Below are 266,473 nucleotides of genomic sequence, written 5' to 3' on the forward strand. Positions count from 1 at the left end.
TTTTATATATTATGAATGTGTCATAGGTGAGACTTAGGGTAATCCTAAACCCAAAATAATGATCTTAGAAGAAACATAAATGAAAGTTTACCTTTACAGATTATAAAAACCTTTGACTACTTGAAGTAAAAATATTTTAAAACTCATTAAAGACTTTTGGCTTATTCGCTCTGCTGGAGACCGTGTCAACATAATTCTGGACTAGATGAGTGACAAGGAGCTTGATGTTTGATTAAGACAATGCGGCCTTTGTGATAAGATCAGATGACCATACTGACAATATTTATCATCTTGGCATCTCACCAGTAGCCACCAAAAGGTGTTATCAAAACAATGGGAAATATTAATATAAAAGGGCCTCTGCTTCAGCCTCACTATTTTCTGCTTTGAGACAACAAGCCCACAGTGGCAAGCATGAAGTGGACCGTGGTGTGGTTGTGTTTCTTCAGTTTTGCTGTTGAAATCCAGGCCACACTGGGTAAGACTGACAACTTTTAAAATCTGACTGCATGGCTTTCTCTGAAATTCATTATCTGTTGTTTGTAAATCATGTCCAATAAGTGCTAGCATTTTAAATCTCCTTTTCCAAAAGATAATTATTGTTCTAAACGTAATGTGTAGACATAAAGAGATAACTGTCTTTTCTTGGGGTTTTTTTGTCTTTTACTGTTCTAGCTGACAACCATGTCAACAACATCTGCAGCACTTGGGGCACGCAGCACTTTAAGACCTTTGATGGTGATGTGTTCCAGTTTCCTGGCTTGTGTGAGTACAACCTGGTCAAAGACTGCCGCGAATCCGAGAAGAAGTTTTCTGTGCACATTAGACGAGACGAAAATGACGGAAATATTACAATACGTTATGTTGTGGTCACCATCTCTGAAAATACATTCAACCTAACCGAGACTGAGGTCACTGAAAATGGGAATCCGTAAGTAAAACACACACAACTATACACTAATTAACACATTTTTACATTGTGTTTGTCATTTAAATCTTCAAACTTTTATTTTCTTTTATCAGAGTCACTCTGCCACACTACAGTGGGGGAGTAAAGGTGGAAGAAAGTACATTTTACATCAGGCTTCGAGTTACCAAAGTCGGCATTACTGTCATGTGGAACCGTGAAGATGCAGTCATGGTATACACCTGTTTGTTTGAGTCAATATTTTCTTCCAAATTAATAAATCACATCGACTGATTACATATAGAGGTCAGACTTAAAATAAATACATTAGCTCTCATTGCTGGATGAAACAATTGGAGATACAATAAATTTCTGGGGAGAGGAAATTATGAGATAATAAAAACTGTTTGGATTGTGGGAAACATTGGACTTTAACTTAACACTTTTGAACATTATAGGCACTGTAAAAGAACGGAGACTTTGACATTTTCTTTCTGGTATGAATAATGAAAAATAAAATCAAACATGATCCTCTCTGTTTTGTGATTCAGGTGGAAGTTTCAAACAGATACAAGAACCAAACTTGTGGCCTTTGTGGAGATTTCAACGGCGTCCCTGTCTATAATGAGTTCATGGATAATGGTATGTAGTTCATTGAAGTGTGTAAAATATTAGAAAATAAAATAAAATCAGTCATATCTTTAATGTACTTTACTTCATCTTCCTGATCAGGTTTTAAAATGACTCCCATTGAGCTTGGAATCAAACACAGAGTTCATCTGCCAAACGATGAATGCAAAGACCCTCATGTGGAAGATGCTGAGCCAAAGACGAATGTGTCACATTCATGCAAAGCATTTGTAAGTTTAACTCACTTGGTTTTCCACTAAAAATGTTAAGTAATAACATGGTGACTTTTTGATTTCCGTCATTTTTCCTCACTACAGCAAACTATCTGTGAACAAATATTTAACGGGGATTCCTGGAGTTCATGCACCAGCCTGATTAGTGCTGAAGCTTTCATCAAGGCATGTGTGGTAGACATGTGTGCCTGTAACAACGGTACCAGTGACTTCTGTGTCTGCAGCACAATGTCTGAGTTTTCTCGTCAGTGTTCGCACGCAGGAGAACAGCCACCCGACTGGAGGAGACCTGATTTCTGTGGTATGATTCATGTTTGTCCCTTTACTCTAATTCACAGAATAACGGGTACAGAAAGAAATATTACAGAACCAAACAACAAAGGAATGTTTATCATTTCAAAGGATGACAATATTATTTCCCATCTTTCTCAGTTTCTGTTTATAAGTATGGTATAGCGCTTTAAAGGTTGAAGCTCGTCAGATTGTCATATATTTTATACAGTGTTAAATATATTAAAAATCTATACATAGCATTCAAATTTGCCCGAAGTGACATCAAATTTTATTAATTTTTTAAAAATCCTGCATGATATTCTGCCCAAATATTTCTATGAATTACCTTTATGTATGGCACCATTTATCTTCACAGGTAAACAGTGTCCCTACAACATGCAGTATGAAGAAAGTGCTTTTCCTTGCATGGATACTTGCACACATCAGGACACAAGATTAGTGTGTGAGGAGCATAAAATAGATGGCTGCTTTTGTCCTCCTGGTTAGTTCTCTTTACATTTAAAATGTGTATTCTGCCACTGTTAATTCATCTTCACCCAATGAAACTGTTTTTCTCTCAGGAACGGTGTTTGATGATATTTCTGAGAGGGGCTGCATCCCTCTGTCTGAGTGTCAGTGCAAGCATGACGACATCTACGACTCTGGAGAGGTTTACCGTCATGAAAAAACAAACTGGTATGTTTCAAGGTGTTTACGGAATGTCTTCTTGATGGTAAATGTATCTTTTTTGTTGCAAAGCTGGCAGAATTTCATAAAACATACATTAAAACAATAAATCTTAATGTATTTTATTGATATTTCATACAATAAACCAAGGCAAAATTACATAATTTTGAAATGTATGAAAACTTATAGAATTTATCACATTATTCAAAAGTAAAGTTAGAAAATTATACATATATATATACTGTGTATATATATAGTTGTACTCAGTTCACTTTACACTTGTACCTGTTTCTAGCTTGGTACATCAAGAGATTGATGTCTAATTTTTTCTGTTCTTGCTTAACAAAAGCGTCGCCATAGCATGATTTTGCCACCATCAAGTAGAAATGGTGCATTCAGTATGATGCAAAGAGTTTTCTATATGAAAATTATGTAGCTTTGTTACTTGTACAAAATTTTTAAACTGTTGCTTTTCTTCCACTTTACAATAATGTTCTGATTTGTGTTGGTCTATCATATTATATACTTAGAAAATTTAAATAAGTGTAATACAGATTTGTATTTTTCAGTACTTGTTCAGAGGGGAAGTGGGAGTGTGAGACTTTCGAGACCCCGGCTACATGTGCAGTTGAGGAAGGTTTACATTTCACAACATTTGATGGTACTACCTATACTTTTCATGGAAATTGTCTTTATACCCTGGCCAAGGTGGAGAGCAAGGTAAATAATGAGTCATTTTCTAATTGCTGATAAATAATACAAAGCAGACATGAAACTGAAGATTTCCCTGTGCTCAAATGTTTTATATATCTCAGGATGGAATAAGTCCAAACTTTACCATTCGGGCCCAGTTGGGACAATGTGGAGAAAAAAAATCTGATATTTGTCTAAAGGCTCTTAAAATCCATCTGGGCGTAGATAATGTGAGTAAATTACAGGTGTTAGTATTTACATTCTCACAACAATATCTACAGATCACTCATAATTGGTTCTGTCTTTCTACAGGTATTAATGTTTACATCTGAGGGAAAAGTTCAACAGAATATGGAGGACATCAGTTTGCCATATTACTCAGGTGGGTCTGACAAGAAGCAAGTTTTAATTGAGCTCATTTTTTCAGTAATGGAGTTTCTATTTGTGTAACATCAGGTGACTTTTCTGACATTATTTACAGGGGACATCAGAATATTTCATGCTTCATCCTTTCATATTTTGCTCAACGCCAAGTTTGGCCTCCAAATTCAGATCCAGCGTGTTCCTGTTATGCAAGCCTACATCAGTCTGGAAAGCAGCTACAAAGAAAAGACACGTGGTGAGTTTTATGTTTTCCTTTAATTTAGCCAACTTCCTTTATAGACCATGTATTGTATGATAATCAAAACCACACAGGGTTCTTGTGCAGTCAGGAACTGCATGGAAAAGAGTAACATTTCATTTCAGTGTTTAAAGATTGTGGGAAAGTATGGAAAAAATCAAAAGATGGAGAAATATTTGCATTTTCATACTTTATTCTTTCTGTCACATTTCATAAATTTTTTTCTTGTGCCTCTTCTTCCCTTTCTGCCTCTGTCCTATCTGTGTTTTTTCCTTGTTTACTTTCTTGTGTCCATGCTTCATTTCTTACCCTCTTGGGTCTATCCTTCCTTCCTTACCTCATCTTCTGTCCTTCTATGCTTTCTTCTTCTTTCCTTGCTTTTGTCATTCCTTCCTTTATTGTTTCCATCCTTTTTCATGTACTGCTAGCTTTCTTTCCAGGTGTAATAATATCAAGCATCTTTTCACAGTGATGTAATTTGGCAGTGCAGATAAAAACAGATTTGACTGATAAAAATTAAATTTTTTCAAACTACTGTTATGTTGAGGGTTCTATTTATGTGTCCCACTTCAAAAGCGTTGGTGGGTTGGATGTGGCGCCCTGGGCCTTGAGATTAATATATGTGAACTAGAATATACTTTATCTGTTTGTCAATCTGTCAATATAGACTAATTAAATGGTATATTTTTTATACTGCTAAAAAAAGACAAAACAAGTACAATAATTAACATTCATGACTATGTTATACATTTGAAAAATTATTGTTAAATTAAAAATATATATTCCACAATAGAGGTAATGCAACCTGAAACACATAAAAAACTTGAATCATATGTTCAAGACAAAAAATAAAGAAATTTTCCTCCAGTTTGGATGTTTCAGAGACTAAGCAGTTGTTCTTCTGAATATGTTCTTCAGGTTTATGTGGAAACTACAACATGGCTTTGAATGATGATATGACGACTCCACAAGGGAGCCAAGAAGGAACTGCTGTAACTTTTGGTAATTCTTGGAAGGCCGACCAAACATGCCCAGATGCAGGCAAAGAACTTGATAGACCCTGTACCGACAGCATGGAAACTGGTAAAAAATTTAATTTAACAATGTTTTTTTTTCCAATCAAATGAAGCCCATTGTAGTATTCTATTTAACAGTAAAGCTTTTCTTTTGTTGCTTAGTGAGTATATATATATTTAATTTGTATTCAGTATATTTCAGGTTATTGGAAGTGTAAAAATAATTTTACATTTAATTGTAGAGAATTATGCCCGACACTGGTGCGAAATGCTCAGAAATTCAACTGGTTCATTTGCAAACTGCCATTCAGAAGTGAATCCTGACTATTACTACAAGGTACAACAACAACCTCTTCTTTCAGATTTTAATTCTGTTTTATTGGACTATAATTTTCTTAAAGTGTTCTTTTTTTATGCAGCGCTGCCTTTACTCCACCTGCAGCTGTGAGAAAAGCGAAGACTGCTTATGTGCCGTCTTCACCTCTTATGGTCGGGCTTGTGCAGCAAAGGGAAAGTTTGTGACAGATTTTGGAAACCAATGCGGTAATGTGTCTTTAAGTTTCATGACAACACATTAACTGTCATATATAAGTCTTGTAACAGCTAGGTAATTTTCCCATATTATCCACAAAACAGAGAAACACACAAAGAGCTGTCCATCAACTCAGATCTTCACTTACAATCACCGGAGATGCCAGCTGACCTGTAGTTCACTGAGCTCAGATCAGCAGAGCTGCACTTCACATTTCTTGCCTGTGGTTGGCTGTTTCTGCCCTGATGGTCTCTATCTGAATGAAAAAGACACTTGTGTACCCAAAGAAGAATGTTCCTGTTCCTATAATGAAGATTACATTGAAGCAGGAACGTCTGTCAACATCAAATCTGAGCACTGGTGAGTCAGAAGAAATCTTAAATAATACGGTTACTGACGTTTTTTTTCTCCCAGTAACTAGCATTATGCTACATATCTGTTACATTGTAAATCTTTTGATGCTTTTCCCAAGTGTGTGCAACGATGGAATGCTTCACTGCCATCCCCGGAAAAACCAGCCCTTCAGTAAGTTACTGGGCCATTCATTTCCTTGCTTTCCCATAGCACTGGTACTGGTGTAATCTTGTGAAATGTGAACAAGTACGTTCTTTTTGTACAGCATGTCCTGCTTCAAAAGTGTACTTCAACTGCTCCTCTACAAGCTCCAAAACCCTTGGACCACATTGTGCTAGAAGTTGCCTGAATCTGATTGACAATATTTGTGTGAGTTTTTGTCTTGTTAATCTTTGATGAGGATCAGAACTCCTGATATATATTTTTTTCATCTTTAACAATATGTGGAACTTTTGTTTATACACCACTGCAATGTGTTCTGTGAACATATTAGTCAGCTTGTGTGAGTATCTTCAAACTAACTAAACATAAATGAATACTGGTTAAACAAGGGCCACTAAAATAGACCAAGTGTCACATGTGACACTTGGTGGTTCTGTACTGATGTCTTTCACAGACTGTAGATCTCTTGAGACAGTAAAATAGCTTTAATTTAATGTTGGCTGAGGTAGGCTCACCCAACAAATTAATGTTTACAGCAAAATATGTCAACTATTTATGAGTACTTTTGAAGAACTGTGTATATCTTATATTTCCAGGATGCATCAGAATGTGTATCTGGCTGCATGTGTCCTCCTGACCAGCTTGATGATGGCAAAGGCTCCTGTGTGAAAAATGAAAGTGATTGTCCATGCCAGCACAATGGTAAATTCTATAAACCTGAAGGGACATTTCATCAAGATTGTAACCTCTGGTAAATAAATATACTACTTGTGCTGCATTTTTTTAGACTTAAAACAATTTTCTGTTGAACATTTTAAGTTTGAATTTGATGCATTTAATAATTCTGCTTAATTCTATACATTTATTACATATTTAGTACTTGCAGAGGTGGAAAGTGGATATGCACAATGAACAATTGTTCACAGAGCTGCATTATTTATGGAAGTGGACATCACAGAACATTTGACATGCAACGATATGAGTTTCAAGGACATTGTTCTTATGTTGCTATCAAGGTAAGTTAATGCAAAAACCCTTTTAAAAACATTTGTCTGCAGCTGGGTTTTGGTTACTAGGAATTAAATGGGATTATTTAATAAATGAATAATGGGAATATCACTACACAGCAGCTGGAAGGAGATTACTTGGTAAAATGCAGATGCTAGCTATCAGACACAGGATCTTTGTTAGTAAATGATTACTCACTACTTTGTGCACATCAACAAACTAGTTTAAGAAAAGGGAAAGTCTAAGAATCAAGCAGACATTTGTGCTTGAAATGATTTAATAAATTTAGGTATGATCTTAAAACTAAATATCTATGTTTCCTGAAAATAAAGCATTTGCATAGGCAGCCATATTAATAGGAGAGTATGACAGTATGTTCTTTTGAGGAGCAATTTATGTGTAGTATTCTTAGTTTGTGGGGTTTAATTAATTAATTTATTATTTGTTCATTATCTGTTCTCTTGAACACAACTTAAATAACCTATTTTTGTTCAGAATAATTGTTTTAATAAAACAGCAGAGAGTGACATTGAAGTCATCACAGAGGATGAACCATGTGGATCCACAGGCACAACATGTTCCAAAACTGTCAGAATTCAGCTTGGGGTAAGGCAAAATACAAAGACACAAAATGCTTTCTCCAAACTTAACAACTCCTTCAAGTAGCTTTAGGTATCAAAACAGATGATACAAAATCAAATAGTACTAAAAATATTGAAAAAAATGTTTTGTTTTGTTTTTTGTTTTTTTTACAAAAGTTAAATATTCTTTATATTTCAGAGAGCTACGATCATCCTGTCAGATGGAGCATACAAAGAGGAAGGTTTGGAAAATGGCACAAAAAAAGAATATCGAATAACAAATCTGGGCTTTTATATTGTGCTAGCTTCTAAAATAGGTCTAACTGTAATTTGGGATCGCAAAACATATTTTGTTATCCAGCTGGAATCACAATTCATGGTAAGTCTCAGCAATTGATTATGCGAACAAACTACAAACTTGGCAATGTTGAGGCTAATATTAAAACATGGCATAAGATGTGCCAATGACTGACTTGTTTATATTTGTGCAGGGTCAAGTGTGTGGACTGTGTGGAAATTTTGATGGTAATGGAGAGAACGACTTCACCACCCGGAGTGGGTTGGTAGTGAGCAGCCCATTAGAGTTTGCAAACAGCTGGAAAGGGGACAGCTCTTGCTCAGATGTGGATAAGCTTATTGACGCTTGTGAAAAAGCACCTCATCGAGACCATTGGGCAAAAATGAAGTGCAACATCATAAATGGAGACACATTCAAAGAATGCCATTCCAAGGTAGTACAACGGTTGTGTGTACAGTGAAGATGTTGCACTAAAAGTACAAAACCCATCCATAATTTTGCATGCTTAAACAGGTAGAGCCTCTTCTGTTCTATGAAAACTGTGTGAAAGACACATGTGCCTGTGACACTGGAGGGGACTGTGAGTGTTTCTGTTCAGCTGTTGCAGCTTATGCTCAAGCTTGCAATGAAGCTAATGTTTCAATTTCATGGAGAACTCCAGAAATCTGTCGTAAGTAAACAATATCTTCTTGCACTTTTTTTTAAGTTTGTTAGATACCTAGTAAAGAAATAAACTGTTACTGGACAGATAACAAGAGCATAGTTATATTAAAAAAACAGGAAATATTACTATACAAAAGTATGGTTGCTTTAATTTTTATGAGCTATTGAGTCAATAATGAAGTGGGAACAAACTCTAAAAACAAACATAAATATGGTCTGTAAAAATATTGAAAAGGAAAGGAGCAACACAGCCTTCTAGATTTTTCATCAAAAAACGAAATACTCTAATAACAAATGTCAATTATTTTATGCGATGATGGTGTGATTTTAAAAGAAAATCACATTTTAAGTTTAAGTTAAGCATTGTTTCTGCACTTTATTTTTAGCTGTCTTTTGTGATTACTACAATGATCATGACTGCTTATGGCACTACCATCCTGGGACTCCAAAGTCATACCAGACTTGTTCAAATTATTTTCTACATGTTCCAAAGCTTGAAGGTAAGTTGTGATTAAAGGCTTTCTGAAATAACAAATAACGATGACTAAAATGAATTTATTCAAGCTACCCATTTGGCTGACTTTATGAGGAAAATAAAAGATTATTGTAAGCAAAACAATTTAACACAACAAAAAATAAAAGTTTATATTTCTTGTGAAAGCAATGTTACTATTTATAACCAAAAATGCTTACGAAGTCTATGTTGCAATTTTGCAGGTTGTTACCCTCATTGCCCAGAAAAGGCCATTTTTGATGATAAATCAAGAAAATGTACGCCAGAATGTCCACCAGGGGAAATAATTATATTTACTACAACAACCACAACTCCCACCACATCAACTGAGTCTCCAACCATACCAACTCTCACCACAGAATCCACAACACTAAAAGAATCTACCACTACAACTGAAACACCAACTACAACCCCAACAGTCACAACAACCACCATATCAACTGAGACTACAACCATACAAACTGGATCCACAGAATCCACAACACCATCAACTAAGTATACAACTGTAACATATCCTACTACAACCACAACTCCCACCACAAAATCCACAACACCAACACAATCTACCACTACAACTGAAACACCAACTACAACACCAATAATTACAACTACCACCACATCAACTGAGTCAACAACCATACTAACTGGAACCACAGAATCCACAACACCATCAACTAAGTCCACAACTGAAACATATCCTACTACAACCGCAACTCTGACCACAGAATCCACAACACCATCAACTAAGTCCACAACTGAAACATATCCTACTACAACCGCAACTCCCACCACAGAATCCACAACACCAACAGAATCTACCACAACTGAAACACCAACTACAACCCCAATAATTACAACTCCCACCACATCAACTGAGTCTACAACCATACCAACTGGAACCACAGAATCCACAACACCATCAACTAAGTATACAACTGTAACATATCCTACTACTACCACAACTCCCACCACAGAATCCACAACACCAACAGAATCTACCACAACTGAAACACCAACTACAACACAAATAATTACAACTCCCACCACACCAGCTGAGTCAACAACGATACCAACTGGAACCACAGAATCCACAACACCATCAACTAAGTATACAACTGTAACATATCCTACTACTACCACAACTCCCACCACAGAATCCACAACACCTACACAATCCACCACAACTGAAACACCAAGTACAACACAAGTAATTACAACTCCCACCACACCAGCTGAGTCAACAACGATACCAACTGGAACCACAGAATCCACAACACCATCAACTAAGTATACAACTGTAACATATCCTACTACTACCACTATTCCCACCACAGAATCCACAACACCAACACAATCTACCACTACAGCTGAAACACCAACTTCAACCCCAATAATTACAACTCCCACCACATCAACTGAGTCAACAACCATACCAACTGGAACCACAGAATCCACAACACCATCAACTAAGTATACAACTGTAACATATCCTACTACTACCACAACTCCCACCACAGAATCCACAACACCAAAAGAATCCACCACTACAACTGAAACACCCACTACAACCACGACAATTACAAGTACCACCACGTCAACTGAGACTACAACCATACCAACTGGAACCACAGAATCCACAACACCATCAACTAAGTATACAACTGTAACATATCCTACTACTACCACAACTCCCACCACAGAATCCACAACACCAACACAATCTACCACTACAGCTGAAACACCGACTTCAACCCCAATAATTACAACTCCCACCACATCAACTGAGTCAACAACCATACCAACTGGAACCACAGAATCCACAACACCATCAACTAAGTATACAACTGTAACATATCCTACTACTACCACAACTCCCACCACAGAATCCACAACACCAACAGAATCTACCACAACTGAAACACCAACTACAACACAAATAATTACAACTCCCACCACACCAGCTGAGTCAACAACGATACCAACTGGAACCACACCATCCACAACACCATCAACTAAGTATACAACTGTAACATATCCTACTACTACCACAACTCCCACCACAGAATCCACAACACCTACACAATCCACCACAACTGAAACACCAAGTACAACACAAGTAATTACAACTCCCACCACATCAACTGAGTCAACAACCATACCAACTGGAACCACAGAATCCACAACACCATCAACTAAGTATACAACTGTAACATATCCTACTACTACCACAACTCCCACCACAGAATCCACAACACCAACAGAATCTACCACAACTGAAACACCAACTACAACCCTGACAACCACCACTACCATCACATCAACTGAGTCAACAACGATACCTACTGGAACCACAGAATCCACAACACCATCAACTAAGTATACAACTGTAACATATCCTACTACTACCACTATTCCCACCACAGAATCCACAACACCAACACAATCTACCACTACAGCTGAAACACCAACTTCAACCCCAATAATTACAACTCCCACCACATCAACTGAGTCAACAACCATACCAACTGGAACCACAGAATCCACAACACCATCAACTAAGTATACAACTGTAACATATCCTACTACTACCACAACTCCCACCACAGAATCCACAACACCAAAAGAATCCACCACTACAACTGAAACACCCACTACAACCACGACAATTACAAGTACCACCACGTCAACTGAGACTACAACCATACCAACTGGAACCACAGAATCCACAACACCATCAACTAAGTATACAACTGTAACATATCCTACTGCTACCACAACTCCCACCACAGAATCCACAACACCAACACAATCTACCACTACAGCTGAAACACCAACTTCAACCCCAATAATTACAACTCCCACCACATCAACTGAGTCAACAACCATACCAACTGGAACCACAGAATCCACAACACCATCAACTAAGTATACAACTGTAACATATCCTACTACTACCACGACTCCCACCACAGAATCCACAACACCAAAAGTATCCACCACTACAACTGAAACACCCACTACAACCACGACAATTACAAGTACCACCACGTCAACTGAGACTACAACCATACCAACTGGAACCACAGAATCCACAACACCATCAACTAAGTATACAACTGTAACATATCCTACTACTACCACTATTCCCACCACAGAATCCACAACACCAACACAATCTACCACTACAGCTGAAACACCAACTTCAACCCCAATAATTACAACTCCCACCACATCAACTGAGTCAACAACCATACCAACTGGAACCACAGAATCCACAACACCATCAACTAAGTATACAACTGTAACATATCCTACTACTACCACAACTCCCACCACAGAATCCACAACACCAAAAGAATCCACCACTACAACTGAAACACCCACTACAACCACGACAATTACAAGTACCACCACGTCAACTGAGACTACAACCATACCAACTGGAACCACAGAATCCACAACACCATCAACTAAGTATACAACTGTAACATATCCTACTACTACCACTATTCCCACCACAGAATCCACAACACCAACACAATCTACCACTACAGCTGAAACACCAACTTCAACCCCAATAATTACAACTCCCACCACATCAACTGAGTCAACAACCATACCAACTGGAACCACAGAATCCACAACACCATCAACTAAGTATACAACTGTAACATATCCTACTACTACCACAACTCCCACCACAGAATCCACAACACCAAAAGAATCCACCACTACAACTGAAACACCCACTACAACCACGACAATTACAACTCCCACCACATCAGCTGAGTCAACAACGATACCAACTGGAACCACAGAATCCACAACACCATCAACTGTAACATATCCTACTACAACCACTATTCCCACCACAAAATCCACAACACCAAAAGAATCCACCACTACAACTGAAACACCCACTACAACCACGACAATTACAAGTACCACCATGTCAACTGAGACTACAACCATACCAACTGGAACCACAGAATCCACAACACCATCAACTAAGTCTACAACTGTAACATATCCTACTACAACCACAACTCCCACCACAAAATCCACCAAACCAAGAGAATCTACCACTCCAACTGAAACACCAAGTACAACCACAACTCCCACCACATCAACTGAGTCAACAACCATACCGACTGGAACCACAGAATCCACAGCACCATCAACTAAGTATACAACTGTAACATATCCTACTACTACCACAACTCCCACCACAGAATCCACAACACCAACAGAATCTACCACAACTGAAACACCAACTACAACACAAATAATTACAACTCCCACCACATCAGCTGAGTCAACAACGATACCAACTGGAACCACACCATCCACAACACCATCAACTAAGTATACAACTGTAACATATCCTACTACTACCACAACTCCCACCACAGAATCCACAACACCAAAAGAATCCACCACTACAACTGAAACACCCACTACAACCACGACAATTACAACTCCCACCACATCAGCTGAGTCAACAACGATACCAACTGGAACCACAGAATCCACAACACCATCAACTGTAACATATCCTACTACAACCACTATTCCCACCACAAAATCCACAACACCAAAAGAATCCACCACTACAACTGAAACACCCACTACAACCACGACAATTACAAGTACCACCATGTCAACTGAGACTACAACCATACCAACTGGAACCACAGAATCCACAACACCATCAACTAAGTCTACAACTGTAACATATCCTACTACAACCACAACTCCCACCACAAAATCCACCAAACCAAGAGAATCTACCACTCCAACTGAAACACCAAGTACAACCACAACTCCCACCACATCAACTGAGTCAACAACCATACCGACTGGAACCACAGAATCCACAACACCATCAACTAAGTATACAACTGTAACATATCCTACTACTACCACAACTCCCACCACAGAATCCACAACACCAACAGAATCTACCACAACTGAAACACCAACTACAACACAAATAATTACAACTCCCACCACATCAGCTAAGTCAACAACGATACCAACTGGAACCACACCATCCACAACACCATCAACTAAGTATACAACTGTAACATATCCTACTACTACCACAACTCCCACCACAGAATCCACAACACCTACACAATCCACCACAACTGAAACACCAAGTACAACACAAGTAATTACAACTCCAACCACATCAATTGAGTCAACAACCATACCAACTGGAACCACAGAATCCACAACACCATCAACTAAGTCTACAACTGCAACATATCCTACTACAACCACTATTCCTATCACAAAATCCACAACAGGTTGTCCTAAATGGAATAAAATGGTAAGTTGCACAACTAAAAACCCTATATCAAGCTATTTTTTAAATTAGTATTTAAATTTTAAATTTTTTTTTTTATTTTTACTTTACTTTGTTTGATGTCATGTTACTACAAATTTATTGTAGTTGTAGTAACCTATCCCTGAATATCCTCTTTTCTTTATTACAGCAAAATGAGACCTTTTATTTTTGCAACTGCACCATGGCCAAATGTATTGGAAGCAATACTCTTCAAATAGTACCCTATGAATGTCCACCCATCAAAAACATAACCTGTTCCAATGGAAAATCTCCTGTTCTGGTATATGATGAATTTCAATGCTGCCAACATTATCAATGTGACTGTAAGTTATTTGGTTAAAATCTTTAGGAAATATACCAAAAACTAAATATTTTGACCACTCAAAAAAGAAACAATACAACCATATATTATAATGAAGATTAATTTTACGAATCGTAACAGTGATTAGCACAAATAGTCTTGCCAATTGGTTGAGAGTAGCTATTAGCCTATTCAAGCACAACTGCCCAGCTCTTTTTCGCAAAGGGATTCTCCCATACAGCTCAAATAGCTTTTTGGTAATGTGTCATTTCTAGACTCTTCAGGACATCTGTGGATTATATTCTTTCTTTTTACAATTGGTGTGAGCTATATTTGCAGCATACAGCCTACTTAATCTTATGCAAGTGGTAATAATATATTGGCTGATCAATACATTCAGTCAAATGCTTCTGTATTAAACAGAATAAAGATTTTATTTCTTTTTTTTCACTCCAGGCGAGTGCAAAGGGTGGGGAGATCATCATTACAGCACATTTGATGGACTATCCTATAAATACCATGGAAACTGTTCCTATTATTTGATGAAAGAAATTGCTCCAAGGGATGACTTGGAAATGTACATTGATGACATCCATTGTGATCCTTTTGAAGATCCTTCATGTCCTCAATCTTTAAATGTAAACTATGGAGCAGAACATATCAAACTGGTCTATTTTATTCTCAATGGACAACCAGATTTGAAGGTAATACAAGATGATCCCCCTCTGAATATCAGCTTTCATACTGAATACAAAAGACAAACAAATATGACTTGACCAATATACAATGTACTTGCATGTGGGATCAAATGTCTGTTTTAGCCTTTTTTGATATCTTAATTCTTGTGATTAATTTACAGGCATTTACGAATGAAGTGAGTCTAAAGCTCCCTTATTGGAAACAAGGTGTTAAAGTGATGAGCACTGGCACTAATTTAGTTTTAGAGATCCTTCGTCTAAATGTGGTTGTTAAATTTGGAAGAACTGGATTTAGTATCAACCTTCCATATAAGTACTTTGGAGGAAACACACAGGGTCATTGTGGTAAGAACTCTCTCTCAGGAGACCATCTGTGTTTATCTTCTGGTTTGAATGTAGATAATGACACTTGAAAATTTGTGACAGGAACTTGCACCAACAGTCAAGCTGATGACTGCTGGCTGCCTGGAGGAACAGTATCAGAAGGTTGCACTAAAATTGCTGATGGCTGGCTTCTAGAGAAAGATAGAGGCTGCAAGACTGGAGGAGAACCGCCTTTGAAAACTCCCTGCAGTTCAAGTTCTGTATGTAAACTCCTTAAAAGCAGGTACTTTGCAACTTTGTTCTGTATGTATTATTTTTCATTGTAAATTAGATTGTAAGCTTTCATTATTTTCTCTTATGATGTGTCTTTTTCATTTTCCACTAGTGTCTTTGCTCAATGTCATTCCCGGATCTCTCCAGATAATTACTACAAAGGATGCGTTTCTGATAGCTGCCATGTTCACAATGGAGCGAATGCAGTAGAGTGCTCAAGTTTAGCGACCTATGCTGCTGCCTGCTCTGACGTTGGAGTTTGTATTCACTGGAGAAACCACACTGGTCCATGTGGTACAATATTTCTTTTTGTCCAAGTGGAAATCTTAAAACCAAAAAGAAGTTTTTCAAATCTAAATTGTAATTTGTGCTCACAGTTTGATTAAATAAAACAAACTAAATTGTTGTTCTTCACCAACAGCCAGTGACTGCCCATCAGACAAAATTTATAAACCTTGTGGACCTGCAGATCAACCATCTTGCGAAGACAGGTGAGTTTTAAAAAATAATTTAATATATAAAGTTATTTCCTCATATTATTATGCTAGGGACTAGTTGTTTTTAGTGAAAACAAAAGAAAATTGAAAAAAAATTGTGAAAGCAACTCTGATAATATCAACACCTTCCTTTTGAATCAAACTTGGTTTATCAGGTGTTGCTGATTAAAAAGTTAGATGCTTTATAATATAAATAAGTAAATACCTGAATATGTTTTAATAGGCCTCAAGAAGTCTTTCTGAGAGTTTTCTCTTGTGTTTTAGTTACTTCTTTCAGTCTGTCAATTCCGCAGTTTTGATCAATTCCACCTAATTTGTTTGCTTTTATAAAAAATACAAAAACAAAAAAAAGAAACCACTCAACTTCAGCAACATTTAACGTCAAAATTATTCACACCTCTGGCAGAGACAGAGTTTAAATCATTTTAATCTTCCAATAAGTTTAGAAAAGGAAATTAGACCTTATTTATTCTTTGGAGATGTCTTAAACAATGGTAAATGTAACAGAAGTATAATCCATCCATTCATTGTCTATACCCACTTATCCCTTCAATGTCCCAGGGGACCTGGTGCCTAATTGCAGGAGTTCTTGAGAAAGACAAGAACTCTTTGTCTTGAACAGAATGCCAATCCATCACAGGGCAATATAGCAAAGAATAACCATGAACAAACAATTTATGGGCAAATCAGAGAGAAAGAAAATATCTAAAATGCTTTGAGACTGTGGAGTATGGAGTGGAAAGTTTAGCTTTTTTTTAGTCTACAAAGCAGAAGTATTAAAATTTTGTTTTCAAGGGCCAGCGCAACTTTGTCTCATAAATTTGTCTCATCTTTAGCATACCTGAAATTGAAACCCATAAATGCAGCATAAATAGCAATATAACTTAAAAACCCAATGATAGCAATATTAATAGCAAAACACTAACCACTAAAGGAGCAATTAAGATGCAATAAGGAATAATGATTTTTTTTGGTTGTTGTTGCAGTCCTAATGATCCAGGTATGAACTTCACTACAGAGGGCTGCTTTTGTCCTGAAGGAATGAAACTATTTAGCAGAGAATCAAAAATATGCGTTAAAAATTGTGGTAAGTATGTAAGAACAATTCTGAGGGTACTGTATGTTTTATTCATAAGATTCAAGATTGAATCGTTGGTTCCTTCTGTTTGCTTTTCTACCTGTCTTCGAGTATAATTAAGGGTCTTATACATTCTGGTGATGTTTATCAGTGTGCTATCCAAAATAATTTGCAGTTTTTACAACTACTGTTTCCATAAATATTAAAATACCAAATTTATCTATTAGTTCTTAATGAGAGAAAAATAATGTCCACAACACATCAAAACAATTGTCAACAAATGAGAACTGCACGTTTTGTGACAAAAATAAGCGTAATTATAAGGCGGCAAAATGTTACCGAGCCAAGTTTACCTTTAAATGAACATCAAAGTGTTTCGCCTAGTGTATAACCAACAAACCCAAAAATTGTGCTGACATACAGTAAATGAGCTTAACCTATCCTATTATTTGGGTTTTCCCACTCTGTCTAAAAATATCTAATATACCGTTTGCTTGCAGCATATTTTTAATTATTTGTCCAAAAGGGTACATTTTGGGAATTTTGTCTCTGTTTGACAGATCAATAAATCAATTTTATTTATAAAGGACCCTTCATACTAAAAGCAGCTCAAAATAACTTGTAACATCTTACAAATTACTAGTACTCACAAAAAAACCTGTTGAAATTGTAGTGTTCATAATTTTTATTAGGTGTGTAGTACTCGGGGAATGGAAAAGTATCTTAATCCAAATCACAAATAAAAGTGACTAATTTCAGCATTAGCAATTCAAGAGAGAAGATACTCACATAATTATGTTTACACTATGTTTTAACAGGCTGTCTTGACCCTAAAGGGACGCCCCGTGAGGTGAGCCAAACATGATTGTCATGTAAAGTCCTCTACTTCTTCCGTTAGATATTAAACTCAACACTTTGGTTTCTTCTTTTAGTTCGATGAGACATTTGAATACCAATGTCAGAACTGTGTCTGTGATGAGTCCACCAAAACTGTGATCTGCAAGCCTAAGAAGTGCAAACACACAGCTTTTCCAAGATGCATGGGTCCAGGATATGTTCTTGTCAATCAAACTGATCCATCAAATCCCTGCTGCAATGTCCACGTTTGCCGTAAGACACAGCAATAATGCTGATTACTGTTTGCTGCTCGTAAGTCTTTAAATTTGTAATAAACTGAGTTTTCCTTCTTTGTGTAAACAGAATGTCAGGTCCACACTTGTCGGGACATCAACATGAACTGTGATGTTGGATTTAAGCCAAAGATCAGTGTTCCAGAGGGAAAATGCTGTCCAGAACTTAGATGTGGTGAGTCTATAAAATCAGTTTGAACCTGCATAGTGCCAAATGGATAAAGAATCACTTTTAAGAGACCTTTTTTTTTTTTACATGATTGTTTATTTTCTTTCCTAGAACCTAAAAGAGTCTGTGTGCAAAATGATGTTGAATACAGGGTAAGGGACATATATATTGAGGAGTTCTTTTAATATATGTTTTAATTTTCTGGTATAACAATGAATTTATGTGGAATTGTCAGCCTGGTTCTTCAGCTCCTGGCCAGAAATGTGAGAATTGCTTCTGTTCCTCAAACTCTTCGTCTGGTGGTCTGATGGAAATAAAGTGTGAGAAAAAGCAGTGTGAAAAAAATTGCAGAAAGGTGAGGAAGCCAATGTAATGTGTATGGGAATATGGTCACTCTGATGGGAGAAAGTGTTGACATGAAGTTAAGGTACTACAAATATAAATGAGATTCAGGCATAATCTGAGATATCTACATGTAAATGTCCACTAACATTCGCTGCACTTGTAAACATAGGAACATGGATTACGAAATGCCAGCTAATGCTAAAGGAAAATGGATTCAGAATGCATAATAATACATGGACTTTAGGGCTTATTTACAAAAGTTAAAACTAACTGCTTTTTTGTGGAAATCAGACAAGCTAAACATACAATAAAATGCAATACATTGAACAGTTCATCATTTTTGTTTATAATGTCTCAATTTTCAGTACGGTGGGCCAAATTTTATTGTTCAGTTATAATGTTTGCTGTTGTCAGAAGATAAAATGTACAGTATATTTAACAGTTTTTTAATTAGAGTTTAGAAAAATTGTGTTTTGCCAGCGGTTCAATATCAATATAGCGGAATCATAATTGCCATTCCTGGTTTATTTCTAAGTATGTTTAGGTGTTGCAATTTCCCTGAGAAAGTAAAGACATAAAGCAGATTAAAAATCTGTGGCAAGATTCAAATATTGAGGAAGATTGGGCAAAAAATTGCGATCTCCACACAAGCAAAGCAATATCCCAGAAAACTTTAAAAAAAACTATTTTCCACTGAAGGTTTTACAAAAAGTAGTGACTCTGACTTCACACTAACTGGATTTTGTTTGTAAAGGTTTAGAAAATTATGTAACATTTCTGTTCAATTGTGTACAAGTTTGTCTTGGTCTAGTGGAGAAGATCCAAATAAAGAACTTTGTAAATGGGGGGTAATTGCTTGACAAAATGTTAAAAGGGACAAGAGGTGTGAATAAATTTACAAGTAACTGTATTTTAATCTGACCTTTGATTTAACTGAATTAGCTTCTTATTTCAGGGATTCAAATATGTAAAATCCAAATCAGACGAGTGCTGTGGGACATGCGAACAGACACACTGTGTATTCAGTGTTAATGGCACTGAGATACTCTTACAGGTAAACTGAAACATCGCTGTACATTTGTATTAATTTCAATAAGTCTGAACACCCAAGTGTGTTGTTATCTGTGTGGTAATTTTCAGGAAGGAGAAACCTGGTCACCACCAGAAAATAAATGTGAAAGTAAGACTTGTGTTAAGAATGGTGAGACTTTTACAGTCACCAATCAACAAATCATTTGCCCAGCATTCCAAGAGAGCAACTGCAAGAATGTAAGTGTCTGGTTTAATGCATAGATCTAGATTGGATCATATATGGAGAAAAATTCAAACTTTTTGTTGTTGTTTTGTTTTCTATTCAGGACACAATTCAGACTGCAGCAAATGGCTGCTGCAAAATCTGTGAGTATGATTATTTTTCTTTTCTTTACAGTTAAAGATACTGAAAAAAGCACAAAAACTGACATTTTTCCTTCCTCTCACATTTTTAAAGGTGTGGAAAAAGAGAAGGCCTGCAGACTGGTTAGCCGGAAAACTCCTATCAACCACAATGGCTGTCAGTCTGAGTTGAATATGCCGTCATGTGAAGGATCATGCGACACTTTCACCAAGTAAGTATGACATTACTTTTAGTTTTTCTTCCTCTGGAAAGTTATCAAATCATTTATTATGCAGTTGTGAAGTAAAGAATGTGCTGATTTTTTCTGTCCTTGATCCTTTCAGATACTCTGAAGCAGCGGGTGCTATGGAGCATTCCTGCTCCTGCTGTAAGGAGAGAAGTGCCAGCAACCGCACTGTTACCCTGGCGTGTAACGATGGTGCGCACGTCCAGTTCACTTATGTGCATGTGGAGGAGTGCGGCTGTGGTCACACAGAGTGCACCACACCTGCTGCACTGCATGTTCGCAGAAAGCGACGCTTCACACTGCAGTGACCCGATCCTCTGTCCTCACATGTGGGATACAGATGTATCTCCAAGAATCATTTAACTAATCATTAAATCTCTCACAAAATAACTGATATTGTGGAGTTTATTTATCAGCTGATTGAATAAAAAGATGCAAGTGAAATCAAGTCTTCTGTCTTTTATTGTCTTGTTTGGGCCAGCCATCTCAGCTACAGCTTGTGGTTCCTATTTATAAGAATAGTTATTCTTAATACCCTGATCTCTGAGTAATTACCATATTTGCATTTTTTCTGATTTGTTAGTGAGTTAGGGTTACCCTAACCCAATTGCAAGACTCAGCATAGTGGCATAAAATCAGTAACCATTTAAAACAGTCCAAGGTTAGGGCACAAAACTTAATTCCAATCAGAGGTATCTGAAACAAGTCCATAAACAAGTTGAGTCAAAATCACTGCAAGACAAAGTTAAGATAATGGCAGGAATGCTTGACATAAGGGACAAAGACAAACTGGCAAGGGGAAACTGTACAGTATAAATGGAGAAACTAAGGCATACAATGAGACACGGGTGGTTGACTATAGATGGGAACCTCAGCAAGTGAAGTTCTCTAAAACAAAACAGGAAGTAAGTGCAAGAAATAAACTGTAAGATCTCAAACCAAGATATACAACTGTAAATCAATCAGCAGAGCTGGACATAATTGACCTGACTTAGACACTAGAGAATCTAAATACAGAGACAACTAGAATTTTCTTTTCTGGTTTAGAAAATAAAAGCCTATAGATCAAGGCCTGAACTTAAAACGATTCAGCTCAAAGTCATTTGAACAAATTTACATTTTAGCATGTGTGAGAACAGCAGAACTAGTTTATTTTTCTTTGTACTGTATTCAAACTTCATAAGATAAAATTAGTTATGATGTAGATCTTGATATTTTAAAACAAACTTGTAAAGCTAACAAATGATAAATCATTGTTAGTTCTTATACAAATTCATATTTGTACTTTCAACCTTTTATATTAGATCATATTACACTAAACATAATCTGCAACTTTTGCTGAAGATGATGAATCACATAAAGTAAGGATTTAAAAAATATAAAAATTAATATTTACATGTACTAATATAATTTTTTAAAAAACATCTGAATGTAGCAGTAAATTAAAACAGCCAGTGACCACAGTTTCTCACTTCTTCTTGTACTAGATTTTAATGGCGGTTGGTTCTCACTTCTTCATTGCGTGACCATTCTTGAGAGACGTGTTTCTTGCAGGGCTGCAAAATCACAGCCATTTTGCTCCAAAAATTGACCCAATCTGCTCCTGGCGAGCATGATAATGCTCCTCCACACTGAACAGCTCTCTGATAGCAGACGCCATGCAGCGTGTAATACAGGATGTACCACCCCTGAAATGGTTCCACAAAACGGAGAAGACTTGTGAAGGATCTGCCAATGGAGATGAATCTGCCTGGGGCAGAACTGGTTACAGCCACGCCCATGGAGAAGGGGCTGATGGCACCCAAAGCTCAGAGCTGGATGATTCATCATACTTTTTTTGGCTATCAAGGCCTTCCTCTGGGAAATTGTGTATTTCTTTTGGAAACTTTCCTGAAAGCTCAGTGTGTTTCGTTCTTACATGTCATTACACAAAAGTCAAATAGAAGGATATTTGTAAGGTGGCAAAGACATTTACATAGCATTGGAGCTTGTCCTGAGGTGTTTTGAAAGATGGTCATAAATCCAGGAAGGCTGAAACATTGAGTAGTTGATGACAATTTTAATGAACACATATGATGAAAAACAAAACTTACAGTCAGACATAATTTAGAGGTGAATCCAAAATTGGGAACCAGAAACATTAGCATGATGAGGAGAATAAACAAGGTAAAAAAAGGAGGAACCAGGAAGGAGGAATGACAAAGAGGTAATTAAATAATTGGAGCATGAAGTTACGGGTGTGAAGACAAAGAAACTAAGGAACACAGAATAATAATGAAACTAGAATCAATAAAGCAAAGTGCAAAAAAACTCAACAACCAAGCATATTTCCCTTTTTGTCTCCAAAGACTGAAGAAGAAAAGGAATAAGACATTAAGCAGAGAAAACAGCAAAGGTCCCTGCTGTGCAGATTACCATTAATTAGAATCTTCGTTTTCTTAGTTAATTTTTTGTCATTTCTAATTAATGACAAAAAAATTAACTTATAACACCTTAGTCATAGCTAAATGATTTATCTATGATTTAGCTGGCAAAAATTATAGCCAGATCAACCAATAAATTGTTTCTATGAAAGGGTAAACATGGAAATGACAAACTTGGAGCAAATCAAACATTATCTTATTTGTACTCTCCAGGAGTGTCTTCCCTGTTTAATTTTCTCACATGCTTGATGAAGAAAATACAGTACAGCATTTAGAGATATGTTGAACGTCATTGACAAGTCCACACAAAAAGGCGGTTCTAAAGCTACACAGAAATCTAAATCTATATGTGTGTATATATATATATATAGCCTTGACTGTCAGTCTCACTTTTATCTGCTTTGGGTCAGAAAACCCACTGTGGCAACCATGAAGTGGACTGTGGTGTGGTTGTGTTTCTTCAGTTTTGCTGGTGCTGCTCAAGCCAGGCAGGGTAAGACTTGCATATTTTAGATTCTAAAAATATTTTCTATTGAAAATATTTTGGCACTACAACCAAAAAAGGTTTGTGATGTTAAATATAATTTTCTAAAAATATAAAGTAATAAATGTGTGATTTCAAGATTATATTTTGTTCAAATTTTTGCTGTTTAATTTTGCTGTTCTAGATGACAACCATGTCAACAACATCTGCAGCACTTGGGGCACGCAGCACTTTAAGACCTTTGATGGTGATGTGTTCCAGTTTCCTGGCTTGTGTGAGTACAACCTGGTCAAAGACTGCCGCAAATCCGAGAAGAAGTTTTCTGTGCACATTAGACGAGAAGAAAATGACGGAAATATAACAATACGTTATGTTGTGGTCACCATCTCTGAAAATACATTCAACCTAACCGAGACTGAGGTCACTGAAAATGGGAATCCGTAAGTAAAACACACACAACAATACACTAATTAACATATTTTTACATTGTGTTTGTCATTTAAATCTTCAAACTTTTACTCTCTTTTATCAGAGTTACTCTGCCACACTACAGTGGGGGAGTAAAGGTGGAAGAAAGTACATTTTACATCAGGCTTCGAGCTACCAAAGTCGGCATTATAGTCATGTGGAATCGTGAAGATGCAGTCATGGTATACACCTTCCTTTACCCTCCTATAAGTACAGAGTTTTTACAAATCACTTAATCACATTGTCGTAATGTGACTGACTTAAAAGAAACACATTTAATTTTCATGTCAAATGAAACAGTTAGTGATACATTAGCTAACGTCTGCTGAGAGTGCTTCAATTGTTGGAAACGGGGAACTTTTTAAAATAATTATTTATGATGTATCTTTAAACATGATAGAAATAAAGGCTTGATGGTTGAATAACATCAAAGTCAAACAAAGACTGACCTCTTCTTTCTGGTATAAACTAAAAAAATGTGAAACATGATCCTCTCTGTTTTGTGCTTCAGGTGGAAGTTTCAAACGGATACAAGAACCAAACTTGTGGCCTTTGCGGAGATTTCAACGGCGTTCCCGTCTATGATGAGTTCATGGATAATGGTATGTAGTTCATTGAAGTGTGTAAAATGTATTGGAAAATAAGATAAAAACTTATTCATATTCATGACAGGTGTTATGTCATGTTTATGACGGTGTCATGACAGTCTTATTCACAACCCGTCAAATAAAGTGTTACCATAATCAGTCATATCTTTAATGTTCTTTACTTCATCTACATGATCAGGTTTTAAAGTGACTCCCATTGAGCTTGGAATCAAACACAGAGTCCATCTGCCAAACGATGAATGCAAAGACCCCCCTGTAGAAGATGAATCAAAGACAAATGTGTCACATTCATGCAAAGCATTTGTAAGTATATAAATCAGTTTTTTCCAGTAAAAATGTTAAGGAAGATGTTGACTTTTTGTTTCCGTCTTATTTCCTCGCTAAAGCAAACCATCTGTGAAAAAATATTTGACGGGGATTCCTGGAGTTCATGTACCAGCCTGATTAGTGCTGAAGCTTTCATCAAGGCATGTGTGGTAGACATGTGTGCCTGTAACAACGGTACCAGTTACTCCTGTGTCTGCAGCACAATGTCTGAGTTTTCTCGTCAGTGTTCGCACGCAGGAGGACAGCCACCCGACTGGAGGAGACCTGATTTCTGTGGTATGATTCATGTTTGTCTCTTTATTTTTTGTTTTTAAGACTGTAGTTTAATGCGTAAGAGGTTATTGGAGCCATAAAATGTTATTTAACATATTGTTCTTGCATGATATTTTGCCTAAATGATTCTATGAATTACTACTGCTCATTATCTATGGCACCATTTATCTTCACAGGTAAACAGTGTCCCTACAACATGCAGTATGAAGAAAGTGCTTTTCCTTGCATGGATACTTGCACACATCAGGACACAAGATTAGTGTGTGAGGACCATAAAACAGATGGCTGCTTCTGTCCTCCTGGTTAGTTCTCTTTACATTTAAAATGTGTATTCTGCCACTGTTAATTCACCTTCACATAATGAAACTGTTTTTCTCTCAGGAACGGTGTTTGATGATATTTCTGAGAGGGGCTGCATCCCTCTGTCTGAGTGTCAGTGCAAGCATGACGACATCTACGACTCTGGAGAGGTTTACCGTCATGAAAAAACAAACTGGTATGTTTCAACATGTTTACGGAATGTCTTCTTGATGGTAAAGTCATCTTTTTTGTTGCAGCACAGGGATTTTACCAGCACTTTCCTTTATTATATTTCATACAACAAAGGGAAAATAAGGTCATAGTGGATGAAAAACAATCAAATTCATCACAATATTCACACAAAAAACTCTGAAAAGTGTGATATGTATTTGTATTCAGTTCCCTTTTTGTCTGACATCCATTTCTAACAGCTATGCCCACTTTTCTTTGCAAAGTAGCTCAAGCTGGGTCCGATTGGATGGAGAACATCTACATCAATTTTCTGTTTAGTGTTGTTTAGTCTTAACTCCACTGCAGCCTTTAACACGTTTGCTTTCAGGATTTCCCTAAATTTAGCATAATCCACTGTCCCTTTATTTTATCTCCATGCCCATGTCATGACTCTGCCACCATCATGCTTCAAAGTGTAAATTGTGCATTCATTATTATGTGAACGGTTTTCCATGTGAAAACTACAGTTAGGAATATAATACATGTTTGCGGTTATTACTTGTATAACATTTTTAAATGTTATATTATTTCCCTTCCACTTCACAATAATGTCACATACAAAACAAAAATCACATACAATTCTGATAAGATGCTTTAAAAATTAAATGTGTATTAAAACTTTTGCAAGGTTTTATGAACAGATTTGTATTTTTCAGTACTTGTTCAGAGGGGAAGTGGGAGTGTGAGACTTTCGAGACCCCGGCTACATGTGCAGTTGAGGAAGGTTTACATTTCACAACATTTGATGGTACTACCTATACCTTTCATGGAAATTGTCTTTATACCCTGGCCAAGGTGGAGAGCAAGGTAAATAATGAGTCATTTTCTAATTGCTGATAAATAATACAAAGCAGACATGAAAGTGAAGATTTCCCTGTGCTCAAATGTTTTATATATCTCAGGATGGAATAAGTCCAAACTTTACCATTCGGGCCCAGTTGGGACAATGTGGAGGAACAAAATTTGATATTTGTCTAAAGGCTCTTAAAATCCATCTGGGCGTAGATAATGTGAGTAAATTACAGGTGTTAGTATTTACATTCTCAGTTCACAACAATATCTACAGATCACTCATAATTGGTTCTGTCTTTCTACAGGTATTAATGTTTACATCTGAGGGAAAAGTTCAACAGAATATGGAGGACATCAGTTTGCCATATTACTCAGGTGGGTCTGACAAGAAGCAAGTTTTAATTGAGCTAATTTTTTCAGTAATGGAGTTTCTATTTGTGTAACATCAGGTGACATTTCTGACATTATTTACAGGGGACATCAGAATATTTCATGCTTCATCCTTTCATATTTTGCTCAACGCCAAGTTTGGCCTCCAAATTCAGATCCAGCGTGTTCCTGTTATGCAAGTCCTACATCAGTCTGGAAAGCAGCTACAAAGAAAAGACACGTGGTGAGTTTTATGTTTTCCTTTAATTTAGCCAACTTCCTTTATAGACCATGTATTGTATGATAATCAAAACCACACAGGGTTCTTGTGCAGTCAGGAACTGCATGGAAAAGAGTAACATTTCATTTCAGTGTTTAAAGATTGTGGGAAAGGATGGAAAAAATAGAAGGATGGATAAATATTTGTACTCTTCAGACTATTCTTTGTAAAAGGTTTACATTTCACAACATTTGATGGTACTACCTACACCTTTCATGGAAATTGTCTTTATACCCTGGCCAAGGTGGAGAGCACAAGGTGGAGAGCACCTTGGCCAGATGGATGGTACAGACATTTCTGTACTGTCAAAAGAAAAAAAACTTAGATAACTGAGTTTTATTTGAGATAAAAGAGAATATTCCAGTGAGGAGGTGATACAAAAAAATTACGGAAATGTGCTGGAGCTTGGACACTTTGGTGACTTGTTGTTCTTCTGAACATGTTCCTCAGGTTTATGTGGAAACTACAACATGGCTTTGAATGATGATATGACGACTCCTCAAGGGAGCCAAGAAGGAACTGCTGTAACTTTTGGTAATTCTTGGAAGGCCGACCAAACATGCCCAGATGCAGGCAGAATACTTGAAGACCCCTGTTCAGTCACTATGAAAACTGGTAAAAAATAAATTTAACAATGTTATTTTTTTTCCAATCAAATGAAACCCATTGTAGTATTCTATTTAACAGTAAAGCTTTTCTTTTGTTGCTTTGTGAGTATATATATTAAATTTTTATTCAGTATATTTCAAGTTACTGGAAGTGTAAAAATAATTTTACATTTAATTGTAGAGAATTATGCCCGACACTGGTGCGAAATGCTCAGAAATTCAACTGGTTCATTTGCAAACTGCCATTCAGAAGTGAATCCTGACTATTACTACAAGGTACAACAACAACCTCTTCTTTCAGATTTTAATTCTGTTTTATTGGACTATAATTTTCTTAAAGTGTTCTTTTTTTATGCAGCGCTGCCTTTACTCCACCTGCAGCTGTGAGAAAAGCGAAGACTGCTTATGTGCCGTCTTCACCTCTTATGGTCGGGCTTGTGCAGCAAAGGGAAAGTTTGTGACAGATTTTGGAAACCAATGCGGTAATGTGTCTTTAAGTTTCATGACAACACATTAACTGTCATATATAAGTCTTGTAACAGCTAGGTAATTTTCCCATATTATCCACAAAACAGAGAAACACACAAAGAGCTGTCCATCAACTCAGATCTTCACTTACAATCACCGGAGATGCCAGCTGACCTGTAGTTCACTGAGCTCAGATCAGCAGAGCTGCACTTCACATTTCTTGCCTGTGGTTGGCTGTTTCTGCCCTGATGGTCTCTATCTGAATGAAAAAGATGCTTGTGTACCCAAAGAAGAATGTTCCTGTTCCCATAATGAAGATTACATTGAAGCAGGAACGTCTGTCAACATCAAATCTGAGCACTGGTGAGTCAGAAGAAACCTTAAGTAGTGGTTATATTTTTTTTCAGCATGAATAAAATGGTTGTAACTTGAATGGCATCTCTGTTTCATCATATGAACTTGATTCTTTTTCCAAGTGTGTGTGCCAATGGAAGGCTTCATTGCCATTCCTTGAAAAAGCAGAACACAGGTAGGTAATTGGGGCTCTCATTTCTTTACTTTCCAATAACATTGATATTGGGTTAACATTAACATTATGTATGTTGAAAGTATTTCTTCTGTTTACAGAATGTCCTCATCCAAAAGTGTACTTCAACTGCTCCACTGGGATGGCTGATGACCAGAGACCACACTGTGTTCAACGTTGTTTGAATCTGGATGATGATGTTTGTGTGAGTTGCTGTCTTGTTTATCTTTAATGAGATCATCTCCTGATTATTTGTATGTGGATTAATAGTAACCCTTTGCTAATTTGTCTACTTCTGTGTGCATCTATTACCATAATTTATTTTCACATAATAAATAAACCTATTGCAGACTGTCCTCAGATCTGTGAAAGTATAGATTCTTTTTGCATGATAGTTGTGAAAGATCAAAATAGTTATTTTCTTTTTAAAATAACTTTAAAAGTGTAGAAATACTTTGAAGTTAATTCTCCATCTAAGTTGCCTCAATAGACCAGTGCCTGCCTTTGACTGATTGTTTTGTGAAGGAAACAGTCAAACAGAAGAAACTTTCTTTGCAAATATTTATTTTATCCATAAGTTAACCTTTAGAAAAAATGGGTGATTTTCTGTGGTATAGATATGACTCGGCTGACTGTATGTTACCAGAAAATCAATAAAAACACACCTTTTTAGGGATAGTTCATGGGTCACTACAGCAAACCATCATTAAAACATGTTTTAATGTATTCATGATTAAAACTCTTTATTTTGAAGTATTATTTAGCTTTTTCCACTCTTACATGTTTCAGATTATCACATGCATTTTTATATCAGACAAACATGACCTGAGTTTATGTCTTTTTTTTTCTTCAGTTCTTAAGCTAGGTGTCTCATCAAGCAATACTTTCATATAGCCAAAACTGGTGGGCCTCTGAATAGTTGTCTTTATTGATATATTGTTTATCACTTGAGAGAGCAGATCTGATTGAATATTAATTGAGATAGGCTAATTCCATGAAATAATGCCTACAATGAAAACTGAGAATGATTAATTGCTGTGTATCTACTTGATGACTCTACATTTCCTTTCCAGGATGCGTCAGAATGTGTATCTGGCTGCATGTGTCCTTCTGGTCATTTTGATGATGGTCAAGGCTCATGTGTGAAAAAGACAGAGGATTGTTCATGCAAGCACAATGGTCAATTCTATAAGCCTGGAGTCGCAGTTTACCAAGATTGTAACCGCTGGTAAAAAAAAGAAAGAAAAAATCGTTATGCTGCTTGTGCTGCATTATTTAAAAAACATTTTGTTGAAAATTTTAATTTTAAATATAATGCATTTATTTTGTTTTGCTTTTACTCTACCCATTTAGTATTTGTAGAGGTGGGAAGTGGAAATGTACATCATACAGCTGTTCACAGAGCTGCATTATATATGGAAGTGGACATCACAAAACATTTGATAAGCAGCTATATGAGTTTCAAGGAGACTGTTCCTATGTTGCTGTCAAGGTAAGTTTATACAAAAACACTTAAAATTTGTTCAAAACTGTGGTTTTATTATTAGAAAGAATATCTAAGCTTTTACCATATAAATAACACAAATATAAATTGCCTCAAAGCAATTAAAAAGTTTTTCTATGAAATGGCTAATATGCAATAACAAAACACAATAGGAATTTGAATGTAAAGCTACATCGCTTTTCAAATGTAATCATACCCCCTAAAGCTTTTTCACATCTTTGTCAGATTACAACCACAAATGTCACTGTAATTTATTTTCCCTTTTTAGAGATATGTAAGTAAAGGTACTAAACACATATACACAAAACACCCTTCACATTGTTATTCACAAAATACAACCAGCAATATGTACTTTTACTTTTACTTCACAATTATGAGCTTGTTTGTTTACAGTGGACGATCAGACAAAATCATATCAAAGTAGATTGACGTTTGCAGTTGTAACAAAACAGTTATGAAAAATTATTGTTTTTGTTTCGCACTGTATAAATGCTGCAACCTCACTGACTCCTTGAGGCCATTGCGACGCAAAAATGGAGGTTCAAAGTTAATAATAAACACACTAAATCTATTTATCTAAAGGTATAGCTACCAGAAAAAAGTACTTGGTAAAATGCAAAGAATGCAATCAGATAATTACTCTGGACTTTTGAGAAGTACTTTGACTACTTTGTCCTATATTAGCAAATTAATATGTTTAGAGACTGTGTGAGCATGTTAGATTTTTCCAAAGGGTAAATGCTAGAAATTCTTGAAGCATAAATATTCTTTACAGTAAAGAATATTTATTGACAGTAAGGTCAATATGTTCTACTCTATCACACAAACTAATGCAAAGGATGCTCTTGCTTTCAAAGCAAGAATACTTTCTATAAGTTCATAATGTATAATTTTTCAGTACTAATGGAAACCAATTTTAAAAATGTATTTGTTTAGAACAAATGTTCTAATAAAACGGTAGAGGATGAAATTGAAGTAATCACAGAAGATGAACCATGTGGATCAACAGGGACAACATGTTCTAAAACTGTCAGGATTCAGCTGGGGGTAAGGCAAAGAACTCAAATAATAATACATATTGTGTTAGAATGGTGTTCATGATTTACAAAGAGTGAAATCTTCTCTATATTTCAGAAACATGTGATCATCCTCACTGACGGCACTTTTAAAGAAATAGTTTTGGAAAATGGCACCGAAATACCATACGAAATAATAAATCGAGGCTTCTATGTTGTAGTACATTCCAGCATTGGTCTAAGAGTAATTTGGGATCGCAAAACCTATTTTGTTATAACACTGGAACCATATTACAAGGTAAGTCACAGTAATTGGTTTCTGGGTAAGAAATAGATATTTTCTTTTCAACTAACTCCAACCTTCGGCCATCCGCAGAATACAAACATTTCTCAGTTCCACTACAATATAGAATTGGTGACATGCTTTTTCTAAATGTTGACTAAAAATGATAGATACAATCTCAGTAAAATGTGTTTCTTTACATGGTATAAAATGTGCCAATGACTGACTTGTTTATATTTGTGCAGGGTGAAGTGTGTGGCCTGTGTGGAAACTTTGATGGTAATGGAGAGAACGACTTCACCACCCGGAGTGGGTTGGTAGTGAGCAGCCCATTAGAGTTTGCAAACAGCTGGAAAGGGGACAGCTCTTGCTCAAATGTGGATAAGCTTATTGACGCTTGTGAAAAAGCACCTCATCGAGACCATTGGGCAAAAATGAAGTGCAACATCATAAATGGAGACACATTCAAAGAATGCCACTCCAAGGTAGTGCAATGGTTGTTCTAGCAATGAAAATATTACACATGAAGTATTAGAGAAAAAAACTATCATTTTCAATGCCTAAACAGGTAGAGCCCCAACCGTTCTACGAAAAATGTGTGAAGGACTCATGTGCCTGTGACACTGGAGGAGACTGCGAGTGTTTCTGTTCAGCTGTTGCAGCTTATGCTCAAGCTTGCAATGATGCTGGTGTTTGCATTTCATGGAGAACTCCAGAAATCTGTCGTAAGTGAATAATTTTCCTCCTGTATTACTATATAAAAATCTGGGTGTTTTTCTTAGTCTGTTGCACAGTTTAATCTTCAACCTGGTATTTTCACGAGCTGTAATCAGAAATCCACTTACTGAAATAAAACTTTAGTAAGTGTGTTATTGAATGTATTTATTGATTTGTGACTGTAAATTTCCATGGTTAGTCAGGACAAAGGATTCTGATATAAATTATTATCATCATGAACATAATCCTCAAAGAAGAAAAAACAGCAATTATTTTAAGATATAGCATCATTTGAAAACAAAACCAATTTTCAAACTGAAATTTTGTTCCTTTAATAAATTTTTTCTACAACTTCTTCTTAGCTGTCTTCTGTGATTTCTACAACTTCCACAATGAACAATATGATTGCTTATGGCACTACCATCCATGTACTCCAATCACATATCAGGGTTGTTCAAAGCTATTCTGTTCGAAGGTTTGAAGGTAAGGTCTGAACTAAGGCATTTTGGAGTTGCAAAACAATATGAAAATCAAATTATTTCCAATGAATAAGGTAAGTCTTCTATGACTTCTATGTGCAATGCACTTACAATTTTCATGCATACGTTTTTACAGGTTGTTATCCTAGTTGCCCAGAGTATGCCCCAATATTTGATGAAAAAGAAAACAGATGTGTGGAAATATGTCCGATAAAAATAAATACTACAACTACAACTGAACCTACTACTATAACATCCCCAACAACCACAAAATCAACAACAGAATATACCACTACAACCGGAACATCAACTACAACTACTACTACAACCACTACAACTACCACAACAACCACTACAAGTACACCCACAACCACAGAATCAACAACAACTGAAACAATAACTACAACGCCAACAACTACAACTACCACAACAACCACAACTACCCCTACAACCACAGAATCAACGACAACTGAAACTACAACTGAAACAACAACCACAACTACGACAACAACCACAACAACTACACCCACAACAACAGAATCAACAACAACTGAAACTACAACTGAATCTACTACTGAAACACCAACTACAACCACAACTACCACAACAACTACTACAACAACTACCCCTACAACCACAGAATCAACGACAACTGAAACTACAACTGAATCTACTACTGAAACACCAACTACAACCACTACAACCACAACAACTACCCCTACAACCACAGAACCAACGACAACTGAAACTACAACTGAATCTACTACTGAAACACCAACTACAACCACTACAACCACAACTACCACAACAACCACTACAACAACTACCCCTACAACCACAGAATCAACAACAACTGAAACTACAACTGAATCTACTACTGAAACACCAACTACAACCACAACTACCACAACAACCACAACAACTACACCCACAACCACAGAATCAACGACAACTGAAACTACAACTGAATCTACTACGCCATGTACTCCTGGTTGTGAGTGGTCAGAATGGTTTGATGTACATGATTCAAAAAAAGATAAAAATGACAATGAAACATATGACAACATCAGACACAATGGCCATGACATATGCTATCATCCTGAAAAAATTGACTGCAGATCGACCGAAAATCCTGAGAGGGCCCTAAGTGACTATTTGAGTGAAACTGGACAAAAGGTTACCTGTAATGTTGACAGTGGGCTGATATGTAAAAAAGAAGACCAGCCAAGACCATACAAGTGTTTTAACTACAAGATACGGGTCTGTTGTAGCACATGTGAAATGACCACCACAACTGAATCTACAACTACAACCACAACTACCACAACAACCACAACAACTACAACCACAACTACCACAACAACAACCCCTACAACCACAGAATCAACAACAACAACTGAAACACCAACTACAACCACAACTACAACAACAACCACAACAACTACACCCACAACAACAGAATCAACAACAACTGAAACTACAACTGAATCTACTACTGAAACACCAACTACAACCACAACTACCACAACAACCACAACAACTACTACAACTACCCCTACAACCACAGAATCAACGACAACTGAAACTACAACTGAATCTACTACTGAAACACCAACTACAACCACAACTACCACAACAACCACAACAACTACTACAACTACCCCTACAACCACAGAATCAACGACAACTGAAACTACAACTGAATCTACTACTGAAACATCAACTACAACCACGACTACCACAACAACCACAACAACTACTACAACTACCCCTACAACCACAGAATCAACGACAACTGAAACTACAACTGAATCTACTACTGAAACACCAACTACAACCACTACAACCACAACAACTACCCCTACAACCACAGAACCAACGACAACTGAAACTACAACTGAATCTACTACTGAAACACCAACTACAACCACTACAACCACAACTACCACAACAACCACTACAACAACTACCCCTACAACCACAGAATCAACAACAACTGAAACTACAACTGAATCTACTACTGAAACACCAACTACAACCACAACAACCACAACAACTACACCCACAACCACAGAATCAACGACAACTGAAACTACAACTGAATCTACTACGCCATGTACTCCTGGTTGTGAGTGGTCAGAATGGTTTGATGTACATGATTCAAAAAAAGATAAAAATGACAATGAAACATATGACAACATCAGACACAATGGCCATGACATATGCTATCATCCTGAAAAAATTGACTGCAGATCGACCGAAAATCCTGAGAGGGCCCTAAGTGACTATTTGAGTGAAACTGGACAAAAGGTTACCTGTAATGTTGACAGTGGGCTGATATGTAAAAAAGAAGACCAGCCAAGACCATACAAGTGTTTTAACTACAAGATACGGGTCTGTTGTAGCACATGTGAAATGACCACCACAACTGAATCTACAACTACAACCACAACTACCACAACAACCACAACAACTACAACCACAACTACCACAACAACAACCCCTACAACCACAGAATCAACAACAACAACTGAAACACCAACTACAACCACAACTACAACAACAACCACAACAACTACACCCACAACAACAGAATCAACAACAACTGAAACTACAACTGAATCTACTACTGAAACACCAACTACAACCACAACTACCACAACAACCACAACAACTACTACAACTACCCCTACAACCACAGAATCAACGACAACTGAAACTACAACTGAATCTACTACTGAAACACCAACTACAACCACAACTACCACAACAACCACAACAACTACTACAACTACCCCTACAACCACAGAATCAACGACAACTGAAACTACAACTGAATCTACTACTGAAACACCAACTACAACCACAACTACCACAACAACCACAACAACCACAACAACTACTACAACTACCCCTACAACCACAGAATCAACAACAACTGAAACTACAACTGAAACACCAACTACAATCACAACTACCACAACTACCACAACAACTACACCCACAACCACAGAATCAACAACAACTGAAACTACAACTGAATCTACTACTGAAACACCAACTACAACCACAACTACCACAACAACCACAACAACTACTACAACTACCCCTACAACCACAGAATCAACGACAACTGAAACTACAACTGAATCTACTACTGAAACACCAACTACAACCACAACTACGACAACAACCACAACAACTACTACAACTACCCCTACAACCACAGAATCAACAACAACTGAAACTACAACTGAAACACCAACTACAATCACAACTACCACAACTACCACAACAACTACACCCACAACCACAGAATCAACAACAACTGAAACTACAACTGAATTTACTACTGAAACACCAACTACTACAACAACTACTACAACAACTACCCCTACAACCACAGAATCAACGACAACTGAAACTACAACTGAATCTACTACTGAAACACCAACTACAACCACAACTACCACAACAACCACAACAACTACTACAACTACCCCTACAACCACAGAATCAACGACAACTGAAACTACAACTGAATCTACTACTGAAACACCAACTACAACCACAACTACCACAACAACCACAACAACTACTACAACTACCCCTACAACCACAGAATCAACGACAACTGAAACTACAACTGAATCTACTACTGAAACACCAACTACAACCACAACTACGACAACAACCACAACAACTACTACAACTACCCCTACAACCACAGAATCAACAACAACTGAAACTACAACTGAAACACCAACTACAATCACAACTACCACAACAACTACACCCACAACCACAGAATCAACAACAACTGAAACTACAACTGAATTTACTACTGAAACACCAACTACTACAACAACTACTACAACAACTACCCCTACAACCACAGAATCAACGACAACTGAAACACCAACTACAACCACAACTACTACCACAACTACACCAACAACCACAGAATCAACAACAGCAACTAAGTCTACAACTAAATCATTGCCTACTACCACCACTTCAACATCAACTAAAAAACCACCTCCAACTACATCCACCCCATGTGAACAGTGGGGTGTGCAGGTAAGTTGCTTCATTTCAAACCCCTTTAATTAATTTTTGGAGGGGGCGGAGGGACTGTAATTATGTATTTATTTTTGTGGTATTTTTAATGTTGTTTTCTTGCTATTTCTGTTGACATCCTATCACTGGCTCTTTTTTTTTTTCTTGTCTACAGCAAAATGAGATGTTTTATTTTTGCAACTGCACCATGGCAAGATGTATTGGAGGCAATAAAATTGAAATAGTTCCATATGAATGTCCAACTATGGAGCCCGTAACTTGTGCCAATGGGAAAAACCCTGTTCTTGTATATGATTATTATCATTGCTGCCAACATTATGAATGTGACTGTAAGTTTTCTATTTAAAAACTAAGAAATTTATAAACAGCTGAACATTATGCTCACTCATAGATTAAGTTATTCTTATCATCCAAGAAAATATCCATGTACTTAAAAGTATAAATAGCAACAATTAATCTATAACAGCCCTGGGCTTCAAATGTATTTGTTTCATAAAGAGCTTCCATGTAAGGATGAAAATATTTATTGCCAATGTGCTTTTTCTAGTTACTTCACTTGTGTGAAGTGGTGTGGCAAATGAAGAACCTAATTGTACTCATGAAGGGAATCATATTATTGAGACTGTTTAGTGGATAGTTTTTGTTTTTATTAAGTATTTACATTTTTCTGTCACTGTAGGTGAATGCGAAGGCTGGGGAGATCCTCATTACATTACTTTTGATGGCAAATACTACAGTTACCAAGGAAACTGTACCTACTATTTGATGAAAGAAATTACACCAATGCATGGCTTAGAAATTTTAATTGAAAATGTCCATTGTGACCCTACTGAAGATGTTTCCTGTCCTCGAGCTTTAATTGTGAATTATGGAGCACAAAGTATCAAACTGATCAACTTTAATCTTGGTGGACGACCTGATTTGAAGGTAACACGTGATGACCTTTTTTGAACAATAGCTTTTAAACTACATATACATAGGTGGGTAAAGTCATTAACACGTCAACATTTTTCTCAGAAGGTAAAAGAAATGGCACAAGGAATACATGTTGAACACACTTGAATAAATATATAAAATATTTGGTGGAAAAAGCCTATTAATATCATTGTTTTGAGGTGTGTGAACGGGCTGCAATTTGTGTGAGCCTATTATTTATTATTATTACTGAAGAAATTCTATTTGATATTTCTATATGTTTTTGAAGTTCTCTGAGTCTGCCTAAGCTCTTGGGGAAAAGAAATCATAAGAGGGGCACCTGGCTTGTTACAGCTCGAACAACACTCCTGTGAACATTTAGAAGTTTATAAAACTATAACTACTGTGTGTTTTGCAATTATACAAATTTTTTGTGAAGGTTTATTTGATTTTACAATAGGTCCACTCTGTGGAAAAGACTAGTGATATCACTGTTATTCCTTCGTTATCTAAATTAGGTTGGGACAAAGTCACTTTTTGCAAGCCATCAGTGGATATTAAAACAAGCTTTATTTGCACATAAGAGGAGGAATGCTATATAAAAATAAATATAAATTTATAGACTAATTTATTTTGATTTTATCATATGCATATACAAATTACATGCTATTATCACTAACATGCAATCAAAATATTAGCTTCATACTAATACTATCTACTTCTGCTTTTTTCAGGCATTTAAAAATGAAGATGTAGAAAATCTAAGGCTCCCTTATTGGAAAGATGGTGTTAAAGTGATGAGCACTAATATTAACTTGGTGTTAGAGATCCTTCGTCTAAATGTGGTTGTTAAATTTGGAAGAACTGGCTTCAGTATCAACCTTCCATATAAGTACTTTGGAGGAAACACACAGGGTCATTGTGGTAAGAATGTCCTCTCAGAATGCATCTGTACACAGATATACAGATAGGATCTGTATACACCTTTCAGTTTGAATGGAGAAAATGACACTAGAACATTTTTGATAGGAACTTGCTCCAACAATCAAGATGATGACTGCAGATTGCCTAGCGGTACAGTAGCAGAAAATTGCGGTGTGATGGCCGACGACTGGCTTCTGAAGAAAGATAAGGGAAAAACTGGCTGCATACCTAAACGTACACCTCCACAGAAACCATGCAAACAAAATCCAGATTCTGTTTGTGAACTGCTTAAGGACCCCTCAGGGTACTTTACAAATCGTCTTGATCTGTATCATTTTCTTCAGCTTTTTAAAAAGTCTTTTTAATGAATTTTTATTTTCCACTTCAGTGCCTTTGCTGAATGCCATTCCCAGATCTCTCCAGACAATTTCTACAAAGGATGCGTTTTTGATAGCTGCTATGTTCACAACCGGGCAGTGGAGTGCACAAGTTTGGAGACTTATGCTGCTGCCTGCGCAGAGATTGGAATTTGTATTGACTGGAGGAAGTACACTAATATATGTGGTACAATATTTTTTTCTCAACATAGAAAATTCAAAATAAAAAAAAAACACATTGTATTTAGTTATTATTTCCTAGCACTGGAATTTGAAATTTTGTTTTCATATTTTTTCTGTTCTTTTTGTTTGCTTTTTACCCATAGCCAGCAACTGTCCATCAGGCAAAATTTATAAATCTTGTGGACCTGCAGACCAACCAAGCTGTGAGGACAAGTGAGTTCTAATAAAAAGTTGGGGTTTTTTTTGCTGCTTGTTTTAGCACACAATTAATTAGCAAATGGAAAAAAGAAACATAGGAAAAGTAAAGGAACAGTTAAAGCAACCCAGTTATATCACAATGATCCCCTTTAAATCAAAATTAGTTTGAGACAAACTCAGGTGATCTTTATTAAAGGATGAAATACTGTCACATTCAATACATTAGAATATTAATGTAAGTTCCTTTAACTCAGGAACTCAATTTACTCAGCAAAACACATTATATAGATTTATTAATATTAAAAATAATAGGAATTATTTTCCACTGGGAGATTTTAAAAATATTTCCCAGATATAAATTCTTGGTCCCGTTCAGATTAGATCTAAATCATGCCTTTGCTTCTACTTTACACCTTCTATAATTTGCATGGTCACTGGATTTCACTGTTATTATCATGTCTCAAAAATATTCATTTATAATTAGCAATGTTTAAAATGTGATTACATTTCCCTTGGCATGAAATGCAAAGATCAAATGCAACATAAATAACGATTTTAACAATAAAACACATGATGTTTTTCATATCTAAAACTTGCAGTCCTAACGATCCAGTCATGAACTACACTACTGAGGGCTGCTATTGTCCTGAAGGAATGAAACTGTTCAGCAAAGAATCAAATATTTGCGTTAAAAGTTGTGGTAAGTATGTAAGAACAATTCTCAACATCTGTTTCAGTTATTAAGATTCAACATCTTTGGTTCGTTTCATTTGCTTCTCTAGCTGTCTTTGAGTTTAACAAGAGTCTACATTCTGAGGCTGTTCGTCAGTGTGCTCAATATGTTCACATTTCTGTATTCAAAATATTTAGGTGATATTACAAATACTGCTTCCATAGTTATTAGAGTAACTGAAGCTCGGTTTGCCTTTGAATGAACTAGTGTCTTACCTAAAATTAGACAACTGCAGCCAAAAAGAGTGTATAAACAAATAGGTACACCTGCTTAATCTATCATTTGGGTTTCCTCTTCCCATCGAAAGATTTCTGATATACGGTTTGCTTAGAGCATTTTCAACTATCTGTCAGAGAGTACCTTCTTGGGGATTGTGTCTTTCCTTGAGACATTTTAGGACGTACAAGAAATGAACATGAAGCAATAGTGTATATGTTTGCTATTTCTATTTTACTGTAAATCAAAACCAGTTTCTTTAAGTTCATAGATACATGATACTTTATTTATTTATTTATTTATTTTTTGCAGTGATTATATAAGTAAAACAGTACCAAATAGTTGAATCCAAATTAAAAGTAACTTATTTCAATAAGCTATTTGGCAAGAGCATTAGCATATAGAGACAACAAAGAGACTCACATAAATATGTTTGTGCTGTTTAAACAGGATGTCTTGATCCCAATGGGAAGCCCCGTGAGGTGAGCCACACATTGATTTTTATGTACTGTTCTCTACTTGTTTTTTATACATTTAAACCAACATTATTATTTTTTCAGTTCAACGAGACATTTGAATACAAATGTCAGGCCTGTGTGTGTGACGAATCCACCAAAACTGTGATCTGTAAGCCTAAGACGTGCCCACCCACTGCTTTACCAAAATGCATCTATCCAGGATTTGTTCTTGTCAACCAAACTGATCCATCAAATCCCTGCTGCAATGTCCATGTTTGCCGTAAGACACAACAATAATGCTGATTACTGTTTGCTGCTCATTAGTGTTTAAATTAGTAATAAACTGAGTTCTTCTTCTTTGTGTTAACAGAATGTCAGAGCCATGCTTGTCCAGACATCAACATGAACTGTGATGTTGGCTTTATGCCAAACATCAGTGTTCCAGAGGGAAAATGCTGTCCAGAAAGTACATGTGGTGAGTCTATAAAATCAGTTTGTACATACATGAGGTCCAATGGATAAAGAATCATTTTGAGTGATCTTTGTTTTTACATAAATGTCAACTTTCTTTCCTAGAACCCAAAAGAGTCTGTGTGCTAAATGATGTTGAATATCAGGTAAGGAATATATGAAATGCATTGAGAAGATAAATATGTACCTTTTAAGATTTAGTCATTGTTAGACTAAAATTTGCAGGCTAACATTGAATTTATGTGGATTTCTCAGCCTGATTCTTCCGTTCCTGGCCAAAAATGTGAGAACTGCTTCTGTTCCTCAAGCTCTTCATCTGGTGGTCTGATGGAAATAAAGTGCGAGAAGCAGCAGTGCAAAGAAACATGCAGAAGGGTGAGGAAGACAATGTAACGTGTATGACACACTCAACTGGCCCTTTATTTTCCAAAGGGCCAGTTGAGAATGAAAAGAATTGCAAATATTAAGGTTTTACTGCAATCAATGTTATTGCATCGACATATATGACTACCTGAATCAGAGCAAGACAACATGATTACGATATTACAGTTGCCATTAAGTAAACACCAAAAGTGTTGTACAGCATTCCAGGACAAATTGGAAAAAAATAAGACACATTCTCCACTAACAGAACAGATTAACAGAAAGGTTTATAACAGCGATTAAAATTTGCAGTTTCAAATGTCTTAAGATTCTCCACTATAGCAGATGAAAATCTAGTTTTTTACATCTGTTTGACTACTTACGGAAAGTTGTAAAATCCTGTTTTATTTATGTAAAAAAAAACTTTTAGCAACATGAACTGTTTTTTTAATTACATATTTTGATGAGTAATTTGCAAGTGCCACGTCAACGAGTCCCTTTGGCAATCTATGAAAAATGTTTAGACTCTCTCTATAGAAACTCATAAGCTCATTAAGGATGGTGGACACATTTTTTAATACTAAAGAAAGAAAACAAAATAACCCTGATTAATCATAACCTATGCTGTTTTTAGCAGTAATATTGCTATTGCATAATTTTCTGATATTGCGCAGCCTCCTTAAAAGACTGGCATGTGTATCTGTAGCAAAAGTGGCTCTGCAAGCATTAACGTGGGGTTGCAAACAAATGCAGCCTTGACAAATTGTCTGATTTAGAAAATAAAATACAAAATTATATAAAATATTCACCACTTTTAGTTGTAAGTTATTTTCCAGCATACACATAGAATATTTGGGGTGATAACAGAAATGTTGAATGGGTGTGAATAAATTTATAATTAACTGTTATTATTATTATTATTATTATTATTATTATTTTACCATATGGATGTATTGAATTAGCTTTTTTTCTCTCAGGGATTTGAATATAAAAAACCCAACTCAGATGATTGCTGTGGGACGTGTGTGCAGACCCAGTGTGTGTTCATTGTTAATGGCAATGAGACACTCTTAAAGGTAAACCAAATCCTCTCTGTGGGTGTGTATTAATTTCTGTAAGTATAAAACAACTAAGTATGTGGTTATCTGTGTGGTACTTTTCAGGAAGGAGAAACCTGGTCACCACCAGAAAATAAATGTGAAAGTAAGACTTGTGTTAAGAATGGTGAGACTCTTACAGTCACCAATAAGCAAATCATTTGCCCAGCATTCCAAGAGAGCAACTGCAAGAATGTAAGTGCCTGGTTTAATGCATAAACCCACACTGGATCATATACAAAGAAAAATTAAAACTTTTTGTTGTTGTTTTGTTTTCTATTCAGGACACAATTCAGACTGCAGCAAATGGCTGCTGCAAAATCTGTGAGTATGATTATTTTTCTTGTCTTTAGAGTTAGAGATACTGAAACAAGCACAAAAACTGACATTTTTCCTTCCTCTCACATTTTAAAAGGTGTGGAAAAAGAGAAGGCCTGCAGTCTGGTTAGCCGGACAACTCCTATCAACCACAATGGCTGTCGGTCTGAGTTGAATATGCCGTCATGTGAAGGATCATGCGTCACTTTCACTAAGTAAGTATGACATTACTTTTAGTTTTGTCTTCCTCTGGATGGTCATCAGATCATTTATTAAGCAGTTGTGAAGTAATGAATGTGCTGATTTTTTCTGTCCTTGATCCTTTCAGATACTCTGACGCAGCGGGTGCTATGGAGCATTCCTGCTCCTGCTGTAAGGAGAGACGCGCCAGCAACCGCACTGTTACCCTGGCATGTAACGATGGTGCGCACGTCCAGTTCACTTATGTGCATGTGGAGGAGTGCGGCTGTGGTCACACAGAGTGCACCACACCTGCTGCACTGCATGTTCGCAGAAAGCGACGCTTCACACTGCAGTGACCCAATCCTCTGTCCTCACATGTGGGATACAGATGTATCTCCAAGAATCATTTAATTAATCATTAAATCTCTAATAAGGTATAGCATACTTTGTGGAGTTCATTTATCAGTTGATTGAATAAAAGCATGCATCTAAGTTTCAGTCTCCTGTCTTTAGTTATTTTGATTGTGGCAGTCATCACATATTCCCCACTTGCTTGCATATATTAATGATAATGAAATGTTTGAATATTTACAATTTCAGAATAATAACTTCGGTTGTTCTATGAACAATAAAACATATCCTAATCTATATAAAACATTGACCCTTTACAGCCCTGCAAGTATAAGCATGCTTGACAAAGCTTATACTTGTATATACTTTTTTTTTGGGATACAAATGCACCACAAAATGCTAGGGATAAAACAGATCCATCCATGATCTAAGATATTAGCATGACAGAAACTTTCCATAAGAAGGAAAGATAGAAATTATAAATTAGTAAGAAGCTTTTTTTATTACATAAAGTATATATATATATATAACCTTCTAAGGTTGCCTTAGCTAAGATTAGTGTTCATGAGTCATACATGAACACTAAGCTAAGATTAGTGTTCATGAATATATATATATATATATATATATATATATATATATATATATATATATATATATACTGTATATATCACTTCTTCTGTCACATTTGACATAGAGAAGATGACATTTTGTCTCATTGCTGTTTCAACAATGTTATTTGGCACTCACTTCAGTGTGTGAACTCCAGTTTTCTAAGAAAACTTTCAAATGTTGTGTTTATCTGACATGATGCTGATGTATTTGCAAATAGACATCACTCAAAGACAAAGAAATCTGAATAAACACAAGACCAAACATTCTCCTCAGGGATTTTGTAATAGGCAGAATAATTGTAGGTTTTCTTAATTCAGCTGCTTAGGTCCTAAACCAGGGGTACCTTAAGTCGGTCCTTGAGGGCCGGCATCCTGCATGTTTTAGTTCTCTCCCTGATGCTGGTAATAACCTTTTCAGCATGTCAATGTTCTTCTTAGGACTCTAATGAGCCATCATTGGATCCAGGTGCGTTAAACTAGGGCGAGAACTAAAACACGCAGTCCTAAACCAATACCATACCCATACCATCACTCTCACCTGAAATGCTGAGATATTTCTTTTACAACATATTTAACAAAAAACACTAAAATTTTCTGTCATTGATCCACATAATATTGTCCCAAAAGTCTTGTGGACCATGAAGATGGTTTTTTTAGCCACTTAGAGATCTGACTTTGTGTTTGGTGAGAAGCACTGTTGACCAAAAACAATTAACTTCCCCATGGATCCTACATGATGAGTCTTACTGTTGACTCATGAACACTAATCTTAGCTAAGGCAACCTTAGAAGGTTTTATCTGTTTGTGGAAAATGACTGCATCTGGTTTGCTGAAGTTTCTGTTTAGGAATTGCTTTTTTTGCAGAATAATATTTCTTTGTTTATTTAACCCTTCTGCAATCATAGCTGGATGCTCAGAAACAGTGAGACAGATGTCACAGTCTGACAATGGGGAAATAACAGGGTTGTCCTGTCAACCCGTCAGATCTCAAAATCACAGAAATAAGAAAAAGAAACTTGTAAAAGTGCCCACGGTGTCAGTTTGACCCTTTCGAAATGGCAAGGAGAAACAATGCACAGGGTTGAAAAATCCAACAGTGTTAGTTATGGTTAAAAGGGAAAATGCATATTAATAAACATGAATATTTAAACTCATTGCAATGTGCAAAACTTAGATGAGACATATGTTCTACAGTACCAGGTAGGTTTATGGTTTAGAACAAGGCCTATGTGCTGTTCTTCAGTTTTGTCTGTACAGTTTTCCAAGTATGAACTGCTCAGAGATCCAACAGTATCCTCTAGTCATAATCCTCCTGTATAAGCTTTCAGAATGTTTAATGTAATTATTCAGTGGGGCAGCACCCCAAATGTAACATTTTGTACACTAATGAAATATCAGCAATGCTCCTTATTGGTTTAGATCGGCGCATGATGTTTCTTTTTAAGATATTTTTGCTCTGCTTCGTGTTGTCAGATAGGTTGTATTTAGGGGATTTCTTGAATTTTTTGGATTCAGGTTTGGCAAAAATCATGCCTGGGTTTCAAAAACATTGGGTTGATCACAATTAATGGAAGTTTTGAGTATGGTAGTTGATAACTCTTACAAATAAGAGTCAGGTTGCTCTAGGTTTATTTTAGTTGGAATGTTTTTTTTTCCCTTAGGATATGTAGTCATCATTTGAAAGTTGAACTGTGTGTTTACTCAAGTTAGATGTCTAATTGTGGGAATGAGTCTGGAAACATGAAACATTTAAATATGACAAATAAGCAAATAATAAAAAAATAAAGACAGAAAGAAGTCTGTCAGTTGGCAAGTATTTATTCCATATTTGTACTACTGGAGATCAGTACTACACATAGATTAAGTATTAGCCATCTTTGAAAGCTCACAGCCATTTCTTCTTGGTAGACTAAAAAAGGAAATGTAAAATAAAATGTTAAAAACATAAAACAGCAGTTGTTCTTAAAATATTTCGGAATTTGTTAGTTCTGGCACTATATAACTATTTCAAACCAAAATTGTAGTTATTATTGCCAATAAGTTGCATCTATCATGGATATGATATTAAATGGTAAATAGAATGGTCAAACTTTGAGCAAACAAAGCATAATCTTATTTGTATTCTTCAGAAGTGTCTCATATATTTGCCAGTTTAACGTTCTGCCATGCTTGACGTAGAGAAAAAACATCACAGCATTTGTGAAACTAGTCACATAATTTCAAATTATTGACTTTAATACGCAATGACCACACAAAAAGGTGGTTCTAAAGTTGCATGGAAATTTAGATGTTTATATAAAGCCTTGACTGTCTGCCTCGCTTTCATCTGCTTTGGGACCACAAGCCCTCAGCAGCAACCATGAAGTGGACGGTGGTGTGGTTGTGTTTCTTCAGTTTTTCTGTTGCAATTCAAGCCAAACAGGGTAAGACTTACATATTTTAAGTCTTTTTTTTAACTGTTTTAAGGACTGCAAAACTTGATATTCTGTTTCTACAACAGTTTGCTATAAAAATAGAATAACATTTCTTGTTTTTATCTTACGTAGGGAAAATATATCAATAATGTATATTTTTCTTTTTAATTTTCTCTTTCTAGTTCGCAACCATGTCAACAACATCTGCAGCACTTGGGGCAGACAGCACTTTAAGTCCTTTGATGGTGATGTGTACCAGTTTCCTGGCTTGTGTGAGTACAACCTGGCCAAGGACTGCCATGGTTCTGACCCCAAGTTCTCAGTGAACCTTAAAAGGGAGGAAAATGATGGAAACATTGCAATAAGTTACATATTAATAACTATCAATGAAAATGCATTCTTCCTAAACAAGACCCATGTCACTGAAAACAGCCAACTGTAAGTATAAAAAGAAAAATTGCATATTTTTATAAAATAGAAAAAAGTGGAAATATTTTTTGTCCTTTTTTTAAAATCAGAGTCAGCCTTCCACATTACAGTAGAGGCGTAAGGGTGGAAGAAAGTGCATTTTACATCAGTTTTCAAGCTTCAAGAGTTGGCATCACTGTCATGTGGAACCGTGAAGATGCAGTCATGGTAAGAATTACCATAAAGAAACTACTGATATTACACTAAGTGCCTGATCTTTTAAAGGTTTGCGGGTACAAAAACAAACCTGATCTACAGACAAAAATGTAAACAGGATTGTGGACCAAAAGCGGAAAATAGCAGGTGCAATAAATTTTGTGTTTCCCTTCAAGAATATGCAAAACATATCCATCCTTCTTTGGGAGGAGGATATGCAAATATACTAAGTTACCACATGCAATGTGATTTACTAAAGCTGAACCAGATTGGTAGGTACTGTTTTTGAGTCTATATTTAGTATGTTTGGAAAAAAGGTGTAAACTAGAATGCAAAAATGTCTATGGTCACTTAGGCAAGCAGGAGGCAGAGATGCAATGACAGAAGATACTGTTTGCCAAATACATTTAAATAATATTTTTAAAATTCTAAAAAATGTTCTCCCGCAATGTACTGTAGATTTTCAGCTGTAGCATCACAAAGTAGTTTCAGCACACCATCACTCTACGGTAGGACATGTATGTGTTCATGCCCTACAGAAGCGTGAAGACTATATTTTTCTGAATATTCCACAAATTGTGCAGGTAAAAGACGTCTGCGTGAGACAGATTAATGCAACTGCACTACTGATAATATTTATGCAAATAAACCAAAATAAAAACTCCAAAAAAACTGGACATTAACATCAACCAGAAAAGAATTATAGAGTCAAAGGGATGTTGAAGGTAAAACAAATAAAAGGAAATGTCCTGTACTCAAGAATTCCTCCCCCCTCAAAGTACCTTGTGTTAAGGAAAAATGATTATTTTTAGTGCTTAATACAGTTACTCTTACGACATGTGTAAAAGTTATATTCAATACTCTTATTTGGAACAGTTTTTGTCTGAGATGCGGGATGGGGCCAAATAGCAGGCATTCAGACAAGCAGGGGCCTCCCGCTGTCACACAGAGCCATAAAATTAGCATTCCGATGGGGCAGAGGTACGGGAGTTTGGGGGAAGAGACTTCAGAGGTATCTGCGAAATCTCATCTCAGGACCTTTCGGCGCCAGGGATCCGCCCGTACCAGATAGGGATTAGCACTAAGTGGTCCGCCCTTTTGCTTAGACAAAAACCAGACGGCCCTCCAATCTTTGCCGTAAACCAGGGAGGTTCTTAAGTTTCTCTGAGTCCCTACGGGAGTTTCTAATTGGTCGAAGAACGGAACGCCTTAATTGAATATATTAAATTGAAGAAACACCCACTCAGTATAAAATTTCGTGTCAGCGCTAAAAATCCAGAGAGCGGCCACTATTTTTTGCCTTTTTGTTTGTCTTTGTTTTGTGTTTGTCTGTCTTCCCCTTGTCTGTCTTTATTTTTATGAGAAAAATGCATATCTCTGTACCTCTGCAGCTTTGTTAATTGATTCATGCGTTGTTTTGTATGGGATTAAACTCTGTGATCTGTGACGTCAACGCGCTCTGTTGTGTTTCACTTTCTCCAGCTGCAGCACCGCCCGCTAGGGATCCCGGGCCTTAAGGAAGAAAGAGCCAAACGTTTTGTCCAAAGTTAACGTTAAATTACCTCTTCCTTAATACTTGACAGCTCGTATCATACGGATTTATTTTGTAATAAATTATTATTGGGGTTGTTGGTTGTCAACTTTAATACAGATGTTTGCTTATTTTTAATGACTTAAATATTCTCATTATTGTTTTGTATTGCATTGTGACCTTATTTAAATAAAATGCATTATTAGTAGTAGTAGTAATAGTAGTGTAATTCCTCCAGTATATTGACGTTCTACAGTACTTCTACTTTCTTTCATCCCTACTCCAATCTCAGACACTGTCCATAACGGCAGTATGGCAATAGCATACAGAAAATCCCCATTAAAAGAGAGTGGTGTGCATCACTTTTGCTCCTGGAACCAATTCCAAGCATGCAGCTTTTCTGCTCACACAATTTCTGTTTGTTATTTGGAATCCTTGTAGATATAACTCTAAGGCCAAATCCTTTACTCACAGTCATTTACTGACTAAAGAAAATAACTTTCCTTGGAGGAGCACAAGCTAATCCTTGCAGAAAGCTGAGTATAATATCTGCATGAAATTCGATGTGATCATTTATTATGCACAGAATACACATTGCTTTAGAATACCAGAGGTATAATGAGTGTTATTTTAAGTAACAGAAAAAAATATGACTGTCCTTTTTTCTATTCTGTGTATTTCAGGTGGAAGTTTCAAAGAACTATAGAAACAAAACCTGTGGACTTTGTGGAGACTTCAATGGTGTTCCTGTCTATGATGAGTTCATTGTCAATGGTATCTTGTTCAATATCTGCATCATCTGCAATACAATGATGCAGATGATAATCTATCTTCTGCATCATCTGTTAATGATCACATTCAGGTCTTATAATATTGTCTTAATTTATCGTCATGATCAGGTTTTAAAATCAGCCCCATTGAATTTGGAAATAGCCATAAAATTCATCTGCCAAATGATGACTGCAAAGACCCCCATGAAGACGTAGACGAATCATGGAAGTCTGGAAATGTTTTAAGTTCTTGCAAGAATTTTGTGAGTTTTTCAGCAAGTTTATTTGGTAGAAAACATGGTGTTTTGCTTACAAGTAAAAAATGAATATTGTTTCTGTTTTCTGTTGATTGTTTTTCTCTAGCAAACCAGCTGTGAAAAAGCATTTCTCTCCGAATCCTGGAGTTCATGCAATGAACAAATTGACCCTGAAGCTTATATTCATGCATGTGTCATAGACATGTGTGCCTGTAACGACAATACCAGTGACTCCTGTGTTTGCAGCACAATGTCTGAGTTTTCTCGTCAGTGTTCCCACGCAGGCGGACAGCCACCCAACTGGAGATCTAAATTGTGTGGTATGTTTTATGTTGAGCTGTTTTTTCAACAGCTTAATAATTCAATGAATGAAGAACACATCTGACATATTTCTAAAAAAAACCAACAACACACAAATAGAGAATAATGTTTAGCTTTAAATAAATAAATTTCATACAATAAGTGATTAAAATGTTTGAAAGATTAAAGCATTTCTTAATATTTAGCAACATACAATATTTTAATTGAGACTGATAAATGATGACTGAATTGTAATTTAGTAATAAGAGCAGTCTGAGATTTGAAAGTCGCAAGTCATTTCCTTGTTTTATTTACTGCCTCATAGCATGAATAAATTACCACTTCCCTTTTTTTATACCACCATTTATCTTCACAGGTAAACAGTGTCCCTACAACATGCAGTATGAAGAAAGTGCTTTTCCTTGCATGGATACTTGCAAACATCAGGACACAAGATTAGTGTGTGAGGACCACAAAATAGATGGCTGCTTTTGTCCTTCCGGTTAGTTCTCTTCGCATGTAAAATGTGTACTCTGTCATTGTTAATTCAAAATTATCCAATGAAACTGTTTTTCTCTCAGGAACGGTGTTTGATGATATTTCTGAGAGGGGCTGCATCCCTCTGTCTGAATGTCAGTGCAAGCATGACAAAATCTACAACTCCGGAGAGGTTTACCGTCATGAAAATGCAAACTGGTATGCATGTTTTAAGGTGTCTAGAGAATTTATTTTTTGCATTGTGTGTTTATCTGGTTTGTCAAACAGACAATTGTTTTTTTTTATAGTACTTGTTCAAAAGGGAGATGGGAATGTGAGAACTTTGAGACACCTGTTGCCACATGTGCAGTTGAGGAAGGTTCACATTTCACAACATTTGATGGTACAGCCTTTACCTTTCATGGAAACTGTCGCTATACCCTGGCCAAGGTGGAAAGCAAGGTAATCCCATAATTCATAATTTACTGTTGTTAAAAAATACAGTGTAAGGGTGAACTTACAAAAAAATAAGTTGATTTCTCTTATTTATGGAGTATATTCATATGTTTCAGGATGGAGCAAGTCCAAATTTTACCATCCGAGCCTTGCTGGAACCATGTGCCCAAGAAAAGTATGACACTTGTTTGAAGGCTTTAAAACTCCATCTGGACGATGATTATGTAAGTTAAACACTAAAATTTTTGAATTCACTTTCTAGATTCACACTGATATTTAAATCTCATTGATGAAACACTGTATTTCTCTAGGTCTTAAAGTTCACATCTGATGGAACTGTTCAGCGTGATCAAAAAACCTTGACTTTGCCGTACTTCTCAGGTAGGTGAGACGATTAAAAAACTCACTTTACCATGCTGTTCTGAGCTTATATCAGGAACTGATCTCTCTGTTCCTTTATTTATAGGGGAAATTAGAATATTTCATGCTTCTTCCATTAACATCTTGCTTTATGCCAAGTTTGGACTACAAATTCAGATCCAACGTTTACCTGTCATGCAAGTCTACATCAGTTTGGAAAATAGCTACAAAAATAAGACAAAAGGTAGGTTTGATATTACTTTTGAAGTCACCCAACTTTATTTAAGGATCACTTTTCAAATTACGACTGAAAACTCACTTACACTAACACAGTTTAGAGTCCAAGCATTTGATGTTTCAACCATGTCTTTCAGGTTTATGTGGTACCTTCAACGATGTCTCTAATGACGACATGATGACTCCACAGGGGGTCATTGAAGGATCTCCATTAACTTTCAGTAACTCTTGGAAGGCTAACACACCATGCTCAGATAGAGAGGAAAGACTAAATAATCCCTGTGATCAGAGTTTAATGACTGGTAAAGCTTTTCTTTTAGTTGAGCAAGTAACAATATGACTAAAACTTCTTTCAGCATTTTGAAAGTTAATAGACATGTGAAAAAAAAACAAATTTTTTTGTATTTACTCATAGAGGATTATGCCAAACACTGGTGCGAAATGCTTCAAAATCCAAATGGTACATTTGCAAACTGTCATTCAGTATTGGATCCTAAAATATACTATCAGGTATATCATATAAGTTCTTTATGGACTTTTACTGCCTTTTTTGGACTGTAATTTACCTAGCGTATTTTTCTTTATCTGCAGCGTTGCCTTTATTCAACCTGTAACTGTGAAAACAGTGAGGACTGCTTATGTGCTGTCTTGACATCTTATGGTCGAGCTTGTGCAGCAAAGGGGAAGTTTGTGGCAGATTTTCAAAATGTTTGTGGTAAGGTATTTTTCATTTTTATGGGACTGATGACTATTTGTCAACCAGTGAACTCAATTAGTTAACTCTCATTTGTAAGCCACAAAACAGTCCAGTAACTATCCCCATGTTATCCACAAAACAGAGAAATACACAAAGAGCTGTCCATCAACTCAGATCTTCACTTACAATCACCAGAGATGCCAGCTGACCTGTAGTTCACTGAGCTCAGGACAGCAGAGCTGCACTTCACATTTCTTGCCAGTGGTTGGCTGTTTCTGCCCTGATGGTCTCTATCTGAATGAAAAAGACACTTGTGTACCCAAAGAAGAATGTTCCTGTTTCCATAAAGGAGAATACATTGAGTCAGGAAAGTCTATCGACATCAATCGTGAGCACTTGTAAGTCAGAAGTAATGTTAAATAATATCCTTGATTTTTATTTAGCATATTTGTAATAGATGGAGCATTGCATTTCTTTGTTTTTTAATTACTTTTTTGTGCTATTTTAGTGTGTGCACAAATGGAAGACTTGTTTCCCATTCTCAAAATAACAGCCCCCCAGGTCAGTCATCGAGCTGCTCATATCTATTCTTGCCCACATCTTTCATATTTAGAAGAAATTCATTTATGTAAATAATTTAGGCAACTATATGAATATGTAACATGTTTCTCCTTTTTCTTCAGAATGTAAACATCCAAAAGTGTACTTTAACTGCTCCAAAGCTACCCCTGAAAGACCCGGACCACAATGTGCTAAAACTTGTTTAAATCTGGAAAATGTTTGTGTGAGTTGCCATCATGTTGATCTTCTCTGATTTATACATACCTCTCCGCATCCATCTATCACATCATTTTCAATACATCTTATAAACATGTCTTGTTATTGTAATTTGATCCTCCTGCATTCTACTCTGCTCTTGTGAAAGAGTTATATGGAGACAATTTAACCACACAAAACATAAATTGTCCAAGTACCCAAAGATACAATTCTAACACCATAGATATAAAAAGACCACAAGTATTACAGTACTCCAAGACAGAAATTATGGATTCAGTACAACAGTTTGCTGTTTTTGTTCTTTTTGTTGCAAATACACTTAAATGGTCTATTGCCAAGTTTGTGCTGGAACATTAAAAAACAGTATAATTATTAATGAGTGGATCAATAGGCCTATTTGTCATGTTTCTTGACATAAAAGCAGCTAACCTCCACCATCCAGTTTCAAATCCGGTTTTAGCTCAAAGATTTCCCAAAAAATCCATAATAACGAGGCAAGCATTAAACAACTCACCTAACAGACTAACATAATTCTTCATTTTTTCCTCAAAATAAGCATAAAGGAGAAAGTGACAAAGGGGGTAGGAACAAGGATTTTAAAAAATTGAGAATACTTTCTCAATCAAAAAAAATGAAATAAATCACATAAATAGGTATTTGTATTTCTATTCCAATTTCTGTGTATTTTTATTCTTTCAGGACCCATCAGAGTGTGAATCTGGCTGCATGTGTCCAGCCAATCAGCTTGATGATGGCAATGATTCCTGTGTAAAAAATGTAAAAGAGTGCCCATGTCAGCATAATAGTCAGTTTTATAATCCTGGCAATCACATTTTTCAAGATTGCAACAGATGGTATGAAAACTTTAATACCCATTCTCAATCATTTTAAATGAAAGTTCTTGTAGAAATGAATGTTTCAAGGCTTATGGTGATAATGATTTCCTTTACCTGCTCTCAATGCATTTAGTACTTGCAAAAGTGGAAAATGGGACTGCACAAAAAATAAATGTTCAAAATCCTGCATTATTTATGGAAGTGGCCATCACAAGACATTTGATGAAGAAGAGTATGAGTTTCAAGGAAAATGTTCCTATGTTGCTGTCAAGGTAAATTCATCATGTTAACAGTAACTAAAATAACAATTGCACTCCAGATCTTCAGACAAGTGCCACTAAAAGAGCTTTTTGTTATGTTTCTTACTGACTTAATAGTACGAAACATTTCCACAACATTTAAAAGCAGTTTTGTTTTAATAACTACTGGGCATGAACAAACTGACTAATTGGAACAATCAGTAGAAAACAGAATTATTTAAATTCAAAAAGATAGTTACTATTTTAAAGTGACTGCATGTGTGGATATGTAAGTTTGTGTCTATGGGTACTTTTCTGTAACAAAAAAGCATATTTGTTATTTTAATTAGTAAAAATGGAAAGATTTAAAATACACTGTTGCCCTCATTATAATAGTTTGGTGAAAGAAAGCATCTTTACTATTTTAGCCATTCATGACTCTGAATTCTATGTGTGTAAATTACGATAGATTATTTGATCAGTTGATGCTGTTTTTTGCAGTAGTGAGGTACATTATGTAATTAACTTCTTTTTGTTTAGAACAAATGTTCCAATGAAACAGTAAATAACATCTTTCAAGTTATCACAGAAGATGAACTATGTGGATCGACAGGCACAACCTGTTCCAAAACTGTACTAATTCAGCTGGGGGTAAGAACAAGTATCTGTGCATGAAACTTAATCTTCATGTTATTGAGAGCTTTTAAAAATGGAAGTGCACAAGCATTTAATGTCATAAAAATATCATTACTACAAATGTAAATGTATTTCAAAATTACTGAAATCTCCTTGTCATTCTAGACAGCTGAAATCAAGCTCTCGGATGGAAAATTTGAAGAGAATAATTTAGGAAATAACCGCGACATATATAGCATAAGAAAGCAAGGCTTATATATTGTGGTGACATCCAAGATTGGTCTGACGGTGATATGGGATCGCAAAACATTTTTTCTGATCCAACTGGACCCAAGATTCAACGTAAGTCATATTGATTTTTCTATGTAGAGTAGAGGAGGTAACGTTTGGTCAGGATGTGGCTTATTTGGGGGCTGTGGTTTGAGGAGAGTTCTTTTGTTTTTTCCAAAGGCACGTTTCAGCTGTTGGAACCTTTTCTGGGTACTGTGGTAGTTTTCTGGGGCCATAATTTAACCCTATCTGTTTGTCAGAGGGGAACTTTACAAAAGAAAATCCCATTTAGGGAGGTAGAGCTTTGTCAGTAATTACAAATATTTGGAAAGAGTTTTATAGAGGGAGTGTGTTAAGCATTTTGACATTGCTTAGCACACTCCTGCTCAAAAGTAGCACACTACCTAAAATTTCTGATAAGAATTATAATTTTTTTCAGGATTATAATTCAGAGATCTCTTGGTAAAATCATTTCATAAGGTTATATTTTTCTGCAATTTGAAGAACTGTCAAAACAAGATAATAAATATAAGTTGGGATGTTTAAATTGTTCTGGAAACTAACTTTACTTTTCAAACTATGTTTGAGAGTGTTAACATTTGGGGAATAATCAACACCCAGTTGAAATTCCAACCAGAGCTATGCCACCTCTTCTTAGTAAAATCGCTTTAAAATTTGTTCGCCTTACTTTTTGTGGTTTGTTTTTCTGAAAGTCACAGCTTTTTATTTTAACAAGAGGAGTCTTTCTCTAAGCAACTGAAAAAGACATAGGGCAACATTGCTGCAGTGGGAAGAGTAACCCCTACAACGCCCGCATATATAATTCAAATGAATCTCACTGTTGTCAAACACAAACTCAAGAAACACCCAAGGTGAATAAGAAGCTTAAGAAAAAAATAATTCTGGGCAAAAATGTCCCAGTGCTGATGGACACATGATTCTACCTTTGGGCTATTATTATTGGAGCTGAAACAATTTTTAACTTCTACTACAGAGGCTTAAGGATATGTATGCATCAAAGGCAGGCAAAATGACTGGGAACAGATCTGCATTTTAAATACAGGGCAATGTTATCGTTCTATATATTATTGGATTTTTTGCCTACTCTTTTTTTCGTGCTGTCCTTTCAAATGTTTGTTAAAAGGAGCTAAGACAAACTATCCAACCCCTGACACCCAAAGAAAAATTGGTGTAAAATGGTTGAGCTTGCAAATCATCAAAGGTCAACCAGCACATTCTACAAAGTTGGGGTCAAGGTGGCTGCTGTAAAGTGACTGTTGTGTGTTTGCACAGGGTAAAGTGTGTGGCCTCTGTGGAAATTTTGATGATAATAGAAACAACGACTTCACTACCCAGAGTGGGATGTTAGTGACCAGCCCATTGGAATTCGCAAACAGCTGGAAAGTGGGTAGTGCATGCCCAAATGTGGAGGAAAACATTGATGCATGTAAAAAAGCACCCCATCGAGAGGCTTGGGCGAAATTGAAATGCAGCATTATAATAGATGAATTCAAAGAATGTCATGTTGAGGTAATGATGGCGCCATCTTTGCAATAGCAACGTCAATCTGGAATTATGAAACGAATTGCTAATGGTAAAAGGATCACTCTGAATAATTAAACAGGTAGATCCCCATCCATTCTATGAAAACTGTGTTAAAGACACATGTGCCTGTGATTCTGGAGGAGACTGTGAGTGTTTCTGCTCAGCTGTTGCAGCTTACGCCCAAGCTTGTAATGAGGCTGAAGTATATGTTGCATGGAGAACTCCAGACATCTGTCGTAAGTGGATCTGTTAATATATATATATATATTTTTTTATTTTTGCATTTTGAATGTTGAATATGCAAATTTATTACAAATATTTTGAGTTAGTTTCTGCACATTACAAAATGTCTGAGTATATTAAGTTGGTCTTATAGTATCAATAATATAGTCTTATTTGAAAAGGACAGAAACAGATTTTCTTTGTTTCATTCTAATACCCACCATTGTTGTCTGCATCACTGACTATAAAGAGCTGTTTTAGGGAGTTTCCCTATTCTTCTTTGGATTGGCTTGACACTACCACTATTGATTTAAGGTGTAAACAAGTTAATAACTGACAGGAAATGGTTAGTTTTAGGTCTGTAATAAGGTCTTGTAGTAAATAAGTGGGACAATTTCTTGCCAAGCTGACAACTGTCTCACAAAAGGGATTAAAATCTGTCTAGCTGATGTGATCCAGGCACAACAAACCCCTAACATGTTAATAACTTATAAACAGATGAATACAGACTCCAGGGGTAAGTCCAATCGTTGTTTACAAGCAGAAAGAGATACAGAAGGGATGGCTAATCACGTTAACAACAGCATATTATTGTTTTTGGATTGTAAAAACTGTGCTTTTGAGAAGTGCAGGGGACTTTAAATGTAAATGATTGGCAAGTGCGGCAATAATTTTAATTAGTTGTGCTGGACCACAAACATATTTAAAAGATCTCTGCTTTAAGAAACATTTCTGTTTCTGGTGATTTTAAAGGAATTTTTTTTTTTTTTTTACCCCTCCAGGGGGTCTTTTTGTGGGCTCTAGAGTCCCTTTTTTACGAAGTAGGCTGACAGGAAAGGGGGAAGGAGAGGAGGGAAGACATGCGGTAAACGTCGCCGGGTCAGGGAATCGAACCCACAACAGTCGTGTCGAGGACTTGAGGCCTCCAAATGTGGGTCGCGCTAACCCCTACGCCACCATGGCACGCCCTTTAAAGAAATTTTTGTCATGAATATCATCTCTTAAACCGTTTGTACATGGACATTTGTACTACCAACTGGCAGAAAGATGGAAACTCAGTTAATTTTAAGTACATCAATAAAGCTTTTAAGACTAAAACGGACAACAATATTAGCTAAAAAAGATACAAAGGAGTCTATCCTGAACTTGTGATCAAAACAAATAGTGCCTGTTTTCGCAGTGAGATCTGACAGGACATTTTAAGGAATTTTAAGACATATTACATTGGGGGTTTTTCACATTTATTTATACCAAAACATTTTTTTCAGCTATCTTTTGTGATTTCTACAACAATCCAAATGAATGCACATGGCACTACTCCAGCTATCCTCCAACACACTACAGTCCCTGTTTGAACTGCAGCCAAACTGTCCTAAGACTTGAAGGTGAGATTTTAATTTAACCTACTTTACATTAAAGCCATTAATTCTGCTGATTAAACTTTTGAAGTTTAATTAGCAGAAGATTAAATTTATGTTATAAGAAATTAAGATTTTAAAATAGGATAATTGTGTTAAACACTTTTCTTTTTATGTACTGTTAACTTGAATGATGTTCCACAGGCTGTTATCCTAAATGTCCAGAAGAGAAGCAGTGGTTTGATGAGAAAAAACAGCAATGTGTTGAAGTATGTGACGAGATACCATGCTTTCCAAATACAACAAACACAACTACAACTGAAACACCAACTACAACCACAACTACAACTGAAACACCAACTACAACCACAACTACAACTGAAACACCAACAACAACCATTACATCAACTGAAACACCAACAACTTCTACAACCACAACCACAACTACAACTGAAACACCATCTACAACAATTACATCAACTGAAACACCTACTACAACCACTTTAACTACAACTGAAACACCAACAACAACCATTACATCAACTGAAACACCAACTACAACCATTACATCAACTGAAACACCAACAACAACTTCTACAACCACAACTACAACTGAAACACCATCTACAACAATTACATCAACTGAACCAACTACAACCACTTTAACTACAACTGAAACACCTACTACAACCATTACATCAACTGAAACACCAACAACAACCACAACTACAACTGAAACACCAACTACAACCATTACATCAACTGAAACACCAACAACAACTTCTACAACCACAACCACAACTACAACTGAAACACCATCTACAACAATTACATCAACTGAACCAACTACAACCACTTTAACTACAACTGAAACACCTACTACAACCATTACATCAACTGAAACACCAACAACAACCACAACTACAAGTGAAACACCAACTACAACCATTACATCAACTGAAACACCTACTACCACCACTTCAACCTCAACTACTACGCCATGTACTCCTGGTTGTGAATGGTCAGAATGGTTTGATGTACATGATTCAAAAAAAGATAAAAATGACAATGAAACATATGACAACATCAGACACCATGGCCATGACATATGTTATCATCCTAAAAAAATTGACTGCAGATCAACAGACCTTCCTGAGAGGGCCCTAAGTGACTATTTGAGTGAAACTGGACAAAAGGTTACCTGTAATGTTGACAGTGGGCTGATATGTAAAAAAGAAGACCAGCCAAGACCAAACAAGTGTTTTAACTACAAGATACGGGTCTGTTGTAGCACATGTGAAATGACCACCACAACTGAATCTACAACTACAACAACCACTACTACAACTGAAACACCAACTACAACCATTACATCAACTGAAACACCAACAACAACTTCTACAACCACAACCACAACTACAACTGAAACACCATCTACAACAATTACATCAACTGAACCAACTACAACCACTTTAACTACAACTGAAACACCTACTACAACCATTACATCAACTGAAACACCAACAACAATCACAACTACAACTGAAACACCAACTACAACCATTACATCAACTGAAACACCAACAACAACTTCTACAACCACAACCACAACTACAACTGAAACACCATCTACAACAATTACATCAACTGAACCAACTACAACCACTTTAACTACAACTGAAACACCTACTACAACCATTACATCAACTGAAACACCAACAACAACCACAACTACAACTGAAACACCAACTACAACCATTACATCAACTGAAACACCTACTACCACCACTTCAACCTCAACTACTACGCCATGTACTCCTGGTTGTGAATGGTCAGAATGGTTTGATGTACATGATTCAAAAAAAGATAAAAATGACAATGAAACATATGACAACATCAGACACCATGGCCATGACATATGCTATCATCCTAAAAAAATTGACTGCAGATCAACCGACCTTCCTGAGAGGGCCCTAAGTGACTATTTGAGTGAAACTGGACAAAAGGTTACCTGTAATGTTGACAGTGGGCTGATATGTAAAAAAGAAGACCAGCCAAGACCAAACAAGTGTTTTAACTACAAGATACGGGTCTGTTGTAGCACATGTGAAATGACCACCACAACTGAATCTACAACTACAACAACCACTACTACAACTGAAACACCAACAACAACCATTACATCAACTGAAACACCAACAACAACTTCTACAACCACAACCACAACTACAACTGAAACACCATCTACAACAATTACATCAACTGAACCAACTACAACCACTTTAACTACAACTGAAACACCTACTACAACCATTACATCAACTGAAACACCAACAACAACCACAACTACAACTGAAACACCAACTACAACCATTACATCAACTGAAACACCAACAACAACTTCTACAACCACAACCACAACTACAACTGAAACACCATCTACAACAATTACATCAACTGAACCAACTACAACCACTTTAACTACAACTGAAACACCTACTACAACCATTACATCAACTGAAACACCAACAACAACCACAACTACAAGTGAAACACCAACTACAACCATTACATCAACTGAAACACCTACTACCACCACTTCAACCTCAACTACTACGCCATGTACTCCTGGTTGTGAATGGTCAGAATGGTTTGATGTACATGATTCAAAAAAAGATAAAAATGACAATGAAACATATGACAACATCAGACACCATGGCCATGACATATGTTATCATCCTAAAAAAATTGACTGCAGATCAACAGACCTTCCTGAGAGGGCCCTAAGTGACTATTTGAGTGAAACTGGACAAAAGGTTACCTGTAATGTTGACAGTGGGCTGATATGTAAAAAAGAAGACCAGCCAAGACCAAACAAGTGTTTTAACTACAAGATACGGGTCTGTTGTAGCACATGTGAAATGACCACCACAACTGAATCTACAACTACAACAACCACTACTACAACTGAAACACCAACTACAACCATTACATCAACTGAAACACCAACAACAACTTCTACAACCACAACCACAACTACAACTGAAACACCATCTACAACAATTACATCAACTGAACCAACTACAACCACTTTAACTACAACTGAAACACCTACTACAACCATTACATCAACTGAAACACCAACAACAACCACAACTACAACTGAAACACCAACTACAACCATTACATCAACTGAAACACCAACAACAACTTCTACAACCACAACCACAACTGAAACACCATCTACAACAATTACATCAACTGAACCAACTACAACCACTTTAACTACAACTGAAACACCTACTACAACCATTACATCAACTGAAACACCAACAACAATCACAACTACAACTGAAACACCAACTACAACCATTACATCAACTGAAACACCAACAACAACCACAACTACAACTGAAACACCAACTACAACCATTACATCAACTGAAACACCTACTACCACCACTTCAACCTCAACTACTACGCCATGTACTCCTGGTTGTGAATGGTCAGAATGGTTTGATGTACATGATTCAAAAAAAGATAAAAATGACAATGAAACATATGACAACATCAGACACCATGGCCATGACATATGCTATCATCCTAAAAAAATTGACTGCAGATCAACCGACCTTCCTGAGAGGGCCCTAAGTGACTATTTGAGTGAAACTGGACAAAAGGTTACCTGTAATGTTGACAGTGGGCTGATATGTAAAAAAGAAGACCAGCCAAGACCAAACAAGTGTTTTAACTACAAGATACGGGTCTGTTGTAGCACATGTGAAATGACCACCACAACTGAATCTACAACTACAACAACCACTACTACAACTGAAACACCAACTACAACCATTACATCAACTGAATCTACATCTACACCCACTACAACAACTACAACTGAAACACCAACTACAACCACAACTACAACTGAAACACCATCTACAACAATTACATCAACTGAAACACCAACAACATCTACAACCACAACTACAACAGAAACACCAACTACAACCATTACATCAACTGAAACACCAACAACAACTTCTACAACCACAACTACAACTGAAACACCAACTACAACCATTACATCAACTGAAACACCAACAACATCTACAACCACAACTACAACAGAAACACCATCTACAACAATTACATCAACTGAACCAACTACAACCACTTTAACTACAACTGAAACACCAACTACAACCATTACATCCACTGAATCTCCCACTACAACTACAACTGAAACACCAACAACAACCATAACTACAACTGAAACACCAACTACAACATTTACAACAACCACTACTACAACTACAACTGAAACACCAACTTCAACCATATCATCGACTGAAACACCGACTACAACTACAGCATTAACTGAGACATCAACTATCCCCTCTACTACGTCAACTGAAACATCAAATTCAACCACAACACCTAATACATCGACAAATCGTGTCAATGGCTGTCCTGACTGGGGTAAAATGGTATGATATTTTACTTTTTGTCCTATACTGTTTGGTTTCAATAATTACTTGTAATGTTCTCAAAGTCCTCTTTCTACAATTCATACATGCAAAGTCCTATTTATTGTCTTCTGTTCTCTATTTTAGCTAAATGAAACATTTCGGTTTCACTGTACCATAGCCAAATGTATTGGAAACAACATAGTACAAATGGTTCCCTATGAATGCCCGCCCAAACAGAACATAACTTGTACTAATGGCAAAAAACCTGTTCTAATGAATGATGACTATCAGTGCTGCCAACATTATGTGTGTGACTGTGAGTACATTGGTTAAAAACTGTATGAAATGTACACCAGTAAGCCATAACATTATGACCACTAACCAAAAAAGCAAGTTACAAAGAGCATAGGCCAAAGAGTTATAATTTGTAATAGCAAATATGGCAGTGCTAGATTCAACATTATTAGTTGTTCTCTGTCTTTTCTATGTGAAAGGACATTTTGTTGACAATTCATAAACACTTAAATTCATGAAGGGGTGATAATGTTGTGGCTAATCAATATATGTTGTTACATATGTCCAATTTGAAATTAAAAGTCGAAATTTCATGTCACTACAGGTGAATGTGAAGGATGGGGAGATCCTCATTATATTACATTTGATGGCAAATACTACAGTTACCAAGGAAACTGCAGTTATCAGTTGATGAAAGAAATTATACCAAAGTATGAGTTGGAGGTTCAAATTGACAATGTCCATTGTGATCCCACTGAAGATGTTTCCTGCCCTCGATCCTTGACTGTCATTTATAAAAAAATAAATTTTAAACTTATAAATCATAATCTCAATGGACGGCCAGATTTGGAGGTAAAACAAGGGATCACTTCAATTTATTTATGTATTTTATTATTAACTTTTTTTTTGCATGAAACACATTATTCCATGTTATATGAAGGGCTATGCAATACTGTCTTCACAAAGATTATTGTTTCTACTCTGAAAATATATATTCTCAGCCACAATTTTGCAAGTATATTTTCTATTAGAAGGAAATGTTCATTTTAATCTCTTAGTGTTATTAATCTATTTCTTTTCAGGCACTTAAAGAAGGAGTAGGTCTAAGTCTACCTTACTATTATCAAGGCGTCAAGGTGATGAGCACTACACTTAACCTAATTCTAGAGATCCCTGATCTTGGGGTGATCATTAAGTTCGGAAGAACTGGATTTAATATCCTCCTTCCATATGAGAAGTTTGGAGGAAACACACAGGGTCATTGTGGTAAGAATAGCCTTACAAAAAGCCACATCTCTACCTGCATTTTTAGGGGTGGAAGTAGACTTAAAGATGTGTTTTTTTATTTTATTTTTGTGTGTGTGTAGGAACCTGCACTAATAATCAGGCTGATGACTGTGTGTTGCCAACTGGTAAGCAAGTTAGTTGTGAAACAATGGCAAACCATTGGCTTCTATTGCCATCAGACAGTAAACCTGGCTGCAATACCTCAGAAACCACACCATCACCCCCAGGCCCTCCACACCCCATTTGTGACCTACTTATGAGCAGGTACTGTAGACAGTCTCTTGTGTGGTTAGACTTGAGGTGATTAAAAAATATGTGTATTGCAATAGTCATGCAGCTTTAATAATTAATTTGTTATCCTCTACCACAGTGTCTTTGCAAAATGTCATCCACTGGTATCTCCATCCAACTTCCACAAAGGCTGTCTTTTTGACAACGATCATGTGTCCAACAAAGCAGTGCTGTGCAATAGTTTGGAAACTTATGCTGCTGCCTGTGCAGAGTTTGGAGTTTGTATTCAGTGGAGGAATAATACTAAACTATGTGGTACAATATTTTTGCTTATTTCTTCATGACCTTTACATACATATATAAACACATTTACCTTTAAATACATTTCTACCTCTATGTTCTATCATCTGTATTGGAGAAACTAATCGATGTTTGTTTGTTTTTTCATTAGCCAGCAATTGTAATTCAAACAAAGTTTATAAGCCTTGTGGTCCTGCAGAACAGCCAACTTGTGAGGAAAAGTAAGTTTTTGACAATCATTTATCATTAGGTTCAATACACAGCTGAGCATCTTAGATTGCACATATAGTAAATAGGGGAAGTAGAAAACAAAGTACTGTATAGAAAAGAAAATGGAGCAATTAGAGAAACTATGTTAGGAATCCTGTTATTTAAAAACTTGCCTCAAAAACATATACTTCTAAACAAAGTAATACCTTTAGTTCCAGCAAGATTGTTTTTGGCTTTGGTTATGTCTCATTCCATTGTCTTTGTCAAAATCACATCTGTTAATTTCATTGGCTTTGCTAAAACCAAGTTGTGGATAGCGTCAGAAATTAAATTGGACAACAAGAAAAAAGGACTTAAATACGTCCGGATGCTCCAAAATGTCATTGTCATCTTAATCAGATTTATATTTATTCATATTTTTTACACCTTGTGCTGACTGCTCATCAAAAAGGATTTCATTAAAATACAGGGTTTCTAATAAGGAAATTTCTTCTGGTTGTCTCCAATCAAATAAAAGATGGTTTGATGTTTTTTATCATGATGAGGGGTAATAGGGACAAAGTTTGTCTAAAAATTCTTAACTGTGTTCCTCTTACTTCTTGTATTGTCAGCTTTTATTGATGTCTTAATTTTGATTTGATTTCATTTTATATTTTTACTGTAGAGGTTATGCAGTTATGTGTTTTTAAAGTTTCTCTAAAATGTGTGAATATATTGTGTCTTGTTGTGAATAGCTCTGACCCTGGTATTGTGCAGGAGCAATATAGAGAACAAATAATGCTTTGAGAGGAATAATAGTTTTTATTGATATTTGAATATTGCAGTTCCAACTACCCCAGCATGAATTATACTACTGAGGGCTGCTTTTGTCCTGATGGAATGAAACTGTTTAGCAAGAAATCTGATATATGCGTTAAAAGTTGCGGTGAGTATTTATTTAAATCATACAGTGTTGACAGTAAAAACTTACAGTAAGAATACATTTTATTTTTTGGATTCAAGGTTGATTCCTTGGGGCATATTTGCCATCTTCGAGCCTTATTTCTGTCTTTTTGACCCTGATGTTGTGCTGTACTTTTCACCCTGTTTTTTTAAAAAAGGAAAATTTATTTTTGCATTAAAAACATACTGGTATTGTACCTATCGCTTCCAAAATCATTAAAAGTCTGACTTTAAATTTGTGAGATCTAAATAAAAAAATGCATAACACATTCCCATGAATAGCAATCAAAATAATCAATAATTAGTCATAGTTTTTCTGCCTCTCACACTTGGATTTGTAAATTTACCAAAAATACACCAGATGTTTATTTATAAGTATACTAAGGCCATAATCACAGTACTGTGAAAAAATATGTTACCTTGCATATCACCTGTCTTGCTTTCTTGGTGCACTTGAATGTTTCAGATATTTAAACACATTTTAATATCAAGGTCATAAAAAGATCAAACATAAAATAATTTCCAAATAATGATTTTTAGTTATTAAGAGAAAAAAGTTATCCAAAAACACTCCAACAACATCTAACCCACTGCAGGCTCTGGTTGTTAAGTTCAGAAACTGAACTTAACAACCCAAAGTGCTGGGTTAAGTTCCCAAAATGCATAATTGGGAGAGTACCAAGGTGAAAACTTCAGATAACAAAAATAGAATAGAAAGCTCCATCTCAGTACCAAAAACCATCTTGATGATCCCTAAGAAGTTTTAGAATTTTTTCTATGGACTGCCAAAATTGTAATAGTTTGGAAGGTGTGTGTCCCATTACCAGTGCCATTAACAGACCAATAACTGGTCTGAACCTATAGGTCCATTTTAGAAAAGACTTGGCAACAAGATAGGTGTCTAATGTCACATGTGAAAGAACCTCATGTTTCACAAAATAAATCTTTAAATGGTTAAAATTAGCAAATGGGGAAGATGGAGTTTAAAATATATTTCTACTATTGTTCTTCCAACAGGATGTCTTGATCCTGATAACAAGCCCCGTAAGGTGAGCCAAATAGGATTTTCATACAAAGTCCTTAATTATATTGTTATCTGAGATATTAAGAATGTTCTTTTCCATGCTTTCAGTCCAACGAGACATTTGAATACCGATGTCAAAACTGTGTCTGTGATGAGTCCACCAAAACTGTGATCTGCCAGCCTAAGGCATGCCCAATTCAACCTGCAATACTATGCAAGGGTCCAGGATATGTTCTTGTCAATATAAGTGATCCATCCAATCCCTGCTGCACTATTCGCGATTGTCGTAAGCCATTAGTGTTAATTACAGTATGTTACTGGTAATTCTTGAACTCTGTAATAAATTGATGGTTTCTTCTTCATCTTCAGAATGTCAGAAAAATGCTTGCCCAGTCAGCTGTCCAGTTGGATTTGAGTATGTACAACCAAATTCTGCCAAAGGTGAATGCTGTGGAAATTGTGTACAGACGCACTGTGTGATCAGTATTAATGGTACTGAGAAGCTCTTGAAGGTAAGTTGGATTATCGCTTTTGGCTGTTTCTGTTCATTCTGTTTTTGTTTATAAAATCTCTGTGTTTAATGTCTCTATATGCTAATGTTTGTATTTGTGTGCCTGATTTTCAGCCAAAAGATGTGTGGTCACCAACTGAAAATAATTGTGAGCATTACAAATGTGTTAAAAATGGTCAAATTCTCACAGCCATCAGCTTCCGCATTGTTTGCCCCCCATTCCAAGAGAGCAACTGTAAAAATGTATGTGGCAGTGTGACTGAATTAATTCTGTTCAATGATTCATGAACAAGATCTAAAACTTTTTTGTTGTTGTGAATTTTTCTCTTCAGGACACAATTCAAACTTTAGCTAATGGCTGCTGTAAAACTTGTGAGTATTATTTTGAGAATACTGTTCTTCTTTTTAAGCTGAAAGTAGTGAAATCTAAACAGCCATTTTTATTTAAACTCACTTTTCAAAAGGTGTGGCAAAGCCCTGCAAACTAGAGACCATGAAAGCTGTTATTAAACACAATGGCTGTAAATCTGAGGTGGATATGCCGTATTGTGAAGGATCATGCAACACATTCTTCAAGTAAGGACAACATTACTTGTAGTTTTCCTTTTGTCTTTTCATCCTTGTGGTAGGATTTAAGTATAGTAATATGTTCCCCTGTTTTGTTCAGATACTCTGAAGAAGCAAATGCCATGGAAAATTCCTGTTCCTGCTGTAAGGAGGCACGTGCCAGCAACCGTACTGTTGACCTGGCATGCGACAGTGGTGGAACAGCACCTTTCACCTATATGCATGTGGAGGAGTGCAGCTGTAGCCACACCGAGTGCACCGCACCTGCTGAACAACGTGTTCGCAGAAAGCGAAGCTTGACACTGCTGTGATAAAATCATCTTTCCTCGTATTAACAGATGTGGGATACAGATGTTTTTAACAGTACCATTTAAATACAGTGAACCCTCGTTTTTCGCGGCGTTACCTTCCAAAAAGAACCTGTGATTGGTGAAATTCGCGAACTAGTAACCTTTATTTTTTTACAATTATTATACAATAAAATACTCCATAATACATTGAAACCAAAGAACAAAACCTTTGTTTGACCCAAACATTTGTTTAACAAATAAAAGTACTGTATAAACTTTTTTTTTTTCACAAATAACTACTGTACTGTAAAATAATAATTTTAATCATCAATACGAACTAAAGGCGGATTCCCGTGCCCGAATTGCGGAGATCAGCGCCGCCCCACCACGACCCGAGTTATTGGATTAGTCATTGGGAGAAAATGAAAAATGATTCTGAAAAAAAAATACAAAGTACAGTAGAACAAATAGTGACTCACGTGTATTTCACTGCTCTTCTGACTGAGCCGCTGCATCCTGACTCCGCTCTGTAGCGGTTTTTTTCTTCTTCTAAAGCCCGCGGTGCAGGTGTGTTTTTTCGAGAGAAGAACATAGTTATCGGTAGTTGCTGTCGCTCTTTTTTCTTCTGGGCATAAAGATTCTTATAAACTGACATGCCACCATCGATTATGTTGTACATATTATACCGCAACGTTGTTGACACACAGGTAGAGAAGAAGCAGAAAGACTGTTTAGCCAATCAGAATGCAGAACACAATGCACGATGCAAATCCGTGAAGCAGCAAGACCGCGAAAGGTGAACTGCGATATAGCGAGGGTTCACTGTAATCCTTAAATTTCTCACAAAGTAATCGACTTTGTGTAGTTCATTTATCAGCTGTGATTAAAAGATGCAAAGCAGTTCTTGTCTTCTGAGTTTTATTGTCTTGTTTGTGCCAGTGTACTCTGCCAAAGAGCCAACAAAATCACAACTAGTTTTTACTTTAAATTCTTGCACAGCGTTTAATGTTTAATTTAAAACTAAAATCCCTCTATTATAAATTTCTTCAAATTTATTTCACTCCATTGAGTGTTCAGTGACTGGACTTGCAAAATTGCAAAGTTGTTGGCAGTTTTTGCTTAGCAACAGAAAGGTCATGGGATTGAATCCCAAACTTGGGTCTTTCTGTCTTGATCTGAGTCGTTGAATCATAGCATTTGAGTTAATTTAATTCACTCCATTGAACACTATAGTCATGATTCTTCAACCTTTAAGATCCTGGAAAATGAAAGAGAAATCATGCAAGATTTCAGGAAGAGAATTGAAGACGTCCAAAACTTTGGTCCATCGTTGGGGACAATTTTCAGATGCTAGAAAGTTCAAGTTCAAACAGTCCCATGTAAGCACAGACAGTGTAGAAATGCTCAGAAATAAGGCAGGTCAGGAAGGAGACAGGTTCTTTGTCTGCAAACTGAATATGTTGTTGTGGGAAATGTATGTGTCAACCCCAGAACAAAGACTTGAAGGAGATGCTGGCTGATTATAGAAGAACTAAGAAAAATAAGAAATTCTTAACTATCACTTTTAGCTACCAAGCAGACATCATGAATTTTTACTCAACCAGTACTTTGATTCTTGCAAGAATAAAAATGGAGCAGACATGTGCCACTAAATGGTGAAACTTGCAAGCCTTAGAAAACCATCTAATTTGCAAAGTACAGGATTGATAGTATTATGTTGTGGGGATGTTTTGTTGCAGGAAACAATTGGTACAATTAACAAAATAGATCACATGATGATGAAAGAACATTATGCAGATATATTGAGGCAACATCTTAAGACATCAATGAGAAGTTGGATTGTTGAGCTGAGTAAGTTTGCTGTTGAGGTTATACACAGTAAGACTGTCATTTTAAACTTCTTAAAAGATTGTGAGGGTTATGAAGCAAAAAACTTGAGTGGTAGACCCCAAAATATGTGACCGGCCCTGAGCCAGAGTATCCTATTTTCTGTCCATCAGGAGACTGGGCGATTGTTGTCACAAATTAAGCTTGTCACTGGTGCCAACTCCAGTCTGGCACCAGTGTCGCATGACTATGCGACATCTACAAGAAAAGGGTTTTAAGAAAAGAAGATGTCCTTGTCTCCTTCAGTTACATAAAATTGCCCATTCTGAGTTTGTACGAGAGCATCAAACTTGGGACGTTGTCTTTAGTTATATTGATTACTGCAACAGTCCCTTTACAGGTCTGCCTAAAAAGAAATCTATCAGATCTATCTACATCTAATCCACAAAACTGCTGCCTGGGTTCTTACTAAAACCAGGAAGTTAGAGCACATCACCCCAGTTCTAAAACCCTTGTAGCTCACAGAATTTGCTTAAAATACAGTTATTAGTTTATAAATCACTGAGAGATTTAACACCAAAATACATTAAAGATCTCCTGCTGTATCAACTTTTCAGACCACTCAAGTTTCTTGGTTCCGGTCTGCTCTGCATCCCCAGAACCAGAACCAAAGATGGAGAAGCAGCATTCAGCCTCTATGCACCACAAATCTGGAATGTCCAGAACAACCAAAACACTGAGTTCCTTTAAATCAAGGCTAAAAATCCACCTGTGTAGAGTTGCTTTTGAACCTTAATAAATGGAACATTGACCAACGTATTTGTTGTGTATTCATGACTTTGATGATAGCACTAACCAAAATGTAATGTTTGTTACTTGTTTCTCAATTGTCGACGGTATGTTGTTTTTATGACTTTTTGTTTTTGTGTTTTTATGATGTAAAGCACTTTGAACTGGTTTGTTACAGAAATGTGCTATACAAATATAACTTGACTGATTGAAAGGCAGAAGAAATTTTTACTCTCTGAGAAAAAAATTATCTTGACAGCCCTGACTGGCTTTCAGCGTTGGCATGACAAGGAAACCCCACCTTAAATGTTTTTTACACAGCAAAGGGGAGGGACGTCATCATGATCTTTTTCCTTCAGTACAATAATAGAGCTTCAGGTTATGCAAAGGCATAACCTGAAACTATGCCAGCTGGCAGTTGGTTATGTAGAAATCTTTCTTGGGGGCATCCCTCATGGACAAAATCATCAGGAAAGCTGGCTCTGTACTGGGACTAAGGCTGGAGTCCCTGGAAACTTTGGTGGAGAGGAGGACACTGAAGAAGGTTCTGTCTATTATGGACAATAAACAGCACCCTCTCCACCACATAGTGGACAGACAGCGGAGCACCTTCTCACATAGGCTGCTCCAGCTCCCTGCTCATAGGGACAGATACAGGAAATCCTTCCTGCCACATGCCATCTCACTGTACAATAAAAGCTAAATCATTGTTCTGCACTAATCAGTCCGATTTTGCACAACTGCACTATGGCACACTTGCTGTACATATATTTACATATACATATCTGCATTTTTTTTTAATCTTTGCAAGGACTTCTCTTAAGTTGCTTTTTATATTAACAGCATTTCATATTTTTACAATTTATAGCATTTTATATTTTATTTTTATTTTATCTACAACTACTACTCAGTGGTAGTTGTTATTGTGTCTTGTCTCTATGCTGTAACTGCGAAGTAATTTCCCTGCTGAGATGAATAAAGTATTTCTATTCTATTCTATTCTATTCTATTCTATTCTATTCTATCATGACTGAAGTCCATTGTCCATGTGGTAATAACTGAGTTTTTCAACAGAACAATGCTGAAGTTCACAACGCCTGCCTAACACAGGTTTTTTTCCCGGGAACTAAATCCAATTGAGAACACTTACGGTCAGATGGCCAGGAAAGTTTACAAGAATGAAGACCAGTTGCAGATAGTGGATGCCCTCAGTGAAGCTTCCTTAACTACTTGGAACAACAATCCCTCTAGCCTCCTGGAAACAATTCAGTTTAATTTATATATATAATACCAATTCACAAATTGGATTTAGATTTATCTTTCTCATTGTTTTACTTGTGGGGATTTACTAAGCATAACACTAGGAAAACAGATGTTGAAGGGCGAAGACAGACTTGAGCAAATATTTGATCAGTGCATGGTAGGCTCAAGTAAGTCAAGAAAAGGTATTAGTAACTCAAATACCTTTTCGTGGGAGTGATATTCATGGAAACCAAAGTCACAAACGTTGACACCCAGAATGTTGTTAACCCCTTCTAAACTGTAAACACCACAGGAATATATAAGATAACGCATCTGAAGTGCACTAGTTGGCTCAAGTATCCAACACAGGACAGGGACGACTGAGGAACCATGAGAGGAGTCAGGCTCCTTTTAGAATGGGCGCTACCATGGCTCATTCTAAGTCTTGGACTATCTGCAGTCTCCTCTGGTATGTAAATTAGTAAGAACTGATCAGAGCTCTATGCCTGACATAAAACCTTATTCTCATTTTAATTTACAATTTTTGTCTAACCGAAAAATTTCTTTCTTCTTTTTAAAGTACAAGTTCATAAAGTGGGAGAAATGGCAGTGATTAAAGGTGAAGATTTAAATAAACAACATATTTGATTCTTTCTAAAGATAAAAATATTTGTATACTTTGAATTTCTCTATAATGAAAATTCTGTCCTTAAAAAAACAGAAGTGAGAGGTTCCCACATCAACCAGTTCTGCAGCACATGGGGGAACTTCCTTTACAAGACTTTTGATGGGGCTTTCTTCCACCTTCCCTCCACCTGTAACTACATCTTTACATCCCAGTGTAAGGGCAGCTATGAGAGTTTCAATATTCAGCTCCAGCGACAGGAAGTGGACGGGGAAGTCTCCATCACCAGAATTCTGCTGAAACTGAATGGGATTGTGGTGGAGTTTGCCAACACTTCGGTTATGGTCATGAATAAACCGTGAGTTTATTGTTTTTTTATGTGTTTCTCTTTTCAGATACTAGTTAATCTAAAGGTTTATACTTATGATTCATGTTTTATCATCACACTCTAATTGCTTATTATCCTTTTCCAGTGTCTCCATACCATTCAGTGAGGGTGGCATTTCAATTGAGGAAACCATGTCCTATATTAAAGTTGAGGCTAAGTTGGGACTGACATTCATGTGGAATCAAATGGACTCTGTCTGGGTAAGTTTTGTTTGCTTTGTTAAATATTATTTAAAATTGAGGTAAATTAAACTAACTTTTTTTTTTATTCAGTTCACCTTATATACTACTTGCAAGAAATTGTTTTGCAAGATATTTTGAAAGACTAGTTGGTTGAGTTCATACTCAGTTGTGTATAATCCAAATTATTTCAAACTGACCCATTAAATTTTAATGCAATCCAATTATACAGCCACATTCCACTCTAATTACATTTCATTAGATCTAAAATTAGTTGACTTGTGAAATGCCGAATGGTAAAATATTAGAGAGATTTGAAAATTCTTTCTGAAAAAGGTTTTTTGGCACGTCTAGAGTCAAAAGTAGCTGTGACACTTTAGTGCCTTCCTTAGTGACGTGTAAGTAATCCTACATTATTTGGACATAAGGCAAAACTCATGATTATTCATTGACTGACAAAATAGCAAATATATGGCCCTCATCAAGATCAATTACAAGTCTATAAAATAACGTTACATCAAATCTTTGAATAAAAAAAAAAAACTAACCTAAAAAAAAATACTTTAAAATACATTTCTGTCGCTTTGCATGAAATATATGTTTTGCTGAAATATTCGTAATCAATCATTAACATATTCTTTACCAGTTAGAATTCCTTTGTTATAAAGTTTATAAGTTTGTAAGATTATATAAATATCTTCTGATCAGTGGTCATCAAGAAACATTTAGAAGCACTTTTAATGAAAATGAAATGTGTTTGAAAAGGAAAAGTTATTTGATAATTAAGCAAACAACTTTTGAATGACAGCATATTAAACAGGTGTCAGAGAATGTTTGTACTGCTGTTTTGTAAATGTTTGCTCTTTGGGTTTTTATCCAACTGTGTGCACTGAGCACTAAAAGAAAGGCAGCTTGAGCAAAAGTCAAGCCAGGTGTACACAGACGGGCCAAGATTCCATCTGAAGATCTGTATTTGACTTAAATCTCAATTTCATATGCATTTAAGGTGGAGCTGGATGCCAAATTCAAGAATCAAACTTGCGGCCTGTGTGGAGACTTCAATGAAATCAAGCTTTCTGATGAGTTTGTCCAGTCAGGTATGTACTTAAGTCATACGCTTCACACACAAATGGACACACATGTATCAAAGTTGAGAGTTGTGTTTTTCTTTTCAACACAGAGGTTTCCATAAGTCCTGAAGAATATGCGATGAACTGGAAAGTTGATAGTCCCACTGAAACTTGCAAAGTGGTTTCTTCCCAGGCTAACAACAATTGCTCAGATGGGGTAATTTTAAAAATTTGACATTTTGAAGCTGTTTTAGATTGATAACTTCATTCAATTAATGCGTATGACAAACTTAAACTTACAGAACAAACGCTGCAAGAAGTTGCTGTCAGGACCTGAATTTAAAAGCTGTCGCAAACTAATTGACTCTGAGTCCTTCATGAAAGCCTGTGTGGAAGACTTCTGTTACTGCAACAGCAACAGCAGTTCATGCTTATGTTCGACTGTGTCTGAGTACGCCCGACAGTGCGCCCATGCAGGTGGACACCCAAAGCAGTGGAAGACAAAACAATTGTGTGGTAAGAGATGAAAAGGTTTTGTTCTGTATGTTTTGTACTACAGCTACATTAGTCATTTAATACATTGCAAGACATATTTTTTATGTTCTGGGTAGAAAAAACATGCCCTTTCAACATGGAGTATAAGGAGTGTGGTAGTCCCTGCATTGATACCTGCAAATACCGGCAGAAAAAGTCAGCTGTGTGATGAGCACTGCATCGACGGATGCTTCTGTCCTTCTGGTTAGTTTCACAGTTATTATTGATTTGTAATCCAACTGTTTAACATTTTATAGTGTGATACTTGTACATTTGTCTTGTTATTTATGTTCCATAGTTAGATTGTCAAGTTAAGCCTCTTATAAATGTGCACTCTTAGCAATATCTAAGCCTTAACAGTTGAATTTATTTTGTTAAGTACACAATAGTACTCTGAGTGTTTACAAAATTTTCAACAGAGATCTTACATGTTCTCATCTCTAGCATGCTACCTTATTCAAACAGTAGTTGGCAAACTTTCAGATTAGAAAGATAAGTAAAAGCACAGAGTAGTAAAACTACTTTGAGTGTTGAAATATAAAATAGGTCACAGCCTTTGCTAGAAGCAGCCCTCTGCTTGTACAAGTTATTACAATGGGTCATTGTACAATCTATTACAAAAAACTATTCATATCATCTCTAACATTAACTCTGTCACTTACACTAACATTATAGGATATTTAGATGCCACTTAAAAAAAATCTGAACTATCCCTTTAAAATTTAAAAGTTAAAACCCTTAAAACCATTTAAAAGAATCATACATCTGTTATAGTCTCATAGTGTCAAAACCAACACTCCCACATATATAACACTTACAGAATTTGATCTGGATTATATTAGTGTTATAATATTGACAATAATAATTACCAACTAATGCTTGTCTCCTCCAAGGTACAATCCTTGATGATATCTCAGAAAGTGGATGTGTTCCTGTTGAGCAGTGCCCATGTTTCCACGAAGGCGAGACGTATAATACTGGGGAATCAATCATAATGCCCTGTAAAAACTGGTAAAAATAAATGAATGAATAAATAAATAAATGAATAAATAAATAAAAATAGATTACAGTATGCTTTAATATCTGTTTCTGAGATGGGAAGTCCAGTGAATTGACAACAGAATGTGTCTTTTTATAGCACCTGTTCAAAGGGCGAGTGGAGCTGTATAGATGCAAACTGTCCTGCTGTCTGTTCCATCAGAGGAGGCTCTCACTTCTCCACCTATGATTATAAGACATACAATTTCCATGGAAAATGTTCCTATATTTTGTCCAAGGTAAAGAGATATTAATAAAAACACATAGAACTAAATAGAAAATAAATGTTAGTTTCTTTTAAGCTGAATTATATTGAATTCCAATCAGATAATTATTTGATATCTGAATGTATTTTTCACCTTGTGGCTTTAGATTGAAGACAATGCTTTTACTGTGCTTGGTGATTTCGACAAATGTGAAAGATCTGAAAAATCAACTTGTCTGTCTGCCGTCACTCTGCTGTATCAAAATCACACGGTAAAATATTTGTCACACATGCATGAGACTATATATTTAGATATCTGTGTGTATATATTTACATATAAAATTTACTGACTTGTGTTAGTAACTTGTGTTTTCCCAAAGATAATTGAAGTTAAAGACAAAAATGAAGTCTCATATAACCAACGGATCTTTGAACTTCCTTTTTTCCTGGGTGAGTAGATGTTTTTTATTAGTGTGGCTTTTTCAGTGAAAATGCAACATAAATTGGTTTTGCTTGAAGTTTAATGAAATGTTTGAGATTTTATATGTTTCTTTCCATTTGCAGATGACATTAAAATCTTCCGTCCTTCTACATTCTTTACCATAATCCACACAAACTTTGGGCTTGATCTCGAGATTCAGGTCGTACCAATTATGCAGCTCTACATCAGAGCCGATGTCTCATTGAAGAGTAAAGTTATGGGTATGTTTATTCTTTAGGAGTTTTAATTGTGTGTTTGTGTTTTTAATTGGGCATAAAGTTTAAGTGTTATATTTATGTAGGTCTTTGTGGAGATTTCAATGATAACTCAGCAGATGACTTCAAAACTACAAGTGGACTTCCTGAAAGAACACCAGAGGCATTTGCCAACACATGGCGAACCAAATTAAATTGTCCAGATGTGAAAAATGACCTTGCAGACCCCTGCACTTTAAGCATTGACAAGAGTAAGTCATTGACATACTGTAGTTATCCATATATCACCCATAGTGCTCCACCAATTAACTTTTTTTTCTTTTGTAGACACATATGCAAAAACCTGGTGCTCCCTCCTGACAGACACAACAGGGATTTTTTCACATTGCCATTCTAAAATAGACCCAGAAGAGTACTATGCTGTAAGCATGTAGCGCTTTCTGTGCACATCTAATTTCTATTTCTTTTTTGTTTTGCTCTTCATTTCCCATACCTTATAATGTTTAATCTAATCTTATGTCATTTACCTTCACAGACTTGCCTTTATGACACTTGTGCCTGTGAAAACAGCGAGGAGTGCATGTGTGCCACCTTGTCCTCATATGTCCATGCATGTGCTGCTGAAGGTGTATTCCTGAAAGGCTGGAGAACAGATGTTTGCAGTATGTCTAAGATGAACAAAATAGATAGAAATGCACAGTCTAAATAAGAGCAATTATGCACCAAATATTCCTTTCCTTTTTCAACAGACAAATACACAACATGCCCTTCGACATTTGTGTACAATTACAAAATGACACACTGCGGTCGAACTTGCCGCTCTCTGAGTCAGTCGGACGTGACTTGCAAGGTTAAGGTTACCCCCGTTGACGGCTGTGGTTGTGCTAAAGGATCTTTTCTAAATGAGAAAGGAGTTTGTGTGTCAGCTTCAGAGTGCTCCTGTTATGCAGGAAACAAAGTGATACAACCTGGGGAGAAGGCCGATGTCCAAGGACAAACATGGTAAGGACTTCTAGGTGTCAGCAAGGGGCATACTGTTATGTCATACTCAAAAGACAAGATAAAATGTAGGTAATATTTTGTAGAAATGTAAGACTGCTTATTTTTGGTGCTTTTTGAAGGTTTTGAAATCACATACTGTTTGTAGGAATATATAATTGGTGTGGAATATTCAAGTCCAGGTTTTACCTTTTCCTATGTTACAGATTTTTAATGCTGGTCTATTTTTCAAGTGGTCTAAGTGCTGAGAAAAAACACTGAAATACTCTCCTTTTGTGCTGTCACATGAAGAACACAATTTACATACTCGGAGCAACTGCGTAGTGTTTTGAAATACTATCTTGTCATTTTAATATAGACTGCACAAACAGACTATACCTGTTTACTCCACTTAATGCAAATTACTCCTGTATTTTGAACCATTATTTGTTATGTATCTGCTTTGAAGTATGAAAAAATACTTTTTGTGGGGAAAAAAGGTATAAAAATTAATTTTAAAGACAAAACTTTTTTTGTTTTGAATGAATACCAATTTCAAGACTTTGTAATTACACTCTTAATTTTGTTTAACATATTTTTTTTTCTGTCTTGCAATTCAGCACCTGCCACGCTGGAAAATTAAGTTGTAAAGGAGAGCCAGTAGCTGAGAGTATGTATCAAGTGCTTCAGTAAAGACGAGTTTAAACAACAGAATGCGTTAGATTGCAGTTTCTTTTAACGATGTATCATTGTCATCAGCATGCACCAGTCCCATGGTTTTCTTCGATTGCTCCAACTCCAAAGCACACTTAAAGGAAAAGGGGTCAGAGTGCCAGAGGAGCTGCGTCACAATGGACTCTGAATGTGTAAGACTCAGATGCTGGCAGATTAATACTTCTAAATAAAGAGTACTTATATGTTTAAGCAACTAAATAAACCTGTAAATAAATTAACCATATTGCGTAGGTGAGTTCACAGTGCGTCTCAGGGTGTGTGTGTCCTGATGGCCTGCTATCAAATGGGAAAGGAGGGTGTGTAAAGGAGGAAGACTGTCCTTGCCCCCATGATGGAAAATACTATAACCCAGAAGAAAAAATCAAAGTGGACTGTAATACATGGTGAGATTTCATTCGCAGATTTAACAAGTACCAGATTTTTACACATTTCACACCATTCTGTCTCTTTTGACTATTAACTTCATATATTGATTAAAATCCTAGCACATGCAAAAACAGGAAATGGGAATGCACAGAAAATGACTGTGGTGCGACCTGCACCATATATGGAGAGGGGCATTATACTACTTTTGATAAAAAGAAATTTGTCTTTAAGGGGGATTGTGGCTACATCTTCTCTCAGGTATAGTTTGATGTGTTTTTATTTTTCTTAGTTGTTGTTCTTGTGTCAAGGTAAGTTTTGTTAAACTGACTTCAAATTGTTGCAGGATTATTGTGGAGACGATGTGAATGGTACCTTTAGGGTCCGGACCGAAAACATCCCATGTATTGAAAGTGGAAGCATTTGCTCCACGAGTATTAAACTCTACTTGGGGGTATGTAAATTTGGAGAAACACTGCATTGCATTCACAAAATACTAAGTTTTTTAGCCTGGTGATCAGTGCTTACACGCAAGAAAAAGTTTTGATGATACTAAACTATAAAAACTATATATTTTTTTAAGTTGTAAAAAATAGTGGTTTAAACCAAGAGTTTTCAAAGTGCAGAAAAAGCTAGCCTCCCATCAGAGAGCAAATCAACAACTAAGATTTAAGCAACCTTGCAGGTGCTACACTTGACATTCAATTCATTCCATCTGATGTGATTGACCTCAGTTCTTTAGACTCCAGTAAAAAATAACAAATAAAAACACTGTGACCATGGAGCATCTCCATGAAAATCTTAAATCATAATTCCTTATATATATATAAAATAAATAAAATGTTATTATTTTAAAAATATGTTTATTTTTAAATATTAAGGAGACAGGATTCTCCATCCTTAATCAAATGTTTGCAATTAATTTTTCTTGTTAATTTATTCCCCTCATGTTGAGCCCCACCTGAAGAGGTTGTCATGCTGTTTTTTTTAACAATATTTAATTTAGAAAGAAAATAACTTTCCTTTAGATTTTCAGATATAACTGCAGTGCCTCCAGCTGTTCAGCTAAAGTTTTAAGCATCTAATTGAGTGTGAATGTTTCATTTGGTGTTGATGTGCTTTATTTATCACTTTAGAGGAAAGAAATTGTTCTGTCAGACGAAAGTGTCAAAGTTATCAGTCAAAGCAACGGGATTGACATACCTTTTAAAGTCCACACTATGGGTATATATGTCGTCATTGAGGCAAATAATGGCCTTCTTCTAATCTGGAATAAGAAAACAACAATCATGATCAAACTCAGCTCCACATTCAAGGTGAGTGAGGAGGATATCTAGAGTTTCTTGAATAAATATTTAAGAGCTTTCAATTCAGAAATGAGCATGCTTTTATTTTATGGCAGGGCAAAGTTTGTGGCCTGTGTGGAAATTATGATGGGGCTATCAAGAATGATTTCACTACTAGAAGCAACGCAGTTGTAGTTAATCCAACAGAGTTTGGAAACAGTTGGAAACTGTCATCCTCCTGCTCAGATGTAAACACCACACTGAACCCGTGTGCTCTGTACTCTAACAGACGTGCATGGGCAGAGAAACACTGCAGCATTATCAAAAGTGAAGTGTTTTCTGCCTGCCATGGCAAGGTGAGAAAAACTAAAGACATTAAATGCTAATGATAGTGTAAATAAAGACATGTTCTTGCATAAACAACTAGAGAAGAATACTTTTCATTTGTTACCTGCATTTACAATTACGTTTTTCAAAAAAGGTGGAGCCAGAACAGTACTATGAGGCTTGTGTGGCAGATACGTGTGCCTGCAACACGGGAGGAGATTGTGAGTGTTTCTGCTCAGCTGTAGGAGCATATGCAGAAGTATGTAATGAGGCTGGAGCCTGCGTGAAGTGGAGAACCCCCACCATATGCCGTAAGTTTGGATTGGGTTTCTGAAAAGGCAGAAAATAAATTATCCCTGTTGGTGCTTGGGAACTCTGATGGCTTGTGGGTAGTAATTCATGTTTGAAAATACAGAATAAAACACAGTTAAGATAACAACCTTGCTTTTTGTTGTGTGTTAGAACTTAAAAATACATTCTCTTGCTACATATTTTATTTTCTGAAAAAAAATTACAATGTCTTGTATCTTGAACAAATACTTTTGATCTCATCAATACTACATATATTTGTGTAAAAATACTAACTTGAATTTATATTGTTGATTTCACAGATTCAGTTATGATAAATTTACCTCACCACAGAATAATTTTTTTCAGTGTGAGTTAAAAAGCAAACATGTGGAAAAGGTTTTACCAGAAAGTGTTCTGTTGGACCATTATTATCTCCAGATAAAGCTAAAGAGTAGTGACAATCAATTAATGAGGATAATGAGTCATGGAACTTATAAATACATGTATTACATATTCACTCAAAATATTCAACTTACTTTTATTCTGTTTTATCAGCTCTGTTCTGTGACTATTACAACCCTGATGGAGAGTGTGAGTGGCACTACGCTCCATGTGGAAAACCATGCATGAAGACATGTAGGAATCCTTCAGGGAAATGTTACAATAAACTTCCACCACTGGAAGGTAAGAATGATAAGAAAGAAAAGCATTAAATCTTTAATTTTATTAGATTGGTAACAAAGATATTTTATGTCAGATTTTTAAATACTCTTCAGGTAAATCCCATTAAATTATCACAGTTAAAATTGGGGATGCTTACTGAAATCAATAGGGCCTTTTGCAAACTTCCACTGCTCCAGAGCCCCTTTCAAATCATACAAGTGCAATAAAAACACAGACCCAAAACTCTCTTCGTGACTTACTTTATTTGCATAATAAATGTCAAATCCCATATTCCAAGACTGTGCTCCCCTTTTGTACTCGATAATGGCTTAGCCCTATTTTGCTGCCTGTCGAAATGTACAAAGTGCTGCAAACAGAAGCAAATCTTTATTTCTTCATCTATATCCTCACGTCATGTCAGTGCTTCGGCAGATCACCTAGCCATGCAGAACACATGAAGATTATCTGAAATCTGAAAAAAGGCTAAAGAAATTACTAAACCTTCTCTGTGCTTTTCTAAATGAATTTACTTCATAAGGGTGTTATCCATCATGCCCGTGGGAGCAGCCTTATTTTGATGAAGTTAGCATGAAGTGTGTGTGTGAGAAAGAGTGCGGCTGCTATGATGAAGACGGAAACCATTATAAAGATGGAGAGTCAATACCTGCAAGTGAAAATTGTCACAAGTGGTAGGATCCTTTCAAATATACTAATTTTGCGATGTTTAGTAAAGGAACAGGTTTCAAAAACAATATCTACCTAAAACGTCAAAATAAACTTTTATTATTTCCTTTTCTCACAGTTCTTGCTCTTCAACACAGCCGAGATGTATTTATGATGTGAATGGTAAGGCAAAAATGTGTGCATATGTTTTGCAAAACAGGAGCTAGATTTTTGTCATTGTCTGCAAAATTATTGAAAACAAATCGTCATGAGCCATGTCATTATTTTGCAGCTTGTACCTGTGTCTACATGAATAACACCTACAAATATGACACTACAGTCTATGAAACACATGATGGAGATGGAACCTGCATCTCTGGTGTTTGTGGACCAAATGGAACCATTATAGGAAAAATGGCACCATGTATACATACATCAACAACACCTTTTACATTTACTACGACTGGTAAGATAAGACACATATAAAGTGCTGTGACACATATAAATTCATTTTAGAGTGTTTTGAATTAACTTTCTTTAATTTATCTTTGTTCTCATGTTGCTTCACAGCAAGTACTACAGAGCAGCCTGTAACTACAACTAAACCTGTTCCTACAGTCACAACTCAGGCAGTAACATCAATTCTGACTTTTTCAACTACAAGAGTTTCCACAAGTTCTAAAACTACAACGGTGTCTTTGTCATCGTTAAATCCATCTTCAACAACCTCTACAGTCACTGAAAGCCCCACAACTGAAATAGTATCAACCACAATACCTTACATAGAAACAACTAGCACTGAAAAACCCACAACTACAAACATAATTACACAAAAATCTACTACACCTTATACAGAAACTACAACCAAATTTACAGAAGTCTCCACAACACCTTACACAGAGACTCCTACCCCAACAATAGAGACTGAAAAATCCACAGTCACAACAGCTCAAATTGAAAGTACTACTACCAATCCCGAAATATCTACTACAGCACCCAGTGACTGCTATATTTGCAAATGGTCAAATTGGATTAACAATGACTATCCTGGACACAATAGAGATGGAGATTATGAAACATTAGAAAAGATTTCTGATCCAGATTTGAGTGTTTGTAGAAAACCACTAGAAATTCAGTGTCGAGCCAATTTTTTTAAAGATGTGCCTTTAGAAGATTTAAATCAAAATGTAATCTGCAGCCCTACAGATGGACTAATCTGTCGTAATAAGGATCAGACACCTCCAAAATGTTATGATTATGAAATTCGGGTAAAATGTTGCACTTACATATGTGGGACTAGCACAACAACAATTCATACAGGAAAAACTACCCCAACAATAGAGACTGAAAAATCCACACCAATAATTACACCAAAACCTACAACACCTCATATAGAAACTACAACTACTGGCACTCAAACACCTGAAATTACAAACATAATTACAGAAATATTCTCCACAACAACAATTCATGCAGAAACAACTACCCCAACAATAGAGACTGAAAAATCCACAGTCCCAGAAACATCTACTACAGCACCCAGTGACTGCTATATTTGCAAATGGTCAAATTGGATTAACAATGACTACCCTGGACACGATAGAGATGGAGATTATGAAACATTAGAAAAGATTTCTGATCCAGATTTGAGTGTTTGTAGAAAACCACTAGAAATTCAGTGTCGAGCCAATTTTTTTAAAGATGTGCCTTTAGAAGATTTAAATCAAAATGTAATCTGCAGCCCTACAGATGGACTAATCTGTCGTAATAAGGATCAAACACCTCCAAAATGTTATGATTATGAAATTCGGGTAAAATGTTGCACTTACATATGTGGGTCTAGCACAACAACAATTCATACAGGAAAAACTACCCCAACAATAGAGACTGAAAAATCCACACCAATAATTACACCAAAACCTACAACACCTCATATAGAAACTACAACTACTGGCACTCAAACACCTGAAATTACAAACATAATTACAGAAATATTCTCCACAACAACAATTCATGCAGAAACAACTACCCCAACAATAGAGACTGAAAAATCCACAGTCCCAGAAACATCTACTACAGCACCCAGTGACTGCTATATTTGCAAATGGTCAAATTGGATTAACAATGACTACCCTGGACACGATAGAGATGGAGATTATGAAACATTAGAAAAGATTTCTGATCCAGATTTGAGTGTTTGTAGAAAACCACTAGAAATTCAGTGTCGATCCAATTTTTTTAAAGATGTGCCTTTAGAAGATTTAAATCAAAATGTAACCTGCAGCCCTACGGATGGACTAATCTGTCGTAATAAGGATCAGACACCTCCAAAATGTTATGATTATGAAATTCGGGTAAAATGTTGCACTTACATATGTGGGACTAGCACAACAACAATTCATACAGGAAAAACTACCCCAACAATAGAGACTGAAAAATCCACACCAATAATTACATCAAAACCTACAACACCTCATACAGAAACTACAACTACTGGCACTCAAACATCTGAAACTACAAACATAATTACAGGAACAGTCTCCACAACAACAATTCATGTAGAAACAACTACCCCAACAATAGAGACTGAAAAATCCACACCAATAATTACATCAAAACCTACAACACCTCATACAGAAACTACAACTACTGGCACTCAAACATCTGAAACCACAAACATAATTACAGGAACAGTCTCCACAACAACAATTCATGTAGAAACAACTACCCCAACAATAGAGACTGAAAAATCCACACCAATAATTACATCAAAACCTACAACACCTCATATAGAAACTACAACTACTGGCACTCAAACATCTGAAACTACAAACATAATTACAGAAACAGTCTCCACAACAACAATTCATGCAGAAACAACTACCCCAACAATAGAGACTGAAAAATCCACACCAATAATTACACCAAAACCTACTACACCTCATACAGAAACTACAACTACTGGCACTCAAACACCTGAAACTACAAACATAATTACAGAAACAGTCCCCACAACACATTACAAAGAGACTCCTACCTCAACAATAGAGACTGAGAGAACCACAACAATGTTTAAAGAGACATCCACAACACCTCATTTAGTAACTGGAACCCACAGCACTGAAAAACCAAGTACAGCACATATAATTACGGGCATAAAAACCACAACAACAATTCCTGCAGAAACAACTACCCCAACAATAGAGACTGAAAAATCCACACCAAAAATTACATCAAAACCTACAACACCTCATACAGAAACTACAACTACTGGCACTCAAACATCTGAAACTACAAACATAATTACAGGAACAGTCTCCACAACAACAATTCATGTAGAAACAACTACCCCAACAATAGAGACTGAAAAATCCACACCAATAATTACATCAAAACCTACAACACCTCATACAGAAACTACAACTGCTGGCACTCAAACACCTGAAATTACGAACATAATTACAGAAATATTCTCCACAACAACAATTCATGCAGAAACAACTACCCCAACAATAGAGACTGAAAAATCTACAGTCCCAGAAACATCTACTACAGCACCCAGTGACTGCTATATTTGCAAATGGTCAAATTGGATTAACAATGACTATCCTGGACACGATAGAGATGGAGATTATGAAACATTAGAAAAGATTTCTGATCCAGATTTGAGTGTTTGTAGAAAACCACTAGAAATTCAGTGTCGAGCCAATTTTTTTAAAGATGTGCCTTTAGAAGATTTAAATCAAAATGTAATCTGCAGCCCTACGGATGGACTAATCTGTCGTAATAAGGATCAAACACCTCCAAAATGTTATGATTATGAAATTCGGGTAAAATGTTGCACTTACATATGTGGGTCTAGCACAACAACAATTCATACAGGAAAAACTACCCCAACAATAGAGACTGAAAAATCCACACCAATAATTACACCAAAACCTACAACACCTCATATAGAAACTACAACTACTGGCACTCAAACACCTGAAATTACAAACATAATTACAGAAATATTCTCCACAACAACAATTCATGCAGAAACAACTACCCCAACAATAGAGACTGAAAAATCCACAGTCCCAGAAACATCTACTACAGCACCCAGTGACTGCTATATTTGCAAATGGTCAAAATGGATTAACAATGACTACCCTGGACACGATAGAGATGGAGATTATGAAACATTAGAAAAGATTTCTGATCCAGATTTGAGTGTTTGTAGAAAACCACTAGAAATTCAGTGTCGATCCAATTTTTTTAAAGATGTGCCTTTAGAAGATTTAAATCAAAATGTAACCTGCAGCCCTACGGATGGACTAATCTGTCGTAATAAGGATCAGACACCTCCAAAATGTTATGATTATGAAATTCGGGTAAAATGTTGCACTTACATATGTGGGCCTAGCACAACAACAATTCATGTAGAAACAACTACCCCAACAATAGAGACTGAAAAATCCACACCAATAATTACATCAAAACCTACAACACCTCATACAGAAACTACAACTACTGGCACTCAAACATCTGAAACTACAAACATAATTACAGGAACAGTCTCCACAACAACAATTCATGTAGAAACAACTACCCCAACAATAGAGACTGAAAAATCCACACCAAAAATTACATCAAAACCTACAACACCTCATATAGAAACTACAACTACTGGCACTCAAACATCTGAAACTACAAACATAATTACAGAAACAGTCTCCACAACAACAATTCATGCAGAAACAACTACCCCAACAATAGAGACTGAAAAATCCACACCAATAATTACACCAAAACCTACTACACCTCATACAGAAACTACAACTACTGGCACTCAAACACCTGAAACTACAAACATAATTACAGAAACAGTCCCCACAACACATTACAAAGAGACTCCTACCTCAACAATAGAGACTGAGAGAACCACAACAATGTTTAAAGAGACATCCACAACACCTCATTTAGTAACTGGAACCCACAGCACTGAAAAACCAAGTACAGCACATATAATTACGGGCATAAAAACCACAACAACAATTCCTGCAGAAACAACTACCCCAACAATAGAGACTGAAAAATCCACACCAAAAATTACATCAAAACCTACAACACCTCATACAGAAACTACAACTACTGGCACTCAAACATCTGAAACTACAAACATAATTACAGGAACAGTCTCCACAACAACAATTCATGTAGAAACAACTACCCCAACAATAGAGACTGAAAAATCCACAAAAATAATTACATCAAAACCTACAACACCTCATACAGAAACTACAACTACTGGCACTCAAACATCTGAAACTACAAACATAATTACAGGAACAGTCTCCACAACAACAATTCATGTAGAAACAACTACCCCAACAATAGAGACTGAAAAATCCACACCAATAATTACATCAAAACCTACAACACCTCATACAGAAACTACAACTACTGGCACTCAAACATCTGAAACTACAAACATAATTACAGGAACAGTCTCCACAACAACAATTCATGTAGAAACAACTACCCCAACAATACAGACTGAAAAATCCACACCAATAATTACATCAAAACCTACAACACCTCATATAGAAACTACAACTACTGGCACTCAAACATCTGAAACTACAAACATAATTACAGGAACAGTCTCCACAACAACAATTCATGTAGAAACAACTACCCCAACAATAGAGACTGAAAAATCCACACCAATAATAACATCAAAACCTACAACACCTCATACAGAAACTACAACTACTGGCACTCAAACATCTGAAACTACAAACATAATTACAGGAACAGTCTCCACAACAACAATTCATGTAGAAACAACTACCCCAACAATAGAGACTGAAAAATCCACACCAATAATTACATCAAAACCTACAACACCTCATACAGAAACTACAACTACTGGCACTCAAACATCTGAAACTACAAACATAATTACAGGAACAGTCTCCACAACAACAATTCATGTAGAAACAACTACCCCAACAATAGAGACTGAAAAATCCACACCAATAATTACATCAAAACCTACAACACCTCATACAGAAACTACAACTACTGGCACTCAAACATCTGAAACTACAAACATAATTACAGGAACAGTCTCCACAACAACAATTCATGTAGAAACAACTACCCCAACAATACAGACTGAAAAATCCACACCAATAATTACATCAAAACCTACAACACCTCATACAGAAACTACAACTACTGGCACTCAAACATCTGAAACTACAAACATAATTACAGAAATATTCTCCACAACAACAATTCCTGCAGAAACAACTACCCCAACAATAGAGACTGAAAAATCCACACCAATAATTACATCAAAACCTACAACACCTCATACAGAAACTACAACTACTGGCACTCAAACATCTGAAACTACAAACATAATTACAGGAACAGTCTCCACAACAACAATTCATGTAGAAACAACTACCCCAACAATAGAGACTGAAAAATCCACACCAATAATTACATCAAAACCTACAACACCTCATATAGAAACTACAACTACTGGCACTCAAACATCTGAAACTACAAACATAATTACAGGAACAGTCTCCACAACAACAATTCATGTAGAAACAACTACCCCAACAATAGAGACTGAAAAATCCACACCAATAATTACATCAAAACCTACAACACCTCATACAGAAACTACAACTACTGGCACTCAAACATCTGAAACTACAAACATAATTACAGGAACAGTCTCCACAACAACAATTCCTGCAGAAACAACTACCCCAACAATAGAGACTGAAAAATCCACACCAATAATTACATCAAAACCTACAACACCTCATACAGAAACTACAACTACTGGCACTCAAACATCTGAAACTACAAACATAATTACAGGAACAGTCTCCACAACAACAATTCATGTAGAAACAACTACCCCAACAATAGAGACTGAAAAATCCACACCAATAATTACATCAAAACCTACAACACCTCATACAGAAACTACAACTACTGGCACTCAAACATCTGAAACTACAAACATAATTACAGGAACAGTCTCCACAACAACAATTCCTGCAGAAACAACTACCCCAACAATAGAGACTGAAAAATCCACACCAATAATTACATCAAAACCTACAACACCTCATACAGAAACTACAACTACTGGCACTCAAACATCTGAAACTACAAACATAATTACAGGAACAGTCTCCACAACAACAATTCAAGTAGAAACAACTACCCCAACAATAGAGACTGAAAAATCCACACCAATAATTACATCAAAACCTACAACACCTCATACAGAAACTACAACTACTGGCACTCAAACATCTGAAACTACAAACATAATTACAGGAACAGTCTCCACAACAACAATTCCTGCAGAAACAACTACCCCAACAATAGAGACTGAAAAATCCACACCAATAATTACATCAAAACCTACAACACCTCATACAGAAACTACAACTACTGGCACTCAAACATCTGAAACTACAAACATAATTACAGGAACAGTCTCCACAACAACAATTCAATGTAGAAACAACTACCCCAACAATAGAGACTGAAAAATCCACACCAATAATTACATCAAAACCTACAACACCTCATACAGAAACTACAACTACTGGCACTCAAACATCTGAAACTACAAACATAATTACAGAAACAGTCTCCACAACACATTACAAAGAGACCTCAACAATAGAGACTGAGAGAACCACAACTCCAATTGTCATTGAAACATCTACAACACGTTACGTAGAAACTCCAACCTCAGGAATTGTAGAAAAATCTAGCACCATCATCACTGGAGAAACCACAAAACCAGAAAGCACTGGCAGAACAACATTGTGCTCTTGCAATTACATGAATCAGGCTTTCTCACCTGGTAAGCTTTGTACTTTTTTCATAATTCGTTGTTGCTGTACTTGATATCTATTTATATATCAAATTTAATTAACAGATACTCGTATTGTAATAAGGCCCTGGTGACACTCAGATCCTGTGGTTCTGAGAGCAGAGGGGAAGGGGAATAATTGTAAAGGGGGGTAGGTATTGGAGGATGGGAACAGGGGAGGTTCATGCCGCCCCCACAAAATGCCACTCTAGGCGGTTGCCCATGTCACCCATATGAGAAACTGCCACTGTACAGAAATTTTAACCTGGTTTTACTCCTGTATTTATTAGCAGAATAAATTCAGATGGCAAATGATGCTCATTTTTGCTTGATGAGGGCAGTGTTGAACTGTTTATGAAATATTCTATTCTGTTCTATTAAGAAAATAACGTATCAACAATTTCCATTTTTTTCTGACATAATTTATTAATTTTATCTCAAACTTTTCTTTTTACTGTAAATTAGGTAGCTTCATGTACAACAAGACTGATGGAGTCTATTGTTTCACTGCCTACTGCAGTTTGAACTGTAGTGTTGAAAAGCATGCCAGACCGTGTCACCCAACAACTCCACCAAGACCTCCAGCTACCACAAAGAAAGCTGGAACTACAACACACATTGGCACATCAACACCTGCTAAGATAGACTGCCCATTTCTTACACCACCGAGAAAGGTAACCAACCTTATACACTGTCCATATTAAAAATAGTGTTGATTTAAAAAAAAAGACTTATCACTCAAGGCAGTTTAATGTGAAGCAGCTGAGAAGATCTGTAAAATTAATTATTTGCTTGTGCTTGTTGGCAAATGTTGGCAAAAAGCTCACTACATATACTGAAGCAAGCAAAAAATATATTTGCTTGTTTACAATCTCTTCTTTTGGTTAGATTACATTGCCTTTAATGGCTTGACCACCACGACCAACTGTTAAAAAAAGTGTAAACAAGCATTCAAATTAAAGCCAATACAATTTTGGGTATTTGTATTCTACAATTTGAATATATGCCAGTAGAGAGTTTAAATATAAAGACAGTGCTTGTATATTGCTGAAAGTATTTCTTTTACAGGATGGAGAATCCTGGAGTTCAGACAAATGCACCAAAAGCACCTGTGAGAAAGGAAAAGAGGTCACAGAACATGTACCATGTAAATCAGCACCCATAACCAGTTTGTGACAACGGTTTTGAACCTATTAAGGTTTTTGATGAAGGAGGCTGCTGTTTTCAGTACGAGTGCAAATGTGAGTTTGATGAAAAAATTTCACACAGCTACAGATAGCTACATGCAATATTTTTGTGATTAAACACAATTTAATGTTAATATACTGTTTTCAGGTCTTTGTACAGGCTGGGGAGATCCCCATTACAATACATTTGATGGCCAATATTACAGTTTCCAGCACAACTGCACATACGTCTTGGTCAAAGAGATAATTCCCAAATACAATTTAAAAATTCTTATTGACAATGAAAATTGTGATGCCTTCTGGAACTGTGACGTGCCCCAAAGCTTTGATTATATATTACAAAAACTATGAAGTAACTCTTACACAGAATAGAACCTCAAAAACTCCGAATTTGGTACGTATGGCTATCTCTAACCTTCTCCAAATATGTTTGTATTACATAAATGTAATCATGCTTTTTTTCACCTGTCATTCATGTTTAGATATATGTTAATGGAACGAAAGTGACTCCAACCTACTCAAATAAGGACTTCATTATTACAAGCGCAGGAATTCAGATGGTTCTTAAAATCCCAGCGATAGATGCCACTGTTTCATTCACTGGGCTTCTGTTCAGTATTGACTTGCCATTTTCACTTTTCCACAGCAACACAGAAGGACAGTGTGGTAAGCAACCCTATAACTTGTGACAAGCTAAAAATAAATGGTGATTCTTATCTTAGTAGGTAGAAAAATATAATGGCACTGTTTAGTAAAAACATTTATAATAGCATTTTGTTAACAATAGGATAAATACTTTTAGTTGAAATCACTACATCTCCCAAAGAAAACTTTAATTTATAGCTTTATGCAAGAAATAACTAGAGGGAAAACCCTCGCTGCACAATACCATGATGAGGAAAACAGCCAACATGCAGTCGATACAAAAGTCTCCTCACCCCTGCCAGTTCTCATGTTTTAAAAACAATGGTCCATTATGAACCATTTCAACACCTTTAATGTGACATACATCCTGTACTATTCAACTGAAGAACAAACTAATCTGCCAGAGCTAAAAATGTAAGAATGAAAGAAGGGATAGAGTCTTGAATACCAAGATTACACTTCAAATAAATAGCATGAACATTCACATTAGGAATGTTAGAAACCTTTTCTATTTGTGAGTTCGTAATCTATTTCCTATGGATGTTTCTTCTTTTTAACAAGGCTACTGCGACAATAACAAGAAAAATGACTGCAGGTTACCAAATGGTGAAATTCATCCATTATGCTCTGAGATGGCATATAACTGGCATGTAAAGGATAAAAATAAACCATACTGTGAGTCTGTGCCTACTCGACCTCCTCCAATAACAGGGCCACCGAAACCGCCATGCAAACCTGCCCTCTGTGAAATCATAAACCACGAGTGAGAATTTACAAAATAAGTTGAACATGTGAAAACATTTTTCTGTAAACCTAATTTAACTTGTTTTATGTTCATTTTTACAATAAGGATGTTCAAGAACTGTCACAAAAAAATTGCGCCCAATTCATATTATGAAGCTTGTAAATTTGACGTTTGCCAAATGCCAAACTCCACCGTGGGCTGCACCAGTCTGGCGGCATATGCCATGATGTGTGCTGAGGCATCTGAGTGTATAGACTGGAGAAACCTGACTAAAGGAGAGTGTGGTAAGACGGCTTTGCTTCTGTAGAAAGTAATTTCCTCTCAAATGGAATTTTCCATGCATGTTATTGTTAATGCAATATACTTCTTTTTGTTGCAGGCTACAAATGTCCAGCAAATAAAGTATACAAGGCCTGTGGGCCAAGTATTGTTGAAACCTGCAATGCAGGGTAAGGACACTGCTTTTGCAGTTTATAATTGAAAACTGACAAACAACAATGAAGACATTTTTTGCATTTTAGGATGTCTGTCTGCCTAACATTGACTATGCAAGCTAACAAACCTTTCTAACAAATTTACTTGTCTTTTATCACAATCAAAATGTACAAATACTGACCAGTGAATTCTCAAATACACTTTTGCTTCAAACCATGCTCAACCTCACATTGACAAGAAACTTTCTATCCATCGTGGCTGCCAACAGTTTTTTATCAACACCTACAAAAAATATTTGAGAATAAAGTATCACCTACAGGTTAAATATTTTCAAATTGCTCATTAAGAAAAAAACTCAAGAACATTGAAGAAACTATCTAATCAATCGATAATCATTCGCTATGCAGTTTCCAAGTCTAGAATTGCTCCCACAATGTATTAGGTGGCACCAGGAGTGGTGTAATTTGGTTTCTGAAGTGTCCTGTAATCAGTCAAAACCAGAGAAAAGCTCAACATAGACGATGTCTTGTAGGTCATTTAAACAGTACTACCAGCCTGTGATAGAGCTAAATCTGGCTTCCTTCATATCTGAAACCACACATATCCCCCTGAAAGGATCAAAAACAAACTACATGTTGAAATAATAAATTTTCAAAGTCAGTTTATCTATTGTTATGCCAACCAATTTGTTATATCACCAAGCGATATTAAATTGAAACGTAACTGTGGTCCCAAACACAGTTTATAGTTAGCAGTTATACTGTAAAACAGAGCAGTTTTCTGAAAGTTAGTTATGTAACATAAAGTATCATCTCTGTGATTGCTATTGTTCCTGGTGTATTTATAATGTTTGACAAAGTGTTTAAAGCAACATGGTGTCAAGTGAAAGTGGTAACATTGAAGTAAGATTCCTTGGAAATATTTATTGTTTATTTGGGATATTTCCTAATGTTTACTTGAATGTACTGTGCTGCATTGTGATTCCATTGTTCTTCACAAGTTGGAAGCTGAATTTTAACTGTCATTTGTTTTACATTCAGATTCAATAATAAGCTCAAACAGCAGTGTGCAGGAGAAGAAGCTACTTGCAATGGATTAGTGGAGGGATGTTTCTGCCCTGTGGGGACGATGTTGTTTGGTTCAGGCTCTGACACCTGTGTCTCATCCTGTGAGAATAGTTTTTGTTCTTTGCCAGAACAATGAACAATGTATTTTTGTTTAATGTCCAATTAAACCATTTTTATTGTTTATTAAGGTTGCACTGGACCTGCTGGTGAACCTAAACAGGTATATTCTCATACATTGTCTTTTTTCTATCAGTTTGTCTGTTGCTGTAACATATATTTTTTTCATAATATTAACAGATTGGTGACACATGGAAAAGTGGCTGCCAGCAATGCAATTGTGACAAAAGTTCTCTGAGTGTTAAGTGTGAGCCTCTAGTTTGCCCGACACAAAAACCAATAAAGTGCACAGAGGATGGCGAGGTGTTGGTAAACCAAACAGTTAACTGCTGCCAGGAACTGACATGTGGTAAGCAATTTCAATTAGTACAACTGCATTTATGACATATAACATGTTTTAGCAAAAATAATCTAAATTAACTAACTGATATACACCATGTTTACCAACAGAGTGTGATAAAAAACGCTGTTCATCACCAACACAAAAGTGTGAACTTGGCTTTGAGTTAAATGTCAAAGTTTCCAATGAAAGCTGCTGCCCGGTCTTCACCTGTGGTACGTTTCTTACTATAACTACTCATCATTATTTATTACTGATAATAATAATGATTATTTCCCAAAAAAGTATAAAAAATCATCTTTCTATTGACTACTTCCGATTTCAACTCGTCAATTACTGTAAATACCTCACACTGTTTAATTCAGCTTTCCATCATTACCTTTTCCCATGTTCACTTCCTCTCGTGAAACAACCCAGCAGTTTTTCAAATGCAAAAACTAATCTTAATATCAACATAATCCCTTTTACTGTCTCATGTAGAACCAAAAGGTGTATGCGTCTACAATGATACAGTGTACAAGGTAAGAACTGTTTTTTGCTGTTTTAATATGTCGTACCTTGTATGTATAAATACTTTTCATTGTGTTTCCCACAGCCAGGTGCAAACTTTTCCAAGAACCCATGTGAACACTGCCTCTGCACAAACAAACAAGATCCAAAGACTAAGCTGAACACCATAGAGTGTCAGCAAATACAGTGTAACATCATTTGTAAAAAGGTAATTAGATGATCTTAATGCCAGATAAGTTGTATATTGGATAGAAATATTTTACATTATAGAAAATGTTACTCATAAGATCAGATAAGTAACTTACAAATTTATTTTCTAAATATTAAAAGTTGATGCTCTAAGTATGACTATGTGCATCAGTTTGGTTTTGGTACTAATGGTAACACGTTTATAATGGCTCAACATTTCTTAGTTATTTCAAATCATACTCTTTAATTTAGATGATTATTCCCGATACAATTTCTGACAAAATACTACAACTATCCAGTTCAATAAATTTTGAATCATGTTAGTGTTGCAGTAGAATGGATGTTATTTTATATCTTATTGCCAGATAGCATTCCTTTACTAGAGCTAGAAGTTGTTAAAATTACATAGACTAAATTATTTCCAATTAGAAACTTATTAAACTGTACATTTTTGATAGGGTTACATGCATGTGGATCAGCCTGGAGAATGCTGCGGATCATGTAAACAGACACACTGTATTTTTGACGTCCCTGGTTTGAACTCGCCAGTAATTCTTAAGGTGATTAAAGTACAATACAAACATACAAAAAAATGCTTAACAGCTTGCAACCTTCATCTCAGTTCTAAGTCACATTGTGACTACACTAACCCTGCTCTTCTACGCATGTTCACAGCCGTCAGAATCGTTTTCACCACCAAACGACAACTGCACCCAATATGATTGCCAGAAGGTGAAAGATGAATTCATGGTTTTCAGAAACCAAACTACATGTCCTGCATTTGACCCGGACAACTGTGTTCCAGTGAGTATTAAGTGCCTTAAAGAAAGTTGATGTGTGTTTTGGTCTAAGATGATAATATAGTATATAACATTTTTATAAATAAAATTTTTTTGCTTTACGATAAGTTGGCTTAATAGATGCTTAAAAAATGACTACTTTAATCTGTAAAACAGTAATAGCAATAAAATGAGTTCAGGCATGTGAGGCGGGTCAACATTATACTTTAACAAAAATTAGGCACTGCACACTTCCAACACAGAAGTGTGACATCAGTGATCACAGTCACACGTGTAATTTTTTTTATGCATTTCAGGGAACAGAAACAAGTGACATGAATGGATGCTGCAGAACCTGTAAGTATCGGGTTATGAACTTGCAAAATACTACATAATATTTCAAAAGATGTTAGTTTACAAAAATGTCAGCCTCCATTTACATCTTTCACAACTATAAATACATTTTTGGTTTTAATTTTAAACTACTTTTAGGCTATAAATTACTTATTCCCTTAGCTTTCTGCAATAGAATGTGTCAATTGAGGATAATGAGGATGTAAATACTTAGAATTTTGTCAAACAGCGTAGAAGCCTAAAAAAGTAGAACATTTTTAGACAAGAAACAAAAATGATAAACTTAGATTTTTTTTTATTGTCCATTATGTTTTCCCTGCAAGTGTGTGTTTCTAAAACTAATTATTTGTGGTTCACAGGTACACCTCGCTACAACTGTGAGCTTCACAAGAACACTACCAAACTGTACGTAAAGAACTGCGAGTCAGTTGAGCCGGTGGAGCTCACATCCTGTGGGGGATCCTGTGAATCATCCTCATCTATGTAAGATTTGTAAATCATTTAACTAAAGCGTATGCAGCAGAATCTACTAAAAAATTATATGTTGACATGGATGTCTCTGTCTTTATTTACAGGTACTCAGTGGAGGCCAACAGTCTCATGCATTCTTGTACCTGCTGTCGAGAGATTGCTACCAGCAAGAAAGAGGTGGAGATGAAGTGTTCAGATGGCAGCAAAATTAAACAGGCATACATTTCAATTGCAAAGTGTGGCTGCCAACCTGCTAAATGTAAAGAGTGGGACAAACGTTGATGGGACACACGATTAAGGCCAACAATGGAAATTTTAACTCTTTAGGGGAAACAGATTAATACTTATTTACAAACACTATGGGTGCTTTCATGCTTTGAAATACGCAGCTCTGTAGATCGAACTGATCCAAAATATTTTTAAAAGCACGTGCTTATATGGAAATTTTCTTTAGGGTGAAATAGCTTTGAATATATATTCATCTTTTGATTAATAGTAAATTGCTGTATCTGCTGTTTCAAACTTCTGTCTTTGACTCAATAAATTTCTAATTCATCAATGATCTGAGTGTTTTTTACTATGCTAAATGTTTATTCCTTAGTACAATGCAATAGTTTTTGAAGTCTATTACAATAACAGCATTTTAGTTGTCTGTTTTTCAGTTGGTCATTATTACTATTCAGTTTGTGATAATTTGTTTAAACTGCATGATCATAACATGTGGAGGGAGAATTAAATATTTTTACTTTATACATTCATAAAAGTATTTTCTCCTTGGGGCACTTATAAAATTTACTTAAATACTTAAATGAAACTAACTAAAATTACCATACTTAATTACAGTTATTCTGTTTGGTAACTGTTTTGCAAGGTCTCTTTCATGTTTCTGAACGATTCCCATTTATTAACTTGCACCATATTTTCAGACTGTAGAGAGGGTTTTTCACTAAATAAAGAGACAAAATATATATCCAGATTTTTTTTCTTCCTTCCAGTAAATAAAAAAGCAGTTGTGAACAAAAGGTGCCAACTATTAACATAGCCAGTGACTTGCCTAAGAAGTAGTTTTAAGCTTTTGACCACTTGCTAATTACAAATCTGTCATTTATATTGCTGCAAAATGTATGAAAATCTATCTTTTCATTCTATTTTGGGACCAGAGGTCATAAAAAAAATAGAATTTGTAATTGCATTATTGAAGCAGAGTTTGGTACCTTTGACTGAAATGAGTCAATGCAAACTGTTCACAATTTAAACTGGTATAAATATAAGTTTATTTGACAAAATATTTAACTAACTATGATAGAGATAACACTTAGGAAAACCCTGAGTTTTTTTAGATAGGAAATGATATAGAAAATTTAATGTATCTAGTATTTATCTTTCTCTAACAATAAAATAATTAAATTAATAAATTACTTAAAGTGATTAAATTAAGTCTGTAAAGGCAAAAACACCTAGAATACTGGACCTCACATAGGCAGTGTGTAGTATTTCATGATTGTGAAGAAAACCTTCTGTAAGGTAAGACGGTTGAGATTTGTGACAGTGCTTCTGCAAAATAATTATTTTTTTGTGGGCCCTTTAATAAAACATATTAAAACAGAGAAAAGAACTTCCAATGACAATAGTGTTTAATGTGTCTTCTTGCACTCTAAATGGTCCAGCAGAAAGAAAATAACAAAGCTTGTGTACAAACAGGAAGTCTAATTTTTACGTAAACCAGGTTAGTCTTGGTTTAAACAAGCTTCGCCTCCATTCATTGAAGTTACTCGAAGTGGGTAGAATTATCCAGGAATGTAACTAAAGTAAGAATAGCAATACTTATAATAATTAAAAGTGAAACGTACGATATAGTACTTTTTTTTATTTTCCCCCCCCTAAATCGTAAATATAACAGTAAAAGTAGCTAGCTCCTACTCACCTCTGCATCACGCATTCTCAATTGGAAAAATGGATTTTTCTTTTCTCAAAACCCCAAATGGCTGCAATTAACTAGAAAAATGACTGCATTCCTAATTATTTATCTCTGAAGATAGCAACATAAAATGTTTTTTATGGAACATGTTGCTACGTTGTTTGAAGTTGCAACAAAACATGACGGCTAAATAATATGCTGTTCTTTGGTTCTACCTCTGTGTGGCGCTGTGACGTTGGAGTCTTCTGTGGGGGAAGTTTCCTGTGTGGAACTGTTTGTTGGCAGTTATTTATCTGACTCGGAATCTTTTCAGTGTAACACGTCGTCTAGCAGTTATGTCGCCCGGCGCAGGAGTCAGATCGTTCTCTGTTAGAGTAGTTTAAATTAATCTTAAAATTGTTCAGTCTGAAGTTTTGTGAGCCTGAAAAATATCTTTCCGACATTATGTGTTCCGTTAGAAGGACGTAATCGTTGCAGTATTGATTTATTTTAAGGTAAAGTAAGTTTGCTGCCGACTTCAGCCTGAAGCTTTTTCTTCCTCTCTGTTAGCTAACGTCAGTCTGGTTAGCTGCTCTAAGGAGATGAAACTGTACGCTTTGCAGAGGATATATTAACTGTAAGGGGAAGAACGTATATATTTAGGCTTTTATCATTTGTTTGACAGAAATGTTTTGCTTATATCTTAAGCACAAAGTTAAGTGCTGTAGTGAAATCTCCAGGCTTCCGATATGCCTACAGTCTCTTTGCGGGTCTTTGTTAATAAATTGTTCTTTCTAAGCTTTTTTTCACACTTTTTTTATGTGTCCCCTTAAACATTGGCTTTCCGTTCTACCAGTTACCTGTTTGGGCCATGGCATCTCTGTCAGAGGAGGTTCTGCTGGTGGTGAAGAAAGTCCGTCAGAGGAAGCAGGATGGCACACTCTACCTGATGGCTGAAAGAATAGCCTGGGGTCCAGAAGGCAAAGACCGCTTCACTGTCAGCCACCTGTATTCAGACATCCGCTGTGAGTCCCTGCAGAACTAAAACCAAAAATCTTGTGTGTTTGTGTTGATTTCAAAACGCACTTTACTGTTCCATGTGTAACAGAGAGAAAAGTGTGTATCTTTCTATGTATCATGTGTGTTACACATGTGTGCAGGTCAGAAGATCAGTCCTGATGGTAAAGCCAAGATTCAGCTCCAACTGGTCCTTCACACCGGAGATAGTACCACATTCCACTTTGCCAATGAGAGCACCTGCACTTAAAGACAGAGATGCTGCCAAGGAGCTGCTGCAGCAGCTACTGCCAAAGTTCAAGAAGAAGGCCAACAAGGAGCTGGAGGAGAAAAACAGGTAAAAATCCTTCTCTGGTTTCAGACTGATCACGTTCATCTAACTGGATTATTTTAATGTTTCATCCTCTAGCATTCAAGAAGAATAACTCTTAAACATTTATAAATTGGAGAACCCGTGCTAAAGCTTTTGTTAAATTATAATTGCACTGTATTGGGGAAACGTTATTACATTGTTGTTTAAGATTGCAATAATGGTATTGGCTCCAACATCATGCTGTCACCATCATTTTCAGCGATCTTGAACATCTCAATTACTAAAATGTATGTCAGCTTTGGGCATCAAAGGCAGTAATTGTCAGAATTATATAGATAATCTGGATGTATATAAATTGGAATATTTTTAACTCGCCAGATATTGTATTCAGATTGTCTATTGCTACTGCACTGCTGCAAATATTGATATTGCAATTAAGATTGCAGTTTGATGTCTTCTGCTGCTCTAAAGTAAATGCTTTAATAGAACCACTCTGTTGTTTGATAACAATTACACACATAAGAACACTTACCGTATGTGTGTAATTCTTTATGAACACATTGTATTTCAGTTAAACGGTTTGTTAAATCCTACATTACTCCAGTGTTTTTCCCTTTTTTTTGTTTTTTGATTTACTCTGTCCAAGAGAACGTTTTCTGTTGCTAAACGTTGACAGGGTGACAGATGAAATACTTGGCAAAAAGTATGAGTTGTCAACAGCACTAAACAAGATTACTAATTAGATATCTAGAGCTGTCCCTTCTCTTTCCAAAATATCTGTCAGATAAAAGTGGAGAAGATATTAATGTTTTGTTAGGCTCAAACTAAATGTTTGTGTAATGTTGTAGATGCTGGATTTATTTTCAAATTTCTTGACCAGGTATTGCTGAACACTCACCAAACTTCCAAAGGATAATGAATGTATTAGCTAGACACTGTGTTGACTAATTTAAAGTGAAATGTGAGCAGGATGTGGGAATATCTGGAGGAATCATTTTTATATTTGCAAAACAGACAAAATTGTCCATATGGCATTTATTTTTGTCCCAAGAATTTAGCAACTATAACTAATTAGTGTCCACATGGGCAAAGTTTAAATCTGAATCATTTTTGTGTGATCAAAATAGAGTAGGGTCTTAACTTTATGATATAATTTCAGTCATTATTCTTACGTAATATTAATTTAAGAGTGAATTCAAGTCAGATTTGCTCTGCAGCTTTTTGTGAGAACTCACTGCTTACCTCCAGTGTTTGCTGCTGCTCCGACAGGATGCTTCAGGAAGATCCGGTGCTTTTCCAACTGTACAAAGATCTTGTGGTGAGCCAAGTGATCAGTGCTGATGAATTTTGGGCCAACCGGTTAGGAGGCATGAATAATGGGGAACCTGCACCTTACAACAACAAACAGGAAGTTGGAATATCTGGAGCATTTCTGGTGAGTACATACATCTAATATGATCCACAACTACTTTATGCTTCCTTATGACAGTTTTGAGTATCTAAAAAAACTGCTGCACCTGAAAGGGCTTCATGTTTTTGCTCTGCAGGCGGACATCAGACCACAGACTGATGGCTGCAATGGCTTGAGATATAATTTGACTGCGGACATTATCGAGTCCATATTTAGAACATATCCTGCAGGTAAACAAAAATGGTGTCTTGTAAAAGTATCCACACCACTTGGATTTTTCTTATTTTGTCTTTTACAATCATAAACTTCAATTCTAACTTATTGAGATTTGATGTGTTAGACCAAAACAGCTATGTGGAAGGAAAGGATTATCAAGATTCTTGACAAATAAAAACCTGAAAGGTGTAGCATTCATTTTTAATCAGCTCCTGTGATTCGCACAACTACCTTTCATTACTGTTAAAGCTGCAGTTCTTTTCTGGTAAAGTTCAAGCAGGTTCAGACATGTAGAGAAAGATTTTTTTTTTTTTGTAAAATAACTCAGACCCAGATTGATTGAAGTGGTTGCAATTTTCAAGTCTTGGTCCAGATCCTTAGTTGTATTTTGGACTGAATTTTGGCTGGGTTATTCTAACAAATGAATACACTTGTGTAAACAGCTCTGGCTTTATATTTAAGGTTAAAGTTGTTATCCTCCTGGAAGTTGAACCTCCACCATAGTCTAAAGTGTTTTGCAGTCTGTTAGCAAGTTTTCTTCCATAGCATAACCACTGCTTGTTGCTGCCATCATCATATTTCATGGGAGGGACGGTGTGTTCAGGGTCAGGATTAATACTGAGGTTAGATTACTCACAGGTTGACTCTATTTACAAATGACGTGACTTCTCAACTCAGTTAGTTACACTAGATTTTACTTAGGGGTAAAAGCGCATTCAGCCCTGAATATAAATCCATCTCACATCTTTCAGACTTTAATTTGTACAAAAAATTAACAAAAGAAAAACCCTATCAATCTAATAGTAGCTGCTTGTTTCTAAACCTGTCTTGCAGTGAAGCAGAAGTATAGTGAAAATGTGCCTCATAACCTGACGGAGAAGGAGTTCTGGACACGCTTTTTTCAGTCTCATTATTTCCACAGAGACCGCATCAACACAGGTTCTCAGGATATTTTCTCAGAATGTGCCAAGCAGGATGAGAAAGGTAGCTGTTGACCATTCACACCGAAAGTGCAAGTATATATTTTCCTGTGCAAAGTGAACCATATTTAGTAATAATATTATACTGTTTTCCTAACATGCAGGGTTAAAATCTCTGGTGGTCCAAGGAGTGAAGAATCCATTAGTTGACCTTTTGTCATTGGAGGATAAAACATTAGACGAGGTGAGAAAAGTCAGCTGCAGTAATGAGAAAAGCTTCCTATGTATTAACTAGTAACTATATTCTATGTCCACCTTAAAAACAACTTTTTATTGTGAAACAGGGTTATGGGATAAGCAAAGCCCTACCTTCAACCTCAAATGCAAACAAGTCAGTGAAAGAGAGTAGTAACTCTGCCATTATAAAGCGATTCAACCATCACAGCGCTATGGTGCTGGCAGCAGGCTCACGCAAGGGGTAAACATCAACATTTCAAATAAATCAAATACGTTTGCACTCCTGTGGTTTCCTTTCTGCTAACTTTATTCTGGTTTTAAAGAGATGTGACCACCGACCTAGCCAGTGAGACTAGTAGCACAGACGGCAACTCCAGAGATTCTGATTTCTTTCAGCCTCCACTGAAGAAGGTATGATGCCTCTATAAACTTCTTACCTATTTTTTCTCCCCACAATGATTGCCACTATGAAATGATTTGTTTTTTTGATGTTTTTTTAGGTTAAACTACAAGAAGCCATAGAATATGAGGATCTGCAAAGGGAAAATACTCCTAAGACAGTGGCGTTAAATCTGAAGAAGTCTGACAGGTAACGTCTGTTTGCTTTGTCTGTTTTGTTCCATTTTAAAGAGGTTGGATTATAACCTGAAATTGAAAGATGTAAGGACATGGATGCCTTGGAAGTTACGTCTACTACATCATCAGTAAGACAGCATGGGAAAAAAATAAGACTTTTTGCTTTTTTTCCTCAATAAATAAAAATATTGTAATTTCTAAAAATGTTACTTTTACATTTTTTATTTATCTTTAAATTACTTCTTTTACCTTTGATGTTCAAGATCACAACTTGACTTAAAAAACACAAAAACAACCAGATAAATGCACAAAAACAAATCATACGGCCATCCCTTTTAGATCATGGTTTTAAACCATATCTGGTTTAGATTCCAAACATGGCAGTAAAATTTTTATTATTTTGAATTTTTATAAACAGAATTAAGCTGGCAGAAATTCCAAACTGAACTTTAAAGGATCGGTATTAAATGTACAATGAGCTTGTGCCAATAGTCTCAAACACAGACTTGATCTAAATTATCTTCAAATGGTGCCCTTTACAGCACCGGGCTGAAATTTGTGGAACACATCAAAAACAAAAACCGTACAAGACAAATATTTTGTACTAAAACGGCAGAAATTTTAGTACAAAACTTAAAATGTAGATGTTTACGTCTGTTTACATTTTAGAATTTTGAAACCGATGTGGTCTCTGTACTTTTTTTATAATTTTCAAAATTTGGTGGAAAAAAAATCTTATTATTACTGCTAACAATTAATTAATATAGACTATCTGTATGTCTTACAAATGCTGATTAATATGTTTATTGGTGAGTCCTGGGAATTAATATTCATTCCTCTTGTTTCTTTCTCAGGTATGCTCATGGTCCTGTTCCACTTCAGTCCCAGCAGTATACAACCAGCCAAGACATCATCAACTCTGTTGGCTACATCCAGCAGGAGATGGCCAATTACAAACCCAACCTAACTCGGGTCAGATTATGTTTTATATTTCTGGATATTTGTCACACATTTGGTTGCTAAATGAAAATCACACTCCCCACATCCTTACAAGGCGTTTTAACACATTACCCAAATTACACCAGGTTCTTGCACTAACGACTAACCTCACATATCATGTTGTTTATGTTTTATCTGCACTTGAAACAAACTTTGCAGAAGACTGGTTTATGTATTTAACAGAAAAAAAAGGATGTTACACTGTTCTAACAGGTTTTCTCGTCGTCTTCGGACGTCTGTTTTTGTACCAGGAAATGAGCAGAATATGTAAAGGAAATTAAATTTGTTTCATGAGGTCCCTCAGCTCATGGGGACCTCTGAGGCACAGAGTCACTTTATATGTGCAGAAAGACTCTTCTGGGAATAAATATCACAACATGAAAATAAAATCTCCACTTACTACAATTTTTATTTACAAAATCCGTCTTAGATGAATCCAATAATGATCTAAATCCAAAAAAGGATTAACAGCTTAGAAATGTTCCCATTTCAGATGATTAAAATATGGGATTTGAAACAAAAGACAATAATATAATTGAGCTTAGAACTACCATTCGAGATCATTTACAATTGCCTGTATATCTAGGATGTTTAAAAGTGTCTTTGAAATTACAGAACATGAAGTTTCTGAGTTTTAAAACAGAATCTGTGTTACTGTACAAATATTTAGGTGTTGTCCAGCACCACAGCAACCTCTGCCATCGCAGCGCTCTCTCCAGGAGGCGTCCTTATGCAATCTGTTGGACAACAATCCATAAACCGTAAGTATGCAATAAAAATTTTTTTTTAAAAGGTTATTTTATGAGGCAAGGAGATGAAGTTACTCTACTCTACTACTTTACTTATGGTATTTATTTATTTATTTTCCAGAAATGGTGCCCAATGACATCCAAGGAGAGCTGAAGCACCTTTACATTGCTGCAGGGGAGTTATTGAGACACTTTTGGTCCTGTTTTCCTGTAAACACACCATTTTTGGAGGAAAAGGTGACTGATATTGATTTGTTTAAATTCTATATGCTCGTGATTTCTGTCTGGTTTGAAATCTTTTGCACTTTATACTTGTATATTTATACGATACAGGTGACAAAAATGAAGACAAACTTGGAAAGATTTCAATTGACCAAGCTTCGTCCTTTTCAGGAGAAAATCCAACGTCAGTACTTGAGTACAAATGTGAGTCACTCAGACATATTTTTTGTGACACGGGCTTTTTTACTCAGTAATAATTAAATTCAAAATGTGTCTATACTGTGAAAGAAATCTTGGCTATCTGTGAGACAACCTGTGCACATAAAGGTCAAATAAAACTAATAAAAATACTTAAATTTAAACTCTGATCTTCCAACAGCTTACAGGGCACCTGGAGGACATGTTTCAGTCGGCCTATAGCAAGTTTCATATTTGGCAAACCCGCAGGATGATGAGGAAAACCTGACCTGGGAATTTATTTGTCAAAGAGAAGACGAGAAAGACTTTTAACGTTTAGAAGAAAGACTTGGGAAGATCCTCTATGCCGTGAGAAGACCGAGTGGAGCATAGTTCACAAGGGCTCATTGAGGGTATAGAGGGAAGCTGCTGCAGCCAAAAGTGTTAAACAGAGTATAACTGCATCTCAGTCACAGATAACTATTAGTTTCATTGTTTTCTTTGTGTTTCCTTCATTGTTGAGAGAACTCTGCTTGTAACGGGTTAGCAGCAGGACTTTGAAAGTGGTGTAACATGACCAAACTTCAGCTGGAAGTCAGACAGAAGGCTCCCAGGACAACACACTGAGACGAGATGGGGAGGATGGCTGTCGTGCACACGGCAGAGAAAAAAATACTTTGACACACAAAGCAACCCCATAAAATTGGGGTGAAGTGAAAGTATTAAAGAAAATCTGGAGCAAGAAGGCGCGTAAACAAAGCAATACTGTTAAGACAATTCACACTTGAGTGCATTAGTGTGTATGACTCAGTGGAAATCGTCACTGGTTTTTAATGTCTGCACTGAGGACAAAAAATAACAGAATTAAAGTGAGGTATTTGTTCATGCCAGTGTCTTCTCCAAATAGAGTGCTTCATTCTGTTTCTTCAGCTGCAGCTTACAGTTCCTGTATTATAAATGTAAAGAGTAGTAATTTATCTGTCTGAGAGAAGAGTTTGACTACAGCCAGGGTTCTGAACTGTGGCATAATGGTTGTGAATTTTCTTTAATGGTTCTGAGAAGAAATGTCAGTACCTGTTATTTGTAAGGTAATTAATTAACCATGATGTGGGGCTAACTGGTGGTTTTTACACAAATGGCTTCCAAGCAAGTTTCTCCTCCTGCCAACCCACCCTCAACTGAACACATTCCAACTATAAAGTGCATTTCAAGAAGAAGAAAAAAAAACTTTAATGTAACTTATTAAAAACTGTAAAGACATTTCCTATTTGGATTTAAAGAAAAATAATATTGAAACATTTTGTTTTTACCCTCACAGCGCCCCCATGTGGTTTTCCTGGCCTGGGCAGAAAGCCATATTCCCCATATTAAAAAGCACTAGGAAAACAATGGTCTCCTGTAGGCAAAACAAATAAAAGTTTTAGTACATTTGCTGTTGCTTCATTAGAAAAAAAGTCCAAAAAACCTTAGAGAATTCCCAGGACAAAGTAAAGCAAAAAACAGTGAACTACAAACAGTTGTTGAAGGCCACATGCAGGTCATTTAACCGGAAAGGTAGAAGTTTGAACTGGGAATAAAATCAAAGCAAACTTAACTCTGTTTACAGTTCCAAGTAGGACAACTGGTGTGACTGCCGAACTGATTTGCTAAGAGATAAACCTAATTACTATTGGCAAAAAACTTAACTGCATTGTTATGCTTTTAAGCACTTCAGCAACAAAATAGTTCTTTGTCTGGATGATTTGAGATGCAAGTCGTCAGTAGTGAACATTTGTTTTACATTATTTACTGCTGCTATCAGTAAGCTTTATGAAAGGCAGCCATAATGGATTTGGATGTCAATGTTAATGACACCCAACCTCTTTTCTCTTAGCAACATTTTTTTCCCCCCAAATTGACTTAAATAGCAAATCTGTGGTGGATAGTGCTGAAGATTAAAGTGATGGCAAAGAAACTTTCCAACTTCAAAGATATGAAACTCCTAGCTCCAAAGATAAATTATTTAAACATTAATGGAAATATGCTACACGTGGTAAGGTTTGATTGCTGGATTGCCAATACATATTTTTCAATTGGTTATTGAAAATGATTTTTTTTTTTAAATTACATGCCTTTTTAAATGAAATATAAATAAAAACCTTTTGTACTCTATATTGTTTTATCTGTTGATGGATATCTGAAACAAACCTTTTCACATTTTATGTCAGGAATAATTTTCCATCTCTGCAAAAAAATAATGACGACGTATTTTTATTTTCTCTCCAGGTTTTGTTTTACTTTTCCTTTTGCATTAAAAATGAGAGAGAGAGAAAAAAAGACCCTTTCTTACTGGTGGTTCTAAGAAAAAACCTTATATTTGGTTATAGACGCATGAAGACCACTGATCTACAAAAAATCATAACATTTTAGTCAATTCTTTTATTTACATTTTGATTCTGAGAATGCAGAGTGTTGGTTTCTGAGCGTGCTGTAAGGAAGCTGCAGCGCCGCTTTCAGGAAGTGTCAACACATCAGCTGATTTCTGTGGACGGAGCTGTCACGGGTGTCCTGGCTGACCCCCGGTCAGAAGTCAGTGGCGCTGACCACTGACTATCTCCGGGGATGTAATCAGAAGCGCTAACGCTAAACAGAGTCGCCCCGTCCATCCGGTGAGTTCAGGTGTAAAAAAAACATCTGACAGTTGGTTCCAACGGCTGTGTTTGTGCTAGTAGCATGCTTGCTAACCCGTTGGTGTCACGGTTTAAAATGAGACTGCGGGGAGCTGACACTGAGCAGATGTTCACGTTATCTCCGTGGAAATAAAATGACATTAAGTAGAAAATGTTAGAAAAATCAAAAGCCGCGTTTTTTTAGTAGTTTTGGTAGCAGTGGTAGCAGCAGAGATGTCAGATGGGTCTCGTGATCCAAACTGCCTTGAATCAATGGCTCCATTCTCAGCTCACAGCAAAGTTCAGCTATCTTTCCACTGAAGACTGTGGACTAACCGAAGACTTCATTTAAACAACAGTCATTCTTAATTCTATAGGTAGTCCTAATTTAGACCTTTTTGTATTTGCTTCGGTTTAGACCAAGCAAAACTTGTTTGTCCTGTTTTTAAGGTTGCGTAATACGTTTTTGTAGACAGAATCTGATGTTCATACTTCGTCGATTAAGTCAGCTAAAACACCAAAATGAAATTTTGCCAAAACTGTTGAAAGTGTGAGGCTGGTGTTGACTTGCAATGTGATTAAATGCACATTTGTTTTATCTTCAAGTAACATTTAGGACACCTTATCCACAAACACAGAGAGCAGGGACATAGAAAACAAGATGTATTCAACTTTTCATGCAATACTTTCCATTCTGGCTACTAAAGAAGCCAGAATCATTACTTTATAGTAATGATGAAGCCAGAATTGTAACATACTTACAATTTCAAGAATTTTAAGTATGTTTGAGGAATTTTGTGGACCTCCTTACAACATAATGTAATCCTAACAGTAGAGTGCTAGCAAATACCAAGAGAGTGGTAGGAGGTGACTTCTTTAGTATCTCCTATATTGCTTTTTCAACCACTGTGAGTTTAGGAAGCAGTTGATTAATGTAATGTTTGTTTTGAAGTATTTCTCAATTGCTCATTACCAACTGTGTCCCTACAGTACAGGTTACAGTAAATGTAGTCGGTCACAGGTTTAGTTTCACTTCTGCTTCCTCATGAATTCATGCAAAATCAAAAGAAGTCAATCCAGGACAAACTGTATCGGGGTGTAGCTTGTTTGCTGTCACAATGGTGTAAGATCTTTGTTGGTTTCAATTTCTCCTTTGTGGCTTTAATGAGTAAGAACATTCCTGGATTTCAAAGAAAATCTCTACTAGGTTGTGGTTTCTAAACCAGCTCACTGTTTTACACAAGCTGCTTTTCCTTAGACTGCACAGTAAAACAAAGTCACGGCTGGTCAATTTACCAGGGCAGGTCCTCTGGTGAAAGTCATGTGACAATGTCACATGTCTCCATGGCAGCAAAGACGCACTCTGACATAACATGTTATTGTTGATGTCACTCTCTTCTCTCTCAGACTTTGACTCTACTGTTGTTGACTCTGCAGCGAAGATGCCTGCGATACCAGTTGTGCCTGAGAACCACAATCACCTCCTGGCAGAGTTTGACTGCCTCGATCCGCTCCTCTCTGCTCTACGTTTTGACTCAGGCAGGCTCAAGGTAGAATCAGCCATCAATCACATCTAATAAATCGTTCCAGTTGAAGACTTTATAGCAATGATTTGACATTCTACAATATTTTTCAGTAATGCAGTGATGCTCAGTAAATTGAAGTATTATTGAAAGGCTCGTTCGTGTCAGTAACTCAATTTACATTCTGAAGCACAGATGTTAATCTGTGCGTACACATTGATGTTTTCAAATGGTTAATTATGATGATTTTCTGCTTACAGCTAGTTTAAAAAAACATTGATTTTCTTAGAAGATTAGAATATTTACATGAGACAGATAAAAAGCCTTTTAAGGAAAGGAAATGTGAGCTTAATAAAAAAGTATGTTTAATATCTGCTTAAGGGTAATTTTCAAAGGTTACTTTTAATCTGACAAGCATCATCAGAGTGCATATTCTAATTTACTGAATATGACTGCATAATATCTTTTTTTCAAATCTACCTCTACAGTTGAATAAATGTTCAGGCATCAGTGATTCATTCCTATTATGAATGTAAGTCATTCATAATAGGAAAAACATGCAATATATTGGTGACTGTTGTTATAACAATATATGTTACGATACCTAATTTATTAAAAAGTCCATTCAATTACTGAAAAAAGTCAATATTTACATCTCAACATCAAGGTTCTATTGAAAACGTTTCTTCTGGTTGTAGTTGCTGCTAGCAATTGGAAGAAGTTGTTTGAGTTTCTTAATAACTTGACCACTTGCTTGTGTCTGGGGGGAAAAAAACTATGCTGCAATAAACAGTTATTTTCTCCAAATATGTTAATAGAGACCCTTACTGAACAATACTTAAAAGCTTTGATTGTTCCAGTGCAGGTTATGAGATAATATATTTGTGATTATATTGTGCATCCGTACTGTGAGAATGTTTGTTTTTTCTTTGGACACTGATTGTCTCGGTTGACTCTTTTTAATGTGACTGTGTTGTATTTCAGTGTACCTGTCTGGCGGTGTCCAGGAAGTGGCTCGCATTGGGAACGTCAGCAGGAGGGTTGCACCTCATCCAGAAGGAGGGCTGGAAACAAAGACTGATTCTGACTCACAAGGTAGATGTTTGAGTTTTTTACCATTTTAACTGCATATTAAGTGAAGTGTTATAATGTTTGTACCCAGATTATACCTATCATCAAAATATGAAAATTGGACTCACCTTTTTTCATATTTTCTAACATTACAACCCCAAACTGTATTTTATGTGACAGGAGGTGATGTGGAGAGAAATAAAATATATATTTTTTATCTGGTAAGTATAACCTTTTACTATTCAGCCCCCTTCACTCTGATGCCACCAAATAAAATCCAAAGCAATCAGTTTTCTTTTGTGTTACTCAGTTTCACTAAAAATCAAATCCAGTAGTAGATGTGATGGCACTAGTTTAATAATATGTTTACACCATAATTATGTTTTATGAGGTAAAGAGGTGGTAAAATTATTAACTACAAGCACTAGAAGTTGTTTCATTGCCAAAATAGCAAATGTCAACAAGAAACGACTTTTTAAGTGAAACCTTGTTACTGAGACAGAAATAGAGAATTTTTATTATTTATCTCCAGTTGCTATTTGTTATCAGGGGTTTATGTCTGCTGTCAACCCAGTGCAAAGGGACATAAGCTAGTTTAATTTCTAGTTAGTCTATTTATCACAAGACATTCATCAACATTATCAGGTGTTGCATCTTTCTCTGTTATCGTTCAGCCCCACCCCAAACCTTCCAAAGTCCGTTGTTCCACAGGAACGGGGTAAATATGTGGAAGAAGGTGATCTGGTCAGATGACAGCAATTATGACCTTTTTGACTTAACTCCAAAATACTAGGTAGAGCGTAAAACTAACACCTCACACAGAGCACACAATTCCCTCGGTGAAACATGGTGGGGGCAGCATTATGTTATGGGAATACTTTATATTCAGCAGAGAAGGAAACACTGATTAGGGTTGATAAGTAGATAGATGAAGATAAATATGGAGAAATTCTGGAAGAAAACCAGTTGGAGTCTGTAGAAGACTTGCAGGGGCCAAGTTACACCATTATACCGAACAACAACTCAAATCATAACCAGAGCTAACAAACTATCGATGTGGTTATATTTATATTACACAAAAACATTTATGAAAAATACATAATTTTCCTTCCGCTTTGCAATTATACATTCCTTTGTGTTTGTACAAATAAAACAAATTCAAGTTCATGGTTAAGATCAAGTGTAACAAGAACTATTTAAGCCACTGGACCCTAAGCCAGGAACGTTGTATCTTAATCTGGAATGACCTTTCTCTACCTCAGGAGGGATCTATCACACAAGTGGCATGTTGTCCTCATGATGAAGATTTTATTGCAGTTGCAACAAGGTCAGTCCTTTTTCCTGAAACTAATGACATGTTTGTCATTGAGTGAATTGTATTTATTATTCTTACATTGCCTGTTCTCTGTATTCTGATGGCTGTCGTCCAGTCAGGGTCTGGTGGTGGTGTGGGAGCTGCAGCTGGAGCGGCGAGGTCGTCCAGAGCGCGTCAGCGTGTCATCAGAGCACAGAGGACAGAACATCACCGCCCTTTGCTGGGATACAAGCACACTTAGGGTTTTTGTTGGGGACTCTGTAGGCAAAGTGTCGTGTCTGCGGGCTGGATCATCTAAACTGGGCAAGGTACTGGCAAGAATGATGTTTCACTCTACAAAAGAAACCAAATACAAAGCTGGTATTCATACGATTATAAGCCTTCTTTAACTGCTTGTAGATGCATTTATAATTTTTCTATACTTGTTTGATTGTGATGATTTTCTTGAGCCCAGCAAACTGAATCAGTGTTGCTCCTACTTTCTGTGATTTTTGCCATTTCCATTTAATTTGTTGTAGGCTTGTCAAATGAATGCCTAATCGAATTATTTCAAATTCTTTCTCTCCTCTAGGGGTCAGCATTTGTCATCTTTCCTGTCCAAACTGTTACTACTGTTGACTCCAGAGTGGTTCAGCTTGGATATCAAGATGGGCGCCTCCTAGTGTCTTCACTCAGTCGCTGCTACCTCTGTGACACAGAGAAGTGAGTAACTTTGAGCTTTTCTCTGTCTTGGGAATCTTTCCTGAATGCAAAAACTGTAATTTTACAAAGATATTGACTCAGTGTCTGAAAATTAGACAAAACACAAACTGAATCTTTTCCTATGTAGAGCTTTGTAGCGCTTGATTTGCTTGGTTTTACAAAGAATTTTCCATTTGTTGTTTTGACATTTGCCTTTTTTAAATTAATTCAATCAATCAATCAATCAAATTTTTATTTGTATAGCACATTTCAGCAGCAAGGCATTTCAAAGTGCTTTACATCATAACAAACACAGAATCACAATGCAATATAGAATCAATCATTAAGTCAAGTTACATCAATAAATTTGTAATTGATTACATTTCAAATACAATTCTAAACAGGTGGGTTTTCAGTTGAGATTTAAAAGAAGTCAGTGTTTCAGCTGTTTTACAGTTTTCTGGAAGTTTGTTCCAAATTCGTGGTGCATAGATGCTGAAAGCTGCTTCTCCTCGTTTGGTTCTGGTTCTGGGGATGCAGAGCAGACCAGAACCGGAAGACCTGAGAGGTCTGGAAGGTTGATACAATTGAAATATAATATATAATAATATAATATAATATATAATAATATAATATAATATAATAATATATAATTGAAAACTTTGGGGATCTTTTTTCCTAGTTGTAAAGTATAAAATACAAAGTCTTTCTCTGATTTATCTTCAGGAAAAATCAGAGAAAGACTGATTTAAGTCTTTAAGTAGTATTTGTTTATTTTTTGTCTTCTTGTCCAGCATAAATTAGCAACTTCAGAGGTTTTTTTTGCTTGGTTTTCTGCCTGTAGGGAGAAATTCTGGCGTGTTGGAAATAAGGAGCGTGACGGGGAATACGGAGCCTGCTTCTTGCCCCAGAATAGGGGATTATTAGTGGGACAGCCGCCGCTGCTGTACTGCGCCCGGCCGGGATCCCGAATATGGGAGGCTAATTTTAACGGCGAGGTTCTGAGTACTCATCAATTCAAAAAGCTGCTCGCCTGCCCACCAGTCCCTTTAATCACTTACAGGTACATTTCATTATAACTTAATGTGTTACAATTAAGGCAGGACTTACAATGTGCATTATCTACCTCTTTATGCAGAAATGAGCCAAATTACAATCCAGCACAGAGTAGTCCGCAGTCTCTCGGCTTCCCTAAACTGCTTTATTTTGGGTAAGATCCAAAAGCTTTTTAGAGTGCTGGTTTTTATTTGAGTTGTGTTACTTCCTAGAAAACTGTCATTGGTGCTTCATGTATCTTTTCAGAGATCAAAATCTGCTTACTTGGACCGATTCGGCCATTTATATCTTCACACCTCAGAATGGACAGGTCCTGCTGTGGACTGAAGTTAAAGGTTTGTGTTCCCCCCTAAATCGCTGTAGCACCTGACGGGAGAAACTCAGCTGGGAAAGGATTATTTCACTACAAACTTCGTATTCAGTGATTTAATTAAATAAGTTGTTTTGGCATCTGTTTTATCCAGCAATATATTTCCATTTGATACTGGAATAATCCCATAAATCCTTTTGCAAGAACTTCATGCAAACTTTCCCATGTTTCTGTGTACGTTATATTCTAAATGAATATGTTTGAATTGAACTTTTCTTGTAGACTTGGCTGACATTGCAGTCCACCGCAACGAGCTGTTCTGCCTCCACAGCAGCGGCCATCTGTCCCACCTGTCTTTGCTGTCTGCGGAGCGCTGCGTGGAACGTCTGCTGCGCAGAGAGTCCTGGACTCTCGCTGCTGCCGTCTGCTGCATGTTCCAGCACACAATCACGACGAGCCGGGTAAGACGTACGACGAACGACTTCATCTCTGTGTGAAGTGTAAGAATAGATTACTGTCCAGGCTTTCCTGGTTTGAAATATTTATATTCTTGCGACCAAATACAAAGTCTATCTAACCATTAAGGTGAACGGCAACAATAGACAATTAATTCTATTCAATTAAGTTCAATTTTTCAGTTCTAAATCACAACAAAATGTAATCTAGGTGCATTTGTGGGAAATCTACAATGTCCAAATAGGTTTAATTAACCAGGTTTAAAGAATGACAGATTTAAAGAATCTGTCTTATTCAATTCAGGCCAGGAAGTCCATTCCCATCGATCGCCTGGAATACCTGAAGTCTCAGCTCAGTTCCAGCGCGCAGACGGAGCTGATTAACCAGCTGGAGGAAGTGATCCTGAAGCTGGAACCGCTGGATTCTGCATCCAGCAGCCGCAGGAGCAGCATCTCTTCACATGTAAGAACAAATCTGGTTTAAGAGTCCTGTTTATGACAGAAACACACTTCTTTTTAATTTTATGATTCTGATTTTTCTTGGCTTATTTGCAGTGGATGCTCTTTAGCTAACAAGTGAAAAAGTCTTTTGCTCTAAACCATTTTGCATCAAATACCACAATTATACTTGAAAGTTTGATTGTGTCACATTTTTGCAACTAGAAACCAATTGTCTAATCTGTCATAATCTAGGAGAGTTTTAACGTCCTCGACTGTGGGATCTACCGTGTGATCAGCCGCAGAGGAAGCCAGTCGGACGAGGAGACCAGCTCCCTCATGAATCAGTCCGTGTCAGAGGAGGAGCGACTGAAAGAGTTCAGCTTTGTCCAGGAGGAAGACCAGGTGGATCATGGTAAGAATTTCAGCTCTTACATCTGGTAGTAATCAGTGTTGTTAGGTATTGCCATTCTCATCTGCTTTAGATAGTTCAAATTTAACATTTTGGCATAGAATCTGGTTCTTGTTGCATATTTTTATCTTAAGTTTGTGCTTCTGCACTGATTGAAATCAGAGAAACATAGTCAAAATTAATATTATTAGTGAGATCAGGAAGCTTGAAATGTGTCTTAAAGATAATTTTCTATTAAAAAAAAAGAGTTAAAGTCATGTACAAATACTAAAAATGGTATCCTGTTACACTTTGTCTTGTTTCTTTATTTACTCGTTACTTTTCTCTTTTTTTGTCGCCTCTGTATATATAATTGTGATTTGGGTGATTGTCTGAAGCAGGAGGAAACCTCTTTTCTGCCTCTAATTATAGCTTTAAAAAACTGTGAAGTTATTTTCAGTTTAACACTGTCAGACAAAATAACCAAAACCTATTTGCTAAATCAGAAATTGGAATTTGAATGAATGACTGTAAAGTGGCTGATAATAACTTGACTCTTACTCTTTGCAAATCTTTTTTCCTTTGCTGTTGCACCTCCTGAGTTTGTTGTAAACAAAGCTGAATAATCACAAAAGGGCCCCATTTCTGCTGAGTTGTTGACGTAAAATGTCTCATCTGTTCCAATCCATCTCACATTTGTCGCCATTTTTGTTCTGTTTTTTTTTTTTGTTTTCTGCGGTTTTTGATTGCAATCTCTCTACAATCTTCCTCCGCTTGCATTGTTGTCCACTGCCTCTCATCATTCCCCTCCAGCACTCCATCCATCTGTGTTTTTCCTCCCACTCCTGCCCCCATCTTTACTCAGATCCACAGAGCGCTGAGCGGCTGGAGGCCGATCGACCTGACCAAGGCCTGCAGTTCCACCTCCCACTTTCATTCTGCACCAAACCCCCCCGCATAGCTTTGCAGGCCGTTAAAGACAGGTGAATTAAAACCAAAAGAATGCTCAGGTTACACATTTTCTGGTTTATGATACTGTTATATATAATTTTTATCATAATAAGAAATGAAACTAAATTGCAGCTGTGCTTTGGGCGGCCTACTTCCTCATTCCACTGAAAACAAAAATCTGTTGTTTTTTTTGCCTCCATAGATGTACATTTGTTGACACATTTGTCAATTTTCAGTCTGAGCATCCCACATTCGTTCTTCATATGAAACAGTTGGATCACAGTTCTGCTTCTTGTTTAACTGTTGAACAATGTGAGTTTATTTTTTTTCTCCTCTTATTTCTTTCCAATAGCGTTTCTAGTTTTGTCAAGAAGACGACAGAGAAGATCAACACCCTCCAGATGAACTCTGAACTCCGACATCGGCCTGAATTTAAAGAGAGCGCACAGCCCGAAACGTTAGCCAGCACAACATCCTACTCAGATGAAATGGAGATTGAGTAAGTAGAGATCTTTAAAATATCACCTAATCCTCTGTGTTTACTACAGTTTTTCTAATGTATTCAAACACCGTAACCTTTTTAATGTTCTATTAGGCATACACAAGCTTCAGTGTGTTTTATTGGGATTTTATGTAATAAACAAACACAGCTGGTGATGCCAAGTGGAACTTCTGATCTACAGTCAGAATAGTCGGCTAGTCTACTTTGAAAATAAATGAGCTTATTTGCGCTATATCAACCTGCCCATATTAAAAAAAAAACAAAAACAAAACATGGAGTGTACATGACAACATATGTACATACTGTTTCTTTCGCTTGTATTTTTTTGTCTCTGAAGTTTACAGTATATATATTTTTTATTTAACATATTTAAATTCCAAGTATATGACACAGTCTGAGCAAGTAAATTTGATTCTGATATTTGTTTTTAGAGTTTATAACGAAATATCAAACGCAGAGGCTGATATGGATGAACTTCGTTCAGCAACAGAGCAAGCTGTGTAAGTACTACACCACATTTACCTTATTATTGGGATTTTTATGTTATTATTACTATTAGCACCTGTTCTTTAACTAATTATTATGTTTTCCAACCATCAGCTCACAGATACAAGATCCTTTGGTGCTCCTGGATCCAGTCTGCCTTAGAGAAGCTCTGATGGAGTGGCTCCCTGTGTTGGAGCGAATTCTGGGCCCTGCTGTTCTCCTGACAGCTTCTGTAACCAATTCCAACCTGGATGGATCAGGAGAAGATAAATGGGACAGGGAATATTTGAGCATATGCACAGAGCAACAAAGAGAATCATCAGAAAGTGTTACAGAGGAAGCAGAACTTGGAGAAAAAGAAGTCCTCTGTGAGAAACAGCCGATGGTCGACACGACTGAAAACGTCGCTGCTCTGGAGAATCATCCTGAGCCCATCCGAGTGGCGTCTCCTACGCCTTTACCATCAGATCTGGAAGCTAATCTCAGCGAGCTGGCCACTCTTTACACAGAGCTCAGCTGCTTCAGGAACCAGCAGGAGGTGCCGGAAAGCACAACTTTCCTGCGTCGCTACTTCTTCCTTCTGGACCAGGAGCGAGTGAGAAGAATGTGCCTTCTTTGTCATCAGCAGCGACCCGAGATGATGAGCTCGTTCTCTGAGGCCATGCTAGGTTAGAAACTTGTCTTTAAAAGGGACTGCACTAAAAAAAAAAAAACACTCCAGTTTAATTTATTATTTAAAAAAACTAATGTTATGCAACATTGTTTTTGTTTCACCTAGTGCTCACTCAGTCCAGCAAGGTGGTTGAAATTATTCAGAGAGGAGATTTGCTGAAATCTCTACGAAGCCTCAGAGAGCTGCAGCCTTGGGGTGCACCGCATCTCCTTGCTCACTTCCACAGGTACCAATGTGTGATTTTAAAGTATTAATGCATCTAATATACAAGGGGTCCATTCATTGTTAAAAAATTACATATTTAAAATGAACAACTTAAAATGTCTTTAATTTAAATTAATTTGCCTTAAATATGTTAAGCAGATATCTTCAATGTTATTGTTGCATGACTAATATCGTATACTTTAAATTGGGGGATTTTGTCACTCAAACTTTTCTGTCAGGCAAATGTTTGAGTGGCGCATAGACATCATCATTATGTTCTGTAACTCGAGGTGGCTGATGCTACTGCTAACTAGCTGCTAATATACACTTGCCAGTTATCTAGCTACCTTTTGGTGTCTGCTATGACTAAGTTCAGTTTTATCGGCAGTTGACTGGATGATGTTCTGTTGCCCATACGAGGCTGGGTGACCCAACAATCTTTAAGCTTGGCATTCTGGTGGTTAAGGCTGTAGAAAGCCATTGTATGTGAAGCACAAAGCTGCTGCCAAGAGCCACAAACCCCAGAAGGTTTTAGTTTCACTGTTTTTGCTGTTCTTGATTGTAATGCAGTTGAACCACCCAACCATCCCCATATTTATAGTATTATTGGTCTTAAATTTCATTCAAGGTTGCATTTAAAGGATCTTAAAAAGTCTTAAATTTGACTTTTTAAGTCCTGAAACCTTCAAATGCCCTGATATATTTACTGACTTACTAATGTTGATTTTTTGAAAACAAGACAATGTGTTTTAGACATTGTTTAAAAACTGTTTTGTAGATGGTTAATCCCACCTACAAAACGTACATAAAGTTTCTTTACACATAAGGTTTTCTCTTATATTCCAGGCTATATGAGAAGCATGGTGAGGCAGCTGTACGCTCGTTTTCCCAGTTCTATCCCATTATAACACCTGCTGACGTGGAGACGGTGGCTCAGCGAAGCCACTTCCTGGCGTACCTGGATAATCTTGTACATTCAAGAGCTGAGGAGCACAGGTGCGTCTTATGTGTTTCGTATTTTTTGTAGATTAACATAGATACTTTGCTGAGTGAATCTATAATTCAGCAAGTTGTTTCTGCTAGGTTGTCATTTCTTCAGTCGCTCCTTGAACCTGAATCATTGAGACAGGATTGGCTGGAGCTGGTCCTGACTCACGATGCCCCTCAACACGCCGATACCCTGACCTCTGATGGAAGGCCCAGGTATTACGCTTTTATGTATTCAATCATCAGAAACAGAATTTTCTGATTCTGTTTCTGACACCATTCAGCAGAAATCGACTGGTGTCCAAAATTAGATGATGTTCAGTTTGATTGACCCTGGTGGGAGGACAGTAACCCTCTTTGGTTGTGAACTGTGTGATTGAGTGAAGAACATCTAATGTTAGCGATTTTCAGTTTCAGTCATGTTTAGAGTAAAGACAGAAGCACAGGAATGTGAGAAGATGTTAGTGTTTAATTTGTTGATTACAAAACAAATCTTCAAAGCTCATGGAAGCATTTCAAGTATTAAAAAAATTTATTTTCATAACACAGATGCAGTTCATTAGTAAGACAAAGAAACTTTTATGGTACAGAATAGTTGTTTGATATATTGTTTTACGTATTCTGCCTCTTGATTGATTTTGAAATATTGTTAGCCGTTTGGAAATCTTAGTGTTCGGGTAAGAATCTACATTCTTCGGAATAATACACATGGAGACTTATGTTTTTAGCAAAGCTAGCTGCTCTAATCTCCTGAAAGACACTTTGAAATGTGAACCCTTTTCTTTGTTATACATTAATCCCTATTTTCCCTGCACAGTTGACATAACACCACCTCTGTTCAAAATTGGTCGCTCACAGCAGGAAAGCTAAATTTATGTCCAGTTTATTTTTCTCTTTAACATAAATTAGATTCAGTTCAAATCCGTTTGAGCAGATCATAGCTTAAAAAGATTGGAGATTGGCCACAAATTAGTGAACATACTTAGTAAAAAACAATTTTGTCTCAATGTATGTATGTGTGAAAATAATACAAAGTGAACAGATTTTGAAAACTGTATAATACTTAAACCACAACCTGGTCCAGTTTAAGAAGAGAAAATGAGAGGGTAAAAGTGTGTTTGCTGCTGCAGGTGGCGTTCACACTGTTTCACCTGGGGCTACGGACGTCTTTTGTCTTTGCTCATTCGTCTTCCTGCAGACATTTCATCTAAAGAGAAGATGAATGAGATGTGCCGCAGTCACGGGTATTTCTGATTATTTTTCATCAAAGGAAAATTGTCTAGTCTTCATGATGTTGGCGGTACACTGCAACATAACATGTCCATGCTTGTACAGCTATTGGACGGGTTACCTCTACCTCTGCAAAGAGCTGCAACGTCGCACTGAAGCATTTTCCACCATCTGTCAGCTGGATGACCTCAGCCTCCTGGAGGATCCTGATGGTAAAACTGTTAACAATAATTACAAAAATAATCAAATCAAATAAATCTCTTTGAATGTAAAATGAGCCGTTGGGTTGTTGTCACATGACGATCCAAACGTCTAAGTTAAGTATTAGAAACCAGCTCTAAAGCGAGGAGGAGGCCTCAGGTTTCATCTGTCTAACACCTGCAGTGCAGCTGTATCTCCCTGGACCAAAACAACTTGCATGTTGTCAAGTGACGAGAACTCAAATACTGAACTCAGAGAGGCCTGGAACCATGACCCTTACAACCCCACTGGTGAACGTAACAGCCCTATTTATGAATCCACCGGGTCTATAAGTGGACTCGAATGCTTTTTTGATTTTTTTTTTTTGATGAGAGTTGAAACGTTCTTAAGTATCCAGAGAAAAACTCCTGTTGCCTTTTATTTAAGTTCCGGGATAACAAAACAATATTGTTAATCACTTTAGTTTTTTTCTGCCTTAATTGAAATAATTGGTCAAATTAGGCCTAGTTGTCACCTAATCTCAAATGTTTAAAAACAACAGTCAGTGAAAATCATGTACATTTAATGGAAAAGTAAAAGGAGCTTTAATAAACTACATGTTTGTTTTTGTGTAGCAATAACCCCTTTTTCTTTGGGCCATACCAAGAACATGAATATTCTCAAAGAACCGGTTGTGGTAGAATTTACTAGCAAACTGTTAACATACTAATAAATAGCTATCTCTGCGTTTGACTAGTACGTCTTGAAATGAACTAATATTGATTTTCACATTTATGTAATTTGGCAGTTTACAGACAAAAACTACTTTTATTTCATTGATAAAATAATGTTTTAAGCACACAACTGGTTTTTGAAGGTCTTTTTTATGTGGCCCTCTAGAAGGAAGAGGGCCGCTTAAAAAGCTGCAGTGGGACAGATCTGGCCCACGAGCCTTGAGTTTGACACTTGTGCCTCTGATCATTCCACACGTCTTCAGGTGTTGAACCTCATAACCTGGACGAGTGGAAGCTGCTGATCCAGCTCTCTCAGCAGTATTGCCGTGTGGCAGACCCACAGCTGGCCACAGATGTGAATGGGAGCAGCTGGTCCAACGGCTCCACGAACTGCGAAGGACGGATCAACCCGGAGAGTCTGACCCTCCTGCTGGCTCGGACCCTGGGGCCTGACCGAGCCCTGGAGCTGCTGCATGAATGTGGAGTGCAGATGGTCCTTTCAGCCCACTCCCAGCTGGTGTGTGACCTGCTGAGAGTCGCCGAGAGGAGGCAAAGGTGAGTCAGACTGTCTGTAAAACAATGTAGAAAAAACCCCCCCACTTTTTTGAAACAATTTTTTCTATTAGAAATACAGAAATATTCTAGTAAACAAACGTGCATATCCTACTTTGATCCATCTGGTTTTTCCTTGTTTGGTTGAAGCTAAGAGTAGATTTAAATTATTAACTTTTCCCCACTAATTTTAGAAAAGATAATCCTTTACTAGTCCCCCAAGTGGGAATTTCAAGAGTTTTTAAATATATTTTATCATTTTACGATATGACATGCAGGTTTTGTGTTGTGATTAGAAGCTAAAACACATTTGAAGTGTCTGTAGTAACAGGTTAGAGCCTTAAAAGGATCTTTTAAGAGTTAAATATGTTTTTTCTTGTTTTTGATTTTCAGGTCGATGATTCAGACCATGCTGGAGCGCAGTGATCGGTTCCTCTGGTCTCAGCATGCCTAAAACCTGATTGGTGCATCAATCCCTAACTTAACAGCTCTGTGATTTCTGTCTACACAAAAAAAAAGATACTAATGCTTTAGTTATAAGTGTTGTCTTTTTAACGCCATACCATTGACTATCAGTATTCATGCATTACTTTGCATCATTGTTTCCTGTCTAATATTTCAGACTGTTTTTGCACGCTTGAACATTTATCTATTATATATCTGTGTATTAAAGGCCAAAGAAATTGTCTTCCTCCTCTTGAAAAAAATATACTTGAATTAATTAAATGATCATGTCAAAAGCAGTTTTTATTAGTTGAATAAAATTGTGAAAACAGTTTTATTTTGTTTGTTTTAGAGATTGAATGCTTTTAGAAAATGATTGTGATCAAGCCACGTGAAAGTATTTTGCTTGCATGTGTTAAAGCCACAGCTGCAGAAAATGTTCTCTCCCCCATTAAAATTAATCTACCATAAAAAATGTTTGTTGTTGCAAAAAGGGAACATGAACAAAGTGAGCAGAATATCAAATATTACTTCTCTGGCTATATTTTATTAATTTTAAGGCAGCTTGTTTTTCTACTCCCAACATTGGAGGATAAGTAATGTGGGTCAAATGTGATCAAATGAATAACAGAGTAATGAAATGAGGTCAGTGACCCATTTGATGCTATCACACACCTGGAGGATCAAAGAGGTGAGTTTTTCACCACATCACGTTTGACTTTTAAAGGCTCCAAATGGGCAAAGTCGCTGAGTGAAGACTCCCACTGTAATTAACTGATATCGTTACGGATTTTCCCTCCTATTTTTTTAATGTCATGTTTTGCTTCCTCGTTATTTCCCAGAATCCCTGCCTCCCTCCTCTTCCCGCCCGTCCACCTGTCTGTGTCATTGGCACAGGGATGATGAGATTAACACTAGGAACTACACAAACCCGATTGTACTAAACATACAGAGAACTTCGAAGATACGCTCTGACATTTTGCAACAGTTCATTTAATTTTTCCCTTTATTGGGATTTTTTGTGATAAACGTGTAGAGGAAAGAAAAGGTTACATAGTTTTCAAATGTACTGTGTGCATTTGTTTACTCTCACCCTCGTAAAGTTATGGTGACTTGAGAAGTTTGGTAGAATTTATTAGTGATCATGGAAAACTTAGAAACAGCAGATGGAGAAAGAAAGTTGTGGAGAAGTTTAAAGCAGGATTAGGTGATAAAATATCTCAAGCTTTATGTATGTCATAATCAATACTGAATACTGATATGCAAGATGCGTCACTGGTCACTGTAAAAGAATCCACCTCTAAAACACAGGAGACAGTGGTTCAACCAGAAGAGAAACAACCAATTAAGTGTAAGGATGTCAAGAAGACCCCAGAAGAAAATTTCCCTGCAACATCAATTTGCATGACTTCAGAATCATCCACTGAAAATGTGGATGAAAAACATGATAGTTCTGTGCTGGAAAAACACGGTGATCAGGCAGACTGCTATGAAAAGGAGACCTTTATCAATGAAAATGTTATCTCTGCTCCTCAACTGGTCACTGAAAATGAATCCATCTCTTAAACACAGGAGACAGCGGATGAGCTACCGGAGAAAGAGCCATTAACATGTAAGGACAAGCACAAAACAATACAATGTCTAACTGTCTGAATCAGACAACATCCAGGTGGAGAAGTTAACTGAGGTCTCTGACAATCAAACTCAGGAAAATGTACCTGAGGTCTCTAACAACCAAACGCCAGAAGTTATAGGCTACAAAAATCAAAGTTACAACAACTCTCAATCCCCATCTCTTTGCTTAACTCTTATCCAACACAACCACAAAATGTACTTAAACTGATTATTGACCTTTAACAACATGTTATCTTTTTCCAAAAGACCATGTAACGTTTGTGGCTCTGAATGAGTTTTATTTCACTGGGTGAAAATGGTTCCTTTGATTGTAAATGTTTCAGACCTGCAGTCTAAAATACACAATCCCATCAAAATACATTAAAGTCTTTGGATGTAAAGTAATTTGGAAAAGCTCCAGGGTTGTTCAGGCTTTTGTAAAGCACTCTGTCAGTGAAACACTGTTTTACTCTAAATTTAATTAAACCATAAAACCTCTGGCTACCTCAGTGTTGCTCTCTGTATTATTATGAGGGAAAAGTACAGTTCAGGAATTTATTAGAAATGCTAGTTTGACAGAAGGTTTTGCATCATGGGCCAGAACACGGATTAGAAAGGTTTTTGGGTAGTAGGGAGTCCGGCGTTTGATGTTGCCTCGCTGTCACCAGAAGCAGCGATAAGGAGATTCTGCACATACCTGTTATCTCCGCTGCCTGTATATCCGCGACACTATAACACCCACTGCCTCCAAGAACGAATAAGAGTGAGGACTGCTGTGATAACAACTCATTTTCCAAGCATTGTTGAGATTTGACGACTTACAGAAAGCCCATAGTGAGTTGCTCTCCTTACTGTTTTTTTATCTAATAGCCTCATGTAGTTTGCTTGAGTCACCCACATGTCTCATTTCAGATGTCAGCATCTCTAATTGGACTTGCTCTTGTCCTGCTCGCCTTTCCGGAGCACGCTGTGATGAGTACACCATTTGGCAACAACTCAGGTAGGGGTTTTAATTGATTATTTCTAGAAAGAGCTGCACTGACTGCACATTTGTTCTCAGAAACTGCATATTTGGGTTCAGCATACATCCATCAGGCTCTTCAGAGAGCCATTGAGCTGACGGATGCTGCCTATGCCCACACGTCTGAGAGGTAAAACCTCTTGATTATGGGTTAAGATAAATCTGAAAAAGTCTAATTGGAAAATCACATTTTCAGGGTGAAGAAGTCTTATACTGAAGGTGCCCTCAAACCCAGTGACCTACTGGCCCAGTTTAAACAGATTGAAACCAGAAACCCGGACTCACATTCGCGCTGCTGAGCTGCTGGACAACACAGTGGAGCTGATCCGAGAGATGGTCTACACCAACTCGATGGTGCAGCCCAAGCCGTATGGTACCAAACCCATTTCAAATTAAAGCATCTGAACCTGCAGCTCAGATTATTCAGGATTATATAGTAAATGACCAACATTTACTGTTTAACAGTTGCACATTTCACTATAATTCATATCTAAATGGAGGTTGAGGGAAATTTTTGTTTTTACAAAATGCTGTTTGCATTTATTTCTTAGAGCTTTTGAGTGAAGGAGACGTGGAGAATCTGCTGCAGATGACCGGTTGCTCTGCTGAGCTGCACACCCTCAGCTGTCAGACAGGCTGCATGTCTGAGCGCTACAGGTCCATCACAGGCGAATGCAACAACAGGTGAGAGTGCAGTCACTGACACGCAAAATCATTCATGCACCTTTAACCTTTTTTATTTACATTTTAACATGTTAAAACTACAAACTTTGAGATAGTTTATTTGGATTTTATGTGATAACATTTATATTTACAGAAAGTAAGCGCATAACTGTGAAGTGGAAGAAAACATTTCTTTTCAAAATGTTTTACGGATAAAACATTTTGCACATTTAAATACTGAGAATTTTTTAAATTCCTCTTTGCAAAGCAGCTCAATTTAAACCCAACATATTAATATCTAAAACTGATTTATTGCAGCTCAGACTGTTTATTAGAGCAGATGAGTCTCTGCCCCAGCCTCTAACAGGGTTTATTGCAGCATTGCCCTGTATTTAGCTTCATCCATGTTTCCTTTGACCTGCTTTCTTGTTAGTGCTGAAGAAAAACATCTCCATTGCTTGATACTGTCACCACGTTGTAGATCAAATCTTTTGAGTGTCAATAGATTCTCCCACCTGAGTTGTGGCTCTGCAGCTTTTCCAGCATTCTTGGTAGCTTCCCGATTGATGCACTCCTTGTCTTTTTGCTCAGTTTCAGTAGGTGGAGTTGTCTTGGTATATTTGGAGTTGTGCCATTCTCTTTCCATTTCCAGATGATGAATTTAGCCATATTTTTACGCTGGTCTGTTACATAAAATCCAAATAAATTAGGTTTGTTGTGTTTCCCGTTCAGACAACATCCAAGATGGGGTGCTGCAAACATCCCATATTCCCGCTGGCTGCCTCCAGAATATGAGGATGTGTGGGGGACGCCCAGAGGCTGGGACCCTGAACACACCTACCATAACGTCAGCCTGCCTCCTGTAAGGGCCCCGCTGCAGCTCACGCTCCCCACAACCCCTCTGTTTGCCTCCAACTCCATCAATCTCCATCTTTTTATCATCCAGGTGAGGCTCGTGTCGCAGGAAGTGCTGTTTACTCACAACGATAAAATCTCTGTGGACTCCACTCTGTCCCACCTGCTGGTGGACTGGGGTCAGTGGATAGACCACGACATGGTGCTGACCCCTCAGAGCCCCAGCACATCCGTCTTCAAGACGGGCGCTGACTGCACCCGCAGCTGCAGCCGGGACTCGCCCTGCTTCCCCATTCAGGTGCACTTCACTCACTTTTCTCATTTGTTTCACAAATTCTAATATGATACATTATGTGAGGTTTTAGAGCAGGGGTGGGCAACTCCAGGCCTGGAGGGCCGGTCTCCTGCAACTTTTAGATGCATCTCTACTTCAACACACCTGAGTCAAATAATGAGGTCATTAGCAGGACTCTGGAGAACTTGACTGCACTTAGGAGGTGATTCAGCTATTGGATTCAAGTGTGTTGGACCAGGGAGACATATAAGAGCTGCAGGACACCGGCCCTCGAGGACCAGGATTGCCCACCCCTGTTTTAGAGTATGATCACTAAACGTTTTGAATTATGCCTGCTCTGCTTTTGTGCAACAAGGAACTATTTATCGCTCAGTGTGAAGTATCTCCTGAGAGAACTGGGCTAGGAAAAGGAAATCTGTTCCTCTTTTTAAGCAGTAAAGTTCTCCATAACTCATTGGACTCTTTTGCTGTACAATAATTTATAGATGCCTTAAACAAGGACTTGTTCACATCCCTTAAACTTTTTTGCTATGTATTATTTTACTGGGGTTTTAGGTTCTAGGCGAGGCGTCTGCACAAATTAAAGAGCTGTTTTTGCACTCAATCCAACCAAATAAAACTCCCTCAAAGTTGCAAATGTCGCATAATCTTTTGTGAAAATAGAAGTTAAAACATTTCAATGAATGACAACTGTAGGAAATCAGTGGTCATCTTTAACGAACTGCCGTTTTTACAAAGATGCTTTCAAAAAGAGGACTGATAGATTTTCTTCATGGAATTCTGATGTTTGTGGAAACATTTTTTAAACAGAAAAAGTACATAGTTTACAATGTAATGATGATAAAAAGTATTACTGAGACTTGTCACAAAATCCCAATGAAATATATAAAAGGTTTTCTGTGATAAAATGTGAGAAATACTGCATATTTTGGCAAGGCTATTTATTTCACATGAGGCAAAGACAATTTGTTGTGCATATCAAGTAAACTCATCTAATACTAAGAACAGTCAAAGGATAAATAGAGTTATCACTTTTGTTCATTAGACTTCTATCTTACTGCTGTTCTACAGTTTAGATGGCTGTTATATTTATTATGGTTAGAAGTGAATTAACATGGAGCAGATTCCTTTGCAGCATTAAAAGTTATCATTTCCCTCTCAGATCCCGCTATCCGATCCTCGCAGCGGCGTCCAGAGCTGTATGCCCTTCTTCCGTTCTGCTCCCAGTTGTGATAATGGAGTCCTGCCTCCTCGCCAGCGGGAGCAGCTCAACGCCATCACCTCCTTCGTAGACGCCAGCATGGTGTACGGCAGCTCCCCCAGCTTGGCCTCTGCTCTCAGGAACCACGTCGTCTCCTCTGGGCTCCATGGCCCTCAACTCCCGGTACTGGGATGAGGAGTTGCCGTACATGCCGTTCCTGTCCCGGGTGCAGGCTCACCTGGACCCCTGCGGTCCCCGTAACTCCTCCACCGCGGGGGCGTCGAGCAGATCGGCACTCAGGGAGAACACCACTTCATGCTTTCATGCCGGTAAGCAAGCGAATGTTGTGAATTATTCTGCAGACTTGCATGCAGGTAAAACATTTTAAAAAAATATATTTTCCAGGGGATTCAAGAGTCAATGAACATCTGGGACTGATTGTGCTGCACACACTCTTTCTGAGAGAGCACAACCGGCTGGTGAAGGAGCTGCACCAGCTCAACCCTCACTGGAGTCCAGAGACCCTCTATCAGGAAGCGAGGAAGATCATCGGAGCCATCCACCAGGTGTCTGCAGCAGGTCCACCTGGACTGGGCATCTGCACACTTTACATCCAAACATTCAGTTCAGCTAAATAGAACTTAGAGTCACAAATGTTACACAGCCTTTAAAAACGTGTTAGGATCATATCATATCGTATCTTTAATCCAGACACATAACAAGGTCCATAGTACAAAAGATAAAACAAACAAGATAATAAAAATATTTAAAGAAATAAGATTAAAAAAAATAAACAAGGCACATAATATTGTTCACTAAGTCACAAATAAATGATGATGCCAATCATATTTAAGATACCAATTTCAAAGCAGTCAAATTACAGTCACATTTTTTTAAGTTATGTCTAAAATATAATATATACAGTATTTTCTTTAATAACTGAAGGTAACATAGTTAGATTGTGCTATAAAATGGTGCCAAGTGCCTGGAAAAATACATAATACTCCCCTTTAAAACCTGGTTCATCCACATCCGAATCACTCCAAGCCGGTTTCCCTTTTCCTTTTTCCAGATCCTAACCTGGGAGCACTACCTGCCACGGGTGCTTGGTGAGAGCGCCATGTCCCAGCTGATGCCCCGCTACCAGAGGTATGATCCAGATGTTGACCCAAGCATCGCCAACACGTTTGCTACGGCGGCGTTCCGTTTTGCTCACGTCACTGTTCAGCCAGTAGTGAACCGTCTGGGTCCAGATTACACCTTTAACCCAGAGTATCCCCCTCTGCCTCTGCATCACTCACTGTTTGCTTCATGGAGGGTCATACAGGAAGGTAACCAAGGTCCTATCTGAAACCATTTTAGTCAAGTTTTAGTGTTTGTATTTCATTCTCTCCTGTTGTTATTGTTTAGGTGGTATCGACCCAGTGCTGCGAGGCATGCTGCTGTCTCCCGCCAAGCTGCAGACTGCAGGTCAGATGATGGTGGAGGAACTCACAGAAAGGCTGTTTCAGGCGCAGGGGGGGATGCCTCTGGACCTCGGGGCCCTGAACCTGCAGAGGAGCCGGGACCACGGCCTGCCTGGTAACCAGCTTCCTCACCTCACAGACACAGAGCATGGCTTCTTTATCGCATTACTTTGAGACCAAAATTAAGCAAGCAAAAGTTTAGTCAACATTTAAACTGCTAAGTAGGGAGGATAACTAGTTCCTCACTTGGAAATATGTAGGGATGCACGATATTATCAGCATGGTATCTGTATCGGCCGATGTAAGCTGTAAAATTTAATATCAGACATTCTGTCAAAATAACTCACCGATATAAAAGGTGTGGTTTTTATATGACAAACCAGTAAAAATGATGCCTGCAGCACAGCACAACATCAAATTTACACTATTAGAGCGTTGTCATTGTCTTAGAGAGAGAAAATGTCATGAATAAATTTGACATTAATCATAATGCAAGTTGAAAAGTGTTACATCATTTTCAGCCTTCTTTTTAGCATTTGCTTTTGGTAGCAGGTTAAATTGGCAAAGATAATGTAGTATTTTAATTCCACAGTAGAGAAAGTCATATATTTTCAATAAGTAGGTATAGGGAAGAAATATCAGTATTGTATGTTATCGGTCAAATGAGTTTTAGTATATCAGCAAATCGGATATCGACGAAAAGTCTAATATCATGCATCCCTAATTTTAATTTTGTGGGAAAAGTTCATTAGGTATCCACAAATGATGTGTCTCTATTTTGTGTTTGAAATTTATTATTCTCATCTTATGCTCTTCTCATCCATCAGGGTACAGCTCATGGCGCCAGTTCTGTAATCTTTCTGTTCCCAACACGATGTCAGATCTGGCCAAAATTTTGGGGAACTTCACTTTGGCTCATAAATTTGAGCTTTTATACGGAACCCCGCACAACATCGATGTTTGGGTCGGGGCCATATCTGAGCCGGCTCTGCCCGGAGGACGAGTGGGACCGCTCCTGTCCTGCCTCCTGACCAGACAGTTCAGAGCACTGAGAGACGGGGACAGGTAGGAGTCAAAAGAGCTTAGAGTGATTATACAGAAAAGTGGAGAGTTTAATCTGTTTTTGTCCGTCCAGGTTCTGGTGGGAGAGAAATGGAGTTTTCACCAGAACCCAGAGGAGACACCTGCACAACGTCTCCCTGTCCCGCATCATTTGTGACAACAGCCACATCAGCCGTGTCCCTGTGGACCCGTTTTCACGCACCGAGAGCCCTGAAGACATGCTGGTCTGTTCCCACCCACTCATCCCCCATCTCGACCTCGGCCCCTGGAAAGAGCCTCACACAGGTGAGGAAGTGGGGAAAAAAAAAAATCTGCACTTTTATGTTTATTTTTATGAAAACTCTGTCTCCTCCAGATCCCGTCTGTGGCCCGATACCCAGGATTCACTCTGGCTACTCTCTGCTCTGCAACTTCACGATCCTTTATCAGTGTCGGGTTGGATTCAGGCTGCTGGGCTCTGCATCCATCAGCTGTGATGCAGAGAGCCAGAAGTGGAGCTCTCCGCCTCCAACGTGTCAAGGTAGAAGAAACATTTCTGCAAATGGTTCATATAACCCAATAAGAATATTTGTGAGGCCTCTTTAAAAGTTGATATTTTCCTCAAAACCCTACTGTGTCTAATCATGTCGTTAGATTACGCCCTCAGATGGAGGATTGAAGTACTACAGGCAGCAAGTGCCAATTTTATTTTTAAGAAGCAGAATTTTATGTATACAAAGTCCATTTTTGAAATGGATTTTATAGAATAAAATGCAAAACAATAATAGTGTTAAAGAGCAAAAGAAATTGAATGTCATTGATTGTTTTACGGAGAAAACGTAACAATAATTTCTATCTGTTACAATACACTCTGTAGGCAGGTTTAATTCATAGCTCAGTGCAAAAGTTCTTTTTGGTAGATTTTTTTATTATTTATTCAGTACTTTAAATACTAAGCTAAAAACTGGACTACATATATAGCTTCATTTAGATTTGAATGTACTGAAAGGAATTTTGATTAGTATCAAAATACTAATGACAGTGACAGTTTGTATGATGCAAACTGTCCCTGTATAATTTCGTTCTGACACAATGCAATATGTATGTCGTAAAATATGAAAAGTAAAAGTGTTCATCTATTACACCCCAAATTTTTTTTGTGTAGATATCAATGAGTGTGAGGAGCTGATTTCTTCTTGTCCACAACATCTGGAATGCTTTAACACAGCAGGTTCCTTCGTTTGCTCAGGTCAGTTCAGAACAATGAAAACATGGACATAGTGCTGCACATGTTAGGAACATGCGTCTGTTCTAATCCCAAACTGCTGTGATGCAGAGCCCTCCCGCCTGTCTGCTGTCTCCATCGTGGCTGCAGTGATAGTGGTGATGGTTGGTGCAGCTGGCCTGGTGCTGCTCCTGATCTGTTATCGAAGGTGAGCTAGCAAAAATTTAAAAAGATCTCATATAGTTTTTCTCACAAAGGTTTTCAAATATTTTTACAACAAATTACTACATCAACACAAGATAGTGAACACATGTGAAGTGGGTGGAAAAGGATGCATGGTTTTAATTTGAAAGGTGAGGGATGTATTGGGCTTTACTCCGTTACATCTGCAGGATTTATAGCAAAATCAACTTCCCTCAGAAATCACCTAATAAAAAATACAATCCACCTGTATAGCTACATCTCTACGTACATCAACCTGGACACACTTTGGTCTTGGTGTAGTTGTACATAATGTGCTGCGGGGTTGTTGTTTTCCAAAAGGGGAACCATGTTAGAGCCAAATAGAGATGGATGGCACTATTAAAAAGGGATCCTGGAAGAAAACCTGCTAGTTTGAAATGTCAAAGTTTAGACCTAAATCCAGTTGAGGATTATTTTTCAGTCGCTCTCCATTAAGTTTGGCTGAACATTTTGTAATTTGCAAAACAGAACAGACAAAAATGACTGTTTGAAAGTGCAAAGCAGGCAGAACTCCCCAAAACACTCACAGCTGTAATTGAAGTAAAATGTAACAGTGCGTGCTACTTTGGTCTGTGGCATCACAGCGGAATAAAATATGAGTTAATAAAATACAGTTTAAAATATTGTGAACACTTCTGATTTAATGTTAATTAATTTGTTTCTTGCAGATATTTTCCAAAGTCTGAAGAGTTGATCTCTGCTGAATGTAGGCAGGAGAAGAGTTGACCTCTTTTAATCTGTTTTTATATTAATGTGACTACTCTGATGGAAAATTTTGTCCCTTTTATAAACAATGTTTTCACTAAGTGTCTGAACAAGTTGTCGTTTAATTGTAAGCCCCTCCCCACATGTGATGTCACGTTTTGTGCCCCACGGTTACGACAGCGTCCATTCATAAAACCCCGGGCCAAACTATTCGTACTCGTCTCCGGCGGTTTGTTGTAAACAAGTCAGTGAAAACAGAAGCCGTTTTAATCCGGAAACTGGAAATCTTACAGGAACGATTGCTCCAAAAACAGATTTCCTAGTCTTAGTGTGACTGAGCCTGCTTACCGCTTACAAACCTGTTGGGAAACCGCGGGCCAGAATGTTTTCCTGTCACGGTGACCGGAGAGAAGAGGCAGCCTGGGACCTCACGGCACCACAACATGTCTGCCATATTGTCCATGCTTGATTGCCTGCATGCTGTCCAGTCAAGACTGTTTTTATAGTTGACTAATGAGCCAACCAATTCACTTTGACTTTATATGTCATTGTGCATTATTTATTAAACCAATAGAACTTTGGACAAAGGAATAGCTATAATCAAACTGTCAGAGAACAGAAGGTAACTAGTATCATTTACTTGAGTAACGTTTTGGTAAAAAGTTGACTTTTGGGAGCAGCTTAACTACACAGCAGCCTCACTCTTGAGTAATATTATGTAGTATCACTACTTAATTTGAAAGGTAAGAGTAAATCTTACTCTTACTTGAGTAAAATGTCTAGATACTCTACCCACTGTGAGTAACCAGATACACACATGTAGTTTGTTAAAGTGAGACCTCTTGTTTCTACACAAGCCTTGCTATTCTAATGTTATTTTTTATCTACTGAGCAGGTTGTCACTTTTCAAGGTCAAGTAAATATACAGTAAGCACCATATATTGTCACCAGAATTACTTTTTTTTTTACCTTCTGTAAGTATTAATGTTATACAGAGAAACTACTTGGAAAAGTGTTTATTCTGCTTAAAATGTATTTTTTAAATCATTTGTATCAAATTTTTTTGTCGAAATACCAGAATTTGCACAAAACTTTATATATTTGACATAAATTCGATGTTACTCAGTACTTGAGCAGCCTTTTTACTAAATACGAGTAATTCTATGTAAACAGTTACACTATGAATCAAGTGTGACCCAGAACAGACATTTTTCCTTTGTATGTTCACAGTACATACGTACATAGTTTCAGTGAGAACATTTTTTTAAATCAAATTTCAAAGTTTATAGTTTTGACAAATTTTCAGGCTTTCTAGACTTTTCTAAAGATTTCCAGAGCTTGAGGAAAGTCATTTGCACTTACCTCAAAATATAAAATACTACAGGTTTTCTGTAAATTCATGGTAAATGTTTTTACAGCTTTAGCGTCTAATGAAAATATCTATATAAGAAGCAAACAGGGAGGAAGGACAAGAAAGAAGTGGAGGTAGAAAATAAGAAACAGAACTAGAACAAAAAAAATTAAAAGGATAGAAAGGTGCAGGATGGTCGGGCAAAAGGAAGGAAGGCAAGACATAAAGATAGAAACAAAAGAATAAAGAGCATAAAAAAGGAGGAAGGGAACAAGGATCCAACAAAAGGCAGAAGGAAAAGACGTGGAATAAAGTTACATTAACAATTTAATATTTTCCCACAGCACATCGCTTAGTTTGCTTATACCTCTGGCCTGCTCTGACAGGCAGTTCTTACAAACGAACCTGAAAGGAAACCAGTGACCTGTTCTGAGTGTTGCAATTAGAGTGAAATAAACAACTCTGTCATTAACACACATTTAAGCAACAGTGCTTTATGTTTATTGGAGTGTTTCCATTGTTACTCATCATTACATTGACTTACAAAAAACAATAATTTGGCTAAGAAGCAAATATTGCACAGTAAATCATTCATGTTTTATTCAAAACAAAAGTGGGCTACTATAAGAAATTTACACTCTGAGGTAAATCATTGTCTAATATGGCTATGTAATTTATGGCTTGTTTATTGTACTGTTCATTGAAGAGTGCAAATGTACATTTGAAGCATTGTAATTAACTGTAATAAAGCTCTTACCCTCTGTACAATGTAAAGCTGTGACTGCTGAGAGTAAAGGTGTGATTAATGAGAATATATCTGATTAAATAAAGGAATCACATGGAGCTGCAAGAGGCTGAAGGTGACTAGTTTATGATGTTATTATCATGCAGAGCAGGAAGAGCATGCACACACGAGAGACTGCGAAGACGTAGGAAGGCGTGTTGAATTGTATGTCACCTGAATGCAGGCAGGAGTTGAGCTTTATATTTCTGTGAGAAACAAATGTTGCTGAATTTTTCAAGTAAGAGACAACCTCCTTGGAGTGGTTCTGGTCTGTTAGGTCACTCTATATCAATACATCTATTGAGCTCCAATAAGAAGTTCTGCAGAACATTTCTTTGGAAGATAATATCCTTCCCATTTCCTAATGGAGCCCAAAAGTGGCGATAACAGGGGGAATACCACAGCAATAATCCCATAATTATTTTCAGGTCGTAATCCAGCAGGCTGGTTTGATTTTCTCATCACATTCTCAAAATGTAGCACATTTCCTGCTTCCCTTCACTAATGATGTACAACCTGGTCCTGAACTGAAATAGACTTCTCTAACTCCCAGACTTGTGACTAATCAGGACTCAGTCTGGCTGGGAAGTCATTTAGCCCTGGTCCGTCAGGTAGAAACCCAGCTTAGCGACAGCCATCTCTCTGCGAAGTCGCATCACCTCCCAGAATATCTGCTCCGCTGAAAGGTGACGGAAAAATATGCCATCAGACAAGATCAAAGTTAGCAAAACAAGGCTACAAAACAGATGCTTATGTTTACTTACCATTTTGTCTCACTAAGCCCTGCAGGATGTACCGGATATACGTGAAAAAATTACACACAGCCGTGATCTGGAAAGATAACAAGAAGTATTTAAACTCTGCAGCTCTCCATCTCAGCAACAGAACGATTTCTAATTTAGTTTTGAAAATAACTCGCAGCGGTTACCCGAGCTCGGCTTGATGGAGAGATGTAATAGTAGCTCCCCTTGTCTCCCAGCTTGATGCGATGTTGGCAGACTCGTGACAAGCCGCTCAAAGCACATTTTCTACAAGCAGAAAAATCAGCTGTTAAGACATTTCTGCTCCAACAGTGTCGACAGTCAGTATTTAATAGAGCGTCAAACTCTGCACTTTATGACCATTTTGTCACTTTGAAACCACAAACTGAAGAATTAGTGGGATTTTACGAGACAGTCAAAACAAAGTGGTGAAAAAAAACGACAGTTTTCACAATTTCTGGGCTGCTTTATACAGCTGCATGTGGCAAACATTAAATGAAACTTCTTGTGTCGTTCTTTCACCAGTGTTTCTCTTCCCGCCACTGTTCCACAAAGGCCAGCTTTGTGACGCATTCAACTGATGTCTTGTTAACAAATTCACACGCATAGTTACTCTGCAGAGTTTCCATGGTCATCTTTGCCTGAACGAGGTGTTTAAAGCTCAGGATATTGTTTTACAACCTAAATCTGCTACAAACACTGCCACATATTTATGGTCTGCTGTTTGTTCAATAATGTTATTGAACGAACCTCTTTCTTCTTAACTGAACAGCTGTATGTAATATAATTAAATAATTCAATTGTATGTAAGGGTGTGAGCGTAAAAGGATTGAATCCAAATCCAAGCCACGCTTCTCAGATTTAGGAAAAAATAAATAAAAATCTTTTTTTCTTCACTTTTGCTCTGTGCTGGTGTCGCATACAATCCCAATATAATACAATGAAGTTTGATTGTAAAATGACAAAATGTGAAAAAGTTAAAACAGTGCAAATACTTCTTCTGAACAGAGATGAGTTATTTTAAAAGACATTCATGAAAACAATAGCGATAAGCTCTAACAGAAAGTTAGTCACAGAAAGATAAGGAAACGGTTGTAGATTGCAAAGACATGCAGAGTTTAAAGATTGTATTTTTAACATTTAAATCTGGACAAGAAGACAAGAACACAAGTTAGTGCAAATTATAAAGTTTGACTGATTCCTGAGAGGACTTACGTCTCTACTGAAGCCCTAAATCCACTGGAAAAGACAAAGATTATAGATGAGACAGTGACTATTAGTGTGCCCATGGATCCAACTGCTCAACGTTAACAAGAGTGGAAAACTTACAGCTATAGGATCAGAAATCATCAGTGAATGAGCCCAAACCACAAACAGTGATAATGATTTGACCACCAGGTAGCGAAACAGAGGACAGAAACGCACACTCAAAAATTACTCACGCACATTCAAAAAATACTCAAATTGCGTATACACACACTACTAAAATGTCACACACACACACACAAACGTTAACTTTCTCGCTCACATACACTACTATCAGCTCGCTCACATACACTGTACTAACAGCTCGCACATTCACAAACGTTAACTTTCTCGCACACATACACTACTACCAGCTCGCGCACATACACACAAACGTTAACTTTCTCGCTCACATACACTGCTAACAGCTCGCACACACACAGACGTTTATCTCTCACATACACAAGACTAAAGTTGAACACACACACAGTACTAAGACTCGTTTTATGTATGTGTGAGAGCGAGACTTTTTATGAATGTGTGAGAGCGACACTCTTTATGAATGTGTGAGAGCGAGACTCTTTTTGAATGTGTGAGAGCGACACTCTTTATGAATGTGTGAGAGCGAGACTCTTTTTGAATGTGTGAGAGCGACACTCTTTTTGAATGTGTGAGAGTTGTCACGGAAGAGGCGGGGCATAATTTTTGGATCAAACTGCGCATGCGTAGATCCTAAACTATAAGTTTCGATTGTTGACTCACTGTATGTTCTATTACTTAGTATATTTGTGCTTTTAAATATATATAGAACGTTTAACTTTCTTGTAGATTAAATGTGCTATAGAAATAAATGAATCTGATTGATTGATTAAAAATAGCAAAATTGCTGTAGTACAATCTGTCCACTGGGTGCCAGTATTACAGGAATTATTAACCGGCGCCAACTAGTGCCGAAGAAGAAAGAGTTTGCTATACCGAACATGGCTAACTCTAATTCGAAACGAGAGAGAATTGGTCAGGCAGCTGCCATTTTAAACACCATTCTATCTTCTCCGGAGGCAACCAGCACTTTGACAGGCGCATTAAACGATTCAACGACTGCCCGCAGTGCTACAATCTGGCACCCAGTGGACAGATTGTACTACAGCAATTTTGCTATTTTTAATCAATCAATCAGATTCATTTATTTCTATAGCACATTTAATCTACAAGAAAGTTAAACGTTCTATATATATTTAAAAGCACAAATATACTAAGTAATAGAACATACAGTGAGTCAACAATCGAAACTTATAGTTTAGGATCTACGCATGCGCAGTTTGATCCAAAAATTATGCCCCGCCTCTTCCGTGACAACTCTCACACATTCAAAAAGAGTGTCGCTCTCACACATTCAAAAAAAGTCTCGCTCTCACACATACATAAAACGAGTCTTAGTACTGTGTGTGTGTTCAACTTTAGTCTTGTGTATGTGAGAGATAAACGTCTGTGTGTGTGCGAGCTGTTAGCAGTGTATGTGAGCGAGAAAGTTAACGTTTGTGTGTATGTGCGCGAGCTGGTAGTGTATGTGAGCGAGCTGGTAGTAGTGTATGTGAGCGAGAAAGTTAACGTTTGTGAATGTGCGAGCTGTTAGTACAGTGTATGTGAGCGAGCTGATAGTAGTGTATGTGAGCGAGAAAGTTAACGTTTGTGTGTGTGTGTGTGACATTTTAGTAGTGTGTGTATACGCAATTTGAGTATTTTTTGAATGTGCGTGAGTAATTTTTGAGTGTGCGTGGCTATTTTTTTGAGTATGCGTGAGTTTTTGGTAGTGTGTGAGAGACAAAATGTAATTTTTTTGAGTATGCGAGAGTTTTTGGTAGTGTGTGAGAGACAAAACGTAATTTTTTTGAGTATGCGAGGCTATTTTTTTGGAGTATGCGTGAGTTTTTGGTAGTGTGTGAGGGACAAAACGTAATTTTTTGGAGTGTGCGAGGCTATTTTTTTGGAGTATGCGAGAGTTTTTGGTAGTGTGTGAGAGACAAAACGTAATTTTTTTGAGTATGCGAGGCTATTTTTTTGGAGTATGCGTGAGTTTTTGGTAGTGTGTGAGAGACAAAACGTAATTTTTTGGAGTGTGCGTGGCTACTTTTTTGGAGTATGCGAGAGTTTTTGGTAGTGTGTGAGAGACAAAACGTAAATTTTGTCCTAAACGGCCCCTCATAGCAATCGCTACAAACACGCAAACTCACTTAGGACCTCCACACTCTAAAGCCGATGCTTTCACCAGCGGTAAAGCCGACATGGCCACAGGTTCGATGGTCAGGGAGTTGTTTTCCACTGCTCTCTGGACCAGCTGGGACAGCTGTGGAAAACAGGCAGTTAAATATCCACACACATGCACATATTCATGAGAGGAGCAAGGTTTGGCTTCTGTAAAGGAGGCAGTGAGACTCTGACCTCTGATCTCGTGAAGGAGAGACACGGCCCGATGTCTTCGCGGTAAACTCGACTCAGGAAGGCGGAGGATTGGTCCAGACTCGGATGTTCCCTCCACAACAAAAACTCTGCAAACAGAACCGAGTCCATCTGTAGAGAGAAAGCAAACAATCACCAACACAGTCAGTGAACTGACTACTCGAGTCATGAAGCGACAACGTACATTAACCACCTTTAATTGGCAAGTTAGTATGAAATAGAAAAGGTTTACATGAAAGAAGAAATCATTCTATGTTTAAAAAAATATATTTGCGTGGCAAGATAATAAAAAACACTATTTTGTGCTATTGCATAATTGTGAATTTATTGCAAATTTTCCACACAAAAACTTTAGGTTTAAGTGAGTGCTAACTTCCACCTGTAGGTGGCAGTATTTCTGACGTGATGTCAACCCTTAGCCTGTGATCGATATGGGTAGTAGCAAAAATTGAGCCATTTCAGTTCTCTAAAAAATAAAAATGTTTGTGTCCAATCTGTTTTCTCATTTTTTCATCTTTATTTTCCTCCATATGTAGATTTTGGAAGAGGCTTAGAGAGGGGAAAAATTATAGCAAGATTTCTTGCAAATATTTCTAGAGTAGTGTCTCAAAATCAGAGATTTTGATTGCAAAAAAATAAAAAAGATCACAAAATAATGGCAAAGTCTTGGAAGGACTCAGGGTTCTGGTAGTTCTCAGTTACATCACAGTAACAGCTTAAAGGATAATTAACACGTTTTAATCTGAGATAATTAACTTGTTAAAACCACGGACTGATGCAGTCTCCTTCAGGAAAAGAAAATATCATGTTCAAGAACAACCACATCTGGCTTTTTATTTTATGAGAAGTTGGTGAAGATTTTGGAATTATTTCTGATAACTTCATTATTTCATCCACTTTACGTAATGCATCTGTACCACCAACAGTGAACATCCCAACTTACTTCTTTTGATGTACACATAATTTTTTTAGGGCGGGCAGACAAACCAGGCGAGTTTAAGCTTATGGTGTGGCCTACCCAAATCTATTGTGCATCCAGAAGCCAAAAAATGTAAGTGAACTCTACCAATGTTGTAAAAGAAGCTGGTAAAAAGACATTTACTTAACTAATAGCAGGGATTATCTATCTATATACTGTATATGCAACTGTATATCCCTTTATAAATTTCAGAAAGTGCATTTTAAAGAACAACTTCACTTTTTTGATCAAGTGAAGTTGTATGTTGTCAATCACTGTTTTGATTGTTTAGCCTCATTTTCTGAATATTATGTTACAACACACATTTAATTAATTATCTGCACCACCAATTATATGTTTGAATTTAACAATTTAATAACACCTATATATAAATTGTTTATTAAATACATAATTTAAGCATTTAATTAAACATTTACTTGTTCTATGGTGGATTTAATAAATGTTTTAATGATGTATTTATTTATTTTAGTCCCTTTTGACCATCCCTAATATATTCATTCACAATAAAATGCCCTTGTAGACCTCCGTGTGTTCGTAAGGAAAGTTTTTTAATGGAACAGAATTGATATTGTTTCAAAAACTAAAAATCGAATAAAGATTCTACATTAAATTAAGAATCTGGCTTTGCATTGATTCCAGGAGGACGTTCTCTCAGGTGTCTCTGCACCATAAGCTCTTGAAAGCGTGAAACAGTGTGGAGGGATTTTGAAAAAAAATTTTAATCAGTCCAGAAGCGGGCTGCACAGTGGCAGAGTTGGTAGCACTGTTGCCTTGCAGCAAGAAGGTCTTGAGTTCGATTCCCGGCCCGGGGTCTTTCTGCACGGAGTTTGCATGTTCTCCCTGTGCATGCACGGGTTCTCTCCTGGGTACTCCGGCTTCCTCCGACAGTCCAAAAACATGACTGTAAATTCCCTAAATTCTCCTCAGCTGTGAGGGCGCGTGTGTGTGTGTGTGTGTGTGTGTGTGCATGGTTGTTTGTCCTGTCTGTCTCTGTGTTGCTCTGCGACAGACTGGCGACCTGTCCAGGGTGACTCCGCCTCTCCTGACCCCATTAGGGACAAGGGTATTAGAAAATGATGGATGGATGGACAATCCAGAAGCGTGTCTCCTCTTTAATCATGAGATTCCTTCAGTAGAATCATATGACCTTCTGACTATTGCTCAATAGCCCTCAGCCTTAGTAGATATTTTTCCAAATTGCTTTCCACACGACTAACATTACATCTGCTCCTTTTTCTAATATTTGCCTCTCGTTTTTAGTCATTGATGTCACAGATCTCTATGATGCTTGTATTAAGCTTTTCGCTTACAAAAAACCAAGCGATTGCTATGGTAATGTAACTGTAAGATGTTCAGCCAGTCATTATTAAAAAGTTCTGATAACAATTAGTTATATTTCATGTCAAAATATGAATTCTGTGTGTTCTCTTTGTGATCCTTAAGGCTTAAACTTTTAGTGATGCATTTAAAAACCTGAAACTAGAAAAATTACACTCAAACTCATTTTTGCTTTGGGCCAAATCAAGATCTTAAAGGGCCGGCTGTGCCAGAATGTACTGATAAAACCTGTTCACAAGCTGTTAAAATGTCAATGAATTCTTAAAATTAAATAATATTATTGAACATCTCTTCAGTCCCTCCAGGATTTTGTGATACTTTATTGTGATTTTTTGCAATAAAAATCAAAGTGTTTGTGGTATTAATTTGGAAATATTTACACTTATTTATGACAGTAAATGTGACTTTTTACTTTATTACTCGTATAGATCTTGGACTATAATCTGACATCAATTAAGGCGGAGGGCAGCTGTTTAGTACAAGTAAGAAAATTTTTGACAATTTCTGAGAAAAATCTGCAATAAACTCCCAATTATGTATGTGTGGGGATTTGTTTATTTTGTGTGAATTTCCACTATAGTTTTCAAGAAACTGGAGGGACTGATTGATATAATTTGGCAGTAAACGGATAAAAACTGCATTGATTTGATTAAAAACATAACTTTTAAGCAAGCTTGGTGTTTAAGATCTAAAGGGCCACATTAAAAGCTATGGCGGGCCGGATTTGGCCCACGGGCCTCGAGTTTGACACAGGTGCACGACAGTACAGCGAATGAATGTCTTACAAGCAAGTTACCTGTTTGTTATCAGTTCCTATGCCCTCTCTCTGGTCCTGGCCAGCATTTACACTGATTGACTGGCCTGGCAGTAGACAGAGAATCAGAGAGAGGAGAGCAGGAACAGCAGGCTGAGAAAGGAAGAGAAAACCAGCGACAGACAGGAAGAACAGGTCAGGGAGAGGTTAGTGGCTGCAGAAGGAAAATGAGAAGAGAACTCAGCTCTATGCGATGGAGTTGACTGAAAAGGAGATGAAGCTAGAGGAAAAAAGGAATGTGCAAGTTCTGGGGAAAAAAAAGGTTTCTCCCACTTACCTCTCGCTCCTCTGTAGCCACAGACTGAATGGAAACAGTAGAAGGTTCCGGTTTTCCAGATGAGGTCTGGAAGGCTGCGCCGACGCTGTTGGTGCGGATGTGGCCCGCACCGCGCCTGTAGGAACCCCTGGAGCCCGATGACTGCAGCTGGGGATGCAGCTGCCGGTTCGGTGAGGAAGGCGTGGACGTCAACACCAGAGTTTTGAGCGCAGTCACCTCCGCTTGCAGAACATCAATCTGGGAAGCAAAATCCAGACATAAATGTTCACTAACTGTGTGAAATACAAGAGTAAAGTGGACAAAAGGCCTTATTTAAGACATGGAAATAAACAATAACGTGGCACACCTTTCCTTGAGCCTCCTTGAGTTGTTTCTCTGCCCCTGCTTGTTTCACATTAGCTTCACGTACCATCTTATGGGCTTCCTGTTGAAATAAAGTCACCACATGAATAAAACAAAACAATGCATTTCTAAATTTTTCCAGCATTTTAAAAATTTTGCTGATGACCCTTTTTTCCTGAGAAGTACTAAGGAAATAAATTCATCCAGATTGAAACGTAAGCATCTGCGCTCATTCCATAACTCCAACAGCAGCGGCTCCCAGTCAGCAGCTAGCAGAGTTAAAGTCCACTCAGCAGAAAGCGGCGAACGCTGCTGACCTCAAACAGACTGGCAGTCAGCTCCTCCAGCTCCTGCTCCAGCTGATTCCTGACTTGCGACAGACGTTCGCACTCCTTGTCTTTTAGTTTCAGTTCCTGAGATGCGAAGAAGCAAACGACAGAAACACATTTTACTGCGAAGAACATCTGCATGGTCAGCTTTTTCTTCCCACCCATTTTGAACTATATTCAGTATGCCCCGCGTGCAAACACCAAGTAGGTTACGATACCCTCTTTGCTGCGTCTAGCTGTTCCCGGAGGATCTCTGACCCCTTCTCTCTGATTTCTTTTTCTTTAATTTCCAGTGAGGAGCTGCGGAGCCGGCAGAGATCGTCGTGCGGTCTGCCTGAGATGGGCCCATCCCGGCTTCCTCCCTCCAGCTGTGGTCACCGGCTCTGGATCCAGATCTACCAACCTGCAAAAAACACAACATCATAAACTCTTCAGAAAATACTAACGTAAAAGGGGAATAGAAAACATACAGTATGTCGCTGTGTTGAGTACATGTCATAAACATCTGCAGAAAGAGATTGTGTTATGCTGTTTCATAAAGATTTTTATTTACCACCTCAACATCTCCAAACATTTGGCATCATTAAATTATTTGAAATACAGAAAACTAACCCTGGTATTCTTATATTTACAGCCGTGGAGTTCAATAATTTGTAGAAACCTTTACTGCTCAAAAAGAGGAACACATTTTCCCTTACTAACCTACTTACGTCAACAGATAATATATAACATTTACTGGGATATCTGGTATAAAGATGTGTAAAAAGCTGTAACATAAATTCGATTTTTCTTGCAGTAGCATATTCTCACACTGAACTTTGAGCACATTTATTTAGAAGGGGATTATTTAAACAAACAAACTATTGCCACAATTACTCCTCGGAGTTCATAAAATAATAAACAGAGCTGAAGATTTTAGATGTATACTTTAAACTGATTGCTGTATTTAATTAGAAAGTCCATGACTTCCTGTTTCCCTGAGAAATAACAATGACGTGATACAGAAGGCACAGTTCGCTCAGTTTTTAAAATACGAGAAACACAAAAATAAAACCTTCTTCAAGGTTCTGATTGAAGGAAATTTTTTCAGAAGATTTCAAGGTTTTGCTTTAATATGTCTCCATTCAGTGTGATAGTATTCTCCTGACCACAAACAACCTACAATACAATCTTGGAGTGCGAGTGCTCTTGTGACAGACGTCTGCTCCTTGTCCTCATCTCACTCTTCTCAGAGTCAGCGCTAATAATAAGATCGTTAACACCCATAACTTGCCTTCCTTTCATTGTTGGACTAATGGGTCTTTTATGACTTGATTCTGCTCCAGTAACAGTTTGTACAGTCTGGTATCTTCCATTGCACAGTGTGATAAATCCAGCCTTTATCAAGCTCAAAACGGTCGACTTGTTCTAGTGCTTTAGTTTTTGAAATTGAACAGTTTGAACAGATATGTAATCATCAGAAAATTGGGACAGGAAAAGAAACGTCTGTAGATTCAACCATTAAAGTGTTAATTAAAAAGATTAAAGCAATTGGGACTGTGACAAATAAGACTACATGAGAAATCTGGTTCATCTCACCACCAAGCACAACGATGAAAATGGTAAGAGAGATTATAGAAAAGCTTTAAAAGGTTATATTGGGCCACCTAGTCTCCATTAAAAGTTATATATTTTAGGACATTTGTGCATGAGAGAGTTGTACACGTTTTCCATTGTGATTACATAATTGAACCGATATCTTTAAATATGCATCCCACATTCCTGTCAATGACATTGGCTGATTGCTGGTGTTTTGATTGTAAGTAAATTGTAAGTAGTTTCTACCTCAGTCTGTTTTATTGTTACCTTGCCATGCAGATTTATTAAAAAACACCTCTGTAATCTACTCCTAGAACGATTCTAATTCTGAGTTTAATAAGAAAATGTGCATTTTGTAACTTCAATAAATATCACTCATTGTTACTGTGTTTTGGTCTGGGGTTATAATCTATCACATTTTATAAGAATCAACTGGTCTAAATAGGGATTTAGAGCAAAAATAAATCGAGAATAAAGTGTAATATGAGGTTTTCAGATAATGTAAAATTTTTCCATGCAGTGGACTGCAATAGAAAATAGCCTTTTGTTTGTTACAATTGGAGCAATGATGTTTATGTACAAAGTCCCTATAAAAATAAATGAATTAAATTAAGTGCGAGATTTGGGAATTTTTTTTTTAATACAGAATGACAATTGTCATTTGTGTAGGGAAAAAAATACACCAACACCATGATCTCCTTGGAGGTCTGAAGTAGGAAGAGCAAGAAAGTGAATCTCAGTTGGTGGCAATGTGAACTGACCTGGAGCAACTTCAGCGTTTACAGCACAGTAACCGTCTTAATTTTTAACCTGAACACATGATTTCATTATGCATGTATCATTTCAGTATTTGGATTTCCTTGAAGCATTTAAAAAAAAAAATCTTTAGATGAAACAGCCTGGATTGATATATAAACCCTTTGAATTTTATGACATGGTTTAGCTTTAATATCTGACATCCTTTTCCCCAACCTCGGACCAGAGAGGAACCACGAACCATAGTTTGGAAAAACTTTGATTTTGCATTCGCAGCCTTTGGATGTCGTGTTTTAGTAATATTTAAATTCCCAGTTTGAGTCGAAGAGTGGCTGAATAAGGTTTTTAAGCAGTCTGAGCTAGTTAGCTGTCAGTCCCAATTCTTTAATCTTTAATGCTCAGCCTTACCCTGTCAGCGTCCAGGACAGCAGACAAATACCCCCACTGGTGTCCTCACGCGTGTCAGCCTCCCCTTTCCTCCTTTTTTCTCCACTCTTCTTGTTGTTAGACAAATAAACAACCCAACAAAGTGAGCTAAGGGTAGCTAGTTTCGCTGAAACTAATCCCAGCCGTTTTAAATCACAGGGGAGGAATGCGGACGCTGACGTCGACAAGAAGAACAGCAGCAGCAGCAGAGAAGGAGCAGGACTCAAAAACAAAAAAGGGAAAGAAAAACAGTATAGCAGTTTGGTTTATAACACGTTCCTAGTGTGCCGTTCAGAATGTCCTATAAAATACTCATTTCCTTAGACAGAAAACAACTTTCTCCTTTTCTTCTGCCCTCCTCTCTGGTCACATGACAGCACCTCCACTCCCAGTTTCCCGTCAGACTCATCCCAGCAGACACAGATACTATCACAATACAAAACTGTTCTTTAGGCGCAGTTTTAAAAGCCCATTTCAAGTCCAGGATATTTATTGTTTAATGCCAAACTTTAATATCAAAGTGAAAACCACAAACATAAAGAAAGAAGTGTCATGCAAGGATTACAGAGACATAAACTGGCTCAAAGACACTTGATCAATCCCAACTCTATTTGTGTTGGCTTGAGCTAATAAATGGAGGGAATCCTATAGTTGGCACCCCGGGCAAGCATCTCCTTCTGGGGCCCAACACAACAGCATTCAGTAGAAATGAAATCTATTTCAATGTCTAATTTATCAGAAATGTTAACATATAACCAGAAATACATAGCCTCTTATGACACTCACTTTCTATCCTACTTTAAAATCACGTTTTACTTCAGAAACTTAGATTCCCACATGTTTTTCCATTGTGCTAAAAAAGCAAGAGATACTGAGGCTGATTCTTCCCTGAGCAAAGTTATTTCTGATTTGAGGCATGATGTCATTTTGGTTTAAAATGTAGGCCAGAATGTTCAACAATGCAAAGCTCTCTACACGTCACTCACTTTGACGCAGCATAATCTCGCTCTGTTGTGGAACAACAACACAATAATAGATGTTTTAGCAGTGTGCACCGCCCAGCTCCTGCTATGTGAAAGCATACCTCTCTCACTGTACAGCAGGATGTCTTTACAGTGCTACATTTTGCCTAACCTAGTGGCATTTTTTATTTCCACTTACTGAACATCCAAATAACCAACAGAAACTTGAATAACCTTTGGGTTTTTTTGCCCACCATGTGATGTGCCGCCCTGGGCAGAAAGCCACACTGCCTATATCAAATACTGTCATCTGCCATGTTAGCATAGACTTTCAATTTTGGTATTTAAGCAAATAAAAAAATGTTCCCTTCTGCAGATTTGTTGCCACTGTTTGCTCAGAAAGTGACACTTACTGTCCAACAACACAGCCTTCCTCTGCAGTGACCCTGCTGGACTGGTGTTTGACTGCAGGCACTTTAGATGTCCCAAAGAAAACTGGAGAGGAGTAGACTGCTATTCCGGACCGACCTGCCTTCAGGATTTCATACCCTCGGGTGGATGAGGCTGAAGTCGGTGGAGATGAGGAAATATGGACGCTGTGAATTCCCTCGAAAGCATCCATGTGGTTCTGTCTCTTTCTCAAGCAGTCCAAGTGAGAAGCAGCAAATTATCCTTTGTGAAGAATTGCTTTGGCAAATTGTTGAAATTGAGGTGGATATACCTGATGCCTGTGTTTTTTCAGCACTTGACAGAGAAGAAAGTCAAAAACAATACCTTAAAATCCACACAACAGGGTGAAAGACTTTTTTCTTCACAAGTTATGCTAAAGAAATACATTTTCTTTCAGATAAGTCAGACATAAGTTAAGGCACCACACTTGTAAAAAACTTTAAATCTACATGTTTAAAATAGTTTTATAACTAAAGAAATACAAAGTAAATACTCACCAGCATGATTTCTTGTTGCCAGAGCACAAAAATTTGCAAAACAGCACTTTTCTGCTTAGTTAATCCTGTGAGTTTAGTTCACTAAACTCTCCTGCACGTCGCCCTGATCTGAGTCTCCTGGTTTGGCAGGAAGGGTTAATCACTAACCTCTGCTGACCAGTAACAACTCAGCTGTACACATTTCTTCCAGCTGAGGGGGTCGAACATAGTTTTCACCTGAAGGCTCAAAACCGCTTCAGTCAAACAAACCAAGTGTTCTTTCAGAGATAATGATATGTTCAGACAGGCTTTTTTTAGTATAGTAAAATTAATATGTGTGTGTATGAATTAACAACTTGTAATATGTGATATGCTCCTCAGTGTCAGATCACAGCACTCAACATTCATGTCTATTTGTGGCAGCAGTGTGGTGCTCAGATTTGCTCAGATTAGCAGGATCTGGCCTCACAATGCAGCTTTGTTGCACAGACAGATTAACACATCAAGTGACCGGAGGTGTGGGAGAGCCTTGCTTACTTTTTCCTTTCCTTCTTTCCCGTTTCCAACATTGTCCCTGGGCTCTGCCTTCCCACATCTCGAGCAACAACAAGTAGGATGGCCAGGTGTTTTTTTTTTCATATTGGTGAGTGCATCAGTCAGTTCTGAGCTGTTAAATAGTAAAACTTTGAAAGGTGATCTTTAAAAGGCAACTTCGTGGTGTGTTTTAGCAGATTCATTTGAAAAACATTACTGTAAATAAAATCACTTATTTAATGATAGATTGACTAAATAAAATGTGTTTTGCATTAGAGCAATGTGCTAAATCTCAGCTCATAACGCAGGTAAATCTTTAGAATAATAAAGGTGTCATATATGTTATAAAACTAATCCCTCTGTTCGTTTTTGTAGATTTGTTTCCAGGTTGGGCTTATGAGTTCCAGTTCAAACACTGAAGCTTGAACTCAAGCAGAGCCCAAAAAACAAAGACGCTCCATCGGGTTCTCTCATGTTAGACCACATTCTGCCTACAGATTGGTCTAGAAGAAGAAGCAGTGAAAAACAGCAATGACAGTGACATACTCTCGAAGAGTTGCTGATGCAGGTTTGGGGACCTTTTTTCACCTGCTCCTGCGATGGAAAGGCAGCATCTACAAACTGCTGTACAGAGAGCTCATCATCTTCACTGTACTCTATTACTTCTTCAGCGTTGTTTACAGGTAATCATAGGAGTCGATTAATCATTTAAAACCTTCATTAAAAACAAAAAGTAGTAGGATTCTGCATAAGTACAGATAAAAGCTCTAATAATGATGTATGGTGCTTGTTATGATACACGTTACTACAATCTGATGGATTCTGCATCATTATTAAGTATCTAAGAAAATCAGACGTTTCCTCTCACATTGACAGCAGCAGTTGGGTTTTTTTTTATCCATTTTAGAAACAGATTTAGCTTTTTTTATTTTTTTAATGCAGATGTGCTACCTTAAAATATATTACTGTGTATGAATTAATAGCAATATAATCAATTAACTATTTTGATTACATGAGCTATAAAAATTCCCTCTGAAGAATGGATTTGTTACCTAGCCCACTTAGTGATTACATCAATTTGTGAAAAAGCAAAGCAGATTTTGAATATTTCTCTTAATTACTCAAGCATAAAAACAATACATAGTATATATATATATCAGCATAATCAATGATTATATTGATTACTAATTCACTCCAATTATTTATTCAATTAAAGAAACAGAAAGCAAACACAAATTCTATCATTTACATTTACACGGTAAATGGAGGATTTCCTAAATAAAAACTAATGTTGTGCTGGTCAGCCACAATAAAAATAAAACTACAAACACAACAAAGAAATAACTTTCCTAGATAAAATACCACCTTTAGCCTGAAGCTGTTACACAGTCAAGGTTTCCAATATGTAATCATCAAATAAAAATGCAAATGTATTTTTAGTTGGACAAAAAATATTGAGAATTAACTTATCAGTTGTTCTAAATTTGTAAATAGACAGCCTAAGGAAGAAGTGACATGTATTTCTGTTTCAAAGAATTAAAAGCATTTTAGTATTAAACAAAGATAACTACAAAGTACAAAACTGATTTTAATTTTTTAGGGGGACAAACAAATCTGGCCCAACATGAAAAATGACGGAGAGAAAATCTGGCCGAAAAGAACAAGAGGGTCAATGTCACATTTCTGTGACCAGAAATCCAATTCTGGTAACAGAACGCCTTACACTAAATGAAGGCATTGGAGTGACCTAGTCAAAGTCTGGACTTATATGAAACTGAGATCCTGTAACCGTAAACATTATGTTGATGCTCAAAAACACACCAATGTGGCCTCAAATAAGACTATTTTCCACAGAAGAGTGGGTCAAAATTATTCCATAACATAAAAGCGAGTTGCTTTTATGTTATGGAAGAATTAATACAATAATTACCTCTTATTGTATAAGGGGTAATTAGTTTTGGTATTTGGAAGGATTGTTTGGGACAGGTTTTTTCATGTGGAAAATAAAATCATCTCTTTGAAATAGTTTGTTTTTTGGCTTTTACTCACTTTATCTTTGACTTACAAAATTGTTAGAAATGTAGAAATGTACATATTAGAAATAACAAGTCTGTAAAGGGGTAAATGCAGATCCACAGGATTGTACTTTGACACATATTTACAGAAATTCAGTCAAAACTTCTTTTAGCAAAACACTTCAGGGTTACGGCAAAAACATCAGTCAAGGATACTTTGAAGGTCCTCTGGGTGAACAGTCCCTGCAGGTTTAAGGATTAAGAAGCCATGAACCGGCCTGAACGTAAATTAAGTGAATATCTTTTCTAAGCTTCAATAGTCAGTCATTTAATAAGCTGGTTAAAACATTGTTCTGAACAACTGAGGGCAGTTAATAGATTTTATTATTAAGCATAAAGCTTAGACAACACTCAATATTAGGTAAAGTTTCAAATGTGAGAAATGTTCTGGCGTACATTTCTGAAAACATTCCTGACACAAAATAGGAGGATTATGTAGAGAAAAAAGCTTGTTTGTGACCACTTGCTATGTTGCTACTTGTGCAAATCTCTTCAAAGGAAAATTATGTTTGACAGAAGCAGTAAGCCCCTTACGAGAGTTTCAGCACACAAACTGAGAACCACTGACAAGAAACTGAAATTACATTTGAAAAGATATTTTGCAGGACTGTTCACATCAAAACAGGTCATGGGTTCAAATCCTAGTTAAGGATTTTCTATGTGGAGTTGGCATATTCTCCCTTTGCATGGGTGTATTCTCTTCACAGTCCAAAAACACACATGTTGGGGTAACTGGTCATACCCTCACTGCTTATGAATGAACTTTGTTTTTATTCACCAGGTTTCTACTAAGCAGTGAGCAGAAAAGGTTGTTTGAGAAGCTGTCAATATATTGTGATCGCTACGCAGAACTCATCCCTGTGTCGTTTGTGTTGGGTGAGTTGGTTTTGGTGGTTTTAAAGGTGAATTGTTGTGCTTTCTTGAACAGGTTAGGATAGTTCTATAGGCTTTGTTCATCACACTTTTTTGCATAAAATTTTATGCAAAATGATTGAGCAGACTAAATGAGATTTTAGTCTGCTCAGTTCTGCTTACTTTTGAACTCCTTTCAGAATGAGGATTTCTAGAACCTCTTGCCACTTCAAATCCAAATAAGCTAATGTTGGCCACGTCCTGCAACTCAATGTTTACACTCGCACATAAAAAAAATGGCTGCAAACAGATGTGCAATTATACAACTGCACATCTTTGAAATGTAGAAATAGAGTATCTTGCACAACCAACAAGAATGCAGCAATTGGTTTCCAGAAGGTAAGTCAATAACAAAGCACTTGTCTTTTCCAGCAGCCATTGTATAGTTCATAAAGCAGTAAAACCAGCTGACCAAATGTGCTCCAGCTCCTCTTGTAGGTAGATAGGCTGGGCTTTGCTGGTGTTGCTATTGTAGGTGAAGGGCAGTGACATTACATTTGGAAGGTTTTTAAAACAGCTCATGTTCCAGACACCAAAAAATATTAACTTATTGCCAAAAAGTGTTTTTTACATGCTAGGTTTGTTTTTAGAAGTAAGAGATCCAAATGGAAGTGCATAAAAATGCAAAATGTGAATTTTGCATCATACAGCCCCTTTAAGTCAAGCACAAATTCTTGAAACTGTGATTCATATCTGATGTTAATTTTTTTTTGTTTTTAAATAACAGGTTTCTATGTGACTCTGGTTGTTTCCCGTTGGTGGGGTCAGTTTGAGAACATACCCTGGCCAGACCGTTTGGCAGCACTAGTAGGAGGCCATGTCCGTGGGACCGATGACACTGCAAGGCTGACCCGAAGAACACTAATGCGCTACGTCAACCTCTCAGGAGTTCTGATCTACCGCTCTGTCAGTACTGCCGTCTACAAGAGGTTTCCAACCACTGAGCATTTGGTGCAGGCAGGTACGGCATGGCAATGAAATCCAATAGGCTTACAAATGAAAAACATCCAACGGGTCTTGAAAGGATCTTGGTGTATACTTTTATACCAACAGCCCTGTGGTATAAAATAACACCTTCATCTCTATGATATGTTTCTTCCTTCCAGGTTTGATGACCTCAGAGGAACTGAGGCACCTGGAGGATCTACCTTCCCCCCACAACAAGTTCTGGGTGCCCTGTACATGGTTCGTTAACTTGGCTTTGAGAGCACGGACGGAGGGTCGCATCAACAATGATGTGGCTCTCACAGCCATTCTCACTGTAGGTCTTTGTTTTACATCAGCCTGTTGGCTAGACATGAATTAACTTATAAACATCCTTCATTTTACCTGTACCATTTTTTGTTTTTTTTCCATTCAGGAGCTGAACAGCCTGAGGGCAAAGTGTATGAAGTTGTACGGTTATGATTGGATTAGCTTGCCTCTCGTCTACACTCAGGTTGGGGGGATTTATTTTCTACAATTGGGATCTCAATAACAGCAGTAGCAGTTAAACAAATGACTGATGCCTTTGAATTAGGTGGCAACAGTTGCGGTCTACAGCTTCTTTCTGGCTTGTCTGATCGGCCGACAGTTCCTGGATCCTGCGCAGGGATATCCGGGACATGATGTGGATTTCTACCTGCCGGTTTTTACCCTGCTGCAGTTTTTTTTCTATGTTGGCTGGCTGAAGGTGAGACAAAGTTAAAAGATTATTATCACTTCTGACTTTTAGCTTTCAATAACATGATCTATTGTTTTGATGGTCTCAGGTGGCGGAGCAACTCATAAACCCTTTTGGTGAAGATGATGATGATTTTGAAACAAACTGGCTAGTTGATCGAAACCTGCAGGTGCAAACTATTTCCCAGCTGTATTTTAAATTTAACAGACAGCGGCTGTTGTGTTTGACTTGTGGAGGTTTCCATTATGTCTCAGGTGTCTCTTTTGTCCGTGGATGAGATGTATGACAGCCTGCCACTGGTTGAGAGGGACATGTACTGGAATGAGTCGGAGCCCCAGCCTCCTTACACTCCTGCCAGTGCTGAACACCGTAAACCCTCCTTCATGGGTTCGGCTCTAGATATCAGGTAAACTAATGTGTTTATTACCTGGAAAACAATCAAAGAATACTTTACACCTGGGTAATTATCCACTTGATGCCCTCTAGTGTTCCTAAGGAGGAGATGGAGTTCCAGTCCAACTTGGAACAAATCAAAGAACATGAAGAAGCCAACTATACCACTCCACTACTTGGAGGGTTGGGCCGTCTTTTGGGCGTCCAGTCCCCAAACTTTCCTCGCTCGTCCCGGGTTCCTCTGCTTCGCCGTCGACCTGGAGCTCCACTGAACCGCTTCCCTCTTTACTTGCACCCAGAAGCACCATCGACCCCTACTCAAACCCGCTACCCTTTGAACCAGGACCGGGATCCGGACTACGCCTTCTCCACTGTTCCCATGTATGAAAGGCCAGGATTTTACAGCTGCCCCCAAACACCAATTCACTGTGTGCCCCCGGCAGTGCCTCGCCCTCGGCATCCCCGGCGGACCCAAAACGATTGGGATCGCAGCTGCAGCTCCATGGCCCCTCCCACAGTGGGCTCCCAGTTACTGGCTCCTGACACACCCAACCATCTTCCACCACCTCCATCCTCTGCATTTCCCTGGTTCAGTGGGGAGGGAGATTCACAGAGTGGACCAGCATTCTCCTTCCCCGACCCAGCACCGGAACTCTGCCCAATATCTAAACTCAGACCAGGACATGGCCTACTGTCCCGACGCCCACCTCCCCCTCGCCTCACTTTAGAAACCCTCCCAGCTGCTGAAAGCCAGCCAGGACTCCTGAGTGCTCGGGCAACGGGAGGTGGAGGTGAAAGAGTGTTCTCATTCACTCCCCCCTCTCACACAGCGGCACCAAATCCTTGTAATCCCAACAGTAGCTCCGGCAGCATTAATGCAACAAGCACCAACAGCGCTGCCACAACAGGAAGTCTTTGCAATGGAACAAGCCACAGTGGTTTTAGCAACCATGGAAACTTCACCTCAAATCCGAGGATGAGCAATGGGAGCGGAAGTGCTGGGTCGAGTACCAACATGAACACAGTTTCTACATCTGCACCTTCACAAGAAGCGAGTCAGCAAAGCTCAGCCAATGATTCGGGAATCTCATTGACTGAGGGGGATCTGCTGGGAGTTCTGGTGGACGGTGAGATGAATAAGGAAGAGAAAGGGAGCAGGACTGAGGAAAAAACGAACTAATTTGAAACCTTTTATATATTTGATTCTATGTTCAATCAATGAAATAACAAGAAACATTGTGGTAAAAAGGAATTAGCTCTTTGTGACTCTTGTTGAATTAGTTTGATGACAAGAGATGTCTTAAAGCCAGCACCCAGTCATGCTGAACATTAAAGTACCTTATTACATATCTAATATGAAATCAATATGTATGAAACATTGCTGGATTATGTCAAACTCACATCTGCAAATTAAGGACTTTGTGTTAAAGCCTATTTCCTGAATTAGCTCAGAATTGACCTACTTCTTATGCAAAAATCCCCTTAAATGAACTGACACTGAGCCAATAAGAAATTTCAGAAACTTGTACACTTCTGCTGAAAACCAAGCTTAACTGTTTATATCCCAGTTCTTAGCTTTGTGTCCATCTGTATGCTATTAAATTATATATTAAATAACATGCTGTGATACTTTTATCATTGTTTATTTAAATAAAAATAAACCCCACAAATGATTTGAATATTATTGCTTTATTTTCATAAGCGTTTGGTACGTACAAGAATATTCAATGTTGTAAAGTAACTACAGAATACTGAACTCAAATTTTAAAAGTTATGAAGAAACTGACCAAAAATTATAACAACAAAACAATGTTTTTCAATAATGAACAAAGTTTGGAAAATATATGATGTAATGGGTATCCATCACTTTAAATAATAAAAAAGATCAATTTAGAAAGAAAAATATAATCCTTACTATTTTCACTATCTATACTGAGTACAAGTGTATGGCTTTGTTTCTAAGACTGTAATTCAGTTCAAAGTACAGGTTATGGCTATAATGCTAATGAAAGAAACCAATGCTTCATCGGTTATAAGCAAAACAATTTTACAGTTGGAAAATATGAATATCTTTCAGCAAGTTCTCCTTCACACTGGTCTGAGACCGCACCACAACCTCAAGAAGTCAGCGGTCCCTATAATGCATGATGCAGTTTAGCAATGTTTCTCCAGACATCCTGGTGGTAGGACATTATTTACAAATTCTACAGGAAAGAGCCTGGAAGCAGCATTGCTGCTCCCAAAAAAAAGAAATCAGCATGACGCTTGTGCATTTTGCCCTGAAGATTTTTTATGTGTTGTGCTCCTTATGGAGTATGAATCCTGGCGTTTTAGAAGCAAATAAACTGCAAATATAGACAAGGAGGTTGTTGAAAGTTCATGTCCAGAATGAATGGAATGAATTTGCATTGATGTCTAACGGTAGCCGTGGTTTTGTATTTAGATCTGGAGGGCGGTGAGAAGGATGAGAAAGCTTTCTGAAATAATTTTACAATAAAAACAGCACAACTCTAAAAATAAACTGAAACAGTGATTATCAAAAAGCCCATCTTGAGGACGTTCTGTGTGGATCCTGCACTTGCGAAGTATCTCAGATAAAAATAATTACACTGGTTCACTGAGTTCAGGACAGAGAACCCTTCAAGTGCATCCTCTTGTGCTGTCAGAAAGCTGACGAAGATAAAGTTTGTTCCTCTACGTTAAGGCTGAAACTAATGATTTAGGACCAGAAACCGCTTATAAGTTATAGGTAAATTCTGCAGATTATGAGGGGAAAACCCTAGTGTAGTGGTATTCCCTGTGGCAACTCCATTGCAGTAGGATAGCCAATAATGGAGCAAGAACAAAAACAGCTCTGGAAAAAATGAAGAGCCCACTGCACTGAGCCCCATTGAAAACCTCATGATTATTCCACCAAATATTGATTTCTAAACTCTTCCCGAGTTAAAATATTGGTATTGTTGTTTCTAAATGAATATGAACTTGTTTTCGTTGCATTATTTGAGGTCTGAAAGCACTGCATCTTTTTCATGATTTTGACCATTTCTCATTTTCTGCAAATAAATACTAAATTTTTGGTTGGAATTTCTGAGAAATGTTGTCAGTAGTTCATAGAATAAAACAACAATGTTCATTTTACTCAAACATATACCTATAAAGAGTAAAATCAGAGAAACTGCTCATTTTAAGTGGTTTCTTATTTTTTTCTGGACTAGTATATGTGCCTAGTACTAACAAGGCAGTATGGCATTGCTTGCCTCCTCGCTACAATGAGGTTTTCGATGATTCAAATGGTTTTGTAAATTCTGGAGAACATAGGGTGGTCTTAATCCAGCTGTGAAGGTGAACTTTTCCCATCATACAACCACTGATAAATATTACTTTGGCATGGTCTAAACTCCAAACACATATTTATCTAAATATTGCCACAGAAGGTTGATGCATAAATAACTATAATGCCACATGAAATGATATTTTGAGAAGTTTTGCATGACCTTTAACACAGAATGCTTCCCCAGAGGTGAAGATGGATGATGATTTGCTACTCAGTTTAACTGGCTTCCATTCCCATGGTGTGCTTGTCAAAGAGGTACTCGGCCATCCCATTCTGAGGAGCGCCCATGCGACGCAGGTTTGAGATCCAGTCTGCCAGCTGTTTGATGGATTTAACCTGCTCATCCAGAAAATGTGCTTCTACAAAGTCACACATCTGTATAGGAAGACAAAAGACATTGTATTGGAAAAATGTCAGATCACAAGGAGAGATCTGAAACTGCTTGTTCTTCTTGGCTGTTTCTCACATGAGGATCATTATGTTCGGCTGCCATTTTCTGCAGGTCCAGCAGGGATTGGTTTACACTTTTCTCTAGCTGCAAAGCACACTCCAAGGCCTCCAGGCCGCTCCCCCACTCGTCTCTATCGGGTTTCTAACACACAAATAATTGACTCGAATTATTTGAGTCAATTATTCAATGACTCAAAATCGTGTACATATTCAAGAGGACTGTTTTCAACACACAAAAGTGCACCACTGGTTGTGAAATTAGGTTTTACATTCTGAAAATGACCCAACTGCTGACAATAACAATTTATTTCCATTGATTAGTAAAAGTATCTTTGCATACCTTAATGTCCTGCAGGAAAATTCTGCCTCCACGCTTGTTCTGCAGACTCATCAGCTTCTCTGCATGCTCACGCTCCTCTTTCGACTGGGCATTGAAGAATTTTGCAAAATTTTCTAGGGATTTATCATCCCTGTCAAAATAGTATGCCTTAAAGAAAGGAGAAAACCGGGTAATAAAGTAGCAACACATTTTCCACTAAATTATAAAATAATACACAACAAAAGTGGCTTTTAAGTGTTTCTCACCATTGAGAGATAAACATAGGAGGCATACAGCTCCAAGTTGATCTGTCTGTTGATTGCAGCCTCGCAATCCTGATGGAAGTTTTGTCGGATTTGGGAAGTCATTTCTATCAATGTTACAACAATGAATGAGAAAATACCGTCAACGTGTCTGCAGGTCAAATCCAATACAAAATACACCAGGGTACAATAAGAAAAAAATTAATAGGGTTTCCTTTTGAGATGTCATCCAACATTTAAGGGACTAATCTGAAGAAAAAGGTCACTTGTCAGTACTGGTGGCGCACACAAACAAATCTCACACAGACAGACCATAACATTGTTTGCATTGTGGTAAAAGCAGTCTGCATGCAAAAGTATTTACATCCCATGAACTTTGTCACTTTATAACCACAACCGTCAAATTATTCCACTGAGATTTTATGTTGCAATGCAACTCAAAGTAGAGCCTGATTGCAAAGTAAGAAAAAAATGTTTTACATGACAAGTGTGGCATGGATTTACATTCACTCCCAGCACCTCTTTGTAGAACAATTTTTCTCTGTCATCATCGCTGTAAAGTCTTTGGGAGTATGTATCAGCTTTGCATATTTAGAGCCATTCCTTTTTGCAAAATAACTCAAGCTAAAGATTAGAACAAAAAGCACAGAACATCAAGTTTTCAAATCTAACAAAACTTGTTCAACGCATAAATATGTGTTGATACAAACTTATACATGGTGGTTCTGGATTGTACTTTTGGTTTTACTGTCTTGCTTATTCAAAGCCTCTATGGTGTTTTCAAGTAACTTAACTATTTCCACGGTTGCTTCGCCTTAAAAGTTCTCCACAATTTAATCCCCGTCTGTTGTGATGATGCCTGTTTGTACACATATATTCTGCAACAAACCTTTTGAGGCCTTTGCAAAGCAGCAGGTTTTATATTTGATTAAATTGAGCACAGGTGAGCTCAATATTCTAATTAGGTAGCATTTAAAACAGCCTGTTGCACGGTATTTTATTAAGAGGTAGCAGATGATAGAGGTATAAATGCACCACGAAACCTTTACCTTCTACTTCGCCTTAAAGCTCTACTTTTTATTACCCCTGTCTTTTAAAATCCCAATATAATACAATAACACTTGTGGTTTTAATAGTCACTTCACTGCAAATTTAGATCTGTATTGATCCACGCATGGCCTGCATCTGTTAATATACCGCTTATCAACTATAAATAAACCTTTATGGGATGGTTTCCTATCTTAAACTTGGAGCTGGTAAACCATTAATTTCAAATCATGTTCATAAATCTCACAGAAAAAGCACAGCATTAACTTATGCTAGCTAAATAATGCGAAGCTAACCCGCTATAAGCTGTTAATAGGAGCATAAACCTACCCTGTTTCAAATATTTTCAACTCTCCTTTTCACTTTAGTAATAACTACTGGCTGTATTGCAGTTCAATATGTTTAATATTAAAGGTTTAAGAGATACACGCCACCTGAATGTTACTCAAAGTCACCGCACCGCTTAGCAGAGGCGCCCACCATGTAAACACGTCAGGAGGTGGAGTGTGTTGCATTCATGACAGTAGGAACTAAGCAACACTAGGTTGCAATCCCTTATCATCGTTCACTCCCATTATTATCGCTCTTTACTAGAATTAACGAATTATATGCATTTTAATCGACAGAGCCCGCCAGCGACATGTGGCAAAATAGTGTTTAAAAACAAACTAATCAAACAGGGTCACGTATGCGTTTTCCGAGGTGACTGGAAAGCAGCACTAAGTTAATTCAGCGCTGTTTTCCCCTTAATGCGCAGTGGTTAAAACTTTGCAGAATAATGTAAAATGTCAAAATGTGGTAGATCAGATTCTAATATCAAAGGCAACATCAATCAGTGATGTTTTCTTATTTTGAGATGAAGACGCCACCAAAACCAGTCAAAAATAATTTCCACATCTATAAATAGTATAGCGATTATAGCCTTTTGGTTGAAGTTGTACAAACAAGACAAGTAAATTCAACATATTACTTCAGCATAAAGTTTGCTATAAGAAAATATTAAAAGAAAAACACACCAGGCACTATAATCTCCAGATATTTAAGGTGAGATTAGTAGGATCTCAACAGCCTACATCAAGGTGTGCATAATTAGGCAGCTTCTTTCCTCAGGCAAAATGGGCCAAAAAAAAAAAAGAAAAAAAGAGTGATTTAAGTGACTGAAGTCCAAAACTGTAAAAAAAAAAAAAAAAAGTCCTGCAGCACTCTTGAATTGCTAAGATATTGGGGCATGATCACAGAACTATCAAACATTTTGCTGCAAATAGTGAACAGGGTCACAAGACAAAAAAAAAAAGTTAATTAACCACCAAAGATTTGAGAAGAATCAAATGTGATCAGATGCTTGCAAGATGAAGGCAGAGTTCTGGTGTGGGCTGGTGCTATTACAGATGAGCTAGTTGGACTTTTTTGGGTTGAAAATCAACTCCCAAACCTGCTGGTAGTTTTTAGAAGACACTTTCTTCTTTCTTCAAGCATGTGGTGCAGGAAAAAAAGTCTACATCTTTCTAGAAAACCATAATTTTTATGCCAGGCAATGTTCCATAGCATCCATCAAAGTATTCCACTATGTAATTTTTCACAGACCACCAACTTTGGTGGGTTTTCAGATACTGTCAAGGCCTCTAAAAAGCCAGTTAATTTGATGGAAGAATCATAGCAGCGTGACTACAATAGGCCTTTGCAGCGATTTCACTGCTTGGGCCTAAACATGCAACCAGGCAAAATAACTTTCCACATTCTCAGTACTGTATGTTGTTTTTTTTTTCCTACATTACTAACTCAAACTAGCTCTAAATCATGTTTTCTCACTAATAGAAAACCTCTAAAAGAAAAACAAATTACAATGGAAAAACTTTATTTGAAACAGATTTAAAGCAATTTTAATACAGCAGCAAACGCCACACTGTTTTCACTTAAAAGGTCTCACTTCCCTCCAGTTGGAGGAGAGTGCCACACTGCAGAGCTGGTGCGTTTAAAGAAACGTGGTTTGCTTTTGTAAAATATGTTCTCCAGTCTGAGTGGCTCAATGGGCCCAAAGATGGAGTCCACATCAATAGGGTTGAAGTACTGCTTCCCCATTAGCTGCTTCAGATTGACACCTGGAAAAGTAAAAATAGTTTGACAGTTTTGAAGTGGCATATAAGCATTATGTGCAGAAGAACATGCACAAACTAATATTTAGAAAGCCCTACACTGGTGGGGTTGCAAAAATCAACCAAGAACCCCAGACAAAAAATGGGGTTCTTGCTTTTAAATTTTGCAATATAAATAATCTAACTGCTTATACACACCTTCGGCCCAAGAGGGAATGGGTTTTCTCGGGGCAGATTCATCATCTGTTGAATCATCGCTGTTCTGGTCCATTCCGTAATCCTCTGGATTTTTTGAAATAGTCAGTGTCTTATTTCCACCATCAGGAGTGATGGCGTACGACTGAACTGACATTTCCTGCAGGGAGAAAGTGGAAAGCACACAATGAGGCTTGATGATGAAAAGTAGAAGTTACAAAGTAGAAGCTTTTAGAAAACCTGTGTCAAAAACGTTTAAAAAAAAAAAATACCTGCATGTCCACAGTAACATTTAGACCACCCTTCCCTGCTGGCGTTGTCATTACAGAGTACTGGGAGAATGAAAAAAAGAAACAAACCACAAAATAAAGACAACAGTAGGTCAGGAGAAAAAATACATGCAAGTTGCATGAAAACTGACAGCATAACTGAGTTAAAAGAAAAACAAAACAGAACTTTGTATACAAGTTCTTAGCTTGTAATCACTGAATGAGTGTATGCAAGCTCTAAATTTGAGTGATGCTTACCTCAAGGTCAACTGTTTTATTCAGCAACTTCTTTAATACAATTGAGAGGAGAGAAAAGAAATGTTGAGTTTGTAAGATCAGACAATAACAAAACACATAAATGCACAAAAAACATCTCAATTTAAGGATTTTTGCATCACAAAAACATAATTTAGAAGGATTTTCCACCAGATTTTTGTCCCGTCAGCTTACTTGTGCCTCAGCAGCAGCTTCTCTCCGTTTCGCTTCTTCCCGCTCTTTCAGAGCTTTCTCTTTTGCAGCCAGCCTCTGCTGCTCCTCCTAAAATAATTTTCATGAGTGTCAAATATTTCCAGTGCACACAAAAGAAAGTATTTTTCCTACTGCCGAAATTCGAATGCTGATAGTCCAGTCTTAACAATAAAATCATTTTTTGATTTGGCCTGAAAGCATCACAGCACAGACGAAAACATTTCTTACCAGTTTCCTTTTGTCTTCCAATGCTTTCCTTCGCTCCTCCAGCTCTCTCTCTTCTTTTTCCCTGGCTGCTCGCTCTACCTCACGCTGTAAAGCAAGAGCCTTTTCTTTTTCTACCCGTTCTCTGCACACACACATTAAAAAAGCAATTATTACAACCTGGCATCGCTAAAATAACTTAGGTAAATGCAACGTACATCTTGACTCGCTCTTTGGCGAGTGCCATTAAAATATGTTGGAAAGAAGGGGAGGGCAAAAAAATTAAATAAATAGACGGCACCATCCCAGCCTTTCTCTGTGATGGTGCCGTCTTACTTACTGTGATAATTGTCGCAGTGATGAATTAACTGCATGATAAGTTAAAATGAGCTCTAATTTCTATTCTGATTAATATTTTTTTAACAATTTTGTTTGCAGGATATTTAGAATATCGTCCAGTTCCACTGTTAAAGAGTTCTCTACAAAATTAAAGTTTATTGGTCTTTTGAGAAGGTAAACGTGGATTATTATGTCAACATGAGTGTATCATTTTAAAATGGCCTCTAAACAACAATATTATCGTTTATCACAATTTATCATGCAGCATAATTTGTTATTGTGACAGGCCTATCCCAGAGCGAAATTGAAATTTCATATCTTTTATTTTACCAATTACATACTTTAGTATTTTTTTCCTGAACGAATACCAATAATTGCAGTCACTCATTTCTAACAGACCTTTCAGCAGCAGCTTGCCGTTCCCGCTCCAGTTCTTGCTCCCTCTGGCGCTCCAGAGCTTTGCGAGCTTGCTGTTCCTCCTCCTCCGCTTTCTTTTTGGCGGCCAGCTCCTGCTGTCGTTTCTCCTCCTCCTGAGTTTCAAGTGCAGGTGACATTTAATAATTTTGTATCCTCCAAAAATTAATAAAAATGTTGAAGGTGAATAATATTTAACTTTTGTCATGTGGATTAAAATGTCCATTTTATTTGACTGTTGTGTGCATACTTGGCAAATATAAAATGTTTTTGTATTGACTTCCGGTTATGGCGCTGAGGTGAGCAGAAGCAGTTGAACCAGAGCTCCCAACTCGGTCGTCTAATTCCCCTTTGCCAGAGCTGAATTAACCCTCTAAAATCGATTATTTTATGATGAAAAGCGGAAAGGCATCAAAAAGTAACGGTAAATCAAAACAAACACAAGAAACAGAGAGAACTTTTAAAACAATCTGACCAGCACGTGGCTATGGAAGGGCTTCCGGCTAGCATCGGAGCTATCCGCAAAGAGATCGTAGCTATCCGTGCAGACGTGAAGGAAGAGCTGAGCTGCTTTCGCGACGACTTCTCTGCCGACATGAAGAGAGATTTAAGACGTTTTCAAGAAGAGATTAATGGAAGACTAAATGAAATCGTGTCGGACATAAAAGAGAACCAGAAGAGAACGGAGGAGTCGTTAAAGCGTGTGGCAGAAATGGAGGAGTGGACCGGCGGCGGCGAAAGAGGTGCTGTTGTGGTAATGTGGCCTTGGTTTCCCTTTTTGGTTTAATTTATGTTTCTTATATTGCTGTTTTGGATTGCTTGTTATATTTTGAACTTATTTACTTTTCTTAGATTTAGTTGAGTTATATTTTTGGGGTGTTGTGTTGTATGTTTCTGATTGGTTGTTTGAGGTCACGTGCCATGTACACCGGGAGACGCCCCACCGCAGCGGCGCAGGTGTTCTGCATCTAATTAAGCAGCGTGCAGACCAGGAGGATGATAAGCCATCGACTGTGAGACAGCTAGGAGGAGAAGCAGACTGAGCCGGGCTGGTTGTTGGTGTTAGGAGGACGGCGCAGGCGGACCGGAGGACTAGAGACAGGCAGACTGGTCACCAAGGAGTACCACCTGTCTGATCGCTGTTGAGGGCAGCGAGTCGCCTGACTGGTCGCCGTCAAGGAGCGGGCGGCGGGGCTGTAGGAGCAGGAGTGGCTGGATCGCGGCTGAGGTTCGCCAGGGACCGGGAGCAGTAGAGGACCGCGACCCCCCTTTGGGCCAGCTAAGAGTCTGTTAAGGACTTGTTTATTGACTTTGCCTTCAAGGACTGCCTGTGCCTCCTTCTTAATTATTCACCTTTTAAATAAATTATTGTAAATTTTATTGGTCTGTTTTGAAACTCTGTTCACAATCCTTGCAGTTATTTATTTGGTACACCACTCAGGTGCCACACCGTCTCAAACTATAAGCAACCAAGATAAAATTCAAGCCAAACTGACTGATTTAGAAGCACGCTCAGGTAGAAACAATATCCGTGTGTACGGGATTCCGGAGGACACAGAGGGAGACAATTTGTTGGAGTTTATGGACTGGTTCATTAAGGCTGAGCTGTCACTCCAGGATACGGATCTAGCTATACAACGCTGCCACCGGGCTCTGGGTCCCAAACCGCCGCAGAATGCGAGCCCCCGCTCCGTGGTGATCGCCTTTCTGGCATTCAGAACCAGGGATTGGGTGCTTCGCGCTGCGTGGAAGAAAAGAGAAGTACACCTCAACCAGCAGCGGGTTTATTTCGACCAGGACTACCCGACAGAGACCCAAAAGAAGAGGAAAGCTCACGCCTCTATCAGAAAACTTCTGAAAGAAAAAGGTCTCCGTTTCCAAACCCCGCAGCCAGCGAAGCTCCCGAGTGTTTTTTGACTGTGGCACGGTCACGTATAGCAGCGCGGCGGACGCCATGAAGGACCTGCGAAAGAGGGGGTCTCGCTCCCGACTGCAATAGCAACGATGGTTATCCCACGGCAGCGCCGATGGAGAAACTGGACAGACTGTCCTGGGTGATGGCGGAGGCCAGACGACTTAAGGAAGAAAAAAGAAAAATCTGAGCAATTCAATGACCTGACTAACAACTAAACATTTTAGAGCAGAAACATATTGAAACCAAAGACCCTGCTCTGCTACAGCAAATAGCTGCAATAAAAGTAGACCTAAATCGGAAGCTCAACGACAAAGTGATGCTTAATCTCAAATATATTCAACAAACTTACTATGAAAATGGACCCCGAGCGAAAAAAATATTAACCTGGCGACTAAAACAACTAGACAGATCCATCTTTAAAATTAGAAACCCCATTTCCAACCAGATGTGTTTCTCCCCAGACAAAATACATAAATCATTTGAAATATACTACAGGAACTTATATAGTCAACCCGAATTAACTGAGCTTCCCTCAGTAAAACAGTTTCTAGATTCTTTGGATCTCCCCTCAATTGGCAATGAGCAAAATAAGTGGATATCTGCAGATATAACACCAGCAGAGGTCGATAAAGCCACCTCAAAATTGAAAGCAAGTAAATCACCAGGAGGAGATGGATTACCAGCTGAATGGTATAAAATCTTTAGGAGATCTATAACACCTTTGCTGTTAAAATGTTTTAATCATGTGCTTAAAGGAGGGGAGACTCCACCATCCTGGAAACAAGCGGTGAGATCCGTTATACCAAAACCAGGAAAGGATAAAAGTGAGTGTAGCTCATACCGGCCCATTTCAGTCTTGAACATTGATTATAAAATATTCACTTCAATAATTGTTAGTAGACTAGAAAATATTATCCCCGAACTGATTGATACAGACCAGACAGGATTTATCAAAAATAGACGTACACAGGAGGCGAGCGTTACACTTATTTGACATCATGAGCAGAAATAATTTGAAATCTTTAGCAATCAGTTTTGATGCTGAAAAAGCCTTTGACTCTGTACGATGGGAATACTTATATCTGGTTCCTGCAGGTTTGGCTTTAATAATACAATCATAAATTGTTTAAAATCAATACACAGTTCGCCAGTAGCCCGGATCAAAATAAATGGAGGCCTTTCAGGCACAATTCCTCTGAAACGAGGATGCTGGCAAGGATGTCCTCTGAGCCCAATTCTCTTCGCACTTTTTATAGAGCCACTTGCCCAAAAAATTAGGGAAGACCCAGAAATTAAAGGGAATCATATTTAAGGGAAAAGAATACAAGTCATGTCTATACGCCGATGATGTCCTGGTGACCCCTATCTGACCCAGATGCCAGTCTACCTAACCTCATGTCCTGCCTCTACCAATTTGGACTTTATTCAGGTTATAAATTAAATATTGGAAAAACTCAGACCCTGTGCTTTAACTACTCACCCAGAGAATATATAAGTAATCGGTTCAAATTTAATTGGAAAACAAAAACCATGAAATATTTAGGTGTTATTACTAAAAATGTAATCAAAATATACAAAGCAAATTATGGTACTATAACTAATAAAGTTAAAAATAACCTGAACAAATGGGCTCCCCTGACACTCGATTTGTACAACCTAATAGAAATCATAAAAATGATAATTTTACCTCAACTGTTGTTCCTTTTTCAATCTTTATCAATAGAAATTCCTATCAAGCAATTTAACGAGTGGAACCGGATCATCTCCAGGTTTATATGGCAGAATAAGAAACCAAGGGTACGCTATAAAACGTTACAATTACCAAGAGATAAAGGAGGAATGTCACTCCCATGTTTGGAAAATTACTACAGAGCAGCACAACTGCAATTCGCGGTTTACTGATGTGAAGAGGGTTATGAAGCAAAATGGAAAGAACTAGAATTAAGTCAAATTGACATCCCCCTGCAAGCTCTGCTGGGGGATAAACACCTCAAGACTACATATGCAGATGAGTTGAGTGTTTCCACAAAAGTCCCTCTCAGCATCTGGTTTAGAGAGTTCCGAAACCCACTTTTAGAGAGGAAAACTAGGTTAAGATGGATTGAACATGATAGGGATTTTATACCAGCACAATTTGACTCTACATTCAATCAACTAACCAGAAAAGGCATGACATCATACTGCGTGATTTCTTCTGGAACTGATCTGGAAAGTTTCCAACAACTGCAGGAAAAATTTGACCTTGACAAACAAGACTTTTTCAGATACCTGCAGCTCAGGCACCATCTTTAATAAAAACATTAAAATATTGGAAAAAAATGATCAGGACCTCATTAATATCTTTATTGATGCTTATAAAGGTAAATCTTATAAGAAGAGGCTGTCCAGACTATATGAGTGCTTAGAAAATAATAAAAAAACATCTACATTATATATTAAAAACACATGGGAAAAGGAGGCTAAAATAACGCTGATGCTCAACATTTGTCAAACGAACTCCACCACCACCAGCTCAGGACACTGGAGGGAATTTTCATGGAAGAATATTGTTAGGTTTTTTATAACCCCCAAAAGAACATTTTCTCAGACCGGCAGAGCTGAATCTGGGCTTTGTTGGAGACGATGTAACAATATAATGGCTGACCACTTTCATATTTTCTGGGACTGCCCATTCGATTTATTCCTATTGGCTAAAGGTAGCCAAAGAGATAAAAGTAATTCTTTGTTTTGAAATAGAGCACAATTTTAAAATTATATATTCAAGTAATTTACCAACTGAACTCAACACTCAAGATAAGTACCTTCTGAAAATACTACTGATAGCAGGAAAGAAATCAATAACAAGAAAGTGGCTTAGTGGGAGCCCATCGACACTGTGTGACTGGTCAGCCACTGTAGAAGAAATACGTGAAATGGAAATGCTTACCTTCTCCGTAAGACTCCAGGAAAACAAAATTCAAAAATATTGGTCGAAATGGTTAACTTATAGGAATGCTAAAGCAAGTTGAGTATCATTAATTAATTATTCGGGGTGGTAATTGAGGTTTGGCGCTGTAAAGTTTTGCAGGACTTGGTAACTATGCAAAGAAACTCTCTCCTGTTTGACTCTTCATGGATCTCTACATACATTGTAACCTGTTCACCTGAAATCTGTCTGTAATTTTATTTTGTGTGTGTTGTATTGCTGTCCCCTGTCCCTTGGTGACCTTTCAGTTCTGTATGCTGTTCATTGTACTTGTGATTTTTTTTTAAATTTATTATTATTACCATTATTTCCTCTCCTTTTCTGTGTTGTGGCTGTATTTTGCCATGTATAAAAATCTGATCAAAAATAAAGTATATATATATATATATATATAAAAAAAATGTTTTTGTATTAAAACACGTTTTAATACAAAATGTTTTAAAACAGTTTGTATACAGTAAGCTTATAAACATTTCAGTTGGGTGACTAAAGAAAAAAAAGACAATATTTATGGTGGTAAATGAGCAAATTACAGGGATAAAATTGAAAAAAAAAAATAAAGTTTTCACCTGCTGAATCTTTTTCTTTCTAGCTTCTTCTTCTAGCTTCTTCTTTTGCTCCAGCTCTTCTTGACGCTTTGCTGCCAGTTTCTTTTTCACTTTCTCCTCAGCCTGACGCTGTGTAGACAAAGAAATAAATACAATATTAACCAACCCTAGGAGCAAATGAAGAGCCACCAAACCTTTTACATACTTTATCATTCTTCTCATCAATTTGAGCCATCTTTTGTTCAATCTTCTTTTTCTTTTCCTCTTCCCTCAGATCTTCCTTTACCTTTGCCTCAAACACTCTTTTTATCCTGTCTTCCCTTTTCCTGTGAAAACAGTTTGTCAAAGTGAAATTTAAATAAAAACAGCTTGGTCAAAACAACTACTTTTATTTTATTCCAAGTATAGGTAAAACCTCTTCTGCTCTTCCTGCTTTTTCTTCTTTTCTTCCTCCATTTTCCTCATCCTTTCTTCCTCTTGTTCCTGCTTCTTTCTAAGAGCCTCCAGCTTGTGACGCTCTTTGGTCTGAAAGAAGGAAAAAAAATATAGAAAACAGATTATCAGAAATATAAAAGACAAAGGGTTACAATTAGATGTAAGTTTTAAAGAGTTAATGATTTTATCGATAAACATTAACATGGCTGTGAGGAGGGGAAAAAAAAAGAGAAACCAGTGAGTTAGAAACACCAGTTGCATTTGGATGCACAAAACTTCAGAGCAACTAAGAGAAATGGTAAATGTGGGGACAATCCCTGTATATGTGAAGTGGTTTACAAGCTTGATAAAAGGCTAAAAGAAAACCATTTTGTAAACACACACACAGTAGAGTAGCAGGAATTTCTTTACGTCAATCTCTTGGAGGTAGAACAAAACTGAAGAATATGTCAAATAAAAAGCTACAAAGCTGTGCTGAAACAAATTTATCTGTTATTTTGCAATTGTATTGTATTGTTTACTAAGCTAAATATTCAGCTTTAGCCATACTGATAAACATTTTGGTTACAAAAATGTATTGATAGCACAAACTCCATAAAGGAGGGTTGAATTTGTAGTGATGCATTTTAACCAATACCAAAACTCCTAGTGAATGCTTGAAATTTATTGTGGGACATTTTCATTTGTAAATAAAATTTCATGACAATTAGCAGCAGAGCCTCACAAAAGATGTATAGATTCTCTTTGATGGTCTGTCAGCGCCTAGATGGCTATTTTACAAGATGGAGGGGTAAAAGTCTTTTCCAAAGTGTGGAAAAACAAACAAAATGAGAGATGAATAATCAGCAATTAACAAAAAGAATTATAACTTTGAGGCTCACTTCATACTTGATAAATATATATCATTACATGCTAGAAACAACTCAAGAGGAACTGATGTTCAAGGTTCAGATTTAACTGAACCTTAAATGTTAGCTGAAAATGTTAGACTGAAAGAAAACGGCTACGACTGTTTCCAATCGTCTGTTTTAGACAGTCAGGTTTTTATTGTTCCTGTTGACATCGTCCCCACTTGCTGGCACAGAATGGGCCCTAAAGCAGATTTAAAAATTAGAATAAAACTATAAAAATAGATTTAAAACACACACACACCCAGAGTGAAGTGATCAAAACAAAATACAGCTAATGTTTGGTAATGGTGAAATATTACTATATCTACATCTATCAGCCCCTTCCACACCTAAACAGTGTCTCCATTTCACTTTTGGGGTTTGGGGTCTACTTTTAGCCTCATTTTCAGAGAATAAATAAATTAGTTTCTTAATTTTTATGAAGTGTTCCCCAAAAATTATATTTGTAAGCATTCTTTAGGATGCAACAGTGGGGAAGGATTTTTTTTGTGCAAGTGAAATTTGATCCTTCACAGCTATGGTTGTTAAGACACCACCCGATTCCTACAGACGGTGCTTTAGCAGGACACTTACCACAGTCCCCATGTTTATCTGAGGAAGAAACAAAAACATTTAAGCCAAAATTTTGCAACTAAAGCAAACTGGCACAAATGTTAATAGGATTTCAAGGTTGTTGTTCTTTTGCCTTGTTTAGGAAACACACAGACTAAAACTTCAGTGATGAGATGCAATTAACTCATAATGAAGAACTTGTGTGATTTATTCTGACTGGACAAGATGGGATAACGCCTCAGAGCCCAAGTTAAAGGGCTTTGCTAGTCAAACGTATTAGTAAAAGACTTTTCGCAGGTCTGCCTAAATGTCAATCAGAACGCTTCTGTTTGCGTTCTCACAAACTATTAAAACATCGGCCCAGTTCTAAGGTCCTTACACTGGCTACCTGTATCTCAGAGGACATGCTTTAAAATACTTTAGCTGGTTTAGAAATCACTGAGAGGATTAGCACTATAATATAACAAATATCTGTTATTGTATCAACCTTACAGACCAGTTCTGGTTCTGACCTTCTCTGGATCCCCACAATCAGAACCAAACATGGAGAATCAGCATTCAGCTTACTATACCCCACAAATCCGGAAAAAATGTCCAGAAAACTGAAAAAATGCTTTAAATTGAGGCTAAAATCCAGTTGCTTACAGTTACCTTTGGTTGATAACTGGATCATTAATTTGAGTCTGTTTTGCAAATTTACATCCTTTTCCTTTATTATAATGTTTGCTGTTTTTATCATGTATTTGAAATGGCCTGTTGCTATAATGTAATAAATGAATTTGCGAGGGGGTTTCTTAATTTCCTAGGACAAGTAAAGCTTTACCAGTTCTTTAAACAATCAGAAATCACAACAGTGGTGAAACATTTTAGTAGCAACAGTCTTAATTAACAGTATTAATTTGGCACCGTCAGTGAGACTGAAACTTACTTTAGGATCAACTTTCAGAGGAGTGGTCTGTTTGATAAAGGATTTTATCACGGCGGTTCGGCCAATGGAGCTAGGGGTCATCATCAGCATCTGATTCTTATTCACAGTGTGAAGAAAAGCTCTCATGCTTGGTTTCATTGTCTACATATTGGAGAGAAGACAATGTTCCATGTATTACTTCAATAATAAACCCACTTAATAGTTTAAAAACCGCCCCAATAAGATTGTTGTGTCGTACACTTTGGCTTTTCTTCGGTGGAGAGAAGCGCTTCGTGGGGCTGTACTCAGTGTCTGGGGCCTTTCGTTTTGTGCTGAGGCTCGATCTAAAGACAGAAAAACAAAAATGCTAAGTCAATTTGCATATACTGTATATGTATAAAACTGAGCCGTATGCAACGAAATTTCGTTCTGTATACACCCTGTGCATGCAAAATGACAATACAGTCAGTCTAAGTAGTCTAAAATGTTATACACAGCACTGACATGTCTTTATTATTGCTAACATGACAGTACTCTTATTTCTTTGCAATTTGGGACAATATCCAAGTCCAAGTGTTAAAAAAAAACAAAACACACACATCACACTAAAACTGAACACACACACCTTTGAGTTGCCTGGCTTTGTTTCCTAGTAGCAGCCACTGAATGAAAAAAATGCAAACATCAATTTAATACCATCAGAAAAGTTGCGTGGTAGTTCAACACTGCAAAAAACACAAAATCCTAATTATTTAGTATTTTTGGTCTAGTTTCTAGTGCAACTATCTTATTATACCCAAGATACAAATAATGTACAAGTGACTTTTCAACAAGATATAGGAGATTGTTTTAAGTCAACAATTCTTTGCTACCGAGTAACGTAAACTAGTTACAGAGGCAGATTATTTAAAGTTTTTTTGTAAGTTAGTTTTGTCTTATTCAATTTCAAGATACTTCCACTAGAAAGGAGACAAAAATATTTTAAGAATTTGTGTTTTTTTTTTACAGGGAAAATCATAATCAACAGAGTAAAAGCAAAACTATGACAGGATCTCATACCAGACTTTTTGGCAGGAGTGCTCATTTTAACCACAGAGCAAAACAACGGAGGAGGAGCCAGTTTGGGAGAATTAGCAGCTACAGAGCGAGTTACGCGCTCAACAGCAGGCACAGGGACTTCACGACCGCTTTCAGGCTTGTTTGAAGGAAAGGGAGGAAGAAATTACATAGAAGACAACTCAAAGGAATAAGTTAAACACACTAAACAAAGAAAAGCTACCTTTGAAGCTTCACTTGCTTTTTCCGGCAAGTCATCAACAATGTCTTCAGTTTCTGCTTTGCTGCTAAAGTGAATAAAATAGTATAGATGAGGGACACTGGATACTGATTCATGAATTAAATTGCAGCATCTGGTGGATGAGGGTAGATTATAAAAAGACAAGAAAAAGCCATGGTTCTACTGTACCACTGGTGGTACTTCAGGAATCTTTACTAAGAATAGAAATACAATGGAACATTTTAACTATTCATGAAGTAAATATGATGTGAATAAACTTATCGGCTCTAAATCAAATGTGTTGAATGCATTAATACTAGGACTTTTCACCATTTGCAGTACATAAACACAACATGTAATATGCACATAAAAATAAAAAGCAGCTTTCATTAGCAGTCACATATCACACATCCTCAATGAAAAGATTCATTTCCACCAGACGGGCAAAAAAAAGCTCATCTATTAAAACGTAATTTTTCAGAAAAGAACATTTTTGTGATTCATTTTGAACAGATGCAATTTCTGAGAAACATCAGCTTAGAATTTAAAACAGAATTGTGAACCCCCATTTTGTTAACCTCAGAGCCATTTCCATTCCTACAACTGTAAATGCACAAAAGAATGTAAACCTCCCAAATGAAAAATTGATATTAAATGCAAAGAAAGCGGTTTTACTCACACTTCCTCATTATCCTCATCTGCAGATTCCATTAAGGCATTTGCTCCTGCGCAAACAAAAAAGAAAAGAAAATCAAAGACGAGAAAGAAGTTTAATCAAAGTGAGGAAGAATCTGTTGAAGATGTCTGCATTTGGGAGATTAAATAGCTCACCACCAGTGTTGCTGCTGCTGCTTGTAGAGGTGCTCATTCGAGTAGACATCCTCTTGAGCATAGAGCGGCGTGAAGCCCGGCGGATGGATTCCTGTGTCATACTGTGCCGAAGACCAGCCAGTGAGTGCCGCAATTTGAGGGAGCAGCGTGCAGAGCTCCGCCTTGACCTCCGATCAGCTGCAGCTATTGCTATCTTTGTAGCTGTACGACCCGGAGACGCCTCTGGCTTATTGGCAAGTTCTGCAGACAAGCGATCCTCTGCTGAGATGTTGACGACCAACTCCGCTGAACGAATCTTCGGAGGAGGACTGAGAAGTGATGCTGGCATTGTCAGATTTGGTTTCTGCATTAACTTTTTGAATTTTGTCCACTTCATCCTCTTCCTTCACCAGCTCTTGCTTCTTGTTCTGCACATCTTCCTGCTTGCTGCTGTCACTGAATGACAAGCTTTCATCTACATCTTCAGGCTTCGTCTGTTTGTTTTTACGGGTAGCACGTTTTGGTTTTGGAGGGTTACTAGCCTTAGAGGTTGAGACCTCAGAGATCGCTTCTTCTTCAGGAATCAAGTTGAAAGGTTTAACAGATGATCCACGAAGATTGCTACGCTTTCCCTTTGAGAACCTGCGTCACATGCAACACAAACACAAGACGTTGCAACACAAAACATAAAAAGCTGCCACAGACACAGGTACAACATACCTGTGTCTGTGGCAGTGTCATAACAGTGTCTTCAGTTTCTGCTTCTGTCATTAAAAGGGGTAATGACCTTTTTATGAAGGTCATTGCCCTTCATAAAAAGAAATTATCAAACAAACCTCCTTGCTTGACTTTCCTCTTGGCGCCCTGCAGACACCCGCCTCCTGCGACTGTTCTTTTTCTGTGATGGCGTTTTCGGCATTAGTTCTGGTTCAGCATTAAAGTCTCTGAAAAAAATGAGAGAAAGAGAGAGATGTATGTTAACAAAAAAAAAAAAAAAGTTTGGCAAGAATCCATTTAGCAGACCTTCACTGCAATAAGGTAAGCCTACCTAGAGAACATGCGATTTGCTTCTTGTTGTATCTCTTCGAGCCACACCATGTGGACATTTTCGATCTCATTGATGAATTCCTGCGTCTTTCCCACAAACATCTCCGCGAGGGAGCGCACTGACGGCAGCACGGAGTTCATGGTGGCAGCTGTAGAGAGAAAGTCGAGTGATTATTAAACTGTTGACTAGATCGCATATGCTTTCACAGAATGTGAGCTTTGTTACACTAGCTATCCAGGTCAATGTCTTACCAAAAATAGTGAGTTGTAAAGTAAGTACTGCAAGTTGATTTACTGTACATCTCTGTTAAAAACTGCAATGGTGATTCTATTTAATTTACTTCCAGAAATTATTTAGTTCATCAGAGGAGCTGCATGTTGGGAAAAAGGCTCCATTTTTTTTTCTTGTTTTCATTACATGTGTTTTTTTGGAAGTTCTTAAGACTTCAATAATGATTCATAGAATGATTCATAAAGTTCATAAAACTTCAACCAATAATTATATTGAAATTTAAATTTAAGAGTGACATTGAATGGGAAAACACAGTTGAAAAACTTAACTTGGATAATTTATCCAATTCCCAAACTAATAAAGCACTTGTCCTGTGTGTCTTAGCATACATTTATTGGAGTTTATCATCAAAATTGCAACATGTCCAGTATGTTGTTCTTTTTTTTTTTAACAGTAGATTTTAAACATCATATGATTGCTAATTTCCACAGCAATTGCAACTTTTTAATGAAATGCATTGTAATGTGGTACTTTCACTTATTTTTTGAGTTAGTTGATGGCTGCTGTGAAATACCTGTCAAAAAAAAAACAAAAAAAAAAAACTTTCACATTGCAATATAAGTAAAGGCCTTTTTTTGCAGCATTATGCTACAATTTGTATAGATTTTTTACACAGAAAAACTGCAACAGCGTTATCTTTTGGGAGACATGACATTTCAATCAGGAACAACCTTTGTTGAATTAAAGCAACTAAATCTAAAGTGAAGTGAGTATGCTTGGGTTTAACTGTGCTTTGCAAAACAGAAAAATATTTTAGAACTGAAGAGTAAAAAGATATAGTAAATTCCTTTCTCCATTAACAAATAAAAATGTTCAAGCTCATTAAACCCTGAAGTAAAACAATACCTTTCAATTGATGCTGAACTGTTTTTTCATCACCATTTTGTTCTTTGATTACTGTTCTGCCTTAGATACTGTATTCAATAGCATATATTTAATAATATTGTTTTACTTTAAATACTACACTATGTACATTATGCTGTTTGAACTTTTGTAGATGCTACAATGACAAAACCTCCTCTCTAAATGACAACAGTGATCATGAGACTTAAATGTTGTAAAAGTGGCATTTTACCTTACGTTCAAAATAAACATTTTTAACTAAACTGTTATGTTCAGTTATTATTCTTTTCACAATGGTCTATAACCAAGAGATTTATGTTTATAATTATTAAACCTTATATTTTAAAATTTCCAAATTATGCACACTTCCGGAAGCGACTATGCACAAAAATAACCTGAAATCGCTGTGGCGTCAATTCACACGCAGTATGAATTCGTCGAAGTATTGCAATACTTGTAATTTTCTGCACTTCCACCTACAATAACCCAAAGATAGCATCAATACATTTGAAGTACTTAGGAAAAAATGACGTAGATGAAGTTAACAATAGCAACTATAGGTTTCAAAGTGCAGCATGCTAGCGTGGGGGAGGGGAGATTTGTAAGAAAATCATAAGGAAAACTACAAACGGCCGCGATTTAACCGAGAAAAAAAACAAAACAGACTTTTGAGTTGTAAGTAACACTAGCATTAACGTTTCAATTTCTATCTACTCCAAAAACCACCAGAAGACTAACGTTAAAATGTTAACGTTGTAACGTTTACAAACATAGACGAGCATCAATATTTACCTTTAGTATCCGCGTTTCTTTACGACGTCAACGAAGACCGTTGGTCTGTTATTTATAGTAAAAAAAAAAACCAAAAAACTAAATCAATCGCATATCTGCACTAAACAAAAACGAACTAGTAATAATCCCTACGTTTGTTCTTCGGTCCTAGAAGTGAGGAAGACAACAGCTATTCTCCCAATAACCCGCTGAAACCGTTTTTAACTTGTTCAAACCACGGCACGGCAACCAATCACAGCGCAGAACAGCTTCTTCGAGTGGCTCGATGTTTTCACCGTGACATCCAAGATGAGCGGAGTTAACCTTGCAAATGGCAGCAGCGAAGTATGCGGGGAGTGGCAACTGCGGGGTCTGAAGGAATATAATATAAACGCTGCAGATCCTTAGGGCGGCGTTACTGTTTTCGAGTCAGATTTAAATCAACCAATCACTGGTTAGAATTTTCGTGTTCCTCTTACGACACTTTTGCACATCTTTATGGCAAAGTGACAAAGTTGTTGTTTTCGCTAATACGTTAACCTTGTGAACAATCCAAAAGCCCTTTTCAATTCTTTCGTCTCTTTGTCTTATGTGCATCTGTCACTCGATGACAGTATAAGGCTGAATCCACCAGCTGATCCATTCTTGTGCCTCTTGTGAGTTTATCAATATAAATATGTACAGAAGAGGCATGTTTTTTCCCTTCAGTTCACGTTCAAAAAAATATTTTTTGGAAAAATACTTCTGTGGAAATCTATATTTAATTACCCAGCTGGGATTTTTTTTTATTCTCAATGTACCTTTGTTCATTAATTTAAAAAAAAGTATATTTAAACATAGGTGTAATTGAAGAAACACTTAAAATCTGTTTGCATGTTTCTTTTTGAATTAAACATGACATTTGCAAGATCATTTGTGACAAAGGCAAAAAAAAGTCCAAATTAATGTCTTTTATTGTTTCTTTATAATATTACCAATACTTTTCCATGTTTATTGTTGAGAATTCCAACACATATCACAGACATAATAATTTTGCATATTTTTCTGTGAATGAAATGATGAGGAGGAGTGACAAGGCTCTTGTTTCAAAGCGGCCAGCAGAAAGACGGGGGATCCATTTTACATATACAGCCTGCTTCTCGAGGAAAAGTGACTGGCTGTCCTGAAATGACAGATGTATAATATTCAAAGACAAAGCCATTTTATTTTTCTAACTTCAACGTTTGTTTAATGAAACACAAACTGTAGCTGCATGTCACTGCTTGTGTGTTACCTGGCATTAGAGGGATTTTAGCTCCTGATGCCTTCAGGACAATTTGCAGCTTATGAGGATTAGTGTTTCCAGCTCTGCCAGTCTGTTCTCTGAGTATGACGCAGACATCATCTTTCCTGAGCAGCCAGTCCATCTGATTGCCCAGGTAGTTGATGCCACGGACACACAGTTCACAGATCTCATCCGGAAGCAGCGGGGCGAAGGCCAAGCATTCTTTCTGAACTCTAAAAAACAGTGAAGCCTTTCAAACACCGTCAGTAGCCACATGATGATCTGAGCATGTTGGAGGGATAAATAACTGACCTGAAACCCGTGTACCCAAACAGCACAGCCTGCAGGAATCCTCCCATACCTGTGAGGAAATTTACCTGCTCCAGAGCCATCGGATGATTCACTCCATACCTGTGAAGAGATGTGATGAAGTGTCCACTGAGTCATTGTTGGTTTAATGAGCGCGTGTGAGTCCCTCTGCGTACCTGAAATGGCCCCTGGATGTTCTTGAAGCACTTTTCAAGTAAGCGTTGCGCTTTCTCAGCTTCGCCCAGCTCCAGCCAGCCTATTGCAAACATACCCTGCAGATGGAAAGGAAAATTAATTTGTTCAAAACTTAGAACGCTACGTTGTGTATGTACTTTTCAACATTCGCAACCACAAACTTTAAAGCATTTTATATTAGATGCCAACATAAAGTGATGCATATTTTTGAAGTGGAAAGAAACTGATATACAAATTTAAAAGTTTTTACAAACATAATAACCAACACCCCAAATCAATACAACTGTATGTGGGTATGTGTTCATTGGTTTTGCACATCCAGACAGTGAATTTCCCAATTGAATTTAGGTTTGATGTTCTTTAACTAGAACATCAAATAGGATTGGATATATTCCATTTCATTACAGCTCTGGTTGTGTGTTTAGGATCATTGACTATTCTTCAAGGAGAACCTCCACCAAAGTCTCAGGTTTTTTCAGGATTGTCCTACATTCATCTCAATGCCTTGTTTCTCCCTCACCTGTCTGACTTGTTCCTTCGTTTTCACTATCTTATGTTTTTAACAAGAGAGTTTCTTTAACACAGAGTTAAATAGTAGCTAAATGATTTTTGAAGGTAACTAGTTGAAGTGCATTTTATTTATGGGTATCAGAGGAAATTGGGGTGAATACAAATGGACATGACATTTTTCAGATTTTTACATGTAAACCTTATCCCAATAAAATATCTTGAAGTTTGTGGTTGGAAGGTGGCAAAATAAGAAAAACCTCAAAAGGTATGAATACCTTTCCAAAACACTGTTCATATTTGTAAAGGAGTTTGTAAAATGTGCTGAACATGCAACTCCTTGAGCCTAACTTACCCACGTCATGGCTGGTCCGTTTGGGTCTGTGACCGGCTCGTAGGCTTCCAGATCAGTCCTCCTAACCTCCGGAGGCATCGGCAGGCCGAGGGGATACCCCAGCATCACTGTGTCTGCCTGTTTCACCGGTTGACCTGTGTGTGGCAAACAGCAGAAAGTTTGGATGTTTTCTGAATTCTGGATCCTTTTTTCCTGGTTTGGTGTGAGAGAGGCACAGACTTCAACCTTTACTGTAGCCATCATACTCCGGATGGTACTGCAACTCTTGGTCAAAAGGTATTTCGATGCGCTCGGCCACTTCCTGCCATTCTTTTGGAGCCGAGTGTTGGAGAAGATCAGCCAACTCGACAGCAAACTGCAGACTAAGAGAGGAGAAACTACTTTTTGGATAATATTTATGACCTAATCTGTAATGTAAAGCAATCTTCACATTCTTTGACTGTCCTGGTAAACATGTGAAAAAAAAACCCATTTTGCTATTGAAGCATAATCAGTAGAAATAACTTTTCTTGTCAGAAATTTTCAGTTATGAAGACAAACACACATTTGCCTGATTTTTCTTTCTCATTTTGATCTGTTGACTCATTTGCCACGTCATATTTGTACACAGTGAAACAGCAAGTCATGGATTACTAAAACGATTGTGAATCAAAATAAAGCTTAAATGACAAAAAGGCTTCAGCTACATTTCATTTTGAAGCTTTTACAGGGAAGCCAATCACTGAGGGAATTTTGAATATAACAAATATTTCTTATTTTTTCCCTATATGTACACATATACATATGCATATATATATATATTACCAGAATGCCAATGAATGCAGGCGGCGCTGTCTCTTATAATGTCTAAACTCTAACACAAATACCTGAGTTTTGCCACTGTGTTGGTGTACACTGAGTTGTTGACGTTGTAGTAATATTCATCTGGTGGCATAACACCTAAATGCAAAAAAGAGAAGCATTTTGCAAATATTCATTAAATGTATTATAAGTGCCTATAACAATTAATTTATGCGAAGAACATAAAAATGTGATGAGCATATTTCTATAACACGTTTAGTTGAATCTATTAATGCATGCAAAATGGGTTTTTCAGTTGCAATTTTTCCAAGTTATGAAAGCTTCTACAAAAGTTTAAAAAAGGCATCCGAATACTTAATTTCTGTTTAAAATTACCATACCATACATACAATAATAACAGTATTAGGAATAGTAATTTTACATAATCCAGAAACAAATGTTCAACAGTTAAAAAAAATGTGCAGCAGAATATTAACGGAGAAAAGGGCCAGAAAAATCCAAGGTAATTTCATTTCATTTATGCTTTGTCTTGTAATTTAAATGAATCGTGATGGGTAGCAGTGAACAGGTTCAGTTTGCATTGGATTTTAGTCCACTCATCATTTAATTCAATGTCTTTAGCTTATCATTCAAGTAGATGTGCACATTCACAAATTCTTCACCATTAAAGTAATTGGATGATATGACTGAAAGCACTACTCTTTTCAACAGACTCATGAACCCGAGTCCTGATTCTTTTAAAGCCATGTTATGCCAAATAATATTTCAAACACAAAATCACCAGGGCTTCTGTAGTTTGGACCTCTTTAATGCAGCAGGTAGTTTCTTTATTCTTACCCAACAGGTGATATTTCTGGTCGTCAGGGTTCCACTTTACCCTGGAAACCCAGTAATCAGCCACCCCAAAAATCACCTCGCTTCCCCTTCCCTCCGTGAACATGGACAGATCCTGCAACAAGCAGCTCAGTCAACTTCTCAGAGGCAGAAAACGTGATGGGAAGTAGGGGTAAGTGGTCGTTACCTCAGTGAGGTAGAGATAGTGTTGGAAGGCCAGCGTGACATCTCCGTTGATGTGAATCTCTTGTTGCCCATAAATGTCATCCGGACACACCTCTCTCCCTGACACAGCACTTTCCCAAGGGAACTTCAGCCCCTGGAAGATAGCATACGTGCTTTAGAAGACTCAGACAATGTTATTGTTTTTCATTGTTGAAATCTGGAACCTGAGCTGCATTCAGCAGGATTCCTTAGCCTAGAAAAGCTTTGATTTCAGCATTTTCCTTGTCTGAAAATGAACGGAAAAAGAAAATGAGTCTGACTTTATTCCAACCTGGTTGTCTAAATATTGTTTCCTTCCTCTCTCTAATTTTCATTTTTCCAAAACTCGTCTTTTCTTCTCTACTTTTTCTTCCTTCCATATTGCCCTTTCTTCATGATAGGTTTATTTTGTCATAACCTGCAAAGAATCAGCCAGAGACAGAGATTAGGTTTCTTTTGATTTCTTTTCTGCAGAATAGGAGAATTGAGAACAGACGCGACGAATCGCTGTCAAACACTGTCTGGACTCAATTCTGCCAGATCTTTCTTTGCATTTCTCTTTATTGTATAGAAAAAGGAGGTTGGGCTTCTCTTCACACAGTCACACAGAGAATTGACCAACCGTCTTTACATTCTGAAACCTCCTATGGACATGCCCTTATAAGGGCATGTGGCTGACCACAACTAATCAGTTACAGATGGAACTAATAACACATGAATGTTTAACGTTTTTAGCTTCCAAGCAAACATCCTAAACAAAGTTAATAACATACTACAAAAGAAAGAGAAGTTAAGTAAATATAAAAAGAAGAATAATATGAGAGTAATAATAAAAAAAGAATAATATAAAAAGAATAATATGAAAACATAACTTGTAAAATAAACTCATGAGTAAATGAACAGGAGGATAATTTTTCTAACATTTCATTCCTCACTTTTCTTTCCTTCCCCTCTGTCTTTCCTTCCTCTCTTTCCCTTCCCCCCTTCCTACTGCTCTTCCTTTCTTCCTCCCTCACTTCCCTACTTCCTTTCCCATTTCTCACTCCATCGTTCTCCATTTTAGCTAATTAAGTAATAAAAATGTCTCATTCGTTGTATCTTATTTTATACGCTTTAGGTTAGATTTTAAGCCGGGTTTTCCCGCAGTATATTATAAGCCTGGCAGGCCACCAGGCTTTACTTGTGCCCCCACCAGGCTTAGCATTGCTTAATTATTCAATTTTTTTTAATGTTTGCATTTTTTTAAGACTTTATAGTTGGTGTTCAGATATTAATCTTCCAGTCTTCCAATAACACATAATTATAAAGAGATATTGTCACATTTCTTTTCAAGTTTAAACCTTTTTTAACTCAAAAACACGGCGGGTTGCTGGATGAATGACTGCCAAGCGCCCCAACCACGGGGCTTAGCAAGATTTCTGGGAGAAATTTTGATAAGTATTTAATGTATTTGTAAACACAAGATCATTTTTTTATGATGTCCTAAAAGTACTATATGTACTTTCTTCCCATCATGACTATGTGAGGCATACCCAACATGTCTCTAAAATAGGTTACTTCTTAGTTTTGTAACAGACTGGTACTTTAATACATACTGTGTTCAGTGTTTCATGGTTTACTAGAAGAAAACAGAATGGAGAGGCACCATTCTCCTGTTGATCAATGTACCTTGTAGCCTTGCTTCTGGGCATTGTCTTTTGCACCGTCTCTCGTCCCAACTCTGTACTCCAGCACGGATCGGGCGAGCTTCGGGTAGAACAGCGCTATCCCTGGATACATCCAAATATCCTGTCAGAAAAAAAGAGGTATACTGTGTGATATAGAATGCATAGCAAATAAACAAGCTGCAATCAACTTTCTAGAGCCTCACCTGATCCCAAAAAACATGACCCCAGTAATCCTGTCCGTCCCCGCCGTTAGACAGCCCGCCTGGACTCAACCCACCGAAATAGCTGGAGGTGTCATGGATGGACGGGAAGGCGCTCAGGAGGTAGAACATACAGCCGACAACAGCTTTGCTGAGGGTCTCAGACCCCAGTGACCTCCACCTTGCTCTGCAACCACAACTCCTTCCAGGCCTTCTCGTGAGATGGTCGCAGGTTTCCAGTCGCCATCAGGTTCAGGCCCTCGTCGTAGCTGGACTTGGCAGCTTCCAAGCTGTTGGCCACGACCAGGATGAATCCCCAGCGAGCTTTTGTCTGCTCCGGTGGCAGCGACACAGTGGAAGGCACAGGGGTCCAGATTAGGTGGACTGTGGGACAGGACTCTCCTGGGAATTCAGCTTTAGCCGTTTGTCCTCGAATATGCCTGGAGGGACAGCGTGAAGAGTAAAAATTCTAAAACAACTTGAACTTTTTCATATGATGAGTTGTAACCAGAGGTCGGTAGAGTTCCCCCCAAAATTTTACAACTTCAACATATTTTTACTCAAGTAAGAGTAAAATATAGCAGTCCAAGATATTACTTAAAAGTAAAAAAGCATTTGGTAAAAAGGTCTACTCAGTTACTGATTAACTGGTCAAAACATCAATCATTTAATACTTATAATGACATCATCAGATGACCAAAATGTAAAATTATGTAGAAATGTTGGTGTTTTAAAGACCAAAATGAAAACAATTCATAGAAATAACATAATAAAATGAGAAAATCAGGCAAAAATATTTTCCAAATTAATTTATTTCAATATAAAACTTTAGAAACTTTAACAAAAGCTGCAGGTGCGTGTCTCAGTCTAGCAATATTTTGATTAAAACAAGCTTGTTCTTCATTCATTGAAGTTACTCACAGTGAACAGAGTATCCAGAAATGTTACTTAAGTAAAAGTAGTGATACTTCATAATAAAATTACTCAAGCTAAAAGTAAAAATTAATTTAAAAAATACTCCTAAAGGCACATATTTTTGAAAAAGTTCTTCAAGTAAATGCAACTGAGTAAATTTAATAAATAATGTTAAGTTCATACAAACAACAGCCACTGCTACGGAGTAAAAAGATGCTGAAAAGCCTCACCTTCCACCTTTGTAGTCAGGAGAAGACTCAAACTGGATGTCTTTGCTCTGAGGGGCGAATGAACTGACCAGATTAACTACAACTGGCTCCTCTGAGGTCACCCGGCGCTCCAACAGAACCTCCATCACCAAGATGTTGGCATAAAAACGGTGACAGTATAGAGACTGTGAGGCAGTCACACTGGCTGAGCTCAGAGTGTGGGAGAAAATACCTGAAGATGAGAGGAAAACATTTTAAAAAAGAAACAAACAGCATCACTTACTCCTGTAGAGACTACCTGTGTGGGTGTCCAGGGTGTAGTTGTGCTGGGCAGGTTCCTCCGTCTCAATCTTCACAGCCAGAGGGCAAGGGACGTCAGCTCTGTGGCAATCTCCAGCCTCCCCATTATAAACACCACCCATGTGCATGATGCTGTCGAACACCTTCCAGCCCAGGAGCCCATTTGCAAGAGGAGGGAGGAAACGAGGGTCCCTGGGAAGGGTGTCGGTGGTGAAGACGTAAGGGTCCGAGTCACAAGACATGCTGTGAAGATTATCCTCTCACAGTCACTTAATGAAAGCGACGCAGAATAATTTTATCTAAAGAAACCACAGTTAAAGTCACTATGATGACATATGAACAGTTAGGTTGAAAAGTATTTACCAACTTACAGGTTTTACATACAGTATTGTATATAGTTCAGCTTTTTTCAGTACATCATCATGTTACATTTTTGGAAAAGTCATCCGACTCAGTTGCACATCCATTGGATTGCAAGTCCGATATTTTTCTTTGTAATAACTTTGTAATTCTCCATAGGTGTGAGTGTGTGTGTGCATGGTTGTTTGTCCTGTCTGTCTCTGTGTTGCCCTGCGACAGACTGGCGACCTGTCCAGGATGTACCACGCCTGTTCTGTTTCTATTTTAATTTGCTTATTCATTTTTTTATTGTATCCTAAATGATTAAGATCAAATAAATTTTATTAACAAAATGCAAATAAATTCAAAACACTCCTTTCAAATGATGACTTCATTTATAAATGGGGAAAACTAACTCTTTGACACAAATTGTTTTAATTTAGTTACACTGGAGGTACAGACAACAGTATCCGACTTCGACTTTAATTGACTTTAGTTTATTTATCTTTTCAGGCCATTCAGAAGTGGTTTTGCTGGTGTGCTCTTTTGTAAAACTCAGATTATTTTCCTCAAAGACTTAAGGATCGTCAAGATATGAATAACATTTTCCTGCTACTGCACATAAATGTACATGTTGTCCATCGTCCTTTATTATTTCCTTAAAAGTTTTTGAAAGTATTTACACTTTGTTTCCTGTGGGCACTTAAAAACCTCGAAAACCTAAGTCAATAAAGTTGATCTGGGTATTTTATGGGGGGGGAAAAAAACCTTGAGTTGTTTTTGGCCTAGATTGAATTAAGATGATTTTTTTTGTAAATTGCCTTTAGACAATGTTTGTTGTGAATTGGCGTCATATAAGTGCACTGAATTGAATTGACCTTGCGATTGGATGTCATTTTTGTGTGTCTATTTCTTTTTATTGTTGAATCACAAACATTGATCCTGAGCCTGCAGAGCTTAAAATGTTGTTCTAACTTCGTCTGGGAATCCTGGGAATGTTCATCACTGATCCATGTTGTCTTCACAGTGTGGTTCACTGAAGTCCCAAAACCTTAGAAATTACATTTTAAACCTTTCTAAACTGATTAATGCCAATTACTATTTTTTCTCATCTTACCTAAATGAATTAAATAACAACTTGAAGAACTGCTTTTAGTATTTACTCTGTTTATCTTTGCCTACATTTTGTCAAAAGGTCTGAAATGTTCAAGAATTTATTTGCTTCGAGCTCGTAAAGCAAGAAGACCCCAGATCAATCAGGGGGCGTGAACTTTGACCCTTTCAATATCACAAGATGACCAAATGTAAACTTCAGTCATGTGCTTTCATGAATTGCATACAATGAGATGCAGACTAAGTAAAAAGCAAAAGTAGAAAAAGGTTAAAGAGTATCTGTAAATTAGCTTGAAGACATTCCTCACCGCTCAGTGATCAAGCTATTCTAAACACAGTGCATCAGCAAAGTTGCATTGATTCATTTTCACATTAACAGGAAGAAGGATCTGTTTCTAACACAAAGAGGAATGCAGACAAAAAAAAATGGTAAAACAACCTGAAGAAGTTCCCGAACCGTCTATTCTTTACATGATGAGTTGCAGAATGCTTCCTCTGTGCTCTGATTACTCTCAGCTTTTACACAGTCACAAAGAAAAGCAGTGCAGAGATGTTCATAAAGTGGATCCAAGTTTGTTTTGTATCTCTGCAGACAGAGGAGGTCTCTCTTCTGTTTTTGTGCTGCAGGGAAAATCTGGACGGTAGTGTTGGTCTACTGAAAAACCTGGCATGGATTTAACATGGTGGGATAAATATCAGTCCCAACCCAGCTGTGCAGCAAGGATTCAAAAGTTTACATAGATTTTATTCAAATGTCCTCCTTTCATGGTTTCTCTTGGACTTTAATTGTGTCATGAGCTTAAAAGGCTGCTGTCTCTCTCTCTCTGTGTGTGTGTGTGTGTGTGTTTACAGTTTGAGCAGCAGGATGACATAACTTGGCAGAGCCAGCAGAAATACTCTGCAGGTCACACTAAGAGTGTTTATGTTTTCATCTCGTCACTCAGTCTGAACTAAATCATCTCTCCTGTCTGCAGCTAATTAGTGGCTTTGAAGGCCTTAATTTCTGTCGCTACTTTGTTTTGTACTCTGGACTAATAGAGTTTGGCAGTCGTAGAGAATGCAAAGATTTGAGACTGAGGAAGCAGGTCGAGGGGGGTTTGATCAAGGTATATTCATATATTTTGAACGGTCCAGTTAAACTCCAGGTCAAGCACACAAAGTTAGAGAAAGGTGGTGCTCTCATACACATCCTGCTACAGGTTTTAATGTTTCCTGCTGATATGGTAAAGAGAATAAATGCAAAACCGCAAGTTTTTACCACCAAATTACATCAGAATATCTTGTGCAGACCTGTTTAGCAAACTCCACACACTTAGTTTTGTTATGGCAGAATGAAAAGCGATTTTTCCTGTTATCACCTCTAACAAAACAATTTCCTATGAGGAACCAAGAACTTTGAGGTTCAGTTCGAAAACTATTGTTATCCATTTTCAGGTCTAAGTCTAAACTTAAAGCCCAAGGTGACAGAGCTTTTTCTGAGGTGGATCAGAGACTATAGATCTGCACATTAATAACATTAGGAAACTTTCTAATCATTCTTAGAGATTCACTTTTATGAACTGACTTTTAGCATGTTAGCCCAAACATTTTATCTTACAGCTGTTTAGTTGTTCTTGTATTTTTAATGCTTTTTATAGTTGATTGTACCAGTGTTATGCATTTTAGTTGCATTTATCTTGTGAAGCACTTTATCCAGTTTGAGCTATATAAATAAATATAGTCAAATCAGCCAGATCATGCTGCTGCCATAAAGGGTCATTTCTTTTAGCACATCCTCTGCCGAGGTGAAAATAAATATGAAGCGTGGCGTATAACGCTATAACACTGCAAAACAGCTGGAGTGATTTGCAAGTGTCTGGCTGAGGCACTTAAACATAATCCAACTTTGTTTAGATTGGATTTTTATGACTACAGGTCCTCCCATCTGTATAAAAATGACAGTCCTAACTATACATTTTCCCAGTTGGACTGGAGCATTACATCAGCTGATCCTCTTGATGGCACCAGGGAGCCATTTTGTGCAGCATCTGGCATCATGCCGGCTGTCAGAGCCACAAACCCTGGGAAAAGCAGCGCTTTGTCCATATAAGGCTGCAATCCATCCGCTTCCCTCTTCCTCCCCAGCTCCCTTCCTATGCCTTTCTCAGACCTGAGGGATATTTACAGAGAGCGCGCCTTGGCCGGCCTGCTCTTCCTTTTTAGGAGCTTCGCCTGCTGTCAGATCTCCTACCATCCAGGACAGTGGTCCATCTCTGCTCTCGGATGGGCCAAACAGATGGATAACTTGTGTCTGCGCTGGTGCCAAAAGACATCAGGTCTCACGCAGCTTTGCCCCAGATGTGCTCCTCCGGCACACACACTCATTCTGTCCCTCAGACTCCAGTGATGAATGGTTCACCTGGGAACAGCAGCAGATTAATGCAACAGTACAGACATGCCGTAAATACATCTGGGTAGCTCCATTTCCTCTTTTAGTCTCAGTTAGTGCTGCAGCTGTTGTCTTCTTTTTTCTCCCACAACTGATACAGGCCATCTGTCCACCATACACAGAAAACCTCCACACTACATGCATGGATGATGCGGTAAACCACCGTCAAAAGGAGCAAACTGATAACTAATACACTTTATAGATACATTTGGTGCATTTCAGCAAATTAAAGTTAATTTTAGACATTTACTTTTGAAAAAGCTCAAAGATTTAATTGTATATTCAAGCTTTGCAATATCTTTTTTAAATGTTTACTTTTGCTATTTTTTATGATTTACATCTGAGAACCCGAAATTTGGTTCTTGGAAATTCTGATTACGTAAAATAAGTCAAATTATCCTCCAGTTTACAAATGTTAGCTTTACGTACTAATTATTTAAAATAGTTTAGCAGACATTTATTTGCAACAAAAAAAAAATCTGTAAACACCACAACACTGTAAACCTGAAAATTAATCCTAATTAAAGTTTGAAATAAAAATTTCTAGTAAATCTGAGGCTAGGTTTTTGAACTGAATTATTGAAAAAATTACATTTGACGGTATTTACAGCAATGAAACTATAAAATAATAGCCATCTTGCTTTGAGTACAAACATCTGATGGATAAAAGCAACAAAAGTGAGAGGTTCAGAATAACCAAGCGAGCTTTGAAAAACACTTTTTTTTATTATGGTGCAGAGATCCATATTAGAAAACCAACATGTGAAGCAAGGCTACATGGAATTTTACTTCAAAGGGTATATAGACTTACATTTACATACATAACCATGCTTCTTAGGAATTGAAAATGAAAAAAAAGAGAAAATAATATCAATGGTAACAATTAAAAACCATTCATAGAATAATAGATCTGGACAAATTAGTCATTTCAGCAACTGTGCAACCTTTGAATTTGAATATTCTCAGGCTGCATCCTCAGTGAGGATGGCTGCTGTGGTTTAAAGTCGTCTTTCTAAAAGACCGGGCAAAGGGTCACAGATTTATTTTTTTTATTGCTTTGCAGAGAGTAAAGTGCTGTGGTCCACTGACCTGGTTCGCCTTTAAGAGCTTGGAGTATGTCTGCGATTACAGAAATAAAACAAAAAGATGCAGGGAAGTGCATAAGTGGAGAGAGGTAGGTGGGTTCAAACACTTGCATGTGGCAGCAAAACAACCCAACAGAGCTTCACCGACGCCCCTCGCCTTCATGGCATGGTTTAATACAAAAACGTAGAGCCTAAGACGTGCCCTGGAGATAAGTGACAGAAGAAGAAAACACCAAAACACTTGGACCTGGTGAGGGGAAACTTTCTCAATGTATGATGTGAAATGTGTTCACAAAAGAATAAATACAAAGTGGATGCTTTAAGAACCAAGCCATGTTGTGTGCTCAGTGGAACGTGTATCGTGGGAAGGAAGGAAGGATGCACTCAGTGGGACGGTGTGCGTGCAGGTTCCCTGACGAATAGTCACAGTACGTCGATGTGGTGGGAAAGCGCGTGCACAGGTCCCTCCTGTGGCAACTGAGCAATAAGGCACTCAAAAGACACTCCAGCTGTTCATGAAGAGGCATCACAATCCAAGTGAAGCTGCAGTGATCATGTGCGTAGAACTTTCCATTGCTTCTCTCCCTCCGCCCCCTCACCCTTTGGCACTGAGAGGAATGTATGGAAGCGGTGGGATGGATGAAAGGAGTGAGGGGGGGAGAGTTCCCTGGTGGTCGTCTCTCTCAGTCTATTTGGAGAGTTTGCTGATGACGCGGATCAGTGCTCCATTTTCATCTTTAAGACGCTGATTGTCTGCTCTCAGGTCAACCAAAACCTGCAGGTAGAAGTTAAAGCTCACATTAAATCAAGTCCGAACAGGGAGTATGTAGAGTCAAAGTGCGTTTTAGTGTCGTCACTTGGTATCTTTCACAGCGATTAATCAGACTCACCATCTACTTTACATGAAAAATCCCATCCGATAAGAAGTACAAGATAAGGATCGCAGAACTTTGAAACTTTAGTTTTATTAACAACCAATTATTATGTTTGATAAGAGGATGTAAAATAACTAGTGGTGGACCAATTGCAGTTTTCTGGCTGATCAGCAGATACTGATTTGGCTGATATAATTTTTTGTGTGTGTGTGTTATAAGGGCACTATACACCTTCAATGTTCCAATCTTCAACATTGTACAATGACTGTGAAATCGCAGATCACCCAAAATTAAGGAAATTGGGGCCAATCAATCAACCTGTCGATTGATCAACTGCACCCCTAAAAATAATAGCCTCATATTCAAATGAACAGTAAAATAATTAAAAAATATATATGTAATGTGATGCCCTTATTATTTTTCTTGAGAGTTCTTGAATTTCTTTAAAATCAGAACACAATGTTTATTTCTAGTTTATTTCATGTGGTCAGCTGGATTCTGCTTACATACTTTATTCTTAAATGATAAAAGTGATTATTTCATCCAAAGATAAGTTACTGATTTCTCCTTTAAGAGAATCAGAAGCCACTGCACTCAAATATGCAGCCTAGAAATATATTTAATTGATGGAGTTAAACAAGGAACCCAAACCAACAGCCCATTAAACAAAACAAAAAAGATACAAGCCTGTGTTTTGTTATTTACAGCAACTGTACAAGGGAATTAAATATACCTAGTAAGTAATAAGGGTTTCCTAGAAACCAGAAGTTAAGAAAAGCAAATCACACCAACCCTGGCAGGACAACAGTGTGTATTCCAACTGATCAGACTGTGCTAAGAGCAAACATTTTTATAAACTACCAGAGATCTCCTGTGGTGCTACTTTAGTTTGAACATAATGACTGTTTGTGTGGTTCATGAATAAAAATATTTCAAAACAGCCAAATTTATCTTTCCTGTAAGTAAGGAGGAAGTTGTAACCTCCTTTCAGCCAGCTGACCAGGAGTCTGTAGGAACAGGCGGGGGAGGGGCGACACTAGAGCTGGGAAATTTCGCCTAAAATCAATACTATGACATATTGAGCATTTCACCTCGATAACAATAAATGGATGATAACTACTTCACAGCCAGTTGTTTCGATGGTATGATTCTGCTGGACTGGTTTTTTCGCAATTATTTTTATTGTCACTTTAATGAATTTTAAAACTACAGTGTCTGAAAATAAACAGAGAAAATGTTGCTATTGAATAAATAAACTCAACTGAACAAGTTTAGATGGATAAAATACTTAACTTCTGACGTCCTTGCTGAACCCAAAATGTTGAGTCTGTACTGAAGCTCTAATGGAAAACGGTTCTGTTGTGTAACAAATTATGAAACAAACACCACAGGGAGCCAGAAATAACTCAAAATGGCTTCAGCTAAGCCATTTACAGTACAGTCTAGCCACAACACTTCTTAAAATATAACTTGCATTGTTTTTCAGTGGTTTTGTTAAACTGCCATGGTTGTCTCAGCATCTCAGAGCTCAGAAAACAATCAGGTAAAACTGGGTAGGCAGGTGGCAAACACCAACCTTATCACACCACCTGACCACAGTGAGAGGCAGCTCTCTGCAGCGTGCTCCCACAAGCCAAAGCCAGGCCAGTCGAGCAGAGAAGCATGCAAAGTGTCAGCGGTCCTGATAAGTCTCCCTCCAAACCATTCCTCACCTTTAGCTCCTCCTCCAGCTCTGCCATGCGCCGCTCCAACGTCCTCCGGTCCTGGTGTCGGAAAAAAACGTGAGGGGATGGGAGGGGACAGAGAGGAAGCGACGCAGAGAAGAAGGACAGAAGTTGAGTGAAAACAAGTGAGGAAGTGGTTTAAGTGGGGGAAGAGAGGAGAGTGTGTCAAACGGCAGGGGTGGCACTAGTGAGGCACACGAAGCTACAAAAACTACGAAAATACAAACCAAGCGAGAGAAAATATCGGCAGGAAGGGTGGGAGTTAGTTTTACCTTTCTCTCTAGGTCCAGTAGTGCTGAACAGTCAGTGAAGCGTTCTTGTCTCTGTTGGGCAAAGAAAATACTTTTTTAAAATCAACAACACCAAAGGTTTTCAAGCAATTAGTAAAACAAAAATTAAGTAATTATGTTACCCTCAGTTGTTATACAAATGCTATATGCATCATATATGACTTAAAATAAATTTGACTTTGTAATTTAATGCCTTGAAATTGAGTCTTGTCTCTTTAAAAACTCCTGCTCTTTCTGAAACTCTGCCTTCAGGAAGTCAATCACAACAGAGCTACTCTATTAGCCCTTTAACAACTTCTTTTTTTTTTTTTTAAATCAGCTTTGCACTGAGCAGTAGCTCAGTCAATGTGCAATTCCAAAAGTGGTGTTTACTAATTGCTGCTGGCTAGTCTGAAGGAGCTGAGTGGCCGAGTTGCGGGGGAAACGTGGAAACTGCAGCTTTGAGGACGAGCTGCGACTTGAAGGCGAAGCTACGTCCAGCTAGGCGTTTTGCTCAGCTGAATGGTTACCAAGAGAGATTCAAGGATTTCTCAAACATGAAAGCATGAAAGAATCAAGGAAACACTCCAGGTATGCTTCTGATGAAGGAATAACTTTATAACATGACGTAAAGCTCACAATATTTTACATAGTACTGCCTCTTTAAGCAGGGAATTGAACTTCTTCATCACCTGTGTTGCCTTCTCCAGCTCCACCCTGGTCTGACTAATGATCTTCTGTGTGTCCTGCAGTTGAGCTTGGAGCTGGCTGTTTTCTCTGGAAACCTCCTCAAACAGCTGTTACACACACACAAAAGCAATTAATAATAGAAGTATCACCACATAGCAAACCAATCAACTCCAGCTGCTGACCTTTTTAAAATCTTTGCTTTCCGATCCTTCTCTCTGGGTGCGGTTGCTATACGAGGTGTCCAACCTTGAACTCATGTCTTTGTCTTTCTGCATAGAGGAAAACAAAACAAAACAAAAAAAGGTAAACATGGCTGCTGTATTTATTTAATTATATTTGATTATGCACATCAAGTACAACCTGTGGATCCAGCCCACTCCCTGAGAACTCCTCCTCTCCACTGGGCTCAAAGTCTTCACCCTGAAGAAGACAGATGGTTTAAAACCAGAGTCAATCGGTAGCTTTTAGCTGCTCCAAACCTGCTCCTGCAGCAGTTTTCTCCATGAAGATGGTTTCGTGTTTACCTCCCCGGTCCTCTGTGCCTTCCTCCTGGCCCGGGCCTGTCTCCTCTCTCTGCGCTCTCTGGCCCATTTTTCTGTCTCGCTCTCTCCTGTGATGGACTCAACATCTGAGCAGAAACACACAGCATGTCAGATGTGAAAAAGAAAAAAGAAGTATCTAAGGGCTTATGCTAAAAAAATTCATATCAATTGAACTTTTTCACTTGAGAACCTAAAACTTTTATGTATTTTATTGGAATTTTATGTAACAAAGAAACACAAATTGGTGTGTAATTGGGAAGTAGACCAAAAAGCGTACAGTACACTGGTTTTAGTTCTTTTTATTTAGAAATAAGCTAAAAAAACTAGTTGGAGAACATTAATTCCTGCATAAGATTCTACACTGTCCTTTGTGTCTGGACTTTAATTGGGCCATTCTTATGCTTGAATATATTTTTTATCTAATCCAGTCCATTGCAGCTCTAAGTTTAGGGTTCTTATCCTGTTAGAAGGCGAAGCCCCAATTCAGTCTCAAGTCTTTTGAAGCCTCTAAAAAATTCTTTCAAGCATTGCCCTTCAGTTAGCTCAGTTGTGCCATCAACTCTTACCAGCTCTTCTGTCCATGCAGTAGAAAATCATTCTTCCAGTATGATCCTAGTTTTCCACAGCAGGCTAAGTAGGCCAAAAAGTTTTAATTTTGGGCTTCTCTGACCAGAGAGCTTTCTTCCACATGTTTGCTGTGTCCCTAAACAAAACTCGTGCCCAATTTAACTGGGACGTCTGATGTCTTTCTTTCACAGCATCTTTTTTGCCATTAATCCATAAACGCCAGATTTGTCAATGGCAAAACTAATAGTGTGTAGTTGACAGATTCTCCCTGCCTGAGCTGTGGATGCCTGTAGTGCCTTCGGAGTTAAAATCTGAATTTTGACTTCTTCTATGAATAATGTAAACAAATTCAATTCAATTGAATGAAAATAAAGAATAAATACTGGAGAGAAAATGGGCTGAAAATGTGCTTTTTATTTGTCATTATTTTCCTTCCACTTCACAATTGTATTCTTTCCATTGGTCTATCATATGAAATCCCAATAAAATGCATTAAACTTTGTGAATGTAAGATGCTTTTGGAAGGCACTGAAGAAGTGACTACCTTTTCTTTCAGATGCCAGCGGACGAGCCGAGCCAGCAGGCTGAGTGAGACCCAGCAGGTCCGACTTCTGCAGGCTGGCAATACGAGATCTCCAGCTCACTTCCTGTAAACGCATAATTTTAGTGTCGCAAGATCACAAAAACATGAACGGCATAGTCAAACCGGTCTGTAACCATTTCAGAGGGTTCTTACCCCTTCATCTGCCTTCTTCTGTTTAGCTTCCTTCTCTTTCTCTTCTTCCTCATTCTTTTCTCTTCCTTTGTTGTCTGTCTTCATGGTTTGAATTGTCTTTTCTGCCTCCTGCAAATCTGTTAGCGTAACTCCCTTTGAATAAAAGAAAAGAATGATGAAGCAAACACACGGGGCAGCCAAGGTTCAAAGGCAGGGAACAGGTGAGGAGGTAAATCCTGACCTGGGTGGAGCGCCGGGATTGCCGCGCATGCCGGGAGCGAGCTTTTCTCTGCGCTTCCGCTTCCTCATCTCGCACAGGTGTCAGATACGACCTTTGTGATCAGAATCGCTGTTAGTGACAAAGCCAGATCACCGTCTTTGTTTGGTTAGATGTTTTGTTCTTACTTGCGCCTCTGTTTGCTCTCCTGTTCGCTTGTCATCGTGCTTTGAGAAATTGAGGTGATGGTTGACGGTGGTTCCTTCTTTTCCGTCTGTTCCTGAGGAGTTCTTTGGGGAAAATGTTTTAAGGTGTTTATGTTCGAAATTAGGCAAGAAATACACATTTGGTCATATTTTTCACCCATAAAACCCTCAAATATTGAAAGTAGGGATTATAAATAAATCTTATGTGACCTTTACATTTTCTTAAAAGCAGATTAGTCAATTTACAACTCCTTTTTGGCAACAAAAAAGCCCTCATAACCACTCTTTTTAATAATATTAGTCATTACCTTGTTTGGATGATGATTTGACATCTTGGTTCGCAGTTTTTATTTTACATAAATAACACTATTTTTTTTTTTAGCAAAAAACGTTTCCATTGAACTGTGTTTAATAGCCATCTGGTCAATATTTGATGACTTTTCCTACGAAAGCCATTAATGTAGAAAACCTGTGAGCTCCATCAAAATGAAATGGGTGAAGTGCACGGATTTCCTCTTACCCACCAAACGGCCTCTCTGCTATAAACAACTTTTGCTCTAGGATCATAAAAAATTGGAATTCTGGAAAAAGGGAAAGAACAACCCAAAGCTGAGGCAATAGTAAATAAAACACCTCATGCTGCAGCTACTAGATAGCTTGAGCAGCATGTAACCAGCCTGAACCCAGTACAAGCTGTTGTTTATGATCATAAGAAAATGTATCTCCCCCTCCCACTTTTTTCCCTTCATTTTGTCTCCTGTATGAAATATCTGCTTATTTCCACAGATTTCATAAAATGAATAACGACTCTCTTTAAACAATCTTCCAACATAGTTAGCTTCTAAATACAGTGTTTTTCCCCTCCATGTCTGAGCCAAAGTAGCCTTGTTATTGCTTTTCTAAGCAATTCTGCCCAATTCTCATCTACCTTTTGTGCTTCGTTCGCAAATTTTCCCATAGAGCTGGATTTCTCCAGTAGACTTTCAACAGGGCCAATCAGCGAACAGAAAGACGAGTTGTGAACAATGACGTCAATTTTCTGTGCTGTTTTGGAAATGTAGTCTGCCTATGGTTGCAGTTTAGCAACCTCAGCAGAGGAAGTCAATGTAGCCATTCAAACCATGTTGACCACACTTCAAAATATTGTGCCATTAAAGTCAGAGACAGAGGAAATAAGACATTTTATTGCTGGCAAAGATGTGGTTCAGCTCAGCACTTGGGACATGGTTGTTTATAGCATGTGCTATTTCTGGTAAGCTTCATAGCATAGTTTCTTTTACAGTCGTTACAGCCAAACGTTAGCAATTGGATAAATTAAGATCCAATCATTTAAAACTTCGACAGAGTGCAACATCATTTCTCAATAGCTGAGGTTCCTGCTGGATGAAGCAAAGAGTACAACAAGGGGCTGTTTTTAAAACCAGTCTAGAGCCAAATAAAGGAGAGAGAACTCAGATTGTTTGTAGCATTGGAATATAGTGACCTATGAAGAAACCAACAATAGAGCTCAAGCAGTGTAACGAATGGTGTCCTGTGAATAATGTTTTGACAGATACATTACTGTGGTGCAATTAAAACCCCACAACACAAATATGGGTTAATTATGTAGACAAAAGTGAGACCAACACAATCACAACATGGCAGGTTAATATAAAGTAGGCCGTTGACACACTTGTTGGGAAAAAAAATGCTGCAGCATGTCTGTTCCCATCAGAGTAATGATGTTGGTCAGAACTGGAGCAGAAACTGCAAAGACTTTTTAAATGCTGACAGATTTCAAGCAATTTGAATATTGTTTTTATTCAAAGACTGGTTTTTAAGGTCTCCAAACTACTACCATTAAATACCTTTGACTTTCTCCTTCCTGGATAAATAGCCACATCAATCTTCATTTTAGTCTGAAGACTTAGACGTGAGTATCCCTAACTTTGCCTCAAGTGGACAAAATGTTATTTATTGATGCTTTAGCTAGGCTTTTCAAATGTAACATTATCACTCTTCAGTAACTTTTGACTTATTTTTTGGGGGTTTTGACTTGTCTTGTTTAAATATTTCTTGATATTAGGCAGAGAAGTAAATATAGTACTTTGCGGCTAGAAGTCTGAAAAAGAAAAACTTAATATATCTGCAAATTTAAGGTAAAATACCTCTGAGCTAAAAGACTATTAAGGCGGCTGTGACCAGCAGAGCTGGTTCCTGTACTCGATGAGGTCACGTTGGCGTCATCCAGTCTCTTTACATAAGACGAGCTAATAAAAGAACAAAATAGGAAAGGTAAACAAAAGCACATATTACACTGTAACTTTTACACATAAATTAGTATTTGCAGCTATGGAGGGTAGGATGTGAGGGTGGGGTTGCTGTTGTGAGCTGTGACAATGCAAGCACACAAACACTTAAACGGCAGAGCAAACACATACGAAACAGGTGGGGAGCAGCGTGACTGACCTGTGTAGCAAAGATGGTGTGGAGCTAGTGAACTCATTCCCTAACTGACTATGATGTCGTCGAGTGTACGACGAGCTACGGCTTAGCCAACTGAGAGAAAAGGGAGACAGAGTGACAGGGACACATACAGTACAGACCAAAAGTTTGGACACACTTTCTCATTGAATTCAATGAGAAGGTGTGTCCAAACTTTTGGTCTGAACTGAGTACAGACCAAAAGTTTGGACACACAGTTGTGTCCAAACTTTTGGTCTGTACGCAGTGACTTCGATTCTGCTTCTCTACGTTGGACCATTAAATTCTACCTGTTGGAGCTGTCAGAGCTGTTATCTGGAATACTGAAGAGTCTCCGTGTCGGAGTCGGCGGCACTCGAGCGAGTCTTGGCTCCTGGGAAAATGAAAGAGGGAGACTTTGGTCTGTTTATCAGTTATTTATGCAGCTCAGTGAGATGAAGCTCTAAAAGACGCCTTTATTTGGCTCGTCATGTTCTTGTTAAAGGAAAATTACGGCAGTACTTTTGTGGGCGCATAAATCTTGGAAACGATTGTGTACCTTGATGTCGGCGTCAGAGCTAAGGCGCGGGCTGGAGGCGGAGCGGCTCATTCCAAGTCCAGAATCTGTGGCTCTGCTCGGGTCCTGGACGGAATCCGAGAGCCCAGCTGAGCCCAGAGTCACGGAGCTGCCCGCTTTCCTCAGGGACGTTCTCCATGAGCCGGGGGACTCGGTGGCTGGAGGCTTGCTTGGTTCCTGCCACATGTGCAAGATGACTTGGGTTACAAAACTCTATAAAGTGCAGTAAGCACCTGGTATCCATGCAGCATCTCTAAAGGCTACCTTCTTTAGCTGGCCTGCAGTGGTAGTCGCTGACATGGAGGTAGAAAGCGCACTGGTGGTATTTCGTTTGTTGTTCAAGTTATTTATGATTTCTCTGTTTTTTGCTTTCTCTGCAACAGTAAAACATTACGCAGGTCAAAAATCCTCCATACAGTTTCACAGAGACAATGTCAAAACAAAACACAGCAGCTTCTCCCCTCTCTTTAAACCCCTCTCACCTGACTCCGTGTCGCTCTCAGACTCGCTCTCCTCCTCTGAGCTGGAGCTGCTGGAGGCTTTCGCCTGGCTCTGCCCCGTTTGGCCTTCCTCCTCCTCGTCCTCGGCCGGACTGCTCGGCAAGGCGGGAGGCGGGTGCTTCTCCCGCTCATGAAGGCATATCTTGTCCCTGCTGCTCATGCGGGAGATAGAGGTCCTGCGGTGCAGAAGGGGGTGGAGGGGAGGAGCCCGAGTCGGGGAGGGACGACAGGTGGCATGCAGGGAGCTGATCAGTGAGGGCGACCGTACAACGTGCAGCCAATTACAGCGAGCAAGCAAGCGTCAATCAGCACATCAACAGGTAGCACCGCTGGACTCTTCTGGTAGTGCATTGTTTTTGAGTTGTCACCAGATTTCTAATTGCATCTTCAATTTATAATTTATTTTGCTTTGATTTGTTTAAAAAAAACAAAACAAAAGAGCACTGACTCAAATGAAAAAAAACAATGCCTGGTCTCAGTGTCATGTTAGCCACTTATGATCAACAAAAGTATTAATAATAACAATTTAAATTTTTTACATTTTGTCATTGTAGAGCTACAAGTCTTTCCTGAAAAGTATCCCCACAGCATGATGCTGCCACCAGTTTCCACTAATTTATTGTGCGATTGATTGATTTATTCTTTATTGTGACAGGTCTACATACAATTTTGCTAGATAGTTAAAAGTTCAGATTTAGTCTAACGTGGCTGCTTCCACATGTTACACCTTGACCTGCAAATTTCAGCAACAAGGCAGCTCAAAATAAAACTGTCATATGTATTTAGAGTAAAAATGAATAAGAAAGCTCACCATCACATATTTTAGATTGTAATTTGCAAAAGTATTTCCAAAATATTTGAGTACAATTTACCTTAACCCTACACAACAACTTTGTGCTGGTCTATCACCTGAAACTCATTACAGGTTGTGGTTGTAACAGGACAAATTTTTAGTACAGAGTTTTGTAGAAATAAAGCTAAAAGTTTTCAGTTCTATGACTTTCAAAGCAATAATTATTGGTAATTACTGGTTGTTGATAGTTGTAGTAAATAAGCTGCTCTCAGGAAGCTCAGAATGTTAGTTTAAATCATTAAAAAAATGATTTAATCCCTTTTTCTCCACTGAGTCATGTTATTCATACAGCCGTATAATTAGCATGATTGAAGTTGTACTAAGTAAAAATTAAAGAACACTGTGTGCAGCTATAACGTTATAAACACTATGTGAGGGTGATTAGTGGTTTTTGGGAAACAGACAAATAATCCCTGTCCGGATTTAAAACATTGATGTAGAGAAAAGTCTAAGAGCCACAAATGCTGACAGGAAAGTGGGATGGGCCCATTACTGATCTTATGTAATGGTCACTGGAACACATTATTCAAAGCATTTTATGTATGTTGTGTCATTGCCTAAAGGGCACTGCAGAGCATTAAGACTATTAAATGGCAACATTTTAAGTTTTAAGACTTTTTAGTAGTAGCTTCCATTACTTCTTTCTGACTGCATGTCATGTGGCATGACTATGTTTACTGACACTAGCCAAAAGTGACTGTTGGTCACTGATGTGACTAATAGCTATGTGGAAGTACAATGCATTATGTCCAATCACTTAAGTTAAAAGAATCCACAGAAAGTCAATAATGATGCTTGAATTATTTGGAGAGCTTAGCCGCACTGAGCTGCAGGCAAAATAATGTCCCCTTCTTTGAAACCAACCACAGTTCTGTGGTTAAACAGAATGTAGACCAATCATGTTTTCCATTTTCCTTCATAAAATGTAGTCGCTAACCTCAGAAATTAACATTAAATTTGAGATTTTTCAACAAAATTTCACACTTTTTAAAACTTCTATTTATGAAATCTATTTTTGAGCTATTTTTCTTTACAAACATTCCTTTAGAGTTGTAGAATATTTACTATGGAGCCTGAGAAACCACAGACTTGACATATAAATAGACTGGATCGACAGACAAACGAATGATGGGAAAACAGACAAAGTCAAGGATGACTCAACAAACAAAAGGATGAGTGGATAGAAAAATGAATGGGCAAAAGGATGGATGAATGGACAGACAGATGAACAGAGTGAGGGATGAGTGAATACAGACAAACAGGAGGATGGATGGATGGTAGAAGAACATACTGATTGACAAATGGACTTTCAGATCTGCAATCTATCAAGCAGAGATTCTGACAGGGAGTCTAGATTCAATTTCTGTTCCACAATTACCCATATCTGGAAAATACATAAATTGTATAATTTCCCCAGATTACACTGGAGCCCCTGTAAATCAGACTAACAGCACAAAGCGTCCTCTGCCTCTTAATGGCTTGATCTGCAGCTCTCGTCCATGACTGCACAGACAGTTCTCAGGGATCGAAAAGGAGAAAAGCCAGAAGCTTCTGACAGCAGCAAGTAGCCACTTTAAAACTGCTGATCTAACACCGATAAAAAGAAATGTACCAGATGTCTTACTGGTACAAGTACTTCACATAAAGGTCCTGATTACTTCTACACAAATGAACTTGAAACAGCTATTCAGATTGTTTATGACAGATGAAGGACTTTCCACAATAAAAAGATCAGAACTGTCCATTATTTATGTCTAATTTTCCATTTACCATTTATATAATCATGATATACACAGATTTTTTTTTTCTTAACTTCTAACTGGCTTACTCCTAAATTACAAATTGAGACCAGTAAGTATGCAGTATGACACTAAGACAGACAAAGTCACTTCAGCAGTACATCAGCTCACAGGAACGCTTGGACCGTTAAAATCAGACTTGCGTGCATGCAGACAACTGGTACTGGGCTTTATGGGATTCAGCTAAGGAAGGGCAAAGTGTGTACCAACACACACACACACATATAGTGGCACTAACCTGCGAGTGCGGACTGGTACCATGGAGATAGGTTGATTGGTCTCAATAACAGGATTCTGTTTCTGTTTCTCGCTGCGTAACTGAAGAGGAATATAAACAGACATAAACACAGAGAACATTCTGTGCCGCAGCACCATCAATCAGATGGAGTTTATCTGAGCGGGTGATAATAGCTGCGGAGCTCGTTTGAAGGCAGACTTACAGCGTTCTGTTTCTTCTGCAGCTCCTCCAGGGTGTCCACGAGGTTCTCGTCTGCAACATCAAGAGGCGTTTGACCCTATAAGGAAATTAAGCCGTGTTTTATCAGCTGCAACCGACGATAAAGCTTCAGCGACTGATTTAGGAGTGAGTAAAGGTCATGTCAGTCGGCCTCACCACGTTGTTGACGGCGGCCATATCGCACATGTGGTCAGCGAGCAGGGTGCACACCTCCTCCTGTCCCCAGTGAGCTGCTGCATGCAGAGGCGTCCACCCGTCTATGTCCCTGCAGTCCACATCTACCCTACACTGTAACAGTACCCTGAGAAGGTGAAGAAGAACAGGAGGAGGGGCAGACATGGCCATGAATAAAAGACGAAACCAAAACAAAACAAAAAGTCCGCCATTTGTCTTCTTACTTGAGGACTTCGATGTAACCTTTGGCTGCAGCGACGTGCAGAGCTGTAGCCTTGGTGTTGGGGTGAGGCGTCAGGGAGCCGCCTCCTTCCAGCAGCGCCGTGGCGTCCTGCAGCATGATCCTCTCCTCTTCCTTCCGGGCTTTATCCACATCTATCCCTGTGAGGTCCGATGTGAACAACGTGGGAATGACAAAATCGTTTTTTTAAAAATATGGATTTAACTAAAACCGTTTCCAGAATGAAACCATAAAACATTCCAAAGGGAGATTCTTCTCATATACTTTTTGGAATTCTCCAAGAAATTGTGACCATATGAAGGTACGCAACATATTTAGACCTCTCAGGTCTCCTGGCTCTGGTCTGCATCCCCAGAACCAGAACCAAACATGGAGAAGCAGCATTCAGTTTCTATGCTCCACAAATCTGGAACAAACGTCCAGAAAACTGGCAAGATGCTGAAAGACTGAGTTCCTGTTTAGAGTTGCCTCTGATTAATAATAATAGGAACATTGATTGACAGATTGTATGTATTTTTGCTTGATGATTTTTATGATGGCATTAATGTTTATTGCTTGTTTCACAATTGGTTACTGTATGATGTTTTGTTTAAGGTGTAGCACTTTGAACAGCTTTGTTGTTGAGTCTTGACAAGACTTCTGCAACTCTACTTCAGCAAGACATCAGCAATTTTCATTGCAATATCTATCGATACAATACTTAATATCATATTTCAAGTGCTATGTATGTATGTGAATTCTGCCAATCAATAGTATATATCTGGCACATTGAATAGACTTTAACAGACCTTGATACCTACATATGATGCATATCTTTAGTGGTTGAGACACAGAAGTTCAAATAGGGGTGAATGTCATGAAGGAAAAAAAGTCTGAAAAATGTGGGCTTGACTTTATTCAGTATTGACAATATTCAAATGCTTTTCTGCTATCACAGAGCTCTTGTTCTCTCGTTTAGATTTGTATATTTTTATTTATTTATGTGAACTATTATAAAACAAACCAAATTACTTTTGCTCAAGTTGTGGCAAACTATTACTTCTTTAATTAATCTACATTTATCCTCAAAATACTTTAACACTGTTCGACTCCTAATATTTGAGATGCAATGATAACTTGGCTCGTGGCCAGGATTTTTCAAAAAGTTTAAAATGTAATCATTTTCTAGTTACTGAACATACATGTTCATAGATGTTACTGAGGGAAGAAGCACTCAAAAATACCTGTTAGAAAAATGAAGACAGAGGAAGATGTAAGAAGCCATTTAAGAAACAAGCTATTCTCTGAAATGTTAGAAAGTTGCTAACTATATTTAAAAAAGCTGCAGAATCTTTCACTATATTGAAGTCTTTGGTCCAGATTTCAATGTTTGATTCTATGACATAATTAAACAATAAAAAGCTTCAAATAAAGCAATGGGAGTTAAATGGATTTCTGATTATGATTCACTTTAGGTTCACAATCACCTCCATGACTCAGCAGGGCACCTCTGATGGAGATGTGCTAATGAGCTCACCTTGTTTTTTGATTTCAGCTCTGAGAAGCCTCTCCATTACATCTTCATTGGCCACATCCAGAGGAAGCTCTCCTTCGCTGTTGACAGCCCCAACATTAGCACCGTGCTCTATCAGGTACCTTCAAAACAAAGAGATGGTCCCGCAAGCAGTTAGAAAAAAAATGTAAATATATCAATCTATAATTTACATACTGAAAAAATGTTGATCTGAAACAAAACACAGAGTCTGCAGTAGCCAGGATGATGACAGTGAGGAGGACTCACTTGGTGATCTGGATGAAGCCGCAGGAAGCTGCAGCGTGAAGAGGAGTCCAGCCCTCATTGTCCCCTCTGTTGACGTCGCTCCCGTTTTCCACTAGAAACTGCACCATCTCTGCGTTTTCATCGATGCATGCCTGACAGGGAGACAAACAAACACGTCAAAATCACTGTGTTTGATTTGTTTAGTTTGATTCATAAAAGGCCTGAAGCTGAGAACTCAAACGGATAATACAGATGTTTGTTTCAGAGGGTCTCCAACCCATTAAAAATCAGTTTACATTTTCAGTGAGAAAAGGGGAAAACTCCAGACATTTCCAAACTCTATTAAACCTAACTAAAGCAGCAGAGCTAAAACAATGACCACACTGTATACTTGCTGTAATGACTTTCTGCTAAGGGAGCTGCTAAAAGCCCTCAAGTAAGTTTCTATTAAAGATCTCAACGTGACCCAACCAAAGTCCCGAGATAAATCGCATGTGAATCTCATGGGATTGTTTTATGCTTTTTAATATTTATGAATAAAATCACAGCTTTACCTATTCTGAAACAATTTGCTTTGTATTAGTCTGTTAGAAGTTGCACACTTAAGACATAAATATAAAGGAAATACAAGCATGCACAAAATGCTTGGAAAATTACTGTTACCGTAATTCAAACTGATCAATGCGCTGAACTAGTTACAGTCCTGCGAAAAAGTATTTGCCAACATATACATTTGTTTTTGCTTTCTATTACACTTAAATGCTTCAGAACATCAAACCAATTTAGTATAAGATAAAGAGAATCTGATTATATGTAAAATGTAATGTCCAAATGTTGATTTTACTTATTAAGAGGGAAAAAAAGCAATTGCTTACTTAAAAATTTTAACTTTGGTTCAATTTTACACAGGATTTCTGATATATGTGTATTTCTTCACCTTAAACATTTAAGCATGACACAAAAACACCCCACAAGAAATTTACAAGTGGGAAATACTTTCACACCACTTTATAAACATTCCCATAAAATGAAATGAAACATTTTATTGTTTCAGTTGTTTTTCCCTCTTCTTTATGCATGAAGACACAGCTGAATATATTCATACGTCTGAAAAACATGACAATCAAGCCAGACAGGATTCTTGATGCAAGAAGATAACATGGATCATATTACTAAAGAGCACTTTAAGACTGTGATTATTACATTTTCCTTGCGCTTATCGTGTGTTTTATTGTGTCCTTTTGTAGTCCAACATTTCTGATTCAAACACGGCGGAAGAGAACAAATGCATGACAAAAAGTGTCCAATAAAGATATATTTGTCCTAAAACAGAGATCAATACAATGAAATTGAAAATGTGTATTATTTTGATTGAAACTTCGTAAAACATTTTATTTCTTGCTTTGCTATTGTGCAGAAATGGACAGTTAAATAGCCATATCTGCACAAATTTGCATATTTTTGTATGCTGGGTAGAGGGTAGTATTCAAAGTATTTTTAAATGATTGGTATTCAAGTGCCTGATGTAACTCACCACACCGTACTTGTGGTATGTTCATGTGATTTTACATCAGACGCTACTAAACTGCCAGCGAGCTGGAGAACTGCTTTTGTATATCCAATTTTTATTATTTCCTTTCATAAACATAACTTTTTCACCTGTGCATAGCCTGTAAATATGTATTATAGAGTGTGCACATTAATTTAAATAATAATATTAGGTGTTATTCACCCTTTACAATGACATTCAGAGTGAATGAGAGACTGTACTGGCTGCTGCAGTCTCCTGTCCAACTATAATATTTAAAGGAAAGTTTATATAATGCATGCTAATGTTAGTCTTCCATTTAAACAAATTGCTCTGGGTGAAAACATTGCCCAGGAGGAAAAACTTCAAACAGAGCTATACTATTCATCTATATTCAGATAGTTCCCATTTTACCGTAAGCACATAAACCTGTGCGTCACCCATTTATCAAGAGAAAAAAAAAATTTGCTTTGATTTTAGAAAAAAATGGTGTGTACTTTTAACTGTGTACACTGTAGTCCAGTAGAAAAAAACAGAAAAAAATAGACTGAATAATTACTTAAATTCATTTGACAAAAGTTTTAAATTAAAGTTCAAAGTTGTTTTTTTTTTTTTGATTAAATAAAAAATATGATGACATTCACTAAATGGGCAAATTAGCTAATAGATATCTTGTTGAATTACCTGACTAGTAAATAATGAGTGTTTAAAGTGGAATTGTGGTCAGAGATGAACAGTTGGAGCATTTTTCCATCATTAACCACTGATGACGTAAATGAGCAATAATGAAATATAATCTGCCAGAGGTCACATGGTTGAAGTTGACTTCCTCTGCTCAGGCTGTTGGATGCAGTGGTTGATCTGCGAGCCACACCTACATGCCGCACTGAATGCCTCACCAGGTGACAAATATTACACACCCAGTTTCACACCATGTGATGTAAAAAAACAGGATTCTTCTTCCACTGAACTGTGCTCTAACTTGCAGTATGGACTTGTTTCCCTGTAGAAAAATAAAAACAACCTCCAATGTAGTGCTTTTCCGTGGAACCTTTCCAATAAAACCGTCACAAACCTTTTCATTGTACGAACCTGCAGAAGCTACCTCTTTTGTTGGCCAACTCGGACATGCCTTTAGTACACACAAGCATCACAATAATGATCCGTTTCAATGGAAAGAGGATATTTGAGACAGGAAGCTTCCTACAGAAGCAGCAGCTCGGGGACTGCTATAACCCAATCCTATCACAGTGTGGCTCCTTTCAGAATCCAATCCAATATTTACATGTGACATTTTCTCCTGCTTTTAGCAACTGAGTGCAAGTATCTCTACGGAAACCTGCAGCCTAATGTTTCGCACCCATTGCCTTCAGCACTTGCAGCACTGTATACCCATTAGCAAGAAAATCAAGATTTGTTACTTCTTCTCACAGCGCTCCTAATGCTTTTGCCAACTGAGTACACCTGAGGCAGTTCTCGATTTTCCAAAAAAGGGGTCCCACACTTAGTTTTTTCTACCCGACTGGTTATATATGCATCCAAATGTATTGAATTGACACAAAAAGTGGCAAACAGCTGAACAGAAAGACCAGATTAAGGCGTTTTAATGACAGTCAGCTGTTTTTTGTCTTAGCAATGAGTCAGAAATTGGCAATACAAAAGGTTTCAACCAGCCCCAGGAACAAGAACTCTGTTGTCACGTAGAAATAAAAACATAGACGAGACAGCCTACATGCAGCGCCTTGCAAAAATATTCATTTCCCTTAAACTTTTTTTCCTGTTTTTCACCTCAAAATAAAATCTACTGCAAGAATTTAAAGACACCTTATCACAATAACGTCCACTAGCTGGTAAATTAATTGATGAGAAAGAGTATGAGACCTCTGCGACAGACTGGCAACCTGTCAAGGGTGACCCTGCCTCTCGCCCGGAACATTTGCTGGAGAAAGGCACCAGCACCTCCCGACCCCACTAGGGACAAGGATGTTAGAAAATGGATGGATGGATGGATGGATGAATGGATGGATGGATGGAGTATGAGACCTGCAAACTAGGGCTGTAACTAAATTATTTTAGCAATTGATTTTTCTGTCAATTATTCCTTGCGATTAATTGGATTTAAAAAATGACATATCCTCCAGATTTTCCCATTTAACCACTTAAGCCTATTTATGCAATGTTAGAAATACATAAAAGATACAAATAAAAAAATCTAATTCCTTTCTTAAATAAGAAAATAAACATTTTACTGCCTGAACTGAAATGAGACAGCATCCCTTTAGCGTATGCTTGATCATTTGCAGTGAAAAAAAAAATACTAACAGCAAAGTGAAAACCTTAGCCCTTTCTGCTTGACCTAACAGTGTAGGAATGATTTGTTCACTATCTTTTGGGATTTACAGGTTAATAAAATGACAGCAGTAGGTGCTCAATATAAAACTTTTTTTTTTTTTTTAATTTGAACCAGGTGAAGTTAAAATTAAACCACCTGAGGAGTTCTGGGCAGAATATATTTACAGACAATGTTTGTTTTTTTTTTTATCGTTAAGGCAAAATTTATATATTTTTGCAGTTTTCTCTTAATGACTGCTTTGAAGATGTTGTTCTTTCAACAACTGGCCTTTTCTGATTGCTTTATACTTTAGTTAAACTATCACTAAATAAGTTGACGATTATTTCAATAACTTGATATATCAAGATTAATACAATTAATTGTTTCAGCCCTACTACAAATCTATAAGGAAAAGACAATCAACCTAAACAGGTCACAAAAGAAAAACACAAATCTGGAGAAGCCGCAAAGAACCACAGCTCTGGTAGGAAAGTCTGTTGAATCAACGATCAGATGCTCCACAAATCTGGCCTTTACAGACCAGTGGAAGGAAGGAAGAAATGTGTTGCCGAGAGAAAGCCCATGAAAATCTGTGAAGGAATAACACTTCACATCATCCCAACTGTGAAACATGGTGGTGACAGCATCATGCTGTGGGGAAACTTTTCTTCAGCAAAAACAGTGAAGCTCGCCAAAGCTGATGAAAAGAAGAATGGAACAAAACGGTTCACAATCCTAAGACTGAGCAGGAGCTTCACTCTCCAGCAGAACAATGATCCAAAACAATTAAATGGTTTATTAGCATATTCATGTGTTAGAATGACCCAGTACTACCTGAATCTACCTGGGAATTTGCCAGAAGTTACTCAACATCTTTTTTTTATGACAATTAATCCTTTTGCAATTTCAAACAAGCACTAAAATGAATAAAACAGTGAAAGATAGTAATTTTTACTTAATAATCAACATATTTATGTCATTACAAAAACTGGAGATGAGTCTAGGTTTGTCACAATCACACATTTTACTGAACGATAAATTGTCCCAGAAATTATCGCCATAAACAATAATATTGGTTTTTTGAGACAATTTTCAATAATATATTGATATTTGCATAATAATGCAAGTGCAAGAAACTAATACACCTTAATTTTGCACAGAACAGCCAACACTGTAAATGGAAGTTATATCAAATGTCCAAAATAAAAGGCAACAACCAAAAACGATGAATAAAAATTAAATAGAAACCACTTTCAACCAAAACCATAAATAAAATTGATAATAAGACTCTAAATAAAATTGGCCTTCAAAAAATAATCATTAGAATGAAAATTATCAAGCTCATTTTAATCTATCATGAGGATTAATTGATTAATTGCTTGTTGCGACAGGCTTAGATAAGTCTTATTTTATTTGTTGACTGATCCTTGTAGCACTGACCACACAGGAAGTTGTGACCGCTCTGGTCTTTAGGAAAAGCCGTCGCACCCCACAGATGCATTCTCAAAGTTTTCTAAGCCCATACATAGGCTGTTCTGCTTAAAAATAGCTTGATATCACAAAACGAAACAAAAACAGTGAAGACACGAGGATGATGTTAGTCTTGCAAATGTTCACTCATGAACAAATGGCATTCTGATCTTCTCCCAGCATCAGATGATAAGTTAAGAGATCTCAAAGGTGATGACAACTAATCACCATGACAACAGAAATGTCTGTAGTAAGTTTTAACATGATAAATATAGAAGTCAAGACTTTTAACTGGAAACCACACATATCAACCGGTGGCCTGAGAAAAGAATAGGAATCATCTTTTGGGGACATTTTCTGGCAATTGCTGCTGAGAAACCTCCTTCTCTTTATTTATTTGGATGTGGATAACAGAATTTGCTAATCTGAAGTAAAAGCCGTCAAATCAACATCAGTAATTACAACTCCTCAAACTGAGTCGAGAGTAATGAGAATGTTTACATGATGCTAAAGCCTCACACAGAGCCGCTCCCCTCCAGGAGTGACTTAAGCTACCTAAGAGGCTTTGCTTTTGGTCTAAATCAACTAATCGCAAAGCCGCTAAAGGCCTTCTTTCGTTCCTCGTAATATGAGACAATTAGCGGGAAACCAGGTTGGGGGGGATACAAATTTGCTTGTTGTAAGAACAGAAGATGACGCTTAAACGACGCCAAAAAGCTTTATTCGCCCACTACTGAGGGATGTGTGTTTGTTTGGTGGGAGGGAATCTGAACAAGTAGCTGAGTGAAAGAACAGAGGGCACTTCTTGCTCCTCTGAAGGCTTCAGAGGTGAGCGCAGACCCTCCAAGCAGAGTCTTTCTCCAAGTCATCAAGTGACTCATTGTGGAAATCGCCTTTGACAGCAGCAGCTTGTGCTGTTTGAGGAATGTTTTCCATTTCTTCATCTGAAATCCCTGAAGTCCCTTCCACAGGGAACTGGCAGAGAGGAAGGAGGAAGAGAAAGAGTGAGCGAGGCAGTCGGAGTAGGAGTAGGAGGAGAAAGACGGTGTTGTGGAGAAAGTCTTTGGTTGGTGAGGATGGAAAATTTGGAAAGAGTAGGCCTATATTTGATTCAAGTTGCCAGGCAACAAATGAGCAACAGGGGAGGAACGGGATGGAGGGATGAATAAAAACCTCAGTTGGGTACCACATGGGGATCAAACTTAAACGGGAACACTTTATACAACTTTTATCTTGGAGTTACTATCGCTTCCTTAAATATACCAGTAGTGCATCGCCCCTCCCCATAACAAACACACATCAGCATTGACGGCCTGTGTAAAAACAAACTTCTAGATCTTCTTTGTGTTTATTTGAGTCAAAAAGATCATATATCATTAAATATTGTGAAGGATGACCAACATTTGACAAATAATAATTCTAAAGCATTCAAGTTGCATTTAAATTAAAAGAGGATTCTGTGTTACATGAGCCAAAATTTGACTCTGGTGACCCTCAAGTCACACAAGCTGAAGAAAACAAAGGAGATAAACTTTGACTCTTACAAATCTAGTTATTTCTATCTAAATTGTATCATGTATTTTGGGGCAAACTGGTAGTATTGAGCTCATTGTGAGTCTTATGGCTTGGCTCACTTTCATCAGATGATGCAGAAGTGCTAAGTTTGGATTTGAAAATCATCTCAGTGGAACACAAACAATGAGCTTGGAAGCTTGTCCTTGGGAACAAATAATGATTTACTACAAAACGAAAACGAAACCTGTTCTATAGGTAAGAAAAACTATAATAAGTTTAATTGCTTTCACAGAAAAGTCCCACTGGTAGCTATAAATGACTGGAGCATGTGCAGCTCTTTTGGGAACCTCAAATATGGGGGCGGGGGAGACAACAACAATGTTTACATCTCCTTAAATATTACATATGACACTCGCTGGCTTTGTCTTCAGCTTGCGTAAAGAGACGAACGACGTGTTTGACACACTGTGTTATAAATGAAGAGGAAATGCAGCATCACAGAAGGTTTGTGTGACAGTGATGATGTCCAGAATGCAGCCCACTGATGACACTGAAGTAGAAAGGAGGGAGGGTCTCTAAAGTTGAAGACAGAAGACAGAAACATCTCTAAGAGCAGTAATCCTCAGTCAGTGGACAAGAAAAAGAATATATAGCTAGTCTAATTCCCTTGTCACACAATATAAGTTTTCCTGAAGATCATGACACTTCCACTGCTCCTATAAAAATCGTCAATGCCTTTAAAAAAGCCCTCGATTAAAAGCAGTGCCATCTTTCTATGCAACTGGATTCCTCAAATGCCTCTGATACCAGATTTTTTTAAAACAAGCAGTTGGAGGGTTTGCAAATTAGCTTCAAAACAGAACCAAGATGGTTCAGATATATGCGCCAAACTTGCAAAAGGGGTACCACAAGGCTTAATTCTTAGTCCATTACTGTTGTCCATCTAAAAACCTAGAGCTCATTCTGAAGTCACTTCAATGACAATGTAATTTCTTGCTCTGCATCCAGCCTCGCAAAGTCTTCTGAGTAGCTCCAAGAACTTGGAGGTACAAGAAATTAAGTGGTGATTAACTTAAACTTCCTTTGCGAATAAAACTTTACAAATACGGTTGAATTGATCATTAAAATTCATTCGCAGGTTTGGAAATGAACCTTTTCTAATTCCTAACACTTTCTGCTCCTAAATTAGTTTAATAAAATTCTGAAACATAGATGCTAAACTATTTTGACCAGATCTTTCTTGCAAATTAGCTGCAATGATCTCAATGGAACAAACATAGTAAAATAAGTACAATAAAATAATATACCTGCTGGAATCTATGAACTGTAACTTGAAGCATCCTTTTTGGAATAATTTCCTACCCTTCCTGTAGTTATAGTTTTCTCTACACGAGGACCTGTTTGTTCACTAGATCATTACAATATATTACTACACAGGGAGTGTCTGCCTCAACCCTGCTAGTCTGCGTCTATAAAAGATTATCATCCCAGGAACATTGATATGACCTCATTTTACTGTGTGACATAAAACTAAAAAAAACCAAGCAAGAAGTATTGAACTAACCAGGGGATAAAAATAAGGTGAACGTGTCAGGCTAAAGTAAAGAAACTGTGACAATCCACACACAGGCCAGAAATTCTGCCTAAACCTCCCTGAACAAATCCAAGCATTCCGATGAAGCTGCAGAACCTGCTGCGGTAAATATTCAGCAAATGTTTACTTTGTTTCCTAGAAAGCAACACATTTTACCTAACGAGCTAGATAACCTGAACGCCTCATTCTGTGAGGCTCATTAACGGATAAACGTCGCGGTAAGTTTAGAGACAATCGGACGCCTGCAAAAAATGACAAACAAATGTCGTGTCCTGATAACAGACACAAAGCTAAAACTGTCCACCTGGTGAAGCGCTGTCAGCCCGTCTACGTTGGCGTGGTTGATGTCAGCTCCTTGTCGGAGTAGCGCCGCCACCTCCTCCCGGTCTCCGGCGGAGCAGGCGGCCATAAACACGGCTCCTTGCGCGAACTGCACCTTCGCGCGCCGAGTCCCAGAACCGCCCGTGGTTTTCCGCGTCTCCAACCCCGTCCGGTCCGTTTCCGAGCCCAGCCATCGCTGGAGCTGATCCTGCCGTCGCTGTTTGGCAGCTTCGGACCGGGAATGGTCAGTGGCCGCCATCTTCCCCCTGGTGTGTCCCCGGACAGATTCAGCTCATGATACGAGGAGGAGAAGCAGCGGAGTGCGGTGTTTAGATTGAGCCTTCTCACCCCCTGCCCGGGCTGCGCCACCTGGTGGACGATCTCTACAATTGAAACCACAAACTTTGCTGAGAACTTCAACGGCAGCTCCCCTGGTGCCTTCAGGGTCGGCTCGGAATTTACTTACTGCAACACAAGTGTATTAACTACGCTGAAGTTAGCTTCAAATTCGCTGCTTCAGCTTCAGCACTTAACAAAATGTTTTTTTTTAACGACACCTAGCCACCTTTGATCCCCTATCGAAAATAATTAGAATGGACACACTTTCATCTCATATTCTATGAAACACTGCAAAATGTCGCAGTTGGAAGCATTTTTGCCTTGCAACAAAAAGGTCCTGGGCTCAAATCCCATCCTGGACTCTTTCTGCATGGTGTTCACATGCGGGGGTTCTCTCTGGGCACTCCAGCTTCTTCACAGCCCAAAAACATGATTGTTAAGTTTAATGGTCTCTCTGAAATGCTCTTAGATGCGTGTGGGCATAGTTATGTTTTTCTGTGCGGTCTTGTGATTGGCGACATGTCCAGATTACAAGGTGTGCATGCACGTGTAGGACTCTCCATGTATTCTTGCTGGCTCCTACAGTCCACGACATAACAGCTTGGTCTAAATTGCCCCTTAGAAGTGAGCAAGGATGGACAGATGTTGCTACTGTTAAAGTCACACCAAATAGTATTTTTTTTCTTACACCAAATATAACAACAAAGATAATTATTAAAACAAAAACTTGAGAAGTGAAAAAAGTGATACACCTAAAAAAGTACTTTGCAAAATGTATGCTTCATGCCAAATTGCATCTTAATATGTGGTTTATAATGGAGGAATGATAAATGTAGTTTAACTTTTTTTAACTGACTGAATTACTAAAAACCCACAAACATCTAGCGTTGCAATCCAAACCTACAGTGGTTTTATAGGTCAGGGGAAATAAAACCTAGTCTAAATTTGGTGCATGAAGAAACTACTTTTTTCTGTTTTCCTTTTTTACTACTTGACATTTTTGTAATTTTCTACTTCATTGTCATTACAGTTACAGTTTATGCCACAAACCACAAACAGTGAAAAATCCTCTGTAGTTTATAATTGAACTTGGGTGGTTTGCAGCATATGCCTACTGCTGCTCCTGTTTGTCTTGTCATAAGATGGAAGTTTTTCTGTTGTTGTTTAACAGAGTTGTAGTTATATGCTGTAGTTAATCATGGGGCGTACCAGTTTATTTTATGATCACAAATTTTAAACATGATGACACCTGGTGACAATTTCAGCACATTACATTGACTTGGCAAATAACATGTAAGTTTTTAGCAAATCAAATGCTCTATTAAAATGAAACACACTGTACATGACGAGTACTTAAAGAGCTTAGTTACTTAATAAGTAGAAAATGTGCAGTTCTGAAAAAAATGATTGACACTGAACAAAACACCAAACATATTTTAAAATAATTAACTAAAGTGAGAAGCAGTGGAAAAAAACAACAATGAAAAATCATAAAAAGTATGATTGGAAATATACATGACCACTACAGTACTTTCATGTACTGCATACACATCAATTTGTTTTAGCCATTTACATTAGTACATTTGTTAAAAACAAAGCAAGCTTTCTTTAAACATAGTGCATTGGAAATGGCATCATGCAAATGGAGTAACTGCTTTTAACAAACCAACTCTAATGTTTTCCGTTTTGTCCAGTGCTTCCTGCGAGCCAAAAGTAATTGCAGGCAGGAAAATGCTGCTTCACTTTGTGGCTGACTGCCTTCCACTAAAACCATCAACACTTTTTTTTTTTTTACTGTGCTAAATCTTTGTAACATCCTGTAATTCAAGTTTCTGCATGACTGACTAACTGTGCAAATTTTAAGTGTGCTTCTGTTGATGTAATACTCCCTGAATGCTTGTAGCTAATGGCTTATTTCTGACTCAGACACTGGTTCAAAAATGTCGAACACCCAGTAAATGTGCCTGTGCCTTAAAAAACTATTTATGGTTCTTGAAGTTTTGTAGATTTTTGCCACGCCTTACACCTCGCTGTAGATTTTGGAATTTTAAGTGGAAAATGAAACAGTTGACCATAACTGTGAAATGAAAGAAAATGGATGCATGGTTTTGGAGATTATTTACAGTTAAATATCTGAAAAGTGTGGCATGTGGCATGCTGCATGCATTTGAAACAAACCAAAACAAAAAAAACACTGTGTGGCAGAGAACTAACACTGCCGATAACCCTGAACACATCATCCAGACAGTGAAACATTGCAGTACCATGATGTGGAGATGCTTCTCTTCCACTAGGATAAGAAAGCAGGTCATAAGTTATAAAACTGGGCTATCCTTGAAGAAAACATGTTAGACGATGTATTAGACCTGAAACTCAAACATATTTATGTATCGGAAAGGCCCAGTCAAAGTCCAGGTCTAAATTTGGTTGAGAATCTGAGGAAAGACTTGCTTTTCACGTTCCCTTTCCATCCATTCTGACTGAGGTTGACTAATGGGTGAAAATGTCAGTCTCTGAATATCTAACACTGTCAGAGACATATTACGAAACGCTTCCAGGTGTACATGCAGTGAGACGTGGCTCCAGCAGGGCTGATTACAAACACATGCTATTCTCGTATTTTTGATTGGCGAAAAAAGTGAAAACCATGATTTTTTTTTCCATTTCACAATTATGCACAACTTTGTGTTGGTGTAAACTTAAGGGAAGTATGAATTCTTTTTCAAAGTACTATATCACTACTTCCAAACACTACACAAAGTTTCTGACTGCATTTCAAATGCAATATTGACATTGCAACTTTAACATATCCTAGTGTAAAAATTCAGCCTTATTTTTGTTTTTCACTAATCCTGGATCAGGATTGTGATCACAGCTGAAGCCTACCAAAAGCTCTTAGATCTGCTCAGAGGTTTAGCAGGTTTGCCACCTTGAGGATTAAAATAACCTTTGCGTTCTGCAAAGTCTTGTTGGAAAAAGCTAGCCACGCGGCTGGTCTCTGGTGGGATCCGTCCGGTTTTGAAGGAGCCTTGCAGGTCCATGTCGATGCAGAGAACTCCAGACAACAGCCGGTTCTTGTACCGGTCGAACACGTCCTGCATTGAAGAGCCGCTGCTGTTCACCCAGGCGGGAAATAGGTTGCTGGAGCTGGGCTTGGATGGGAGGGACTTGTAATGGTAAAGCTCCAGGTGGCAGAACAGCCTATTAGAAAAGATTGCAAATGAAAAATTAGCTCAAATTAGCTCTGATTGTTGACATATCAGTCACTTTGAATTCCTGCCACCCTCAAATGGCTAAAATGATATGCTTCTGCAAGCCTTACAAAGCTGAAATCCTGCCAAGATCAAATGCTGCAGAGAGCAGCCTCTGTCAGTCAGGTGTGTACAGTCTTGCCTGACATGTTATGCAACATTAGGCTGTGACTGTAACTGTCGGTTTTATGAACTACCTGGCAGACACGTGCTGTGAAAAGTTTCTGGAAGCCTGACGCAGAAGACGTTGCAGGATTTTCAGTATCTGCTCTCGGATCCAGCCCACATCCTCCTGCACATCTGGAAGCCACTCCAGAAGCCTGCACATGGAAGACATCATCATCAGTCGGTGCACAACATAGCATCCCCAGTAACAGCGATAAACATTGCCCTCAACTATCAAAAATGGTGCACCTGGTAAAGTTTGCACAAAAGTCTTAAAATAAAGTTAAGTTAAGAGACCTGGTGATGAAGAGATGCCATTTTTATGCAGTCCTCACTGTTTATGGTTTCAAGAAAAGCTCAGGTCTTCATCCAACCTTGTTTGTGCCAGTTCCAATTGTTTTAAACATAGTAATTGCTAATATGAGTTTAAATGTGGACAAATGTATGGAATTAACATTTTTATTTTAGCCTATCACCTGAACACACATTTGCAAATTGTGAATGAGATGTTCCACTGTCTTTTAAATTTTGAGATGAGAGAAAAGGGCACCTGTGTCAGAGTAATAGTAACTCAAGGATTACTAATTAATAAGTTCATAAAAACTGTGAAACTGTAAAAAGAGAGTAAAGTGATATTGCTACAGGTAACAATAAATGTTGCAGCTGTGACAATAAACAAGCATACTTCAGTTAATAGTTGCATTTTTCTAAGTATTCAGTGTGATACTAAGCCTCTACATTACAAAACGGAAGTTATTCTTGCAGCCTTTTACCAATTTTCATAAGGGGTGAAAATAATGTCCGCACAAAAACGTGGATGAAATAAACTTCAAATCTACACTAGTTTCAATACTTTAAAAACATTGTTTCCTGAAAAATGGCTTCTGTTATGAAACATACAATCAGACACGTACAACATTATCAGAAACAGTAGGAATGGGGTGTGACGTGATGACGTCACACATCACCTGAGAGTCAAGGACACAGCAGACTCCAGAGGGAGAGTGTAGGGGAGCATCATGGCTGATGCCATCCTGACAGGGAGCAGGTTGCCCAGAGACTGCACCAGGCTCCTCCTCTCCAGACAGGCCTCCAGTAAAGCTGCAGGGGGCGCCAAACATGCAGAAGTTAAAGAATTTCACACGATTTCACAAGAAGTTATGTTACTAAACACATGCTCAATTTAGTGAATATAATTTATTCTGTCACGTATCGTGAATATAGTTTGCCACTGCTGTTAACTTTACGGTTTTAATAATGCATTTGAAATATTCTTTTCTCAAAGTGGACAGATAACCCAATTTAATTTTAAAAATAAATAAATATTTGGGTGCATAATTGGATACATTTCTTGTGAATTCTTTTTCATTTTACACCAGCTTAATCATACACACTGAATATAAGCAAGTCTCAGCTTGACCTCATGTCGTCTTGGCAGAACTGGTAGAGTTCACTCTTTGCAGAGACTTTTAAGCATAGCCTAAACATTTTTAGCAGCATTTACAATAGTTTTTTTTTTTGGGTAGAATCATTAGAAAACTTTATACTGGCGTACAAAACCAGTTTTGATGTGTAATTGGGCTCCTTGTCCAGTTGGTAACTATAAAGGAAATAAAATGTTTTTCCATCTACAAAAGGCATGTATTACAAAAGCTGAAAAGAGCTAATTTGTTGATTAAAAAAATTGACATGCACCAGATATGTCAAAAAGTACCAAGAAGCATATTAAGTACCAAAAGAAGCAAGCAAACAAAAATATTCAGGGTCAGCAGTCGGATACATAAACTTTACTGGAAATGTGTTTTTACAATAGCTGCAATAAAAACTTTAAAAAAGACTTAAGAAAACATGTTTAAGAATTGTTTTAAACCTTAAAAAAGTCTGAAGTTAATGAAGCAGAAAAGAAGAACAAAACAAAACAAAGGCTGCTGGAGACTTTCACACAAACTGCAAATAGATATAATAAATATGATACACTGTCAGGTTGAGTGAAATCTTACCTTTGTGCACGGCAGGTGGAAGATACTCGATGATATGCTCATCTAGTAAGGAGCTGGCATGAAGCACCACTTTTTTCTCCACCTGTGGCTTCTCTTCTGCCTGGTTGTTTTTCTCAGCCCTCCCTTCATCACAAGCCTTTAGTTCTTCTCTGTTGGCCAGCAATGCTTTGTCTGTTTGAGGCCCGGTGTAATTAAGCAATCCTGAATTTCACACAAAACAGATATAAACCTTACTGATTCATCAATATATTCTATTAAAAAATATATAATATCTCTGGTAAAGGTGTTTTTAACAACCAAATATACATTTTACTGCTGGTGTGTACTTAAATAACTACGGTGAGTAATTCGAGCTTATCACAAGAAAAAAACAGCCAATTGATTTGCTGACATGGTAAAAGGAAGCATGAGTTTTGATAATGTATCAGGACCGACATGCCGTGTACAACCTAAACATTTGTGGTCATGAGAGAAAAACAAGAAATCAATAATGCTAGTTTATAGCCAGATTTATTCAAAGTAGCTTTGAGGCTGTTCACAGAATAAAGCAAGTCTTACCGTTTCTCTTTAAAAAGTGCAGAGCATCTTTATATCCCTGCTTGCACATGGACTTCATAACCTGCATTCAAACACACATTTATGTTTATCTTTTATGTTTCAAAGTAGTCCAGTGTGATCACGCCATCTTACATGCTGTTGTTTGTGGGTTTTAACATTACCTTTTGTAATGTTTGTAAAATGTTTAAATTGTTGAGGCGAATTTTCTGTTTTGATTTTGTTTGTGTCCTCAGATATTTCATTATGTCTTGTCTTTGTAATTTTTGCAAAAGTATGATTTTATTGTAATGTTTGTGGTGTGTGGACCCCAGGAGGAACAGTCTCTACTACTGCAGAGACTAATTGGGATTCTTAATAAACACGATAAATAAATTTACAGAAATCTCAAAATGCTACAATCAGTAAAACAATTAAACAGCAACAAATACGGACCATAAAACACAGATCCAAACATTAAAAGATTAGAACAAGACACATTAATTAAAAGAAAATCATAAAAAAAGGTTTTTTTCCAATTGCCTTGCACTTGCACGATCACAATCACAAATATCAAAGTTTTAGCATTATAAAATGTGAAAAAACTCTAGGGGTATGAACACTTTATTAGAGAAAGGCCTACCATTGGATCTGGTGGGAAAAGCGCCCTAGAGACTCTGTATAGGTTGGGGAGGGTGAACTGGATGCTTGTGTTGGTGAAACGTAGTTCGTGGATGTTGGTGGAAGTGTCTCGAGGGCAGATGTCACTCTCTCCGGAAAAGGGGGAGACCGTGATGGTGTTCTTCAGCTCGTACTGCGGCAGGTTGTTGGAGATTCCCCCGTCAACGTATCGCTGAATGGTAAAAGATAAATAGCAGCAGAGTAAACAGAGCCAGATCAATGAATGCACAAAGTTTCCACAAACGGAACTGAGGGGGCCTTCATCCACAGCGCAGGAAATAAACAGGATGCGATAATAGTGAACTCATATCCTCTGTATTGATAAGGACAGGTTTTTATCAAAGATTATGAAATGTCAAAGCTACCAACCAGACATTTAAATGAAATCAATCAAATAAACTTTAGATAAATTCTCCCCTATAGAACAACATCTTAAGTTTTCTATTTGTTTGTAATTTTTGTTATTAATCTTGATTAGATTTTTTTTTAAATTCACAGATTTCCATGCAAACAACATCCCTTTAGTAACATTACATGAACCACAAAGCAACTGATCATAGCTGTTAATTTATTATTATTATTATTATTATTATTAAGCTCTTTATTCTCATGTTTTTTTTTTTTTAGCAAATTTCTTCTTCTGGAGTGTACTCTTGTATTCTGCAGAGCTGCATTTAAGAACTGGAACCAAGCATGAGAATAAATTTATCGTCGTCATCACAGCATATATTAGAAGGTTTTTAAGAGTCAGAATTTGGCTCAGACACATAGAGTTGGATCATTTGCAACTCTAAATCTGTCAGAATTTGTCAGAAGTTGCTTGTTAACTATAATTTATGCTAATACCAGTAGATTAACTGATCCCAACCATATACACACAAATCCGTGTTTTTCTTCGGGGTGTTTTTCAAAATTGTAGCATTCTGTGAAATCCTGCGGTGCAAACCCATACATTATTGCACAACTATTTTCTTTATTGTCAGTGTACATTTGTGAGAAGAAAAACTAAACCACTGGTTAGTCTCTTTACACACACATACAGTGTGTGTGCGTATGTAAAGAGACTGTGACATCAGGATTTAAGTCACAAGAGGGCACTAAGGAAACATCAAATCACATGTGAGGCCACCTGATCACATTTTGGCTCTGCCACTCTCTACGTTTTTCCTCAATCCAAACACAGACACACACACACACACACACACACACACACACCCTTTCTCTAAAACAATGTTAAACTTCGAAAAACCCGTCACAAAGTTCACAGTGGGAGGGCAGTACTGCTGGCATCACTCAGTGATATTTCTCAGAAAAAAACCTTTGCACTAGAAACATGCCGAACAAAACAGAAAAGAGGAAAAACCTCCCCCCTGAGAGTAAAATTTCAGACAAACACTAACGCTAGTGGAATTTTATAACCACTGTTTACACACATGTGCCACTAGGAACAAACACATCCTGAAGGAATGGAGGGCGACAACGGTGACAGAAAAAGAAAATGTGCCAAAAGCAACAAAGACAAAACAGAACGAAGTAAACCACTTTGAGTTAGAAAAAAGACAGACTGTTCTTACATCACATCAGAAAAATCAGTTTTAATGTAAACCTTCCCAAATCACAGTTAAATTCAACTTAATTAGTCTAAAAACAGAAGAATGGCAACAACAGGAAAAGGAACAGAGAATTTACTCACCACTCCTTGAAGTGTGGGAGGAATAAGGCCACAATACACTGGGATGTAGGCACTGCAGACACATGCCTAATAAAAAACCAAATAATTGTAAGTTAGATACTTGAGCCCTTTTTGGAGTGTATTTGTCTGGGCAGAGTAAGAGTGTGAGAATTAGAGGAACTTTACTTGTTTCACTCCAGACGAGTGAGAATAGGCAACTCTGGAAGTAGCTGTAAAAAGTGTCTAGTCTTAATGTTATTTAGTATATACCTGAATCAGCTCCTCCTTATTGTTGAAGTGAGACACCAGGACGTTTTCTCCATCTGCCACACGGGTCAGAGAGATTCCCAGTCGCCCGTTGGCCCGATGGGGGCTATCGGCGGGCAGAGTCCGCTTCAGGACATGACGGACAATCTTCACCAGATTAAAGGAGGGGTGCATGGGTCCGAGGAACCGCTTCCTTGCCTCTTTGGCGACTTCAATTATGCTTGCCCCAGCATCTCCTGCAGTTAATTACAGGAACGACGGTTCACAATCATGTGGATCACAGCCAAACATCAGGGTTAGACATTTATTGCTTTAGTGAGTGTAAACTATTAGACTGGAGTAAAGTATTTGAAATTATATAGACAAATAAGCATCTTTGTACAGCTTTACAAAGAATTCAATGTAAATGTAGCACCCAATATGTATTATTCTGAGATGAGCTAAACGACAGATAGGATTCTCTTTATGTATTCATCTGGGATCATGGGAATTGTTGAGCAGAACCTGGAGACAGAATAAGCTATAAATAACAGCCCCCCAGAATGACAATATTAAGGTACAATAAATAACAACAATTAGCATTGTTTTTACACTGAATAGTTAATATATAGACACTAAGATACCTTTTAGACACAGTTATTTAGGTGAGCTATTTCATAAAAAAAAACTAATCAGAAAAAACTAATCATTTTGTTTGATATTACTTTAACCAAACATAAAACCCAGTCAACTTCAAGTTCAGGCCATTTGGGGAAACTTGTCTTGACTCTTTTAAGTTTACTTTCCCAAACAAGCAAAAACTTACACTTAAAATAAATTACTTGTATTGTTTGAATAAATGTATGAATGTGAATAATGTCAGTTGATTATCTTAATAATGATTATTAGTATGAACAAAGTTACGCTAAGGTAAATGTTTTTAAGTTTTCCTCTTTTCTAAAGAGGGCTGAATTTAATTTGAGCCAGTTTCTACCTCAGCTGTACCAACTCACTTCAAGAGAGGAAACTAGTTACCATAGGTAACTTAAGTAATATATCCAATTAAAAATAAGAGAGTTTATTTTGATAGCTTAACATTACATTACATTACTTTGCATTTTTTATTATATTTATTTTACCTTAGAGACACTAAAATGCTACATTTACTTGCTGTAGGTTAAGGTCTCAATCTAAGCCAACTTGAACAACATAAGCAAAAATAAAATGTTGGTCCAAAGAAATAAGTTAATAATAAATATATGTTGTTCATTTAGAGTTAACCAACAAATGGCAGTGATTACTTTGTAAAACCTTTGTGTCAGCTTAATTGCACTGAAATTTGCTGTGGAGTTAAACAGTGACATTGCATTACGGGATGAAGCAGACTATGTGCTTTTTAATTACTATTTTGGTTTTGTTAACAGCCTGACTTTCACAGAAAATAACTGTTGTAGAAGATTAATATTTTACAGTGCATTGAAAAAATTATAAAAACATATTTGAGCGTGTAAGCAAACTTTACTACTGTTCTTGTTTTCTTTTCTTTATATAAAACTTTGTTCATTCTTTTATTACACTATGTTCAATAAAGTCAAACTCTACTCAACTCAAATAACTCCCTAAATCTTTATTCTTAAGACACTTATGATGATTTAAGGTGACAAGAAGAAAGATTTTATTTGAGCTGAAACTAAAAGTAATATTAAAATAGGTTACATTCTAATTATTTTGTGCCGGTTTAATGTTGCAATCCATGCAACTATTGCAACTAACAATTGAAACTGGATGCCATAGTCTCTCCATCCTATGCAGGTGCACACAGACAACAACCGGTACATACCAAGACACACTCCAGTGACCAAAGCAGTGGCGGTGAGGGCCCCAGCAGAGGCTCCATAGATGTGTCTGGCATTCTGCACCAGGAAAGGAGCCTGCTCCTGCAGACAGCTGGCCACACCGATGTGGTAGATCCCCAGGAAGCCGCAGCCTGCGAAGGAGATGTTCCAGGGCGAGTCTAACGGGAACATGCTTGTCCAGAGCTGTGACCGGGAACGCAAAAGCTTAACTCTGAATTTAAATGTTGCCGTTCACGAAACAGCTTGCACGTTTCTTTTGCAATAACAGACTCTAAAATTTAAAGCATTCCCCTTTCGCATGACGTACTTAAAGTACTAAACATTTACCAGTTAGTTTTGTTATTGCACAGCAGATGTCCTCAGCTAGCGATTAAAAATGAACACAGTTTAGAAAGCGACACGCAAATTCCTTAAGACTGAAAGTTCTTAGCAGCTTTTAAATAAGCTAGATCGGAGGAAATTAATAAATACGTAGTAAACTTTGGGCGATTGTTATTATTTCACATGTTCTGTTTGTTTAACCAAGAGGGAGGATACAGGATGAACAGCTTGACCAATCACATTTTAGCCGGAAAAGAACCTTGACCAATGAGAATTGAACAAAGTTACATTTTAACCAATCATAGTTTTCATCGCTGAATGGCTGATGAAGTCAGCTTGCGGTCACTTTTTTTCTGACATTGTCAAAAGTTATTTCCCTAGGCGGAACTCCACGCTTTGTTTTGTTCAATGTTTATGTTCCCAAGTTAAAAATAATAATAATTCAGAGACCAGAGGTCTTATTTTGAGTTTGTTTCACAATATGAGTCTTCGAAAGAATCTGGAAGAAAGGTGTACTGATTTCTGGAACCCTCTGTTTACATGACAATCGCTGAAATCCACAATGTGCTATATGAAGCTTTTCATTTCATAATAGGGCTGCGCCAACAATAGAAGGTGACTTTTTTTTTAAAAAAAAAAACAGTGTCTGTATATTAGGGCTATGTAGCTTTAACATTTCCTGTTATTAACAAAAATATTAGATGTTTTTTAACAAAAGGAAAATTGAAACCCCAAATATTAGTTAAGTGCACTGTGCAATATCTCTGACTGATCACTTCCTTGAATAAACTGTTCGCAGAATAAGACAAAAAAACAAAACAGTCCATGTTGAGAAAGGTCCAGATTAACACATCCTATTGTGAAAGCAAGATGTGCTACTTTCCCTGAGTTTATAGATTTCTATTCTAAAAAGATACCACTGTCTGAATGAGCCGTAATGACTATAAATGAGAGAGAAAATTCCCCAAACATCGGATATTAATAGCGATAATGAAGCGGTTTTATTCAAGGTAAAATGATCAGCTCTCAGTGAGATAAGCAGAGTCCCTCTAAATGAGACGAACATGGTGAACAATAAGGACACCAGAACAGGGTTTTCCTAAAACATAAGTTTTCATGAAAACCAATAAACAGCAATTCATATTTAGCGTGCAAAGGACAAATAAAAATAATTTATTCCTATTTTGGTCACAACCAGAAGAAAATGAAGACAATGAAAAAGTTGGCGCCGGGCGAAGAGAGGCGCGGGTTGTAAATTATTTAATTAGCCCAACTGTTAATAATTTAAATAGTTAAATAGTAGTCTGAAGGCGGCATGCGCAGTAGGCTGCTGAAGCAAAGTGACTTATTACGTGACGACATAAGACTTTGATCCCTATGACGTGTAGATGAACGTCATATATCAGGGTCTTTATTTGCTAGTTCTTTTTCTCTAACCGTCACTTTGCACTTGTTGGTCGCAGAGCCCAGATCTGTTTTTGTTCCTCAAACTTGAAAAACCTACAACAACCATGGCCAATAGAAGGAGTTCTCCATCCACTGAGACCATTACGGTCGAAGCCTTGGAGGCGGTGGTCGACCGCCTCTTTATCAACATGACCCCAGAGGAGTGGTTGAAACTGGCAGCTGGAAATCCAGCACCCAGCACCACCTCCACTCTGGGAGAGATTTTTGGAGATATTTTGGACATATTTACATCCAATGTTCTGGAAAATCTCCACAAGCAGAAATTCACCATTGAGGGCTTGGAGGCAGTCGTGGGCAACAAAGTTCCAGAGACATTTGCTGAAATCATGGACGTCGATGGAGACTACCATACCGAACACACAGTGAATTTAAACCGGCTCACTGTGAAGTATCTGCTGGATAGAATTTACCACAGCTTGGGCTCGGATGATACTCCAACGAATCATGTCGAGCATACACCTTGTATATCCATAGTCAGATATATGGTTGAGGAAACCATCTCGATCATAAAGGACCTCATGGTTAGACTGCGTGCATCCAATGAGGAATCCAAAAAAGTAACTGTTGACGACCCAGTTCAGCCTAAAGAGCTCGCAGACGTTGAAATAGAGATGACAAACCAAACTGCTGAGCCAAAGTCAAAATGCAAAGGTCTGACAGGGAAGATAAAGAGATTTTTCATCAAATTTGCTCGGAAACATTCATCTAGGGTTGCTCCAGAGAACATACCAGAGAAACCAGAAACCTCTTCAAATGAAGTCATTAGGATCATTTTAAACTTAGTTAGAAGTTAGGTCATTTTATACTTGTGCGTGTTAAGCAGTTAGGTCATTTTAAACTTAGTTAGAAGTTAGGTCATTTTATACTTGTTCGTGTTACGTAGTTAGTTCATGTTAAACTTAGTTAGTAGTTAGGTCATTTTATACTTGTTCGTGTTAAGCAGTTAGGTCTTTTTATACTTAGTTAGTAGTTAGGTCATTTTATACTTGTTCATGTTACGTAGTTAGTTCATTTTAAACTTAGTAGTTAGGTCATTTAAAACTTGTTCGTGTTACGTAGTTAGGTAATTTTAAACTTAGTTAGTAGTTAGGTCATTTAAAACTTGTTCGTGTTACGTAGTTAGGTAATTTTAAACTTAGTTAGTAGTTAGGTCATTTAAGACGTGTTCGTGTTACATAGTTAGGTAGTTTTAAACTTAGTTAGAAGTTAGGTGATTTTATGTTTATGTTCATTTGTTCAAAACAAACATTTGCTTCTTTTGTGGGAAATGTGTGAATTGCAAGCAGACTAAATGAAACATGGAATCAGAGCATCTGCAAAAGTAAATGAACCACAGCTGCACTGGTAAAGACAATCAGGTAAAAGACTCAGGTAAAACACATGTGAGTGCTCGAGTAATCAATTAAGCAGACCAATCAAATGAGACATCCTCGGGAAAAGTTTTGAGGTGCACTTGGTTAAAAGGGAGAGGAAACCAACCAAACCACTGTTGTGTCAAGGCATAAAGACCAGATTAACAATGCCGAGAGGAAAGGAGACATCTGAGGACATCAGGAAGAAGGTGGTAACAGCCCATCAGTCTGGGGAAAGCTATAAGTCCATCTCCAAAAGATTCCAGCTTCATCTATCCACTGTGAGACAAATCATTTACAAATGGAGGGCACTAGGCATCACCGCAACCCTGCCCAGAAGTGGGACGGCCGTCAAAACTTACACAAAGAAGCACCAGAAAAATAATAATGCAGGTTAAAAGCCAACCCACGCATCACCTCCAGAGAGTTGCAGAGACTCTCTGTCAGCGTCTGGGATAAATGTACATGCGTCTACAATCAGGCGAAACATCAATAGACATGGCATTCATGGGAGAGTTGCTAGAAGGAAGCCTCTGCTTTCAAGAAAGAACAAAGCTGCCCATTTTAACTTTACCAGAGAGCACTTGGACAAACCAGAGGCTTTCTGGAAGTCCATTCTCTGGACGGATGAGTCCAAAATTGAATTATTTGGCCATAATCACAGATGCCATGTTTGGAGAAAAGTAAACACTGCATTTAAAGAGAAGAACCTCCTCCCAACAGTGAAGCATGGTGGTGGAAATGTGAAAGTCTGGGCCTGCTTTTCTGCCTCCAGACCTGGACGACTCCATATAATACAGGGAACCATCAATTTCCAGGACTATCAACAAATTCTTGACCAGAATCTCCTGCCATCAGTCAGGAAGTTGAAGCTGGGATGGAAATGGATTATGCAACAAGACAACGACCCAAAGCATTCCAGCAAAAGTACCAAAGTATGGCTTAAGAGAAAGGAGATTCACACTCTGGATTGGCCCAGTCAAAGTCCGGATCTCAATCCTATAGAAATGCTGTGGCAAGATCTGAAACTGGGCAGTACATGCCAGATGTCCCTCCAACCTCACTCAAGTGTCAGAGTTCTGCAAGGAAGAGTGGACAAAAATCCCAAAAAGCAGATGTGAGACACTCGTTTGTGGTTACAGAAGATGTTTAGTTGAAGTAATGGCTGCAAAGGAGGTGCCACAAGGTACGAACTGAAAGAGTTCACATACTTTTGCACTTGGCAGATTTGCTGTTTTTTGACAGATAAAATACTCAATATATTATATATCAGTATTTATATTGAGATACTATCTGAGTATAATGTTATTATGAGATAATATTATTATAATGAGTATCTCAATATAGTATGTTGAGATACTATATAATTATATACTATGAGATACTATCTCATTATATTGATATAGTATAGTATCTCATTATAATAATATTATAATTATCTCATGAGATAATTATAATAATATTATAATTATTATAATTATCTCACGAGATAATTGTAATAATATTATAATAATATTATAAATATTATAATATTATAAATATTATAATATTATAAATATTTATAATATTTATATTAATTTATTTATATTATAAATTATCTCATTATAATGAGATAATTACAATAATATTATAATTATCTCATTACAATGAGATAATTTATTATAATGAGATAGAATCTCATTATAAGAAATTATCTCTTGAGCTAATTTATTATAATGAGATAGAATCTCATTATTATAATATTATAATAATATTATAATGAGATAGAATCTCATTATAATAAATTATCTCTTTGTAATGAGATAAGTTATAATTATATTATAATTTATAATGACAAATTATAATATATATTATAAAAATTATAATTATCTCTTTATAATGATATAATTCTTTTTTTTTATTTATCAGAGTGGCCCCGTTTATTTTATTTTCACGTTTATTTTAATTTCCGTTTATAACAATATTAAATATTTATTAAAATGTTCTACTTTAAGTTCTGATGGGAACCCTCGCACAAGAAATACAGATTTATAAGTTTTTGCTTGAATGGTAAACCAAAACTGAACAAAGAAATCTTTTTTTTTTTAAATTGTAAGCAATCGCAGTTTGTTATTCTGGCAGAATAAAAAGCGACACCAAGCGCCTAAATGAGAAGTTGCATCGACTAGACACGTTGACACCGTTGTCCCGCCCTTAGTTGAAACTTTGGCGGTGCTACTAACTTCACGCTTGTTGTAATATATAAGAACCAGAGAGAGGGGCGGGACCGTCAGCACCCATTAGATTCTAATACCCGCATTAGTGTCTTCTCTATTTGGAACCCAGAGTAACTTAAAACAAGCGCGCCACAGTGACGCAACGGATTTGCTTTAAAAACGTTCTAGAACCAGGAAGTAGCGTCACACAACGAACAGTCAATCCCGATTGTAAAGTTTCCTGTTTTTATCCTGGAAAACTGTGATAGCTAGGAGAAAACCATATATTTAAAAAATAGTATGCACATTTCGGTTGACTATTTAAAGATAGTTATGGCTTACGTTAACTTAAGAACCGTGTTTGCGACTTTGACGCTTACACTTTCTTCGTACAGTGAATTTGTCTTGATAAGGGGTTCTCACCACTTATCCTTACTGCCATGAAGTACAAATTTGTCTGTAATCAGCCATGTAACGTGTTATGGAAAGATGGGAACCCCAGATACATCACTGCAGTAGTAAAAGTGATTTTATAAACTCTTTTTATGGAGAGAAAGCCTCAAGAAGACACAACTCTTCATGAGGAAGGTGGAGACCTTGATCTTCGTTGGACTGTAAAACAAAGCAGGTCAGAAGATGGAGAATAACGCATCCAAAAATCTAAACGTCTCCACAGCTTTGCCGGCTTGTAGGGAATCGGTACCTGGATTGAGAGAACCACATCATGCGCCTGGAGCTGAGGTTGCTGAACCAGAGAGGGAGGCTTACTCAGCGGACCCCAGTGATCGCTCCATCTCAAGCCTCTCCTCTTCTTTCTCGTCAATGTTTCAACCTCTTTCTTCATCTTCCTCATCTTCCCGTGGCTCAATCCTGTCTCTGTCGCCACCCTTGCCTCCTTCTGTGGAGCTTTCTGCAATCATGACAGACACCAGGCTGACCCTGGATGTTTACCTAGGAGGAGCAGCTGCGTTGCCTTTGGTATGGGGGTATGACCCTGATCATCTGAGGGGCATCAAGTACCTGAGACTGGGCTCCGAGGACGAACCTGGGCTTGATGCTGCACTGGATGTCCTTCCCCACATGACAGGGACTTCACTCTTTGGCCATCCGGGGTAACATATCGCATCACCAACACATTAGTATGCATATTGCCATATTTTTGTATTTAGTTTAGATAAATTCTTCTAAAATAATAACTGGCACTGCTTTGATAAAATGTGATTTGGTTGTCTGGCAGGTTGTAACACAATCAAATCACAGTCTTCTCTCTACTTTAGGATTTCAGTAGCAACAATCCTTCCTGTCAAAATCACATTGTCTGTTACTAGATAGAACTGAGAATAAAGATAGCTAAAATATGTTTTCTACTTTTACCACATGGTGTTTTAAGCTCTCCATTGTGGAGACTGTATGAGGGAAAAAATACAAATAATAATCTTAGGTGTAACTTAAAATGTGATTGCGTGACTTGAGATGTATTGTAATTTGAAAATAACAAATTTGTAACTAAGCTAAGCATATTTTCAGATATCCATATATATATATATATATCCTTATATCCTTGTGTCTTTTCAAATGTCTAAAATACTCTTTTCAGAGCTGATTTCAGCTCTAGATGCTCAATGTTCATGTTAGGTATTTAAGATAAACATTGTGGGTATCTCAACTATACTTTTTAGAAAGGTGAAATTCCATTTTCTAAACTTTTATTTATGAATTCTCATGAAAGATTGTATGGTGTTCATTGCCTTTATCAGTAATTTGATTGGAAGAAGGTCAGTTCAGAACCTAGATTTGGAATCAAACTATAGCCTTCGTAATGATTCACGTTTTCTACCATTGGATTTTGTTTTGTTTGAGTGGCCAGGATATAAACCAAAGAGTTACATTTTATTCAAAGTTACTTTTGAAATGTATATTTATTTTTAATTTTAAATTAAATTATAGACCTGTAGAAAGGTAATTAAGTAGGATGCAAAGTAACTCTGATTTAAGAGTGACTGACAGCACATTTGCATTCATGTTAAAATGTATTTAGGCATTATAAAGGAAAGTTGTTCCTTTTAAGAAATTTGTTCCAGATATCTACAAGTTTTATCCTAAATATCTGGAGCTGACTGTCAACACATCTAAATTAGAAAAGTGACACCATTTATTATTGTAAGAAATATATAGGTATTTTAAAAATAAATATAAAAAATTATTTGTAGACTGAACAAAAGGTATTTTGGATAGCTAAAATAAAACATCTGCTCTGAAGATGTTGCTTTCACCATCTCCTGTATTTACTTTTCTTTCTTGAAGGACATCGTTTTTATGACTCACGAGGCGATCCCCTGCCTGGACTCCTCACCAGTTTGCCAGACTCCACGTCAAATCTGTCTCACCTGAAACATGTGGATCTCTCTTTCAACCAGCTTACCTTTATGCCATCATGCCTGCTCCAACTGCCGGCGCTGTCCATGTTGCTTCTCTGCCACAACCACATCTCAGCTTTGCCTCCAGATCTAGGCCAATTATCATCCTTAACCTACCTGTCCCTGATGGGGAATAAATTGGTATCTGTTCCCCCAAGCGTGGGCCAACTAAAAGCGCTGCAGAGGCTCGATGTATCAAATAACGTTCTCCAGCAACTGCCTGATGAAATTGGTTTCCTGGGGGAGCTTGTTAAGTTGGAATTGTCTCGCAACAAGCTGAAATGGCTGCCAGAGAGCATGGGTAAGAGGTTCAGGGTGAATTACGGTTTTAGATATAGACCACTTTAGAAATAAACAAGATATTCTGTTTGCTGGGAGTGAAGTTGTTGACGAGTTTTTATTTATTGCACAGGCTCTCTTGTTTCTCTCAGGGAACTGGTCATCTACAGCAATGAGTTCCGGGTAATTCCAAAATGTCTGAATGAACTCCCTCTTCTTACAATGGACGTTCGCGATAATCCTTTGGGAAAACCTCCAACGCCGCCTCCACTGCCTCCTGTACCGGGTGAGCAGACGTAAATTGGTTTATGCTTAAATTACTTTTATTGTAATCATGCAATGCACTTTTTGTATTGTACTCATTATAATTGTCTTGTCTTATCAGATCACCCAAAACTCCCAAAGTTGCATCTTAGATTCAACAAGCACAGGTACAGCTCTGCAGTGACGTGATCAAATTTGTAAACTAACACTGTCTGCTTAAGCATTGCAGGACGAAACCAAACGTGTCCCTCTCCTTTGCTCTTTAGTTTCTTTGTTTCGTCTGCTGGTTGCCATGTGTTTCTCCCAGGAGGGGCTGAGCTGATGTTCCCCCCTGGATGCCTGATGACAACCACCAAACTCATGTGGGGCGAGAAAAGGCCAAACAGGAAGTGGGTGTGGCTGGAGGAACACGACATCCTGCTGAGTCGGCCCCTGGAGCTTCGTCCTCATGGTGTTACGTTTTTGAAGGTGTGAAAATGATTCGATATAGTTTATTACATTAACACAAATGTACAGTGCCATAAAAAGTATTAGTAAGCCTTGAAATCTAGAGAAGTGAGGCATGTATTCTCCGCTTTTTGCTCTTATACGCTTAAAGAGCATCTGGGAAGCATTAACCATGCTTCAGTTTGTCAAAATATATTAAAGCCTTACTTCAAAGGCTTAAATTAATCTCTTTACTCAAATTTCTGCTCACAAATATCCCATTATGACAATATGGAAAAAAACATGTACAATACTCACAGCCTTTAATTGATCAATTTAATACAATTTGGAATGAGGATGTAACAAAACTAAATGTGAAAAAGTAAAGCTGTGTGAGATTATGTTAGAGACCATTAGTGAACAAAGAGCATCATTAAGAGCAAGGAACATGCCAGCCGCACAAAGCATTAGGTTGACATTTTGTTAAAAATAAGGTTGTAATTGCCCTTTTATGCATTTTTAGAATTATTGTAGTATCTAAGATACCAAATGTTTAATATGACCAATATCTGTTTAGCCACACTTTACACAATTTTAATACAGGCTTGGTTTAAAAGGTTGTTTTACTCTTCCACCATGTAACAGGAATGCTGGACAAAAGGCAGTTGTTTTTACAGGAATGAAAACATGGAACTCCCTTCCTTTGTCTGTTTTAAGTGCAGCAAATGCTAGAGCTTTTACAAGAGCCCTATTTAATTAGTTTATTATATACTATTATAATTCTACATTTATGAATTAGTATGCTAGGTCACTGCTGTTAAGCATGTGCAACTGTTTTTGTATTAAATGTTTTTCTACGATTTGGTCTTGGGTTAGGGTTATCCAAATAGACAGACTGCTCTATATTAATGCTCTGACTATTTATTAGGGATGTTTTTGGGTTTCTCAGTTCATGTTTTTGTTGTTTACTTCAGCCTGTGGAGGTGTGTGTGCCGTATCATCGGACCAAACGAGGGGAGGTGGTGTTGCGCACATTTGACGGGCAGACATGGAGCACTCTGCCCACTGAACTCAGGAGAGGAAGTGAGGAGCATTGTTGTTATCCTGGGGGACGTCCAGCCAGGGTAAACGAGAAAATCTGAAATTGGACCATAAAGTTTGTTTTTCTATTTTAATTCAGATCATAGTGTTACTTGTGGAATAAAATAAACTTTTATGTTTTTGTAGCTGGCATGTTCCTCTGTGAGCCACTTCTCTTGGTTTATGGCAGTATCCAGACCTGTAAGGGATACTTGCTCCGTCACACCAGCAGGAGCTCTTCTGGTGTCCAGCTCCAACCCTGGAATAAAGCTTCACTTCCCTCCTGACTCTACTGCACAGACTCGCACTATAACCCTACAGGTGAGGTCAGCAAATGGCAGTGAAAAGAGCACAACCTTCTAAGATCCAAAGCCAAAATTATTCCAAGAAAAATCAGTGGGTGGCAACAGCTGGTTTGTTTTTGAAAATACTTTTGACTTGATTGTTTGATTGAAGTGTCAGTGTGAGTAAAAAGCACAGAGTAAACCTTGTGGAGTCCAAATGATCCCATCTCTTTAGACGGCAGGTTGGTTACAAAACCTCCCTAACCACCGGACATTTGACAAACAAAAAATATCTCTTAAAATAATGGGAGGCTCTAAAAGTTATGGAAGTAGTCATAACAATTCCAAATACAAAAATTAATTACAGACTTGGTTCCAAATTGACTTCAGTAGATTCCTAAATGCCTAAAGAAAAAACTAAACGATAGAAGTTATGACTTACAAAAATTCAACGTAAATGGCCACAACAAGCAGGTACACCATTGTTACCATGACCAGTTGTTGATGCGTCTCTCTCTCTCTCTCTCTCTCTCTAGGTGCTGCAGGTGTCTGAGTTTGAGGTGCAGGCTCTGTGTGGTGATCCTCAGGCCAGAGTCAGCCCCTCTCCTCTGCCTCTCCCAGACTCCTACCTCACAGTTCCTGCAGCCAGTTAAAGTCCAGATCCCTCTGCCGCCAGGAATCACAGGTTCCATCGGCCATCATGGTTTTCACATGCGTGCATGAGCAGAATATTTTAGCATGCATTAACATTTACTGTGGATCCACAGGGCATGAAGCTGATGTGTCTCAATTACATGTACTTCACGGAGATCCAGCTGCTCAAACCTGGACTGACATTACATCACAAGTGTCTTTGTATGTTACCCATCTGTATGCCATTTTCTACATTACTCACTTCTCCTGGTAAGCTGCTGTGCTTTGTTATGCAATTTCCAATTGACATACTCCAGATTGTATGCTGGGGGTGTTGTAACTGTGGTTTGTCTGCTCTATTACAGGTACTGGCTGTGGTACACTACACAGCGTTGTGTTAGCGGGGTGGTCAGGAAGGTTTATCAACGGCTTAAACAGTTTAAAGTCCAGTTCCTCGTCCTCCAGCGGAAGTCGGATCCCGCTCAGGTTCTGCTGCAGTGCCTGCCTGCTAACAAGGTTTGAAATCTCACCTTTTGACCTTCTTTGGAACCTCAAGTATAGATGCTGAACAGTAATTATGTGGGTTTTCTGCTCAGATGGAGGGCAGAGTTCAGTCTTTGTCTGAGCAATATGATGGACCTCACCCCTCAGACTTGTGTGACCTGCTGGAAGGAGAGCAGTTCTTCGCTGGCTTTGAAAAGGGCTTAGACATCGTCACAGGTTGGAATTCATCTTTGCTGCCATTAATGTTGAATTATGTGTTGCTGGGTAACATCTGTAAACATGTTTTTTTTTTAACATGTTTATTTATTTTCCCCAGACAGGCCGGATTGCGTTGAGGGGCGTCTGTGTTTTGTGTTTTACTCCAGTCTGAAAAATGTGAAGGAAGTGTACATTTGTTCTGCTCAGGGGCAAAAAGGGCCAGTGAGGGGACAGGTAAGAAACACAGAACAGTGAATAATAATGGATGTTACATGCCCACTCTGCAGATAATACAATGAGCAAAGAGCATAACATTTTAATTTACATTGAGTACTTACAAAATATATGTCGATCAACCCTGTTGCTTTGCTTCACTTTGATTACTTTCAGTTTAGGAAAGGAAGATTGTTTTCCTAAAAACAGGCATCCCACATCTAAGACCCAAGTAAAGACAAAATAAGATGCAGATGTTGTTCTATTGAAATAAAACATGGTTGGATCACTCCAAGAAGGAAATTGATTTATTAAGTTAACATTTTTTCTTCTATGTGTTTCATATATCTCAGCCTGACTCTGAATGTGAAAATTTAAGTGCAGAAAGGGCTTCAAAATTCAAATTTCAGTTAAAGGTTACTTAAGACTCCTGTGCATTTGTTGTCAAACAGATTTCTTTCTAGATGTCATCTTTAGTGAACTTGGATATAATCTGTTTGGTAACCTATGATAGTGTAGGGATGAGGGTGTTTCTAATTCAAGATATTTTTGTGTTAAGTCTGTAGTTAGATCCCTTCTAAAACTATTAAGAAAATAATAAAATATTCTCTTACAAACGTTCTGAGAATCCTTCATGCTGTTTGTTTCATTCATTTTCTCAGTGCTCTCTGTCAAATATAACACTCTTCTTATGCTGATAGTTTGTGCAGAGGATGTGATCTGTAATTCTACGGTACTTTAACCCTGCTGAGATTTGCAAGGTGCTATTTTTGCATCTGCACGGATTGCAGGTGTTATCAGTGAGGTGTGCTGCTCCTGCTGCACATAATAAATCAGATTACGCCATTAAACATGGCGGTGTCCTTACACTGGGTTTACCTGTACTTCTCCACTGACTGCCATTAGCAGCCAATATGAAACTGATACAATCAGCTCATCGAAATGAAGAGAAAACGAGATTAAACAGGCTCAGTCACACCTCACTTTACATTATTTGGATGACGGGAATAAAGATAGACACTGGTTTTCATCTATGGAGTCCTTTCATGATACTTGCTTGCCTAAGCCACAAGATAAAAATATATAGTTGCAGCTTTAAAAAACTTTGGACTGCAGGCTGTTTTTCAGTGAAGTCATTCTTGGAAGCTGGAAACAGCATAAATAAGGGTTGTGGCTGAAACAGATGTCACTACTGTCCTTAGTGGGGTAAAGGTTGAAAGAGGATAACTTTCTGTACTTGTTTATAGGAAACACGTTGCATAATAGGAAATAAGTTAGATGATGTGATTTGAGGCCTTTTGTACAGTTTATGGCCTCACTGGACCTAGTGTCTTTCTTTTATGACTTAATTTTGAAGTTTAAAGGGAAACAAAAAGACCAAAGCTTGAACAAATAGCTGTGGGGATGTTTGCTGAGCAAGTTGCAGTTTTTAATCTAAATGTTTGTGTTTGTTATTCATTTTTCAGGTGTCATTCTACAGAGGGGAGATTCCCAGCAATCTGCCAGAGGAAGTAGCCAAAAAGAGGAAAGGACTTGACACCCAGTGGCTCGCTACTTTACCATTAAGACTTCCTGTCAGTTAAAATACCAGACATTGTTGTTTCCTACTTTTCACTTACACTGTTGCTTTTCTTTATCATGTTTCCATTTAATTTTATTACCTTTATATATAAAATATTTGCAAAATATCCACACTATTGTTTGAGTTGCTCTTCTTGCTTTTTCTTCATTCCACTGACAAAAATACAGCTTTTCTAAACCTTTTTGGCTTCTTTTTATGAATAATATCGATACCTAAAGGGGAACATTTCCATGTTTCACTTGCAGGCTCTCAATTCTGACAACAGTTTTAACATGGAGGAGTTCCAATATCCTCCCCTGAACCTGGGTGACCCAGAGAGCGGCTACCTTACAGAAGCCAACTTGCTGTCCATCTCCCTGCGGATTGGACGGGACTGGCGTGTCATTGGTATTAACCTTGGGATGAGCTATGAAGTGTTGGACCGCATACAGTACAAACACAGGTGAGAATAAAAACATTTAAATAAATAGTTGTCTTGGATTATGTTCAAAATAGAATTATAATGTGTCTGACCTACAAAGATGTTGGAATTTTGTATTTTCTATTTCAGAACTGTGATCATCAGAGAACCTTGACTTTGTGATTTTAGGTTAAAGCAGATCAGTTTGATTATGCATGATGTAGATTTAAGCCTTCTTGGTTGAATCAGACTTATTTATGCACATGCAGATACTTTATGGAAGTGGAATTGTGTTTCTTTTTTTAAGTCAGATCAGTAGCTTCACTTGTTTTCATGGTGTTTGAGATGTTTTCAGATGTGTTTTTGTAAAACAGGGAGACATTTCTCCAGTGTTGGTACAGGAATTTTTTTTGTTTTTATTTAACAGAGATGTTATAATACCACATCAACTCTTGTGTTTTGTTGTTATTCTGCAGTGAGATGTTTAACTTCTCTTTTTAGGTCTATTGTGGCCGATTGGTAATCAGAAAAAGGGAAATAATTTTAATGAATATTTTTCAGCGTTTTGAGATGAATCTGGAATACAACTGTTGTCTGAAATATTGTCTAAATATGCATGCACCTTTTCTCTGTACAGTTCATTGTGAAAGTATTTGAAACCCTTGAGCTTTCTCACATTTTGTGGAGTTGCAACATTGATGTATTAAATTCAGGTTTTACGTGACATACCAACACAAAACAGTTCAAATTTATGAATTGGAAGGAAAATGTTTTATAGTTTAAGTACTTTTTTGAAGTAAAACTCAAACAAGTGTAGTATGCATTTGTAATTTACCTTGCTTTATCCTAAATCCAATTACTGCTCTAACTCAAAAGGCTTGCAGCTGTAATTGAGTTCAATAAAAACTGAATCAGGAGTCTGAATAGACTACTCTTTTAGTTTCCCACCTTGCTCCCAATTATGTACTACTTTGAGATGTTCTATTGCATAAAGTCAAAATAAAATACATTGCACTTTTGAGCTGCAATTAGACAACATGTAAAAATCTTCAATTCACTTTTGCATATTCAAGATAATAATCGGGTAACAAAGCTTGTCTTGATTGTGGAATAGGTTGAAAATCATTCAAAACTCCAGCTTAAATCTTGCTAGAATTTACATTTGCTGTAAAGGTAATTTATGTAATCAATGTGCAAACATGGTAAAAGAAAACCTCTGGGGAATCCAGGTAGACTGAGTTGGTATGTAAGCTACAAAAGAACCAGTAATAGGAGAACATTTTGATTGCTTTAATCTGCACTGTCAGCCATCATTCGAGCCATCTGGGACACTGCAGGAGATTACACACAGGCTGTTTACTCATCTGGCCCTCCCCCTTCTCCTAAGCCTAAAAACCCACTCATGACGCATCCTGTAGATGGAAAAAGATGCGTTATGTAAAGTCAAAGATTAATGTCCTTACAGCAGGAATATAGTGGTTATTGTATGGAGATTCAAATGTCTTACTCTTAGAGGGCCGTTTTTAAATACACCTATGACTGCAGATTACACTAAATCTATAATGAGCATACATTTCTTTCAAATGTTCACATTGCTGCTACTGATTGAGTTGTGGACAGATGTATGCATGCATGGTGTATTTTTACACCATTCTTTTCCACTGAGGCAGCTGCAGCTGGCTGCTTCATAACGCAACATCTCTTGTTTGTGTTACTCGCCAGGGACAACCTGGGTGCCTTAGTGCTGGACATGCTGTTTCACTGGGCCCAAGGACAGAGGAATGCAGGACCTTGGGTCAGTGTCCAGGCTCGTGGCCGCTATGACAGAAAGCGGCAGGAGGGATCTGGCAGAGGAGATCGAGGACATAGTCAGTCTTGGAAGGAGAAAGTACACGGAGTCGCTGAAGAGAGTAGGTCTGGAAGCAGAGAGCTCCTCTGTTGGGGAAGCACAGCAGTAGATGAGCCCACACTGGGCGCAGATGGCTGCTTTACACTTGAGTAACCTGCTTGTTTACACTGAGGCCCCGATCATCCCGACCAGCTCTCTGATCAACTGTCATAATGTGCAAAACCCTCTGAGACACCACCCTCCAACTGGTGGGGCTTTTTATAAGACTTTTTTTTTAAAGTCAACTGGATGGACTGCATCAGGACCAGTTCTGTGGTCGGCTGGCATTTTGAAGATGCAATTTAGAAAGCATATAGCTACTTCTAATGTAATATATTTCTAATTGCATAATTTTACATAACATTGTGTAAATATTTTGACTCTGGGATCAAAATATTTCTGAAGTGCTTTTGACTGGCATCTACAATTGTTGACGATCATTTGAAAGAAAACTGGGATAATTGAGATCTTGTCCTGAAAATTATGTTTGTAATAAAAAAATAATGCTCCAATGCAATTGACAAAATCTGACCATATGTTGTCATTTAATGATAATAAGCAATTTGGTTATTTATTAGCTCCCTATTATTATAGTTTATTAGCCAAATTTTAATTTTATGAACATTGGTCTTCTGAATAACTGATAATATTTATCTTATGGAGTGGCCAACTCAGATTCCTTTCATGAATATGATAGAGAATCTGTGAAGGAAGCTAAAGATTAGAGTGATAAAAAGGAGGCCTTCCAACCTGCAAGAGCTTATCATCACAGATAAAGCCTCCAAATTGCATTGGTAACATGTAAAAGCTTTGAAAGCAATGATCAAAACTGTTTGCAGAAGTGTTTCCATTATTTATTCGGCTCCAAACAATTGTCTTGATAATGTTTGTGGTTGATTTCTTTTCTTTTTTAAACTATTCACTATTGATGAAATAATGATCATTTGAGCTTTACAACATAAATTGTATAAGCCAGGTTTGTTTGTATAGCAACTACATAATAAAAACATACACTCACTAATTATAAAGGAATAAACATTAGATCATCAAAATCATCGTATAACAACCTTAGGCATAAAAAAGCAATTAGCTTTACAGACTTTTTCGTAAATTCCACCAAACACAGTGCACACACATCAAAATTAACTATATGTTTTTGTCTTTGTTCTATTTAAAAAAAAAACTTTTTTCTGCTCTACAAAACTGCATTGTCAGTGCATCTGTTAGAATAGATCACTGAATAGTTTTTTGTGAAAACATTCATGCATTGTTTTTGGTCTTTAATTTGACGTGTTAGGGCCGCATTCTCAGTCTCAACCCCAATATAGCAGCTCTTGCCATTTTTATATTTTTATCCCACAAGGTCATTGTGCAGCGATGAGCCGTCATGATGACGTAGGCTACCGTCCTACCATCCCCCTAGCCCCCCAACACCTTTACTGCACTTGTGTGTGTAATTCTACTATACGCCACTAGAGGTCTCATTCAGATTCCCTGCTATGGTTTGCAGCAGCTTCTCTCTTACCAGCCAGTCTGCTCCCCTCCCTGCCTGCCTGCCCGCCTGCCTGCCTGCCTGCCTGGCTGCTTGCTTTCACTCCCACCTCCTCCACTGGACTCAAATGCTAGTAATTCCCGTAGGTTAGCTGCTATTGGAGTATCAGTCAAATACACAGAGTGAAACCGCATTGATTTCACCCCAGAATCACCCCGGAGGCACAAGCAGCGGAAACGACGCTGGTATGTACATAACGGGGATGCTCGTTGACGTTTCCTTTGAAAAATTCTCTCTGCTTTCCAAGTGCAGGGAGTGTATATTTTGAAAATATCACCTGAAGATAACCTAAATACTTATCGTACATTTTTTAGCTAGGTGTAAAATGAAGTTAGCTGCATGAAGCAGTGGCTGGTAATGTTGGGGCTAAGATGCGCCTGACTGTGAGGTTGTCATTGAGTAACGGGAAGGAAATAATTTCCCGTCATGCAGTAAGTGTAGCAGTTTTAAGCTAAAGCGGATTATATATGCATACTTGGCAACAACGTCGGCTTTAATATTTAGCTAGTGAAAAATGGCTTATTAAAGTGTTATACCGGGGCCATTACGTGCCATAAAATCGCCGAACCATTAAACACGTACAGGTATATTGACTTTCCGTCTGTAACACAGAAGAGGTGGGTCGGCTGTCATCTTTAAGGGTTGTATAGACATTTTTAGTTCGCTTGTTATTGGACGCTATCAGCATATTCACACATTAAACTGTGCCATTCTTTCTTTTTGGTAGAACAAGAGGAAGATACTTTCTGGTTGTAAATTAGAGTTCTCCTTTAAGTTGTAAAGTTCTTTAAAATATACAACGATACATGTTTATAAATTAGTGCTTTACAAAATGAATAATGCTCCTTGAACTATTTGATATTTTCTCAACATGCAATCATAAACCTCACAGTATTTAATGGATCACCTGACCTGCAAGTCTTTTCGCATCCTCGAACAGCTATCTCCATCTTTTTCCATTTACTCTTAGTTTAATCTTCTCTGCTGAATGAAAGCATCTCCACAACATGAAGCTGGCACCACCATGTTTCATAATGGGAATGACCTGTTAGGAGCAAACTGGAGTATCAGTCTTCTCCCACTGAAAGCGTTTTGATAGTTGGCAGAAAAGTTCCTTTTGCTCTGACTTGACGAAAGCACATGGCTTGTTGCAAATGGGAATTCTGATTGCTTTCTTTCCACAGCTGAGGCCATGTTGGTGGAGTGTTAGTGAATACATGTCCACAGAACTGAAACTCGAGTTACCATAGTCCTTGGCTACTTATTTTTTTATCAAAGCTGTAATTTTGGAGAGCTTAACTGGACAGCTATGACTTAGTAGGTTCAAAACTTGAAATAATATTTCATAAACTAAACTTGATTTTAACTTGCGTGATATTCATGATGCTCTTTGTTCTCCAACATCGGAGGCCTTCAGAACAGCAGGGGTTTGCACTGTTGCCTTCTGGATTCAAATCCCAACCCGGGGTTTTTCTGCATGGAATGTTCACGTTCTACCTAAGAATGGTGGTTTCTCTCCGGGTGCTCCAGACTTCCTCCCTTAGTGCAAAAAAAATGACTGTTAGCTGTATGAGCTGGACAAAGTGTGTGTGTGTGGATGGTTGTTTGCTCTGTGTGTCTCTGTGTTACCCGATTGATGACCTGTCCGTATCCCACAACCAGCACCAGCAGCTATGTGACTGCATAGAGGATTAATACTAATGTAAGCCACACTTCATTTATAAAATATTTTTTCTTCTGCTCAAATATGCACTACTTTGCATTGGTGTAGCACATAAATACCAGTAGATTACGTGAAAATAAAATAATAAAAAAAAGTTAAAGTGGCCTGCATATTTTACAAGCCACTGCACCATCAAGGGTCATTATTCTGTAACCCAAGGCATCCACTGCAAAGGCTTCAAAGCCTTGTAAAACATACACATGGGAATATTTATTAGCTGAGCAGGATGGCAGAGGAACTTGCAAAAATTTATTTATTTTAAAACTGGCACTGGGAGCCTTACTTGTACATGTAAGGAAAAGTTCAGGCTATAAGTGTGATAAAGCATTCCAACTACTTGGAAATAATTGATGAGGTGAGTCATTCTTAGGTGTTAGGTGACATCCTGTGGTATCTGCTGGAACTGTTCAGCATTTTAGACCAGAGCTTAGAAAATAGCTTTACTATGACTCATCATACAAACCTTGTTTTATTTTACTAGCTAGACCAAAGGGATTTCACAAAAATGTGCTAAGTATCCCACAAGCAGGAGGCTCACTGCAGGAGAAGGATACTTTTGTATCATCCCTGTGTGAGAGTTGTACCTTCATGTTGCAGTCTGCTGCAATCTGCAAACTGGAAGCAGTTGCAAAAGATCCACTTTTTTTCTCCCTCCACAGAATATTTTCCCAAAGTCATTTGGATGTTTTTGGTGAAATGTGAGAATGTGAAGTTAGTCAGCAATTATTCTTCTCTTCTTTTTTTCTTCAAATAGTAAGAAACCTGAGATTGAGGCAAAAGCGTGAAGATAAAGAAACCCCCAGATGGTTTACAGAAACAAAGCCTCCATGTACTACCTGTGGAGTCAGAGGAAGGACCAAACTCTTCACCTTTCGTCTGCACAAAGAGCCTTTTTCTAAAACATAAAAGCCTGACTCAACCTGATATCATTGGCCCGCAACAGGTGATTTCAAAAAGCACTCTGTTGTACTGTTTTAATGGCTGCAATATGATCTCAGAGCAGAGAATCAGTGACACAAAATGTGTTTCTAAGCCCAGATCTCACTCTTCTGGCTCTAAAAAATGGTTGGGAGCGAGCTCTCATAAGTATGTATTAAGTTTATAATCCTGATGGTGTAGGGAAGAGGAAATGTTAATCAGATTTGATATTGTAAATGTTATCCCTTGGTCCTGTACTGCTGTGTAAGACTAAAAATATTCAGTATCTCGTAAATATTTGCAGCACTGCAGTAAAGTATAAACATCTATACGACCAATATGGACACATTGTCATGAAGCTAAATCAGATAGTAGATTATGCATGAGTCATTTTATTACAATAGCCCTTTTGCATTACTTTCTGTTTATACCTCATGTCTACATATCTCAAACTCTGGATTCATTTAAGTCATTCTTTGGCCTTGGACCCGAGTAGATTGTGAAACCCTGAATGGTTGTTATGACTGCCTTCTTATTTATTTTCTTGTACTTTGCACATTATTTTATTCTGTATATATTTTCCTTTTTTATCTGTTTTTAAATGTGGTAAATGAAAAGAAAATCCATAATGGCGTGAATCACACTTACATATTTTCTTAAAAATAACAAAGGAACTAGTCGAGTCGTCCTTGCCAGCAAGAGCTGCCAAAAAAATCAGCTTTTTACGTAACTGTGAAAATATTTTGGTCCTCTTTTCCTTGCAGAATTTTTTAATTCAGCCACTTAGTTTGCGGAATATTTTCTCAAAAGATGTGCTTTTGGAAAATATGAGAATGTGATGTTTGTATTGGTTTTTGCCTTGGAAGTATTCCATGAATTACATTTTTGTTTGATCTCTTTCATAAGATAGTCATGAATACTGACCTCAACAGAGACAAATGAAGCATACATCCCTTTAGATGTTGTTCTTTTGTGATTCTACTTAAGTCATTGATGCGCTCTGTGGTGTAGCCACTCCTAGGACAGTTTACCACTGATTTGTGTGTTGTCCATTTGTAGATAGTGGCTTTCAATCGTTTGTCTTGCAGTCCCAAAGTCTTACAAATGGCTTTGTAACCATTTCCAAACAAATAGAGGTCAATGGGTTTGTTTGTTCTAGAATATCTTTAGATTTGAAATTGACATGTTGCTTTGACCTACTTCATTCAGCCTGACATTACGTGATTTCTTAATGCTAGACATTAGTCAGAAATCAAGCCTGAATTTGACTAAGGAGACTTAACCAAAACATGAAGTTAATCCCAATTATTATTAATTACTAAGAGGGACAGGGGTGGAGCCTGTTTCTTTAATAAATAAAATCATGATAGTACTTTTGGTTTTTACTCAGTTATCTTTAATATTACAATTTCTTTGAAAAGAGGGCTGATACATTTTCATAACAGTTCATATTAACAGTAATAGAAATATTAATAATGCAATGTAGCTCTAAACAGATGGAGCCTTGCGTTAGATCTAACCACTGTGATCTTGCAGCTCAGAGCATTACCCAATATATCTGCAGAAACACACTTCTGCTGTTGGGAGCTCAGTGTGCAGTGTGTTAATAGAACCAGCACATGTGAGACAGATGAACTGGTATCTACTGCCTGCACTGAGCTAATGAAAAAGCTGCATTTGCTTTTCATTTTCTGTGCAGTCTTCCCAAGTCACATGGGTTCTTTTTTAGTGCTGATTGCAACAAGTCTTTGTCACCATAGCCACTCACTTCCTTGTATCTTTAGCCAAACTTGAATGTCATTCATTCACCAAGACCTTTACTCAGTCGGCACTTAAGAAGAGAGGAGCAGCACTGGAGCTTAGATTGAGAAGGTATTTGCCTCTGGCTGGTTGATTTATGTGAAATAAATATGATTTACATTCAGTTTGTGTTGGAAATAAATCGAGAAGGAATAGTCTGCAGATTCTTAAAGCTTGATTTCATCTCTTCAAGGTGAGATACTGTACCTTAAAGCAGTAGCTCTACCAACTACATCACTTAATCTTTAAATTATCCAGGCATTGATCCTGTTTACTTTTCCCTAATGCATCTGAGTGCAGACGTGCATCTGTCCATTTACTTAGCTGCCTCTATTTGCGACTGGCAGGCTGCCATAGGTTTTCAGTATGACTGCAATAGTAAGAAAATTAAATATGGAAATCATCAAACTTTTCTATTTAAAATAAGCAAATTATGCCACTTGAAATGAAATATATTTAATTTAAATCCACCTTATTATTCAGACTTAAAAACTGTGAACTTAACTGAAGGCCATGAAACATGCTTATGTTTGGTATGTTTAATATTAAATGTGTTTGTGTGTACAAATTACTGTGTTTTAATCATTGATACTGGATGTTCTACTAACTGGCAGCAACAGGTTATCATATTTACACGTCATATCATAAAGAAAGAGTTAACAGTCTTATTGAATAACTTGTTCTGATGAACAAGGGTCACAAACTGGACTGCTATGTTTTTCAGCACCATCATTGTGTGTTAGCTCTTCAGCTAATCAGCTGCATCCTATAGCTGCGTTAGTAAGTTGGCTAAAGTTAAGTTCAAGGTTCTACACTGGTTGCATAATCACTTATTGTGTACTCATCAGTACTTATCAGCTACTGTGGTGCAAACATAAAAAATGAACTTTGTTCAGAAATGTTCAAGAAGGTGAGATTTTTTAGACCTCGCATGAACTGCTGATAATTTTAGGAGCAGATATACAAATTTTGATTAACTGGGTGCAGAGTTTGTACTGCAGTTACTTTCAATTCCATTGTCAAAATAGAGAAAATAAATACAAAAAAAAATGAATAAGAATACAGATAGCATGCACAAGACAGGCTTAACAGGACCCATCAGAAGTTACATAGTTTTATAATATTATGATGCGTTATTTAAAATCTTATGCAGAGTACAGTGGACACCCAAGAAAAAAAAGAAATTGTAGCACAGATTTGCCTTGAGTTTGATTTGATAAAGTAAAAATTTCTGTCCGTTTTGAGTGCAATAGCTTTAAGATCAAACAAACCGCCACCCTATTGTTGGTTTTAAAGTGCTGTGTGGTCAACCCACTCTGCCTGAAGTTTATCTCAGTTTGTCAAAAACTGGATTTTTCTTGCAGCTTTCAGCTAGATGTATTTTATGCTCCAGTTCTGAGCATCATTGTTACTCGGACACCCACTGGCTCCATTTCTCCAAGTCTGACTTTTCTCTGCATAATTAGTTGTTTACCATGTTCATTTATCTGCGCTTTAGTAATGTATCTATCAGAACTTTATTTTGAGGCCAAAGCCTTTTATTACTTTAACACAATGCAGAAATATTCTACGTTCGGATATAGAGGCAGTTTAGTGAGATTGTAACAGATTCCTTGCAGCCTTGGTTGATGACGAGTTGTTTTTTTTATTTTTTTTTCCTGTGGACACTTCACAGTGGACCTAGTTGTGTCCAAATACAGAGTCTAATTGTCATGACAAGACGCTGCAGTCAGGCTTAGGCTTGGGGACATGTCCAAGCAGCAGATGCAGTCGTGTGGATTAAAGTCGACAAGTAATGTTGATGGCATGGTGGAGAAGGATGGAGATGTCAGATTCACGCTGCATCTCACAAGGTGACAGGAATCTGGACTACCTGCTACATTTAGTCTTTGGCACGTGGTTATTCAGTGGTCTAAAAAAATGAAGTGCTGAGTATGGAGTTAACACGTGTTTGTTCATGGGGAAGTAACTGCCAGAGAACAGAAACTAAAAGAACATGCTGTGAAAGGAAAATTTAGTCTAAATGTCACCTGCTGTGAGAGAAAACAGAGCTAGATGTGCAGCAGAGACACACTCTCAGTGACCTCCTCTGAACCGCCTATCTGCTCCTCCTTTCTCCACCCCTGGAGCAGCCAGTAAAAGCCTCCAGTCCCCCATCCACCTAAACACGCCAGATGCTGCTGCGCTCAGTGCCAGCTAAGGTTCCCATGAATCTAAAACATCCACTCCTGCTGTTGAGTCTCCCAGAAAGAAGATCTGGGAGAATTTAGGACATTACCGTTGGCGTGTGCACCCCCCTCACACACACTTCACACTGCAAACCCACCAGTCAGCAAAGATCTGAGATGCAAAAGCTGCGTTTACTGAGTCGTGACTCGTGACTGAGAGAGAAACGTTGGGGGAGGGCTGGTGGGAAGGAGAGAGGAGGAGAGCAGAGGCAGGTTTTGATTGGTGTATGGAAGGGTGGAGAGGAAAAAAAAGGGGAAATTGGAAGCATCTTTTCACAGTAAAGACCCTCTGCGTCAAAAAATAGTGACACACATCTTGGATGTGTCGTTTTTTCCCCCATGTTTTCTCTCTGCATGCTACATCTGAAGCAGGCAGATTTAGCTGTGCTTGTTTTGCTCCAGTTTCCCGGCGAAAGCGCGTTTGCATAAAGCACGAGGCTTCAAGGTCACATGATGAACAGATGCTGTGGTGGTTAGAGTTGTTTCACCGAAGCCATTATAGCTTTATGTTAAGAAAACTGTCAGAAACATTTTCTTCTACGGCAGAACTGCTTACAGCGATCTTAGCATCTGCTGTTCAGAGAGGAAATGTGTCTTTTTTGCAGTTAATGCAAGAAATTTGCTGTATTAAGCTTTGTAGTTTTTTGTTTTTCTTTTTACATATCTTAGCAATTGCCTCATTGTGCAAATGAACGACAGTCACTGGCATCAGGCCTGGTTCAGTTCTGGTTGTTAAGATGTTTTAATTATAACAACCTTCAGGATACAGGAACCATTTTTCTCCCATTTATTTATTTCCATTTTTTTTCTCTGATTAATTATTTTCAGGTATCACCTATCATTATGAAAGAAGTAGCACCACGTCTGATTGTACCTACAGTGGTAATGAAATGTAGTGATAATGAAATGAAGCTAATTGATTGGTTATTTCTTCAAATAACTATTGAGAATCTGGAATCTTAATTTTGTAAATCTGAGGATTTTTTTCTTACAGATTTAGAGCTATTATAATGCCTATTTGAGTGAGTTACTCTTAACACTTTCAGCTATTGTAGTTCCGAAGCTCTTTCATTACGTTTTGAATATTAGCAATGAATATCATTGATTGGTGTCCTATAATCTTCTCTAATCTCCACAATGATATTCTAGTCGGACCAAACCTAATCCATGTTGATCTGTCACAGTCTGCATCTTAGCTTCTTGAAATGTTTGTTGTCTGTGTGCTGGTCCTGTTTTCTGTTGGGATATTTCTCTATCAGAATCACTTTACTCAAGCAGGTTTTTCTCTCTTTTCTGTCAGACTTACTTGAAGTAGCAACAACTGGATTAAATCGAGTGGGAAAACAAAGGGCCACACCACTTTGTCTCACTTAGATAGCAGAACACCACTGGAAATATCATCTCAAAGAAAATAAACATCTCCAGAGTGACCAGCTAACCAACGTGTTTTACTGCGACCAGCCGGGGGTTCAGATAAATGGCTGATAAACAGATCAGGTAAAGATGACTGCGAATCATGATATTTTAATGATTTCGTGATATTTTCTTTTTCCTTTCATTCTTGTAACTTTTTTCTTTGGTCTTCCGTTTCATGCAGTTTGCCTGCCAAATTGATCAATGGAGGGATTGCCGGGATTGTCGGAGTGACCTGTGTGTTTCCCATTGACCTGGCCAAGACTCGCCTGCAAAACCAGCAAAATGGATCTCGCCTTTATACCAGCATGTACAGTATAGAAGCTCTTGCCTTAAATCGCAACAGAGTTTACGGTTGTGCCATATTCAGAACTGATCTGTGTTGTCTTGCAACTTGTCCAACAGCACATGACCCCTGTTGTTGTTGTTTTCTTTCAGGTCAGACTGCCTTATTAAGACCATTCGATCAGAGGGGTATTTTGGGATGTACAGAGGTATGTCGAACACTTTTACTTTAAACTCTGAAACACACAGTTTTTCTTCATGGACTTTCTGTTGTTTTTATTCTCCTAGGAGCTGCGGTGAACCTAACGCTAGTTACACCAGAGAAGGCTATCAAATTGGCTGCTAATGACTTCTTCAGGCATCACCTCTCCAAGGATGGGTGAGGCATCAAAGTGCTGAGAGCCTGACTTACATTCACCTTCTCCTCTAATTCACTCTGAAGATTACTGCCGTGTTTACTAACATATCTATAGCTGAACATATTAGCTGCCTGCACTTCCACCCCAAGGCTCCAGTTAATCCTTCACCTTTTTGTCCTCTTCTTGAATACTCAGAGAATTTTAAGATGCTACGAACTGTGTGGCTTATAATGTGTCTTGCAAAAGACACATTATTTATATCCCTTAAATTTTACCATATTTTGCTACATTACAACCATAAATGTACATGTAATTATATGTAATTTCCCAATATAAGGTAGCATATAATTGTTAGAGTAAGGTAATACTTGGTTATAAGTAAAAATTATGCATATGCATTTCGCCCCATAAATTTAATCATATTCTTATATTGGAATGGTCCAGTCCAAGTCTAGAGCTAAACTATCAGATCTTTGTAAAGTCTTCACAGTAGCTCTTCATACATGCCCTCCAATCATCCAATTGAACTGAGGTGCTTCTTTAGCAATGAGCTTTTGTGGTTTGATCTCCTCAAAGCTTGTAGAAGACTGTCTCTGGACAACATTCAAGTCAGTTCAAGAAACCTTTGCGGGTGATTTGAATTAATCAGCTGTTTAGGATGTGACATCACGAGTTTCCAACATTAACTTCTGTCAATGTTAAAAATGTCTGAATCACAAAATTTAGGGTTTTCATTTTCTTTAAACCGTAACCATCAAAATTACAAGAAATAAAGTCTTGAAATACTCTGTGTGTGATAAAACTACAGAGTATAGTATGTAAGTTTCACTTTCTGAAATTAACTTTTCATGATATTCAAATTTTTGTATAACGTTCATTCCCCTTTACATTTCTGCATTACTTTGTGTGGCTTGTCACATAAGAACCCAATAACATACACTGAAAATTGTAGTTGTAAGGTGTAGAAGAGTAAATAACCCAAAAGTAGTTAAACGAGTATTAATACATTTGCAAGGAACTACAAGTAAAGTCACTTATATATGCACTAGCAACCCTCTTATCAGAAATCTGGTCGCCAGGTAACAAATAATGGTTTCATATCTCAAACATTAGCAACCATTATCTGGTTTTACTGAAAGCAAGAAACCATTGTCCGCCCCTAAAAGCTGCATTCACTGATAAACCCAAAGCTTTCTAGGACATCTATCTTAATCTCCATGGACACAAACATGCAGGCTGATGAATGATTGACTTGTCTGGTCCCAGTTGCTCTCCTTGTGAATTATTAATCTGTTCCTCTTCCTGACATGTTGATACAGAAGACAAAGATTAGCATCACAAGAACAAGCAGTACCTTTTTCTGCTTTCAAGGATGTTAAGAAATAAAGTTGATGTTTGCATTGTATCTTTCTTTTCCTCTTCAGAAAGCTCACTCTGGTCAAAGAGATGCTGGCTGGGTGCGGAGCGGGTACATGCCAGGTAAATGAGGAAAAAGCTGGCGTAGCTTCAATTGCACCCTACTTTAATCCATCTGAAACTCCTGACTTTAGCACACTCAGGTTGACTTGGGCTGCTGCCTCATTTGTCTCTGTCCCTGCAGCTGCAATCAGCCACAACCACATTATCGCTGGACATGGTAGTCAAAGAAACACGCTTAGAGTCTGTAGACGGTGTGATCTGGGTCTGATAGTGAGCTGTAATGTTCTGGTCTAATGAGCGATCTGCAGTCACTGTAAGGCTGTGCTGTGAGCAGGAAGGTACACGGCCAGCTGTGTAGATGTGTGTGATCAGAGAGGAGACATTGTGAGAGTGCTTAGCCATGTGCGCTGAGTGAGTGAGTCCGAAGGAAATGCTTCTCATCAATGAGGGCAAAGACTTCAAGCCTTAGGACTGTGATTAGATTAAGTGCAGCAGATCTTGGATTACAATCGCAGCTGAGAACGTGGTCGTCTCACCCTTAATCTAGTTAACTAGTTACTATGGTGTAGCTACAGGGAAGGCCGAGGCTTGACATTGAGCCAATTGGTGCCAGTAGCTTTACACCAGACACACACACTCTTTCAGGTCTCACTCAGTATTTATCTAAATCGAGTTGAGTGGAAAAAGTGAAAAAGTCTTCAGACCATATTTGTCATGTTGCAACTATCAAATTTTATCTTTTTAATTAAGATTGTATTTTAAAAAACAACACTAAATAGTGCATAGTTGAAAACTGGAAGGAAAACAGTAAGGGTTTTTCAAAAAGCTTCACAAATTAAAGTGGAATGTAGTTTTATTTAAATCCCCTTTTTTCCAGGCCACCTAAATAATTTAGTTGAACCTTTCTCAGTATAAATACAGTGGTTTTGTGAAAGTTTTAAAGGATTGCTAGAGTATAATAGTGTTAAACAGTAGTGTGAAGACCAAAGGACATAGCAGATAGGTCAGGGTTAGAGTTGTGAAAAAGATTAAAGTAATTATTAAAGGATTATTTTTATTAATCAGCAACAGCAATGCTCTGTTAATCCAAAATTTTAATACATCTCAAACATAAATGTTTAAGCAAGTAAAAGTGAGGTTTTGGCTTTCTTAGGTAAACATTTATTTGTGAAAAATTATTGGGCAGCTATTATTATACAGAATTATTGCACATCTAAATAAAAACACACATTTTCTCACCTCCTATTTTTATCTGTTTTAGTGAGAATTATAAACAAACAACTTAAAATTTTCCATAAACATTTTTTACTATAAAAAAAGAAACATTGACAAATATAACCCTCCTCATTTTCAATAACGGTGATAAAACTTTTTCATTTATGAAGTCTGTCAAGTTTCTTGCTCTGTTGCTGATCAGCTTTTTATTCAGTTATCAAGACACTTCAGAGAGATTGAACTGCCTAAGTTTTTAGTTAGGTTCAGGTGAAGCGAAGAACAGGCCATCGTTACAAGTCTTTCAAATTTGGTGCCTTTACTTGGATTCATTGTCGTGCATCAAAATGATAGTCTTTTTGAACGATGCAGACTTATTTCTGCCCCTCTGCTTGACGAAAGTATTTTTTAAAAATTAGCAGTAGGTTTGGGGGTTGATTTTGAATCCATCTTCAACCAGAAAAGGTTCAAACAACACATCACCCCATCCATACCAGTACCCCTAATTCGAAGTGGATCACTGATCCAATCATGGCCCCATCCATCTGGGGTAAAGAGTCATAAAGCCTTTGATAAATCTGTCTTCAGATATTTCTTGGCCCGGTCTTCACCTTGGTCAGTGGCGGTCGAGTTTCAGCCCACCTGACAATGTCCATGTCTCTAAGCTCTAAACATCTTGTACTTCTAGCTATTAGAGGCAGATTATAGTTATAGAAAAGGACAGTGCTGAAAGATAATGGCTTCCTTGTAGCTTAACACTTTATTTTTCTTTTCTTTGTCAACATGTTTCTTGTGACCCTGTTGACTATTTGCAACAAAACATCTGATAGTTCTGTGATCACGCCCCGATATCTTATAAATTTCAAGAGTCTTCACTGCTCTGACAGACGTTTGGTAATGTTTGACTTTTCAGAGTTGGTTAAATCTCTTTTGGCCCATTTTGCCTAAAGAAAGAAGCTGCTTAATAATTATGCACACCTTGATATAAAATGTTGACGTCCTTAGGCAACACAATTCTTCATTACACAGATACACATCACCTGATAATCATTAGGCATCCAAGTTCATCCAGCTTGGAGCTAGAAAATATGACATGGTGAAAATACTTACTTACCTAATAAATGTTGATATAGTGTATATTATAAAATCACATTTCAAGGTTTAAAAGATTTAACAGAGCTTTATTAAATCTAGCAATCAAAGAGTATAACACACCTGCAAACACTTCAAGACATGGCCGTCCACCTAAACTGTGAACTACACACATCTGGCATTGCGAAGAAATATAGTGTTGAAAGAAACCCAAAACAATTCTTGAAGGGAATTGCAGCAGGCATAAATATGCTCTGGTCAGATGAGACCATCATTTTGCATTGCATGTTTGAAAACTAACTCTGCTCATCATCCCTGAACACACCATCATGTTCTTGAAATATGGTGATGTTAGCATCTTGTCGTGGGAATATTTTTCTTTAGCAGACACTGGGAAACCAGTTGAATGATGTTGGGAAAACGAATGAAACCAAGCACAGGGAAAAGCAGAATACCTGCCACAGCCTACAAGAGACTTAATACTGGGTTGCCAACAGGACGACAACCCTAAACACACGGTCCCAGCAACAAGGCTGTGGTCAAAGTCTAAACCTAAATCCAACTGAAAATCGGATGCTCTCCATCTATTTAGGCTAAAATTGAGCTAACTTGACAATAAGAAGATGGAAAATGGCAGTTTAGATGTGCAGAACTGGTAGAGACATACCCAAAGACTTGCAGCTGTAACTCAGGTATTGACTCAGGCGAGCGTAATACAAACCGATGCCAGATGTAAGAATCATATTACCTGTTCCTTTCAGTTAATGATTATAAGCTGATTTGTTGTGGTCTATCAGGTAAAACTTCAATAAAATAATTTGAGAAATGTGATACTGACTTGACAAAATGTGGAAAAGTTCAAGTAGCACTCTAAATTTCTACTTTTTGAGAGACAAAGCTTGTGCTGCATGCGTGGATGTTTTGTTTGACACGTTTTATTTCTGTTTCTTCACAGGTTATTGTAACAACTCCTATGGAGATGTTGAAAATCCAGCTGCAGGACGCAGGGAGGCTTGGTAAGAGGAAATTGGACACATTTTTCAATATCACAACCTTCAGTGTCATTAGGAAAGAGTGCCCTCGTGTGGTGTTGTTAGAGAATATACATACACATTTTGTATTGGATAGCATTAGGAACTCAAGATGTATTTTGCTTCTCATGGACTTTAGCTGCTCAGAGGAAGCTCATGCCAGAGACAGTGGCAGCAGGAACTGTGGAGACAAAATCCCCGACAGCCATGCAGATCACCAGACAATTACTGAGGGAAAAGGGTATTGCTGGACTCTATAAGGGCCTTGGTGCCACACTGCTCAGGTAAATTAGTGACAGTTTCTATAGCAAACTCTGATCCATTTTCCATGCCCAGGCCTGACTCTTCTTTTTGTTGCGTATGCAGGGACGTTCCTTTCTCCGTCATCTACTTCCCCCTTTTTGCTAATCTGAATAACCTGGGGAAGAAAGACGCAGAGGGCCCCGCTCCTTTTTACGTGTCGTTCATATCAGGCTGCGTTGCAGGAAGCACAGCGGCTGTTGCAGTCAACCCTGTTGATGGTGAGCTGCCGTGTTTTGATGCATTTTCAGCAGCATACATACCGATACTTGACTGTTTAAAGTCTTAACCTGGGCTTACTGAATTGCAGTGATAAAGACTAGACTTCAGTCCCTGACTCGAGGAAGCACAGAAGACACGTACTCTGGAGTGATCGACTGTATCAGGTGACCTCATTATGTCTGTACAGCTAAAGCAAGTGTGAAGTCTTCATTATTATCTCTGCAGGCAGATTATTAATGCTGCTCCTTTGTTCTGGTGTAAGTAATGACTTATGTCTTCTCCAGGAAAATCATGCGCAACGAGGGTCCTTCAGCCTTCCTGAAGGGAGCCTACTGTCGCGCCCTGGTCATCGCACCTCTGTTCGGCATCGCCCAGGTCGTCTACTTCCTGGGCGTGGGCGAATATATCCTCAGCTTCTTGCCTAAGAAAAACAACTAAGACGCGCCTCTGTTCTGCCTTCCCTCCCATGATGCATTACATCAGCTCCATGAGGATTCGTCTGATTCTTAGAGGTTTTTTTTTTTTTTTTTTGGATCTCATTTATTTTTGTTTTTAAATTGTTGTGCTGAATGTTCAAAAAGTTCAGAAGGGAGCCTTTGTTTTGCCAAGATGCCTGTGGCAGCGCACAAGTTTCCAGTTGGCAAGCTCCGCCACAGCAGCTTTCTGGAAATCATGCTACAAACAGAGGTCTGTAATTAAATGATTTTATTGTACTTTTAAATATGATTGTCAAACTTAGCAAATTAGATGTACTGCCCTTGGCTGCAGCAGCTCTGCAAGCCGTTCAGTAATGCTCTTTGGAGGCTTCATTACCCTTTTAATATCAGAACAACCTGTTGCATTTGATGTGAAATTTCCATTTTCCTCTGCCCTAAATTAAGCAATAAAGTCAAAATCTTCTGTTAGAAATATATAGAAAATCTGGAGTAGGCATGGGCCAGAATGAAATTCTCATGGTATGACAACTATGTGCACAAAAACCATGATATTACTGGTTTAGACATAAATTCTGAAACAACAATTCATAAAATTCTTTTAATTTGAAGCAGAAAATCAAACAAGCATTGCTACTCCTGCTAAAATTATACTACAATGAGTTATGATATTGTTAAATATCAAATATATTATGATTAAGAATATTAATATTTTATTGATAAATGGACACAAGCAAATATGCAAGGATTTAGCTTATTATTATGCAGAACATAAATTATACACATACTTTTGTGGTTTTGTTGTTTAGAGAGAGAAACTATAGGGGTCTACTAATGTTATTAGCTGGTTAATTAGATAGCTAGCCTGCAGCCAGCTGCTGAACAGACATACCAAAGTGTGACAACAAGTGATAGGTGGAAATCAGTTGGCTTTCATGAACAGCTAATTTTGTTCTTTCTTGAACACAAGGGCAAAAGTTAGCAGCCTTTTTAAGCCAGCTGACCAACAGCGTGCAGAAATAGTTTGGGGAGGGGCTTGGAAAAATGTGTTGTTGTTTCCATGGCTCCTTGTTAGAAAAACCTTTAGTTGAAATAACTGTATAATGTAAACCTTTCAGTGTAACTTTTTAAAACCATTGTAATACATTGATTTCAGTAACCAGCCCATGCCTATTCTGGAGCTTTAGAGCATTACTTAGAAAAAAGTCAAACAGTCTTTATGTAATGAGAGAATACTAAACAGTGGGAGTCTGGTTCATGCCAAGTCCCAGGACAGTGTGTTGATGTGATACCAGCTCACTCCCTGTAATCTTTCCTGGGAATCTACTTCCCTTTCCCTGTACAGTAAGTGGTTGTAATGAACTCAGCGGTTCAGCTCAGAGCAGGCTTTGATTGCCTTGGCTTTTTAAGGAGATCAGGTTCCATCTGATATTTAGCTTAGCCACAGTGGTTCTAATGTTTGGCCTCCGAGAACAATGTCTGTTTTTTGTTCTCACACCATGCAACTTCTGATTATTGTGAACGGCCACAAACTATGTGTTGCTGAAGTTTAAATTCGAAACAAAATCACAGTTGAGTGATCATCGAGGAGATTGCCTTTGAGCTTTAAGACCCTTGCGTGCTGAAATGTTCTGCAATCTGTGATTTACTGTGGATTTCTAGATGGTCAGACATCATGTTGTGAAACCTGTAGACGCAGACTTGTTTTTTTTTTTGTTTACACAAGAGTTTGCTCTTCATTTTCCAGCTTTGTCCAAACTTGCGTTCAGTGGCAGGACCCAAAGAGCTAATGAAAAATGTTTTCATTCATTTGAAAAGTCAGACCAGTGCGCTCTCAGTGTTGTGCGATTTGTACCAAACATTTCTGCTTGTTTGCTTTATTGGTTTTGTTTGCTTTAAGCCGCCGGGCGTAAAAAAGAAAAAAGAACAGCCCTGTCGTATCTTGTTTATGCATCACAACACTGAGGCGCCCTGCCATTGGTGTATCTAGTCGGAGATCAAGGTGACTTTGATGTGTATTATCCAATCACATTCCTTCCTTGCTCCCACTGGTCAAGCAGCTCTTCACTTGTTCTGTTGCACTTCTGATGCAACTTTTTCAGTGTGATATCATTTGTGGGAGTGAGCTTTATTTATAGATATTCCCTCCTAGAAGCAGTATAGCGTTATATATTTGTATGTTTTTTTTTTTTTAGTGTTGTATTGTCTACTTTGTTATCTATATTGTACATATTCAGATGAAATGAACTCTGTTTTAGAATTTATTGTTTTTGTACATTTTGGTTTATTTGCACACCTACCTCTCCACCTTTCCCATTCAATTCATATTGTGGTGATTTTATGTTAGAATGATAAGTCAAATGAAGGAACATCAAAGAGTTTTTTTATTACTGTACGCCAAGGGGAACACTAGCTGATCTTCAGATGGATTTTTTTTTTTTTGGAGGTGGCCATTTTCCCCGGACTATGAGTTAAATCTGTGGGTTCAGCCGCTTGTTTGAACATAGGACCAAATGAAGAATCTTACTGCTGAAGTTTAGTTTCCAGTGAATGACATAACAATAAATAAATGCACACTGAGGAAGACGAGCTCTAAGGAAGCTGCTTTGTTAATGTCTGAATGGTGCTTCTTCTACGAGGCTGCTGCAATACGACAGAGGCTGCACTAAAAACCGAGGCGGCTAAACTCAGCCTCTCTCCACGTCTTACTGTAACTGAAAGCCATAAATCAGGGAGGAGACCGCTAGATACCAAGTGGCACCTTTCAACAGTGGAAGCAGACAATAAGTTTGAGGGAGGTGAAAAAAGCAAAAAGAACCACCAACTCATTTAAATTTGGCTTTATTATTATTATTAATATTATTTTCTTTGACATTCCGACTTGATTTTACATGCATTTCTGTTCAGAAGTTTACATACAGTTATGGGCATGGATTTAATTTAACTTTTCCTTTTCCAGGTTGGAGAGATGATACTTTGTACTACTATGTTTTTTAAGAACAAGAATTGGATGCTTAGTATATATTTTTAACATGAGTCTAAATCCACACAGGGTCAAAATTACACATTGCATTGGTTAAATGCTCCAGGAGCACAAGCAGCAAAGCAGACCCTTACAAAAAAATCCCATGAAAGTCACATGTGACTTTCAAATGTGATCACATGTGCCACATGAAAGCCACACATGTGGTTCACACAACTTGTCACATGTGAATGATGTGAATCACATGTGAAAGCCCATGTACATGTGTGACTTTGGAACATTTTGTGGTAAAATCACATGATTCCCATGTGATACACATGTTTTCACATATGTATCACATGTGCATTACGTTTCATATGTCTATCACATGTGAGACACATTGATACACAAGATGTGAAACCCATGTGGATCACATGGTATACACATTTGCAACACATGCAACAGGTGTGAAATAGTTGAAAATATATACAATTATAAAATAATGGAGCCACATTTTTTACCATGAAAATTTCCAAATTCTTCATATTATTCACTTTTCACGATGAATGTGAGGTCACATGTCAATCTCATATAATTTTATAAGACATAACTGCATACTAAAGTAAACTTGTAGCTATTAATCAAGACTTCCAAGACAAGTATATACGTATGTACACAAACAACAATTTATTTACTTCTGTTTGAAACAGTAACAGAAACAACTTTTAACATCTGAGCATGACACCATACAGATTTGCCCCAAATCAGGCCCAGACAATAAACGTGTGGAAACCAGATGTGTAGAAACGCGTTTAATACCATCAGTGCCAGTCCAGAGAGGGAAAACAAAACCTCAGATAAAACCTCAGCGACTGGTCCTTCACAGTTGTTTCAGGAGAGACTGTAGCATTCGACTGTGAACCAACATTGAGTATCCTTAATGTCTTCAAGGAGGGTGAGAGAATACACACACACACATGTTGGCATTGGTGGCCTGTACAGGGGTCTTATATGTTCCAGTAACCACAGGTGAAGGTGCTGTGGGTGGTGATGCTCAGGTGGGGAGTTTTCCTTCTCCAGTGCTGAAGGTGATGAGGTCTCTGGCTGTTCTGATGTGTTGCCCCATTCATTCCTCATCTGAGCTTCACTGGTCCACTGGCCTCGAAACAAAGCTCATATGACCTTGACTACATTTTATATACACACACAGCAGAGTCCTACTTTTACATTAGCATGTAATTTACCAGAATGACATGGGGTGCTCTGATCTGCTAAATAAAGCAGCATAACGTGACGTTGTTTGGTGACTCCACATGTGGAACATGGGAACCACATGTGACCCCATGTGAATTTAATGGGATTTTTTTGTAAGGGGACCCTCAGCATGATGCTGCCTTGGTACTGTCAGGGATATCACATTGACTCCACTGAGCATTATTTTTAGTGTTGTGATAAAACTAACAATAAGCTTCTGGAAAGGCCCTGATATCAATTCTACTAAAGATATGAGAGTGATTCTTTAATGTGGGAACTTAACAAGCCAATAAGAACATTGATCAGATATCTAGAATTATGCCTGAAGCTTGTTGAAGGTCTTAGAAAACATCTAAGTGATTCAAGACATTTTGCCAAATATAAATAATAAAACAGAGAGAAAATCCACACTGTTTTCAAAACTGTAAAACCTAGTTTTGTGATCTATTATTGTTCCAACCTGGAAAAGAGAAGAGCTGAAATGCATCATTAAAAGCCCAACATCAAACATTTCTGCTCTAAGTAAGTGAATGTAAAGTTCTGTCCAGAACCTGTATGCTGTGATTATGGTGAAATGGTCTGTTGTAATGTTGATATTACTGCTTGATTTCTTTTTAAACCTCATCCCTTCTCCTTCTCCCTCTTTAGATTGTTTTCATCAGTTTTTAGCTGAATCTCAAAATTCTTCTTGCTTTCTTTTGTTTTGTTTTTTATTCAGCTGTGAATTGTTTCACCGACCTTGTGCATTCGGTTGTGTATGTGCGCGTGTGTGTCTGATAGTGTAGTGCTGTAGTTGAAGTGTAGTTGTTAGTGTGCTACGGTTTCTCTTTTTTTCTCTCTCTGTTTACTCCCTCTGTGTGTGTGTTTTTTTTGTCACAATCCTCTGCCAGTATGCAGGTTGTGTGCAGAGAAACTTCTAAAAACACCAAATGTACTATTCGGAGTGTGTACAATCAGAGAAAGCACAAGGGAATTTTTAGGTATATGTTTCTCTCTAAATACTCCACAAGCTGATTTGGAGAACATGTATCAAACTGATTTATTTCTTTGAATCTGTTGCTATAAATTTCTATATAAAAGAAACATATTTATCTGCAGTGCTAGTCAGAACTTTGCATGCACTCATCAAATCGTTACATGTAATTATTTGAGTTGATGTTTTGCCTGGATACCGAAAGGATTCTTGCAAGATTAGAACATTACATCGGACCAGTAAAAAACATTTCTGAAACAGAAATGTGGGCTTAATGAAAAGTGTGTTTAATATGCTTTTATAGGTTCTTATAACTAGATATCAGAACGGTACGTTCCAATTCATTGAATATTTTCTTTTTATAAATAATGGTAAATTATGATTGTTTTGGGATCTTTGTCTTGTTGAAACACCAAAATGTGTTTAAATTTTAACCACCTGACCTGCAGTACGGTTGTCACCCTTAAATGCTGGAAAATTGGTTAAAAATGATCAGGAATGAAGGTGAACTACTTGCAAACTACGCACCTTTATCTCTAATCAGATGTGTGGTTGAAATCTAAGTGTTGTTGACTGTTTTAACAGACACATTACAACAGATTTTTTTAAGAGATACAGCAGGTTAATGTTAAATTTTTAGAAATCCTTGACTATAAATTTTGTTCGCAATGCTAATGTTGAAATTAAATAAACATTTATTGATGTTGATTTGACCATCTACCAAGAATTGTGGTCAAAAATCTAGCCAGAATCATGTCAGACGCTATAACAGCCATGCTGTCAAGGTGCAACTAGTAAAGAAGAAAATGGGACTCGGATGTACATTTTTTGACCCTGTGTGGGCTAGGAAAAAAAAAATCCATGATAAATTCAAACTTGCAACCCTATGTCTGTTTTAAAAATAATTTAAAGCTGTATAATTATTCCTCCATGTGTAAAGATTAGCTTCAATTAATCAGAAAGCGTACCCAAATTATTCAGAGTGTATGCAAACATCTGACCAGCACTGTATATTTATCTATGTCTGTAAACCTAGAGGGCTGAGACCCACATGATAGTGTCCACTATGTTAGATATAAGCAGTAAGCCACAAGATGTATATCGCCTACATATTCTATATGAATCAGATATAAGAATGTAACTTAGATATTATGAGATGTATTATAATTATTGTGAAGAGTTTATAACATTTTAATCTGAAGATTTGTGCTTTACACTTTCACTGAAAAATTCATGAGCCAGCTTACTGTTATGCAATAAGTAGCCACACACACTAGCGTGTTAAGAGAGGAGGCACTGAATACAACCAAGTAATCACAGCATCACACACACACACATACAGAGTATTATTATTGCAACCAGGAAGCTCAGAGGCCGTTCGGACTCTGGACTCACCTCGCAGCCCTTGTTCTCTTCCTCCAAGAGGAACCGTGCAATAAAGCACTTTAAAAAACGAGGACCCCCGCCTTCGATCTGCTAAGCCTCTCTATCACAGAGGCCGTTTGTGAGGTAGTGTGGTGAAAGGCACAGTTGTCTGTTAACATTTGTCTGCAACGCAATGGAAAAGAAAAAAAATATTGTGTTCTGTGTCACAATTTACTGTTCAATAAACTGACTGTCCTTAAATTGCCTGTCGTAGTTGTCTGTCCTGAAGGTTGAGAGCCTTCCACTCATCACTGTATCTGCTTTCAAGGTCCAGCAGTTATTTGACAGAATACAAAAGAACTGACAGAGTGTGTTTGTCTGTAATAGTGCTGTGGAAACAGGAAGGGGAATGGTTTTGAACAGACCAAGGACAACTGTGTGACTCCTCGAGGGCACCTGCAGTGGCTGCCTCGTAGCCACCAGATGTCACTGTGGGACTGCGGTGGAGTTTCTGGGAAGAGAGTGAGCGTCACCATCAGGCACTACAGGTGTCTGCTCATTTTTAGGTGGTGTGACCTGTAAATCACACCTTCTAGCTGCTTTCTCTTATTTTTTTCCCCTAAAATATGCAAACGTCTACACACCGGAGGCTTAAACACAATTGCCCTTCCTACCTGAGCCCCTAGTGCTTTCGCTTGATTAATTAAGCCTGTCTAAAAACTTAAAATATGCACAAAAAATTGCTTTCCACCTCATGTTTGGTTTTTGACTTAACAGATCTCATAAGAGGGGGTGCTCATTCATTTTTAATCCTGATTTATTTATTTATTTATTTATTTATCCAGCATTGCTTCATGGTGTTAGCTTGCAGAGTGCTATTTTGCACATCCCTGCAGCATTATTACATCATAGTACTTTCATGTAACCCTGCATGCACGCACACGCCATAACACACTCTGCAGTCTCCCTGTGTGCTTCTGTCTTCCTCATTTCTTTTAGAGTCAGATTTCATATTGAGAGACACCTTTCGTCAGACCATCTACTCCAGTGTTTACTCGCTCACACACACTCACTCATCAGAGAGAGAGAGAGAGAGATTAGAGGAAGGCTCAACGAGACTTTGAAATCTGGAAATGAGCAGCAAGCCACTGTTCCTGTGCACACTCAAAATCCTTTTCATGTGTCATGACTTAAGCTTCCACCGTGAACTATTATTAGCCCTTTCTTGCTCTCGGTGGCAAGTGGAGGAGGAAGGGAGAGGCAGTTAAGTTGAGCTGAGTGATGGAGGAGAAGCAGGAAACAAGAGGTGGAGAAACAGCAGAGGGACCGGAGGAAGTGAGGGGCTGGTGCTGATGTGTATATAGGTCACTAAATCAATGGGAATCAGATTTTTGAAGGTGGTATTTATAGATACCAGTGGAGACAGATGCATCAGTGACAGGCACAACGTTGCTGGCAGCGAGGGGCTGGGCGGGAGGGGAGGATCTGGGAACCGAGTGCGGTCAAATTAGTCTGCTGAGAATTCTGCCCGACCAGCGGGGAAAGATGCTCAGCAGAGTGCAAATAGCACGGAGAGCTCGGTGCACGGCAGAGTATGATCAAATGAAAATCACTACAGGATGCTTGGGGTAAATGACTTTTTCGGCTCTATTGATAAAATGCAGGGAAACTGTTCAAAGCATTTCCATCAACAGCGCTGATTTACTCATATCCTATTGAGTTTCTAATCTGCGATATCACATGAGCCACATTATTGAATGGAATATCTGGCCTCTGTTTCGTGAGCTTCAGAGGGAAAAATGTGCAGATTTATGAGTCAAAGTGTCAGAAGTCGTTTTGGGATCTCTACTGAGTTTAATATTATAGATTTATTACACAGCATCTGTTTTAACAAGTGGCAAAAGTAGTGAGACATCCTTTTTGCTGAGGTTTTTAATAACTGTCATGCCTCATCCCATTTATTCTCTAATGCTCCATGTCTGTCTGTCTCTCGCTCTCTCCACCAAGAAGTTCCATTACAAATTGGTAATTTGCTCAGAGAACATGAAGGGAAAAAATAATTAAAGAAATTGTTTTAAATTGCTTCCTATAACTGGCTTTTTCTGGGACTGTGTCAAGGTCAGGGGCAAATCAGTCCTCCTCCACTTCCAGAAGTCTGCCTGAGTGTGATGTAAGACCGCCTGGATACTGAGGGCTTAAATAATCTGCATCTCATTCCTGTAGCTTATTCTTGGTGGAGGTGATAAGCAACTATTTCCCTTTGCACCAAAAAGTGATGGTTGGCAAACTTACTTCCTTTCTGGGAGTTCCCAGAAAGGAAGTAAGGAAGTAAGATCAGGATCTGTTCACCTCCATGGATCTGTGTTTCTGCATGCATGACAGTCTTGTGCATGCAGGAACACAATAGGTATGAATATATACAGAAGATAATACAAAATAAGAGATCGCAAGAAAATGAGTTGTTTCTCTGATTTAGCTATTTGTAGATATGTGTTTAAGTAAACTCCTTTTTCCAGAAACTAAGACAAATGACAAGAAAAAGATATTGAGTTTTCAGACAGACAAATCTAGTTCATATAAATTTTTTAAACTAACTTATTAAATATTTTAATTCTAATAATTAAAAATTTATATTTGGTGGAATAACCAGGATTTTTAATTGCATATTTCTTGCATGGTGGCAAGCACCAGATTTTTTTGCTCATTTTAACATTTTGTACCTACATGTTGCTATTTCTCTCACTCCTACTGCTATTTCATACCTACACACTTAAAACACTGAATATCAATTTACTCTTCTAGTTGCTTTAATACGTTAATTAATTATTGTGCACAATATTAATAAAAATTACACAATACTTTTAACTCATTACATATTCTCTGAAAACATTTTGTTACATTTTCATTGTAGTGTCTGGTCCCATATAATCTTCTGGAATATGATGTATTTAGATCCCTTGTCAAAACCAAACAAACTCTAATCAACGTCTTGCTGGTAGATGTTTCCTTACAGTAGACTATAGGTAAATTATATAAAACTACCATTAATTATCAAAGTAGCTCTCCCCCAGTCTGTAGTTGGATAACATTATAGCCCTTCTGGCACAAAAGTTCAAACAGCTCAGCAATGTTTTATGACTTATGACCAGCCATCTTCCTCCTAATCCCAGTTTTCAAAAGGAGTTCAGTTCTTTTGGTTGGAGTGGGCATTGGAACAACCAATCCACCTTAGAGCAGATGGCCACACCATACTATAACTGCCAGTATAAATCACATTTAAAAACAGCAATTAAAGCTGACCCAAGTGCTGTATAATGAAACAACTAAAATAGAAGACAAAGGATCGACTGTGGTACCATCAGTCCTAGTGGTCCTCATTCTGGCTCTTCTTCATGTTGCATTGACAAAGAGATTTGGTTTTCTAGCTTTACATACAGTAACTTGAGGAGTCTGTTTTCTCATTCTGCGCTTCATCTCAACTGCCATTTTTGTGACTTTGTAGGTCAACCTGTGGTTGCTGGGTAACATCAGAGTGAGTAGACGGTCATCCTGGTCAGTGAGGAGCTGTTATCACCCTCTGTCGGTCTGCAGCTTTGTTGTCCCCAACTGTCTGTTTATTGACCATGTTCGCATGCACTGGCAGCTTTTAAATCTTAAAGACGGTTCCTCACAAACCAGATTCAAAATATTCTTCTAAGTTCTTAAGTAGAATGATATGTACATGTATTGGAATGTTACAGACAGCGGAATTAGATTGTTGTTGATCATATAGAGATGCTTATTTCTGAAAAAAAAAAAAAAAGCTTTGGTCTCTTTTTTTGCAGGGCTGCAGACAAAAAGAAGGTGGAAGTGCATAATAGGTCTCAACATGAAACGAAAACACAAGACCTCCCGAGGGGTTCTCTAACTGAACCATTAAAATGACTCAGTTTTTGCTGTTGCAACAATAACCAAATGATACCATAGTGTAAACTCCATCCATGTTTTCACATGGATGTTTTACTTTATCACTACTTACATTTTTACTGAGCCACTAATGTAATGTATTTATTTGTTTTAAAATTTGTATTCAGTCTGCAGTTTTTTTTAAAAACATGTTAAAACATTTTGAGTTTTACAACACAAACACGCTATTGTTCAAACATTTAATATTTACATTACATGCCCCCACCTACCAAGTTTCTTTATCTATCCATCCTCTTTCGTTACCCACTTGATTCTTGCAGGGTCACAGGGGGGCTGTCGACTTCCTCATGTGGTCAGTGGTGGAGAGGTCACCAGTCTACACCACAGAGACAAATGGGACTAATAACAATGCATGCTTAGACTCAGAGCTCCTGATATACAGGATTTTATTGTATATTAGATGGGGAAAACACGCACATGTGGTGTAATAAAAATCCTGGCTCTTCTTGCTGGTTGGCAACATAACTGTTCTACCTTGTAGCCACCAGTGTCTTTAGTAATATAATCTTCCAGTTGTTATTTCCCTTTTGATTTACGTTGAAAATGCAAGATTATTATTTGGAGTTTGAGCCCCTGCAGAGAGCTATGGGTAAAGAGCAGAAAACAAATAAACACACATTGCAAACGTATCCTGGGTGTAAGAAAACAGAAAAACGATTGTCAGAAAGGTAAATAAGACACAGAACAAACAACCATGCACACACACATTTTCATCAGCAGACATCCAGCCTACTTTAATCTGAACTCTGAGGTGCTGCTGTCCATGGTGCTGAAAGGCCAAGTTGACCTAGTAATTAAATAAAATGGTGAGTACTGAAACATGTTGCGATAGCAGAGTTTTAGTAATAACAGAAATTAGCTTTATTAGCAATTCATTAGATTTTAATATTTTAGGAGTGTATTAAAAAAATGACCAGTAATGAACTGACTAAGGTTTTGTTTTGATTTGGACCTTAAATAAAACTATAATATACTCCTAAAAATGTTGTAAAACGACTTCAAAATATCAGGGGTGTTAGTTTACAAGTGACAAATGTAGGACAGCTGATAACAAAAATTAAATAATT

At 37.6% G+C, this 266,473-nt stretch overlaps 18 protein-coding genes and 1 long non-coding RNA gene across 28 annotated transcripts; 12 read left to right on the plus strand and 7 right to left on the minus strand.

Moving 5' to 3' along the window:
• Positions 1–414: 414 nt before the first annotated feature.
• LOC116710498 (mucin-2-like) lies at positions 415–21,386 on the plus strand. The gene is made up of 38 exons (XM_032549585.1): positions 415–478; positions 676–931; positions 1,024–1,141; positions 1,459–1,549; positions 1,640–1,767; positions 1,855–2,071; positions 2,420–2,545; positions 2,625–2,739; positions 3,300–3,450; positions 3,546–3,653; positions 3,736–3,805; positions 3,905–4,042; positions 4,964–5,128; positions 5,304–5,398; positions 5,481–5,604; positions 5,698–5,953; positions 6,706–6,772; positions 7,898–8,077; positions 8,190–8,429; positions 8,510–8,666; positions 9,046–9,159; positions 12,512–13,011; positions 14,675–14,849; positions 15,284–15,531; positions 15,687–15,870; positions 15,952–16,132; positions 16,235–16,416; positions 16,544–16,613; positions 17,606–17,706; positions 18,516–18,547; positions 18,630–18,807; positions 18,898–19,002; positions 19,108–19,148; positions 20,297–20,395; positions 20,482–20,610; positions 20,700–20,739; positions 20,831–20,948; positions 21,061–21,386. The coding sequence occupies exons 1-38, from the start codon at positions 415–417 to the stop codon at positions 21,269–21,271; spliced, it is 5,574 nt and encodes a 1,857-aa protein (XP_032405476.1). The 3' UTR covers positions 21,272–21,386.
• Positions 21,387–22,403: 1,017 nt separating this feature from the next.
• Positions 22,404–44,127, plus strand: LOC116710507 (mucin-2-like). The gene is given in 44 exon segments (XM_032549598.1): positions 22,404–23,879; positions 24,055–24,310; positions 24,403–24,520; positions 24,850–24,940; positions 25,125–25,249; positions 25,333–25,549; positions 25,723–25,848; positions 25,928–26,042; positions 26,734–26,884; positions 26,980–27,087; positions 27,175–27,244; positions 27,344–27,441; positions 27,443–27,482; positions 27,969–28,133; positions 28,308–28,402; positions 28,485–28,608; positions 28,702–28,957; positions 29,071–29,123; positions 29,222–29,325; positions 30,194–30,348; positions 30,474–30,612; positions 31,561–31,671; positions 31,759–31,938; positions 32,169–32,408; positions 32,492–32,648; positions 33,003–33,119; positions 35,617–37,199; positions 37,354–37,528; positions 37,879–38,126; positions 38,849–39,038; positions 39,144–39,342; positions 39,427–39,602; positions 39,742–39,811; positions 40,396–40,496; positions 41,196–41,227; positions 41,306–41,483; positions 41,574–41,678; positions 41,780–41,820; positions 41,930–42,049; positions 43,015–43,113; positions 43,201–43,329; positions 43,419–43,458; positions 43,550–43,667; positions 43,781–44,127. Coding segments are annotated over 44 exon segments (7,440 nt in total). The 5' UTR covers positions 22,404–23,665; the 3' UTR covers positions 43,992–44,127.
• A 2,327-nt stretch (positions 44,128–46,454) lies between these two features.
• On the plus strand, positions 46,455–59,642 carry LOC116710516 (mucin-2). Its single transcript, XM_032549606.1, has 27 exons — positions 46,455–47,023; positions 47,197–47,452; positions 47,533–47,650; positions 49,853–49,943; positions 50,069–50,202; positions 50,303–50,516; positions 50,873–50,998; positions 51,078–51,192; positions 51,282–51,435; positions 51,546–51,653; positions 51,741–51,810; positions 51,896–52,033; positions 52,164–52,328; positions 52,442–52,536; positions 52,618–52,741; positions 52,866–53,121; positions 53,232–53,284; positions 53,407–53,507; positions 54,200–54,354; positions 54,470–54,608; positions 55,116–55,226; positions 55,377–55,553; positions 56,775–57,011; positions 57,106–57,262; positions 58,517–58,633; positions 58,811–58,970; positions 59,633–59,642. The coding sequence occupies exons 1-27, from the start codon at positions 46,960–46,962 to the stop codon at positions 59,640–59,642; spliced, it is 3,645 nt and encodes a 1,214-aa protein (XP_032405497.1). The 5' UTR covers positions 46,455–46,959.
• Positions 59,643–63,070: 3,428 nt separating this feature from the next.
• On the plus strand, positions 63,071–68,476 carry LOC116710525 (intestinal mucin-like protein). Its single transcript, XM_032549615.1, has 15 exons — positions 63,071–63,088; positions 63,223–63,394; positions 63,698–63,945; positions 64,176–64,359; positions 64,461–64,644; positions 64,751–64,926; positions 65,063–65,132; positions 65,946–66,046; positions 67,081–67,112; positions 67,196–67,373; positions 67,457–67,599; positions 67,713–67,841; positions 67,931–67,970; positions 68,063–68,174; positions 68,266–68,476. Exons 1-15 carry the CDS (start codon positions 63,071–63,073, stop codon positions 68,474–68,476), a joined length of 1,998 nt encoding a protein of 665 aa, XP_032405506.1.
• Positions 68,477–72,648: 4,172 nt separating this feature from the next.
• Positions 72,649–86,935, plus strand: LOC116710531 (mucin-5B-like). Its single transcript, XM_032549628.1, is given in 34 exon segments — positions 72,649–72,782; positions 72,894–72,932; positions 73,035–73,296; positions 73,412–73,526; positions 74,512–74,602; positions 74,686–74,792; positions 74,878–75,091; positions 75,187–75,260; positions 75,262–75,313; positions 76,003–76,120; positions 76,248–76,386; positions 76,520–76,624; positions 76,733–76,802; positions 76,917–77,054; positions 77,135–77,299; positions 77,376–77,470; positions 77,584–77,710; positions 77,798–78,050; positions 78,647–78,696; positions 78,786–78,892; positions 78,993–79,144; positions 79,247–79,385; positions 79,471–79,578; positions 80,261–80,440; positions 80,527–80,766; positions 80,892–81,048; positions 81,584–81,712; positions 82,230–82,380; positions 82,494–82,537; positions 82,647–82,820; positions 82,925–83,861; positions 84,249–85,880; positions 86,268–86,775; positions 86,906–86,935. Coding segments are annotated over 34 exon segments (6,981 nt in total). The 5' UTR covers positions 72,649–72,703.
• A 77-nt stretch (positions 86,936–87,012) lies between these two features.
• On the minus strand, positions 87,013–87,435 carry LOC116732119 (uncharacterized). The gene is made up of 2 exons (XR_004341712.1): positions 87,381–87,435; positions 87,013–87,151 (listed from the first exon to the last, which is right to left on the minus strand). It is a non-coding gene; the product is annotated as an uncharacterized LOC116732119 (long non-coding RNA).
• Positions 87,436–89,921: 2,486 nt separating this feature from the next.
• On the plus strand, positions 89,922–97,658 carry LOC116732116 (intestinal mucin-like protein). The gene is given in 21 exon segments (XM_032582092.1): positions 89,922–90,248; positions 90,723–90,931; positions 91,326–91,421; positions 91,423–91,498; positions 91,593–91,738; positions 91,740–91,838; positions 91,927–92,110; positions 92,651–92,852; positions 92,940–93,118; positions 93,214–93,283; positions 94,310–94,437; positions 94,525–94,556; positions 94,634–94,802; positions 94,904–95,008; positions 95,274–95,314; positions 95,389–95,511; positions 95,951–96,052; positions 96,168–96,296; positions 96,589–96,628; positions 96,985–97,108; positions 97,201–97,658. Coding segments are annotated over 21 exon segments (2,454 nt in total). The 5' UTR covers positions 89,922–90,226; the 3' UTR covers positions 97,379–97,658.
• Positions 97,659–99,322: 1,664 nt separating this feature from the next.
• On the plus strand, positions 99,323–107,383 carry gtf2h1 (general transcription factor IIH, polypeptide 1). Its single transcript, XM_032550980.1, is given in 16 exon segments — positions 99,323–99,508; positions 99,850–100,018; positions 100,154–100,251; positions 100,253–100,347; positions 101,593–101,758; positions 101,871–101,964; positions 102,785–102,934; positions 103,035–103,114; positions 103,215–103,348; positions 103,431–103,518; positions 103,608–103,696; positions 104,538–104,655; positions 105,353–105,443; positions 105,553–105,668; positions 105,765–105,857; positions 106,033–107,383. Coding segments are annotated over 15 exon segments (1,653 nt in total). The 5' UTR covers positions 99,323–99,508; positions 99,850–99,864; the 3' UTR covers positions 106,120–107,383.
• Positions 107,384–108,315: 932 nt separating this feature from the next.
• Positions 108,316–122,993, plus strand: hps5 (HPS5 biogenesis of lysosomal organelles complex 2 subunit 2). 2 transcript variants are annotated; one of them, XM_032582117.1, is made up of 23 exons: positions 108,316–108,478; positions 109,886–110,028; positions 110,986–111,096; positions 112,335–112,399; positions 112,503–112,695; positions 112,959–113,089; positions 113,913–114,131; positions 114,207–114,278; positions 114,371–114,459; positions 114,717–114,895; positions 115,194–115,352; positions 115,583–115,742; positions 116,584–116,701; positions 117,022–117,168; positions 117,603–117,671; positions 117,772–118,325; positions 118,436–118,556; positions 119,381–119,530; positions 119,618–119,737; positions 120,652–120,765; positions 120,857–120,963; positions 121,929–122,220; positions 122,611–122,993. In XM_032582117.1, exons 2-23 carry the CDS (start codon positions 109,921–109,923, stop codon positions 122,669–122,671), a joined length of 3,339 nt encoding a protein of 1,112 aa, XP_032438008.1. In that variant the 5' UTR covers positions 108,316–108,478; positions 109,886–109,920; the 3' UTR covers positions 122,672–122,993. The 2 variants fall into 2 exon arrangements, with proteins under 2 accessions (XP_032438008.1, XP_032438000.1); XM_032582109.1 differs by having other exon boundaries at positions 109,916–110,028.
• A 142-nt stretch (positions 122,994–123,135) lies between these two features.
• epx (eosinophil peroxidase) lies at positions 123,136–134,144 on the plus strand. The gene is given in 18 exon segments (XM_032582138.1): positions 123,136–125,275; positions 125,336–125,426; positions 125,493–125,568; positions 125,570–125,669; positions 125,848–125,980; positions 126,692–126,821; positions 126,906–127,112; positions 128,272–128,457; positions 128,459–128,639; positions 128,716–128,876; positions 129,383–129,641; positions 129,721–129,891; positions 130,604–130,841; positions 130,912–131,123; positions 131,194–131,358; positions 131,983–132,066; positions 132,154–132,250; positions 132,954–134,144. Coding segments are annotated over 18 exon segments (2,637 nt in total). The 5' UTR covers positions 123,136–125,187; the 3' UTR covers positions 133,012–134,144.
• A 671-nt stretch (positions 134,145–134,815) lies between these two features.
• Positions 134,816–144,036, minus strand: rab3il1 (RAB3A interacting protein (rabin3)-like 1). Its single transcript, XM_032582126.1, has 9 exons — positions 143,886–144,036; positions 143,656–143,751; positions 143,343–143,420; positions 142,997–143,233; positions 139,571–139,699; positions 139,363–139,475; positions 136,054–136,153; positions 135,890–135,956; positions 134,816–135,804 (listed from the first exon to the last, which is right to left on the minus strand). Exons 3-9 carry the CDS (start codon positions 143,406–143,408, stop codon positions 135,719–135,721), a joined length of 798 nt encoding a protein of 265 aa, XP_032438017.1. The 5' UTR covers positions 143,409–143,420; positions 143,656–143,751; positions 143,886–144,036; the 3' UTR covers positions 134,816–135,718.
• Positions 144,037–149,236: 5,200 nt separating this feature from the next.
• best1 (bestrophin 1) lies at positions 149,237–155,889 on the plus strand. Its single transcript, XM_032545227.1, has 9 exons — positions 149,237–149,532; positions 151,706–151,800; positions 152,564–152,797; positions 152,943–153,097; positions 153,197–153,274; positions 153,356–153,508; positions 153,588–153,668; positions 153,754–153,905; positions 153,986–155,889. The coding sequence occupies exons 1-9, from the start codon at positions 149,381–149,383 to the stop codon at positions 155,070–155,072; spliced, it is 2,187 nt and encodes a 728-aa protein (XP_032401118.1). The 5' UTR covers positions 149,237–149,380; the 3' UTR covers positions 155,073–155,889.
• Positions 155,890–157,073: 1,184 nt separating this feature from the next.
• On the minus strand, positions 157,074–159,819 carry fth1b (ferritin, heavy polypeptide 1b). 2 transcript variants are annotated; one of them, XM_032545249.1, is made up of 5 exons: positions 159,740–159,819; positions 158,262–158,365; positions 158,017–158,163; positions 157,693–157,818; positions 157,074–157,601 (listed from the first exon to the last, which is right to left on the minus strand). In XM_032545249.1, exons 2-5 carry the CDS (start codon positions 158,361–158,363, stop codon positions 157,443–157,445), a joined length of 534 nt encoding a protein of 177 aa, XP_032401140.1. In that variant the 5' UTR covers positions 158,364–158,365; positions 159,740–159,819; the 3' UTR covers positions 157,074–157,442. The 2 variants fall into 2 exon arrangements, with proteins under 2 accessions (XP_032401140.1, XP_032401134.1); XM_032545243.1 differs by having other exon boundaries at positions 159,637–159,809.
• Positions 159,820–161,143: 1,324 nt separating this feature from the next.
• On the minus strand, positions 161,144–176,834 carry incenp (inner centromere protein). The gene is given in 22 exon segments (XM_032549827.1): positions 161,144–161,404; positions 161,597–161,753; positions 161,866–161,925; positions 162,121–162,150; positions 162,313–162,399; positions 162,559–162,679; positions 163,273–163,403; positions 168,737–168,844; positions 168,921–169,041; positions 169,131–169,240; positions 170,635–170,652; positions 171,542–171,682; positions 171,780–171,864; positions 172,146–172,182; positions 172,580–172,715; positions 172,800–172,863; positions 173,476–173,521; positions 173,628–173,935; positions 173,937–174,248; positions 174,443–174,550; positions 174,655–174,802; positions 176,581–176,834. Coding segments are annotated over 21 exon segments (2,496 nt in total). The 5' UTR covers positions 174,795–174,802; positions 176,581–176,834; the 3' UTR covers positions 161,144–161,228.
• Positions 176,835–177,494: 660 nt separating this feature from the next.
• pgghg (protein-glucosylgalactosylhydroxylysine glucosidase) lies at positions 177,495–186,509 on the minus strand. The gene is given in 16 exon segments (XM_032550735.1): positions 177,495–177,721; positions 177,833–178,056; positions 178,136–178,200; positions 178,202–178,234; positions 178,309–178,404; positions 179,190–179,323; positions 179,415–179,551; positions 180,056–180,128; positions 180,828–180,939; positions 181,012–181,143; positions 182,697–182,816; positions 182,899–183,066; positions 183,068–183,335; positions 184,041–184,251; positions 184,318–184,562; positions 186,211–186,509. Coding segments are annotated over 15 exon segments (2,094 nt in total). The 5' UTR covers position 184,562; positions 186,211–186,509; the 3' UTR covers positions 177,495–177,644.
• A 2,392-nt stretch (positions 186,510–188,901) lies between these two features.
• Positions 188,902–213,007, minus strand: LOC116732153 (protein phosphatase 1 regulatory subunit 12A). Of its 5 annotated transcripts, none has more exons than XM_032582146.1 (24): positions 212,635–213,006; positions 203,913–204,043; positions 203,649–203,767; positions 202,116–202,272; positions 201,874–202,018; positions 201,701–201,775; positions 201,499–201,578; positions 198,591–198,784; positions 198,373–198,482; positions 198,091–198,285; positions 197,843–197,925; positions 197,538–197,627; positions 197,237–197,338; positions 195,072–195,173; positions 194,908–194,998; positions 194,688–194,819; positions 194,496–194,598; positions 193,367–193,470; positions 193,191–193,262; positions 193,025–193,111; positions 192,845–192,949; positions 192,156–192,206; positions 191,872–191,922; positions 188,902–190,059 (listed from the first exon to the last, which is right to left on the minus strand). In XM_032582146.1, the coding sequence occupies exons 1-24, from the start codon at positions 212,908–212,910 to the stop codon at positions 189,973–189,975; spliced, it is 2,742 nt and encodes a 913-aa protein (XP_032438037.1). In that variant the 5' UTR covers positions 212,911–213,006; the 3' UTR covers positions 188,902–189,972. The 5 variants fall into 5 exon arrangements, with proteins under 5 accessions (XP_032438037.1, XP_032438043.1, XP_032438049.1 ...); XM_032582152.1 differs by having other exon boundaries at positions 193,203–193,262; positions 212,635–212,910; XM_032582158.1 differs by lacking the exon at positions 191,872–191,922 and having other exon boundaries at positions 212,635–213,007.
• Positions 213,008–214,177: 1,170 nt separating this feature from the next.
• pnpla2 (patatin-like phospholipase domain containing 2) lies at positions 214,178–224,838 on the minus strand. The gene is made up of 9 exons (XM_032582181.1): positions 223,380–224,838; positions 221,564–221,796; positions 221,315–221,380; positions 219,584–219,793; positions 218,965–219,025; positions 218,407–218,607; positions 217,375–217,507; positions 216,439–216,561; positions 214,178–216,191 (listed from the first exon to the last, which is right to left on the minus strand). The coding sequence occupies exons 1-9, from the start codon at positions 223,564–223,566 to the stop codon at positions 215,873–215,875; spliced, it is 1,533 nt and encodes a 510-aa protein (XP_032438072.1). The 5' UTR covers positions 223,567–224,838; the 3' UTR covers positions 214,178–215,872.
• A 3,790-nt stretch (positions 224,839–228,628) lies between these two features.
• pidd1 (p53-induced death domain protein 1) lies at positions 228,629–239,424 on the plus strand. The gene is given in 18 exon segments (XM_032550607.1): positions 228,629–229,816; positions 229,818–229,842; positions 231,035–231,448; positions 231,560–231,712; positions 231,812–231,857; positions 231,957–232,158; positions 233,091–233,240; positions 233,344–233,517; positions 234,017–234,079; positions 234,081–234,165; positions 234,248–234,383; positions 234,479–234,629; positions 234,710–234,833; positions 234,934–235,049; positions 236,495–236,602; positions 236,856–237,052; positions 238,733–238,802; positions 238,804–239,424. Coding segments are annotated over 18 exon segments (2,829 nt in total). The 5' UTR covers positions 228,629–229,366; the 3' UTR covers positions 238,969–239,424.
• A 977-nt stretch (positions 239,425–240,401) lies between these two features.
• On the plus strand, positions 240,402–261,701 carry slc25a22a (solute carrier family 25 member 22a). Of its 4 annotated transcripts, XM_032582206.1 has the most exons (12): positions 240,402–240,635; positions 242,928–243,116; positions 248,420–248,616; positions 248,717–248,842; positions 248,971–249,026; positions 249,106–249,196; positions 250,601–250,655; positions 253,855–253,915; positions 254,070–254,214; positions 254,297–254,451; positions 254,541–254,616; positions 254,737–261,701. In XM_032582206.1, the coding sequence occupies exons 3-12, from the start codon at positions 248,597–248,599 to the stop codon at positions 254,888–254,890; spliced, it is 939 nt and encodes a 312-aa protein (XP_032438097.1). In that variant the 5' UTR covers positions 240,402–240,635; positions 242,928–243,116; positions 248,420–248,596; the 3' UTR covers positions 254,891–261,701. The 4 variants fall into 4 exon arrangements, with proteins under 4 accessions (XP_032438097.1, XP_032438086.1, XP_032438108.1 ...); XM_032582195.1 differs by lacking the exon at positions 242,928–243,116; XM_032582217.1 differs by lacking the exons at positions 240,402–240,635; positions 242,928–243,116 and adding an exon at positions 243,719–244,963.
• The last annotated feature ends 4,772 nt before the right edge of the window (positions 261,702–266,473 follow it).

This window comes from Xiphophorus hellerii, chromosome 2, assembly GCF_003331165.1.
Source record: "Xiphophorus hellerii strain 12219 chromosome 2, Xiphophorus_hellerii-4.1, whole genome shotgun sequence".
Taxonomy (NCBI): domain Eukaryota; kingdom Metazoa; phylum Chordata; class Actinopteri; order Cyprinodontiformes; family Poeciliidae; genus Xiphophorus; species Xiphophorus hellerii.

What these genes read in the sequence shown, in the direction of transcription:
- LOC116710525 (XM_032549615.1), top strand. An exon ending in ATGGACGGCCAGATTTGGAG is followed by an intron (nt 63,946 to 64,175) that starts GTAAAACAAGGG and finishes ATTTCTTTTCAG; the next exon opens with GCACTTAAAGAAGGAGTAGG. An exon ending in TGTGACCTACTTATGAGCAG is followed by an intron (nt 64,645 to 64,750) that starts GTACTGTAGACA and finishes CCTCTACCACAG; the next exon opens with TGTCTTTGCAAAATGTCATC.
- fth1b (XM_032545249.1), bottom strand. Translation starts at nt 158,363, where the DNA reads ATGACTTCCCAAATCCGACAAAACTTCCATCAGGATTGCGAGGCTGCA. An exon ending in CCTATGTTTATCTCTCAATG is followed by an intron (nt 158,164 to 158,261) that starts GTGAGAAACACT and finishes CCTTTCTTTAAG; the next exon opens with GCATACTATTTTGACAGGGA. An exon ending in TTTTCCTGCAGGACATTAAG is followed by an intron (nt 157,819 to 158,016) that starts GTATGCAAAGAT and finishes TTTGTGTGTTAG; the next exon opens with AAACCCGATAGAGACGAGTG.
- pnpla2 (XM_032582181.1), bottom strand. Translation starts at nt 223,566, where the DNA reads ATGTTCCCGTTAGACTCGCCCTGGAACATCTCCTTCGCAGGCTGCGGC. An exon ending in GGTCACTGGAGTGTGTCTTG is followed by an intron (nt 221,797 to 223,379) that starts GTATGTACCGGT and finishes AATTAACTGCAG; the next exon opens with GAGATGCTGGGGCAAGCATA. An exon ending in GCACTTTTTAAAGAGAAACG is followed by an intron (nt 218,608 to 218,964) that starts GTAAGACTTGCT and finishes TGTGAAATTCAG; the next exon opens with GATTGCTTAATTACACCGGG.
- LOC116732153 (XM_032582146.1), bottom strand. Translation starts at nt 212,910, where the DNA reads ATGGCGGCCACTGACCATTCCCGGTCCGAAGCTGCCAAACAGCGACGG. An exon ending in GGCTTCATCCAGATCACCAA is followed by an intron (nt 203,768 to 203,912) that starts GTGAGTCCTCCT and finishes TTTGTTTTGAAG; the next exon opens with GTACCTGATAGAGCACGGTG. An exon ending in TGAGAGCGACACGGAGTCAG is followed by an intron (nt 198,483 to 198,590) that starts GTGAGAGGGGTT and finishes TTACTGTTGCAG; the next exon opens with AGAAAGCAAAAAACAGAGAA.
- LOC116710516 (XM_032549606.1), top strand. Translation starts at nt 46,960, where the DNA reads ATGAAGTGGACGGTGGTGTGGTTGTGTTTCTTCAGTTTTTCTGTTGCA. An exon ending in TAAGTTCTTGCAAGAATTTT is followed by an intron (nt 50,203 to 50,302) that starts GTGAGTTTTTCA and finishes GTTTTTCTCTAG; the next exon opens with CAAACCAGCTGTGAAAAAGC. An exon ending in AACTGGACCCAAGATTCAAC is followed by an intron (nt 55,554 to 56,774) that starts GTAAGTCATATT and finishes GTGTTTGCACAG; the next exon opens with GGTAAAGTGTGTGGCCTCTG.
- slc25a22a (XM_032582206.1), top strand. Translation starts at nt 248,597, where the DNA reads ATGGCTGATAAACAGATCAG. An exon ending in ATGGCTGATAAACAGATCAG is followed by an intron (nt 248,617 to 248,716) that starts GTAAAGATGACT and finishes CGTTTCATGCAG; the next exon opens with TTTGCCTGCCAAATTGATCA. An exon ending in CTTGGTGCCACACTGCTCAG is followed by an intron (nt 254,215 to 254,296) that starts GTAAATTAGTGA and finishes TTGCGTATGCAG; the next exon opens with GGACGTTCCTTTCTCCGTCA.
- best1 (XM_032545227.1), top strand. Translation starts at nt 149,381, where the DNA reads ATGACAGTGACATACTCTCGAAGAGTTGCTGATGCAGGTTTGGGGACC. An exon ending in TGCCTCTCGTCTACACTCAG is followed by an intron (nt 153,275 to 153,355) that starts GTTGGGGGGATT and finishes CCTTTGAATTAG; the next exon opens with GTGGCAACAGTTGCGGTCTA. An exon ending in TAGTTGATCGAAACCTGCAG is followed by an intron (nt 153,669 to 153,753) that starts GTGCAAACTATT and finishes ATTATGTCTCAG; the next exon opens with GTGTCTCTTTTGTCCGTGGA.
- hps5 (XM_032582117.1), top strand. Translation starts at nt 109,921, where the DNA reads ATGCCTGCGATACCAGTTGTGCCTGAGAACCACAATCACCTCCTGGCA. An exon ending in TTGCAGGCCGTTAAAGACAG is followed by an intron (nt 116,702 to 117,021) that starts GTGAATTAAAAC and finishes TCTTTCCAATAG; the next exon opens with CGTTTCTAGTTTTGTCAAGA. An exon ending in TCAAGAGCTGAGGAGCACAG is followed by an intron (nt 119,531 to 119,617) that starts GTGCGTCTTATG and finishes TGTTTCTGCTAG; the next exon opens with GTTGTCATTTCTTCAGTCGC.
- LOC116710498 (XM_032549585.1), top strand. Translation starts at nt 415, where the DNA reads ATGAAGTGGACCGTGGTGTGGTTGTGTTTCTTCAGTTTTGCTGTTGAA. An exon ending in GAGGAGACCTGATTTCTGTG is followed by an intron (nt 2,072 to 2,419) that starts GTATGATTCATG and finishes TTATCTTCACAG; the next exon opens with GTAAACAGTGTCCCTACAAC. An exon ending in AAAATGATGTTGAATACAGG is followed by an intron (nt 19,149 to 20,296) that starts GTAAGGGACATA and finishes TTCTTATTTCAG; the next exon opens with GGATTCAAATATGTAAAATC.
- rab3il1 (XM_032582126.1), bottom strand. Translation starts at nt 143,408, where the DNA reads ATGGTACGTGAAGCTAATGTGAAACAAGCAGGGGCAGAGAAACAACTC. An exon ending in TCTCCTTCACGAGATCAGAG is followed by an intron (nt 139,476 to 139,570) that starts GTCAGAGTCTCA and finishes TGTTTTCCACAG; the next exon opens with CTGTCCCAGCTGGTCCAGAG. An exon ending in GGGCTTAGTGAGACAAAATG is followed by an intron (nt 135,805 to 135,889) that starts GTAAGTAAACAT and finishes GTCACCTTTCAG; the next exon opens with CGGAGCAGATATTCTGGGAG.